Source organism: Hoplias malabaricus, chromosome 9 (assembly GCF_029633855.1).
Source record: "Hoplias malabaricus isolate fHopMal1 chromosome 9, fHopMal1.hap1, whole genome shotgun sequence".
Lineage (NCBI taxonomy): Eukaryota > Metazoa > Chordata > Actinopteri > Characiformes > Erythrinidae > Hoplias > Hoplias malabaricus.
This window is the reverse complement of record NC_089808.1, coordinates 36,194,928-36,432,578: the sequence shown is the minus strand read 5'-3', so window position 1 is coordinate 36,432,578 and position 237,651 is coordinate 36,194,928. Positions and strand designations below refer to the sequence as shown.

Genomic DNA, 237,651 nt, shown 5'->3' with positions numbered 1-237,651 from the left:
AGACAGTCACCCGGAGGAAACCCACGCAGACACAGGGAGAACACACCACACTCCTCACAGACAGTCACCCGGAGGAAACCCACGCAGACACAGGGAGAACACACCACACTCCTCACAGACAGTCACCCGGAGGAAACCCACGCAGACACAGAGAGAACACACCACACTCCACAAAGACAGTCACCCGGAGGAAACCCACGCAGACACAGGGAGAACACACCACACTCCTCACAGACAGTCACCCGGAGGAAACCCACGCAGACACAGGGAGAACACACCACACTCCTCACAGACAGTCACCCGGAGGAAACCCACGCAGACACAGGGAGAACACACCACACTCCTCACAGACAGTCACCCGGAGGAAACCCACGCAGACACAGGGAGAACACACAACACTCCTCACAGACAGTCACCCGGAGGAAACCCACACAGACACAGGAAGAACACACCACATTCCTCACAGACAGTCACCCGGAGGAAACCCACGCAGACACAGGGAGAACACACCACACTCCTCACAGACAGTCACCCGGAGGAAACCCACGCAGACACAGGGAGAACACACCACACTCCTCACAGACAGTCACCCGGAGGAAACCCACGCAGACACAGGGAGAACACACCACACTCCTCACAGACAGTCACCCGGAGGAAACCCACGCAGACACAGGGAGAACACACAACACTCCTCACAGACAGTCACCCGGAGGAAACCCACACAGACACAGGAAGAACACACCACATTCCTCACAGACAGTCACCCGGAGGAAACCCACGCAGACACAGGGAGAACACACCACACTCCTCACAGACAGTCACCCGGAGGAAACCCACGCAGACACAGGGAGAACACACCACACTCCTCACAGACAGTCACCCGGAGGAAACCCACGCAGACACAGGGAGAACACACCACACTCCTCACAGACAGTCACCCGGAGAAAACCTACACGGACACAGAGAGAACACACCACACTCCTCACAGACAGTCACCCGGAGAAAACCCACGCAGACACAAGGAGAACACACCACACTCCTGACAGACAGTCACCCGGAGGAAACCCACGCAGACACAGGGAGAACACACCACACTCCTCACAGACAGTCACCCGGAGGAAACCCACGCAGACACAGGGAGAACACACCACACTCCTCACAGACAGTCACCCGGAGAAAACCTACACGGACACAGAGAGAACACACCACATTCCTCACAGACAGTCACCCGGAGGAAACCCACGCAGACACAGGGAGAACACACCACACTCCTCACAGACAGTCACCCGGAGGAAACCCACGCAGACACAGGGAGAACACACCACACTCCTCACAGACAGTCACCCGGAGAAAACCTACACGGACACAGAGAGAACACACCACACTCCTCACAGACAGTCACCCGGAGAAAACCCACGCAGACACAAGGAGAACACACCACACTCCTGACAGACAGTCACCTGGAGGAAACCCACGCAGACACAGGGAGAACACACCACACTCCTCACAGACAGTCACCCGGAGGAAACCCACGCAGACACAGGGAGAACACACCACACTCCTCACAGACAGTCACCCGGAGAAAACCTACACGGACACAGAGAGAACACACCACACTCCTCACAGACAGTCACCCGGAGGAAACCCACGCAGACACAGGGAGAACACACCACACTCCTCACAGACAGTCACCCGGAGGAAACCCACGCAGACACAGGGAGAACACACCACACTCCTCACAGACAGTCACCCGGAGAAAACCTACACGGACACAGAGAGAACACACCACACTCCTCACAGAGAGTCACCCGGAGAAAACCTACACGGACACAGAGAGAACACACCACACTCCTCACAGACAGTCACCCGGAGGAAACCCACGCAGACACAGGGAGAACACACCACACTCCTCACAGACAGTCACCCGGAGAAAACCCACGCAGACACAAGGAGAACACACCACACTCCTCACAGACAGTCACCCGGAGAAAACCCACGCAGACACAGGGAGAACACACCACACTCTTCACAGACAGTCACCTGGAGCGGGACTTGAACCCACAACCTCCAAGTCCCTGGAGCTGTATGACTGCACTACCTGCTGCGCCACCGTGCCGCCCCTAAGATGTAGTTAAACAGAGCAAAACAAACACAGCGAAATATGAGAACTGAGCAAAAACGGCTAAAGACCAGAGCTTCTGTTCTTTGCAGGTGCTGAAACCGGACGATCTGATTAGGACCGTGTAGACAAGTGGAGAAGGCTGCTGTGGTGTTTGATCCTTGTTGTATTTTGATAGTTGTTTCATTAAAACTTCAGATCTGTGTGGAACTTGTGGAACAGGTGTAGAATATGTCCCATTTACGAGCACGGCACACCGCCGTTACATCTCCAAGTCAAAGCCTCAGGCTCCATTGTTTTTAGAGCACGTTGTTTTTCCATTGTGACCAAAAACCCAGAGGAGCCATTCAGAAATGCTTCCAGTCAAACAGGGTGTAAAAAACCACCCACGGGGCAAAGCACAGGAGGAAAGAAAAAACACAAGCCAAGCACGGAGTTCGTGAGGCGATCGGTGTGCGGCTCACTGGGGAGGAGACTATTGATTAGCGAATCTGAGAATCTAAAACCTGAAAGTCCATGTATAAAAGCTTGACTCATCAGGTCCCGCGGCTCAGGACATGCTCTAGGAATACTCGCTGGTAATAATGGAATGCTAAATGCATCAGGAAACTTTTGAGACGTTTGCAAGCATTTATCCCAGGCTTCTCACCATTCTGACATGCGTCTAACATAGCCACATTATGCCAACGGGGCTTTTCAAGGCTCATAATTATGGAACACATGGATTATGATATGATGCACACACACACACACTCGTGTCCACTCACATTCACATGAATTTGTAATGTTTTTTCCAAGGCTATACGCAGCTAACTCCACATGAGGCAGCTCTCAAGAGGAGACCTGGAGCCAATCGTACTCACACACTCTCACACAGGTCAGAAGGTCGCATGAGCAATAGGTGAGGAATCAAGTGGTTATCCAACTCCCCCTTTATTCTCACAGGGAGTGTGGGGTTATATCAGGGACACGATGAAAGCTAAGAGGAGTTTATAACAGGGTTTATGTGGATACCTGGCTGCAGAAGCTGTAACCTACATACAGTAATGTAGGGGTAAATGTAGCTGAGCAGAGAATAGTTAAAAATCTAATGCTTTATGTGCTGTGAGGAGTGTGGTGTGTTCTCCCTGTGTCTGCGTGGGTTTCCTCCGGGTGACTGTCTGTGAGGAGTGTGGTGTGTTCTCCCTGTGTCTGTGTGGGTTTCCTCCGAGTGACTGTCTGTGAGGAGTGTGGTGTGTTCTCCCTGTGTCTGCGTGGGTTTCCTCTGGGTGACTGTCTGTGAGGAGTGTGGTGTGTTCTCCCTGTGTCTGTGTGGGTTTCCTCCGAGTGACTGTCTGTGAGGAGTGTGGTGTGTTCTCCCTGTGTCTGCGTGGGTTTCCTCTGGGTGACTGTCTGTGAGGAGTGTGGTGTGTTCTCCCTGTGTCTGCGTGGGTTTCCTCCGGGTGACTGTCTGTGAGGAGTGTGGTGTGTTCTCTCTGTGTCTGCGTGGGTTTCCTCCGGGTGACTGTCTGTGAGGAGTGTGGTGTGTTCTCCCTGTGTCTGCGTGAGCTTCCTCCGGGTGACTGTCTGTGAGGAGTGCGGTGTGTTCTCCCTGTGTCTGCGTGGGTTTCCTCCGGGTGACTGTCTGTGAGGAGTGTGGTGTGTTTCCATTGTGACTGTCTGTGAGAAGTGTGCTTTGTTCTCCCTGTGTCTGCGTGGGTTTCCTTCGGCTGACTGTCTGTGAGAAGTGTGGTTTGTTCTCCCTGTGTCTACGTGGGTTTCCTCCTACAGTCCAAAAACACATGTTGGTAGGTGGATATTGTGTGTTTGAATGTGTGTGTTGCCCTGTGAAGGACTGGTGCCCCCTCCATGGTGTGTTCCCACCTTGCGCCCAGTGATTCCGGGTAGGCTCCGGACCCACTGCGACCCTGAACTAAATAAGCGCTTGCAGACAATAAATGAATGAATGAATAATGCTGTGTGTGTCAATATGGCCTAGAGTCCAAGAGCACTCTGACCTCTGACCTCTCTGTGTGTTATTCAACATAAAAGAATATAACAGCTTTCTCCTCCAAACGTGGTAAGCTCCCATGGGGTTTTTACAGATGAAGTATCTTGGAGGAAGCTGGGAGGCCTAGCCTTTGCCGTCACAGCTCGGTAGCAGAAAGGGTATTGAGTGCTATGTTGTGTATTTCAGATGGTATTGAGTGATTTGAGTATTTAAGGTGGTTCGGAGCGAGATGTCTTTTGTCTGTAGTGATTTTTTAGATTAAGCACAGTTAGTTTTTCTGGAATGTGGTAGTTGTAGTGAGTTATTTGGACACGTTGAAGCCAATTACAGCAGTCAGTCACATCTCAAATAACCCATGTTGTTTCATGTCAACAGTTTGCTTAGTTTGAGAAATGGTATTGAGAGAAATGTGTGGTATTTAAGGTGGTACTGAAAGGGATGTGGTGTATTTAAGACGGTCTCAGGTCATATGCGCTGTTTTAAGGTGGTTTGGAGTGGGACGTGATGATTTTGTACCAAGCACAGTTTGGTGTTTGTGGAATACGGCAGTTGTTGTGGTTTATTTGGGCACGTTGTGTCTGTGTGAGCCATGGCCTCGCTGAAACCAGCCAATCACAGCAGCGCTCATCAAAATATTTATGAGCTCTCCCTAAAAGGGAAAACAACTTGTTACACCCACCAGTCGGGCCATAGTAAATGTCATATTAAGTTCAGGGAACAATTTAAAACTGTTCTGAAGGCACAAGCCAAAAGGGACAAAGTTAGCTCCTGGTTTAGCTCGCTAACATGCTAGTTTTTGTTGTTTTGTTACACTCAGTCTCCAGTGATAGTTGTTGCCCACAGAAAGCTCAGCAGTATTTGAGTATTTGTACCTCTTCAAAACATGGATTTACATTCAGTTCAATCAGGTTCCTAGGATAAAAATTGTAAGTCAAGAGTTGTGCTCCTCGCTAACATCACAGACATGTTACTCACTGAGGATCTTCATAAAGGACTTTGAATATTTTGAAAGATTAATCAGGTTACTCTTCAGTTATTTCCCCCTTTCTGTAAAAAAAATATATATATATATAAAAAGTCTCTGATGTTTGAAGGAAAGGTTTACGCTTGAAAAAGTTTTAAAACTGGTGCCGAGAAATGTGGAGGTAAACGTAAGCAAAAATGCTAATGCGAGTGTTTGAAGTGTGTGTGTGTGTGTGTGTGGGTGGGTGGATGACTTTGCACGTAAGAGACAGCATTAAGTCTCCCGGCCAGAATCCTCATGCTTCAGCAGCCCCTCATTAGACAGCCACACATTAGTGTACACTCCAAAACCACGGCCCAAATGAAAGAGTAAAAGCATAAAACTCAATTACAAAGTGTAGGAGGGTTCTCTCTCTCTCTCTCTCTCTCTCTCTCTCTCTCTCTCTCTCTCTCTCTCTCTCCCTCTCTCTCTCTCTCTCTCTCTCTCTCTCTCTCTCTCTCTCTCCTCTCTCTCTCTCTCTCTCTCTCTCTCTCTCTCTGCTGATCAATGGCAGGTCCCTAGTTTCTTCACAAATGCACTGGAAATTTGAAAGTTTAAAAAGCGGTGTCCATGGTGGGTTTCTGTAAATGATTCTCCAGATTTCGCTGAGAGGAATGGAATCAGAAAAAGATGATCATTTACAAAGCACATTATTTGGCAAATTAAAGGTCATATTCGATGTGGGTTCCCTTTCCTAAAGGGGAATAAGCAGAAATATGACCAGAGCGGGAGTGGGTCAGTTTCTTGAACAGTTTTATACAGCTGTCTTAACCAGACGTAGGCGTAAAAGCAACACTGGCGCTGCACTTGAAGGCAGAGGGCATTCGCATTTACAAATTTGATTTCCTCAAGCAGTTGGAATGGGAATCAAGCTAGAAGTGAAGTATGAGTAAGTACTGGTACTTATTGAACCAAACATTTGCCGAGTGAAGCGCAGCTAGTGACCTGGCGCCGTGTGAAAAATGACTGTAAACCACTTCTTACAGAGGCCTCTACGTTTTTGGGAAAGTTGAATAGGTTGTTATTCATTACTCTGGTTTAGGAAAATCAAGTGTCTGGAACCAGGTCTTCAGGACCTCAGGCATTCGCTCAGAATCCAACAAAAAAAGAAGATTAATACATTTTTCACACTGACGGAACATGGGAACACACAGATCGCTCTGGTTCTACAGTATGAGATTGATCGAGTACATGGTGTAGCTTTCCTTCCTTTGTTGTGTACCAGGTTGGTTGAGTTCGTGTGGTGTATATCAGTGTACATCGAGAAGGTGAAGCACTTGGCATATTTAAATAACACTAATATTTTTACCTCAGTATTACAACTTAAAATCACTTTGGTGCTCAATTGACCTGTGAAGGGGAGAACAGAGCCTCTGTCATTGCTACTGTGGTAGATAGGAAACCACCCCCCACCCACACCCCACTTCTTCCCTCTCCCCACTGATTTCAGTACAGTGCTGTAAAAGAATTACACTAGGGGGAGCCCCAGAACAAAACAAAAAAACTCAAAACTTTCCTAGTGTTCCTTTAATTCTGAACTAATGATATTAATTGTAACATTACTAACATTATCTTGGGTTTCATAATGTGTTAGTTATTTAACTCTAGGCATATTTATGTTAGTTAAGACTGTATCAGTCATTAATATTTAAACGTATACCAGATCTAATATGAACACTAGATATAATATCAAATTGTTTGAAGTTGTAATTTTCATTATTTATCAATATTTATCAATAGATTGGAAATTGCTGGTGGGCGTAGTTTAAAAAAATGCAGGTCCCAGAGTGCTTTGTGTTAACTACATCCCTGCATGTGCAGTTCGGCATCAGGGGTTGGAAATTAAGGGCAATTGTGAAGGAGTTATCAGAAACAGGTCTAGTCAGTGGTTGTGGATAAAGAGAACACAGATTACTTGGGGAAGTGCACTGTCGAGGTGCGAATGTGGTTGTTGGTGATGTGTTCACATGGAAGTGGTGGCACTGAGCATGCATTAACGGTGCCAGTGGGGCTAGGTGCAGCCTTAGTCACCAGGGAGGCCAGTGCTAGTGTGGATTTACGGTTGTTGATGGTAAAGGGTAAGGTAGGACTGTAAAGCTGGCTTGGAGGGGGGGGGGGTTTGGGACGCTAGACTTGGTGTAGTATACTATTAAATGTTGATAGATGTATTAAATTATCTGAGGAAACACACGCGGACACGGGGAGAACACACCACACTCCTCACAGACGGTCACCCGGAGGAAACCCATGCAGACACAAGGAGAACACACCAAACTCCTCACAGACAGTCACCCGGAGGAAACCTACGCAGACAGAGGGAGAACACACCACACTCCTCACAGACAGTCACCTGGAGGAAACCAACGCGGACACAGGGAGAACACACCAAACTCCTCACAGACAGTCACCTGGAGTAAACCCACGCAAACACAGAGAGAACACACCACACTCCTCACAGACAGTCACCCGGAGGAAACCTACGCAGACACAGGGAGAACACACCACACTCCTCACAGACAGTCACCCGGAGGAAACCCACACAGACACAGGGAGAACACACCACACTCCTCACAGACAGTCACCTGGAGTAAACCAACGTGGACACAGGGAGAACACACCACACTCCTCACAGACAGTCACCCGGAGGAAACTCACGCAGACACAGAGAGAACACACCACACTCCTCACAGACAGTCACCCGGAGGAAACCTACGCAGACACAGGGAGAACACACCACACTCCTCACAGACAGGTCCCTGGAGCTGTGTGACTGCAACACTACCTGCTGCACCACCGTGCCTAACTAGAACAAGTTAAGTGTAAAATATGATAAACATTACTTCTTTAAAATGTAATTTAAAAATTTAGCAATGACATTACCATAAGTGCACTCTGTGACTGGGAAAACCTGTTTGAAAAACTGTACTGTGATAAGTGAGAGTGCCTGCCTCTTGCCAATTTATTTGAACATACTAATGCATTTTAAAGTTATGAAACGTTCAAAGCTTGACCTCATTGTTTGAAAGTGACGTCATGGTCCTCGCAATCTCTGAACACTGCTGACCAATGTCGATACTAGGGCCGTGCTTTCAGTTGATGGATGGGATTGGGAGGTGGCTCCAAATCATTCCGTTGTTGTTGTAGTTCACCTGCTTGGTCACTAGAGGTTGCCTCTCACCTCGTGCCATTATTATGTAGAAATACCCTTGTTGTAAAGTGTGACCCAAGAGAGTAATTCACTGATCTAACGTCATAGCCACGTAACTTATTGCACACCTTTGTACAACATGTTGATTGGATGCGCTTCATTTTCCCCCAGGGCAATCTGAGAGGCCTTGTGTTTCTAATGAAAATTCTGCTAAATGGATGCTTCCCCTGGAAAAGACAGAAAGAATCCATAAGTATTGGTCCACAGTGCACCAAACTTCTGCCCTTTGGATCCCAGCTAGTGATGAGAAACACATTCTACGAAGCTCTTTCTGAAAGAGACCGCTATATTTCGGAAGCAAAATGTCCTTCATGAGGGATTTTCAGAGCCGAGGAAAAGGGAACCACACCAGGGCGCCGGATTTCATTTGTGAGAACACCCCGAGGCAGAGTTTTGCGAGGAACGGGAAAACAATAAGGAGGTAAACAGCTTTTAGCTTTCCTCCCCTGCCTCCCCAAAGCCCTCTCTTTACCTGATAAACCTGCTGCAAAGAGCACATTTACTCAAAGCATTTCCCCCTGAGATTAGATAATACAAGCTCATCTTCTGTAACTATTTTTGAAATGCCCCCTTCACTCCTCCGCCATCGCACCATCCGCTGTGGTCCGAAAGGCTCCTGACATTTGTTTTTCTCGGAAAACACCAAAGCAGGGGGGCCTTGCGGCAAGATGCAGCACAAGCCCCAAATGGAGATGTCAATTAAGCTCAGGAGCAGCACCTCTTCTAATGTCAGCCTCTTGCTTTCCTCAGAAATTAATTACGTCTGTAGTCCTCCTAATTCCTCCTGACATCTTTAACTATGCAGAGACAGGAGAGAGAGAGAGAGAGAGAGAGAGAGAGGAAGACGTCTGAAGTTGAAGGCACTGGAAATGAATTGTCCTTTTACACTCAGACTAGAGCCATCGGTGATGACCTTAAGCTAAGCCAAGAGGGGCCTCATGTCTGCCTTTGTATTCTGCCGCCGTGCAAGCCATCCATCAGATTTTAAGGTCACTGTCGATTCCTAGTCATTCTATTAAAAGAGCCAGACACATGGGCAAACACACACACACACACACACACACACAGGGGTCTGATGGTACCCACCAATCTGTTCTAGTATTTTTTTTTTCTCAAACACACAATGGCTGACACTTGAAAGAGCAAACTAGACGCAGGGCATGTTGTAAAAACACTATTGAAAAACTGATACCTCCCTGATACCTCCCTTAGGATTCACAGAGCCCCCCCGGGCATCCTTCTGCTTTTTGTCATCTGTATTTGTAGTGAATCCTCCGTTCATTCTTAGACATTTGCACTTATGTTTCTTTGCTAATGCTGTTGATTATAGAGTGCCATATTATGTAATCATTTTACTAGGCGTGGAGGAGTTAAGAGTCTTACCCAGTTTGCTGCCCCTGTGGTATCACACATTAAAGTTTACGAATATTCACCCTTCCTCCAGGAGAAGAGAACTTGATACAACTTTAGGGAACACTACTGGACACTGATGTCCCATTAACATGTACATTTCCACTGTGAACAACAATAATGCACCTGTACAATCAGTCATCACGCGCTCTTAAATATATTTTTGTCATGTAAAGAACGTCAACGCTTGACTGGAGGTTTGGATTCAATTTGTGTTACTACCAGTGCGAGAGAAGCACAGGGTTCTACACACAGTAACAGTAAGTGATGATCGCTCTGAATGAGTTCAAAGGCTCATTTGAAAAAAATAACACTAAATATAACAGCCGCTAACAAGGGAAGGGTGGTATGGCACTGAAGGTAGTGTCACTGTCACACAGCTCCAGGGTCCCGGGTTCAGTCCTCACATTGTGAGTATTGTGTGTTCTCTCTGTGTCTGTGCTGGTGTCCTCCTGGTGTTCCAGCTTCCTCCAAAGACACACATAATCCCTGTGTCCAAAATGGCTCCCTGTTCACTTTTTCCTATATTATTGACATTATACTCTACTATTATAGGGAACTGAATTCAGGAGGGTAGTGAACACTACCTCATGCAGGTTTTTACCAACAATGGTAAGGATTATGGGTAATCTGCTACCTGCTAGTGTACATGAGTTGTACACTACTTTTTGCAGTGCATTGTGGGATTGTTTGAATGTCAATGGACGTCCAAAATCCATCGTAATATGTTAGTTAAGTGGTGACCAATCGATAACGTCGTGGACATCCAAAATGCGTTTTATACAAGTAATTTATTTCGGGACTAATTAATAACGTCAATGGACGTCCAAAATACGTTTAATAGTCGTCTTTTCAATGTCTGTGTTTGGACGTCTTTTCAACTTTCATTTTCAACCTTAAGAGAACGTTGATTAGACAGCAGTCATTACGTTATTTCAACGTTGAATCAACGGCTTAATGTTTACTGGGTATAGTCCACTGTGTTTTCAGACACTACTTCAAAATGGTGTAGTACGACTTGTTTGAGAAGTAAAGACAGAGGTGGCACTGACTTTTGGACAGACTCAACGTTTGGATTATGATCTGTTCTTCACCATTACACCAGTTTACTTTAAATCTTGGATCAAGTGTTCTTGAATCTGAAAGCATTCCATGTCCTCAAATTGTTCCCAGTCATCGTTGATTGCATGTCTCAGTCCTCTAACACAAGCAATAACAAAGCTTAACGTGACAGCTTTCTCTGCCTGACAGACTTCCTCAAAGGCTCTAACACGTCACAAAGTTCCTGAATGATTTTTAGTTCACGTGCTGATAGCTGCATTGGGCAGTGGAGCTCAGCAAGGACATCATTTGGAACTTTAAGGACTGACTTCAGCATCTTCAATGGTTCAATGAGCTTATTTCACTCGAGTGCACTCCAGATAAAATGTCCTAAATGTTTGGACAACCTTTCGAATTATTTTCCACAATTTGAAAGTTATTACGATTTTAATGATCTGCTTTAGAGAGTATGTTTTTAATGTTAAAAAAAAGGCCTATTTACTATAATAAAGTATTGTGTACATAAAGTCCATACAATAATATCTGTATGAAATTTAAGATGTAATCATTTAATATACACTGTAAAGCTTCATTGTTAAATACATCTTAATTATGTATCTTGAATTTCTTTGAATTTCATGGAATTCCAATTCTACTTCCTGCAATTTGAATTTGATTTGTAAATCCACTTCCGGTTTGCAGTCTCAATTCAAATTCAAATTTAAATTAAAGAATTTAATTGGAATTTAGCGGTCATTTTCAATTAAATTCTGAATCTTGTTCAGCCCTGACAAAGGCAAAGGATGCAAGGGAACAAGGAGCAATTTGGGTTTGGTTTAATGTGGAACTGGCAGAGCCCTTGTCCACCATCTTTGAAATCCTCCTGATGGTGAATAATACTCCACCGTTGTAAACCACCATGGGCGGCACGGAGGTGCAGCAGGTAGTGTCGCAGTCACACAGCTCCAGGGACCTGGAGGTTGTGGGTTCGATTCCCACTCCGGGTGACTGTCTGCGAGGAGTGTGGTGTGTTCTCCCTGTGTCTGCATGGGTTTCCTTCGGATGACTGTCTGTGAGGAGTGTGGTGTGTTCTCCCTGTGTCTGCATGGGTTTCCTCCGGATGACTGTCTGTGAGGAGTGTGGTGTGTTCTCCCTGTGTCTGCATGGGTTTCCTCCGGATGACTGTCTGTGAGGAGTGTGGTGTGTTCTCTGTGTCCGCATGGGTTTCCTCCGGGTCACTGTCTGTGAGGAGTGTGGTGTGTTCTCCCTGTGTCTGCGTGGGTTTCCTCCAGGTGATTGTGAGGAGTGTGGTTTGTTCTCCCTGTGTCTACGTGGGTTTCCTCCGGGTGACTTTCTGTGAGGAGTGTGGTGTGTTCTCCCTGTGTCTACGTGGGTTTCCTCCGGGTGACTGTCTGTGAGGAGTGTGGTGTTTTCTCCCTGTGTCTGCGTGGGTTTCCTCCGGGTGACTGTCTGTGAGGAGTGTGGTGTGTTCTCCCTGTGTCTACGTGGGTTTCCTCCGGGTGACTGTCTGTGAGGAGTGTGGTGTGTTCTCCCTGTGTCTGCGTGGGTTTCCTCCGGGTGACTGTCTGTGAGGAGTGTGGTGTGTTCTCCCTGTGTCCTGTGTGGTGGGTGGATTGGTGACTCAAAAGTGTCCGTAGGTGTGAGTGAATGTGTGTGTGTTGCCCTGTGAAGGGCTGGCGCCCCCTCCAGGGTGTATTCCTGCCTTGCACCCAATGATTCCAGGTAGGCCCCATCGCGACCCTGAACTGGATAAGGGTTACAGATAATGAATGAATGAATGAATGAATGAATGTAAACCACCATACACTAAGTGCAACGCACACAGTACAAAATTCTCCCAAAAACAAAACACACATTCACAACATATGGTTGCTCCCTACACACGCTCCCTAGCCATACTTGGCACTGCCACATAATATAAAAATGCCAGCTCGTACATTCAAATCAGATGATCTAGGATGGAAGGCAAACTGAGGACACCTATTATTTTAAATATCTTCTGCTTAAAATCCAGCATATTTTGCCAGGGGTAAAACCCCAGCATGCCCAATGTTTTGGGGTAGATGATTTTATTGCTGCCAGTGTATCTACTCTAGTAAAGTTACCAGGCTGAACCCATGTACTTTTCTGTTGTGAAAATCTGTTCAGCGACTCATTAATGGGTCTTAAAAGAACAAGTTGGTGTTTTCTCGGTGCATGTGATTAGCGCCCAGCTCTGCTATCTAGTCTGAGTTTTGTGCTCGGCAGGCTCTGTGGTGTCAGCTGGAGCTGGCGGTGCTGTACGTGAGCTCTGGGAGATCTTCACCTGCAGGGAGCATGCTAGCACTCTGTTTAGCATGCACAGTAGATGACAGGAGAGGAGAGAAGTGGAGGAGGAGGGTCTCTCCAAACAAACTGCAAATGAAAGCAGGATGAGGGATCCCAATGGGGGGAAGCCCGATAAACCAAAGGCTCTGAGATTCCTCAGTCGCCTGTGGCGCTGGTGATCGTGACCGCTCAAGAAAAGCTCTTTTTAGAGGCGCTGAGTAAAAACAAGGAAAGTGTTCTGACGCAGAAGGGATCAGTTGATATCTCCATGTCTGATACTTACTGACATATCAGTCCAGCACCTACTGCAAATTCTTATCCCCATTTCACCCTGCCCTTCAATGGTCAGGACTCCCCCAGAGCAGGTATAGATTGGGTTGTGGATCATTCTCAGTGCTGCAGTTACACTGATTGTGATTGGTGTGTTAGCGTGTTGCGCTGGTACAAGTGGATCAGACACTGCAGTGCTGCTGGAGTTTTTAAAACCCTCAGTGTCACTGTTGGATTGGGAATTCTCCACCAAGCCAAAAATATCCAGCCAACAGCATCCTGTGTCTACTGATGACACTATAAACTCCCAGTGTGGGACCTAGATTCAAGGTCCGGATTGAAGACCTCTAATCTAAACCCTAGCTACACTGTAAAACAAAATGAAAACACTGTGCTGTATCTTCAGTATTGTATCAACTTATACTGCGACCAGAAATAATACGTGGAGACGGAATTATAATACGTGAATGTTATCCTCCATGTGTGTTGAGCTGCAATGACACTGTGTTAGCATCAGTCCTGAAATGCCTTCGCATTCATTCATCCTGTTCAGGGTCTTGGTGGGTCCAAAGCCTACCTGGAATCATTGGGTGCAAGTCATAAACACAAAATGGACAGAACTGTGGGAGGAAACCACCTCTCCACCCGCAGAGCCGCCATGTCGCCCAGTCTTGGTGTATCTCGTATGTGTTAGCCCGACCTGTAGAGAGCGAGCTAGCGCATGAGTCCGATAATTAGTCAAAATTAAGTAGCACTTGTACAGAAAACCCCCACAGTACTGCTCGATACTAATCTATCAACTGTGCCTCGATAGTCACTGGAGGGGCAAGTGAGGCCATGCTAAAAGGAGCGATTGACGTAGTGGAGAACATGGGATAACCCATGCTGCTGGTGTGCGAGGATGATTAAAAATACATCACATTGTTTCTCAAGGTCTTGGCGCGCTGACAAAACACTGAGTCGGGGAAAGAGAGAAAGAAAATCAATGGAATCAGAAGGAGAAACCTCAAGACATGTTCCACTTCCCAGCAGCTATCATCAAGCTCAGCTAAATCCCATTAGCCACAGCCGTTTGGACGTGTGTGCGAGAGTGAGTCACGCTCTGAGGGAAGGACTCAGAGCTGAGATTAAGCCGTGGATCCTAATGAATCTAATGAAGTGAGTGTGTGTGTGTTATTATAAACTGTGCCGTGGTGTTTGAAGTAGCCATTAGATGGGGATAGTCCTGCCAATGCCTGCTAATTGAGCAGGGAGATAGGAGGCCTTTCTGTGTGTGTGTGTGTGTGTGTGTGTGTGTGTGGGTATGAGATAAAAGACGGCTCAAAGGCCGAGCCCCCCTGTTGTCTGTGTGGGTGATGGATGGCCATTACATCTACAGCCTGTTAGCTTCTCAGCCTCACACACACATGTGCAGGCCAGTTTGGAGGGAAAGTTTCCTCATTATCCTCACAGTCATTCTCTCCGTCTCGGGGGAAGTTTTCGTACACACACACACACACACACGTTCTCTTTCCCCTTCTGCTGTGCACTGTCACTGTATCCAGCGCCAGGGAGCCGCCGCGCACAGAGACACAATTTAAATGCAAATGCTTCTTCCATTTAAAATGACAAAGCTTAAATGTGTCATGGCATGGAAATGATTTGTGTGATTTGGGCCAAGAGTAAATCTCCAAAATGATCACGGCTCACACCTCCAGCTTTTAATTCAATTCCATCTCCAAGCTGTATCCGAGCGGACATTTCCTTCCTTGCCTTCTGCATAATGCACTTTATGTTTTCCCTTGTACATACCTCAAGGCCTGATACATAATGACAAAGCTACAAACTCAATTACAGAATTTGCTAAATGTGATTAAAAAATAAAACAGTGTTTAGTCAATTCTAGGTTAAATAGAAATCACAGAAGGTGTCTCCCAACTGGTGCAGCGGTCCAAGGGTTGGACAGCCCCCTCTCCTCCCATTACTGCTCACAGTGCTAGCTAGCATAGTGCTACATTCATTCATTATCTGTAACACCTTATCCAGGTCAGGGTCGTGGTGGGTCCAGAGTCTACCTGAAATCATTGGGCGCAAGTGGGAATACACCCTGGAGGGGGTGCATAGTATGTACCATTAAAGGCACGGCAGTGCTGTTAAAGTCCTGTTGTTTTCCCTATAGGAACATTTCATTCTCTTCTCCAGAAGGAGAGGTGAATGTTTGTGAGATTTCATTAGAGACCTGTGTGATATAAAACAATACAAGACCTGGAGATGAAATGGGGCATATGAATATAAATTAATTAAGCAGGTGATACAATTATGTTCCCTAGTGAAAGGTACTGAAAGGGTACCACCACAGTGACCATTTTTCTGACATTGTAGGCATGTTATCTGATGTAACAGATCTGGGCAGTTTGCATTCTCCAAAGTGCTAAACTGTTGAGTGGTGTTGCATCAAGTGGCAGTTAACAAAAAAAAAGGCAACTCACCTGTCATGGAGGCAGCACAGGTTTCCTTCCACCCTCCTGAAGATGGTGGCACTGTGAGTGATCGAGGAAATTGGAGATGGTAATAATTGGGTAGAAAATTCACCCAAAAACAGCTAATACAGTAAAAAAAAAAAAAAGAAATCACAGAAAGATCCACAATAGTTAATGGTTTGCTTTTTTTAACTTGTCTTTTTGTTTGTTTATACAGTACAAGTCAAAAGTCTGCACAACCCCAATGATGGTCTCAAACACATTAAGAAGGTGAGCAGTTCTACAAATTAACTCTTAACGAGGCCACAGCTGTTCACTGAAAAACGTTCCAGGTGATGACCTCATGAAGCTGAGTGTGTGCAAAGCTGTCATCAAAGCAATAGCGGGTACTTTGAAAAATCTACTACTCTAATTAATGTCGTCCATATTCATTTACGATGTAGAAAATAATATAAAACAAAGAAAAACAATTGAATTGAATGATGTCCAAACATTTGACTGGTATTGTACATTCACAATATTTAGAAAATGGCCCAAAACTATATGGTACTATATATATATATATGACACAAACAGCTTAAAAAAAAAAACAAGGAAACACGAGCAGAGATTGGCACAAGCTGCTTTCACACGCTAATTTAATTTTAGGTATGAATAAAGTTTTATCTTATACCACAATGTAAACAAGTTCCCACCACAATTGACAACCACCAAACAATGACCCAACTCTATGAGGGTTGGAGTGAATGCAAATATTGCAAAATGCCATGGATCCTGCTACAATATTTATGTAAAAATTTATTTAATAAGATAAAATGAGGGTGGCACTGTGGCGCGGCAGGTAGTGGGGGTTGTGGGTTCGAGTCCCGCTCCGGGTGACTGTCTGTGAGGAGTGTGGTGTGTTCTCCCCGTGTCTGCGTGGGTTTCCTCCGGGTGCTCCGGTGGGTGAGTGTGTGTGTGTGTTACGCCCCCTCCAGGGTGTGTTCCCGCCTTGCACCCAATGATTCCAGGTAGGCTCTGTACCCACCGTGACCCTGAGCTGGATAAGGGTTACAGATAATGAATGAATGAAGATAAAATGAGAAATACCTCTACATATTGTATTGTAAACAAAGGATTGTATGTTTTATGAATCAGTTCTTTCTGTTTTCTTTAGCTTTTCACACACAGTCGGTTTGTAGATGCAATAAGCTGTACCATTTCTGCCAAATCAAAAGCACAACCCTCACACTGGAAAAAGTACGTCACAGCTCACTGCTTTCTCAACACAGTGGTCTTCGGTGGGGCTTTGATCTGCAGCAGCAGGCTCAGAAATGTTTGCTCATTCAGTGAGTTGTAGAGTTTAAGACAGAACAACAAAGTTCTAAGAATAGTGCTGCACAAACGCACACACATTAGCTGGACGTCACACTTGCGTTTTTCAAGGCAGTGATGGAAAATAGCTTGGAAATACTCTAGGACTTGTTCTTAAAAACAATGAATTGGGGTCGCACAAGGTTTAGCACCACAGCTTTCTTCACCACATGGCACATTTTGTCATTTCCTTAGTACCTTAAGCAATAGCATTAACTACACAGCCTGGCTATTTCCACGAGCTAATACTAATGCCTCATGCTCTTTGCTCTTACAAACCAGTGAACTTGAGCAGATCCGTTTCTATCTATAGAATATCTAAGCCCCATGTGGGGATTGAGGGGCATGCAAGAGGTTTGCAATTTCCCAAGGCAATGACCAAAAAAAGTAAAAAGCTGAAGAGGAAAAATTACAAGTATTAATCAATCAGATTGGTATTTTTTTAATAAATTTATCTGCAACTTGAAGAGATCTGTCCCTGAAATTACATGTATTACACAGTGATAAGTTTGAGTCGTGCACAACATGTCTAACACACATTTATAGTAATTTATATTTAATTAGAATATAATTTATACTTATGTTCCATTTATATTCAGCTCTCACCTGCACGGCTCCTTTTCTAACATTCAGTGCATTATTTTGGTGCAGAAGCCATAGTTTCATCACCTGTATGGCGCACTAGAGCTATAAGCAAGCTATTAAAGACAGCCTGCAGTCGCTTCAAGTGAACAGGTGCGTGTGAACAGGCAAAGAATCACATGCACTTTGATCTGACCATTCACATTCGAGTGGCTAATATGAATCTTTCTTACGACATATGAAAGCAACTCAAATCTGTTTTAAAAATATCAAATTTGACATGTTCAAACAGCCCAGAAAAAAAAATCAGATCTGTGTCACATAAAGCAATACATATATATATATATATATATATATATATATATATATATATATATGAATCGAGTCACATAGCAATAATGACCAAAACAATCTGCAATAATTGGTGTCCAATTATTAATTATTTTCCGCAGCCATTAGGTTTACATTCAGGTTTGATCTTCATAAAATGGTTGAATATACAGGGTTAAATCCAAGCACACCATTGTTTTTCTTGTGAAATTCCCAATATGTTTGATGTGTCACATGACCCTCTTCCCATTGAAAAACAAAAGTTGGATCCAAAATGGCCGACTTCAAAATGGCCGCCATGGTCACCACCCATCTTGAAAAGTTTCCCCCCTCCCATATACTAATGTACCACAAACAGGAAGTTAATATCACCAACCATTCCCATTTTATTAAGGTGTATCCATATAAATGGCTCACTCTGTACATAAAAGCCTACATTTTTCTGGGTCTGTGGGTTCAACTCCCATCTCGGGTCACTTTTGTTGAGGAGTTGGTCTGTTCTCCCTGTGTAAAAGTGTCCATAGATATAAGTGTGAGATGCTCTGCCTGTCCAGACTATGTTTCTGCCTTGTGTTCAAAAATTCTGGGCCCACAGAGACCCTGAACAAGATGAAGAGGTTACAGAATATTAACGAATTAATGAGGTCAAAAGGATTCAGTTAGTTCCTTAAAAAATTTAATTTATCTTAAATCATGTGTAAGGTTAACAGCTACACAAACACAATCTTTCACACTTTTAATCACTGCATACAATTAATTCTCTGACACTGAGTGAGTTTTCATCATTTGCATTTTTCCATGTGATTTCTTTGCAGTGTCTGCTGCTACAATTGTTTCACAACCTCATTTTGAATTTACAGTGGAACCTCTACTAACAAACGCCTATACTAACGAACTTTCCAAGATACGAACCAGGCATTTGAATATTTTTTGCCTCCACCAACGAACCACGACTCTAGAAACGAACCCGAGCCTCCACCGAGCCGGCGGCTGGAAATGGCCGCTGACCCAAATAGGCGAGTCTCCCAGCGCCCAGACTTGAGTGAGCTTTTAAGATTAGCAAATTGTAGCTTTAGCAATTTACCATTAGTGTAAATAGCACACATCGAAATTTGTGCTAAGTTACGCCGTATCTACGCTTCGTCTCCCCACATTCACCACCTACTCTCCGTTATTACCCCCCCCACCTCCCGTCATACAGCCAGTGCCTGTGTTACTCCTCCAGCCAGTCGTCACGTCTTCAAGGTAGCGATGTGTAACCACTTACAACTTTTCCACTGTATTTCTCTTTTATTTTCAGTAACGCTACATGTATTTTTTTACTAATTTGAGAGTGTTGTAAACATATATCAGTGCAAAAAGGGTGACTTTCGGGGTGGGGGCTGGAACGCATTAATCGTTTTTCCATTATTTTAAACGGGGAAAATTGACTCGAGAAACAAACTTTTCCACTTACGAACCGGGTCACGGAACGGATCAAGTTCGTAGGTAGAGGTTCCACTGTACTCTGAACTGAGTACTGGTTAACAATTAATTGTCAACAATTCACTGTCTTTGTATCTTGTCCCTGTACTCACATTAGGTCCATTTGTATTTATTGTGCTCCTTGTGGTCCTTTATATATATTTTAGGACTTATGTATTTGTCTGCACTGTGTATACTGTAATGTTTGCACATGTTCTGTGTTGCACCATGGTCCTGGAGGAATGCTGTTTAGTTTCACTGAAATCACTTGAATATAAACTCTTGAACATGTAAATAACATTATCCCCGTATACTTCAATAAAATATTGCAATAAGTAACGTAAGTGTTTTCAGTTGTAGTTTACTATTATTATTAATCCTCCTTACAGTCGTTTTAAGGGATCTACACACTGGCCTTTGTTTTGAGGAGAGTACATTTGGCTAATCTGAAATCCATACATCCACTGAGAACCTACAGGTAGCACATTCTCAAGCGTTTCACTTCTAAAACCTTGATGCCAGATTCTCAAAAGCTTTCCTAAGAAAAACAAGACAAAGGATCTCAAGCCACACGTCCAGAGGTTCAGTCCTTAAATGCAATTCTCCAGAAATCTTAAGAGGTTCCCAGATATTGTCTTAAGAATGTCATAATTATTTTCTCAATAAAGTCTTCACAGTTTTTCCTTCTGCAGGCAGTTTGTAATGAGCTTTTCTTGCAGCATTTTACAGTTTTAAATGCCAGGAGCTACATTTTTAAACCTGGACTGTACTAAAACAAGTGTGAGTCTTTCGTAAGAAAGAATACAGGATTTTGGAACATAACTATTCCACTTATCTTAGGTATTAAATAAAGATAAAAAATAAAAATACATTTAAGAACAATTTCTTTCTTAAGACACATGTGAATCTGTCCACTGAGCAGATATTATCATTTATTAGTTATTTATAAGATTATTACTACAATTTTATTTGGGTGTGGGTTCCCCAAGTAGGATGTGGCTTAGAGCCCCCAATGTTCGGAAATAAGTTTGAACTGGAGTTCCACATGGTTCCATTTTAGGACCCATGCCTTTATGAAAACGTGTCAAGTTTTGGCAGTCGTTGAGGAACAGTGTTCTTAAACTTCGGACATATTCTTTGGGAAAGGTCCAGGCCCAGACCCATCCGTCTTCTGAATGTGTCTGATACCGAGTCACAGATATAATGCTCTGTACGTAGTGGTTTTAAGGGTCTCCCTCCCATTAGCGGAGGTGGGTTTTTTGTGTGTGTGTGTGTGTATCAAGTGTATCTGACGATGATTGTGCTCCACGCTCTGCCTCGTGGTGTCAGAGCCTGTCAACCTGATGATGGCTCTAATTAGACTCGGCGCATTGTTATTGTTATGTATGCTATTGTTTCCTAACCCCCTCCACTTCCTTTAATGGAAAATCAGACAGGCATGAAAGTGTGAAGAGCTCTGGCTCCCAGCTCGTGCATTTTGATAAATCTAATGACTCCTGCTCCTCCTACGTAGAAACGGCTAAGCACATTTCCATGGAGAAGATAATCAAGTAAAAAAAAAAAAAAACCACAGTAGATGGGTATTGATTGCAGCTTTGTAGTATATGAGTTTCCAGTGGGCCGAAGGGTTTCGATTCAAATGTGTAGAACAACATTCATTTTAAACAGCTGATGTGTAATCGTTCCTGGAGGAAGGATGAAAACCTTTTGTGAGGACAAGCATCAATGCTGGGATGTGCTCCTAGGGCTGACACTATGGCTTCTACCAGCAATCAAGTCATCTACTCACTACCCTGACAATTAATGAAGATATAAAATAGATGAATGAACTTGATAAAGATAAGACGATCTAGTGTTTACTATTACTATTTACTACTTCAAGGATTATACCGCACCTATGAGAGCATCAGTGAGGTCAGGTACTGATGTTGGATGATTAGTTCTGATCAAAACATCACACCAACTCATTCCAAAGCTATTGAACAAAGCTCCATCACACCCCTGAACACAGGTTCGGTGCTGCACCACCTTCAATTTTCCTGCTGGTCCAGGGGAGGGATTCAGCAATGTTCTGGCCATAAGGCTGCTTCTCTTACATTTAGGCCACATTTACTTGGGTACATTTAGGGTGTTTGCTCTAAGACTGTGTCCGCAGGTTAAATCACATGAGGAAAGCAGGTGCACACAAAGTGTCATTGATGTGAAGCCTAATACAGCACCCCCTTGTGGAGCAATGTAAAGTGATTATGTGAAAGAGCAGCCCTTGGGTTGCAATTCCTCTCTGTGAGTAAATGAGTGTTAGTGAGTGAATGAGTGAGTGACAAGTGCTTCAAGTCTAAAACCAAGTGAAAGATACAGGTCCAGTTCTGAGATCGATGACCGATCGCTGCTGTATTTTGTACTAAATGTGAAGAATGTGGGCAGCACAGTGGCGCAGCAGGTTAGTGTCGCAGTCACACAGCTCCAGGGGCTTGGAGGTTGTGGGTTCAATTCCCGCTCCGGGTGACTGTCTGTGAGGAGTTGATGTGTTCTCCCTGTGTCTGCGTGGGTTTCCTCCGGGTGACTGTCTGTGAGGAGTGTGGTGTGTTCTCCCTGTGTCTGCGTGGGTTTCCTCCGGGTGACTGTCTGTGAGGAGTGTGGTGTGTTCTCCCTGTGTCTGCGTGGGTTTCCTCCGGGTGACTGTCTGTGAGGAGTGTGGTGTGTTCTCCTCGTGTCTGCGTGGGTTTCCTCCGGGTGCCCCTGTTTCCTCCCACAGTCCAAAAACACACGTTGGTAGGTGAATTGGCGACTAAAAAGTGTCCATAGGTGTGAGTGTGTGAGTGAATGTGTTGCCCTGTAAAGGACTTACCGCCTTGTGCCCAATGATTCCAGGTAGGCTCTGGACCCACCGTGACCCTGAACTGGATAAGGGTTACAGATAATGAATGTATGAATGAATGTGAAGAATGTATTTTATTGGAGAGTTCACTAAGAAGAGCCTAACAAAAATCACTATCAGTATTGGTCACATTCACTGAGGACTATCTGACCAATCTGTGATGTCAGTGGAGGTATAAAAATTCATATTGTGAGAAAAGCAATGACCCTGAAATGGAGCCTTGAGGAACTCCCAAAGAAACTTAAAAATGTATATGTCAAATCGTTCATCCAAAACTAGTTTCTAGGTTCCATTTTAAAACCCCTATATTTCTCACAACATGAGGTCAAGGTCTCATGACTTAATCCATCTAAAGTAATTAGGCCTGAAGGAGATCAACATTATTGAACGCTTCACTGAGACTGAGTTGGACACCAATGAATCAACATTCAAAGCTTCAGGTCATTCACTGCACAGTGCAGCACTGTCTGTGGAATATTGTTAGAGCTATAGCTGCTTTAAGGTGGGAAACAGACATTCAGACGTGTGCACACACAGCTTGTACACTGAAGTTGCCACAAAAAGAGCCTCAGGTCCCAATGCCAAGTGTTGGGGTAGAAAGGCCTTAGCATTGGGCTGTGGAGCAATGGAACAGCATCCACTGGAGTAGGAGTAGAGGCTGGTAGTGCCTCTTGATACCCTTGACTCCAGAACAAATGTTGGATGGGCAGATCGAGACCATCTGTCTTCATGTCCAGCTCACTGACCAGAGAAGTTTTAAATTCTATTCCCAGGAAGATCTCATTTAATAAAGAAAAGGGATTTCAGCATTAATTCTGTTTGTCTGCCACCTGTCGGACTGGGTTTGACCCCTGTGCCGTGACCTGTTCTTACTCATCCCACTAATCACACTAATGACCACTCAGCTGGACAGAGTCCCGGTCCCCCACAGCAGCGTAACACTGAGATCATCCTCACTGCCACAGACAGTGATCCTCGCTCGCCCATCCTCTCATGATCTATGATGCTTTTGAGAGGAAAAACAAAGCCAGACTCTCTTTTTTTATCCCTCTGCTCTCTTTAACTCTCTTCTTTTCCACCTCTTTCAGTACCACCCTCTTCTTCTTAACATCTGTACCTTTCTTTTCTATCACTCTCACCTTTTCTCTATCCCTTCTTAGTTTCTCAGATTCTATTTCTCTCCCTTCTCTCACACCTTCAGGGTCTCGTCACTCGCTCCCTTAATCTCCATCTCTCTTTTACTCCACCCCTCTCTTTCCCACACCCCCCCCCTCCCCCTCCCCTGACGAATGTATGACAGCTGCCTGAAATAGTAACATGATCAGGTGACAGTAATGATCTGAGATTCGTCATCAGCGATTAACACAGAAAACACTGCAGTGGAACATAATGAGGTTAAATGGATTCTTCTTTTCAAGAAAGCACTTTATTTAATGTCCTATTGTGATGATACGGGCCTTGATCTCCTGACTGCAGCCCTGATGTTTGGGAGGAGGACGACTAATCCATTTTCCAGCAGTAACCATTAGCCCCATTGTTTCCCTTCATTCATTACGGCACGTTTCCAACAAAAGAAAAGCTCACGCCGACTTTTATTTGAGCCTCGGGAAACTCTGCACCCATTTCTCATACACAAGACTGTCATATTTCACCTGGCTGAGTGAGGAAAATGCAATCCCTCTTACTGTCTTTCCACTGAACCTCAGGAGAGATTCTCACCAGTCTCACTTACTGCTGATGGGTTTGTTAAACTCTCGGTGAAGACAATAGAAAGCGCCAACCCTGTGCTAAGAGAATAAAAGTACAAGGGAAACTTTAGAGACACACAGAGAAGTGTGTTAAAAATATATCCATAAAAAAACTACTGCATTTTAGAATCTGCAGCTGTAAAAGGTTCTGCATTGTTCACACAATAGAAACAAGACCACGCAGTCAGTTTTATGTGGTCTGTCTAAGACAGAATACATGAGGTAAAAACGGTCATTCTGATTAGGTGCTCATCTTACATACCTTTTTAACTGCCCACCTCCTCGTCGGAGACTCTCCAATCACAAAGCTGGACCTGCGTTTATTTGAGGGGGACAAAGACGAGGTGAAACCAAGTAAAACAAACATTACTAGAGATGCTAGCGGCTATCTGCGGGTTCAAGCACTAACTGGCTTAATATGGCAGTCAAGTCAAATCTGACAACTCCTGTACTATGAATTGATCGGGAGAGGATGTATTGACATTTGTGGCTATGGCAAAATTGTTAGACACTGAACCAAGTAGGTATGTGCAGTGTCGAAGAGGTTCATTTGCATATGGTGGCCACATTGAATCGAAATTTAACGTTTTTTAAACCTTCAGACTCCAACAAACATGTTGGCACCAAGCTCAAGAGAATTGGACAAAAATCCCCAGACTAGTTCGCAAAAGTAGGTTTTGCTAATTATGCAAATTAGTGCGAAATTAAAGTGGGTGGAACTCAATTTTGACTAATCCGTTTTTGGTTTGTCAGGACCCAAGGAATCAGGAAAAAAATTTGTATTAATTTTTTCTCTATGCCTCACGGTTAAGGAGATATGAACCTAAACGCCTTTCGCTTCACTATAGCGCCACCATTAGGCCAATCAGTGTCATTTTTGTTGTCCTCCGAGATGCACACAAACTACATCTACCCTCCAAGTGGGGAGTCTGTACGACCTATGGTCTCTTCCGCACAATGACTTTTACAGAAGAAAAAGAATAATAAGAAAAAACGTAACAAAAACAATAGGGTTCTACGCTAATATGCTATATACGAGTGCTCGACCCTAACAAGCACAGAGAAATAAGAAAAACCAGAACTTCTGCTCCTTGTGCCTCACTCCTGGGCTCTCGCACTGAACTGAGCTGAGGCTCATCATCATTTAAAGGAACATGCGCTGAAACTGGTCAGTAAAGCTTCATCCAGTCACGTGCAGTTCTTATATGGCCCACAATTACAGTGTTGAGTCAGACTCAGCCACACTTTATATAGCCCAGAAATCAGGCTTGCTGTAGAACAAATCCCGGTCCAATTGGTCCATATCTGTCCCACACAACACTTTGCAGTGTCCTAACTGAGCTGCAACTGATGATAATAGCACAGATGAGGCCCAAACCAGCTATCTGGGGGAGAACATTTGGAAAGGGGCTATAAAATGTTCCTTTTAATATTACGCCATTAAAGTACCTTAGTAAAACAAGTGTTAAAATGATCTGAGGACTAGGGCAGCCTACTCATCGGTAACAAATGCTGTCTAGGCAGAGAGCTCACTAGGTTTTGAGACAGACCTGTAGCGTAGCTCACTTCAGAAGCTTTCACCCGCAGTGACAACAGAGTTTCAGTCTGAGCTTTTTTCTGCTTTTCCAGAGTCTCATGTTGTGTTAAAAATATCTTTATGCTGTTTTTTTTCCCCAGGAATATAGCTTATTATCACACATGTGACATCTCAAAGTGACATGTTCCTCGAGTCGGAGACGGACTGTAAAAAGACCCTTTTTGAACGTTACCTGCACACGCCCACAAGAGCCATATTGTCCAGGGCGCCGTGTCAGCTCCAGAACACTCAGCCGAACAAACGACAGATGGAAGCGTTCTGTTTTTTCTGGGAAAAAGGCAGAGAATTCAGTCTGACGAGCTGAAAATAGGGCCTGAATCAGAGATGGCTGTTGTTTTGAATCTGCTTTGAGGTAGGGGCCTCTTGAGAGCACTAATCTCCGCTGATGGCTTCTGAAACGTTAGCCTTTGAAGCTGCATTCGAGGAGGAATCGTGACGTCTTGAGCTCTGAAGCAGCAGCAGAACTTCAAAAAACTCGGTGAATCCACCGGCCGTACGCCTCCCAAGCTCGGACGGGATGGAGACCTGGAGTAGATGAAGGGGCTGATAGTGTAATGATACAATTGTAATTGATAGAAGAACTCCCCCTGGCTGGCTAGCCTGCTAGCGTTTGATGTGGCGTATTAGCCTCAGGGCGTCCTCTCAGCAGCAGCTCTATGTAAATTTCCTGCTGCTGCACCACACTGCCACCACAGACCCAGCTCTCTCTCAGAGGGGAATACAACGTCTAATGAAAGCCATTGCTCTTTGTGATGACTGCTGAAATGTCACTAGCCTCCGTTTAGGAACATTCCTCATGATGACGGAAGGAAATAATGCAGCAAGTCATTTTTTTTACTACCAAACAGTAAACAATATTTATGACAGTCTGTTTTCTATTGCATGTACCAACAAGTTTTAAAACATATTTTGTGTAATGTATGATGGTAATTCACAATCCGAACACTCTCCGGCTGGTGTCATTTTATGGTAAATGTTGTGTGGTATTAAAAAAACATTTTATTCAACAAAAAGGAACATAAACTGTATGTATTTTTAAAATGGCAAGCAAGAAGACTTTATTTGTTCTGTTCTTGGGGATAGTATTAGTTTAGATGATTTAAAGAGGGTGATTTCCATGTTAGGGAACTATTGTGAACATAGTGTATTAACATTTCATTTCGTTTTTTTATTTATAAAACGATATTTGTCAGTAAGAGTACAAACGAACAGGACAAAGTTTGAATTATGAATTACAATTACATTCCAAAAAATGTTTTAGAAATGTGTACACCAGGGCGGCACAGTAGTTAGTGTCGCAGTCACACAGCCCAGGGGCCTGGAGGTTGTGGGTTCGATTCCTGCACCAGGTGACTGTCTGTGAGGAGTGTGGTGTGTTCTCTCTGTGTCTGCTTGGGTTTCCTCCAGGTGACTGTCTGTGAGGAGTGTGGTGTGTTCTCCCTGTGTCTGCGTGGGTTTCCCCCGTGTGACTGTCTGTGAGGAGTGTGGTGTGTTCTCTCTGTGTCTGTGTGGGTTTCCTCCGGGTGACTGTCTGTGAGGAGTGTGGTGTGTTCCCCCTGTGTCTGTGTGGGTTTCCTCCGGGTGACTGTCTGTGAAGAGTGTGGTGTGTTCTCCCTGTGTCTGCGTGGGTTTCCTCCGGGTGACTGTCTGTGAAGAGTGTGGTGTGTTCTCCCTGTGTCTGCGTGGGTTTCCTCCGGGTGACTGTCTGTGAAGAGTGTGGTGTGTTCTCCGTGTCTGCGTGGGTTTCCTCCGGGTGCTCCGGTTTCCTCCCACAGTCCAAAAACACACGCTGGTAGGTGGATTGGCGACTCAAATGTGTCCATAGGTGTGAGTGACTGTGTGTGTTGCCCTGTGAAGGACCGTCGCCCCCTCCAGGGTGTATCCCCCGCCTTGCGCCCAATGATTCCAGGTAGGCTCTGGACCCACCGCGACCCTGAATTGGATAAGGGTTACAGATAATGAATGAATGAATGAACGAAATGTGTACACCTAATAAAAAAAGAATGCAGCTAACATGAGGTAAATAATCAAATTTGTTTATTGCCACAACTCTCCGAAACAACCTTTTGTTTTCTAGGCTTTAATCTACAGCCAAAGAAACACACTTTATCATAATAATAATAAAAACAACATAACTGTAATAATGCAAAACAGAATCCATCATTGCTTTAGCAGAAAAGCTATTGAGGAAAAAATTAAAACGGTCACCATTTTATGTTTGTTTACATTTTTCTAATGCTTGCATATGGCTGTAAATCAAATGCATTATGTTTTATATAAAAAATACTGTTGCTATAAGACCTGTTTAAATGGAGGGAGTAGGGGGTCATTAGAGACTGAGTCAAACTTTTAGGAAAAATAATAGCAGCTACACGTTGAAAACAACTAAATAACAACGGACCGCGGCAGTTCTTTTTGCAGAAACAAAAAGGACCCTTCACTTACTTTGAAGCAAAGTACTGCCTACGTTTCCTTCATTTGGAAAATACAGACAGAGGTTCAGGCGCTTTTGACAGGCTTTTCTAACAATGGCTAGCGGCGCAGCAAGACAGATAGCAAACAACGCTCACTGAATGTCTAGACATATGTCACTCTATTATGTTTTTATTGGCTGTGCTCAGCAGGGAAGCGGCAGGATTGTGTCCCACAGCTCAATACTGAAAGTGTGTTGAACATGTGTAGATTTTTCAATGTCTCACTTAGTTAAATGAAGACAGAGGAGCTGGCGCCTACATGCCAACAAAAGGAAGACCTTTACGCAACAGGTGGAGGAACACCTTTTGGACAGTGCTACAAACGTCATACGTAATAACAGCCCACCGACGTGCATTACAAAGAGCCCAAAGGCCAGGCTTATAACACCCACCCCAAACCCCCATCTCTTATGGAAATTCTACTTCTTTTATAAGCTCTTGACCATGGGAACAGAGAGAGAGACCGAGAGGAGCTGGAGATGAGATACAGAGGAATTGTGGGCGAGCGCGAAGGGACGCCTACCAAACCATATGCCCAGGGCAGTATGGATTTTTCTGCTCATGTGAGGGTCAGGTAATAGATCCTCCCGTGTCAGCCAGAGGTGGGATTGAATGTGAATGCGGCCACACAAAATCTTTTATCTCCACAGACCCTGTGAGCCTTGGTCTCTGGGGGGCATCTTGAGTGGTCTTATTGCCTACCACAGGGAGACTGGAAAATGCTTCATCACCCACTCCATGCCACAAAGTTACAGTAATTAAAAACTCTTCTGACTGTAAAGAATGGAGGCTCTGTGGCTTCTGGAGCACAAACAAAGTGGGCAAGGTCTCACTGAAGAACGCAGTTCAGAACCGCTAACAGGAAAAAAATCCACAGGCTTAGTAAACACTTCTCAGCAAAGCGCCGGGCTGATTGGAAACAACATGGTTTTCTCCCCAGCAACGTAATGGATCTCTGGCAGATCTGGCAAATGAGTTCCAACAGATTGAATGGTGACTAAGGATTTGGAAAGACGTGTGTGAGGAGCCATCTTGTTTTTGTTTTCCTGGCACGGCGGCTACAAAAGTCAGCCATGAGCCGATCATATCAACAATGTCTCAAACTATAATAAGATTCTGTGACACCTTATTTGGATTACACGTTTCAGAAGCTCTATGAATACAATACAATATTTACCCCAATATTCTGTTCACCTTGATTTTCCTCACCCTGAACCTGATACCCCTGATATTAACCTTAAGCTAAATCTTAACCCTGTGTGGTTTACCCTGGGCGTATCACAAACTGACTGGGTGGTACTGTTTTACAGTGTGTGTGTTGGTAACCTCCAGATCCCCAAATTAATGTGAACATTTACTGAAGAATCACTCACACAGCAGAGATTTACTGAAGACGTTATCTCAAGGTAACTCTCACTTCCCGTAAGTTACCTGTTTGCTGGTTGTGTGGCCCCACACGGCTCTAAACCCCATCTGCTGTGTTGAAGTTTTCTTGTTGTCCAGGATTCGTCTCCTCATCAGGAAGTCATCAGGGGGCTCAGGTCTCACAAATTTTAACTCCTAACTAATCAAACAGGTTTCACTGTATACACCCCGAGGCCAAGCAATTGGAATTAAACACCTGCTCATCCAAAATGCCTTCTACAATGAAGGGTGTCAATAGGGATTTGGCCTCCATTTACTGTAGTTATTGGACCACGCTGCGAGGATCTGATTGCATTCAGCCTTCAAATCCTTAGTGAGGTCAGGTACTGGTGTTGGATGATTAGTTTTGGATCACAAAGACCACTCCAGCTCATTGCGAAGGTATTGAACTTGGCTCCGTCATTCCAAAGAACACAGCATGAAAAAGCCTATACCCATGGTAGGCTTCAGGCATGGTGATTTTACACTCATGCATCTGCTCTGGAATATCCCATTTCATGTCATGCTTTTCAGCCGAGATAAACAAAATGTGTGCACAGTGGAATTAAAGCAAATTCACCCATGTATTCTGGGATGTGGGATTTCATATTCCACGAGGTTGCGTGCCATAAAGGACTTGTTTTTAAAGACGCAGGAAAGAAAGAAGAAAACTTAAGAGGCAAACCTATTTTCTCAGGGCATACGGCACTGAATAAAGATGAACATAACCAAAGACAGGAAGTGTTTCTGTTAGTCCTGGTCCAGCAGGCTGTGAAGGAGGGAGTGTGAGATCAACGGAATTTGTGTAACGCATGTTCCGACTGCAGGGTTGGATTCTGTGCTTGGAGTTTCTGTGAAAGCGCTGCTGAAAGATACGCAGGAAGCACTGCCAGTGGAATATACATCTTTCATTTGTTTGTGAGCTCCCGTTTATGAGATTCTGCTCTTTCACCGACTGCCTTGTACCATTGGTCTGAAAGGTGTGGGGCTGCGTAGAACAAGTGCTGACATGACACTATTCCAGAAGAGATGGTACGCTTCTGATTCCTTTGTTTATTGCGGTAAAAAAAATAAACATATAAACAGAGATGCACTCAGCCTATTGATCTAATTTCCTTGATTTATGATTATGTCAAGACTGACATTTCCTCATCCTGCAGGATGACAACATGCGCCTAGATCACCTTCAAGAAATTTGATTTCTAAGTGCTGGTGTATTTCCTGTGCGCCGATATTAAATCTAAAATCAATATCATATCCATGAGGGAAAGTATGAAATCGAATACAGTGTGCGTTTGTTTAAAATCGGGCGCAATAACGGCACTCCTCCTGCTTGACAAACGTTGTCTAAAAAAAAGACAGATGCCTGCAATTTGCTGGAGAGCTTGCTATTTGCATCATGGAAGTTTAACACAAATGTATGTCTCTGTCATAAGGATGATTTCCCAGTGTATAAAGGGAATGTGTGGAATGAAGCACTGCTGCAGAAGACTAGGGTCCAATTCCCAGCCCAGGTAACCACATCAAGGGTAATCACACCAATGGAAGTCCTTGGGCAAGACTCCTATCGATACCAAAGCTATACAGTCTTAGGCATAACCTCAGGTTCATGAAGTTTTCCCAACACTGGAAATATAGATACGGTTGGTGTACTTCATTCAAAAGTGATTCACGCTGTACCAGTAAAACCAGACTCTAAAACTACTGACCAACATGTGTTCATTCATTCATCTTCAATTAATGCTTCATCCTGTTTGGGGTCATGGTGGGTCACACCTGTGGATAGTTTCTTACACTCACTCTGTCACTCACACCTGTGGATAGTTTCACACACTCACTCTGTCACTCACACCTGTGGATAGTTTCACACACTCACTCTGTCACTCACACCTGTGGATAGTTTCACACACTCACTCTGTCACTCACACCTGTGGATAGTTTCACACCCTCACTCTGTCACTCACACCTGTGGATAGTTTCATACACTCACTCTGACACTCACACCTGTGGATAGTGTCACACCCTCACTCTGTCACTCACACCTGTGGATAGTTTCACACACTCACTCTGTCACTCACACCTGTGGATAGTTTCACACACTCACTCTGTCACTCACACCTGTGGATAGTTTCACACACTCACTCTGTCACTCACACCTGTGGATAGTTTCACACACTCACTCTGTCACTCACACCTGTGGATAGTTTCACACACTCATTCTGTCAGTCACACCTGTGGATAGTTTCACACACTCACTCTGTCACTCACCTGTGGATAGTTTCACACACTCACTCTGTCACTCACCTGTGGATAGTTTCACACACTCACTCTGTCACTCACACCTGTGGATAGTTTCACACACTCACTCTGTCACTCACACCTGTGGATAGTTTCACACAATCACTCTGTCACTCACACCTGTGGATAGTTTCACACACTCACTCTGTCACTCACACCTGTGGATAGTTTCACACACTCACTCTGTCACACACACCTGTGGATAGTTTCACACACTCACTCTGTCACTCACACCTGTGGATAGTTTCACACACTCACACTGTCACTCACACCTGTGGATAGTTTCACACACTCATTCTGTCAGTCACACCTGTGGATAGTTTCACACACTCACTCTGTCACTCACCTGTTGATAGTTTCACACACTCACTCTGTCACTCACACCTGTGGATAGTTTCACACACTCACTCTGTCACTCACACCTGTCGATAGTTTCACACACTCACTCTGTCACTCACACCTGTGGATAGTTTCACACACTCACTCTGTCACTCACACCTGTGGATAGTTTCACACACTCACTCTGTCACACACACCTGTGGATAGTTTCACACACTCACTCTGTCACTCACACCTGTGGATAGTTTCACACACTCATTCTGTCAGTCACACCTGTGGATAGTTTCACACACTCACTCTGTCACTCACCTGTTGATAGTTTCACACACTCACTCTGTCACTCACACCTGTGGATAGTTTCACACACTCACTCTGTCACTCACACCTGTCGATAGTTTCACACACTCACTCTGTCACTCACACCTGTGGATAGTTTCACACACTCACTCTGTCACTCACACCTGTGGATAGTTTCACACACTCACTCTGTCACACACACCTGTGGATAGTTTCACACACTCACTCTGTCACTCACACCTGTGGATAGTTTCACACACTCACTCTGTCACTCACACCTGTGGATAGTTTCACACACTCACTCTGTCACTCACACCTGTGGATAGTTTCACACACTCACTCTGTCACTCACACCTGTGGACAGTTTCACACACTCACTCTGACACTCACACCTGTGGATAGTTTCACACACTCACTCTGACACTCACACCTGTGGATAGTTTTACACACTCACTCTGACACTCACACCTGTGGATAGTTTCACACACTCACTCTGACACTCACACCTGTGGATAGTTTCACACACTCACTCTGACACTCACGCCTGTGCATAGTTTTACACACTCACTCTGTCACTTACACCTGTGGATAGTTTCACACACTCACTCTGACACTCACACCTGTGGATAGTTTCACACACTCACTCTGTCACTCACACCTGTGGATAGTTTCACACACTCACTCTGTCACTCACACCTGTGGATAGTTTCACACACTCACTCTGTCACACACACCTGTGGATAGTTTCACACACTCACTCTGTCACTCACACCTGTGGATAGTTTCACACACTCACTCTGTCACTCACACCTGTGGATAGTTTCACACACTCACTCTGTCACTCACACCTGTGGATAGTTTCACACACTCACTCTGTCACTCACACCTGTGGATAGTTTCACACACTCACTCTGTCACTTACACCTGTGGACAGTTTCACACACTCACTCTGACACTCACACCTGTGGATAGTTTCACACACTCACTCTGACACTCACACCTGTGGATAGTTTTACACACTCACTCTGACACTCACACCTGTGGATAGTTTCACACACTCACTCTGACACTCACACCTGTGGATAGTTTCACACACTCACTCTGACACTCACGCCTGTGCATAGTTTTACACACTCACTCTGTCACTTACACCTGTGGATAGTTTCACACACTCACTCTGACACTCACACCTGTGGATAGTTTCACACACTCACTCTGTCACTCACACCTGTGGATAGTTTCACACACTCAATCTGTCACTCACACCTGTGGATAGTTTCACACACTCACTCTGTCACTCACACCTGTGGATAGTTTCACACACTCAATCTGTCACTCACACCTGTGGATAGTTTCACACACTCACTCTGTCACTCACACCTGTGGATAGTTTCACACACTCACTCTGTCACACACACCTGTGGATAGTTTCACACACTCACTCTGTCACTCACACCTGTGGATAGTTTCACACACTCACTCTGTCACTCACACCTGTGGATAGTTTCACACACTCACTCTGTCACACACACCTGTGGATAGTTTCATACACTCACTCTGTAACTAACACCTGTGGATAGTTTCACACACTCACTCTGTCACTTACACCTGTGGATAGTTTCACACACTCACACCTGTGGATAGTTTCGCACACTCACTCTGTCACTTACACCTGTGGATAGTTTCATACACTCACTTTGTCACTCACACCTGTGGATAGTTTCACACACTCACTCTGTCACTCACACCTGTGGATAGTTTCACACACTCACTCTGTCACTCACACCTGTGGACAGTTTCACACCCTCACTCTGACACTCACACCTGTGGATAGTTTCACACACTCACTCCCTTCTTTACAGAAAAGTCAGATGTTTAATGCTTTTAATTAGGTATTATACTTGTACCATATTCATTGAGCCATCCGTATTTCTATTATAAGTTAAGGAATCTGCAGGCACCAGGGAGAAATACATCTTGGAGAGAGCACAAGCCATCGCACACTCACCCAAACACTCCCACCTTTGTAAAATTTCACATATTGACCCAGTCACTCACACAGTCATCACCTAGCATCTGCACTTAAGAAACTTTTAACATGGCTGCCTTCATGTGGAGGACCCACTTTGTTCTTAAGGACACTTCTATATATTGAGAGGTACATTTACACTGTTTGTGCGACTGACAAATAGAAAAGGACCTGTTTAACACCATTTTCCTGTCAGTGTGTCTCCTGTGGACTTTGGCTGGAGGTTTCCGAACAAAGCCTCAGGCAGAGGGATTGATTTCCTGTAAAGCTGGGAACATCCTCGGGCATCTGCCGTGTTTGTCTGCTTTTTCCCAACATTCATCTCTTGGGTGGAATATTCCGCTTGGTCAGCAGTGTCTGGAGGACAGGGGACAGTTCAGTCAACAGTCAGAATTTCCTCACTTTCAACTCTGTCAAAAGCGCTTTAGACGCTTTATGACAACAGTGATAGTGTAGTGGGTAACACTGCTGCCCTCCACATGGCACACTGGGGTGACCACACTTTATTGACAATAATATAAGGACTCATAATGCTGCAAGCAGTCTGGTAGGGTCATGCCTAAGCCCTGGCTACGGTGCTGTAGCCCCAGGACTTTTTACAATAGCCCCATAACACTAAATTTGTATTATGAATCCGGATCTGGCCCAATTATCGCTCTAATCTGGCCCAAACATTTGGTAAATATTTCATAGAGCAACATTTCTTCTTGGGGCTAAGCCCCGGTTCTCCTCGCCGTCTAGATATGCCTCTGCACTCTGGTACTAAGAACAGACCGTGGGAATGGACTCCCTCCTCAGACATATGCTTATTTTTATTTATTATATTTTTTAATCATAATATTGAAAAATAAAAGTATTACCATTCATTCTTAAAACTTAAATTTAAAATGATAAAAAATGAAGTACATAACCAAGAGGACCAGCTATCAATATAAATGTCACTCAACCCCTTTCCCCTTACATGAAATCACATACATTTACTGGGAATTCTCTACAAAAGCTTCCATGAGTTTAACAAAGCTTAGCAAGAGCTTAGCAAAGCTTCAATGAGTTCAAAGCTTCTACAAGTGAAGCTTTTTAACAAAGCTTCCACAAGTTCAAAAAAACCTTCCACAAGTCTAGCACTGCTTCCACAATTTTAAGGCTTCCATAAGCTTAGCGAAGTCTCCAAGTTTAACAAAGCTTCTACAACTTTAGCAAAGCTTAAAGTTAGCAAAGATTCACAAGTTTGTCATAGCTTCCAGTTGTTCAAAGCTTTAACAAATTTAACAAAGCTTCCAAAAGTTTAGCAAACCTCCCAAAAGATCATCTTCTACTTTTAGGGTCATGGTGAGCTTCCACGAGTTTAGCAATGCTAGCTAATTGAAGTGAGGACTGCTGGTTTGCTCTGGAGAGGTCGGCTGGGAGGGGGACAGGATTTTTACTTGTCCGAAACTGGTGCATTCCCTCATATACCGTAGAGCGACCCCCTGTGTATGTTGTGCTGGTACATATGGAGTTTTTATACCTCTTAGTGTCTCCGCTGGACTGGGAATAGTCCACCAACCAAAAACATCCAGCCGACAGCGTCCTGTGTCACTGATGAAGGACTAGAGGACGACTGACACACACTGTGCAGCGACAGATGAGCTACTGTCTCTGACGTTACACATGGTGGACCAAAGAGGTAGGAGTGTCTAAAAGATTGGACACAGTAGTTAAAAACTCCAGCTGCACTGCTGTGTCTGATCCACTCGTACCAGAACAACACACACTAACACACCACCACCACGTCAGTGTCAGTGCAGCACTAAGAATGATCCACCATCTAAATCACACCTGGTCCGAGGTGTTTTGATCAAGGTCAGTTCAGCCTCACCCCCATTTGTCCTGCCCGTCTCAAGGATCAAAACAGTCACCTTCTGTTCCTAACATACTTCTCAAACTATTAAGCCATGGCTGCCCCAATATCCACCCCTGTAACTAATCAATCGTTTGAAGAGGAGTAGAAAAAGGAGTGCTCCATTTTGATTATAATGAAAACCCACAACCACTGACCCTTTACAAATGAAACTGTTGACCCCTGCTCTACGTCAGTTTTCCAGTACATGAGGCCTTACCCTAACCCCCAATGGTACAAATGTTCTTTGGTGTTACCTTCAATTCTGAGTTCAAAATTCGGTTCAACATTTGTCATTATTATATATAGTTCATAAACTTTAATACATAAACTGATACTCTGACAACAAATAAATGCCTTTATAGACATTCCTTTACATTCAATATTTGGTCCTGAACAGAATGAATATATAAACTAAAATTATGTAAATTATTGACAGTGTGTTATTATGTGAAGTCTTTTATTTTCTGTTCAAACCGAACTACAAAACTAAAGCAGTGTATTAAAATAACATTTAAACCTACTTAAACATTTACACCAGAAAACCCATGACCATGACAGAAACTGATCAATTTACATTTTAACGGTGATGTTTTTAAACGTCACAAAACGCAAGCACCACATTTTGTCAACGAGAAATAATATATACTTGATAAATTATCAGAGATTCGCTGGGCGTCAGACATTTCTATAAAAATATTTACATTTCATATAAAGGTCTGGCTGATAAAACGTGCTGTGTGTAATATATTTCACAACCTCGCCCCTGTCCTGGTTTTAATAATTCATAGATGCCATCCATTTTCCTGTAAAGGAAAACAACAACTGCGCAGGTGTAAGTTATTCGTCAGAAAATCAGTAACGGTCAGGTGTGTGTGTGTGTGTGTGTGTATTCATGTCGTTATGGGGACAGACGATTTTTTTGTAAATTATAGAGCAAAAAAGGGGAAGTCTCGTGGGTCAGAAACACTTCTAAACATGAAAAAGAGACTATAATACATTACACTGCCAACTTTCAAAACATTTCTGTTCAAGGCTTCAGTAAAACACTGTAATGTTTAGTGAGTCTCGCCTGAAACCAGTGAATTGTGAAGTGTGTTCAATTCTACCCTCAGCCCCTGAACACTTGAGCACTCGCGCCCCTTTTCGCCCACCTACAAAACGTCATCAAAGTGCACACTTTGAGGAAGTGTTTAGGGCTTGTGGCACGAATTGGGACGGTGTGAAGACTGCAGACAACACGCTACCTGTCATTTTTGAAATGTTAATATCATATAAAGAGGACATGTCTGAAACAAAGCGGGCACTTTCTTGCTGGACGCATAAGTAACATTTTGTTGCACATTCTTGATAGTTTTAGTGTCATTTGGTGATTAGTTTTGTTGTTAAAAACGTTATAATCAGGTTTTTGAGAGTTACTGAGCAGTGAGCTATCAGTTTTTCCCTAACTCCGGCCGTCCCCTAATTCCGGCCACTGCCATATATGGAGCAATTCCGCTCTCTCTCTTCGCCAATCGCATTGGGTAAAATAATAAAACGTAAATTGAAGCCTTAGTAGGGCATTTAAACATCAGTCTTGAAAGAAATCACACATCTAAACAATATTTAAGTATCTCTAACAGTGTTGTAACTCTTTGTGTGCAAAACTGCATGTAGAACAAAACACATTTCCATTTCGCCACAGATATTTCTCTCAGTGTAAAAGTTAGCTTAGCGGTTAGCTTCCTTTTCTCTGAGGGGAAAATCTACCGCCATTTTAATTCTTACATGTAGAGTACGGATACCAACACAGGACAAACGTAATCTCATTGTGAACCTCTCAAAACCACTGAATGTGATAGCAACGGTCTCGTTTGACTGTCACGAGCAGGGGAGGTGGCCGAAGTTAATTAATAATCTTAGCAGTATTAGCACCTACTTAAACAAAAGCGTTTTTATCTAAAAACATATTTTCTTTCGAAGTCAAGCAAGTCTTGGGCATTAATCTACACATATTTGACTCCTGAAAAATGTTGATTTGAGTGATTAAAGTACTTCTATTTATTTAGCTAAGAATTCCAATTCTACGAATTCTACGCTAGTGTTTGCAGCTGCTAAATTTTCATTTTAAAAATACAGTGATAATACTGATAGCCTTGATCATTTTGACTACTGTAAAGGTGGTATTAAATTACCATACCATTTCATGTCTAATACCGTCTTCAATAGAGTGCCTTAGAGATGAGTTGGAGAGGTGGTTGTGGAACTAATCATGCAATATCAACACCTTACCTCACTGACTTTCTCAAATCTAACTCAGTCCTGAGGTTACCCAATGGGGGTAAACGCCTCAGCAGTGTGTGCATGCCGGGGGCCTAAAGGTTAGAGAGGCAGTATTGGGACCGTAAGGTCACGGTTTTCAATCCCTGTGGAGGCAGGGGACAGCACATTCTTGTCTCTCAACATCCACGTCTGAAAAGCACTTAATCCCCAACTGTTCCCTGGGTGTTGAGGTGGCTGCAGCTACACTGGGTTTGTGTGTGTGTGTACTCAGTGCCAACTGTACCCTAATGTGTGTGGTTTTGTGTGTGTTAAATGCAGAAGCATAATTTCATTGTGCGTTTTGCAGTGGAGAACTTGCTGTGCTTCAGTATATGCTGCAGGACAGGTGGAGGTCCAGCTCCTTGACCCATGCTCCAGTGAAGCAGCCTCCTCCTCTGGCTCTTCTCTGATTGGTTCGACCTGGAGGGATCGTCCCACTGGACCTTACCTTGCCGCTGGCCCTGGCTCAGCTGAGCACAATTAACACGTGGGTCAGAGTTTTAATTCAGTCCGAGACACTGCTACAATCTGGGCCTTGATGTAGAGATCGGGGCCTGGGATAATGAGATTTTCCTTAGCAGGTGATTATATGGAGCAGTCAGCCAGAATAGCCTCAGATCCCAGTAATGCTCAACCTTCGGGTTGGAGAGCATTCGCCCGGGTCCTATTTTTAGCTCTGCCTTCCTTTAGGGCGGCAGCAGAGAGCGTAATCACCTCCTTCCTGGGAAATGCATCAGCGTCACTACGCCAACTTCTGGCAACAGGTACTCTATCAGCGAGCTGTCTGTGGACTACACACACATAATTGATGTCTGTTTCTGATAGGGCTTTCCAAAAAAAAAACCACCCGGCCTCTCAAAGCGATGGATTGCTCCCTCTATCCTTTGCAGTCATTGTGAAAGCACGTCTGGCTGGAGATGATGTCACCCTTCTTTGCAGTCTTTGTGCGCCTGCCCATATTTGGACAGGAAGGAGAGAACGGCTGGATGAAGATGACGAGTATGACAGCGCCTCTCAGAGCTGTGTCAGCCCATTCGTCATCCTGTCTGTGAGGATGATGAACAGCTCTGTCCCCTCTTCCTACCCCCGAGACGCCTCACACAGCTCTCTGCACCTCACAGCTTTCTCGCTGTTCTCAGAACAGAGTTAAGCATCTGAAATCAGACTAAAGACCCTCCACTGGGCTGTTACCACATCAGTGCAGTACACAAAAGATCAGACGTCTATAGCATTGCTTCTATATAGAACTAACAAGTTCAGTGTTCAGCAGAGATCAGATGCACAAAGTCTCACATAAACACACACACACACACACCTATGGACAATATCACACTCAACTGTGGGCAATTTCACTCGTGGACGTGGACACACTCACCATTATAGAAATAGTGTGATAGAAATTAAACAGGGGAGTACACTGGGGGACTGGCTCTGGCTCAAACACTAGGTCAAAGGCTAACTTAGCTAGCTCAATACAATACACAACAAATTAGATTATGCCTTTCTGTTATTCAAGGGTGTAGATTTGGCCTCAGCATTGGTTGGGACATGTTAAACACTTATGTACACCCACCCCACCACCCAAAAATAAATAATTCACTGTGGACAATTTCACACACTCACCCAATCACTCACAACTGTAGACATTTTCACATGTGTTTGGACTGTAGGAGGAAACCCACACAAGCACAGGGAGAACACACAACACCCTTCACAGACATTGACCAAAGGCGGATTGAACCCAGGACCCTTTAACTGTGTGGCAGCGATACTACCTGTAGCGCCACCGTGAGGTCAAAATGACCCATCTGATTTTAGGGAAAAAAAATAAATAAATAAATTGTTCCAAGGAAAATTTTTACTTAACAAAGACAAATAAAAAACTGCGTAGTTTCACTGGTGGTTTTGAACAATGAATTAAACAACAGTCTAAGTTCCCATCGTACCACTCGGAATGACTTTGTTTACATCTCAACTGCTGAATTATTCTGAAATTTTGAAAAATCGATGGAAATTTCTCACACACTGACCCATGCCACACTGGAGTAAATATGGTGCATGACTAAGGCACAGGATACACATTAAGATGAATGGTCCTGAATTGCTTAGATGAGACGCGAGGATGAGGTGGGTTCGAGTGATGAATTGGTAAGTGCTCGAATGCAAATGTTGCGTGGGCAAAAACAAACCTGCTCTCATTACAATAGAGGCCTCTGGATAAGTGTGAAGGACTGCAAAGTAGCACCACCTACGGAGCACAACTGCTCATTATTTTCTTTAATTTCCAGAATATATATTTACCACATACGGTCAGTAATACACACACACACACAGAAAAATACAGTGTCTCTAAGGAAAAGGTGGCTTTACCCACATGGGTCTCTGGATTGTGGGGAACGAGGCAAGCCAGAAGAGGATTGGAAATAATTACAGCTCCTTCATTTCAATTCTGCCCCTTTGGGCAATAAATGAGTTACCAGCTGCCTCTCCTATGACAAGGGTCATGCCTTCTGCCACAGACAGCAAGGTCACCCCACTGTCACTTCACACATACAGATCTCTGCACAAGACAAAGCTTCTGAACACTTGCTCATTCATGACTTGAATCACCTGAAGAGTTAAAATGGCATGAAAGCATTCACTAATTTTCTGTTACTCTGGGTCAGGACACTACCTGGAATCATCAGGAACAAGGACTGTACAAAACAAGGCATTGCACAGTCGCAGTCACTCACACACACACACACCAGTGGGCAATTTCACACACTCACCCAGTCACTCAAAACAGTGGACTGTTTCACCCAGTCACTCACACACTTGGGTTAGTTTAACACACACACCCAGTCAACACACCATACTCCTCACAGACCTTGTCAAATGTAAGCGATTTAACCCAGGACCCAAGTCCCTGGAGCTGTGTAAAATAATGTAAAAGCCAATACACTACATACTGTACATTAAATACATCACCAGAGAGGCTGCTTCCATCCTCTTCATCATCCTCACTGTAAGGCCACGTGATTCTTTCTTCTACAACTGTATAAACGCTCTCCCACCGCATCTCAGCATCTGAACCCGGGCCCTGAATGGGATCATCGCTGTAAAGTGCGTAGACTAAAGTCTGTTTCCTTGGTAACGCCACCTCAACAGAAGGTGCAAAGTTGTGAGCAGGTGTGACTGGGGAAAGTGTAGGGGGAAAAAAAGCAGTGTATTGTTCACCGAGCAAAAGCCAAACATTGGCGTAAATAATTGTCATTGTGTTGAACAGACACTGAAGCTCAGGGCACTGAAGCCCAACGTTTTTCTTTTCGAGAACGACTTAAAAAAAAGTGGAATATAAAAAGCAGAAGAAGAGGGTAATAAAGCAAGGCTCTTTGATTCCTCTCTGCATTACCCAAAGTAAACAGAGCAGCATCCACACTCCTGAAGAGAGGGAGAGCTATGTGGGAGGACAAGGGACTTTTTCAAGATCTTTCTCAGGGGTTCCGTTTTGTTTACGCAACCAGAAAGTAAATTACAATTGTAGGGCGTCATAGTGACGACAGGTAGTGTCTCTATCACACAGCTCCAGGGTCCTGAGGGTTCCAATCCCTGCCTCAATGTGTTCTCCCTGTGTCTGTGTGGGTTTCCTGCAGGTTCTCTGGCTTCTTCCCCCAGTCCAAACAGACGTGTTGATAGGTGGAGTGAGTGATTGTGTGAAACTCTCCACATTGCCTACACGTTTCATTACATTAGCACACAGTTAAATAAAGAAGTCTTATTTTAAAGGTGAAACGTGCTTTTACAGCACTGCCCAGAGAGTAGTTTGGGCATTTAACCAGTGACCTTTCAGTCCCAAGGCCACTTCTCTAACCTTTAAGATATTTACCAAAGTTATATAAGGTTTTTCTTTGAGAGTTAGGACTCTTGCCCAGGGACTCAACGTTGTAGCATGGTGTCCCTGCCAGAGCGAGGAACTGAACCCTACTCTGCCATATGGAGGGCAGCTGTTATCCCCTTCCTCTCTACCAAGAAGGTTGTGGAAATGAACAAAATACATTCATCGCATCAGTATTTCCTGTGTTGGTGAAGTTACACAAGATGACATCATAAATCAGAGGTTACAACCAACACTGCATAGCTTCACCATGATGCAAACAACCTTTCTACTCTCTGCTCAGATATCAGGGGAATAAATCAGGCTTGAACCTCGTCCAAGAGCTCTTTTGCATCTGCGTTCCACATTGTAAAGTGTGCACTACTGCCAGGACTTTTATATTGATGTGTATAGAAGTGTCTGATTGAGCAGCTCTTGGCAGTCAGCCTCTCTTTAAACGCTCAAACTGTCTTCAAGGTGTGGAATTATGGATTTTTGGATGGGGTGCTGGTTTAAGTGCTGCCAAGGGCTTTTCTACATTGTGGGAAATTGCTTGAGTGCCCCGTGTAGAATGGCAGAAAGTTGACCACCTTCCAACAGCTCTTGGAAAGTGGTGTCCCAGGTTTGCGTGTCCACAATGCACAGATTAAAATCGTTTATCGCAGAGCTGAGACGGCAATATAAATTAGTACTGCACTCCGCAACATCTGGGCTCATTTGTGATATCATGACTTTCAGTGTAGGTCTGTAGCCTTACGACTGAGAGCTGTTACTTCTGCTATGTGGCTGTGTCAAAACCTAATGTCTCCAAAATGAATGGAAATTAAAGGGAGAAATTATTTTGGGACGCAGTCACAAAGCTCCAGGGACCTGGAGGTTGTGGGTTCAATTCCTGCACTGGGTGACTGTCTGTGAGGAGTGTGGTGTGTTCTCCCTGTGTCTGCGTGGGTTTCCTCCAGGTGACTGTCTGTGAGGAGTGTGGTGTGTTCTCCCTGTGTCTGCGTGGGTTTCCTCCGGCTGACTGTCTGTGAAGAGTGTGGTGTGTTCTCCCTGTGTCTGCGTGGGTTTCCTCCGGGTGACTGTCTGTGAGGAGTGTGGGGTGTTCTCCCTGTGTCTGCGTGGGTTTCCTCCGGGTGACTGTCTGTGAGGAGTGTGGTGTGTTCTCCCTGTGTCTGCGTGGGTTTCCTCCGAGTGACTGTCTGTGAGGAGTTGGTGTGTTCTCCCTGTGTCTGCGTGGGTTTCCTCCGGGTGACTGTCTGTGAGGAGTGTGGTGTGTTCTCCCTGTGTCTGCGTGGGTTTCCTCCGAGTGACTGTCTGTGAGGAGTTGGTGTGTTCTCCCTGTGTCTGTGTGGGTTTCCTCCGGGTGACTGTCTGTCAGGAGTTGGTGTGTTCTCCCTGTGTCTGCGTGGGTTTCCTCCGGGTGCTTCGGTTTCCTCCCACAGTCCAAAAACACATGTTGGTAGGTGGACTGGCGACTCAAATGTGTCCGTAGGTGTGAATGTGTGAGTGTGTGTTGCCCTGTGAAGGACTGGCGCCCCCTCCAGGGTGTATTCCCACTTTGGGCCCAATGATTCCAGGTAGGCTCTGGACCCACCACGACCCTGAACTGGATAAGGGTTACAGATAATGAATGAATGAACCAAATGAAAAGTGTAAACCTAATCTAAACCTTAGCTAAAATGTAAAAAATGTATTTCACATGATGTAAATTCAGACTTAAAACTAATTACAAAACAAGAAAAACTCAAATTAAATTTTAATTAAGTTTTAATTATTTATAATGTTTTATATAAATAATTTAACAATAATTAAAAGGTCAAATTTCAATTCAACAAATAAGGGGAAAAAATTGTAAACTCAAGTCTTCAGCTGGTCCTCAGCAGAGCCTAAGCCTCATAGTACTCCCCCTACCCCATCAGCCCCTACACAACACGCTCCGGGTCCTTCACACCCCATGTGCTGGATCACTGCACTCTCTGTGTTCCTTTGCCTCATGATTTACAAATTAAGCACAGGCTCCAACCCTCCAGAAATCATACATTTACTGCTCCACAGGCCGAATCAGGGTTGTTTCATCCCCCTGTAGCCGAAAACTGGCTTTAATCATGGTGAGCTTAGACTCATTTGCAGTCTCATTTCATTCCATGCCTTTCTCTGGAGATTATAGTTGTGTGTTAACAACTGAGCACCTGTGTCAGCAACAGGGGAACCTTACAGTAGCTGGATTGACTCATTAGAAGAGGTGTCTGAACAGTACTCAGTCAGCTCTGAATAACAAAATATCTGCTGCCTTTCTGTGCTGTGCCTCATGCTGTGAAGCTCTGTCACTGTTACGGAGTGCGGACTGTGGCGTTAACTTTGGGAAGTCACAGTTGTTGTCTGCAATAACATAATCATGGTGCCATTTTGTATTGTTTCTCACTTGTAGCTCATTGAAACTCTCCAGAGTGGCAGAGTTCAGATCGTGAGCTTACAACATACATTTTTTGCAAACGTTTAGTTTAGTTTTTCACAGACGAGGAGATAAAAAATGAGATTAAGTTATTGTTGAACATGGCCATAAACTTACTATAAAATATAATCAGTCCCAAAATAATTCATTCATTCATTCATTATCTGTAACCCTTATCCAGTTCAGGGTCACGGTGGGTCCAGAGATAGATAGATAGATAGATAGATAGATAGATAGATAGATAGATAGATAGATAGATAGATAGATAGATAGTGGTGGTGGTGGTGGTGGTGGTGTTGGATGAGCAGACAGACTATGCAGAGAAGTCCATCTCTCCTCTCCCCTTTAGTGAAGCATTGAACAGCTCAATAGCCCTGGGGACAAATGACTTCCTCAGTCTGTCAGGCTTCCTGAGCCTGGCAGTGAGTGAAGTCTCCAGCTGATCAAGCTCTTCTGCTTAGTTATGATACTGTGGAATGGATGGCACTCATTGTCCAAGATGCTAATCAGTTTGTTCAGGGTCCTCTTGTTTGATATGGAAGTGATGCACTCCAGTTCAGCCCCCACTACAGAGCCAGCTTTCTTAACCAGCCTGTCTAGTCGCCCAGCATCCCTCTTCTTTATGCTTCCTCCCCAGCATACCACAGCATAAAAGAGGACACTGGCAACAACAGTCTGGTAAAACATCCTGAGGAGCTTGCTGCAGACATTGAAGGACCCCAACCTCCTCAGGAAGTACAGCCTGCTTTGCCCTTTTTTTGTAGAGTGCTTCAGTGTTGGCTGACCAGTCCAGTTTAGGAATCATTGGGCGCAAGGCAGGAATACACCCTGGAGGGTGCGCCAGTCCTTCACAGGGCAACACACACACACACACACATTCATTCACACCTACAGACACTTTTGAGTCGCCAATCCACAGTGTGTTTTTGGACTGTGAGAGGAAACCAGAGAACCCGGAGAAAACCCATGCAGACACAGGGAGAACACACCACACTCTTCACAGACAGTCACCTGGAGGAAACCCACGCAGACACAGAGAGAACACACCACACTCCTCACAGACAGTCACCCGGAGGAAACACACGCAGACACAGAGAGAACACACCACACTCCTCACAGACAGTCACCCGGAGGAAACACACGCAGACACAGAGAGAACACACCACACTCCTCACAGACAGTCACCCGGAGGAAACCCACGCAGACACAGGGAGAACACACCACACTCCTCACAGACAGTCACCCGGAGGAAACACACGCAGACACAGAGAGAACACACCACACTCCTCACAGACAGTCACCCGGAGGAAACCCACGCAGACACAGGGAGAACACACCACACTCCTCACAGACAGTCACCCGGAGGAAACCCACGCAGACACAGAGAGAACACACCACACTCCTCACAGACAGTCACCCGGAGGAAACACACGCAGACACAGAGAGAACACACCACACTCCTCACAGACAGTCACCCGGAGGAAACCCACGCAGACACAGGGAGAACACACCACACTCCTCACAGACAGTCACCCGGAGGAAACCCACGCAGACACAGAGAGAACACACCACACTCCTCACAGACAGTCACCCGGAGGAAACCCACGCAGACACAGGGAGAACACACCACACTCCTCACAGACAGTCACCCGAAGGAAACCCACGCGGACACAGGGAGAACACACCACACTCTGTGATCTGATTCTATATAAATGTGATAATGTTCTATATAAAATCTCTCCAAATATGAAACGTCCCGTATCTTCTTCCAGCAGCAACCAACTCAAGTTAAGAACTGGTTGGAGCTCCGTTCAATACCTTTGGCTTGGTTTGAGTGGTGTTAGAGATCCAGAACTAATCATCCAATATCAGTACACGACTTCACGAATACTCTTATGGATGAATGCCATCAGGCGGCACGGTGGCGCAGCAGGTAGTGTCGCAGTCACACAGCTCCAGGGGCCTGGAGGTTGTGGGTTTGATTCCCGCTCCGGGTGACTGGTGTCGGTGTGTTCTCCCCGTGTCCGTGTGGGTTTCCTCCCACAGTCCAAAAACACACGTTGACAGGTGGATTGGCGACTCAAAAGTGTCCGTAGGTGTGAGTGTGTGAGTGAATTTGTGAGTGTGTGTGTTTCCCTGTGAAGGACTGGGGCCCCCTCCAGGGTGTATTCCCGCCTTGCGCCCAATGATTCTAGGTAGACTCGTGACCCACCGCGACCCTGAACTGGATAAGCGGTTACAGATAATGAATGAATGAATGCCATCAGATCCTCACAGAAATGTTCCAGTATCTACTCTAAAGCCTCCCCTAAAGCAGTCGAGGCCTTTAATCTCAGTGGAAGTATTGGATAAGCAGGTGCCCATTGACTTTAGCAACACTGCCTCAGCAGAGCGGGTCATCCCTCTTCCACTTCTTAATTGTCTCCGCACAATTACCGCCGCTGCCAAGCTGACTGTCAGCATCAAAGACCTTAACAAACTGTCACTGGACGACACTTCCAATAAACTAGTCAAAACAGATCTCCGCTTTCATTACAGCAAGACATGCCTCTGATGTTGGACGTGGCAATCTTGTTAGCCATCCTGTGAGCCACACAGATAACACTTCAGACCTTCCCCAGCCTTGTCTAATGAGTCTCCTCTTCCTCATTCCTGACGATAATGTACGGCCGAAGGTGGAAAGGCGTCTGTGCGGCTAATCAACTTGCGAAAGAACCTGAGGCCACTCTGATCTCACAAGGCCAGGTGTTGAGAAACTTCCCCTTAACTTCTTCTGACAAGGCATTTATCATGTTTGAGGAGCACTTCTTTCATTTCTTTTCCCAGCACACTGGAGCTGACCGCCGAAAGGCAGATAAAAGAGGCTTTACAGCAGTGCAACTGTCAAAGCATTGGCCCTGTTGTCAGAAGAATGCGAAGCCCCAGTCATTCGAGGCTGGGACTCTATATGAACATAAATGACCTCACTGTCTCTGGGTGGGAAGGATGGCTTGCCCTCTTCACTTTTACTCAACATGATGACCCTATCATCACAAAATGTGGGTGTCTGTTAACTAGCATAACAGGATTGGGCTTTTAGTGTTCTCCTCCAAACGTGCTGAGCTCCAATGATGTTATGTTTATTACTCCTTGTTTTGTACTGTGCTCTGTTATTTGTTCCTTTGATTTAGTCTGATTGTCTGATGTGTTTTTTTTTTACATGTTCATCCCATTGTAAACAGAATCAAGCTTCATTGGAAAGTGTTTATAAATGCCATTTACTATTATGATTACTATTATGATTATTGTTATTATTATTATTATTATTGTAGCATTCACTCACACACTCACACCTACAGACACTTTTGAGTTGCCAATCCACCTACCAACGTGTGTTTTTAGACTGTGGGACGAAACCGGAGCACCCGGAGGAAACCCACGTGGACACAGGGAGAACACACCACACTCCTCACAGAGAGTCACCCGGAGGAAACCCACGCAGACACAGGGAGAACACCCCACACTCCTCACAGACAGTCACCCGGAGGAAACCCACGCAGACACAGGGAGAACACCCCACACTCCTCACAGACAGTCACCCGGAGGAAACCCACAGAAAGTCATCCGGAGGAAACCCACGCAGACACAGGGAGAACACACCACACTCCTCACAGACAGTCACCCGGAGGAAACCCACGCAGACACAGGGAGAACACACCACACTCATCACAGACAGTCACCCGGAGGAAACCCACGCAGACACAGGGAGAACACACCACACTCATCACAGACAGTCACCCGGAGCGGGAATCGAACCCACAACCTCCAGGCCCCTGGAGCTGTGTGACTGCAACACTACCTGCTGCACCACCGTGCCGCCCAGGAAAAATAATAATAATAATAATAGTAATAATAAGTTTGAAACTGAAGTGTAATAATCAGTGGTGTTGTTAGAACTGTTTTACGGGGCTATAGCAACTTCTGAAGTGGCCCAAACTGTAAATACAATGTGGGAGGCCAATCAGAGACAGGAAAACAGAAAAATAGGATGAACCAATCAGATTTTATAGTATTATAGTGTCCCTTATCTGATACAGTGAATGGTATTTTAAACCCAGAACCACAAACATTCTGTAATTATTTCTGTCTCTTTCTGACCAAAACTAATCACCATTTTCGTTAATATCTTTATATTAAATATAGGGACTATAGGGTTTTGAGTTGTTACAGCAGGGTTTGGTGGCATTCAGCCAGGAGAACATTGATAAGATTAGCCACTGAATTTGGATAATTACTTCTGCATCATTGATACTAATCCAGCTCATCCCAAAAGTATTCAAAGGAGTTCAATATCTCCAGAGACCTGTTCCATTGCCCCCTAGCCCAGGACTGGTAGGATATATATATACCCCTCTACAATGAAGATATTTGTGAACTGTGAGTTCAACCAAGCAAGAGCTTTCAAATATGCTTTCCAGAAATCTGCAACTAAAAGTGCAATTATCACTCTGAATATTTCTGTAATTCCTGAAAATCGCTGTAATTTGGTTTCCTTTTGAAGCGCTGTAATGGCACGAGGAACAGGCAATAAGTGGCTGCTATTTTATTTGTTTAATAAAGTTTCCCAAAAGCCTGGCCCTGTATTCACGCACTCCAGGGAAATATTCTCTCGTTACAGGCTACTCGGGCAGACGAGGGAAAGAAGCAATAAAAGCGATTTTATCCGTGGCATACGAGAAAATGAAAACCTCCAAGTGACACTCCCATCTGTAATTGAACTCATCGAGCCGACTGGTGTTGTCTCATCCTTGGAGAAACATCAGAGAAAATGACTGCTGGGATGAAGATCATTTGGCTAAAAAGATCACGCCATGATTGATTGCTCTCTGGAAGTGATTAGTGGGTTCAGTTTTTTTAGCTTCTCTCATTTCATCTCCATCCTTCACCTTGTCTTAATCTCGTCTTCTCACAATTGTTTTATTGGATTCCAAGCGCCAGGTGAGAAGACAATGAAACATGCAACAGGCAGCAACCTGTTACTCTCCTCTTTAAACAGGGATGAGTTACTGACTCTTCAAAAGGTGCCAGTTTCCAGGAACCTCATATTGTCAGGTGCCTCAGTGGCTTTCAGACCACAGGGCCCAAGGTGGCTCACTCTCTGCTTATAGTTCAGTGCAGACGTATGATGAGAAGAAAGAATAACTCCTGAATTTGCTTTGAATTATAGAAGCAGTAAGACGTTTACCCACTAAAAGTAGCAATAAAGTGCAACTCACAAATCAGGATCTCTTAAGTTAAGTCAGACTAAAGTCCTGAATTGTCCCACAGAAATATCCCTCAGTTCTCCTGTTGGACTGTGCTGACTTGGGTTGAATTTCACCCTTTAGCACCCTGGGGGTGTATCTCAAGTAACCAGAGAAGATTAGCCTAAAAGCCTAATCTAAGCACAAGTAAGAAAGGTACAATAACTCCCATTGGACGACTCACACTTTGGGCTTAAGTTAGACTACGTTTGGGTGGTAGAGCTGTTTCCACTCAAAGTAGATTCCACTACTCCACTTTTCCACCGTGTTAGCGTCTGCAGATCCAGCTGAAACATTTCCAACTTCAGTGTCTACCCGGTGGAATAGTGGAATCTACTGCCATCGGATTTAATGCCATCTTGAGTGCCAATTTGCACCTAATGAACTTAGATTTGCCCACTGTGGGACTAAAGGATTATCATATCTAATCTCAAGAAAAGCATACAATACCTCTGTTCTTGTCAAAGGACCCACAGACCCACACATTTAAGACGGAAGGAACAATTGGAGAAGGGATCAGGTACAGAATATCTGCTGAGAGTATGCTGGTTGCCATGTTTATGGCACTTTCCCACTGCATGGTCCCTACTCAACTCGACTTGGCTCTTTTTTTTCCATTAGGCAAAGCTGGTACTTGGTCCCTGGAACTGGGTACTTCAGGTCCGGTTTGAAGCAGGATGTCCTGATTGGCCAGAAACTTGTTTACATGAAGTGCAGACCTCTAACATAAACTCGCCATTTATAAAATCTCCAAGCTACAGTAGGGATCACGCTTGCTTTATAGGACTTGTAAAATTACGCCATGGTGTTTTGAAAAGGTTCAAACGCTCCTTGAATCGGTGGCTAAGGAAAGAGTCCAGCGAGAGCTGGATGCTTTAACAAGGAAGGAAACAACTCTACTGATCTGTCTGAAATGATGTGTGGAGCTGTGTCCCATGCAATGGGAAAGCATCATCAAAAAACAGCACTTTGTGAGCTTTGGAAGCTAACGTTTGCCAGCAAGCCTGATTTGGACCCTATTTTCTTAAATAGTAAGCTTCTGCGTGGAGTGTCCAATTGTCCTAGAACAATTGCTAGTGGTTTCTGATCCACTCTGAACTGTCTGAACACTCTGAAATCCTGCTTTGTGGAAGACCCTGGTTGTCCAAAAAGAGTTTTAGTAGAGATCTCAGTATGTCTCACAGTGGCTCACGTCTCCTGTCTGCCCGATGTGATTTCTCCTGAGGGATTTCAGGAGAATCACCATTAAGTGAGTCTTTAAGGAGCAACATGTGAGCAATAACCTTTTCCTCAGGGCTCACACTGAGATGAAGTGGCGAATGTGAGATACAATCGGCGAGCAGCAAAAGACAAAACACATTCAGCAAGAATTAATTCCCAGAGGGTCGGCATCCATCAATGACTTTGTTCAATTTGTGTTTGGTTTCTCACCGGTGATGCATTGGCCGAGCAGAAGTGTGTAGGCTGAAGAGTGATGTGACCCTGCATTGCTGAAGTCGTACCAGCCTGAGATTCCTGTCATAAATATAGGGCTTATTTTCGCTCCTGATAATAAGATCCATCCTTCAAAAGAGCGAAAACATTAGTTTTTTTCTGCTCACGGCCCAGAAACAGAGCCGCTCCGAGGTCCATTCGACGGGAGCATCCGCCCGGCAGATCATTCAGCAGATTTTTGCATATCAATGCGCATCTGAGATTGAAATCTATTCCGTTTTATAGATAGAGCTTTGATGGCTTCCCATTACGTGGATGTCACCTAGAGGTCAGATGAAAATGCCATCCCCGTCTCTGCCTGACGCTGAGACGGAGGCTTAGCCGTGGCTCGTATAGGGTGAAATATAGTCTCAGACTTTGCCCTCAGCCTTTTCTGTGATGGCCCTGAAACACGGAGCACATGACGGCTGAGGCTCTTAGGTCCTTCAGCCTGTCATTTAGAGATCTGGGGACTAGACGTCTTTTGTTGGTGAAAAAAAATCACTTCTCGGAGCTAGTTTATCTTCTCCTTCTTCTTTGTAGACTTAAACACAAGAAACAAAACAGAGGCATTATTCATTCACTAAGTGTTTCTTCTCAGATCAAGGTTCTGATGCTACACTCACTTCACAAACCCCATTCATCAATTCCGATTTTTTTGCTCAGATCAGATATGGCTGTCTTGGCTGTTCACATTTATAAACACAAGTGACCTTTATCTGTCAGTAATGTGAACAAATATGACCCTAAAACAAGATGTATGCACACACTGATATGTTCTTGTGGCTCTGTCCCAAATGGATCTCTATGCACTGTGTAGAGCCTGACATAGGTCCTTAATAAATGGCGTGTACACCCGTGTACTGGTGCAATGTCTAATACAAATCCATTTATATTGAGCTTCCACCTTCATGGCTCCTTTTCTAACATTGAGTGCATTGTTTTGGTGGAGGAGCCGTACCTTATCACCGGCACTGTGCACTCTGTAGGGCGCATGGATCCATTTGAGACACAGCCTGCATGTGTACAGGGAAAAACAATCATGAAATCCAACTGACCACCATTTACATTCATAAAGCATGATATGTATCCAGTTCAGTCTGAATCTGATCTGAAAATATCAGACTCCACATGTCCTCACAGCCCTGAAAAATTCTGCAAAAATAGACTCAGATTAGAGTCACTTCAGTCTGGTGATGTGAACATAGCCTTATTATTAGTTTGTACCTTCTTTGCTGCAGTAAGTGTCTAATCTATGAATGCTTTATACATTCCTGTGAGGATTTGATGGCAGCCACAGCAGTGTGTTAGTGAGGCAAGGTACAAATGGTCAGAATAAGTCTAAAAGTAAAATAAAATCTCAAAAGCATATGATGTAATTGGATGCACTGAAGCAGCTGAACATTAGCCTAAGGTCATTTTGCTCAATTACACATCAGAAGCGCTGTGCCACACAATTATCATCAGAACCATTTCAAACACATTTCCTGTTTGCCCTGCATTTCTTAATTATTTTGTATATATTATGTATATCATATTTTAAAAACTGTTTTGTGAATTAAATTCATTATTTGTATATATTGCTTAAACAAACTTTATGTTAATTAAATGTAGTGTCGCACTCACACAGCTCCAGGGACCTGGAGGTTGTGGATTCGATTCCCGCTCCGGGTGACTGTCTGTGAGGAGTGTGGTGTGTTCTCCCTGTGTCTGCGTGGGTTTCCTCCAGGTGACTGTCTGTGAGGAATGTGGTGTGTTCTCCCTATGTCTGCATGGGTTTCCTCCAGGTGACTGTCTGTGAGGAATGTGGTGTGTTCTCCCTGCGTCTGCGTGGGTTTCCTCCGGGTGACTGTCTGTGAGGAGTGTGGTGTGTTCTCCCTGTGTCTGCATGGGTTTCCTCCCACAGCCCAAAAACACATGTTCGTTGGTTGATTGGCGACTCAAAAGTGTCCGTATGTGTGAGTGTGTGTGTTGGCCTGTGAAGGACTGGCGCCCTATGATTCCAGGTAGGCTCTGGACCTGGACCACCGGGACCCTGAATTGGATAAGCGGTAACAGATAATGGATGGATGGATGGTTTCCACATCAGGCTATTGGTCTGGTATAAGTTTTTGTATTTTTGAAATGCTGCCACAGTAAAATAGAGCTGTTCCTTAACATGTTTATTGGCCTAGATTGTACATTCCGCAAGAGTACCGAGTTCTGTACTGTTTCTGCTTAGAAACCGCTAGAATGCCGTACACAGTGTGCGTTCAAAATATACCCCAAGTGTATTTTTGCATTTCAGTCAGGATCGAGAGGCTACTCGGACTAGCAGCACACTTACCACATCTGGTTTGAAATGATGTTCACAGACGTTGCCCAACATCTAGTGCGCTTTCACGGCAAAGTACAAGCTATTATTGCAGCTGTGTCCTAAAACATTTGGCTATGGCGTACATTTTGTGAGTAATGCTTAATTGAAACCGCCAGCAAAGCTGTGTTTGAGCTTGAGGGCTACAACAGGGTGTGAGTAGCTGAGTAGTTAAGAGCTGCAGGTGGTTGGACGAGTCAAACTGAGGAGCTGTATATATTTGTATAATTTATTTGAAATGTATAATGTATTAAATGTTTAAAGTTGATGATCATTCATTGCGTCAGTGCATTATTAATGTATTACCTTGGAGCCCACTAATACTTTTATTTAGGCTCAAACCTACAGAGCCATTCACTGAAAATCCTGTCAAAGACATTCTGAGACCTTCAATCTATGACCTGAATTAGCCACAATCTGTCACGTCATCTCCTCACCTTTATCTGTGAGAGCAATTCAGATCTACACCTATACACCTTCGCACTTGACTCATGGTGTTCTTTGGGCAAAACATGCAGAGAAAACAAGGGTTGTGCCTCAGTGTGCTTCACGCTGGTGACGTCTGACTCCACAAGGAGAGAAGCACAAGGTCGAGAGTGGAAGCATTTCAATAGTTTCATCCTCGTTTCCCTGGGAACACTTTTTTTTCTCTCTTTCTTAATCAACAAGTACAAAGCCTCGCTCCCTCAGACTAAGCTCAGAGTCTCTGATTGCTTTTGTTGCACAGCAGCAAAACCCTCCGCCCCTTCATCCTCCTAGTCCATCTCCCTGAAGCCCCGCCACAGCATACTCACTCTCGCAGGAAGAGTCAGAGAGGATTTTACAGTGTTTGGCCCAACTCTGGATCAGAAAAAAAGATGCAGGTTGTGGAGAAAGTTGTGGTGAACAGTGGGAAGATTGAGCTTTGGATCAGACATGCATCACCAAGCTGTTTACTTGGCATGTCTGCTTTCAGCAGGACAAACTTCCTGTATTCTTAATTGGTGTCATGTCTGATCTAAATCTGATCTCTGAACACGAGTCTTGGGTGTGGAGAAAGTTGTGGTGAACAGTGGGAAGATTGAGCTTTGGATCAGACATGCATCACCAAGCTGTTTACTCGGCATGTCTGATTTCAGCAGGACAAACTTCCTGTATTCTTAATTGGTGTCATGTCTGATCTAAATCTGATCTCTGAACACGAGTCTTGGGTGTGGAGAAACTTGTGGTGAACAGTGGGAAGATTGAGCTTTGGATCAGACATGCATCACCAAGCTGTTTACTCGGCATGTCTGATTTCAGCAGGACAAACTTCCTGTATTCTTAAATGGTGTCATGTCTGATCTAAATCTGATCTCTGAACACGAGTCTTGGGTATGGAGAAAGTTGTGGTGAACAGTGGGAAGATTGAGCTTTGGATCAGACATGCATCACCAAGCTGTTTACTCGGCATGTCTAATTTCAGCAGGACAAACTTCCTGTATTCTTAATTGTTGTCATGTCTGATCTAAATCTGATCTCTGAACACGAGTCTTGGGTGTGGAGAAAGTTGTGGTGAACAGTGGGAAGATTGAGCTTTGGATCAGACATGCATCACAAAGCTGTTTACTTGGCATGTCTGATTTCAGCAGGACAAACTTCCTGTATTCTTAAATGGTGTCATGTCTGATCTAAATCTGATCTCTGAACACGAGTCTTGGGTGTGGAGGAAGTTGTGGGGAACAGTGGGAAGATTGAGCTTTGGATCAGACGTGCATCACCAAGCTGTTTACTCGGCATGTCTCATTTCAGCAGGACAAACTTCCTGTATTCTTAATTGGTGTCATGTCTGATCTAAATCTGATCTCTGAACACGAGTCTTGGCTTGACCGGTCATATAGGATTTCATTAAGGCATGGAGCTTCTTGCCTGCATTGGTGTTATGACAAGTGTGGTTACGCCAGTAAACATGACCAGTCTGACCACGCAGATCGGATTGGATCGATTGAAAATTGGGAACACTTGATCTATAAAGGTTTAAGAAATAAATCTGATTCGCAGTTCAGTGTGAGCAATACCTCAGACACCTCCACACTATGTGAACTTTATCGTATGGAACATACGTTACTTTAAAACTGCACTGTGTAAAAACTGGTCAGATGAAATGAAGTGGCGTTAATGAGTCAAGAGGAAAAACATCTGCTCAAATACAGCACGCTTGTGCTTTGGCGCGCCTCCCTGTAAAAGCCAGAGGGCACAGAACTTTAGCTCTCAGGGCAGAGAGGGTTGACACACAGGGCAAAGTGTGCAGCTCTTGGAGCATGAAGCACTGGCTTTCAGGACACAGAGCATTGACCTTCTGGCACTAAGCCACTTGTACCACTTCTTCATTTGAAACATTAATTTAAAATCAAATTCATTCATTCATTCATTATCTGTAAGCGCTTATCCAATTTAGGGTCGCAGTGGGTCCAGAGCCTACCTGGAATTATTGGGCGCAAGATGGGAATACACCCTGGAGGGGGTGCCAGTCCTGCACAGGGCAACACAGACACACACACATTCACTTACACACTCCTCACAGACAGTCACCCGGAGGAAACCCACACAGACACAGGGAGAACACACCACACTTCTCACAGACAGTCGCTCGGAGGAAACCCACGCAGACACAGGGAGAACACACCACACTCCTCACAGACAGTCGCTCGGAGGAAACCCACACAGACACAGGGAGAACACACCAACGCCTCACAGACAGTCACCCGGAGGAAACCCACACAGACACAGGGAGAACACACCAACTCTTCACAGTTAAAATCAAATTAAAATGTATTTATGAAACGCCTTTTACAGCTAATTTACAGAATAAGTATCAGAACAATTAACAATGTGAATCAGTGATCAAGCCAAAGTCAACAGTGGAAAAGACAATCTCGCTTGACACTGGAGGAAGAAACCATGGGAAGAACCAAGATTCACAGGGGACCCATCCTTCTCTGATCAAACTACTGATGGAAAGGAACTGTGTCCACAGTTATGTCTCATTGAGCTACAGAGTGGTTGTAGTGCAGCTTTAATATACAAAGAGAGAGTACAAATCTTAATTACAGGACGGGTTGAGTGCTGAATAAATGTAACAACCTATGTTTTAGAATAAGATGTCCTTCCCTCTCAGTGAGATCCGTATTTATTCCAAATGTTTGAGTTAATTGGCTTTGTCCCAGTGTAAAATGTGAGATGTGAGTTTGAATGCAATTAAGTAAAACCAGTCTTTGGATTAGCAGTGTATCAGGTGTTATAATATTATACTAATTTATCACAGCATTGCACTAAAGCTCTTGGTACCAAACATGGCTATAATTGGCTCTGGATCCCCCACAGGAATACAAACGTCTTGCTGAAGTCCCCTACTGCTCAGATACTTCTCCGGGGAAATATTTCTGCCAGGAATCTCCCGTGTGTCTTTTGAGTCTTAGCAGAGAACTCGGTAAAGTGACAACAATAGGTTCACTTTAAAGTGGCCTTAAACATTCACTCATTAAGAAGTGTCTACAGGCTTTTGGGGATATTGTGTTTATAAATAAATCCATTCTTCTTTTGTAGCCACAGAGGAATGAAACGCTCAGAGATGAAACATCATTTGATCTTTCAATTCACACCTGATCAAAAGAGCTGTAGATTGAACAAGATGTAGATGAGATGTGAGAGAGTGAGGAACAATAAAGTTTAAATTTAGAATGTTAACAACACTTTTACAGCACTAAAAACCTCCCGAATGATGCTCTGTGCTTGGTGTCCAATTCAGGGATGAAGATCCTATAACATATTTTACCTCTTTTCCGCACGTGAACACAGTTCTGGGGTCTTAAACATGTCTGTGGGTTCCCTCTGGGTGATTGTCTGTGAGGAGTGTGGTGTGTTCTCCCTGTGTCTGCGTGGGTTTCTTCCGGGTGACTGTGAGGAGTGTGGTGTGTTCTCCCTGTGTCAGCGTGGGTTTCCTCCGGGTGCTCCGGTTTCCTCCCACAGTCCAAAACACGTTGGTAGGTGGATTGGTGACTCGTAGGTGTGTGTGTGTGAGTGAATGTGTAAGTGTGAGTGTGTGTTGCCCTGTGAAGGACTGGCGCCCCCTCCAGGGTGTATTCCTGCCTTGCGCCCAATGATTCCAGGTAGGCTCTGGACCCACCGTGATCCTGAACTGGATAAGGGTTACAGATAATGGATGAATGAATGAATTATTTTTGGACTAATTATATTTTATAGTAAGTATATGGCCATGTTCAAGTTCAAGTATATGGCCATGTGTGGTGTGTTCTCCCTGTCTCTGCGTGGGTTTCCTCCGGGTGACTGTCTGTGAGGAGTGTGGTGTGTTCTCCCTGTCTCTGCGTGGGTTTCCTCCGGGTGACTGTCTGTGAGGAGTGTGGTGTGTTCTCCCTGTCTCTGCGTGGGTTTCCTCCGGGTGACAGTCTATGTATTTTATAGAGTTTGTTGTTGTAAAGACTGTTTCACTTTTTTATTATTTAATTGTATATGACTCAGTTATAGCGACATTAGCTGTTGCTAGCTAGCTATGCAAGGAAAAATGAAAAAGGGCACAGTGAAGTTTATGAGGAGGGAAGTTAGCTCAATGGAGTTTTGTTCTTTATTTCTTTACTCGCCATCAGCTAAATTCTCCACCAAATTCACTAAATTCTCAGGGCAAAGTTGAGAAATTCACCAAGTGCTCCAAGGTGTGTAGCAGGCATTTTCTCCCTGAAGATCTAATTGAATCACCAGAGGGCTTTACCCATGCTGTTTCAATGGATGGGATATCAAGGTTTGCCTAAATCTGAGCGTTTGGGAGAGAAGGGAAAGACCACTGCCCACCTGCACAAGTCAGACCAATGAAGACGTGGAAGGAAAGGCTGAAATAGATGTATTCTGTGACTGCGACTTCTATACGGTCCCAGATTCCATTGTAGTCGAACTGGCTTTGATTGCAGGTGTTTAGGCCAAACGCTAGTGCTACAATGTTAAATATTCGAACAAGTAAAACAGCATATACAACAACAAACGCTATAAAATACACTACAATAATAAAAACACTAGTTATAAAAAGACTATAAACTAATGAAACAGTGGAGGAGATCCAAAGGGTGAGGGCTGATAGGCGCTAAGTAAACAATAGTTCGGAAAGCAGACATACATCACTGTACATTGTGCATTAGGCAGCCCAGAAAACACGGATTGAGTGGTCTTGTTTCACAGTTTGTGGGTTGGTAGGTTCCAGGAGTGAGTTAGAGGAGGGTATAAAACTCACTGAGCGTGAAACCAGTTTAAAGTTGAGACTCTTCATTTGGACAGTCTCCACTTGTTGCAATGAGCTACAAGTGAGAGGTAATTAAAGTGAGAGATGTTTAGTGACGTGTACAGCACTGGGAACTGAGGAGGGTTAACCCTGAGAACTGCGGCAGAGCAGAGCGCAGTACTGCACTGTCACTTCCTCTACTATGCACCACTCAGTGGTCATTATGAGCTAATGGCCGATGGAGCGCTGTGCTGCCATGCTCTGTCCTGGAAATGAGACGGGGCTGGAGGGAGTGGGGGGACTGAGAAGAGAGGAAACAGACAGTTGGTCCAGTCACCAATAATGAGATAATTAGACCATTGTCTTTTTCTGGCATTTGAGATGGCCTCGCAGAAGCACTGTTCCATGGCGGTGGGTGGGTATTGGAGTGTGTGGTGGTGGGGGGGGGGGGTGCAGCTTAAAGGGAAATGCATTAACCCTGAGCTCTCCGGCCCAGAAAGGGAAAGCTGCCCCCCACGGGATGGTGCCGTCGCTGCCCTCCGCCGGTGTTATTTCCCGGACAGATTGCACACTTATTGCATTTTGACCCGTTTCGCGGCCCACTATCGATTTTTGAAGCATTACGGCAATATGAGGATGAGGGCTGTGGAGGGGGATGGGAGGGGGGCTTCTCTGAGTGAAGACTGTAATAAGCTTGTTTTGTCCCCTCTTCCCACTTCTGCTGGCTTTGTTGACTCGGTGCTCCTCTGGTCGATAAAATAAATTCTTCGGCGAGCGTCTTGGAAATATTGCCTTGTCACGCATCTTCCTCTTCAGACTTAGGGGAATAGGACGTTAATCAAATAAAAAGGATTGCATTTCAATCAGGCCCCTCGAATCCCCCTTTCTCTCCGCTGTCAGACAGAGTGGCACTGGAGGTCTTAACCCGCCAACTGTCAGAACCCCTACTGTCCACTCCAAGCCAAAAACACTGAATGAATTTACACCGTACATTGCCCTTTTAAAGCAGCTTTCCAACTGCAGTGATGTTTGGTTAAATGTGCTTTTATACGTCCGTTTACAACGTGCAACAAAAGGTGTCCGCTGCATTTAACTCACCTGTGGCACACACAGAATGGTGGGCAGCCATCACTGGCGTGTGGGGATTGAGTTACTCAGCCATGATGTTGAGGGAGGAGAAATCGCAGTTCCATCTCTTACACTGCGGATCGAACTAATAGCCCTCCACTACCCAAGCACACTTCCATAACCACGCTGTAGGGCTGGACGATACGACCAACATTTATATCATGATATAGTTCTTAGTGTTGGTCGATACGATACAATTCCAATATCGATGTAAACAACATAAAAAGTATAAATATCTAAAAACAAACAAGAAACATGGCATCACCATCAAACATTAACCTCTTGGCTTTGTCAGTATGTCTTTTGAAATATTGAAAAAAATATTGTTTAAAAATCATTATTGTTATTGAAAGGTTTCACACTGCGATAGATATTTTAATGAGAAACCAGTGTGCAACTCCAGAGTGACATCTGTGCTGTCTCTGTCATCCGCTACTCCTCCATCTCACGCTACATCTCCAAAGAAATGCCAGAAAAGCAAGGACCACCTTACAAACACTACACAAACTTCCCCAAAAATCCCCTTCTATCTCAGGACAGCTCGTATGCTAGCGCATTCTTCTTCTACCAGCGAATACCAGCTTGGACCCCGGGAATTGCCACTTGCGGCTATATTTATATTGAATTATTGTCCAGCTCTACCATGGTGTCATGGCCGCTCTGTGTAGCTGTGGTATGACAATGACACACGTGCCCCAACAACACCTGGTCATTTTATGTGTTTTGAGTGTCATGGAAAATCATTGGCCTACTAAGAACGAATGTTACGGTTCCTCATTAGCCTGAATGGACCGATGCCAATGTTCTGTAAAGTTTTTCCAATGCAGCAGCAGCAGTATTTACGAATGAGCATCTCTGTGGGCGGATCACAGAGAGGTCAGAGATAACCACTGTCTGCGTATGCGCCGATGTAAGTCAAAGAACCCACAGGGCCCCTTTTCACACTGTTCATTACTTTCACTCCCGTACTCATTTCTATTTCTGCCTGGTTGGTATTGTTCGGTCACTCAGCACACTCTTTCCTCCTAATGCTTCTACATTTCTCCCTGTCTTTCCCCTCCGCATTGTCTCATTGAGGGTGAGTGGAGGCAAAAAGCTGTCTGTCTCCATGGTGCATTAGCTGGTCCTTAGCATGTATTATTGATTGGACTCTGCTAATCACCATCTCACCGCTCTAAAGACCAGACAAAGTGCTCAGAGGTCCTTCTCAGTCAACAGCCGGGCCACAGCAGCCGCTTTTCTTTGTAGTAAAACTTTGCCATTATCACTTTCTGGCCATTAAACTGCCGTTAAGGTTTCGCTAATCCTCCGAGTGTGAAGCGATGTGGCGAGGGGCAGCTTTATGGGTTTTATAGGCTCATGTATTTTTATGAAGCTTAGGGTAACATTTCAAATTAGCCTGGCATCCGAAGTGTTTGCGAGGACAGAGAGGGTCTAAATGCAGGTGATGTTATGGTTCTCTCGCTCGGTCCTCACTTTGCTCCCAATGGGCTTAGCGTTGACAGGCGAGAAATCTGCTGGAAATGAAACATAATGGACGTCAGCGCGTTGTTTTGTCTGAGCAGATCATGAGGGTCTGAGCGAGGTCATTACCGTATTAGGCACATCCTGAGAGCGGATGAAGGAGGTGAGGCCATACGCTTCGCTGTGATGTAAGGAGGTATGACGTCACTTCCCCAGCTGGTCCACCCAGGAGACTTTGAGCCCACTGAGTCACGGCACAACGAGATCAATAGTTATGTGATATTAGATCTGAGTTGGAATAAATATTTGTGCCTCTCAGATTATGGCAACCAGACAGAAATAGAGGGCTAAAATGAGCGAGCCGAGTGAGCGCTGATGGAGCCATACATCTCAGGGTGATGCCAATCATAGCTTTCTGGCCCGCGATCCGTTGTCTCATAAATAAATGCCAATGAAATGCCAGTTTTTACGTATTTATAACTATTAGAGTCACAGTCCATAAACAAAAACATACTAAGAACTCAATTTATTTTCTAACTCGTTATCAGCGCTCAGTTTCTGATCACAGAGTGCTCTTTCATTCATTCATTCATCTTTTGTAACCACTTCATTGCATTCAGGGTCACGTTGGGTCCAGAACCTACCTGGAATCACTGGATGCAAAGATCACACCCTGCGTGGGGCAGTCCACCTCCTAACATGTCTTTTTGGACTGTGGGAAGAAACCAGAGGAAACCCACGCAGACACAGGGAGAACACACCACACTCCTCACAGACAGTCACCCAGAGGAAACCCACGCAGACACAGGGAGAACACACCACACTCCTCACAGACAGTCACCCGGAGGAAACCCACACAGACACAGGGAGAACACACCACACTCCTCACAGACAGTCACCCGGAGGAAACCCACGCAGACACAGGGAGAACACACCACACTCCTCACAGACAGTCACCCGGAGGAAACCCACGCAGACACAGGGAGAACACACCACACTCCTCACAGACAGTCACCCGGAGGAAACCCACGCAGACACAGGGAGAACACACCACACTCCTCACAGACCAGAGACGGGGTTTGAAGCCACAACTCCAGGACCTTGGAGCTGTGTGACAGCGACACTAACTGTTGTGACACCTCACATTTTCTTTAGTTAAAGTACTTGTGTCTTGCCCATTGACCTTTAATGGAGCAGTTGGGTGTGTTCAATTTCCTCTGACGGTGGCTGGTCAACTCTGTACAGAGCGCTATTCGTCTAATTCTGACCACAGCTGTGTGACCTCCACCTTAAATCAGCCCCTGTTTGGAGAGAGAAGCCGAGGAACATCATCAAAGATGATATATAAGGCTTCTCAAATCCTCCTTTGCGTCATCGAGGGTGTCTACCTCCACCTGCGTGTACACACACACACACACAGAGGGTGAATCACCGGGCAGGGAACAGAAGTCTGAGTCGAGTTCCAAGTCATGAGATTTGGTTCCTATATAAAGTTACACTGAGGAATGGCTATAAAGACCAGCAGATTTATCTATGCTTGAAACATCAAGTTTGGAGTCGAGTCACCAACCAGAAGATCTGAAGTCTGAAGTGCGTCTGAGTCGTGACTCGTGAGTCATAGGATTCTACATCGAGACACCACTTGAGTGCAGCTGGAGTCAGGAGACTAAACTTGAATTTCCCACATTTGGTTCAACCTGTACCTCATGTGTTATCCAGTACTTTGCCATGGGTCACCAAACTCAAATGGAGCCATTTTAAATAAAACTTTTCACAGTAGTCTAGCGGCTCTTGGCCTACCTTTAAAGGGGACATATTATGACAAACTGCCCTTTCAGTTCACATACATCTGTGTCCCAGGAGTCTGCCAACCCACAAACTGTGAAATAACACAACCCCGTAAAGAGACATATGAGAACTGAGCAAAAAACGAGAGTGGAGAAATGAGAGAGCTCAGAACAGGGTGAAATTGAGAGAATTGCCCCCTGTATTCTGTAATTCACTAATACGAATACACACAGACCGTATAGATTATATCATATAAATATGGCTTCATGATCTGAAACACAGTGCACTACTTTAATTCGTTTATGACCTACACAAAGGGTGGAGGGAGATGTTTAAGTTTCAAATTTGGAAAACAATGGCGGTTAGCATAGCAGCTCCAGCTTGGTGTGACGTGTGTTGTAATAGCAACAGTTTATCACGTCATTACTCAATAAAGAATCTGTGGCGTATAGTAATATTAGACATTCTCTCTGTTTCTCTCTGCTCACGGCTTAAGGTGGAAATGTCTCCAAACTCGGGAGACGGCTAACAAATGCTACAAAACTCAACAACTTGAATTACAAACGAGTTTGTGTGGTAATTAAAAACTGTGAACAAAAACGTACGTTAACCTTCAGCCACGTACAAACAACAGCCCCTTTTTCCCCTTAATTCACACCGTTCCACCTTAAAACACGAGGAGCTTAGAACGGCCTTTCCTCACAATTGTAGACCTTCCCTTTAAGCCTTGCTAAAATATGAAGGATCATAGCCACTTTCAAAAGCAGAGGCACGTCATGACAGCGCTCAAGGTTTTTCTTTTATTCCACGTTTGAAAGCTCAGTGAAGGGGGCGGCTTGTTAGACAACAAGGTAAAATGAGTTTTAAAGAGCACTTTGGTGAATAAGAGCCAGTGAGTCGAGCGAGAAGCCAAGCAGCTGAGAGAGAGGAAGAGAGAGAAAGAAAGAGAGATGAAGCAAAGGACGCGTTGAAGGCAGCCAGAACGGTTCTGGAGTAAACACAATGCTAAGACAATACTTGAGAATGAATTAAGGTTTATGCTAATGTCACTTGAATGAAAGAAATACAACTGAAAGTGATGTGCCCCGAGTCATCAGCACTGAACTAACCACTTTACAAAAAAACGCTTTAGAAACTTCCTCATCTTTGTTTACTTTTTGGTGTTAGATTCATGGCCGTGCCACCCTCACACCTGTTTACATTGACTAATGTATTACAACATCAGCAACATGTTTTTTGTTTTCATTAACTGATTATAACTGATTATACAGACCAAGTGGATCACTGCGAGAGGAATGGACTGTATGTTCATTTGCCTGTGGGTGGAGCAAAAGCAAGAAAAAAATTAAAGAAAATAAAGCAAATAATTCTTTATCTTTCGTATGGCTGCTGATCTACTTGGTATGATTCATTATCTGCACTAGACAGAGTCACGGCACCTCCTGACGAACAGCCTTGCCCTTTGCTGCTCTCGTTATAGTCGGAGGGTCTTATACAGTCGGAGACTCAGCACGCCCGTAGCTACTATTTGTTCGGTTTTGTGACAGGGTCCTTCCCGCCTGCGCCACAATCTCACCTCATTAACATTTTAGATGACGAGCCTGTCAGGGCCCTAATCAAAAATTCATGAGCCAGGCTTATGGCCATATTAACATTTTCAAATCAATATATTGCAGTGTCTCAAATGGGGCTGTTTGTGTGTGTGTGTGTCTCTCTCTCAATCTGGCAACTGGTGTCGTTTGTCAGAACAAAGGCGCATTCACAGTGATACACTGTGTACCCTGCCGCCTGCTCTGTGTGTAGGTGAATGTGTTATTTATCTAAATGTAAAGCCAAGCTGAGCGCTGATATGCGAAGAGCTGGTGCACCGTTCGCTCTGTATAAATAATCCTCTCTACCAACACAGCCACCTTAACGTGCAGTTAAAGGACGTCCAGAACAATCCATGCTAGAAAAATGATCCCCGAAAAGGTCATTTAAAGTGTGGCGCTAATTAGGCCCGACTTCCATGCAGACATTTGCTTAAAAGTGTTGCATTTTAGCCCAATTAAAACAGTGGGATGAATCACAGATGCTGCTCAAAGAGCAACAGACCAGCACAGGCTTAAAAACACACCAGCATCTCGGCCTTTGGGCAGAGAGAGAGGAGAGGCATACCTCAGCTAAAAGACAATGTGCAATTGTCTGACAGAAACTGACAGCACTTTTTTATACGTTATATGGCCGAACTTTGGTAGACACCTGTAATAGTTACAGATTTCAGCTCCTACTTTAAGATGCATAACCCTCAGTAAGTGAAGGCAGTTATCCTGGGATTCCTTCCCACTAATGGCTGGGGCATCACAGGGGATTGAAAGGGAGAGGTCACCACTACAGAGTGTGCTGTGTGAGCTACAAAGTGGACAACAACATAAACTGATTAAATGAATGTGAGGAATGTTAGCCGCTAGTGAGCTAACTGTAAGGATATGAGTGGCAACTTTTAATACCCTTAGTTTATCTTCTCAAGTTTGAACCCACTACTGTGACTGTATGTTGGTTGATCTAAAGAAAACGTAACAGCACGGTGGCTTGGTGTGTTCTGCCTGTGTCCGCGTGGGTTTCCTCCGGGTGATTGTCTGTGCGGAGTGTGCTGTGTTCTCTCTGTGTCCGCGTGGGTTTCCTCCGGGTGACTGTCTGTGAGGAGTGTGCTGTGTTCTCTCTGTGTCTGCGTGGGTTTCCTCCGGGTGACTGTCTGTGAGGAGTGTGCTGTGTTCTTCCTGTGTCTGCGTGGGTTTCCTCCGGGTGACTGTCTGTGAGGAGTTGGTGTGTTCTTCCTGTTTCTGCGTGGGTTTCCTCCGGGTGACTGTCTGTGAGGAGTGTGCTGTGTTCTTCCTGTGTCTGCGTGGGTTTCCTCCGGGTGACTGTCTGTGAGGAGTTGGTGTGTTCTTCCTGTGTCTGCGTGGGTTTCCTCCGGGTGACTGTCTGTGAGGAGTTGGTGTGTTCTTCCTGTGTCTGCGTGGGTTTCCTCCGAGTGACAGTCTGTGAGGAGTTGGTGTGTTCTTCCTGTGTCTGCGTGGGTTTCCTCCGGGTGACTGTCTGTGAGGAGTTGGTGTGTTCTTCCTGTGTCTGCGTGGGTTTCCTCCGGGTGACTGTCTGTGAGGAGTTGGTGTGTTCTTCCTGTGTCTGCGTGGGTTTCCTTCGGGTGACTGTCTGTGAGGAGTTGGTGTGTTCTTCCTGTGTCTGCGTGGGTTTCCTCCGGGTGACTGTCTGTGAGGAGTTGGTGTGTTCTTCCTGTGTCTGCGTGAGTTTCCTCCGGGTGACTGTCTGTGAGGAGTTGGTGTGTTCTTCCTGTGTCTGCGTGGGTTTCCTCCGGGTGACTGTCTGTGAGGAGTTGGTGTGTTCTTCCTGTGTCTGCGTGGGTTTCCTCCGGGTGACTGTCTGTGAGGAGTTGGTGTGTTCTTCCTGTGTCTGCGTGGGTTTCCTCCGGGTGACGGTCTGTGAGGAGTTGGTGTGTTCTTCCTGTGTCTGTGTGGGTTTCCTCCGGGTGACGGTCTGTGAGGAGTTGGTGTGTTCTTCCAGTGTCTGCGTGGGTTTCCTCCGGGTGACTGTCTGTGAGGAGTTGGTGTGTTCTTCCTGTGTCTGCGTGGGTTTCCTCCGAGTGACAGTCTGTGAGGAGTTGGTGTGTTCTTCCTGTGTCTGCGTGGGTTTCCTCCGGGTGACTGTCTGTGAGGAGTGTGCTGTGTTCTCTCTGTGTCTGCGTGGGTTTCCTCCGGGTGATTGTCTGTGAGGAGTTGGTGTGTTCTTCCTGTGTCTGCGTGGGTTTCCTCCGGGTGACTGTCTGTGAGGAGTTGGTGTGTTCTTCCTGTGTCTGCGTGGGTTTCCTTCGGGTGACTGTCTGTGAGGAGTTGGTGTGTTCTTCCTGTGTCTGCGTGGGTTTCCTCCGGGTGACTGTCTGTGAGGAGTTGGTGTGTTCTTCCTGTGTCTGCGTGAGTTTCCTCCGGGTGACTGTCTGTGAGGAGTTGGTGTGTTCTTCCTGTGTCTGCGTGGGTTTCCTCCGGGTGACTGTCTGTGAGGAGTTGGTGTGTTCTTCCTGTGTCTGCGTGGGTTTCCTCCGGGTGACTGTCTGTGAGGAGTTGGTGTGTTCTTCCTGTGTCTGCGTGGGTTTCCTCCGGGTGACGGTCTGTGAGGAGTTGGTGTGTTCTTCCTGTGTCTGTGTGGGTTTCCTCCGGGTGACGGTCTGTGAGGAGTTGGTGTGTTCTTCCAGTGTCTGCGTGGGTTTCCTCCGGGTGACTGTCTGTGAGGAGTTGGTGTGTTCTTCCTATGTCTGTGTGGGTTTCCTCCGGGTGACTGTGAGGAGTTGGTGTGTTCTCCCTGTGTCTGCGTGAAATAAGCAGTCAGTGAAATGGCTGAGAACTTCTGCTTTGAATTTTCCGTTTTCCAGTCACAGTCTCAAATAGACAGATTCAGACAGCAAGGATTAACTAAGGAACAAACGTCCCATCAACATGCAGGATGGGGTCTTCAAGCTGCAAGCGAGCAGTCGAGGGGTGAGAGAAGATAGAGGCTGGGATTAATTGTACATTCACATATCTGCACTAACTGAATGTAGGTGAAGGTGTATATCACGTTTAAGGAATCAATAAATTTATTAAAAGGGTATTTTCACCAAAACAACTGACAAGGTTTAGCTAACGACTAACTGCACAGTCCAAACGTCTAAAGCAAGTGAACTCCATTTGCACAGTTCTGTGGCTGTAATCCTCTTATCTACTAGTTTAACTAAACTGGATTTGTTCAAGTTTATTTAACTGAGCCACATAATGGATAAATTATCTTTCTTTGCTATGCTTAGAAAGGCTGTTTAGTAATGGAAAAATATGAACTGCTTTCAATGGGGATTAGTGACTTAAAATATAAATAAACAAATATACAAACACATTTTTAACTGTTCAAGACTTTAGGGTTAATCTGGAAGGTTACAGGGTCCTAGCTTTTTTAAGGGTGCAACAGGTCAAACATTTCAGTCAACAAATCTTTCACTAAATCCAGACACCTCCTTGGTTACTGTTGCTATGTCTTTTGTGCTGAGAACTCCACTGTTTAGCGCTTTTACTATTCAGTAGCTTGGTCAAAGGGTTCAGATTTTTAAAGCTGTACAGAGAGGTGTTCCGTGTGCACTGGATGTCTACTTCCTGACCTCACAACTCTCTAATGGTGTGCAAATGTTAAAGAAGGTTAAAGCTTGCACATAGCTTCTGTAACTTCTCCTTCTTTTACTGCTACCATGTGTACCGTTAAACCCATTCAAGTGGCAATGCAGTCTTCACCTTTCTTTTGGTGGCTTGGATTTAGGAGAGTTCCAAAAATTAATAACACAGCTAAAAAACATGTTGTAGATATAATAGCAGCTAGGCTAACATGCTAAACCAGTTCCCCGCTATATCAACAATTAACACACTGCATTTGAGTTTTCAATTTATCGACAAAATGTTTTTTGTTTATTTTGATCAAACTGGCTTTTTCTAGACGCTCCCACTGATGCGAAAACTGCTATACTGCTAAGCTAACTTCTCATCATGCTAATACTACACTGGTGTTAACCACTATTTCTGCCCAGTCAGTGAGCATCTACTCCAGGGTTTTAAAGGAACCCTAGGTAGAATAGTGCCTCTGGCTCTGCTACTCAGAGCTCAGCACTGCTGAAACCGCACTATGTATTTTGGAGGAGGATAGGAAACACACCCTCTCCCCTTCTCTTCATTCTTTCTTGATTTAAGGACAGTGCTGTACAAGTGTATTCTCATGACCCTGAAGTCAATAGTCATTTCAAATTCAGGAATTCGGGAAAATACGGGAAATCGTGGCCTAATGGTTAGAGAAGAGGGTTTAGGACTGAAAGGTTGTTGGTTTGATTCCCACGACCAGCAGGAAAATTGGGGGCGGGGAAGTGAAGGAACAGCACTGTCCTCCTCCCGCAATCCACAGCTGAGGGGCCCTTGAGCAAGGCACTGAACCCACAACTGTTCCCTAGGCGCTGGGGACGGCTGCCAGCTGCTCTGGGTGTGTGTTCACAGCCCCTAGTGCACTAGTGTGTGTGTTCACTAATAATGCACATAATAATCACACTTTACATTACATTAATTCAGCACAAAATTAATGAATCACTTCAACCGATTCACAGTCAAGCTGCTATTTGACTCACACAGAAAGGTGTTCCTAGTCAGTTGCAAAGCTATGACAGGATATTTAGGGTTGGGATTTTAGAATCGTTGAAAGCTGTATTCTGAAAGGTGTGTAACTTCAGTGTTGAAGGGCATTCTTCAGAAAGTGTTATAAAAAATAATGCTGGATATGTTTCTTTAAAGTATCGTGGATTTTTAAAAAGTCTCAAACTAGGAAGGTAAATTGTTGCTGTTGTTTCACTTTCAGCTGCTTCCACTAGGGGTCACCACAACGTCACCCGCCACCCCCCTGACGACATTTCAACGAAGTTTGAGACCAACAGCAGTGAATGTGGGAAAACAACATACTGACCCGAGGCAGCCATGGCCCTGGCCCCCAAGGCCCCAGGCAGTGATAACACCCACTGTGCCGCCATGTTGGAAAAGTATTTATAGTTCTTTGTGGTGACTCCATTGAAATGAACTGTAACTGAACTGTAATTCACCTAATGTTACTAATTCAAAAGAATCAGTTCAGTGAACTCAATCAAATTTCCCTTACTAGGGATTAATAAATTAACTCAATTACTTTTATCAAACATAACCAATGGCTAAAAATGGATCTTAAATGAAACTAGAGGGAAGCTATGTGTTTGTTTAACTGAATCGTTTGTCTGAACTGAACCGGTTTGTGAAAGCTCTCCTCACACAGACTGCTGTGTTGTCTGAGAGGGGGCGCGGAGGAGAGGCGAGACGAGCATTTTTTCACACAAACAAGAGATCAGAGAGAGAGAACACTGCTTTCGCACTGCACTGTGGAACAAAAAGACACGTCGGCACCACAGAAGCGCTGTCAGTCTGTGGCCAATCTGTGACTCTGAGGCCTGGCATGAGGCAAGGAGCTGGAGGCAGAGAAGGGAGCAGCAGCATCACTACAGTGACTCACCGCCCTCCTCCCCAACCCCGCTCCCCCTTACCCCTCCAAACCCCCCACCATCCTGTGTCAGGGTAGCACACTGCCAATTACACACAAATTCAGCCAGAGAAACCAAGCTACTGACAACACTGACAGCAGGCCACAGGGGCAGAGGTTCTTCACACACCGCCACCCTCCATCCAGACTGATTACACACAAACTGGACAGTCAGGGGTACAGAAAAACAACAGGCGCGTTAGTCCACAAAGGCTTCGTACAAGTTCACGCTTTATTAACGCCCTAAACTGCATGCCCCTTCACCACAGAACACATTGGGCATCTGAGCTAGGACTCATGGGCAGCTGCTCCAGGCCTTCTGCTCTGTCCTGAGCCCAGCGCAGTCACGTTCAGTCGAGCAGGTGCTGTGAGGATGATTGGTCAAAGGGAATCATCCACAGCAACTGTTCTTTAATTATATATCTGTGATCTCTATTTCCAAGAGAACACAAGGCACATTCGGTTCCCAGTTCATTCTCAAAAAGTGCCCCAAAGGTGTAAGACCGAGCTCCAGAGAAGACAGTTGGTCTGCTTCACACTGGGCTGCCTGTACTGCTGGGCATGTGTAATGATGGTGTCCATAGTGTCCACGATAGGTGCACCTTAAAATACTGGGTAGTTCTCGCTCCCTCTGTCTCGCCTTATTAAAATATATGACTGAAATGACTTTTAATCATTGTTTGTGTACCCCCCCCCCAAAAAAAAAAACAATCATTACGGCTTAATCATTTGGTTCCAGCATTTGTCACATTTGTGAGAATAACTCAACACAATATCATAAAAATCAATGGGTTTATAATTGGGCCAATTTCCCTCATGCGAGACGAATAACAGTCACTTTCGGAAGAAATGAGAGAAAGCACACATGCTGTCGACAGCGTCTATAAATATTACAAGAACCTGAGTTCATCAGCAACATCCTCATTTAATTAATGAAGCAGAGGAGGAGTGTCACTTCTGGGAAGTAGAGCATGATTCTCACAATATGAACATGAATGAACCCCTGATAGCCTGTAGCTTTTCATCCTTTCTTCCCAGGAATGTTAAATACTCACAACAGCACCCAGAAGAAAATAATTTCATTCATTCATTCATTCATTCATTCATTCATTTATCCTCTATAAGAACGTCACAATTTTCAGGATGGCAGAGAGTCAGGAGCCTGCACAGAATCACTAGGTGCAAGAGAGGAACACAGGACAGAGAGTGTCAAACACTCACCCAGTCACTCACACGTTCACATCTGGGGACAGTTTCACACACTCACCCAGCCATTCACATATTCACATCTGGGGACAGTTTCACACACTCACCCAGTCACTCACATGTTCACACCTGGGGACATTGTCACACACTCACCCAGTCACTCACATGTTCACACCTGGGGACAGTGTCACACACTCACCCAGTCACTCACACACTCACACAGTCACTCACATGTTCACACCTGGGGACAGTTTCACACACTCACCCAGTCACTCACACACTCACACAGTCACTCACACACTCACTCACATGTTCACACCTGGGGACAGTTTCACACACTCACCCAGTCACTCACACACTCACATAGTCACTCACTCACATGTTCACACCTGGGGACAGTTTCACACATTCACCCAGTCACTCACACGTTCAAATCTGGGGACAGTTTCACACACTCACCCAGTCACTCACATGTTCACACCTGGGGACAGTTTCACACACTCACCCAGTCACTCACGCATTCACATCTGGGGACAGTTTCACACACTCACCCAGTCACTCACACACTCACACCTGTGGACAGTGTCACACAGTCACTCACACACTCACCCAGTCACTCACACACTCACCCAGTCACTCACGCATTCACATCTAGGGACAGTTTCACACACTCAGCCAGTCACTCACACACTCACCCAGTCACTCACACATTCACACCTGGGGACAGTTTCACACACTCACCCAGTCACTCACACACTCACACCTGTAGACAGTGTCACATAGTCACTCACACACTCACAGCTGTGGACAGTGTCACACACTCACACAGTCACTCACACACTCACACCTGGGGACAGTTTCACACACTTTACACTGTCACTCACACACTCACACCTGTGGACAGTTTCACACACTCACCCAGTCACTCACACACTCACACAGTCACTCACACACTCACCCAGTCACTCACACACTCACATCTAGGGACAGTTTCACACACTCACCCAGTCACTCACACACTCACATCTAGGGACAGTTTCACACACTCACCCAGTCACTCACACACTCACAACTGTGGACAGTGTCACATAGTCACTCACACACTCACAGCTGTGGACAGTGTCACACACTCACACAGTCACTCACACACTCACCCAGTCACTCACACACTCACCCAGTCACTCACGCATTCACATCTAGGGACAGTTTCACACACTCAGCCAGTCACTCACACATTCACACCTGGGGACAGTTTCACACACTCACCCAGTCACTCACACACTCACACCTGTAGACAGTGTCACATAGTCACTCACACACTCACAGCTGTGGACAGTGTCACACACTCACACAGTCACTCACACACTCACACCTGGGGACAGTTTCACACACTTTACACTGTCACTCACACACTCACACCTGTGGACAGTTTCACGCACTCACCCAGTCACTCACACACTCACACCTGTGGACAGTGTCACACACTCACACAGTCACTCACACACTCACCCAGTCACTCACACACTCACATCTAGGGACAGCTTCACACACTCACCCAGTCACTCACACACTCACATCTAGGGACAGTTTCACACACTCACCCAGTCACTCACACACTCACAACTGTGGACAGTGTCACATAGTCACTCACACACTCACAGCTGTGGACAGTGTCACACACTCACACAGTCACTCACACACTCACACCTGGGGACAGTTTCACACACTTTACACTGTCACTCACACACTCACACCTGTGGACAGTTTCACACACTCACACCTGTGGACAGTGTCACACACTCACACCTGTGGACAGTGTCACACACTCACACCTGGGGACAGTTTCACACACTTTACACTGTCACTCACACACTCACACCTGTGGACAGTTTCACACACTCACACCTGTGGACAGTGTCACACACTCACACCTGGGGACAGTGTCACACACTCACCCAGTCACACACACACTCACACAGTCACTCGCACACTCACACAGTCACTCGCACACTCACCCAGTCACTCACATGTTCACACCTGGGGACAGTTTCACACACTCACCCAGTCACTCACATGTTCACACCTGGGGACAGTTTCACACACTCACCCAGTCACTCACGCATTCACATCTGGGGACAGTTTCACACACTCACCCAGTCACTCACACACTCACACCTGTGGACAGTGTCACACAGTCACTCACACACTCACCCAGTCACTCACACACTCACCCAGTCACTCACGCATTCACATCTAGGGACAGTTTCACACACTCAGCCAGTCACTCACACACTCAGCCAGTCACTCACACATTCACACCTGGGGACAGTTTCACACACTCACCCAGTCACTCACACACTCACACCTGTAGACAGTGTCACATAGTCACTCACACACTCACAGCTGTGGACAGTGTCACACACTCACACAGTCACTCACACACTCACACCTGGGGACAGTTTCACACACTTTACACTGTCACTCACACACTCACACCTGTGGACAGTTTCACACACTCACCCAGTCACTCACACACTCACACCTGTGGACAGTGTCACACACTCACACAGTCACTCACACACTCACCCAGTCACTCACACACTCACCCAGTCACTCACACACTCACATCTAGGGACAGCTTCACACACTCACCCAGTCACTCACACACTCACATCTAGGGACAGCTTCACACACTCACCCAGTCACTCACACACTCACATCTAGGGACAGTTTCACACACTCACCCAGTCACTCACACACTCACAACTGTGGACAGTGTCACATAGTCACTCACACACTCACAGCTGTGGACAGTGTCACACACTCACACAGTCACTCACACACTCACACCTGGGGACAGTTTCACACACTTTACACTGTCACTCACACACTCACACCTGTGGACAGTTTCACACACTCACACCTGTGGACAGTGTCACACACTCACACCTGTGGACAGTTTCACACACTCACACCTGTGGACAGTTTCACACACTCACCCAGTCACTCACACACTCACACCTGTGGACAGTTTCACACACTCACCCAGTCACTCACACCTGTGGACAGTTTCACACACTCACCCAGTCACTCACACACTTACACCTGTGGACAGTTTCACACACTCACCCAGTCACTCACACACTTACACCTGTGGACAGTTTCACACACTCACCCAGTCACTCACACCTGGGGACAGTTTCACACACTCACCCAGTCACTCACACACTCACACCTGTGGACAGTTTCACACACTCACCCAGTCACTCACACCTGGGGACAGTTTCACACACTCACCCAGTCACTCACACCTGGGGACAGTTTCACACACTCACCCAGTCACTCACACACTCACACCTGTGGACAGTTTCACACACTCACCCAGTCACTCACACATGTTGCCCATTGATGGCTCCAGATGGCAAATGAGTCTAGCTAACTTCAGACTAGAAGGCGATATGAGAAATGTAGTAATCTCTCAGTCCTGGAGCAGAAGTGGTTGAGTTTGCATATATAAGAGCACTGTGATATAAGGGATCTGTGTAAAAACCCTAGAAAACAAAAGTGTCGAAGAAAAAGTACTGAGCAAAAACAGCTAAAATCCAGAGTTTCTGCTCCGTGCTCCTGACTCCTGGCCTCTCGCTCTGAACTGGGCAGTGGCTAATGATCTTTTAAAGGAACGGGTGCTGAAACTCGTCGTTCTGAACATGGCTGTTAAGACAAGGGGAGAATGCTGCTGTGGGGTTTGATCTTTGTGGTATTTTGACTACATTGTATTATAGGTATAGGCTCAGAACTCAATCAGAACTGCATTGACTTGTGGAAAAATGGGAGAATATGTTCTCTTTATATCTTTTTAATGGCGCATGCCTGTGCAAAGTAGCTCCATAGTCTCTCTGGTAAGGGACTTTGTTTCTGTGTATTATTTTAATGTGTAGTTGTGTTTAGTTTAATGTGTTTTGGGTGTTGTGTTCTTGTCGTGCTAATCCACTGTCTCTTTATATCTTTTCTATTTTTGACACCCCACCCCCACTGTGTATTAGGCGTTTGTTAAGTGCTGAGCTATGAGCTTGCCATACCTTTTATGAAGGCTGTTGTGTATTCCCTATGAGTAAAAAAGCATTTAGCCTGAAGTGCTATGTTGTCCTCACTGTATGTGAAGTGATTGTAGATAAGATTACGCAACCTATCTCTAGTCATTTGAAATCCTGTCTCAAGTGACAATGTCTTATTCTTTGGCAGATATGTTGATATATATTAGACATGTGATTAGCTGGTTTTACCTTCCTTACCATTTTTGATATCATTTTTCTCCAGTGAAGACGTGAGACACCTGGTTTCTCGTTTTCTCTTTTCCTCAGGAGAAATATCTGAGCAGATAGAGATGTCAGCTGAAGAGACGTCTTTTATCCGTCCATCTGATCTCAGACGTCTCCAGGAAAAACTACAGAAATATTAAAGCAAACCTCGTCTTTGATTATTCTGCACTACAGGCAGAACCAACCCTGCTGAAGCCCGGCTCAATAGGCTCTTACTTTCTCCTTTTTCTCACTTTAAGCTCACAGCAGGCTCGAGAAGAAGGAGCAGAGGCAGAAAGCCAATTCCCGCTCTTCGTCTCTGAGCAGAAGAAGGCTGAAGTTTGCCATGTTTTGCATCTAAATCACCACAAATCCACCAAAGAATCTCGGATGTAACAGTGTCAGGTTCAGCAGTCGGCTGCAGCGTGAGTTTCATGTGGCTGCACTGCCCTCTCTTGGTCTCACAGCCACAAGGAGCGCCTACACATAACTGCCCAACACCAGGGGCCGCATTCACACAAGTGGTAATGCTCTGTATGAGCCAGCATTTCTGCACACACTTTATGATGATTGTTACCAGCTACTTTAATGTGCGCAAGTTACTGTTAGACCTTGTATAATCTCAGATATACACGGGCTAAATATCACCATGCTTTACACCAAGCATCAGCTTGTGCCAAAGCATTGGGGGCAGAACTGTAGAACTGTGTTCTATGGAGATATGGAGCCCAACAGAAGTGTTTCAGAATGTAGCGTTAAGACTTTTTAGAAGAGCAGTGGATGTTCATTCATTCATTCATTGTCTTATCTAATTCAGGGTCACGGTGGGTCCAGAGCCTACCTGGAATCACTGGGCGCAATGCAGGAATACACCCTGGAGGGGGCGCCAGTCCTTCACAGGGCAACGCAGACACACACACACACCCTTACGGACACTTTGGAGTCACCAATCCACCTAACGTGTGTTTTTGGACTGTGGGAGGAAACCGGAGCCCCCGGAGGAAACCCACGCGGACACAGGGAGAACACACCAACTCCTCACAGACAGTCACCTGGAGCGGGAATCAAACCCACAACCTCCAGGTCCCTGGAGCTGTGTGACTGCGACACTACCTGCTGCGCCACCGTGCCGCCCTGCAGTGGATGTTACTGTTGCAAAATTAAGCAACAGGACCTCAGCTGTAAGTCTCACCCAAAAGACAGTACACTTTATTTAGTACAGTGTCCCGGTCACTGCACTCAGGCATTGGCGTCTGCACATAGCACAGGGACAGCGCCCCCTGTTGGGCCCAACATCACCACCTCCAGCACACACAAGCATTCTCTGTTGAAAAACAGAGTGAAGGGGGTTAAAAAAAAGTGTAAAATGCGACTGCTAAAGTTGTACAATTACTGACTGTAGTCAACGTGGACCTGTATGAACAATGGGACAATGGGAGTAGAAACAGAGGGGTGGTTTTAATGTTTTGGCTGTTTGTTTGAAATAAAAACACCATCATAAAGTTGAACTTATTTTCAATTAGAAAATCGATACAACACCTCATCTGATCTGGAGCGCCCAAACTTTCTGCGTAAAACAATACAAATAGCTATGTGCTTTTTAGGGCCTCGCATTTAATCACAGCAATTATTTTTGTCTTTGATCTCCTCAGTTAGTTAATCATGAAAGGCTGCAATTAATGCGTTCTGTTTAATATCACGCATGGAATATCAAAAACCAAGCACCCCGCTTATGCACGCTGGCAGCGGCTCGCTAATGAGCAATGAGTTTGGCTGCTAATTACCCTGAGCATGCAAATCTAATATCTTTTAACAAATATCTCTGTTTTTTTTGTTTTTGTTTTTGCTAACAGACATCAGGACCCACCCTTTTCTGATGCCGGAAAATTGGCAGGGCAGGAATAACGTGAGGAACTTAACAACCCTGATCACAGACCAAGCTGTTGCATGGATACAGTGGCTCAACAAAAAAAAAACAACTCCAGCAGACAACTTATAGAGCGTCTCTTCCACTGACTGAGTCTCAGTTTATTTCTCAGTTACTGCAGGCCCCCGAAATGTGCTTTTGACAGGTGTGACTCCAGAGCAGCTGCACATAACCCTAATGACACAGCTCAGAAGGCATACGGTGGATGAATCTTTACTTACATTGAGCTAATGCTCAGTCAAACTGTGTTCTTTGGAGTAGCTAATGGAGCTCCATTCAAACTGAGTGGTGTTTGTGATCTAGAGCTAATTTGCTAACACCAGAACCCGACTCCTCTAATGTTCTCGTGTCTAAACACAATTACATCTTTTCAGAAATGTTCCAACATTGATCTAAAGCTTCCCCAGATATGTAGAAGATGTAAGTGCAGCAATGTTTCTGACCAGTACTGCAAGGCGTTCTTATTTTATCTACATTATTTAAGCACTGTGTTTGTGTGCCTCAGATTGGTCTATTTTTTAAATTTAGATTCACTTTTATTTAACCAGGAAAGTCATTAAGAACAGCTTCTTATTTACAATGACAGTAGGCAGAGCCTAAACAAGTGCTCACCTACATAATAGGCTACATAATACAGTTTCTGTAGTGCTGAGCATGGAGTAGCAAGAACAGAGGCATTATTCTCCATATTACAGGTCTGTGAAGCATCACTATGATTTTCATTCATTATCTGTAACCCTTATCCAGTTCAAGGTCGCGGTGGGTCCAGAGGCTACCTGGAATCACTGGGCACAAGGCGGGAATACACCCTGGAGGGGGCGCCAGTCCTTCACAGGGCAACACACACACACACACATTCACTCACACCTACTACCTATTTTGAGTCGCCAATCCACCTACCAACGTGTGTTTTTGGAATGTGGGAGGAAACCCACCCAGACACAGGGAGAACACACCACACTCCTCACAGACAGTCACCCAGAGGAAACCCACGCAGACACAGGGAGAACACACCACACTCCTCACAGACAGTCACCCAGAGGAAACCCACGCAGACACAGGGAGAACACACCACACTCCTCACAGACAGTCACCTGGAGGAAACCCACGCAGACACAGAGAGAACACACCACACTCCTCACAGACAGTCACCCGGAGCAAGAATCAAAATGCGACACTACCTACTGCACCACTATGATTTTGAAGTTGTAATTTTTAAGGTAATTATTTTACCCAGCGTTGCTTTCAGTGGCTGTTTTTGTTGCTGTGTCTTTCAAGTGAACATGTTTAAATGTTATTTGTAAATGAGCTCTGGCTCGACCTTTCACAACTTCTTACATTTAGTTGAAAACTGCATTGAAAGATCTCTCTCCAGAATCTCTCCCTTGGATCTATAATATAGATGCTGTCAGTTAGAGGAAAGAAAAAAAGGGCACAGGCTGAGCAGTGTGGGCCTCTTAGACTGATCTCTGTAAACACTGCTCTAAACTACTGTTTAATGCTGCCATCAGGTTGTTTAGTCTAATGGCACCACTGTGGGGTGATGATGATGCGTTAATCTTAGGCCTTTCAAACACTTAAAGGCCCAGCTACCTCTTCCACAGATAACGGCTGTAATCTCATAGAGTTCCATTGTGAGACAGCAATACACACACACACACACACACCTCAGTGATTCAATTCAGCTGAGTTTGACTGGTGTAGCACTGTTTACAACAGGCATTGTTACTGAGCTGCTTAACAGGCCCCATAATGAGCACGCTGAATGAGATAGAGACGGGCAAATCTCCCTTAAAACACATAAGCGAAAAAGATTAAGACTCGGAATGGGAAAACATCCACAGAACAGCACCACAGTGTTGGAAATATTGCCTTGGGATGAATATAGTGTTGTTTTTTGGGGGGGAAATAATGATTACGGGTAATTTGAGTATATTTTCAGGAAGATTAAAACAATGGCTAATTAATAAATTATTATTTTTATAGGGGATATGCTTTAAAATGTACATATTCTAGCCCCTTTCCCACAAATGAACACATTTCACTTGTTCTGGGTCTTACTGAAATATCTGTGAAATTATTAACTCACTAAAACACCACAAGGATCAAACAGCACAGCAGTGTTCTCCCACAATCTAAACATCCCCGTTCAAAATGATGGGTTCCTTTAAATGAGAAATAGCCACAGCTTTGTGAAGCGCGAGTGCATTGCAGTGATGAGCAAGGAGCGGAAGCTCTAGTTTTTTTAGCTGTTGTTGCTTGCTTCTCATTTTCTATGTATTTAATCAAAACTCTTATTTCTCCTGTTTAGTTTTTGCAGTCTTATAGGGGCTGGTCCAGGGCTGTGGGTAGAGAGACTCTGATAAAGAAGCATGGCATACACTCTGCAAATGAATGTTCTAATGCATTGAAGTTATATTTTTCAGGATATGTCCCATTAACTTCTGGAGGATTGTGACAGTATTTTTAATCTGCAATAAGCTACTGATATTGCTTTTCAATCTGTAGCCAGTTATTAGCTGAGTTTATTTAGTCAACAGAACATTTCCAGTGTAAACATCCTGAAGTTTCTGCAGCATGCTGTTTCATTTTTAGAATTTATATGCAAGACAAAATCAATTTTTCTTTGTGGAGTGTAAATAAACTTTCTTAATCAGTTTTAGTGTCATCACTGCGCTGAAATAAAAAAAAAGCAATAATGAAACTGTGGCAAGCTGTATAATTGTATCTGAGATCCTGCCTCAGGTGTGCTGATCTACGCCTACACCACAACTAGCATCGGTTTCTCACCATATAGGATTATGTATCTGAACAGTTATTACAGTATTATTGCGTTACCGAGGAATGACAGTAAAGACCACTTGACTGGAGGTAGCCAGTCTCTAAAGCAGGTTCAGATCAGGCCTGGGGGTGATTTTTCTGTGCAACTACCTGTTCAAACTCTTATTTGTCTGGGCTAATTATCAGGATTAGTGGGTTTAGTTGAGTGAAAATCACTAAACTGTGCTGCAGACCACCCCTCTCCCGGACCAGAGCTGAACAACCCTGATAGGAAGTGAACCATGCACAGCTTTTAGGCAAAACATAGGCTAAGTTCTCCCCATCCCTCAGTAAGAGTGGGTAGTTGAATACACATTTCACTGGTTTGGGGTGATTCTGAAGACACATTTTAGAAAACGTCCCAACATTAAGCCTTTTTGAAAGTGTGTAAATCTGTTAAAAGTAGCGTAGCTGCACAAATATCGGCAACGCCAATGCCTTGTCATTGATACTAATAGCAGAAGACATCACGTTACTCTCTGAATAGAAGTAGAAATCCCATTTAAATATGCTCACTGTGAAAGATGTGTGACATACTTTTCATAAAATCAACAAAAGCCATCTGACCTGAGGTGCTAAAAGTCTGCAAATGACTGTAGTTGGGATGTGGCAGATAAAGCTCATCATGAATTATGAATGAAGGAAGAAGGCAATGGTAGATAGGAGGTGGCCACTACTCACATTGACTCAAACATTTGTGCTTAAGTACCGTTTTGATAGGAATACTTTTTTGATATTTTTAAAATTGTAAAACGGTGGTTTATTAATGAGTACAAGAACCCTGTATTTGCTCAGTCTAAGTTCTACTATTAATATTTATGTTATTTAGGAGATTAATATGTTTTTTAATTGGTTTTAAACAACGACCTACAGTTTCAATACAGTATCAGACAAGCAAATTAAGATGGCCAGGGTTTCTGATGTAATAAATCAAAGGAACCAATCTTGTGGGGTGGGGCTTTCAAGCTGCGGGTCAGGGGTGGAGGAGTAGTTCAACAAAGAGCCATGGACTAATTGCATGTCAATAGAGCAGTGTCTTTTAAATGAAGGTAGAACTTTAGAGTTGCTTCTACCACTTACAAGACGTTAGGTTTCATTTGAAAATATATAAATTAATATGAACATTTCATAAACAATGATGTATTTATTTAATGGCCAGAGAGCAGCTTTAAGAGGGCAGCTTTTCTAGAATTAAACAGAAGTGTAGATTTGAATTGCAGCTTGTGTTGTTTACAGTAAGTGTAGCCGAGTCTTACTACTTTAATTCAGGATGTTCTACCCAACTTCCTTGTAGTTTTTTTTTTTTTTTGGAAGGGTCTTTAGTTCAAGATAAGACTTCTCACATCATTCACTGCTTTTCATTTAAAAGCACTGAAGGCCATTTAAGGGATTAACAGTTGTGGTTTCTTTTAGCTCCTCGTCCCGCCCCCACTTCTCTTCTCTTCTCTTCTCTTCTCTTCTGAGAAGAATTGAGAGACCCCTGGAGAGCAGCTCCAAAGTTTCCTCCTCACTCGCCAAACTTCCCTCAGGTTTCTCGGATGGTCTCCCCTCTCTCTCCGGACTGTGGGAAGGGTCAGCTTCACTGGACACCGGCCACTCGTTCGGTTCTGCAGGTTTTGTGGGTTATGTGGTTTTAGTGGTCGGGTTTCCAAAATGTCTTCGAGCGGGTTTCTGTTATTTTTTGGTTTGTTGTGGAGTTTTTCTGCGGCAGCTTCTCAGCACAGACACGGCAACAAGTGAGTACAGCTGTGGGAAGATTTCAGCTTCATGTTAGGCTTCTTTTAAGTCTTTAAGTTCATTTATTGCTGCCAGTTTTACGAGGAATATAGCTTCTTGCTAATTATTTCCAAATGTACAGCTGCGCGCGATGTTGTCGCGCTCTGAGAGTTGACCGTTTTTATCGTTATTTTGTGTGTGAGGGGAAACCCCGTTTTTTCAGTTTCTCATGGTCTACACATCTTTATAAACCCAATATTGATAGCCGTGGTCTAGTATTTTTGCTGCCAAATGTATTTTATGTAAATTTCCTCGAGAGAGGAAAAGCTTAAGTCAAATGTAGTCACACAGTTCATTTTTTGTGAACATAAATATTTCAGATACCCAGACTAGAGTTCAGGGGGCTGCTGTAGACTGTACTAGGCCTGCTGATAGCAGTAATGGAGAAGGATGGTGGTGGGAGTATCGTGCTCTAGGCTATTATAACCTGTTATCAGTTAACATGAGGTGAATGGTGGTGTTGTCATGAGAAAGATGTGGGCTGCCTACGATATCTAATATAAAAGGGTTTCCCAAACCAGACCTTTAGGGAAAAAAAATCATTTAAGCGGAGGATAGTGTACTGTGTATTGTCAACTTTTACAAAATGTATATATATCTGTTCTGCTTACTACTGGTCAGTGAAGCATCACAATTTTAAAATTTTAAATCTGTAATTTTAAGGTAAAAATACTACCTAGTGTTTCTTTAAAGAGAAAGAAGGTTTTGTAGAGAGTAAAATAAATAAACCCATTAACTTTCTTTAGTACATAGCTCAGCATCTTCTCTGTTTGACTACATTAAACAAAGTCAAATATCATTTTAAAATTTTGGACATATCTATTATTTATTATAACTTTATATATATATATATATATATTTGGTCTAATGTTAAATTCACATCAATATGGCTGTTTTTTATTTGTTAGTTAATGTCCCTGGCCTGACTCATTCAACATGGAAGAACTATGCAGAGATTGGGTAAATCAGTGGATTTCCCCTTGGAGTCATGTAGAGAGTGTATTGAGAAATCAGTTTTGTGAAACACCCACTGTTTTATATGTTTCATTGCTTCTTTTTTCTTTCACCTTTGTCCTTTTCCCAGGAACTGGTGTGCATTTATCGTCCAGAAGAACGTGAGCTGCGCAGTGCAGGCAGGTCTGGAGGGTCCGGATGGTCCCGCAGAGGCTGCTCCGTGTCCCCCGAACCAGCCGGGCTGTCTGCAGATGAGGTAAGAAGCTCAGGAGAGAGGGAGGGCCACAGTTCAGAAACACTTCATGAATTCATGAGAAGCAGTGCATCCCTTCATGAGTTTACTCTACAGTGATTCACTGTGCCATTAACTCAGCGTTTATGTGTGGCCATGTATTTAAAACTCACGGAGACCTTGTTCCAGGTACGTTCATAAATGTATTCAACTTTAAATAAAGCCATACATCATATCTCCAAAACGGTAGGGAGAATAACCTTATATTACAGTGTAAATTAACGTATAGAGCTTTTATTCAGAGCAGTTTTGGACCATTTGTGTTGGTCCATTCAGCAGGAAATTTTCACACAACATTGGTGTGTGGTCTTAAATCATGTCAAAACAAAGTAGCAACAGTATTCTCATTTACAATGGCAACATGGGAAACGGCAGGGTGAAGAAAACACAAAAGTATGATACAATAACAATGAAAAAAGGACACAACCCCATGAAACAATAGCCAATCACACAACAACAATAAAGAATGCTGACAACAGAAAATGACACACAGCTGGAACAGACAAACAACAGGCCAAAAAATGGAAAAGAGGTGACATTGTGGGGACATTTGGCTGACCCCTGCAACGTGGAGGGAACGTGTTTGCTTTCCAACAATTACCTTATTTGAAGTAAAAGAAATGATGTCCTTTTGGTTGTTAAGGTTATCACTGGGTTAGATGCAGATATTATGAGCAATAGGAGACTGTAAATATCTACAGTAGAAAACACAAGTCAATGGAAATACCCCACAGGGTAGGAATATTTGTGTGGTTGGGTGGAGTGAAGCTTAATTAGACATTCTCCACAGTTTAAGTAGCCCGCTGTCCTCAGCCAGGACAGAGCCTGAGGGCTGTAAAAGTCACACAGCACCATGAGCAACATATTACTGGTTTAGATTTATACTCTCCATCCCAAGCTTGTAACCTTATTGTTTCTGGCACATAATGTTTTTAATAATGCCTGAAGCTGAATGGTCACCAGCCATTTTAATTAGCGCTCCTAAACACAGATGTTGCTCCACCACAGATAGGGGCAGACGTGCCATATTTGTGCAATAAACTTCTTAAGCGTGAACATTTTAACTGGACATTTAATCAGATGTGGTGTCCAAACTGACATTTTAACAGGCCTTGTGTAATTCCTTCTCTAAATCTAGACTCGCTGTCAAAAACCTGAGTTCTGGCAGATCAGAGAATTGTAATATAAAGTCTTGCTGTCAAAAGGGACAGAGTAACACAACATTAATGCGCAAATTTGATTGGCGTGTCAGATTTCATAAAGATGTGAGTGTTCCCACAGCAGTTTCTCTAAATCCCTGCGTTCCCAAAGTGAGTCATGCGTCTTGGTGTTATCTAAGAGGATCTCTGCGAGAAGACAGGATTGCGATTGTTTTCATACATAATTTAACTCACAGACGTGAAACCTGACCCAGGCCCCCTCTGCACCACAGGAAATGATGTCATCTATTCTTCCCTTTAGAGTTTTCGAGTTCCATTGTGTCACTGAGCATCATGCTATTGCATTATAGTGGAGATATGCAGAGTGCCAAGTGTATGTTTGAATATTCAGCACCATCAGGAGGTTTACTACAGCTGGCCGTAGATTCCAGGAACATACTTTTTGTAACTGGATTTGCTGCAGACGTAGGGGCACACATTATGTCCACAGATATTCTATTGTTTATAGCTTGCGTAAAGCATTGCCAATTGAATGGGATGCTCATGAACCTAAGATCCCTAATGCCCAAGGCCATGTCAGCTACAGGTTTATAAAGCCCCCAGCATTGGGCTGTGGGGCAGTGGAGCTGTACTCTGTGGAGTAATGGCGCTCCAGCCAGTTCCACTGGGATGAACTGGAGTGGTGTTTGTGACTCCCTTTTGCCAATAATCCCTCACAGTTATGTTCCACTGTCTTGTCTAAAGTCACCGTAGTTCAAGGAAGAAAAACTACCTGTTATTACCCTTTAATTCCAATGAAATATTGGACGAGCAGGTGTCAAGCCACATTATCTTCTAACTATGTTTATATGCACACCGTAATGAAATGAGTCTGAACTGAGATTAGGTGTTTTCCATGAGTGTTATGAAAGACTAATCCGGTTATATTCCTGTTTAAATGCATGGCAGCAGGAAAAAACAACGTTCAGTAAACACATCTCTCTAAATAATGAGCAAATAGCAAATTCTCCTCTTTTTTTTGTTCCCTTCCTTCTAACAAAAAGCTTAACATCAGGGAACAGTTCTTCCCCCTAAAGTGCTGCCCTTTCATCTTTTGTTACTCATGTTTGTTTTGGTGTCACGAAGCTGTCATCCCATGTGTGGTCCTGCAGAAAGCCACAGAATGTCACAGAAACACAGCAGACCGTCAGTGGAGAACATTAATTGTTTACATTTTGTAAGCCATCTAGAAGATTCTAGCCAATATCTGGATCAAACTAATTAAACCTCACTAATGAATTCTTGGCCACCAAAGATATTACCCCTGACTGTGACAATCAATCATACATTTCATGCCTTATGTATACTAATATAAGTACACGTGATGTGCATCCACATCCTTCGTGAGGTACCGGTGATTAGTTCAAGATCACAAACATAAACTCATCCCAAACATAATGGATGGAGCATCAGCTCTCCAAATCATGCAGTTTCACTGCTTCACAGCCCAGTGCTCCAGGGTTTATAAACCTGGCATTCCACATTTTGACATAAGGCTCATGATGCTCAGAAGCATCAAATTTCAAACTATTTTTCTTGAAACTGTACAAGCAGTGTGTGCACAACTGAACATCTGGATCTACACTGGATGCACCTTAAATTAGATAAAATGTATGTAGCTGTAGCCACAGGAAGGAGTCTCTTTTTTCAGATAAAAGTGCCAAGTAATAACCCAAATGAAGTATGATGCAGATGAGGATGAGGCTTATTACTGTCCATAACTCACCCTTGAGTTTGGCTTCATATATTTTTCATATGCTTTTCATTCTGCTGCATATGGTTTGAGTGGGGTCCTAGTGCTAGCTCATAATAATATACACATAATAGTCCTAAATTAATAGATGTTCCAGACAATAATAAGTAATTTGGTATCTTGTTCAGTTCATTTTGACCATCTCTGACCACACATATTTAAACAACTGACATTATGGCACTATAGCAAACAGTAAAAGATTTATTTTGTGGTCATAAACCACACTCTCCCATAACCGTTAATATGTTCTCTGTACACACAAGTAGGTTGTGAGCTTAATAATAATAACTTCAGCCCTGCCTCAGAGATAATCATGAGAAATGTATGAAGTACAATCCGAGTGGAGGCTTAAGCCAATTAAAGTAGTCTAAGTCCCAGCAAATGTGACATGGACTTACATTAGTGCCGATCGTTAGCTAACAAGAGCTATTTTTAATTTTGAAATTATAGAAAAAAGAGAGAAAAGAGTGGAGAGCCGAATGTAAGTGGCTGTGTTCCACCAGCATTGAATCAGTATTTGGGTTTGTACTGGTATTTAAAAAAAAAAGTGATTCATTTATTTTCCAGCAAGCCCCTGACTAAGGCACATCGTTGATTAATTAACCCACACTGCAACAATTGTATCTTGTCAAGTTAAAGCATTGTAAATCGAGATATTCAACCCATTTCTGGATGTTCTGCTTAATGTATAAAAGCGTTTTATTCCATTAGCAGATCATTTGACTCATTTCAGTAAATAATGTGGATAATTTGGCTTTTTCAGCCAATTATCTGTCAGTGGAATAAGACACTTAGTCTACATAACACCACTTAAACAAAATAGGCCGAACAATCTTAGAATGGCCCTAACATCACGAGAATTATAAGATAAATTGATTAGTTTTAAGATGTTTTCATTTAAAAAGGTAACATTTTTACAGCGTAATCATTAAGGAAGAAATTATATTTTCATTTTCATGCTCTACATTTTTATTTCCAGGTATGGGACCCATGTTCGGCCCACTTACAGGATTGCCTACAAGACTGTAACAGAGCTTGAATGGAGGTGCTGCCCAGGGTACAGAGGTCCAGACTGCAGAGAACTGAAAGGTTCTCCACACAGACAGACTGTGTTTGAACATCAACCGCAGCCACTTCCTCAGCCAAGATATTCTGGACACTTACGAAACACACAGAGTAGGACAAACTCTTCTATTAATAATAATAATACTACTACTACTAATAATAATACTTTAGGGAACACTATAGTTACCAGAAGCAGCTTAAAACAATTTACAAATAGGAAATGCAGTTTAACCTAATTAAGGTTAAAAATGATATAAGTTCTCCCTGTGTCTGTGTGGGTTTCCTCCGGGTGACTGTCTGTGAGGAGTGTGGTGTGTTCTCCCTGTGTCTGTGTGGGTTTCCTCCGGGTGACTGTCTGTGAGGAGCGTGGTGTGTTCTCCCTGTGTCTGTGTGGGTTTCCTCCGGGTGACTGTCTGTGAGGAGTGTGGTGTGTTCTCCCTGTGTCTGTGTGGGTTTCCTCCGGGTGACTGTCTGTGAGGAGTGTGGTGTATTCTCCCTGTGTCCGTGGGGGTTTCCTCCGGGTGACTGTCTGTGAGGAGTGTGGTGTGTTCTCCCTGTGTCCGTGTGGGTTTCCTCCGGGTGACTGTCTGTGAGGAGTGTGGTGTGTTCTCCCTGTGTCCGTGTGGGTTTCCTCCGGGTGCTCCAGTTTCCTCTCATGGTCCAAAAATAAAAACACGTTGGTAGGTGGATTGGCGACTCAAAAGTGTCCATAGGTGTGAGTGTGTGTGTTGCCCTGTAAAGGACTGGTGCCCCCTCCAGGGGGTATTCCTGCCATGCGCACAATGATTCCAATAGGCTCTGGACCCACCGCGTCCATGAACTGGATAAGGGTTACAGATAATGAATGAATGAAAAATTATATAAATATATATGATATAAATGATCAAAAATATATAAATTTATTTACATTTAATTAAAAGCTACATTAAAAAGATGTTTTCAAATGTCTTTAAAAGTATGTAGTGTGTTGGACTGTCTAATTATAGGTGTAAATGAGTTCCACAGTCCAGAATCTTAAAGGCAGAAACCATCATCTGAAATTTCTGCTGGTATTTGCTTAAAGACAGAATCATTCTTGAGAATGTCTTTACTGTCAGTTACATGTAAATGTGCCCTTGGTTATTAGCTAATAACTTATATTTAGAAACAGTTAGAAGTTATTTTTATTACTGTAACATCAAATTGTTAAGTTATGACAGGGAAGAATGGAAGTCTGAATCCACCAGTGGGTCCTTAGCATTTACATTTTTACATAGCCTGTAGGATGAACTTTATAAAATGTAACTTGCCATTTTGTCCTGTCACAGGAACAGAACGAAGAGAGACAGGACAATACTACAGCCACCATGGGGCTGAGAAAACTCGCCAGCTCGAAGAAGACGTGCAGCGCCTCTCTCAGACTGTGCAGGACCTGCAGGCGGCTATGACCAGCATGGCTGCGAATCTGCGGACCGACCTGCAAGAAGATACCAGCAAGATGCTGGCCAGTATCCTCAACAACATGGGTCTGCCAGACAGCCCCAGAACAGGAGCCATCGATGAAAGCGAGGCACACTTGGATGGGCACCAGGCCACAACTGGTCTCACTCAAGGGGAAAGGGGAATGGAGGAGGTTCTTGCCAGGCTTAATGTAGTTACAGATGCTCTGAAGAGCAAAGAAGAGGCGATTGAGGAGCTGCGAGACACAGTGACTGGACATGGCGGTCAGATCCGGATGCTGATGGATGCTTCTCAGGGACCAGCGGTCACTCCAGGTGCCTCCTCAGATATCGATATCCTCCAGAGTTTCATCGACAGTAAATTTGAGAAGCTAAAGAAGGAGCTGACTGTAGACATGGAGGACCAGATAACCAAGTTGAAGAGTACATGTGAAGATAAGATTCTGGCTCTGCAGAAGTCATGTGAAGATGGCCTGGACAGAAGCCACCTCAACCTTACGGAACTAGTGGAGAGCAAGGAGTCCGAGCTCAGGAAAGAGATCCGTGAACTGCGTCTAGATATGGCCATGTCTGACGGGCTCGTGCGCACACAGAGGCAAACAACTGCAATGCAAAGAGACGATGACCATGGTGATCTATGGCAGGCTCTTCAGCGAGTGGCAGATGCTCACAAAGTTTTAAATGCCCGTGTGGACAATGAGCTGGAACACTTGTCTATGCTGCAGCTCGAGGACATGTTCGGCCCTCGCATAGAGGAACTAGAGGGTCGGATGAACACGACTGAAAGGAACGCAGAGGCCTACTGTTTTTACGTCGATGAGAAGATATCCAAAGAACTAGCAGATGAGCTAAAGAAGATACGCCAGCTCATAGATGACAAAACGATTTTTATGGAGGACCAGTTCACAACCATGCTGTTGGAGATGAGCAACAGCTCATTCCCTGGGATGTTCAGTGATTCAGTAGATGCATTGCAAAATCAGGTAAACTCCAATAAGTATCTCATTCTGGGGCTGGAGGACAAGCTGCAGGCTATTGAGCAGATATGCTCAACAGACTGCAAGTCAGGTCCAACCATCGATCCTCAAACCCCAGGAGGTCTGGAGAGTATGGCTAAGGATGTAAAGTACTGTAGGAACACCTTGGATGTCTTGAATACTGACGTTGAACAAAATTCTGTGAAGCTTATTAAACTAGAGAATGTGATCGATCGCCTGACTCAAGAAAGTAAGCTGTACAGTGTCAGCAAGCAGGACCTCCACAACAGCCTGAAACCTGTGATGGACAATGTGCATGGCCTGACTGGAGCAGTCACAGGGCTGGGAGATTCCATGAGCAAATATATGCAGGACCTCCAGGCCCTGAACTCTAGTTGTTGCATGGCTGGGCATGTAGGATCAGTTCAGAGAACATCAGGGGTACCTCCTCTGTCTCGCGGAGAAGAAAGTCTCAGTCCCAAACAGCTGGAGGATCTCAGAGACAGGCTAGACAAGCTCAGTGCCTATGTGACTAAAGAGATGAACTCGTGGAGGGAGAAGGCAGCAGACCTCACCGACGGTGTCTCCACAGTAGATAGAAGGGTTGCTAGCCTGGAAAATATGTGTCGGGAGCTGAAAGGCGAGGCAAATAAAATTCAGCGCATGAAAGATGGGCTAGAGAGGGCCTTGACTCAGGTGGACTCCACTTTGCAGACACAATCTTCAGAGATCGGCACCCTCAAGAGCAGCATGAACAACTTTCAGACTCAGCTCGGTACCCTCAGGGACCATGCCAGAAAACAACAAGGTAAGTCATGGGGAAGCGTTAAAAATGATAATTAATTAAGTGTAAAATTTGAAGTACTACAGTTTTATTTAACATCAAACACTGGTTGTAGCATATGCACTGATTTAACATGACTGTAGAGTATGATGCTGTTGCTCATACAGTACAGGCGAGTGGATGACTATTAATTTAACCCTAACATGCCATATTTAAAAACACTGAAGTTGTGGTGCTTTGTCTCATACAGCTCATATATCAGTGGATATATTTGAATATTCTTTCAAGTTTCTTATGAATGAGAGAGTTTTGAAAATGCTTTTAGAGTTGATGTTTATTGGTGTTCACAAAAATCAAATGTATGTGGCCTGAATGAAGCCTCTGTGGTGGTCTCTTCAACGGTGCTCATTATTCATCTTTTAATTTCATGTTGCAGTCCCCCTGATAAATGAGGCGCTATGTTTGCAAAAGCTGGGGCTTTAAGTTTTTTAGCTGGTGTTGACCACAGCCACGCCATAAACACTCGTCTTCCTACTCTCACCACAAACACACACGCAAAGGGCGGATCCTAGGTTTCCCTGTCTCAGTGAGCGTCTATGAAATATTTAACCAGTTCAGTGACACGCCCTGGACACACAACCTGAATCTAATAAGTCCAAAACAATCTCTGAACATGCTACAGTGTAATAATATAATACTGTAGGATCAGAGTCAGCATCATGAGATATTGTGAAAATCACATCTGTATAATTATACATGTTATAATTGATGTTTTTTTTTAATGTAATCACAATAATAGACTGATTAATCGTAATGGTTAAAATGCTAGTATTTAGGGCTGCATAATGTTGGAAAAAAAACTGTCATGGCAAATTTTTTCTTTGATATATACTGTGATGTTAAAAATGTCTCTCCACAAAGTAATTTTATCCAAACTTAGAGTACAATAAACGACATGGTGAGTGGTCTACTGACATTAAACAGAAACTGTCATGGCATTTAGTTTTCGTAGAAATTGATGCTTCAAGTGACAGCACGTCCTGCAGTGTGCATTTTGCGATGATGATGATGAAATTGATATATTGAAATTTGATTGTAATTGATATTGAATGTGCAGCCCTACTGTTATTTACTTGTTAGTATATTTTGGGAGAGATAAAACACACACGTGTCGTGCTGGAATAAAGACATTTTTATTACTTTTTTATAAAATCTCAGTTTAGTTTTTATGATTTCTGAATAAGAATATCTGAGTAAATTTATCAGGAAGTGCTTGGCATTGTCCAAAATTCATCCCTGCAGTATGTGCACACAATTTAATTTAATTATATCTAACCTTAAACCTTAAATCCGGAAGGCTTTTAAAAGGAAGCTTTCCTTTCAGCACATCAGTCTCCTCAGTCATCGTGTTATCTGTGTTTGTGCCTTTCACTAGTTCAGACATGTACCAGTCCATGCAGGTGTGACAGAAGGAAGCTGGGTTCAAACTTGGTCATATGATTAATTTGCACAAAAAAAAAAGAAAGAAAATGCATTAAGGTCTCTAGAGTAATCACGAAAATTAACGTAAATCGCCGTAGTTGACACTAATGCAGCTGTTCAGATCTAAATTAGCACCAACGTTATCACAACGCTACCAGCCCCTGCACTGCTGTCCTGTGTTTGAGATCTTAGGTGGATGAGCATTAACTTTATAAAATTAAATCCGGACAAAACTGAAGTTTTACTCAAAAAAATCTCCAAAAGCCAACTCAACTCTTTGACTTTAGACCCAGTCTTGATTGTGCCATGGTCAAACCCTCGTCTGTAGTAAGGAACCATGGTGTTCTTTCTGAGTTTTTACTTTATTTTGAACCTCACATCAAGTCACTGGTTAAAAATGCCCTCCTCCACCTCTGAAATATTACTGGACTGCGGCCCATGTTCGCCAGACACGATGCTGAAACACTTGTTCATGCTTTCATCACATCTCGTCTTGATTATTGCTACACTCTCTTCTGTGGCTTACCTAATAAAACCATCCGCTCACTTCAGTGTGTCCAAAACTGCTGCCAGAATTCTCTTACGTTCTAAAAAATCAACCCACATCACTCCCATTCTTTATCAGTTACACTGGCTACCTATCTCCCAATGCATTCAGTTTAAACTCCTCCTGCTCACATCCTAATCCCTGCATGGTCTGGCACCTCCTTATTTAGCAGAACTCCTGCATCCTTACTGCCCTCCTCGTACACTTAGGTCCTCTGTGCTGGTCTTCTTTCCATCCCCAGATTTAAACTTATTTCTGCATGGGGCAGATTTCAGTCTCATGGCCCCAAAATTATGGAACACATTGCCTCAATCTCTCCATCTGTTTTTCCCTCTCTTCTTTTAAATCTTAACTGAAAACACACAGTTTTTCTCCATCTCCTTGTTGTTATTATTATTATTATTATTATTATTATTATTAAACAGAAAGACATTACAATATGTGCATTGCCAAGGACCCGCTCTTAGTGGCACAGCTTTTCCACTAAGTACATACATAGCTAATACAATACTAGCCGTGATAATTGATTTAAGCTAATTCCAAAAAACTAATGAAAATCCATTTTTGAAATGAAATTGCCATTTTTCTCCATTGAGGAGAAAATACCTCATAGAGAAGTCCTCAAACACTTTCAAAATATCTATTGCATTATTGGATAATTGCTATTACATATCTCCGTGGGCCGGAGACCAGCAAGTGGGCGGGACATACAGGCAGGAGAGCAGCATGTGGGAGGGGCATACACAGGAAGTAGGCAGATACCAGCAAGTGGGAGGTTATGGTTAGGTTTAGGGCAGGGGCGGGCATTCTTAGCCGCAAAAAGGGCTGGTGTGGCTATTGGCTATTGGTGTAACCAGGAGGTCACATGATCAGTCGTTTTACTGAGACCAACTAGTTAAAGTAGCGAGATCAGGTGTGCTCTGGCCTGAACTGACTAAAATCCAGCAGCCACACAGGCCCTTTGTAGATAAGATTGCCCACTCCAGGGTTAGGGATAGGTTTAGGGTTTGGTTGTCCCTCCCAATTGGAGTTGTACCTCTCCCTCGGAGGCCTGCAGAGATACCCTTCTCGCTAATTGGCTTATATCAGCAGGCAGCCAACGCTACACATGAAAAATACATGGCTGTTTTTGAATAACAAAATATCAATGAATTGTTTAACAAACTAAAAAATGCACAAGTCTTACAACAATTTTGCAATTTTATCCTGTTTTGTTGGTTTTTCTCTCTTCCCTGTGGTTAACCAGAGATCAGTTCATTAACGCTTATGAATGAATATCAAATTAAATCCAAGTGTTTCTAGAAAAGACATGCTTCACAAGACTGGAACCACTAAGTTTCACTTCTATTTTGGGAAAGGGTAGTGCATCTAAAGCACAGTTAGATGCAATATTTTTGGGGGGGAAACAGTGCATGAATTGTCTAATGAATTATGTCTTCTAATCAGAACTGGGATCTGGTCCAGTGGGCTGAGTCTTACTATATCAGGCATGAAGCCTGGAACTAGGCTGATACCAATGAGGTTTCTCACAATTAATTCAGTGCACTTCCTGGAAGTCTTCATTTGCACCAATACAAAGGGTGAAACAGTGTCTGAATTAAAGATCTTTGGCAGTGCCGAAGAAAATGTAAAAGTCTCCTTTTGTCTCCTGTTTATGAGAAATATCCAGGAGAGATGAATGTAAGGACAAAGCCAGATGTATACATTAGTTGGAATTTATGGCCAGGCAGGGGATGTTCACCAAGTTTATTCTCCTGTTAAACAGCTAAACTCCATATTGTTTCTGTAACGAGATATGCGCACCATCATGGGGTCCCCGTGCCCCAGGGCTGCTAAAAGGCAGGAGGCCCCCATATGTCTGCCATTTAGACACCAAAACAAGAGTTAGGGGGTCTGGAATGGAGCCATATGTAGTTACAGAGTTGTACGTTCTCATAAACAAATACTTAATAGCGGATCCACACAGTGAGGTATGGTTGACCTGTTTTGGTTTCTGAGTCAGAATGGTTTTAATTTATTCAATGTTTAGGTAGAAATACATACATCGCAACATGTACTTCGTAGGGACATAGTCTTCATCCGGCTGTACATTCATCTCTCTGCTTTAAACACTAAGTTCTCGGCTGTCGTACCCACATGCCCAGGCTAATCTCAGTCGGCTGTAAAACCTGTCCCCCTTTTTCCAGTCTGAACTTAGTGAGCTGTGTGGTCCCCTCATTGTCTTTTGCCAGTCGTGCCCTAGTTTTCACCGAACGCTGAAAAAGGAGCGATTCCAGTGTGCGTTTTGCTCAGAGGTCTGGTCTTCATTAAGACACAGGGCCAGTCAAGTGTGCCTCTGGAGGTGCGGTCCTGCGAAGCGGCCTCCCTCCCGCACCCCTCTGCAGATGTTGGGCCATAAGCCGCCCGTGATGTCACACTCGCTGATTCCTGGGAGGCTCCCTGTACAGACTGATGTCATCATTCCTGCCCGGGGTGGATACAGAATGCTGTCAATTCCCCAGCGCCAAAAGAACTCACATCTACGCTCTATATATGAATCCATTCCCAGGCAGACAGTCATGCTACAAGATATATCCCTTTTTAAAATTCTTTGAAACAAAGTGCCACGCTGCTGCAGTTTATTCTTAAACGTTAAAACAGCTTTGGTAGTGATTTGCCCTTTGATTTACAACTTACATCTACAGAATTCACACCAGTAACATACGTTTACTAGACTTTGGCCGTTGTTTGATTGTTTAAAGGATCAAGTTCTTACTGTATTTCAAGAAATGAAAAAAATAGACGAATAGAGGTCTAACCTCTGAGTTCTTTAATATTTCTTCATCTGAACTTGCCAGGGAACGACCAGATAAAGAGGCGTTTTTACCATAAAGTAGTGATTATTAAATGTTTATTTAAATGCTGCAGTAAAAACGGTCTGTCGATGAGTAACTGCACCAATAATTAATTTTTCTTCCTACGCTTGTGTTTGTTGATTGGCGAGTTGCTAGAAATAGAATAAAATAGAATGTCTTTATTGTCATTGTACTAGTAAAATTAAATTGAACACAGACACTAGACTAGATTGAAGTAAGAGTAAGGGTGTACGCATGGTATTAAAACAGAAATCCAGACAGTTTTTTTCTGTCTTTCCGAAGTTATCAGATTATTGTGCGCACGCGTGCTCCCAGTAGAAGAGTATTCAGAGAGTATTTATTGTCTTTTGCAAGTTATATTTGCAAAAGCATCCAATAACAGGGTGGGGTGCTAAACTGTCGATACATTTTGTAATTCTACCCCAAAAGGTGTCTAGTAACCGGAGCCAAGAAGACAATTGAGCTTTCTGCTGAGAAGCTAAGCATTACTCATTTGTTCTGGCCGTGGACCGGGACAGGGGGTGCACAGTTGCACAACTCTGGAAGCAATTCATACAGCTGCTCTCGCAGTGGCTGGACAATCTGCTGTATGTGGTTTTGCTTTCTCATAATCTATGTCCTTAGCTCTTGATTGCTTATTGTTTTTTTAAAGAACATTGTGAAATTAATCTTGAGGCGATTTTTTACAAGTCGGTGTGCGTAACCACAGCTATTGACTCTTTGCCATTAGACTCCAGACTAATGGCTAAACTTCAGCCCTCAGAGTCTCACCTGACACGAGAACTCGAGTCCATACCCTTTACTGTGTTCTGGGAGGAGTAAACTGATGCTTTTTGACCTTTCTAATCAAATCCATGCATTTGTGGTCCCTTAAAATGTCTTCTAAAACGGATCCTGGCACGGCATATTTTAGCTTCTTCCCCTTCATCACAAGCCTTATCTTCTCCCTTCCTTTCCTCTCTTCTGTCTTTCTCTTCCTGCTGATTGATATCTTTTTCGTAGAGGATGCCAGAGAACCTCTTCTTCCCCTTTCCCACTGTGTGTGCAAGGGTGTGCAGAGGCATACCAACCAGCTTTTTCTTTTTTCTGTAATTCGTGTTGCTTCCACAGGAGAAATCAATTGATTTTTAAGTAGGGAACGAGAGGTCAGAGCTGAGAGTCAGGGTCCAGAGAGCCATCTGGAACTTTCCAGATTGGATCAGGCTGAGAGCAAGGTTACTCATGAAGGACTGCCCCGTTTGGGCAGGGTGCGGATCAGTAGACATTAATAATATTTTATGTGCAGAAATACCACCCCACCCCTCCCTCCAATTCCATTAGATATCTGTAACCAAAAGCTATGAATGTAACCCTGGCATTTTCTGCTAACACCCATTTTAATCCTCTTTTCCTTCCTTCATAATTGTATAAACATATCAATACCCCCCCTCCTCCCCCCCCTTGTATCAGACCACGGCAAATCTTGAATTCCAGCTGAGGGTTTGTGACCTTGATCCTCCGTAAACAAGGACGGCGTCTAAAGCTGTGGATTGAGTCGGCCCCACTTTTGGAGCCAGTTTTTTGGGAGTCAGTGCCTGAGTGACTCAGCACTGGTTAAGATGCCGCATCTGTGAGTGTAGAGCTCTGGGACTGCCACGCCACAGGCTTGTGATTTCCTCTAGCTCACGGGAAACGCACAGTTAGATGCCAATTATCTCATGGGAAACAAGCCGTACGTGGGAGGCTGCGAATATTGTGGAGAGAGGTGGTGTTGGGGCAACAGCAAAACGCAGGAGAGCAACACTGACGCAGTCTCCGTGAACCAGCTGAATGGCCCTGAGGAGGACACCTGGGACGCATGCGGGGATTTTTTTCCCCCCGTTTGTTTGTTTGTTTTTTTAAACCCATATAAGTGGTAAGCGAAGGAAAAATGAAATAAGTTATAGAGTTGACTAGACCTCAGTGTCAGGAATGACGCATGGTGCTCGTATTTTACACAAATCCAATGGTCCGGGGAAGCATCCGCAGCTCTGCATGATGACTAAAAGAAACTCTGGCATTTAAAGAAACACTTCCACAAACCACAGTATCCCCTTACCTCAGATGCACTCCATCAAATGGCGTTTGTTTGTTTGTAGTTTTTAACAAAGTTTGCTTTTTTTTTATAGCACTGGCCACAAGGCTAATGTAGATAACCCACTAATTAGCATCATGCAAAGTGCACGCCTAAAGAATCCCACACTTTCCTCATGTTGCGTCAAGTGGTTACACAATCTCAGACAGTGTTTGGCATATTATTTTCTATAAAAAGAAATTAACAGAGGTATGTGGCACAGCTAAAACTTTAAGCCTGACTTTTTTGGTCGTTTTTATATATAAAGTGTTCCACGACGCTAGAAACCGTGTAAATTTAAGGACAATTTGAGATTACTTAATAACCTCGTGTGGTTAGAGGCAGTGGTGCAGTGTTTGTTCCATTCTGTTTCCCGTTTTAAATGTTCCTTTAAGGCACTAACCGATATTTTTTCATGAGATCCCTTGCATATTAAAACAGTATGTTATGAGGGGGGCGCTGCGATTGACTTTTATGTGTTGAATCATTAGAGAACGTTTTTTTTTATGCTCAATGCAGACATTAAAGAACACACATGGCATCCCACATGAACCTATCCTGCAAAAGGCAAAATATGGAAAGTTATAGTTTTAGCCAAGAGAACTACACTTTATGATAAGGCTTCAGCCTATGAGCAGTTCACAGCGATTGGGAGAGAGACGGAGAGTGAGTTATTGTGTGGGTTGAATAATGTAACAAGGTTTATGGGTTTATGCTTGCACTTGAACGATTAGTCACTTTTTCCATTACTTTCATGTTTTTAGTTTGCGCTGACATGTGATTTATCCACTTTCATTTTTTTCTGTTGCACTCACTGCATAGCTGTTTGATCTGCCAGCATTTTTTCCATAAACTGAACCAACTCTCCCTCTTTCTCTCCGTTTCTCAGAACTTCCAGTTCAAGAGGAGAGACCAGCGTCTGTCCCGTATCCTCAGGCTCCCTCCAGGAGGATCCCCCAGATCCACATCCCGCTGATAATTCCACACAGGACAAGGCCAGAAACCGCCCATGCCCTCAGGCCCCAGCAGCCACTCCCCCCACAGCAGCCGCTACCCCCCCAGCAGCCGCTACATCCCACACAACATCGGCCCGTCCTGGAGACGGGAGAAGCCGGACCCCCAGGCTTTGTACGCAGACTGGCCGTCAGACGCGAGCGTGGCTCTGAGGATGCTGGGAAACCGGTGAAAGGATTTGCAGGTGCTCCAGGTGAAGATCAAAAACCTACATCTTCCACTTGTGATATGATCAGAAATACTAGGTATAAGACATTACTTAATGGTACACAAGGCGTGACCCTCAGCAGGGGTTGAGGAGTGTGTGAGATGATTTAGGGATGCTGACTAAACATGGCTTATATTTATCCCCCTCTTCCTCCACTACCTTGGCAGGTTATCCTCCCATCAGTCCTGTGGCATATAAACCTGACCCTATTCCAGGTAAAACCATACAACTGCTTCGGCTCTTGTAAAGGTTTTGTTTTCTCTTTGGTAAATGAGATTTTTATACATTACTAAGAGGGTTTAGCATTACTGTTCTGACCAGGCTTTATATATTTCCTCTAGTTTCCCAAGCTGCATGGAATCCTGCACAACGGCTACGAGCAGCTGGTAAATTTAAAGTCTTTTAAGCTTTCCTCATATGAATATTTAAATATTAGGTTTATATTTATGTTCCCTGAACACCACTTCTGCGGGTCCTCTACAGTGACATCAGAGAGAAACTCATTTGTGGAGCCTTTCTCCTTCTCTGCTGGACTCACCCAGCAGTCATTCACAGGGGATTTTGGCATCATCCGCTTCGACAAAGTGCTGGTTAACGACGGAGGACACTACAACGCCCACACAGGTAAAACTCAAACCTTTTTAACTCCTTTACAACTGAACATGCAAATAAAGGCCTAGAACATCTCTCAGCTTCAACCAAAGACCTTCGTACCGTACACTTTCTTTCTGTGGTAAAAAGGAAGGCGATTGTAAACATTAAGCTGGAGTTTCTGCTTCACACTACAGGTCTAACCCCTGTTTCAGACCAAAGACCAATTTATGCTTCTGTGTCATTTCTACGCTGTAAGCAACTTGTAGATCTCACAAGCTGTAGCCTGACGCGTACCACCCCAGAAATTTATCTTAGCATCGATGCAGACCACAGCGTATGTGACTGGTCCACAGTTGGACAAACATGGTTCAAGTTGAACAGAGAAAGTCCAGAAACATGAACGTCTCCAGACTACAGGGACTGCAGACAGCAGTAAATTCATGGCGAGATATTTCTTCAGACACTGGTTTGGACATCACAGTAAGAATAAACAGGTGGAACAAGGGGGAAAATATGGATGTCTCCAGGGGGAAAAAAATGTTTATATATATATTATATATATATATTCTTAGTTCTGGATGTAAATTACACTCTGTTCCAATTAGCACCCTACACCCTGAGTAGGACACTTCACAGATGATCAAACCGACACCACATAAATGTATAGTACATTGTGTAGAGGAAGATGTTGGTGATTCAGCGCTATAAGCTTAAAGGCTCAACACAGAAGCATAAATCCGCCTCAGTTATGTACTCAGTGGCCCTCTCTACAATGTCATGACGAATGGCCTTGGTGTAAAGCTCCACAGTGAATTAAACGTCACTGAAAACATGCAGTTTTTTCCTTCTACTGAAAGGAAATAAATAATTTTTGGAGAGAAAAGTATGCCAAAATATGCTGGTTGGTGAACATCCACAACTAAAACCTCCATAAATTCATACAGAATTTACCAAAATCGCCAGCTGTGTCTTTGTAGCAGACGTGTACTTTTTAGGCTTAATATAGATGTTGGTTCTGACTGTACGATCTGACCAGCTGAGGAACGCTCTGGTCATGCTGATTTTTGTGATAGCAACACATTCTCTCACAGTAACTGTGTTATTTCATCAAGCACTAGTTGCTAAGGAACGATGGGTTTATGCTGCACCAATCACTAATGCTATTTCTAAGTTACTTTTAGCAGAAACAAAACATGGTCATTATATAACTTCTGAAGAGTGTGACAGTGAGTGTTAAGTCTGTTCCAGGATTGACGTTACATTAGTTTTTCAGCTGGAGCTGTGAAGGAGGACATTAGACGATGAAATACCTTTTTAATACTATTTAGAAAGTTCCAATTCCACCTTAAGTGATACATAAGTTGCATTCAAGTGCCCCCACTCCACCTTAAACGATAGTGAAGTCAGAATGTAAAGTTATCCCTGGAAGAAGAAGGTATCTGAAGTAGGGGAAGGTTCATTGATGCCGTTAGGAAAATTGCTTCTCTGCATTCAACCCATCCATGGCAGTGAACACACAAAAACACACTAGTGAGCAACTAGGGGCAGGGACCACACCCAACCAAAGCAGGGAGCCACCAACCACCGCTGGCCCAGGGAGCAGAGGGGCCCTCCTGCCTCAAGCTCTCTTCTCTAATCTCAAAGCCATGGCTGCCCCCAAGAGAAGAGTGAAAAGGTCTTCAGCCTCAGCTTTTCTCAGAAACAAATTTACTCTTGGAACTACCCCATAACCTACATCCTCGTTGGCTGAGTTCTCCCATATTCTCCACTCCACAGGGGTCTTCACTGTGCCTGTAGATGGACGCTATCTGGTCCACGCCGTCCTGATGGCTGCCCGGCGCGAGCGAGTCGAGGCGGTGCTGTCTGTGTCCAACCAGAGCATTCAGAAGCTGGACACGGCAGGATATTCTGGACCAAGTGGACACCTCGCCACACAGCCGTGCGCATGCGGGGGCTCTGCTTCCTTCAGCCTCATTCTCTCTCTGCGGGCGGGCGACCGAGTGGCTCTGGTGCGAACGGCCGGAGCTCTGGCCACCTCTGAGGCCAGAGAAATCCTGTCCACCTTCAGCGCTCTCTTCCTCTATTCACCTCCATCCCACAGATAGCCTCCAGGGACAAAGAGGAGGAGAGTGCACTGGAGGACTACTAACACTAACACTGCAGCCTATCACGAGCCAGAGGACAATGCAAGGAAACAGGCACTCAGGCATTTCTCCAAGCTGGAGTTTGGTAAAAAAAAAAAAAAATCTAATCTGCATCTAATATTTTTCATCATTCAGCCAAGATAGAGCACATGGCCAAAGGTATGTGGGTACCCACCCCAGTCAGTGGGTCTGGCTGCTAGAGGCACATCTATTACACTTTGCAGGTGCTTAAAAACCATTTAGCCTTCCAGTATCCATAAACAAACAGGGGCAGTAGAGAGAGCGGTCCTGAATAGCTCAGTGACACGATGACTTTTATTGACTCAAGTTGGGTGGGCTGTTTTCAATGGTGAAAGAAAGATGGTGCCTGAATTCTTTGAAGAAAAAAAACTTAATGCTACAGCATACGGTGCAATACTAAAGAGTCGTTTCCAGCAACAGCTTGGAGGAGGCCCTTTCCTACTTCAGGATCTCAACCCACCCAGCTCCTTTGGGACGAAGTAAAATGCGAACTGTGAGCCAGGCCTTATCACCCAACTTCAGTGGCCAACCTCTCCGCAGCGCCTGTAGCCGAGTAGAATCCAGTCCCTGTAGATCTGTGTTTAAAAGCTAGTGGAAAGCTTCCTAGAAATGTGGAGGCGGTTATGGCAGCAAAGGGGTACTCAGAGCATATTTAATGCCCATGGTTTTGAATGAGCTGTTCAGCCAAGCGCACAGGGATGGGATGTTCGGGTGTCCACATACCGTTGGTCATGTGTACTAGTGTATTTTTGAAACCTGAAGTTCTTTTGAAGTTTGGAGCTGCACGGTTATGTAGCTAACACATATGTGCAGACAGAACACAGACTACAAAGTGGATGCTGCTGGTTTTTAGCTGTGCAGTTTACTTCCACACAAAATTAGATCTTTCGCCAAACTGCAGTTTTAAGAACCCAGTCCTGCAGCAAAGCAGCCGGGCGTCCAGACACGATAGCTACGTCCACGCTGCAGGTAAAAGGGCCTCCGATGTGATTTACTGCTCTTAACTTGATTTGCGATTTTTGCTGTTCACACATCACTCATCCAGCTGTCCGTTCTCTTTCAGCTTCAGCTTCCCTTAATGTCAGATCAAAATGGGTTGTGCCACCAGACTGGAAGGACAAGTAGAGGACACAAACATGATTAAAAAAAGTTTGTGTGTTTTAAACAACAAAAAAAGAACAGAGGGGAAAACTATAGCAGATGGCCTGGAAGAGAGAGAGATGTGCAAGTGGACAGAGTTCATAGAAACTTTCAGATTCTCTCTTGTTAGAAAACACTGTTTGCAGTGGCACTGCTCACTCATCTTCTCAAAACAATCTTCCAACAATCGTAGTAAGAGGCGTTTTAATAAAGCTGCTGTAAATTGTGTTGGATTCGATTAAAGTTGCATGAATTCCCAGCTGCTTGTTCACTTTGAAGCACCTGTCTGGGTGAGTCTCAGACGAACTCTTTGCTGTTCACTCTGACAAACCTAACGTGTCACGTGACCAGAAAAGTCAGATTTGGTCGTCTTTTACCTGCAGCGTGAACGTAGGCTGTGTGCGCCCAGTGTATCTTAGTTAAGTGTTCTTGTGGTATTAAGTGGTTATGGGTGTTGTGCTGAATCAGACGATGTGATTCATAGGATTCTCTAAACTAATCTTTAAGCTAATTTTGATCACAATATCTTGGGTCAGTCCTCGGTCACAGCCACCATTCACCCGTGTGTTCCACTAGAGATCGCATTTAAAAAGAACAACTTCCATTTTCCTAAATGTCACAGTCACGGCTCACGGCTTGAAGTTCTCCGACTGTGAAGAGGGGATGAAGGTGAAGCGTATTTCATCATTTTAAAATATGCTTTAAAAGCAGTATAAAAAAGATGTAAATGTGGAATTTGAAGAGGAGCTGTTGTCAAAAGTAGATACAACCCTCGCAGTAATCTGTGCTCGTTTGGCCCTGGAGCTGATTTTCTTCATTATCCGATGAATGCTGTTTAACTGCCAGCACCTGTGATCATTTTGCAAGATGGCAAGCTGACCCTAAGTGACTGAAACCATGCGACAGCGTGTCTTTGTGTTTCAGCCATTGCAGTCATTTCTGGCATTTAGAAGCTGTTCTTCTTCTATGTTCTCCACACAAAACAACAGGGCAAGAAGTTATGAAAACTCTGGATTTGGAATCAGAAGGTGGAATTATTCACCAGTTTCAGAGCTGAATGTGGAAGGCTCTCAGCACTTGGCGTCTCACCGTCTGAAAATAATTAACCCTGAAAGTCCACTCTGTCGTAATCGAGCCTCTCATCAGCTGAAGTGTGGACAGAGAACTGATCCTGAGCTCAGTTTAGTGACGAGGATCACTTAAGTTGGGTCGAGATCAGAAACATTTTTTGGTCTTGAACTGGAAAAACACTGAGCCCAAAGTGTGTGTGAAGAAGTCTGTGTTTGAAGAAGTTGTCATTGTTTGGGGAAAGTTCTTTGAACAGGAGTTGGGCAATATACAGAAACGGCTCATTTTTATTATAACCTCCTTTCCCTGCAAACGTCTCCCAATCACACAGCAGTTTTTAATGGAAGACGATCACTCACCACAACGCAAAACTGGCAGAGCATTTTCTTCAAGCTGTTAACACAGAAATAATGAACTCTGGAATGTAGAGAGCTGTGACTTTGAAATTCAGAGAAGTGTGTTGTTCTCTAATTATGATCTCTACTGTACATGGCTATATTATATCACAGATACGGTACATAGTTTTATAATTGGAATATAGTGTTATATCCATATTATGTAGCTCTACCACACAATACAAGCTTGTTCCTGAAAAATCAGAGCACGGAGAGATAATCTGATCATCTCCAATTAAGTTTTTGTAAATTCTTTACCTGTTCATATCTTTACATCAGTCCAATATGTGACTTAAAATGAACTATTATATGTAACTGTCATTCTCCGAGAGCGAAGTGCAAAGAATATTTTTGGAGCAAATTAACACACCGTGCTATAATTAAGAGGTTTATGTGAATAGTTAAATGCTTTTGTAGTCTGTCGTATTTTGTAATTGAGCCGCACACCCACAGAAAGCAACAGAAGTGACAGCCAGAGCACAAAGAACTCTTCGTTACAAAAGGAGTTTGAGGGCAACTCCTAGAGAGAGCTCTAAAAGAGAAGCAGCCCATGTTTGTACTGGCATTGTTTACAGATGGTGTTACTGATTTGGCATAAAAGTGGGAAGAAGAGTTATACTGGAAACAAACCTAAAAGGCCTGCTTTCAACATTACGACTAATATTAGCTTTATTTTGATGTATATCATTTGAAAATATGGCTTTAAAGATGTGAATGAGAATCAGTGAGGGGTTAGAAGAGAAGTGGTATGAAGCTTTCTGAGTGAGCAGCAGACGGAGCTCTGGCCTTTCTCACAGCAGGTGTGAGGGAAATTTCTCGTTCACTCTCAAGAGGAACGCTGTGGCCTTTACCCCGGATGGATGTTATTTATTGCAACGTTTCTTGCGCTGCTTTGTGAGGCACAAATATCATGAATGCCTGATTGTATTCATTTCACTGTACCTTCCAGATACTTGTACCAGATGCTTGGCACAATACGTCTAATAAAAAATAAATATATATAAAAAACACCCAAGCCTCCACAGCACCGGCTGCTTTAACGAGGTCCAGCGGTCACTTCATCACATGATTGTTTGGAAAGGAAGCTTATTTCCCCCTCAGCTGGATTTTGCTCTAGTCTCAATCTAAAAGCAAAGTGAAATCTTCACCTGTAGCTGTCTCTTGTAAAGTTGAGTCCAATGGGTTTCAGCAAAAGTCAGTTGAGAAGTGAAAGAACAACATTCAAAGTGATTTCATATAAAATGGTTCATTGCACAGACACATACCTTCTATTATTTTTCAGTGGTGGTGATAGGAACCAGGCGGCACGGTGGCGCAGCAGGTAGGTGTCGCAGTCACACAGCTGTGGTGTGTTCTCTCTATGTCTGTGTGGGTTTCCTCCGGGTGACTGTCTGTGAGGAGTGTGGTGTGTTCTCCCTGTGTCTGTGTGGGTTTCCTCCGGGTGACTGTCTGTGAGGAGTGTTCTCCCTGTGTCTGTGTGGGTTTCCTCCGGGTGACTGTCTGTGAGGAGTGTGGTGTGTTCTCCCTGTGTCTGCGTGGGTTTCCTCCGGGTGACTGTGAGGAGTTTCCTCCCACAGTCCAAAAACACACTTTGGTAGGTGGATTGGTGACTCAAAAAGTGTCCGTATATATATGTGTGTGTGTGTGTGTGTGTGTGTTGCCCTGTGAAGGACTGGCGCCCCCTCCAGGGTGTATTCCCACCTTGCGCCCAATGATTCCAGGTAGGCTCTGGACCCACCGTGACCCTGAACTGGATAAACAGTTACAGACAACGAATGAATGATAGGAACCAAGGGTCTCTTTGTAAAATGTGTTTAATTTACTTTTAAAACTGTAAAATAGCTTCAAATCCAACATAGTTTATTTGGGAACTACTTACCGCCAATATATGTATTTATTATAAATATGTACGTTAGGCCATAACCTTATCAAGTCAATAGTAAGACAATGCAGCTCCAGGAAATAACTGAGGAGGGTGTTTTTTTTTTTTTTTTTATTAAACATTACTTTGGATGTCTGGTCCCCATCACCACCACTGAACAACTGATTCACCAGCTCTTTCTAGAAAAACACATTTCACACCAAACTGTGTATTATTATTATTATTATTATAGAGTTATAAAATACCACAGAAACATTTTGTAGTAAATGCTATTTTAATAGATTTTTGTTTCATAAACATTTTCCAAACCAAGAGTTTTAATAAATCCATACAACACGTGAATACTTAAAAGACGTTTAGGGTGGTCAGACGCAACAAAGTTCAAACATCGAAAACCAACAGAGTCCTATTCACGCACACATTCCCACAAAGAGCATACGTCATCCAAAATAAAAGCTTATAAAACAAAGGGCATCAAAGCGAAAGAAGAATGAAGTGTTCAGCATTTACCACAATTTCAAAAGAATGGCATTTATTTTGCTGTTTTTTTTCCTTTTTTTTTTTTTTTTTAATCTCAGGATCATACAAGATGAGTGTGCTCACCCCACACAAAGAAGTTTTACTTTCATAGAAAGAATGGGATCGCTTTGTTAATCATTAACAGACAGATTTCACTTCTACACATCATCATAAACACAGACGAAACACGCAAAAACAACTCAAACCACCACGCAATGCCCACTGTTTCCTCAAATTATTAAACAGTTCACTCATTAATATGAATATTACACTAAATAAATTACTTGCTATTGTGCTTCAAGTCAGTGTGCATGCCTATTTTAGTTCAACACCGTGCTCTAAAGACCTACCTTTTAGGAACCTAGAGAGACTTGGATCTAAGCAGAAACAGGTATCTGGACAGCTCCTGTAAGGCCAAGGCAAAGATCAGCTTACACTAATTAACAGTTGCGAGTAGGTACACACTCCCTCAGTCGACACTGGTTCAGAACGTCAGCTCTGAGCCTTCGCGTGCAAAATAGCTGCAATCCGCTTCTGTTCTTCAAAGCTCTGGAATACTCCTGGCCTTACATTTAAAAGCATGTCTTCATTTGAACAAAGCAACATGATAAGCTAAAGCTTTTTAATAGTTTTCCTATTACTCTTCCTAGCACCTGATGGTCTGGACTGTGGATACGAAGCTGCTTAAGGGCTCAGAAATATCCACCGGTCTCAGACAAGCAAGAAATAAGTGTTTGTGAGTAAAAGAACCCTACCCATATCTTTCTAATGAATGTGTATACATAGTAAACTTTAAGGATATACTGTTGAGTCTAAAGATACAAATCAGGACACTTTAGGATTACACTCCACTATGAATCAAGTGTTAGTGATTATACAACTTGTGATGACAAGGTGCTGTGCAAAAGTCAGAGAACACCCTCCCATCTTCTTTATATTGAGATCTTCAGTGGTGGAAACTCTTTTATAGCTGCTTCATGCTGAAAATCAGTGATCAGGGCACCTTGGAGGTTTGCACAGTACCATACACACAGCTCTAAAATGTACGGACTGTAGCTGTAAGTCTTGTGAAAAGTAAGCACTTAAATAAAGCCTTCACTCAACACACCGCTGAACAGCATCCAACTGAAGTGCAAGACGATCTGCCGTGTTCTCCTGGCCGCTGCTGAAAGTGCGATCAGTAAGGCACCGTGAAGCAGCCAGACAATGAAAATACTAACGAGTGGAAAACACCTGGAAAACAAGCGCACACCTTCCTCAGTGGACCGTGCATTTCCACTGGCCTTTGGCTGGAGCTAAAAGCCTAAGTGCACCCTCAGGCTGAAGGGAGGGGAAGAAAAAAAATAAATCTAATGACCTCACCGGCACGTCTCAGGGTTCACTTCACCAGCGGCAGCGTCCAGCAGCGTCTCTCTGCTCATATTTCATCGACTGGCAATGCGTATCGCCACTGTCCAAAACAAATCTGCACTATTTTACACATGAAACAATATGAATGCAAGCGAAAAGTCGTCTTGAATCATTTCTACTGGTCAAACTCTTCCCCAAAATAAAGAGCAGCAGATCTGTTCAAATTAGATACTCGGTTCTCTTTGGAGAGTGACGACATTCGGAGTGGCATTCGCTCATTAGAGGCAGTGCATGTTAATAATTATCATTAAATGATTTGTTATTAAAGAAGAAAATAAATTAACATTTGTAAATAAATATCTGATACTACCTTTTTTTCCATCCCTGCACTCACTCTGAAATCAGTAACCATTCAGGCCACAAGACTGTAAACACTGGCCTACTCTAGACCACCGCAGGAGGGATCAACACCCACACCGGCCCTGGAGTGGACCCGAGCTTAGCAGCTAAAGAATCACAGATTACAACGAGCAAGAGCATCGATGACATACCACAGAGCCAGATTAGTGCCCGGTTACTCCAGTTTCAGCGAAGCCATGCAGTCCAGGCTTTAGCCCTGGCTTCACTGTAGAAAAACGGCACCCTAAACGCCTTCCACAAAGCTCAACACGACCATCCGAGGAGCTCCTGAGCGCTGCATTTTGTCGTGGCTTGAAGGAGACTCTGGAGAAGAACCCTGTACAATCGTTAGAAATTAGTACGAACACGTGGCAACTGTGAGTAGTTAGGGTCTCCACGCCAGAGCTGCAGGGATCTGACCTAAAGGAAATAAGACTGTCATGTAACTGTTAAGAGATGTGAGGTTGTGAATCACGGGTGGGCGCAGTCCGAGTGTGTGATCAGCCTCAGAGCAGCTCGTCAGGGTTTATCTCGACAATGGGCTGCCTCCAGAAACAGAAGGAGCTGAACTCTGGGAAGCTGAACGCTGAGCTCTGTTCTTTATTGAGGAGAGGAAACACATGCTCCACCAGCTCACTCAGCCGGCTGTACCTGCACAGAGACACACAGGACACCACACACACCTCAGTGAGATGCATCCTCTCCCTGTTGAGACGTACGATTTGTATGACGCACTGTTAGAGTATTTATGTTTACGATGGAGTGATGGGAGAAGAGGTAAAATTCACATCACAGTGGCTCCTGAGGCATACTTGGAATTACTGGGCACAGGTAAAACTCACACTGGTCAGGGAGCCAGTCCCTCTCAGGGCACCACACCCCTGAAAAACCTCGTATCCTTAAATCAAGGCCCCCCTCCCGAAACTGGCTTTACCATGCATTAAAACGGTGTGAAGAGGATGTGCTTACGAGGTCTTGTTGCCCTTTGTCTGCTCCTGAATCAGTTCTCCTTTAGGGTTTACGGTGAAGATCCGGCAGACAGGCACTCCCACCTCCTTATAGGCGAACACATCCTAGGCAATGGAAAAGCACAGGTTACGGAAAACTGCAGCACTCTCTTTCCACAGTAAGCACACCAACAAAACAGGAAATGTCCATGTCATGTTTGAGCAGTCTTTCAGACAGCAGCAGTAAGGTTTGAAGCTTATGAAACAGATGCGATCATGTCTGTACATACAGCCAGCAGCTCAACGCGGGAGAGCCGCCCAGGTGGAGCTGTTTATTTAGATACTGCTGGCTGTGTTGTAATGTAACATGGGAAAGTACTGAAACCGCATCCAGCAAGGAGCCGTTGTAATGAGTTTTCTGCCCCCTGCAGGCTATTACAAGCACTTGACCCAAAGCACTCTGGACGAATCCAGCTTCTCAGTCTGGTTGGTGATGTGTTATTAGAGCCCGTCTAGAGCATCCACCAAGTGTGTTACCCAACAGACGGAGCCAAGCAGTGCAACACACACCAACCTTGAATCCACACAACTGTACTGTTTGCCAACAGCTGAGATCAGCTCTGTGTGTAATGAGAAAAAAAAGACTTCACCGCACGCTCACTCACATTGGCTCTGTTTCCGAACGCGGCGTAGAAAGGATGTTTGTTGGGATAGAACAGGTTCTTGATGTCAGTAAGGCATTCGATCTTGAAAATCTCCGGCTTCTTTTCAATCACTTCCCTGAGAGAGCGAGAGAAGGTAACGTCAGGATTCACGGTTCTGAGCATGTGTTTGATTTAGAAGATTAAGACGTCATGAAGCAGACACAGGAACAAACTGCTAAGGAATTTTAAGGACAACAAAAACACATACAATTAATATCTTAGTAACTAATAAAGTTCTCTGTATTTGTCATATTCTTCTCATAAATAATTAAATCAGCACAGTTTAATCACTGCTTTTTAAGCGTGTTTATCTATTTCATCTATTCTCAGTGTTACACAGTCTCTTCAATTAATACAGAACCATCTGTTTATAACCAAAAGACGTCAACATCTACTGCTTCACAAGAACGATACGAAACTTATTTACCATTAGCATCGTATTAGAATATTTTCATCACGAGTTTTTGCAAAGAATTTCCTCAACTCTACAAAGAGGCGCTCTGCATTTGGCATTTCTCGTCAATAACGAATAAACAGATGGACTACCAATGTCTAAAGGACATGTTTTGTTAGGTACAGGGGCAAAATATTTATTAATATTGACATCTAAGTAGTTACAACAACATTCTGAAAGAGGAACGCCTCGCTCCGATTCTAAAACAAGAACGTTAACTTGCCTGCAGCAGAGCTGCTATTAGCACTACACTTCAACCTTTTTCTTTTGTCAGAGGAGAGGAGGTACCTGTGAAATGCAGAGAAAAGGCTGCTGGGAGACAGCATGAGTGGCCCGCGGGGCAAAATGGTGCCGCCATCATTCACCCACTGCAGATAGCCCCGGGTCATATCAGCCATGCCGATGGCCCTCGCCGAACAGTACAGGAACTTATAGCCGTTCCTGAGAAGAGTGGGATTAGAACTGTCAAAACCCTGCTCCGTTAGGCGACTTCACAGCCTTGTAGCAGAAGCTCCCATTATGAAAGGAAACGACTCTGCCGAGCCTTGTCATGACTATCAGCTACAGGTCAAATGTCTGAGTTTAATTAGATGAAGTAGCAGTGATGGACTCACTCAGCCACAGAGTGGTAGAGTTTGGCAATGCCCTGATGTGTCCAGTCCTTCCCCAGCTGAGGCAGGATCTGCCCAAACACGTCCGATCTGGAGACACACACACACACACACAGAGACACAAAGAGGAGTCAGCAGGGTGTCAGCAGGCACAGGAGCCCCTTTTTCAGCTCTCATTCTAAATATATCCACAGAAGTGAGACTCCCCCCCTTCCTCCCTCCTCCTTAAATTAACTTGAGTTGATGAAATAGGAAATAGAACAGAAATGTTCCAGTGTTTGGGCGAAGCGCAAACGTGTCGTCTGCTAATGAGGACCCTCTCCCTGTTTTTTTGTGTTTTATCTGGTGCGCAGTCTGGGTGGCAGTGAGGGAGAGGTGGATTTAAATTGGCTCATTATGATGACATCCTCCTCCTGGTCCAAGCTGGGGGCCCAGGCTCACGCCCTGCAGCAAAACGCCCGGCTCCGCGGCCAGCAGAGAGGCTCACAGACGCGCCGATCGCAGAAATAACAAGCAGCAGTCAAGTCGGTCAGGGTTGGTGTGTTTTTTTGATGTTGCCCACCCACTGGTCCCTGAGAGCAGGAGCCTGGAGGCGGAGGACGTCCGTGTGCATAGGCGCGCTGATATTACAGTTGCCTTTGCAGTAATTAAAAGTCAAAGACGACAGACTGCAGGCCGGTTAATATTAGTGTCGTGTACGTGTCAAACTCTGAGCACTATTCCAAGAGACAGTTTTCATTAAACCGTGCGAACGCTTCCTTTCTCACTCGAGCGGAAGCTGCACTAGAGTGGGCTGTGATAAGGAATCGCCACGTGACATTAGGATCATTAGTGGATTGTTATTGGCTGCACATTCAGACACTTTCGCACTGCTCCGAGTCACCGAGCTTTGCTTGGCCTTGAGAGATAACCCTAGTGCGCGATCATTATTGCTGCAGTAACTGAGCCGTTACCGATTGGTGACTGGTTATTGCACACTTCCACAAGCTGAATGTTTTTATTTCATTTCATTAAAGAAACATTCAGAACAAGCCCAATGTGAAAAGTGATAGTCGCCCTGAGGTAAACTCAATACACTGATGCTTTAAAGCCCTAATCAGGAGATACTGCCACTGTCTGAGTCCGGACTGGGGCTTTATTGAGATCGTGCACTGAATCTTTCACATGGTTTGAATAACGTCACCACACCGAGGCATGAAAATACAGTTCACGGCACCTGTTCGTCTTCTGTGTAGAAACAAGTTACTAACAGGGTTTTAATTCATTCCTGAGAACGTTAAAAGTGAGGTACCGATGATTTGTGACGTTTACTGATGAACTCATCCCAAAAGGTACTGACTAGAGCTCCATCACTCGAGAAAACACAGCTTAACTGATCTCTAGCCCAGTGCTGAGGGGACTTTTACCTCTCTGGCACTTGCTGAACGTACGCTCCCGTACACAGCTTTGCAATTTCAGGCTTCTTTTATAAAGATCACACAAGCAGAGAAAGCACAACTCAACATCTGTGGCCATAACAGGTGCACCTCAATTTATCTGAGCATCCTGCTCTAGTGTTAAACTCTGGTGTGGTTCTGTTAAAACCTGGACCTTTGTTACTGAGGTACACACTTTGTGATGGTGCCATCGATGTCGGAGATGATGACTTTGTCGTCCCAGTTCCAGAGGTAAATGGTTCCCTCACAGCGGCATGTGCCCTGGTACTGCGTGGTGATGCTGAAGGTGACATCATTAGGCCCCTCCTTCAGCTTTAAGCTCGCCTGTGAGATGCAGAGACAATCATAAGTCATAATGAAAAGGTCTGTGCTGCATATTTTCTGCCCCATTTTATTATTATTATGGCTTCTAAAATATGCTGAAACTATCTGTACCCAATCCTGACTATACCTTTACTGAAATGTTGTACACACAGCCCACATTAAACACACCGTTCTCAATTATAATAGTATTTTCGGAAACGTGGCATTGTCTGTTCTAAATACTGTGATACAAAGCATGTAATAAATACTGCTACAATGTAGTGTCTTATGAAATCACTGATAAATAAAAAACAAAAAAGAATAAAAACAAGTAAAACCACTTAAAAATAAGTAATAAATGCATTAAAACACAGAAACTGAGCTCTTTGGAGCGAATGGTGGTGGTTTAGCTTATTTCTCTAAGAGCTCAGAGTAGAAATGATTAGATTTTAACTGGCTTTACATGAGAACAGCAAATATAACCTGTAGTTTTATACATTTCACAGTATATTTATAACTTCTAGTGTCATATCTGACTTTACTGAATATTCAAAACCAAAGCAGTCCTGATACCGTTTGGTAAAACGCTGGAGCCAGTAGGGGGCACTCTAATAAAGAAAAATAAATTCATTCCACAGTTGCTTTACATGAAGACTCTGCTGCATATTAAATGATGGCAGTAAAAGCATGTGTAAAGTATCTGATAAACACAGAGCAGCCTGTAATAGAGGGATTAAAGGAGGACCTAATTCCGCTCCGAACTCCTTGAATGTCAGTGAACATATCGATTAACAAAGACTAAAAGCGTCTTAACACCACTTTACACAGAAGCACGGGCACTAGAGCAAATGGGCTTCCTAAACAACTTATAAATAGGACATTAGTAGCAAAGTGCAAGGGAAACAGACTTACGATCTGGTCCGAAGAGAGGCGCAAGGACTTGCGGTAGGAGTGTGTGCCAGTCTGGGACTGAGGCTGGGGTTCCGTCTGCGCCGAACGCTCTAGAGCAGCAGCAGCAGCGCTCACCTCCTTACTCTCTTCGTCACTGGACGAGTCTCTGGACTCCACTCTGAGGACATTGGTAACAGTCATTGGTCTAAATCCCGAGATCCTCTTTTAAATGACCAGAGCATGTCCAGAGACTGAGGGATCAGGCCTAAAGCCATCTTTGTTGGTATTTTTTCTACTACACATTTGATTTGTGAATTCTATCTGCCCAAAGCCTTAAGTTGAAAAGTATTCACTGAACAAAATGAGTCGTTCTGGTGAATCCTCACCTGAGAGTTCTCCTGTGTCGATGCAGTGGTTGTTTTCATGTTTGTGCAATGTGTGTTCAACTCTTGAGAAGTTTGTTTTCTGAGACTATTGTGCAAAACTAGGCACCAAATGTTGTCAGAAATCCACCCGAATGTCAGTCACCAGTCAACATTCTCTAAAGGGTTGATTTAACTTTCACAGACAACAGTATCTACAGCTGTATAACTGGTTACATGCTTGTGTAAAGACTTTTGGTTCCGTTTTATTTCAGTTTCATTTCAGTCTGGGTTAAAAGTCACTTCTCCGATTCTGAACCTTAACTCGCGCAGTCAGTGAAAAGTCATGATGACTCACTTGCGGGTGTGGCTTTCCAGAGAGGGGCAGGAGCCTCTCTCCTCCAGCTGGGCTTCCTTCATCTCCAGCTTTCCTGAGCTCTCAGACTGCAGAAAAAAAAAAAAAAAAAAGATAGATTTAGGTTCTAGTGCCACGCTAACAAACGTTCATTCATTGTCTGTAACAGCTTATCCAGTTCAGGGTCACAGTGGGTCCAGAGCCTAACCAGAATCACTGGGTGAAAGGCGGGAACACACCCTGGAGGGGACGCCAGTCCTTCACAGGGCGACACACACCTATGGACACTTTTGAGTCATCAATCCACCTACCAACGTGTGTTTTTGGACTGTGGGAGGAAACTGAAGCACACGGAGGAAATCCACGCAGACACAGAGAGAACACACCACACTCCTCACAGTCACCCGGAGGAAACCCACGCAGACACAGGGAGAACAAACCACATTCCTCACAGACAGTCACCCGGAGGAAACCCACGCAGACACAGGGAGAACACACCACACTCCTCACAGACAGTCACCCGGAGGAAACCCACGCAGACACAGGGAGAACACACCACACTCCTCACAGACAGTCACCCGGAGGAAACCCACACAGACACAGGGAGAACACACCACACTCCTCACAGACAGTCACCCGGAGGAAACCCACGCAGACACAGGGAGAACACACCACACTCCTCACAGACAGTCACCCGGAGGAAACCCACGCAGACACAGGGAGAACACACCACACTCCTCACAGACAGTCACCCGGAGGTCCCTGGAGCTGTGTTACTGCGACACTAACTACGTCACCACTGTGCCGCCCCCACTAACAAACATGTAAGAAATATTTAAAAATAGCAACGTTTTACAATACTCACACTATTACACATTTGTCATAAATCATACTGACAAAATCCAGACCTAAAAGATCACTGCTAAGTCACATCAAGTCTGAAATCTTAAAGAAACAGCAAAAATGTCAGTCAGCTTGAATTTACTCTGTGTCAAAGGTTTATGTCTGAAGTTTAATAGTCATTCTATAAGAATAAGAGTGGTGTTTCTTTACTCAGAGATCTGCCATAAGCCTTTTAGCTCAGGTGCAAAAATAAAAAGCAAACTTCAGACAGTCAGCAATCAAACTGTTTATTCATCAATGAGAATAAAGTAAAATGTTGTGAACTATTCTTTTGAGCCGATAAGTTTTTAAGAAAGGCTAGGATGATTTCTCAGAATAATAATGCTTGTGGTGTGAGCTGCTATCTCTATGTTAATCCCAAAGCTCCAGTATAACTCCCCCCCCCCAAAAAAAAACAAAAGAGACACGTCTTGGTTGATGAACTACATCTGGGGCAAGGAGGAGAACTGTAAGTCTGAGTTTTGCTGAGCTATTTCGATAAGTTGAAGACTCAACAAAACATTTTTTGTCTGGTGAAATGGAGACAGTGTCTCCAACGAGTGATTGAGGATGTTGTACTGGCTCGTCATTGTCCATGTGAGGGGGCCATTCAGTGTGTTACTGATAAAAGTCTCTAGAGTAATGAGCAGTGTGCTGTGTCTCTGTCAGCACTGCTCGACCGAGCCTGTACAACTTCACATTGCCCTGGTCTCCTAATTACAGGACTGCAGGACGGCAGGGGAGAAGGAGCCAGAAAGGGTGATGTATGAGGGACTGAAGACGCTTCAGAGAGAGTAATAAAAAAAACTTCAGAGACTGTGGATCCTTGCTAAAAAAGACGTCCCTCATCCTTTGGTACCAGTAATTACAGAAGCATTGCCATTGCTAATGTCATCATGATTAGTTCAGCACTGCTTTAAAACACAAGATCAACTACAAGTGGATTAAAGACCACTGCATGCGTTTGTGGAAACCAAAGCTTTTTGTTTTTGGAAAGAAAGCAGTTCTACACTGAACTTTGATATTAATCACTCATACAGAATCACCTGTTTGATGGTGCTGTCTGCTCTCTTCCTCCAGAACCACCAGCGGCCGGACTTCTTGGGCATCCTCTCTTTAACCCAGGCCTCCTCTGTAGCTTTAGGTAAATTCTTCTGGAAAGCCTGCAAGCTCAGAATGATCGGTGCAGCCAAAGTCCAGTTGTAGTATCTGTAGTGCAGGAAAGATAATTATACATGAATGACTGAATAACAAACAGACATTTGTTTTTAAAAGCGGAAGCAAAGTATTGTAGAAGTCTTACCTGTTGCCTATTTTCACCACCAAATTGGGATTGTCTATAATGGCTGGATTTTCAGCAAATTCAAGGTAGGTGATGATATGTTCCATAAATTTTTCTAAGATTAAGGAAGAACATGTTACACACACAGTCCCATATAAACGACAACTGAATTGTCCACACTCCTGTGAAACAACAGACTGATGTGGCGTACAACAGGTTCACAACGTAATGTTCAGTCTGTATATGGAACTAGGTCTAACACTGTATCCCCAGCCATTCACCTCAATTTATAATGTACTGCTTTTTGAATGAAGCCCAACACAGAAAAGCCAATCAGAAATGAGGTTATTTACATACTGTCGCAGTCCCAAGAAAAACATGCTTCTCGATTCTTTGTTGATTTATAGTTTTCTACATGTTTCATGATGAACGGACCAATAGAAATGCCCCAAAATTCCCTTAATACTGACGTTTCTCTTTGCACAGCGGCAGTATATCAACTCGACAGTTTTTTGATTTTCATTTAAAGGGAGAGAGAGAGAGAGAGAGGAGGGGGGGGGGGTGTTGGGGTCAAAACAGATTAGACCTTGGTGGGAAAGTCAATAGTCCCATATACAAGTATCATGTTTTCATGTTGTTACTGTAATACTTGTGTACTATCAGTAACCACAGGCCCAGGAGCTGTGTCTGAGTACCTTTGGATATCTCGCCATTCTCACCGAGACCTCCACACAGGGAGAGGGTGACGTCAGGGAGGTCGGCGGAGGCGGAGTCAGAGAGGCATTCAGTACCACTGTCTGCTGCAGCACTGCCCACAGACTGAGGGGACTGAGAACCCGACCGCAAGCCTGAGTCCATCCAGTGCTTGGAGCCAGCCTCAGAGTCACTGTATAAACACACACACACACACACAGAGAGAGTCCAAGTCTTTCCAATATCCGTCATAAACTAATCACACATCACTGAACACAAACTATTCATTACTTTTAGTCATAGGCCACTTCCCCTAGAGTAGAGTTGAGTTCTACCTCAAACAGCACTAGTTCTTCTATTATCTACTGCTGTAAATCCAATACATATGCAGTGGGCACCTGTATGAGGTTTTTCTATCATATCTTGCCATGTAAATGTCCTTTCCTGTGTTATTATAGTACAATCTACACTTGTGTATCTGCACTTCATGTAGCTCCTGTGTCATGTGCCTCCGTTTGGCATTGCACCTCAAGTCTGAAGAACACTTCGTTCCAATGTACACAAGTTATATTGAGGAACAACAAAGACCACATGACTTGATTTAAACAATCTCTAGGAACTATCTACAGACTGATTAGAAGGTTAGCTCTGTTCAAAGGGCAGCTAGCAATGGCTCACTGGAAAAGCTGCAGAAAGTTGCATAATAAATCTCTTAGGAATCAACTCCTATCAGTTCAGTGAAAAGCATGACGTCGCGTTTAGAAAAGCCACACACTGTAAGCGATTAGCTTTTCTGTGTACCTCTTGGGAAAGTAGCGTGCAGCCACGTCAGGCTCCAGTGCTTTCAGGTCGTCCAGGTATATATCCTCTGGGCCCTGGTGCTGGCTTCTCTTTGGGACTCCTGTACAAAATAAAAACAAAACAGCAGAAGCAGATCAGTTACTAAGTTTTAAATAGTAATGATAAAGCACAGCAGTCTCCACAGGAGCAACAGGAGGCTACTGCAGCACCTTGTTCAAGGAGCAACAGCCTCTTTGAGAGATACCATCTTTAACATACCATCAAACACAATAAAGCTCAGACTCTACTTTTACTTTTAATGTATTACAAAAGTGTGTGGAATAAGCGAGGCACGAGAGGGGGGAGAGGCAACGCTCCACTCACCTTTTTTCTTGGAAGGGGAATCCGTCTTGAGGCCAGTTTCTCCCATGTCTCCACCCATGGCAGCAGCAGCATCAGCGGCGTTGGGCTCTGAGGGGGTGGAGGTCACCACAGCACCAGCGGCCAGCACATCTTCACAGGTGGACGGGGTCAGAGGGGTTACGGGGGAGATTGGAGTGCGAGGCTCGGGCTTGATGATGGTGCACACGGGCGCAGGCTCCGCTAGAGACCGCTCTCTTTCAACTTCAGCCTCAGGGTCCATGGCCTCGGAGCTCAGGATCACCCTGAAGTGAGTGTTCTCTGTAGGCGTTATGGTCACCTTTTTCGGCAGCTCCGTCTTCTCTTTCTTCATCACCTGAAGCAAAGGCATTTAAGAGGAAGACCTGAAGCTTATGGGTAGAATGGCATTTAAACTGTAGTGGACAGAATTATACAAACATTTTTGTGGCACGCTTGCCAATTCTAAATATAGTCTATAGAAAATAAACATCTCTGTTAGAGCTGTGAGTCTGTAGACTCACACATACCCTGGTGGGCTCTGGAAACTCTCCCCATGTCCACTGCATGTGAGACTCCATTTTGAGCAAGCTCTCCGAGGGACGGATCACCAGCTCGGAGTCACTCTTGGGAGAGAAGGTCTCTGGCATGGTGTGTCTTCAGGTGACAAGATCACGAACACAAAGAACAAGAACAGATGAGTACAATCCTGACACAACACACGCTACAAGAGAAAGCTTACGTCTTTGATCAAGTTAAGGCTACAGGACATAATCAAAATATATTGCAACCATTTCATATCACGAGTGCAATATGTCTTGTAATATATTATTCAAAGGAAAATATTCCTTGATACAATAAAGCCAAGAGCTTTCTGCACTCAATTATACTTCCTCCCAGAAAAAGATTATAATTCAGAGCTCTTCACAATTCAAAATGAGAGCTTTGTGATTTATATAAAGACATCTGTTCCTGTAGGATACCAAAATCCTGTGAACTGGGCTTACACACACACACACACACTCACTTGTCTGCAGGGGACCAGTCCCCATCTGAATAAGGGTAGTTCTCAGGAGAATGGCGAACTGCTGGTACTCTGGGTTCAACCTCTTTCAGCGTGCTGATTGAAGATGATCTAAAATGACAGCATTGGAAAACACGATTCATTTGGATATAAAATACACAATAAAAGAAAACGTTCACTGCATGCTTCTAAGGAATATTAATATCAGAGAAACTGCTGTGGAGGTTGAAGTGAGTCATCACCGTGAGCTGGGAGTGGTCTCTTCGTCTGAGCTCAGATCCATCTCAAAAATTTCTTCACTGGGTGCAGAACTGCTGACGGACGCTGGCGGGGTCGATTCCTCGCGCCGAGGGTCTCCTTTATGCTTCTTTCTTCGTCTCTTCTTCTTTTTGCCTGTGCTGGCCACAGGGGGCTCAGGAGGCTCTTCAGGGTCCTGGGGTTCATCCTCTTGGTCCTGAGCTGGTCCACACTCCCCTCCAATCCAGAACATGTGACTCTCAGTGGGGATCGGGGAAGTGGCCAGGTGAGCGGGGACCACCTCCTGAGGGGCGTGAGCAAAATGTCAGTTTTAAAATCGAGATCGATATCAACATTATCATGTCAACCGTGTGCAAACACACCACTGAAGAAAACAACATCAGTTCAGGGCCTCAGCGTATAAGCCATTATGAAACAGTGCTCTGAATGTCAGCTGTAAGGGAAGGCAAAAACAATACTGCATCCAATATTTTGTTCTTGAAAACAAAAGGCTCTTAATGCAGTGATCTCTATGGTAGGATCTAGCGCAGGTTACACATAATGAGTCCTTTTCAATGCTACGTTTCACATCAGATCATTTTCTTCCATATGTCACTGACTGATGGTCATTACAGGGCGCTGCACTCAGTTAGTTTAAAAGTTAGTTAAGTTAGTTTAAAAACATTAATATTGACCAAGGCAAGAGGTTGTCGTTCGATGGAGATGTCACGTTGCTTTCAGTTCTTTGCAGTTTTATCTGTGGCTTTTTTATCGTTTGGAATTGCATCGTATTGATAGAAGTTAAGAAATATATTGAAATATAAAATTAGGTTGAATCGTCCAGCTCTACACTAATATTCTGACAAATGGATTGTAACAATGTAAACATCAAATACTTCTCCATGTTTCTTGTGGATATACGTGGGCACCCTTCTGAATTTGGCTGATTAATTTCAGTAGAAGGTATCACCTGTTTAGGGATTTATTGCATCTTCCACAGACGTTTTATCAGAATGCAAATCTAAGTGACGTTCATGGGACTCAAATAATCAAGTAGTTAGGAGTTCTGGTTAAACATCCTGAAATGTAACTTTCTTACTCTTCACTGATAGGGATTAGAATGACTGCAAAAAGGGGAAATGTATAACTACAGGAGGTCCTCGGGTTACGTCAGTGCTGAGTTACGATGTTTCGTGGTTACGACAGTGGTTTTGCGTCGTAAACGACGTAACGCGAACTTCGTGTTTGGTGTGCGTGGCGCGGCGGAAGAATACACGGTTACGCTGCTCGGGACCGAGGAGGATAGGTGTGAGGATAGGATAAGTGCTTACAGTATGTTATTTATGTACAGTATGTACGTATGTTCCGACTTACACCGAAAATCGGTTTACGACGCGACGTAGGAACGGATCAACGTCGTAAGTCGAGGACCCCCTGTACTAAGATTAATAAAGTAGACAAAAGGGAATGAAAGAGCAATGCCTTCAATAGTAAAAACCACATTTATTAACATCGATTATCCGCCATTCAGAAACCCATCGATGCACATTGCGAGAAGATACTCACATTCTGCTCCTCCATTTCCTGCACGAAGAAAGCTTCCCCATTGTCTCCCAGCTTCATGTGTAGATCCACTGGCTCCCCATTTATTTCTATATCAATCTGAGGGAAATCAAGAGCATACCAAAAATCACATCCCTCATTTTACCAACAGACATATCTTCATTTCCACGTTTACTGTAATTGCACAAAGTCAACAACAGGTCTATCTGATCCTCATATTCCCAGTCAAGAGTGTGACCTTTTGATAATTTCTTTGGTCTGGCCGCATGTCAAACATATCAAAAGTGTGCTCCATCTGAGCGCTGACCTTAAGAAACCAATATGAGCTGACATTTAGCCTGCTGCTCCCCTCTGAACTCACCTTGTTTGTTCACCTTGGGGTTCATCCAGAGTCTAGTTATTGCTGGCCCCATTCTACCATGCTGAAACTCAGAGCTCAACCTGGAGCACAGTTTTAAACTGCATTAGAAACGAGTAAGGTCAGTGAACATGGAGGAAGATCCATTGTTGGGGATTTGCTGTTGTTTCCAATTTCTTTTGTCCTTATCACCTGAACTGCCTATGTAGTATGGCTTGGAAACACGGATAGGCTTGAGGGAAAAGTGAATAATTATTGGCTGTTGTATCATGCGGGAACAGAACTGAAAAACGTACACAGTAGTCTTGTCATCTACTATCTCACGTCAACAGTATAAACACCCAGATTTCAAATGTAAATGTTAAGGACAACATATCCACCAATTTTGATGATCCAGCTTGCAAAGAAATACCTTTTATTACTTTGTAATTTTGCATTAATTGTTTCTAAACAAGACTCTTCAGGATTTACACAGCGTCCAAATCTGAATCCTTGATTTTAATGAATGTGTCTCACTGACAAATCTATTCAACTTTACAGCGACACCCAACATCTCACTGTCCCTGAGCATGACCAACAACTATTCTCTGAAATAACACAGAGATACAAATATCTCCTGAAATGAATGTCTTTAAAACTACCAACAGCCTACAGGGTTACACTGTTCCTTCATGGTTGAATTTTAGTGATCATGATGCACAATACTCCGTGCCTTATTTCTGTTTTCCATGATTCCCCCTTGTCCCCCCCACAAGGTTTTTTCCAAACAACTGGACAGGGAATGTAGACTGGAATGCTAAGAAACCCATATGATGACTTTCTGCTGTTCAACGTCTTAAGTCACTGGGTCGACAGGCTTTCCCTCATTGTAAAGTATATCACCCGTTTCCCCTGTGATTCTCATTGAGGACATGGTTGGACTCTGTTTAATTCCAGCAAAGGGTAAATCTTCCAGTCACAAGGGTTTAAGAGCTTTACTTTCCAGATGTTGCAGTTGTGTTTTAGAAGTAATGTCAGTACTAACACTCTGGCGGTATGGTCACAAATTGACAAATATTTGGAGACTTCACTCAAATTCCACACAAACTCCCCAATACAGCTTAACAACATGCTGTTGACTTGAGGCAAGCCATTTATTTTCCCCCATGGGTTAAAGCCAACATCTTAATTTTGGAAGATTTATTGAAAAAGTAGAGAATTAAACATTTCAATTACATAATATATACTTATTCCATTCTAGGTTCATCTTACGTTTTATATCTCTGCCCCCATGAGCATTTATGAGCATACATGGTTCACTGCATGCTCCACTAGGAATAGATCCTCTATTGGGCTTTTTAAATCAACTTCTAGCTCCAGTTCTATAAAATCTATATATAGAAAAATCTACAATAAACTTAGAATTCAAATATACCAAATATTTGGTAGAATCAATGCCTGGAGTTATGATTTGTCTGCACAAGTTGGGCAATTGGACTGGGACCTAGTTTGAAATATATATTTGCTGCTTCTACAAATTTAGATCATCAGTTGATTCACTAAAATGTGCCCAGAGATTCTATATTACCTACAGTGTGAATTCCAGATCAAGTTTTACAAACAAACTATGTTACAATGGCTCTGTGTGTCAATGGTACGTTCATGTTTTCTGCCAGTGGGCCCCAGGTAAACAACTCTGGAAAACATTGATATCGCTGTTATCAACCCTGCTGGGAGTGGACCTTCTATTAATTCCAGCTACGTTCTCGTGCAAAGATTATTCCATTTTTAAAACAAAATTAATAATGACCTAGTACTACAGTCAAGAAAACTCTTTACATTTCAGGTCAAGTTTTCCATCCATCCATTATCCATCGCTTATCCGGGTCCGGGTCGCGGGGGAAGCAAAGAAACCCAGACCTCCTTCTCCCCAGCCACCGCCTCCAGCTCCTCTGGGGGTATACCGAGGTGTTCCCAGGCCAGTTGAGACATGTAGTCTCTCCAGTGTGTTCTTGGTCTGCCCCGGGGCCTCCTCCCTGTTGGACATGCCCGGAACACCCCACCAGGAAGGTGTCCAGGAGGCATCCGGACCAGACGCCCGAACCACCTCAACTGGCTTCTCTCGACGTGGAGGAGCAGCGGCTCCACTCCGAGTCTCTCCTGGATGTCCGAGCACCTAACCCTGTCTCTAAGGGAGAGTCCAGACATCCTGCGGAGAAAACTCATTTCAGCCGCTTGTACCCGCGGTCTCGTTCTTTCGGTCACTACCCAAAGCTCGTGACCATAGGTGAGGGTTGGGACGTAGATTGAACGGTAAATCGAGAGCTTTGCTTTTCTGCTCAGCTCTCTCTTCACCACAACGGACCAGTACTGAGCCCGCATTACTGCTGAGGCTGCACCGATCCGCCTGTCAATCTCCCGCTCCAACTTTCCTTCACTCGTGAACAAGACCCCGAGGTATTTAAACTCCTCCACTTGAGGCAAGATCTCACTTCCAACCTGGAGAGAGCACTCCACCCTTTTCCGACTGAGTACCATGGACTCGGACTTGGAGGTGCTGATCCTCATCCCTACCGCTTCACACTCGGCTGCAAACTGGTCCAGCAATAACTGGAGGTCCCAGCTCGATGAAGCCAACAAGACCATATCAGACGCAAAAAGCAGACATGGAATCCTGAGACCACCAAACCAGACACCTTCCGCCACTTGGCTATGCCGAGAAATTCTGTCCATAAAAATTATGAACAGAACCGGTGACAAAGGGCAGCCCTGACGGAGTCCAACTCCGACTGGAAACCAGTCGGACTTACTGCCAGCCATACGAACCAGACTCCTGCTCTGTTTATACAGGGACTGGATGGCTCGTAGCAAAGGGCCCAGTACCCCATACTCCCCCCAAGGTCAAGTCTTGTGTACTTCTAAAATCAGTGTTTTTGCACTTCTTCCTGGTCGGTCTTGTGCTGGAACAAGCCATTGCAAGGTTACATTGCGCAAAGGCAGCCACGATTGTACCGAAGCCTGAAGATATCAATTCTGTTAAAGACATGTTAAACCAGAAATGAAGGTGTATGTATTTGTCGTGCACTCTAAAGTCTTGCAATAGTGTGTTTGTGTCAGGGGAAAAAAAAAAATAAATAAATAATAGCAACAAAATCTTCTTACCTTCATGAATATTAAAAAAAAGAATGTAAATATTCTAACTCAGTCCAAGTTCATTTGAGTAAATAAATACATGTTTATTTAGAATAACTGGAATAATCATGAAAAGCCATGAGTCGTTACAGATGTGGGCCCAGCTGTTAAAGTCTTCTGCTGAAGCATATGCAAACTCAATGCCTGACTGAGGCATGGAGAATGCCGTGCTTTCTTGCCCATTTCACCAAAGCAAAACAGTTCTGCATGAGTGAAGCCTCCAGTAAACCAAGCCCTTGGTCTCCTGCTTAACCATGCATTTGTAATGATTCACTCAGAGAGGGACAATGCCCAAGTCTGAAGCTTCATTCAGTGCTCCGCATAATTGCCAAACTAAATTAGTCAGAGGGTCCAGTACACTGCCAATGGCCAGCTGCCAACACACCTCTGGGATAATATTTCACACACACCTACACCTGATACAGCACACAAACAGGTACATGAGCCAGAACGACTGGCTTTCTACTGACAGCAGGTCACTGGAATTGTTAGCACTGATCCAAGCCCTTTGCTGACTCCAGATTAATTTTGGCCTCTTCCGGCCGAATCCACCCAGCCTCTGCTTTTCTCAATCTTAGCTGTTCTCATAGACGTCCAGCAGCCTCTTGTCTTCGGTTACAAGGTTGCTAGGCAATTTGGGCTGTGTGCAGAGAGATGGGGCAGAATGTTAATGATGGCATTAATGATGGCCTGGGGGTGAGTCTTCAACATGCCAGTCCAGTATGAAATATTTAAGGCCAGAGAAAAAGGGGGCTCAAACTTGTGTGGAAAATAGAATTAGAGACCATTTCCTCTCAACACAAGATTGCTTAGCCATCTCTGAATATTACATCACGAAGAAAATGAGGCGAGGACAGTGGCCGGTGTTGGAGATGTTGCATAATTCAAACAGACAAAATAAAAATAAGACAAATAGCCTACATTAACAGATAACTGAGAAATAGTTAGAGGACATTGCAGCATCCTTTGTGAGGCGGCTGGTGACAGAACGGCGGCGAACACTGGGTAAGGAGTGAAAGTGGGACATTTTGGCTCTCACTGTGGCTCTGAAAAGCCTTTCAGAGAATAGATCAGGGGAAAGAAAGTAAGAAAGTCACCCCACGGATCGTCTCCCCATTATATAAGTAACCTTGACGGTACGATCTCACTCCGCCTCTGCCAAGCACTTCTTATCCTGAGAAACCTGTTGCCATAGCGACCGCTCCTTCTCTTTTTCTAACCATCTCTGCACTTCCAACAGGTCGAGAGAAACTGCTCTATCCCCCCCACCTTTCCAAGGATTTATTTCAAGGATTCCAACGGATGTCGACTAAATACAAAATAAAAACCGCCCACACGTCCTGTTGTTCGCCTTTATGGGAAAGGCTGCTATTTTTAATAATTTATCGCGAGGCTCCTGCACCAAACCACATAAATAGATGATTTCCCTCTGTCCAGCACACGGGGGACACTGTCTCCATTTGTTTTTCAATAAAAAGGAACACAGTCATCCTCGCTGATCCGTTGCAGGAAGTTTAATAAATGATGCAGCCCCTGAACTGCTGTTATTCACCCAGAGCAGTGCTAGGTAAAGTTAATAAAATGTGACACTGAACACAGTCTTTTAACTGCATTTTGTCTGACATTAATTTCAACAGAAAAACAAAGTAACTTCAGCTGAAAAAGGAGACAAACCTTCTGCAGAATTAAGTCAGGGTCAAAAGTCACAGGACACCCTTTTATTTCTTCAATATGCTTCATGACCACTTTCCCATTGGAAAAACTTGCCCTTGATCCAATATGGCTGCTTTTAAGATGGCGGACATGTTTCGGACATAGCCGAAATAATAGGCCCCCCAACGCCCACTACTTAGATACAAGTGTGTCCTGTTACTTTTGACTCACCCTGTATAATGCAAACGACAACACACAATGTCACTTGTAATAATTTCACTGTAAATGTGATGTGTCACTTAATTTAGTATTGTTCAGTTAGAAGTTGCCGTTTTTATTAATGATGGTGTTAAAAATGTGTGTTGGGGTGTGTGTGTGTGTGTTGGGAGGTATGTTCGGAAACTGTTCTACACAAACTTACCAAGTGACCTGTGAAATTCTGAAGTGCACCTCTGAAATGTACCTCACGAAAAGTAAGTAAATGAAATAAATTCTTGTAAACACTTACTGCAAATAAATTAGACATTGCTTTTCAATTTTTTGCAATAGGTGTTTTAAAATATATTTTATAATCATTTATGTTGGAAAAGCTGCCTACATACAGGGAAAACTATTTGTTTCATATTTAAACAGGTCGTGTCGCAGTCACACCGCTCCAGGGACCTGGAGGTTGTGGGTTTGATTCCCGCTCCAGGTGACTGTCTGTGAGGAGTGTGGTGTGTTCCCCCCGTGTCTGCGTGGGTTTCCTCCGGGTGACTGTCTGTGAGGAGTGTGGTGTGTTCTCCTTGTGTCTGTGTGGGTTTCCTCTGGGTGACTGTCTGTGAGGAGTGTGGTGTGTTCCCCCCGTGTCTGCGTGGGTTTCCTCCGGGTGACTGTCTGTGAGGAGTGTGGTGTGTTCCCCCCGTGTCTGCGTGGGTTTCCTCCGGGTGACTGTCTGTGAGGAGTGTGGTGTGTTCTCTCTGTGTCTGCGTGGGTTTCCTCCGGGTGACTGTCTGTGAGGAGTGTGGTGTGTTCTCCCCGTGTCTGTGTGGGTTTCCTCCGGGTGACTGTCTGTGAGGAGTGTGGTGTGTTCCCCTCGTGTCTGCGTGGGTTTCCCCCGGGTGACTGTCTGTGAGGAGTGTGGTGTGTTCTCCCTGTGTCTGCGTGGGTTTCCTCCGGGTGACTGTCTGTTAGGAGTGTGGTGTGTTCTCCCTGTGTCTGCGTGGGTTTCGTCCGGGTGACTGTCTGTGAGGAGTGTGGTGTGTTCTCCCTGTGTCTGCGTGGGTTTCCTCCGTGTGACTGTCTGTGAGGAGTGTGGTGTGTTCTCCCTGTGTCTGCGTGGGTTTCCTCCGGGTGACTGTCTGTGAGGAGTGTGGTGTGTTCTCCCTGTGTCTGCGTGGGTTTCCTCTGGGTGACTGTCTGTGAGGAGTGTGGTGTGTTCTCCCTGTGTCTGTGCTCCAGTTTCCTCCCACAGTCCAAAAACACACGTTGGTAGGTGGATTGGCGACTCAATAGTGTCCATAGGTGTGAGTGTGTGAATGAACGTGTGTGTGTGTGTCTGTTACCCTGTGAAGGACTGGCACCCCCTCCAGGGTGTATCATTGCACCCATTCCAGGTAGGCTCTGGACCCACCGCGACCCTGAACTGGATAAGGGTTACAGATAATGAATGAATGAATATTACCATAGAGAGGTAACAGCACAGTGATGGTATTACACAGAGTAAAAAACTCCATCCATGCTTTTAGAGGTTTATTTTGTATTTGTGAAGTTAAGATTGTTAAGATGATTGATTGGTTTGAGAGATGAAATTAGCGTGGATGACAGTGTAGAGGTTTTACCCTGTGTTATATCATGACTGCGCTGTAGCACATCTCTGAAGTCCCCCGTCCTGCTTTAATACAGTCCCGGCACAATCACACTGATCTTAGTTACTGTACGGCTCAGTGTTACTGGTTTGCCAAAGCTGACTTATCCTGTTGTAGAGGGAGAGTAGGATCGCCCCCGCTATTTGCTTAGTGACTCAGAAATACAGAAATAAATTTTTAAATACATAGAGAAATACACATTTAAACACTCTTCATTAATGTTATCCACTTAAACACAAAACAGTCTTTTTAAATTCTGCATCTGAAAGTATGAAAGTAAAAGAACACACGCAGACACAGCTGTCAAATCTTGCAGAGTGTGGTTAAAGTCACTTCTCCATTCCTCTGTTCTAGAGACATCTGCTGCTGGGGGTCAACTCCTCATAACTGAAAATGACCCACTTCCAGCAGCCACAGGACAGGCAAATGTTTGCAGACGTGACAACCAGCAGGGCCAGTGTGATAAGAGATAGCCTACTTTCACTGAACCTGTTTCGTTTCCTTTGTTCAGAGGTTTTAAATAACACAGTTAACTCAGGTAGGGTAAAAGCCCTTTGGCAAAACAGCAGCAGAACAGAAGTGATCTGAAAACGAGTTCATCAAAACTAACAACAGCTAATAGCTGACATTTTTCAACTCGATCCTCAATGACTGCTCTCTCCTGCACCGGCAGCACACGGCGAGTTACCAGAGCCAACAGCGTCGATGTGATTCACTGTGCTCAGAACAGAGCAGAACGTTAGCACACTTCTCATAAAAGCCAGTGGCCAGTTGCTTTAGCTTCAGGAAATGAGGCGGAGTGAGATTAAGTTGATTAGATTAGTTATTTTTAAAACTTCAACATATATTTTTTTTTATTAGACTCATATGCACATGGGTCTAAGGTCACCATGGTCAACGTCGAGCAAACAGACGATCAAACAGAGGGGTATATAAAGACCCATTGCATAGAGCTTGGAAGATCCAGTACCTTATCCAGATCTAATCATCCAGCATTAGCACCTGAACTCACTAATGCACTTGATGAATGCGCAACTTCTTTGTTTAACACAGGACTCACCACTTTCTCCTTGGAGCGAAGCACGCCCAGTTTGCCGAAGCGTACGTGGAAAGGGGAGCACTGGTAGGTTCCATCTTTCTGCCGGACCACCACCACGTCGATGCAGCCCGAGAGCGTCGCCTGGTTAATGCCCTTATACAGCTCCTTCACCGTCACCAGCACCTGGCCTGCCAGCTGCCCCACGTAGTTCATAGTGTCAGCCTGCTCACACACACACATACACACACACACACAAAGAGATCAGTGACATGGTGTTTCTACGTAAAAAGACTTTAAGAAAATATTAATCAGAGTTATAACTTCTTTAAAGTAGCTTGCAACTAACAGAAGCTATTGCAAATCAAATAACATCCTGGTAACTTCCTGCGTGAACCATGAAACTTGCCTCAAACTGTGTCTGAAGGCCGGTAGTTCTCTTAAATTAAGAGAAATACAGTAAAAGTCTGAATTCTGTTCATTTTTACAGTGGTATTGAGAGCCAGAAACCACATAAACAAGTTGGTCTGAGATTACTAAACAACTCAAGGCAGTTTGAGGCAAGTTTGGCATCCAAACAGAGGATTACACACTTCCAGTGTTTGTTGGTTTTAGCCTTGGACCTACAGTGAATAAATAAATAAGGGAAAAGGTTTTGAGAATTTTGGGGGGCGCAGTTCTGTTTGGTGAATCAAGAGCTGGGAGGCATCAGTGTGGCGCAAGACGAACTAAAGTGGGTAGCGGATGATTGGTGTTGGCTGAGTGCAAACTTTAATGTTCAGATGATATATTTACCATGGATTCCATTTAGATCGTAATGTTTCAATATACTGTTACATCCCGACAAACTATGGCTTTAAGACCAATGCTGGCCTTATCCACAGTCACTCCACTCATCTGTATCCATAACTGGGGCAATTGGAAAAGGCTATTCCAGTAATATCAGGACAACAACGTTTTAAAATTACAAATCACTGCATTGATCACATATTACCTTTAAAAATACCTCCTTTAAATTACAATTCTATGAGTCAGACCCGTCTGTATCACTGTATTTGAGTCTGTACAGGACCAGCACAGACTTGCAGTATGTACCCCACAGCTTACTCTTCCCACAACCCAAGGCTGTTTTCTTTCAGTAACGAAAATATAGTTCATGGCTGCCTCTGGCTGCCTGCCTCTTGATGGGTCTTATCTGCATGCCTGCAGACAGTTTATTCGATGTCAGCTCAGCAGTGGCCTCAACGTCCCCCGAGGACCAAGTGAGTGCTATACGCTTGTATCTCAAGGCTAAGCAGAACCGGAACCACAAATCCCGTTTGCCCACAATGTCTAGCAGAGGCAGGAAACAAAAAATAACAACTCTGAGAACATTTAGGTCAGAGGTTGCGTTGTGAGAGATTTCAGCAGCTATTCTTTCTCTCAACATCGTCAAGATTTAAACTCACTGTCATCAGGATGAAGAGCGTGAGGCCGAAACCTCAAGTTCCAACATATTCTATACGGTTCTTCTAAAAACAGTATGATCACGTTAAATTACTAAACTAAATTATTAGCTTAATGCACCACAGCAGCTTTAGAAAATTCAGTCCAAAGTGTTAAAATAACTGGCCACAAAGGTGACACGTTTTTGCTTAAATTTGAGTCCTCAAAATTCATATTTCACATCACACTAACTGGTCTAATATTCCAGGCAACATTTGAAAGAATAAGAACTATTGTACTTTGGGTCAGTCGTTTTCAAACGGGTACTGAGGGACCCCCAGGCCGTCGAGATGGTTGTTCCAACTTAACAGAGGGTTAGAGCATAAATTTGGACCACTGCCTGAGGACACATTTCAGAACCACTGACCCAAGACACCATCAGTCACTGTTTCAAATGCAGAGTGATGCACTGGAGAGTCAAGTGTTGACGTGTTTCTTTTCTTTTATTAAAATAAGAAACCACTCAGACTGGAAAATCTAAATATATGTCAAATAAACCAAAAAAGGCTTATAGAGCCAGGCTTCATCTGTAACGAAAGCTATCTAAAAATAAGTGGCTAAATTATTAAAACTAGGGCATTCCCTTTATTTAGACCACTGCTCAACTGGGATTTTAAAAGACTTTGTACCTTGGACTAGCCTATATTTAATCTGCACAGAAGCCATGTTTCAGATCAACAATGAAACACAGAGCACAGGACTTTTCAAATATAATAAAAGACTGTCGTTTTAATGATCAGGTGAGGCATTTCCCTCATTCCGCAGGATGGATTTTATTGACAGTATTTTATTTACAGCAAGTAGTTCTATAACTCTTTATTGGGACATCTACGGTTGTGAGGAAACGGTGTTTTCTCTAGTTTGTTTACGTTCAGAAGCTGCATTTTAAACCAATCTAAGTTTTATTCACTGTTAAAACTACCACAGACACACATTTGTAGCGCGAGTTGTTTAGTTTTGATCTGTTTACTTTCATGCAGTTCACACTCACATGAATTTGGAGATATTTCCACCTTAAGTAACTCGAAACAGCAAAACCAAGCTAATATTACCCACCTATGGAGCAGGAAATGAGCAATATCCTTATCTTGGGTCATGCTTTTCAACATTTAGGGCTCTCTCTGTTGTTTAAAACCTCCAGGTGTGTTTTGTTGGCATGAGCAGAAAGAGAAAGAGAGAATGCCTAGCATACCAGACCGAGACAGTTTGTTTTTTTGAGCCATTTACTCCATCCATCCATCCATTATCTGTAACCGCTTATCCAATTTAGGGTCGCGGGGGGTCCAGAGCCTACCTGGAATCATTGGGCGCAAGGCGGGAATACACCCTGGAGGGGGCGCCAGTCCTTCACAGGGCAACACAGACACACACATTCACACCTACGGACACTTTCGAGTCGCCAATCCACCTGCAACGTGTGTTTTTGGACTGTGGGAGGAAACCGGAGCACCCGGAGGAAACCCACGCGGACACGGGGAGAACACACCAACTCCTCACAGACAGTCACCCGGAGCGGGAACCGACCCCACAACCCCCTAGAGCTGTGTGACTGTGACACTACCTGCTGCGCCACCGTGCCGCCCTGAGCCATTTACTGACACTGTAAAAACATTAGACCGGTTTTGAGCACAAACGGACAGGAGCGCTAACAAATGGTGAGAAAAAAATCTTCTGAATTTTATTTACAATTATTTTTTTATTACAATTCGTGAACGTCATCTTTAACACTTCATTAAATTCTAAAAGGCCTCACAGGGCTATATCCCTTCTTTAAAGTCACCACATTTGGAAACATTATAACTCATTTGTTAGTGTGTAAAAGGTGTATTCTGACTTTGTGCTGAATTTTAGCTACAACACGTCACTCTACGCCACCTACGCAGGCATTAGAAACAAACACAAATCATTGTGTAAATCAATTTAACGATAAACACCTATGAAATACATATATATAGTGTGGAAACTCACCAATGGCAATCGACAAGTCAAATTCTGAATAGCTGTGTGGTAGGCGTTACAGTAGGCCGTGTAATACTCTAATCTCTTAATCATTCTATCTGATTAAGCTGAGCAAACTATTTAATTGACCTGTAGCTTTCCTGATTCAAGGCAACAATCCAAACTGCCTTGAGAGAATCCTCCAAAGAGGCCAATTTACCACCGCGATAATAAGCCCTCATCTGCAGGTTAGCTAACAGTGACTGAGCCTTTTACCAGATTCACATTTTGACACAGGGACAGAGCACTGGATGAGCAATGAGAAAGTGTGTGTGTGTGTGAACAGAAAGCCCTTGATGGTTTGCGAATCAGAGGATGATCTAGAATCTTCTGAGGCCGCTATCAGTTTATGAGAAGACCAAAGGGTACGAGCTCAGCCCTGAATATGCAAAAAAAAATGTCCAAAATATAAACTGATATTATCACAAAGAGATGAAGTCCATAACTGGAAAAAGGAAACAGAGCGGAGGGGCTGCAAACAATATGATAAAATGCCAATACAGTTTATGCTGATCATTTTTAAATAAAGAAATGAAGTTGTATTTGCCAGTTTAAAAGTGTGCAGAAACAGTGTAAAGTATCTGGTGTGTGGGTGTGTGCATGTGTATATGTATATGTGTGTATGTATGTGTATGTGTGTGTGTATGTATGTGTGTGTGTGTATGTATGTATGTATATGTGTGTGTATGTATGTATGTGTATGTGTGTGTGTGTATGTGTATATGTATGTTGTATGTATGTGTGTGTATGTGTGTATATGTATGTATGTATGTATGTATGTGTGTGTGTGTGTGTGTGTGGTATGTATGTGTGTATATGTATGTGTGTGTGTATGTATATATGTGTGTGTGTGTGTGTGTATATGTATGTGTGTGTGTATGTATGTGTTTGTGTGTATATGTATGTGTGTATATGTATGTGTGTGTGTGTCTCCACTTTGGCTGAGTCAGCATCAAGATAAATCAATGAAAGCTAATCACTTAAAGCTGACTCAGTGCTGTTTTACCAAGTGTCCATTAGGCACTTCACCTTTATTATTCTAATCATAAGTAGATTTAAGGTTTGACAACCTAACAGCTTGAGTGTAACAGCACCACCTGTGATACAGAAGGAAAACCCCTTTCATTCATGTTCACTCTTTGAAAACACATCATTCCTGAACTCCCCAGGCTGGGTGCTAAACAGCTGTGTGTCAGAAACTCTGCCTCATGGCCTCATGTTAGAGAAGAGGGTTTAGGACTGGAAAGTCATTGATTCAATCTCCACAATCAGCAGGAAAAATTGTGGGCGTTGGAAGTGGAACAACCCTGTTCTCCTCCTCCTCCCTCGATCCATGGCTGAGTGGATCCTAACCCCAACTTTTCTGCAGGCACCGGGGAGCGTGCTTCTTAAACTGTACTATACTTCAGGCAAAATTATCAGTATTACACTGAGGAATTAAACATTCATTAAACAGTAACATGGCTATTTAATGGTGCACAAGGTCCTATATCATAGCTACATGAGCCCTAGAGACCACACACAGCTGTCAAAGAAGAACCAAATAAGATCCAACTTAGACTAAAGATTCTCTGCTAGAAATAAGTCCCCTTCACCTGAACTTGATGTGCACGGCTTGTTTAAAGGGTGGTAAACGTGTCTGTTGTGAAGCTGAGGCTGTCCACCACCCTCCAGGCCCTGAGAGCCCAATGTCATTTTGTTTACTCACCAAGGACCAAGACGGTTTGATGACTGCAGACTCATCCTGCTCACTGTTGTCTTCCTCAGTGCCACTAAAAGGCTCTTCCGCCCAAGAGCGCAATCTCTTCATTACAAGTGTCTCAGTCTTAGAGTACAGTGCCTCACAAAGTGTGGTAGCTCATGTTAACTCTTCCTCCTCGCTCTCCAAGAGCTACTGTTTTTGAGTCATCCTTGGCACTACCTCAAATACGGCCTGCACACGACCTTGGACTGACCCTCCCAGGTACAAACAAGGAATGGCACTCTGTGTCATATTACTTGGATAAACTTTATGCAAGCTGCTATTTTCTTTCGCTTTCCTCTGATGCACTCTAATGCCCTGTAATGAACAGACTAAGCAGCCAATCAGCAAATCAGACACCAACTCTGAAACCAATGAGGCTGGAGGTATGGGGTCAGCATTTCTGAGACAGATAAGAGACGTGTTACTTATACAGTGGCGCTGACTACTGATAAGGGTTCTATAAAAGTGAGGGGGGATGGAGGCGGAGCTTCGTACTCTTCATGTGCGCAACACCAGAGTCCCCTGACTGAGCAAAACCCTGTTAATGATTTTACAAATAAGACCTGGTGCTTCAACAATAACAGTCAAGGGACTGGAGTTTTCCCTTCATTTCATCTGATTTACGACAGGCCAATTCTGGTCTTCACTGAAAACAAAACAAACGGTGTAAGGGGTGGTCTCCTCACCTGTCAGGAGCCCTACAAACACCCAACATTGAGCACGCGTGACTCTCTGACACTTGTTGTTCACCAAAATCTGAACTAATGTGCACAGTCAGTAAGGGCAATAACGCACACTGTACATACACAGGTTAATAAATGTTTGCTAATGTACACAAGGGGTTCAGAAAGTCTACGGTTAACCTTTTGGGCAAACAATAAAATGATTTAGACGAGTTTAGAAAATGTTTAACTACATGAAAATTATTTCAGAGAAAAGCCTCTAGCACTTTCGGAATGTTTGTGTGAAAATCCAGTCTGCAATTCCCATAGAAAATCTTGGAAAACTTAAAAGTCTGGGGCTGTTTTTCTGAAAGTAGTGTGGCTTAGGAAGTGTCCACTGATGGGATCATTAACTCAGGAGCGTACAAATAATTATTGATGAAAACCTGCAGGAGTCTACTGAGACTTCTCAAAGTGTGAAAACAGAACACTTTATCAAAACCAGGTGAAACATGACATGTTCTGGTTTCTAGAAAAGGCAACATTTAATACAAAACCAATTAAACGTCAATTAGAATACTCTCAGCCTCCTTAAATTGTGCTTCTAAAAGGACATGGAGCTTCTTTATAGTTCATTAATTCATTCATTCATTATCTGTAACCCCACAGCCTACCTGGAATCATTGGGCGCAAGGCGGGAATACACCCTGGAGGGGGCGCCAGTCCTTCACAAGGCAACACACACATTCACTCACACACATACACCTACGGACACTTTGGAGTCGCCAATCCACCTACCAACGTGTGTTTTTGGACTGTGGGAGGAAACCGGAGCACCCGGAGGAAACCCACGCAGACACAGGGAGAACACACCACGCTCCTCACAGACAGTCACCCGGAGGAAACCCACACAGACACAGGGAGAACACACCACGCTCCTCACAGACAGTCACCCGGAGGAAACCCACGCAGACACAGAGAACACACCACACTCCTCACAGACAGTCACCCGGAGGAAACCCACGCAGACACGGGGAGAACACACCACACTCCTCACAGACAGTCACCCGGAGGAAACCCACGCAGACACAGGGAGAACACACCACACTCCTCACAGACAGTCACCCGGAGGAAACCCACGCAGACACAGGGAGAACACACCACACTCCTCACAGACAGTCACCCGGAGGAAACCCACGCAGACACATAGAGAACACACCACACTTCTCACAGACAGTCACCCGGAGGAAACCCACGCAGACACGGGGAGAACACACCACACTCCTCACAGACAGTCACCCGGAGGAAACCCACGCAGACACAGAGAGAACACACCACACTCCTCACAGACAGTCACCCGGAGGAAACCCACGCAGACACAGAGAGAACACACCACACTCCTCACAGACAGTCACCCGGAGGAAACCCACGCAGACACATAGAGAAGACACCACACTTCTCACAGACAGTCACCCGGAGGAAACCCACGCAGACACGGGGAGAACACACCACACTCCTCACAGACAGTCACCCAGAGGAAACCCACGCAGACACAGGGAGAACACACCACACTCCTCACAGACAGTCATGGCACCTATGTCTTAAAACTAAATAACATGAAATGTATGGCTCTAAACATTATTTAAAACTTACGGAACTCCTGCAATTACCACACCAAACATTTCACGTGAACACAGTTCAGGGTCTTAATTCAATTTTTGTGACCTGCTTTAGTCAAAAATGCTCCAAGGATCAAACAACACAGCAGCATCTTCCCTCGTCTAAACAGTCCGATTCAGAACGGCAGGTTTCAGCGTCTGTTCCTTTAAATGAGAATGAGTCACAGTTCAATTAACTTCGAGAGCAAGTCATTTCAAAAAATCCTGTTCATTTCAAGGTCTGACTGAGTTGTTTCATTTCACAGTGTGTGGGTCTGTGTGCTCCAAACACCCTGAAAGAAACACACATTCACTGACACGTCCTTTAAAAGCAAACATTCTCCTAATATACTCAGTAAAGTGTATTGTTTGATGAATAAAAACTTGCAGAAAGGCTAAAGGTCTCAGCAATTGTTTACAGTACAACAGATGAATGTAATGCCTCTATCACACAATTTAACCCTGAATTAGTTATTTTTTTCTGAGAAAACACACACACTTACATACATACATAATATATATATATATATGTTTATTATATACGCTTTTAAAGCTATTACACTGGTTTTAAATTGCAACCAATGCCAAAACAGAAAGTTGACTAAGGCTTCTGTGAAACAGAAAGGCTAAATCCAAACACTTCCACTTTGCTACTGTGTTTAGCTAGCGATAACTACTAAAATAATTACATTTTCTGTTATTTATCTACGGATAAAAATGCTGTGGCACTACTAGGCCTTGACCTACAAATTCCTATGGTTAATAAAATATATTACTTCTAAAGTTATGCTAATTTTACGGACTTTTTAGGAATTAAAACGGTTTCTCTGAGCGATAATAAACAACCACATTCCCCCAGTCATTACATTGAGAGGATGGTGAGTTGGCAGTGGATGCTTCCTCCAAACTTCAACTAACACACGACACAACCATTTCAATATATTTTTGTAATTAAAATTTAACCTAAGAGTTTGGGGTCCATCGTAGAAATAAGAAGTGCTGTAATAAATTACGGTTAAACCTTATTTTTAATTAAAATAAAAATGAAGTGGACTACGCGAATTAACGTTATCCAACGGTAACGGAATCCTTTCACCGGCGGTTGTAGAGAAGTAACACTCGCCAAATATTTTGTTTGAGGGGGAGGGGATAATAAATATACGATTAAAAATTATGGGTCCAACTACCCTGCTTCTAATCCCTTAGTATTATCTTGGCAGCACAATTTAGCCGTTTTAAGGGTACTAAATAAACTATAACCAGGTTCTTATTACAATTCTCATTTCCACCTTAAATAGGCAGTTGAAACAGTCTACTGCCTGAGGCGTCAGAATGTATCGGTGGTCTATTTAAGGTGGAACGTTCGAAATCGAAGCCCTACTCCACTAGCGGTGTTAGCTTGCCGTTATAAAGCCAGACCACCGTTGATTGTGAATGAACGATATCAGCCCCACATCAACATAACAGTTTAAAGAAATGCAGACATTTTCATTCAAACTTACATTATGCTTGAAGCTTGTTTATTTACCTTGTTTATAGACGGGGGTTAGAGCTGTTCTCGCCGGTCGAGGTTTCGCTTTCAGGTTCAGATCAATCCTAGTTCTTTTAACGTTACCCTCTCACTCCCGAAGGGTCCAGGGAGAGTAAAAACCTCCAGAGGGCCAAGGGAGCCGTGTCTCCGAACCGCGACCATAACACAGCGGTGTGTTTGGACTGGTGTTTAGTCGCTGGTCATGACTGAAGGTCGGTCGGTGGTGGCGCTGAGCTGATGTGATGTGGCCTCTAGGGGGAAGGAGGGGAAAAAAAACTAGGGCCCTTCTTCTTCCCCCACTTCTTCACGTGATTCGTGCCACAAGCAGCAACCTACACTTTACATTGTCCTTATTCTAAAGATCTCAGACCTTCCATACCTCTGACCTAGCATCTTATAATATTGAGAGCCAGTGACTAGGTATTTCATCATTTGGACTGTCATCATGTTGAGAACCTATGACTTTATACATCAAGTTTGTCTTGCTGCCTCCAAATACTGAGATCCTCTCTCACAGCATTGAATTAGCAACTCATGACTTGGCATCTCAACAATGATCTCACTTCAGATATGACAATAATGAAAGTCTATCCTACAGCATTTTTACGAGATAATGTATTATCGCTAATCGTCTTAACTGATAGTAATGTGTCAGCTCATAATCTCGAGAGCCGGTAATTACAACTTAGCATTCCTTAATTAGGAAATCACAACACCCTCTTGTAGTCAGAAATCTTGGATCATAAAGCACAGATAAACACGATGCATCAGAGATCTGTGTCTCTGTTTAGATAATAGCAGAGATAATGCACTTAAACTGGACATGCACTGATTAACCTGATCACTCCAGTAAAATCCAAGGCTTTTTATCAGATTTTACTAGTCAAATAAGTTAGCTGCTAAGATCTGATAACAGTCGTAGTAAGAGTGCAACACATTGGTCTATGGTTTTATGTCAACACCACTAGTAATGTTTTTTATTTTTTTTAAACTATTGGGGATCTCTCTGTTTTAAAATGAGTAAGAGCATTGTGGATATAACAACTCCCTCCATAAAGCAGACTTCAGTGTTCACTTCCTAGCATATACCATGATATACCAATAAGAGTCCCTGGGCAAGATTCCCAACACCACATCTGACGATCTGTACAAGGGCATCAGCCAAATAAAATAAACGTGAACAGCTGTTAACACAGTGGTCGAACTCTACGGAATACGGATGTCAGAACAGGACACAGTCTTTGAGCTCGCTGTGTGGTTGGAGGCATTACAGAAGCTGAATGGATGAACAAACATTATGCGATGTGAAATTTTAACACAATCAAAATGGCAGCCAAAATTTTACAACAATGTCAAAAGTGAAACACGGATGCAAGGTTTTGTTCAGACAGTGATACTAGGTTTATCCAAAATGCACATTTTCATATTCAAATAATGTAACACCTTAAGAATGGACACCTCACTGAACAGGTTCCTTGAAAAATTAATAACACATTTTTGGCATTGCTTGCCTTTATTGTGTGTTGTCACATGACACACTCTGTTGGTTTAGTGAGAGACCCATGTTGGGTGACTTAGACCATCAGCATTGCTAACATATGTAAACAAGACGTCTATGGACATGAAACATACACAATAAAAGCGTTCTGTCTCATTGAAATAATGAATATTTTTGTAACGTATCCTTCTAAAACTACAGGGTGAGTCAAAAGTCACAGGACATCATTTTATCTGGACATCGTGAAAGCCACCATGTTGGATCAAGGGCAAGTTTATCAAAGAGATGAAAAGGTGTCCTGCCACTTTTGACTCACCCTGTATATTTATTCTAAACTCCAAATGTAGAGTCAAAGCTGTGAGCTGCATGACGACAACACTACTAAAAGTGTAGTCACATTTTGACTTCTATCACGTCTGTATAATTATGGGGTGTTTGTGTGTGTGGGTATTTTAGACCTTCTAAGGAAGGTTGGATGACCTTTTTTTTTGGCTCCAAACTTGCAAACTTGTCTTTTTACCATTGTTATTTTGGTTGATGTGCTTCTGCGAATAATGTCAGTAATTTAAATGCACTCTGCTCCTCCTACACTAAAATGTCATAGTGAAGTAATGGAGCTAAAGACCCAGTCGCTATGTTACTCGTACAATTATTGATGGATTTTAAATAGACAACTGTTGTTTGATGATTTAAAAATGATTATTTAAAAAATTAAACTGCCATTTTGACCAAATTCAAAGCAAATAGTGTTAATATTGCAACTCTAGCCAGTAGAAAGTGATACCTGTGTTTTCATGTTGTCATTTCGGCCACTGTGACATTTTTGGATGCTTAAAAAAACGGGTCAGTCGGCCGATTTTGAAGTAAAGAATTTGCTACCAGGCCACAAAACGGTCACACCTCTAATCTATTAAAACGAGAAACAACTGAACACAAATATGAACAGAGAAACAACAAAAACAGCAGAGACATGGGCTAATGTTGTACTACAGAATCCCAGTTTATATGGACAACATTCAGAGCATTTTAATTCAAATCATGTTCACCTCTTGAAAGTCAAAACCTTTTTATCCAGAAACAGAGTTCAAGCCGCTGCATTAGGATTAGTTTGAAAGCTGACATTTTATACAGGTTTCAGTGTAGAACTTGTTGCATTATATTTGAGCCCAATGAATATCAGGCTTCATTTGACCGGAGTTAATTCTCACTACCTGACCAGCGTCCTAGTCTTTACTGTCTCTGTGCAGCTGAACATGCTTTGGAATAAAATGCTTTGGGATGTGGTCTGGTCAGATTCTTTATCCTGTTAATCTTCACCTCTTCCTCCTCCTCTACTCTTTATGCTCAGCCTCGTCCTCTGGGATGTAAACGCTGACCGTGAACTCTCCAGCTGATGTGCCGTACTTGTTCTTGACCACCAGGGCGTATTTTCCGGAGTCGGCTGAGGTGACCGCTGCAATGGTTATGCTGGCGAACTTGTTGTGCTCGAACTTGAGCGTGTAGTGATCGTCAGACAACAGCTCCTTCTCGTTCTTCGTCCAGCTCACTTGAGGAAGAGGGTCACCCCATACGTTTCCAGTGAGATGCAGAGACTGAAATATAGTAGAGTGCACACACTTTAAGCATCTGAGAAACACTATATTTCTACCCAAGAGGGGCCCACATAATCATGTCTGGTCCCATAATATATATATATATATATATATATATATACACACACAGTACAACACCTCAGTGGTGTACAACAGGGTTTCAATGATTTTAACACGAGAGACAAATGCAGCAGTCCATTTTTCTAAGTCTGTTAATGTGTCGACTTATTTCCATAACTTCTCCTCAAAGACTCTCAATACTTACACTTACAATCCAATACCTATTTAATAGTTTATTTTATCATAGTCTCATAGGTCTCATCCTCATTACATTATCATATTTAACTTGTATGTCCAGTAAAAATGTCATATAATAAATTGCTTATTTAGGGCTCTTATATTCTTAATGTTAAAGGCTAAGCACCAGCGATATGAAAGTGTCAAACAAATAAATACAGTGGAATTTGAGTTCCCAACTTGTGTTTATTGATCGTCAGAAAACATGTTATTTCTTACTAATTGAAGGAATAAGGTTTAAAAGACCATTGGTCCCCCCCCCCCCCCAACAGTGTTCGGAAACTCTAATAGGCGTCTTGCCTGTGACGTAGATGGTGGACAACAACTCTAGAAGCTGCACTTAATTTAATGCAAAATGAGGAAAAGGTGTGTTGTTTGTGGCTGCAATCATTCAATGTACAGTGGGACATCTGTGCACAAATGGCCCAAAGATCCCAAAATATCCAGAAAATGGACTAAAATTGTCAACTTTAAACGGGCACTTTGGAAAGGACCATCCGCTCACTCCGTTATCTGTAGCTCATTTCACTGGCGCTTTTCCAACAATATGGGCATGTAAGGACACCAACGAAAGGTGTTCAAGAGCCTCTGTAACATGGAGGTAAACAGGGTGAGTACACTAACTTCGCCTGTTTTAGTTGGTGTTAGTTAACGTTAGCTTGACTCGCTAAACTCAGTGGCTCAGATTATACTCGGCTACGTAGCTGCATTACGGAGGTTTATAGTGTCGGATGAATTCGAGTTCGACTTCGATCACATTTACAAGAATAACGGTACCTCTACATTTGAGTTTAGCTTATTGCTAGGCTATTGTCATGAATAATGTTGGTTATTTAGCTAGCTAGACACTGTCATAACAGTGTTTTACCGCAGCGTTGCTCAGCTGTCCACCAGTGACGTCACGGTTGCGTTTCCGTAGAGAGCTCGGGTTTTTCCGTCAAAAATTGTCAGTTTTAAAGCAAATTAAGCTGCTATTTTCATTTTAATTCATACTTATATATGTCAGTGTAATAATGTGAAATATTCATGGAGGTCCATTAAGTGGTGCTTAGCCTTTAATATGTTTATATTTTATTATCTAATGTGATTTTTTGGTATGAAGAATTACCATTATTCTAAATGTCAGTCTGCTATATTGTCATCACAGATGTGTTGAGGGAGAAACTAAATGTAGTTTCTCAGAGACACGGTGCTAAGTTCTATGTAAAAGCAGAGCTGTAAGTTCCCAGTGTTTCAGCACTGAACCCTAGCACCATCACAAAACCCTGTAGGCGGGACTGAGACCCCGTTGGTTGTAGCACTAAATGATAGATAGCTAACTCTGGCTGCTGATTGGCTTCTGTTATTGATTTTCTGTTTAGAAGCCGTGGAAAACTTGCCCCTCCTAGGAAGCACAGTGGGGCTTCCGTCTGTCTCAAGCAAATCATCCATGTAAATGCAACCTGTATCGATTTTAATACGGAACACGTCTTTTATTGTCCAAATACGAGACAATTCTGTATTTTATGGGAGAGTTGGCAACCCTAGTCTCAGGTGAATCAACTGTAAGTGTGCAAACTAACATGACTCAGAGAGAGTTAGCACAATCCTCCAAGTGTGTTGAGCTGAGAGGAGCAGTTTTAATCATTTTTTGGCAGCTTGAGGCTTTTTTGCATTGCATTAAATGTAGTTCCAAGAAGAATGTGCTTAGCCATCAGTAACACATCCGGTTCTCAAGCTGAAACACAAAAATATACTTATGGTTCAGGTGGAGTGTGATAATGATGTATCCTGTCGTCCTATGGTAGCTGGAGATGCATTACCTTGCCCTCCTGGATAGTGACCACATCTGGCAGGCCACCCACCACACGAGCCCTGTCTGTGAGGGGAAAAAAAGGAAGCTGTTAGTAAACACGTAAGCGAAAGCACAAATCCTTAAACATCCTCTGAAGGAACTTCATTCTCTTCTTGCAACCTGTCAGAATTTGCTCAGAAAGAATAACTCAGTCTACTTTATACATCAACTAATGGATATAAGGATTTCCAAGACATCTAGACAGGAAGATCTAACCCCTGCTGCCTCAGCAACACCGACTCATTCTGCGTAAGTGCAATGGAAAGAGCTGGAAATAGCTTGCGCATGCTTTTGGAACAAGCTGTTTTCAGGAAAGAGCACAACGACAGCAGAGACAATCACTTACTTCTCTCTGCGATGGCTGCAGCCCTGGGGCAGGAAGAGAGATAAGCACAGTGTTAGTGGAGGCTTTATATAACAACAGACTCTGTCAAGGTGATACAGTCTACTTCCACACCAGTGTCAGAAAAAGTCTGAGCCCAGGCCTTTCATAACACATGAAATGCGTATGAACAGATATGAATGCATATTTCAGGTGTAGAGTTTTTTTTTTTCGATGTGAAGCACCTCCCTGAATTGGCTTGTAACTAAAAAAGTGTGCATGACTGTTTCTTACTGGATCCATACATATTTATCTACTCTTATCTGACTGACTAATTTGTTGAATGACTAATTAATCAACTGATTAATTGTATGATATCTCTCTAAATAAATGATTAACTACCAAAGTCAGACAGACTGACAGACTCACTAACGAGCAAATAACTGACAGACAAATTCAGTAACTAACAACCTGATGGACTAACCAACTAACAACTAACTGACAGATCATCTAGTTGATTGGCTACATAACTAACAAATTGCTAACTAAACAACAAACTACTAAACGGCTATATACAGGGGGTCCTTGACTTCCGACGTTGATTCGTTCCTATGTTGTGTCGATGTTCGGTGTAAGTCGGAACATACGTACATACTGTACGTAAATCACATACTGTAAGCACTTATCCTATCCTCACACCTATCCTCCTCGGTCCCGAGCCGCGTAACCGTGTATTCTTCCGCCGCGCACACCAAACACGAAGTTCACGTTACGACGTTTACGACGCAAAACCACTTAAGTCAAAACAAGGCTATATACAGTAAATGGGAGATGTGTCGTAACTACGAAACATCGTAACTCGGGACTGACGAAACCCGAGGACCTCCTGTAATTATCTGACAAACTATTGCACGGACTAATCAGCTAATTGGCTGGCTACATAATTTAAAGAATTTTCTAACTTCATAACTACCCTAAACTAATTAACGTGTGAATTGGCTACATATCTAAATGACAAAATAAATAATAATCAGCTAGTTGACTGGCTATTTAACTAGCAAACTTGCTAACTAACAAACTTACAAACTTGCGGATTGGCTAAATAACTTACTGCCAAAGTACCTAACTATTGAGCTTGCTAACTATCTGACGATCTAATGACGTGGATGACTGGCAACATAACCCAATATTAAACAGAATAACTAATGAATTTAGTTTTTAGTAAGTATCTAATTAACGTGCTGAATGGCTAACTATCAAACTATCTTATGAACTTGCTGAATAGACACATAAATTACAAACAAATGATCTAACTGACAAAATAACAAACTCCAAACTATGTAATGAGCTAACTAACCAACTAATTCATGTTATAACTGGCTGCATATCTAACTAACAACTTTCTCTCAACTACACGAACTTAACTACTAACTAAATGACTGACTGACTACATAATTAAATAACATAGGCACTAAATAACGTAACGTACTACTCTACTAACATGTAGCTGACATGCTACGTAAACAAATTTCTAATTAATCAACAAAATAACCAGCTATGTAACCAAATAACTAATCAATCAAATAAAAAAAGCTAACTAACCAACTGACTAAATTTCTCACTGACTAACTGCACATTGTCACTGTTCTAACAAAATACATGTAGTGATTTGAAGACAGGGCCTAAATCCTTCAGTACATAATGCATCACCTACACTATGTTATTTTGTTTACATGTTTTATATTTCAAATATGCACAATGACAATAAAGTTGAATCTAATCTATCTAATCTAATCTAATAAAGAGGTGTGTAATCTCTGTATGATAAATAAACACTTACTTCAGCTTCTGGAACTCTGCATAAGCTTCATCCCACACTTTTACAAAAGAACAGAACAGGACAGGTCAGATGAGATGACAGTACATAATGAAATACATTCTAAAAAACGTCATCGATTTCAAAAAGAAAAAAATGCACTGGCAAGAAAATGACATGTAGTAAACATCAGTGAATGAAAGACCAGAGATCAAGGCCAGAGAGATGAAAAGTGAGACAGTTGAAGTGGGATGGTACCACCAGAGGCCTCACCTTTTCCAGTGAGGTCGAGAACCCTCTTGACACCTGCGGAACCATCGAAGATGTCAATGGCATATTTGCCCTTGTCCTTGTCTGTGGGCTCCTTGATTTTCAGCCACAGCTGCTCTCCGGTCACTCCACACTGAACTCTGTCTGAGTGGGAGATCTTTGAATCCCTGGAGTGGACACAAACAAGCTCTCTGGCTCAAAGGGCTAAGGCAGAGGCTAGCGTTCAGGTTTACTCAATGTAAAACTGATAGACAGGCTTCATTAGTGTTCAGTGAAAAGAAAGCACCTCCAGGGCAAATCTGTTTTTTTGTTTTAAATCTAATTTATTGTTATACTAACAGCACAGGTATGAGTGCACTAAAGCCAGGCAGACACCGTGTGATCTCTTGCTCCCTGATCACATGCTAATCATACTGCACAAAAGTAATCAGAATGAAATGATGGGACCTGTGTGTTCACAAAATAAGTGCTTTATTAACCAATTAAGACGACAGAAAATCTGCAGATAAATTGTGACTCCAATCACAGTTTCAATATTGGTGAGAGAAATTACAATTCAGTGTTTAACTCCAATCGTTCAGCTCCAGATTCAGGGTTTTATGAGTCTTTCATTTGCAAATTCACTCTCAGAGAGCTATACTTCACTCTGTCCTTTAGTCCAATCATTTTACGGTGCTCTCAGTAAATCCTCCTGGCTGCAGGACTCTGGTTTCAGAGCGCTCAGCCTTTTCTAATGGTGGGTATGAAAGCCGGCCAGGAGTCGGCTCTCACAATCCCCTAAAAACTTTGGTAAACATTTTGCAAGTCGTCATCATCCATAAGGCTATACGACACCTGAAATAAAGTTACATACACAGCTATGGAGGCTTGTTACAATAAGGGTGGGTGGTCATTAAAGCTATGTTAGTCAGTTTCATCCTCTGATGCTTTAGGAATAAAAGACGTAATGTATTGTTTCCCAAATCTAACCTACAATAGAATGTGTGTAAATAGCCCTCCAGTCTTGAAGCAGTCTGTGCTGCTGTTCATTCTTAATAATGTAGATTTCCTTAAAGTAAGACACATCCATCTGCAGCCAAACTGAAGCTCTGTCTGTGAGCAGATGTTATGGGGACTGAGTTTAAAAATAAATGCGGCCCGTCAGTTCTGACACCGACAGCAGCTTTCCCATGATCAAAACAGCCAAAAGAGGTAGGAACAGAAGTGTGGGAATAGAGTGAATGAAAGGAACTCACTTGTGCAGCCAGCTGACACGCAGCTCCTCAGTGTAGTACACCACGTTTGTGTAGAGGATAATGCCATGCTCTGTGCTCTCAACCTTCAGCTCAGTGGAAGAGTTGGCTGCGGTGGTAAAGAAGAGAATACGATTACAACAGATATTACTTTTAAGAACATAATATATCCAAACCTTTGTTGATGTCTTTATCGTGAGTGAATTCTGCTTCTACTTTAAGACGTACTGACTTTCTGTTAATTGTGCAGACACTAGAAAACCATAAAAGGCAGGAGTAGCTACACATGAGCCCCAGTCATTGGCCTGTGGAGCAATGGTACTGGGTTCTGAAGTGATGGTATGATGGCATTTGTGGCCCAGACCTAATCATCCAAGATTAATTCCTGGTCTCACCCAAGAAACTACTTAAAACTACTTAAAAATACCCTTCATTTCAGAAGAAATGTGGGATGAACAGGTGTTTACACACTTCTGTCCATACCGTGGATTAGCGGATCTAGTATGTAGATAGAGTATACAGTATTGTTACAAGTGTGAAAGTGAGTATACTAAAAATTCACAGTGCATACTTAGAACCAGCAGAGTGCTGAGTATGGTAATGTAACACTATTGTCCCACAATTCAACAGGTAACTGGAAAATGAGGAGTTTTGTCTCGTCTTAAATAGTGCCCTACTTCCTACATAGTGCACTTCACAGATTATCAAACTAATAGTACTACATCTAGACAATGCAATAATTGTCAGACGGGGGCATGAAGCATTTATCGAATATAAATGGCTTTATTATACAACATACAGTGTATTATTCGGTTATTTTATGACCTACACTGTGCACTACACAGTGTGGAGAGAGGTAATTCAGTTACAGCCTTGGAAAAAAATGGGGGACAGCATTGCAACTGCAGGTTGGTATGACATGAGTTGCCATAGCTATATAGGAACTGTATAGTATTAGTGCGTAGAACACTACTGGGACAAGAGAAGAAGAGGCAGGAGCTCACCTATAACTCTAAACATTTGATTCAGCACGGCCTGATAACCTGTTAAGAGAAATCAAATGACAGTGTTGAAACAGAAAACACTGGGTACATATTATTTCAGAAAATGTTCACATACTGGATGTTAAAAAAACAGAAAACTCTCCTACCTGCTTCAGTCAGGTTCAGCTGAGTCCTGTCCTTTCCTCTCCCGTCCCTCACATTCACCTCATACACACCTGCATCCTTCCTTGAAAGCTGTAGGGAGATTTGAGGTGGGAGTTAGGGGGAAGATACAAGTGATGGCTTCAAAATGGACCAGATATTAAAGGAGCAATCTGTCATTTTCTCCAATGATTGTTTCTCACATTAAGAAAAAGATATTTACTGACATCTAATGGCTGGGCAATTCTGGACTAAACCTGTTTAAAGCATGGGCACCCCATGCTGGAGACTCTCTCTATGGAGCACATATTAAGACTACAATGAATATGTGTCATGGGGGACTGAGCATGTCCATTTTTCACAAGGTGCAAGCATTACCTTGCTTAAGGGCAAGGCCTCCCTGGTTCTCCGGTTTCCATCACCGGAGTCCCTTTCCCTTCTGGGTTTCAGAGGTCCTCAGGGCAGAGGGGGCTGGATCTGTGGTAGCACTAGCTGACTAGTAGTTCCCCCATGACAATAAGGGATTACAAAACCCTTGAACTTTTTTATCTCATGAGAAAATGTCAAAACAATAACCATCTACTTTCATGAACCAGATTTTTTTTCATTGGTGGTAAAAATGACTTGTTGCTCCTTTAACAGGGTTCAGAATCAGTCAAACAGTCACAAAGAAAGATCCGAAAAGGCAAGCTTTTCTCCTGCGGTGGATGCTGCAGGTAAACAGGGACACCAGAGAAACGGGAGACAACAGTTAAGACACCAGCTGAACAGATTAAAAGAAACACGAAACAAAAATGACTTGGCGACAACGTATAAAAAGGGAAAGCTCCAGACTTTTGGTTTCCTTGGGGCTCCTTCGGCAGCAGGTTTAGCAGGTTTCTTTCTGACTTCTCTTTCACCTTTAATAACAAGCTGTAAATTAGACAGATATCGAAGTTAATGCCAGACCCACCGCACTGCATGCAGTCACTCTACTTTTCCCCACTATCCTTTAAAAAGGACATAGATCCTGCATTTTACCTGGATTTTAGTGTTTCTCAGAGGTCCACTTCTGACAGTGGTGTGGGTTCACAAACCAACAACAGTCATAGTTCATTTTGCATAAACATTTTCTGACCTCTTATATTCAACCTGCTGGTCACAGTAATGTGTCTTTGGATTAACGCCCTCTGATCTAATTGGCCATGTGCAATGCCTCATTCAACAATCTGCTATATGTTTAATGAGGTGTTTTTCCAGACCTCACAAAAACATGATATTTGCTGTGATTTATCACACGTTTAATAATGGATATTTATATATAAAATAAAAGAATCAATGCAAGATCAATACAATGGAATTATACTTACAGTAGGGTTAGACAATGAAACTGAAACACCTGTCATTGTAGTGTGGGAGGTGTCATGGCTAAATTGGAGCAGCCTGGTGGACAATCTTCATTAACTGCACATGGCACCAGTAAGACCATCTGCATCCAATGGTTCAAACATTGTGTCCTGAAGGCGGTGCCTTGTATCAGGACGACAATGCACCAATACACACAGCGAGACTGGTGAAAGACTGGTTTGATGAACATGAAAGTGAAGTTGAACATCTCCCATGGCCTGCACAGTCACCAGATCTAAATATTATTGAGCCACTTTGGGGTGTTTTGGAGGAGCGAGTCAGGAAACGTTTTCCTCCACCAGCATCACGTAGAGACCTGGCCACTATCCTGCAAGAAGAATGGCTTCAAATCCCTCTGACCACTGAGCAGGACTTGTGTATGTCATTCCCAAGACGAACTGACGCTGTATCGGCCGCAAAAGGATGCCCTACACCATATTAATAAATGACTGTGGTCTAAAACCAGGTGTTTCAGTTTGTACATTAGTAGCGTCAATTGATTAAAACGTAATCACAATTATGTTAAAATGCTAGTACTTCGTTGTAAACGTGGGAAGGAGATCAACGTGTAGTGTAATATGCATGACAAACTGGTGAGAGGAAATCATTCTTTTTTTAATCATTATTATAATACCTCAGTGTAGTTTTTGAATAAGAATCTATTAATTTGTGGAGTAAAAGTTTCTGGGAGAGCTGTAGCAGCCGACATATAAGTTTTAAATGAGAAAATTAGCGTGCGTTTGTATGTACACGTCATTACTGTTATATCAAAAGTAGTTATATCAATTTTCAGGAGTTTATGTCTTTATAAACCATGAAGCACCACATGCTTCACCATAACATTATAACCATCTGCCTAATGTGGTGTTGGTCAAATGTGAGCTCTAAAAGTTCTTGTAGTTTCTGGCACCAAAATGTGAGAACAGGTCTTTTCCAGCTCACACCACAGATGCACACAATTTGTTGCCAGGGGAACACCTTAAAGTCTTTGTCGTGTTTTTCAGACCATTCATTGTCAGTAACACTGTGGGATCACTGGGCGCCAGTCGTTCACAGGGTGACACACACTTAGACACTTTTGAGTAGCCAATCCACCTACCTCAGTGTGTTTTTGGACTGTTCTTCAAGAGAAGGAAACGCACACAGACACAGGGAGAATACACCACACTCCTCACAGACAGTCACCCAGAGGAAACCCACGCAGACACAGGCAGAACACACCACACTCCTCACAGACAATCACCTGGAGGAAATCCACGCAGACACAGAGAGAACACACCACACTCCTCACAGACAGTCACCCAGAGGAAACCCACACAGACACAGGGAGAACACACCACACTCCTCACAGACAGTCACCCGGAGGAAACCCACACAGACACAGGGAGAACACACCACACTCCTCACAGACAGTCACCCAGAGGAAACCCACGCAGACACAGAGAGAACACACCACACTCCTCACAGACAGTCACCCGGAGAAAACCCACGCAGACACAGGGAGAACACACCACACTCCTCACAGACAGTCCACAATCCTAGGACCCTGAGGCTGTTGTGCCACCACGCTGCCCAGTTTTTCAGACCATCCCCCAGCAATTATTAATCTTCCCCAGTAGATTCCATCTTTCAATAAAGAAGAGTTGAACCAGTCTTGTGAATGTGGAAGCCAACTCACAGCTTCTTTTTGAACTGCTGCTATTGCGATGGCACTGATCAACTTAACACGATGGAAGAGAATTCAAACTGCCCAGATCTGTCACGTCAGTTGACAGGAGTCCATGCTGGCTAGCACTCTGAAAAGTAATGACAGGGAAAGGGGGCCATCCTAACCACTCAGAGGTTAAGCCCAACTGTGTTCTTGAAGACTCCCAGCCCTGGATAACTGAAGCATCACCAGGAACAAAACTTGTGATCTCCTGATTATAAGGCCAATGCTTAGACGTGGCATTACTCTGGAGGGCCCTGAAATGTTGGATATATCGACCAATTGGATGATGACTTCACTTTCTAAGAGCTCATGATTTGCAATATATTAAAATGATATTAGTAAAGCTGTTTTATACATTCATTTAATAATATATAAAGCTGCCCTAATTCAGCCTTTTGACATGAATGAGTTTGTGCAGCCGAGAGGGGAGAGAGTAGTCCCCAGTGTGTCGAAGAAACTTATCCTGTACTTATGTACTCACCTTCCCAATATTGAAGGACAGAACTCCATCCGCGATGCCAATCTTCTTAGCATCCTCATCGCCATCTTCAATCTCGATGTCATCCTTACACCAGATTATCTCTGTGTCAGCCTTCATATTTCCTACCTGCAGAGAGATAGAGAGAGAGAGAGAGAGAGAGGAGGGGATAGAGATAGAGAGAGAGGTGTTCAAGGGAGGAGACAAAGTGAGAGGGAAAGAGACAGGGAAATATATAGAGTGATGCGAGGAAGACACAGAAGTGGGAAAACAGAGGGAGAGAAAGGGATGAAGAGAGAGGGAAAGGGTGAGATAGTCAGAGTGAGTGTGAAAGAGAGATAAATTATCAATCATTTTGACCTGAGAAAGTGAGAAACCGTGTTAAACCACACACAGAAACATCGTGCTGACCTTGCATTTCAGATACACGTCACACTCGGCAGTGACCTCAAAGCTCAGATACTCCACAAAGTGTGGACCTGTGTGAGAGAATACCACAAGGTCACTTACAGCAGTGGACACTATTTTAAAACAGAACTGATTCAGCAGTAGGACTGTGGCTACCTTGCTTCCTGACCCACTCAGCTCTCTCAAACTCAGACTTCTTCTGCAGCTCCGCAAACTCTGCAAAACAGAGCGTTGGATGGAAATCAGAAAGTTCTGCTTCTTAAAGAGAATCTGAGGAACATTTGATACTAATTCACCCTTAGACTGAACGATGCTGATGACCTAAGAACGTTTAAATCAATAAGTACATTTCATTAGTGAATTATACGCATTATAACAAACAGCAGTGCTATAAACAGAACAATATCACTGTACCATATTATATCTACTCATATCATATACAGTAATACCTTGACTTATGAGTTTAATTCGTTCAATGACCGAGCTCGTGAAATGCTAATGCTATTAATCCGTTCCACTGATGCTTGGACAAGACAGGGCCGTCACTATAGGTTAATGTTAAGGGGGGCTAAGCTTTAACCGGGGGTCTGAGGTAATTGACTCATAGCTGAGGATGTACAGATTAAGCAAAGCCACAAGGAGCTAAAATAACATTAGTTCTATCTAAAACAGAGCTGTAGTTCTCAGTGTTTCAGCTCTGATCTGCTGCTCTCAGCGGCGCCATAAAACAAACCGTTGTAGGAGGGACTGTGGCTCCATTGACTGCAGTACTGAATAACGGACAGAAAACCCTGGCTGCTGATTGGCTAAATAACGACCAATGAAAATCGTGTTCTCTGTTTAGGAGCCGTGCAGAATTAGCCCCTCACTTCGGCTCAAAGAGAGCTGCGTATTTCTGTCTCAAACTTAAAATGTAACCTCAAAAATACGGAACAAGACGCGTCCAGTATCGGTTCAAAACAGAACGTATCTTTTAGGGTCCAAATACAGGACAATTCCGTAGTTTATAGGACGGTTGGCAACACTAAGTTTGCGAATTCTATCAGAAAAGCAAATACAGACCGTTAGCCAGCGGCTAACTGGAGAACGAACCGTTGTTGAAAATGAAAGAATAGAGACTCAAAGTCAAGGCTTCACTGTATTTTAAATCATATTTTGGTGATTTAAACTTGGCTTTTTATATGGATTTCCATTAAAAAATGTTTTTACTTGTTTGTTTACACAACAAACACCATTAATCGAGCTGCTCCTCAAAATAATATACTTATTAATTACTTATTAATAACTAAGTATTTTTTTTACCCATGTAGATTCCTTTAATTTGAAAATATCTGTTTGTTATGTAACAGGACATCACATCAGTCACTCAACCCTGAAAAGAGTTTTGTCCAGTTGGAGCCGCGTTGTGGAACAGCTTGGAAGTCTGTTACATACAAACGTCGCTCCTAAACCAGATGCCATGGACATTTTCAGATCAGGAGGAGACTCTGTTTCTACTGATCTTTTCCTGCCCTCTAGAGGACAAGAAAGATTACAGCAGTGAGAGCACAGGGCAGGGGGACCGGCAGACTCAGACTGTATACGTGTGCACCAATAATTCATAATAATACTTGTATTATTTCCAGATTTCTGCAGTTATCTGATTATTCCTGTGATCACACAGATATTCCTTTGACTGGATCAGAGCCAATATCTATCAAAGAGACCTGGATTTTATTAACACACTGAGGACACATTAACACGACTATTTACCTTCTCCAATGAGTACCAAGCTGGTGCGCCCAGTTGCTTTGCCATCAACAAGGTTAAATGTAAAGGTTCCTTCATCGCTGACCTCCAGGGAGTCCATGAACATCTCAATGATACCAGTTTTCTGGTCAAAGTTCATTGTATATTTCTGAGGAGTGAAAAACAGAAGCACAGATGTGTCAGAGTGTTTCTGAGGGAGGGAACTGAGCTGAACTCATGGGGTGGTGTATGTGGCGTCTTGCTCTACCTTTCCTTGGGAAATGATGTTATCGTTAAAGACATACTCCACTTGGCACTTGGAAGTGAACTTGGCGAGCTGGGCCCAGAAACGAACACGGCCTTTCTCCTGAAGCTCAATGGCCATCTCGGATGTGAAGGGAATAACTGTGAGGGAGAGATTACATTAGGTTTTGCTGCATTAGAACCATTTAAGCACAACAGAAGAGCGCTGAGCTTAAGGGAACACTTTGTTACCCAGTTTTCCTGCCACTTTAGTCAATACCACCCACTAGCTAGGACTCTCCCACATGATGCTATCAGGGTGGAACAGTAAAGACTAACATACGCTTTCTCCAGGACGTGTGAAACCAAATATGGCTTATTTTTTGTCAGTCGAATGTAACTGAACCTCAACATGCTTGGGGAAGAGCACTAACCGGCCACTCTTGTTATGTTATATAACAGCATTCACTAGGATTTTGCTGTTTGTTTTCCTATCTGAGTGATCTCAGACTCATGACTCTAGCTAATGTTTGGACATTTATGTTGTTTGTGAGCCCCTAAAGGCAACTTTTAATGTCACTGTTGTTATTATTCTGTTCTTGGTGGGAGACTTACTGGGGAACTGATGTTCGTGGCTGATTTCCAACAAGCGTTTCAGACCTATGGACATAAATAACCAGGCATTCCATTAGAAACAAGCTCAAGATGCTTTCTGAATTGGTTGCAACAGTTCTTCAAAGGAACCAATGTCATGGAATTATTTTCCTCAATGTCTTGAAATAAGAGCAACATAGTATATACACATTGTCAAAGTTGAAAATGTTCCAAACAGTTCATATATCGCAACTAAACTACAAACCCAGCATGTACATGAATACTCAGCCTATAGCAGCTTAGCCCCGCCCATTCAGGATGAAGTTATAAAGAGTGTTTCAGCTTGAACTGAAAAGAGGTCAATTTAAAGTCACAGGAACAAAAACAGCCTCTGCATCTCCAATGGCGCTTTTCCTCTGCATGGTACCTACTCGACTCTGCACTCCTGGTTCTAAGCAAGGTAAGTAGGGACTAAATCTTGCAGAGTGCTGATTAGCCAGAAAAAGTCATCAATCACAACGAACAGCAGACATCCAGCGCAAATTAGATATTTGTAAAATCTTCAAGCTACAGTAGAGATTACATTTGTTTTGATCCGACTCAAAACAGCAGCTCGTGATTACACCTTGGTATTTTGAATAGGTTCAAACAATCATTGGATCGGTGGCTGGCGAAAGAAACCAGCAAGAGCTGGACAGTGCAACAAGGAATGGAAAAGCTCTACTGATCTGTCTGAAATAACGCTCAGAGCTGTGTTCAATAGTCCAAAAAACTAAAACTACACAAAATACACGATGCGTAAACAATGCAACATTAACCATAGCTGTTGTGGTCCCTGTTAGACAGTGTATTGTGACGTCACTGGCTACATTTTGAGGAGAGGGGCTGTGTGTGTGGAAAGCCATCAGGGACTAGGTCCCAAAAAGCAAGTAGTGCAGAGTAGAGTTGAGTGAAGTCGGTACCATGCAGTGGAAAAGTACCACTACAGAACATTTGGTCTGAAAATGAAGAGAGCAGAGAATGACTTGCCCTCCTCCGTGAGAGTGTAGCTGGCAGAAAATCCGTCTGTGTTGGTGACCATACAGGAATAAGTGCCCAGGTCCTCCAAGGAGGGGTCATTGAAGATGGCTCTGGATCTGAGGACAAAGCAGTAAAGAGTATGAATATGACAACAACAAAAAAGAAAGCTGCAGTGAAACCAAGTGGCCTGGATGTAACTGATTCTGTACTAAACCTGTTTTAAACATAGCTGCCCCCACATGGGGAAACCGCTCTTTGAAGCATAAACTGATCCATTCAGGGACGTCTAAACAAACTTATTCTCATGTGAGTAAACATGACTGATTGCTCCTTTGAAAACATTTGGTTTATTTTGACTAATTCCACTTTTTTTTCCCTTAGTTTTACATTTCTCTAACTTTCCATCCACTTTCCTGCCCACTTTCCAACTGTCTGCTTTTACATTACATCTGGCAGGATGACGCTTGGCACTCGTCTCCTGTCGCTAGCAGACAGCTCGCCACCACTCGTCTTCACACTTTGCGCCCACATGGCATTGTCAAGAGTCTCAGAGAGCTCATACTAATGCTAATCACCTAACTGTGCCATGTGACCAACAAAGGAGCTGTAGACCCTGCTTACAATAAAAAAAGAGGTCAGACTGATTACATAAAGCATGAGAAGGCCAGGGGAGGAATAAACAAAGTGTAAGTAACTTATGAGAGTCTGTACTTGGAAGATACCTATAGGGATCTATAAGTATGTATTTTATTCATGAGACTGAGCACTTTTTAGTTCTACTCACGAAATTAAATCCAAGATATATGTACAGATCTATGCAAAAGTTTCTCTCCTCTTGGCAGACCAGTATTATTTGAGGTTATCCTCTAATACCAATTTTTACCTGTTAATAATACTTTATGTTAAATCAAATGTGCTGTTATCATCTGATTTTGCAACTTGAAGTAGAAGTTCACTTGTTATTTCCATTTTAATTATATTCAGTGTCATGGCTGTATCCATTCATTCATTCATTCATTCATTCATTATCTGTAACCCTTATCCAATTCAGGGTCGCAGTGGGTCCAGAGCCTACCTGGAATCATTGGGCGCAAGGTGGGAATACACCCTGGAGGGGGCACCATTCCTTCACAGGGCAACACACACACACACACACATTCACTCACACCTACGGACATTTTGGAGTCACCAATCCACCTACCAACGTGTGTTTTTTGGACCGTGGGAGGAAACCGGAGCATCCAGAGGAAACCCACGCGGACACGGGGAGAACACACCAACTCCTCACAGACAGTCACCCGGAGCGGGAATCGAACCCACAGCCTCCAGGTCCCTGTAGCTGTGTGACTGCGACACTACCTGCTGCGCCACGGTGCCGCCCTGGCTGTATCCATCTAATTGAAATTCAGTAAAGAAAACCCTTTTTTTACACTAAGCTCTTTCTTTCTTTGACTTTTGGAAAACCTAAACCATACTTCAGTTTTTCTCAGAGGGCTTGTATTTTTACTTTAATAAGAACATGTGTAGTTCAGTGAGCTCTGGAAGTGACGGCAAGCTTACTTTCCCCCGACTGTCTCAATAGTGAGGCGAGAGGTGTCGGTGAGGGCCTTGTAGTTCTTGGACCAGATAAACTGAGAACCTGCCGCCATCTGTGAGCACTCAAAGATCATGGAGATCACTCCATTGTCGTCCACGTCCACCACAATCTCATTAGTGCCTGAGGAAAGACCATGAAAATTTGGATCAGAGGCATTAGAAAATCTGGCCGTTTCAAAACATTTTATTTATATGCCCTCGACAACTTTGACCTACATTTCACAAGTGGACACTCAGCAGGAGGCAACAGTGAGCAGGAGATTTCTGAATTAGAATGTCCTCAGCTAGGTTTGCCTCAGTGCTGATCAGCTAGACATGCAAAATTAGCAACATGTGTAAACATAACCTACAATGCCTCAACATAACGTATCCTACAAAAACACAAAGCGTGACCTTAACGGAGGCATTTTTCAGCACACCTGAATTGAGGGGGGTGAGAGGCAAATGTCTATATGACATCTGACCTCTTCCCAGTGGGATTAAAGTCACAGCGGAGGGTCCTCACTGTAGCTACACGGCCTGTGGTCCTGGGAAGAAGCGTTACCTTCGACCTGAGAAGTTTTGAGCCAACCCCCAAGCCACAGGGACTGAGGCAGGGCTATGACCATGTGACTATTCTCTCTCCACTTGGCTCTGGTCACCTGCCTACATGACCTCAACAAGGTAAACGTGGAGGGGACGCACTCACAGACTGTTGAGTTTGTGTTGATTGTGTTGTGTTCTGTTGTGTAGATTATGTTGAATTTTGTGTTGTGTTCTGTTGTGTAGATTATGTTGAGTTATGTGTTGATTGTGTTGTGTTGATTGTGTTGTGTTCTGTTGTGTAGATCATGTTGAGTTTTGTGTTGATTGTGTTTTGTGCTGTGTATTATTTTGGGGTGTTCTTTTATGTTTAGATTTGTTGTGCTCTGTTGTGTTTATTTTGCTATGTTGTATTGTGTTGTTTTGTATGTTGTTGTGTAGTTTTGATTGAGTTGTTTTGTGTCTCGTTGATTATGGGCTGTAGTGTTAGGCTGCGTTGTGTTGACTGTGTTTTGTTTTGTGCTGAAAGATGAAGGGACGTGGGCATGTTGAAACTGCTATAGAGACAGTATCTCTATCTGTGTCAGTGTCTGCTCACCCACCTGGTCTGGTCTGAGCGACAATGGGACCCAGGACTTTTGAAGGTCCACCAACACCGACCACATTCTTGGCATAAACACACAGCTGGTAGGAGGCACCTTCCTTCAGCCCAGATATCTGCGTCACAGGGAGATTAATATTAACAACACACTTGGAAATGTAAGATATTTCACCTCCTTGCAACAGGCTTCCACTTCTTTAATCTCCTGTTACTGAAACGACAGTGGCATGATTTTCAAACTCAAGAAACTGAGCATAAAGTTCCTAGACAAGTTTTCTCTAAAGCTCTGTCTGTAATAGCACTGACAGATACACTGTAGGTCTATAACATTCTATATAAACTCTTCCAAATGTTTTGAAGCACCTCAACCCCTGTCTGTTCCCACTTCTCCAGATGTCTGTCCCATAAACTGACCTTCATGAATGTATTCTTGGTGGATCTTTCCTGGACGCCTCTCCACTTGCCATTGCCCTCCTTGATGTCCACATAGTATCCAGTGACAGGACTGCGGCCGGTAAATACGGGTGTCTCCCAGAGCAGCACCATGGAGTTCTTCCTCAGCTCCAGCACATGAAGGCCGTGGGCAGGCCCTGTGTCATCCAGCCACAACAGAGACATTACGCAGGCATCCATTACTTCGTGTAAACTTACAGGTTAATGGATAGGTGGAGAAGTAAGGTGGGTAATGACAGTGGCTAAAACGGTGTCCAGTTTTCATGGTCTAATTTCTACGATGCTCAACACTTCTAGCTGCAGGGTATAAGAGCCCAACCTACAAAAGTTTGTTCCCTCATTTTATGTCCCTAAATAACTGCTACTGGTGATATACTTACTCTGATGGAGTACAGTGTGCATGCATTTGTAATGTTTAACTGCATAGTTACAGAAATAGTAAATATAAATTATACGAATAACTTCCAAAATATTAGAGAAGGTCACTATGTTACAGCTGACCCCACTGGTCCTCAGTGTGGATGCTCAAAAGGTAACTGTCTGAGGGCTGGCCAAACTCATCAATAAAGGCCTCAGCATACTTCTTGCGGAGACGACATTCATCTGGCTTCGGCGAAAAATATGAAGCAATTTAGTAGATAAGGAACAACCGCATACGTCGTGCAGAGGCTTCGCTCCCCATGTCATTATTATTATTATTATTATTATTGTTACACTTATATAGCACCTTTCTAGACACCCAAGGACGCTTTACAATCTACACTGCTCAGAACGCTCAATTCACACACTGGTGAGAAGCGGCAGCCAAACGCGCACAGCGTACTCTCAACCAGGAACGACCGTCCACCTGGAGGACTGCATCGGGCACTAGGGTTTCACCCAGGACAGAGCGCCAATCCATATCTGGGCACACACACATTCATTAACTCACAAACCAGGACAGTTATTACAGAAGCCAATTCACCTACCCTCCATGTTTTTGGACTGTGGGAGGAAACCGGAGACCCCGGAGGAAACCCACGCAGACACAGGGAGAACATGGAAACTCCACCCAGATGGGACTTGAACACTGCACATGCACACTGAAGCTGGACAAACTCTGTGGTATGAACGCTACGTGACGAAGCTTTTCATTGGTCAGTAAAAAACAGGCTTTCGTTTCAAGAGAAGTATGCTGAGGCCTTAAAGGCTAAGCACCAGCGATATGAAAGTGTCAAACAAATAAATCCAGTGGAATTTGAGTTCCTAACTTGTGTTTATTGATAGTCAGAAAACATGTTATTTCTTACTAATTCAAGGAATAAGGTTTAAAAGACCGTTGCTCCACCCTCCCAACGGCGTCTTGCCTGTGACGTAGATGGTGGACAACACCATCTAGAAGTTGCACTTAATTTAATGCAAAATGACGAAAAGGTGTGTTGTTTTTGGCTGCAATCATTCAATGTACAGTGGAACATCTGTGCACAAATGGCCCAAAGATCCCAAAATATCCAGAAAATGGACTAAATTTGTCAACTTTAAACGGGCACTTTGGAAAGGACCATCCGCTCACTCCGTTATCTGTAGCTCATTTCACTGGCGCTTTTCCAACAATATGGGCATGTAAGGACACCAACGAAAGGTGTTCAAGAGCCTCTGTAACATGGAGGTAAACAGGGTAAGGACACTCACTTCGCCTGTTTTAGTTGGTGTTAGTTAACGTTAGCTTGACTCGCTAAACTCGGTGGCTCAGATTATACTCGGCTACGTAGCTGCATTACGGAGGTTTATAGTGTCGGAGGAATTCGAGTTCGACTTCGATCACATTTACAAGAATAACGGTACCTCTAAAGTTGAGTTTAGCTTATTGCTAGGCTATTGTCATGAATAATGTTGGTTATTTAGCTAGATACTGTCATAACAGTCAGTCATAACGGTGTTTTACCGTGGCGTTGTTCAGCTGTTGTCCACCAGTGACGTCACGGTCGCGTTCAAGAATTTCCGTAGCGAGCTCGGGTTTTTCCGTCAATTTAATAAAATTGTCAGTTTTAAAGCAAATTAAGCTGCTATTTTCTTTTTAATTCATACTTATATATGTCAGTAACTAAAATAATGTGAAATATTCATGGAGGCCCATTAAGTGGTGCTTAGCCTTTAAGACTTACCTGGCACTGCAACAGTCCACTCGAGACATTCAAAGGCAGTGCTGGGCACAGAGCCCTCGCTGATACCAGCCTGGTTCACTGCACGCACCTGGAACTCGTAAAACAAGTTCTCCTTCAGGTTCTCCACCTGTTCATAAACAGAGAGATAGTCAGTGATTACTATAAGAAAAAATAAGACAAAATAATCACTTGGTAGTTTTTTTCTATACGCCTACACTAACACACACAGGCCACTGATTCTCACAAACACTGTCTAGTGTCTAGTGTAGCACCTTTCACACATGCACTTAAACTCTGAGTTTTTGAATTATTTTTTTCTTCCCAATTTATTCATCACAAGTTCCACCAGATAACTACAACTCCTTCCATCACACTCTGGCCTTGGATGACCGAGGCCTCCCCGAGGGTCCCACAGTAATAGGGTCAACACTTAGAATGCTTTATTAAGATCCCTTCTGCCTCCTATAACTTCTGCTTGTGCCATAAATGTGTAAAAAAAACTGATGAGATGGAGAAGGTTACCTTATAGGTAGTGGTAGTCACGGCCTTGACGTTAATCTCATGCCACTTGCTCTTGACTTTTCCTTTAACGGTTCTGTAGTCCAGGTAGTAGCCCCTGACATCAGCCCCGCCGGTCTTGACAGGGGGCTTCCAGCCCACCACCATGTAGTCCCTCACACGTTCCAGCAGAGTCACGGCTGGGGGAGGGGAGGGGACCTCTGCACAGGGAACAGCTCAGATTAATGCTCCGACAATACAAATCAGAGCACGTCTTCTAGGAAAACGTTCCATTGCATCATTTCAGTTGTGTTTTGACAAAGTTGAGAATTCAAACCCAGTCAAACGCATCAGACCATCTGTTTTTGAGACATTAAACCAAAACAAAGCTGTTGTTAATAACTCTCTGCCCATGCCGGCCAAGACTGTTTCACAGTTTCCAAAGGTAAAATCAGTACATTGAAGACACGTTCTCTGGACTCATGAACCTACCTCTATTAGAATGAGCTGTTTACTGGTTACTTACACCATTATCGACAGTAAAACATGCAAAGTAGCCTTTGTCAAATCATGTTTGAACATGCATCCCTTCTTTTCTCTCCCCCTTTCCAATATACATTGTCTATGTAATGAGTAGTGTGAGTGGGTGGGTTGTTAATACGTTGTGTTTACTGTATTCTCTTGAAAAATCTATAAATAAAGCATTAAAAACAATAATGAGCTGTTTATTCAGCTGAGCTCCAGAAATCCAGAAAGCTGAATAAACAGCTCATTATTACTACTTTCTTACTACTACTACTACTTTCATTACACATACGAACAAGTTATGTAGTGTTTCAGGAGATATTTCTGAAGAGATCTGATGTATGAGCTATAAATATAGCTAAATATAGAGTAGTCAAAAAGTGAATTGGAAAAAAAAAGACCCAGTTGACCACCAGAACTGCTCTCATTAGATAAGTACAGTGATCCCTCAGTACGGGGAGCGTTTTAAAAGTCCAAATACTCATTAAAAACATTTTAAAAAATACTTCGCGGAAATTCATTTTTCGTGGAAAAACGAAATTTCGCGAAGTATTTTTTTTTATGTATTTAACGAGCATTTGGACTTTTAAAGCGCTCTCTGTGCTGTTAACAACCCACCCTTTGCATTAAACAGTCGTTCTATAATGTTTTTCAGCTGGAACTGCATGTGATATCCTACCAGTTTCTTTAATAGAGTCATTCGTAAGCTGTGATTTAGCGTAAGTACATTTCACTCGTATGTGGACATGAACAATACATGTACTGTACGTAAGAAACACTTGTACATGATATATATTGTCACTAACAGGCCCAGTCTAATACATGTAAATAATAAAAAAGCCCCCTTAAAAATACCAGCAAAGTAGCGAATGCCCTGTGAAGGGTAACACAGACACACACCAGGGTGTATTCCTGCCTTGCGCCCAATGATTCCAGGTAGGGTCTGGACCCACCGTGACCCTGAACTGGATAAGAGGTTACAGATAATGAATGAATGAATAAATTTTATCGTAGGCTTCGCTCTCACGTCTGATCTGATCTTTGTGTGCAACTTTTCTCTGTATGAGAGGACAACTCTACACTGTCTGAAAGGGGTGGTATCTGACTGGAGCTGTAGTAAGCAACAGGAGGTAGGTCTTTCAAGGATTCTATTCACAATACGTACCGACTGAACCACATGTAGTGTTATTTTGTCACTGGACTGTCAGTAAATCAACCCTATTACAGGTCAGTGGAGTATCACAATGATTCTGAAGCTGTAATTTTAAAGTACTACGTAGTGTCACTCTTTAAGAGAATTTTAAACACCTGCCATGAGTTTTCAGCACGATTTCGCCCACGTTTTGACAGGAATGTTGTGGGAGTTTTCACCCAGAGATGCATTTAGGCCCCATGTACTTATTTTCTACTCACTGTGCCGTTCCGCCAAAACACTATGGGGCAGGTCTGGACTCTCTCCCTCTCGTATTTTACCCATCGGCCAGGAGAAGCAAGGACACACACACCCCATGCCCTAGAGTCAATCATGAAATACAGCAAGAGACACAGCATGGACTCAAGCAAACTGCATCACACTCAGACACAAAGCTAGTCTCCAAGTGATCCCTCTGATATGCCATTACCTCCTTAGTTCTAGACTGGTTAGTGCAGTTGTTCTCAATCAGGTAATTTTGTGGTTGGATTGAAGTTTCACAGCGGTTAAGTTTTAGACGTCAATGAGCTGTGGTCAGAAGAAATCAGACATGCAAATCTCACACACTCATACGCACATTGTTGGGTTCCCCTGGACAAATTGCACATTGTGTTGATATGTGGGCAAAATGCTGTCAGGATCTGATGGCATTACACTGTGACGTCAGCTGCTGGATCACAAACTCCTCTCCATTTCATCCTGAAGGTTTTGGATGAAGGTATTGCTGAAGGTAAGGTATGTCCTACCCGCTTTCTCAAAGTTACATAGTACAGTTATTGCACTGCTGAGCAGGTTTTAGCAGGGTTAGTTAAATTGCTACAAAAATGTAAATAATAATATACAAAATATTTAAATATAAGGTGTTTTGGGCCTATAAATGTACAGGGTGGGCTATTTATATGGATACACCTTAATAAAATGGGAATGGTTGGTGATATTAACTTCCTGTTTGTGGCACATTAGTATATGGGAGGGGGGAAACTTTTCAAGATGGGTGGTGACCATGGCGGCCATTTTGAAGTCAGCCATTTTGGATCCAACTTTTGTTTTTTGAATGGGAAGAGGGTCATGTGACACATCAAACTTATTGGGAATTTCACAAGAAAAACAATGGTGTGCTTGGTTTTAACGTAACTATTCTTTCATGAGTTATTTACACGTTTCTGACCACTTATAAAATGTGTTCAAAGTGCTGCCCATTGTGTTGGATTGTCAATGCAACCCTCTTCTCCCACTTGTGGTTCAATGATTTTATGCTCAAAATAATAGGCCAAAAATGGGCTATGAATTCAATCTCTAAATGTCACGACTATATGTTGCTATATGATAAACCGAGCAAATAAACAGAAACTGCATTGTTTACAAGCATATTCTCTGTTGAAGATTAAAATATCAGACTGTTTTACCTGGCAAATCAACACAACTGGTCACTGGACCAGAGGGTGCCCAAACGTTTGCGTTGATCAGTGCAATGCTCATGCATCCAATCCATTAGGGGTGTGTAACAACAGGCACAGGAACATTCCCGGAATAAACAGCATCAAACGGCTCTGTGTCCAAATACGTGAAGGTGTTGTGGTTGCTGTGTACTGGGAGGGATTCTATAAGGTTGTATGATAATGGGAAGGTGACTAGTGAAAGATGGAGAAGAATCAGGGAGAATATGAGGATTTAAAACCTATTGTGGTATACATTATTACTCATGTGGAAACAGCTGTACCCAATGTGTCAAAAATAACAATGCGAACGTTAAAGATTATAACAGCGTTCACACAATCAGTCTTCAGCTCTCATCCAGGTGTGAGGTGGTGGTGGATCATTCTCAGCGCTCCAGTGCCACTGACGTGGTGGTGGTGTGTTAGTGTGTGTTGTGGTGGTGCGAGTGGATCAGGCACAGCAGTAGCTGCTGGAGTTTTTAAACCCTGCGTCCACTCACTGTCCACTCTGTTAGACACTCCTCGCTTGTTGGTCCACCTTGTAGATGCAAAGTCTTGTGTAGTGCAACTCTATTGTCAGTATAGCTGATGAAATGGACAGTGAGTGTATTATGTATACACACTGCATTTAGGGAAAACGTGGATTCCACAGTATACGTTTGAGGGTCCCTGGGAATGGACTTAATTTAAAGTATTCTGTAGTGTTTTCCTCTGGTTTGGATGGCAGTAATGGCACTCACCAATGCTTGCTTTAACAAGACAGGCCTCTGAGTCGCTGGAGTAGTTGCTGTAGCCCGCAGCATTCACCGCCTTCACTTTGAACACATATTTATCATCGGTGTTCAGGCCGTGGCACACAAACCTGCAAACAACAGGGTTCAGGCACAGATCAGCTCACAGCCTTCTTGTATGTCTGCTCGGGGCAACTATATGAGAAACTTGGGAGAGGGGAGTTACCTGTTGCCTTTGACTGGCTTGTTGTTGCAAGGCGCCCATACATTACTGCCCACCACACTGGCTTCGATGTAGTAACGCAGATCCTTGGCCTCTTTGGAAGCCCCCCAGATCACTACAACAGAGGTGGCAGTGTTCCTGATGGCCACCACAGACCCAGGGGCTGAGGGCAAGTCTAGAAGGGACAGAGAGTTTGTGCACAAAAAGTGAAGACACATAGCACACACACAGTTCCACTGCTGAGTATGATTTGAGCTGAAGGGACTCTGGATAAGAGCATGTGCCAAAAGCCTTCAATGTAAATGGAAATGTAATCCCCTGCTGGTCCTTAGCTCTATACTGTGGGTAATAGGTTATTTGTAGGTGTAGAAAAAGTCAGTGAATCAATACCTTTCAGTTTCTAATCCTTATATTATGCCAAATGAGGTGTATTTAGTTCCTTCCCCTGGGTTTAACACTACTTCTAACAGCAGAAGCCTAAACACAGGTCTTACAATATGCAGCAGCTCCAGAGACCTGGAAGTTCTGGGTTCGAGTCCCGCTCCGGGTGACTGTCTGTGAGGAGTTTGGTGTGTTCTCCCTGTGTCTGTGTAGGTTTCCTCCGGGTAACTGTCTGTGAGGAGTTTGGTGTGTTCTCCCTGTGTCTGCATAGGTTTCCTCCGGGTGACTGTCTGTGAGGAGTGTGGTGTGTTCTCCCTGTGTCTGCGTGGGTTTCCTCCGGGTGACTGTCTGTGAGGAGTGTGGTGTGTTCTCCCTGTGTCTGCGTGGGTTTCCTCCGGGTGACTGTCTGTGAGGAGTGTGGTGTGTTCTCCCTGTGTCTGCGTGGGTTTCCCCTGGGTGACTGTCTGTGAGGAGTGTGGTGTGTTCTCTCTGTGTCTGTGTGGGTTTCCTCCGGGTGACTGTCTGTGAGGAGTGTGGTGTGTTCTCTCTGTGTCTGCGTGGATTTCCTCCGGGTGACTGTCTGTGAGGAGTGTGGTGTGTTCTCCCTGTGTCTGCGTGGGTTTCCTCTGGGTGACTGTCTGTGAGGAGTGTGGTGTGTTCTCTCTGTGTCTGTGTGGGTTTCCTCCAGGTGACTGTCTGTGAGGAGTGTGGTGTGTTCTCTCTGTGTCTGTGTGGGTTTCCTCCGGGTGACTGTCTGTGAGGAGTGTGGTGTGTTCTCCCTGTGTCTGCGTGGGTTTCCTCTGGGTGACTGTCTGTGAGGAGTGTGGTGTGTTCTCTCTGTGTCTGTGTGGGTTTCCTCCAGGTGACTGTCTGTGAGGAGTGTGGTGTGTTCTCTCTGTGTCTGTGTGGGTTTCCTCCAGGTGACTGTCTGTGAGGAGTGTGGTGTGTTCTCCCTGTGTCTGCGTGGGTTTCCTCCGGGTGCTCCGGTTTCCTCCCACGGTCCAAAAACACACGTTGGTAGGTAGATTGGTGACTCAAAAGTGTCCGTAGGTGTGAGTGTGTGAGTGAATGTGTGTGTGTGTCTGTGTTGCCCTGTGAAGGACTGGCGCCCCCTCCAGGGTGTATTCCTGCCTTGTGCCCAATGATTCCAGGTAGGCTCTGGATAAGCGGTTACAGATAATGAATATCCTCTTTAAATTTCAACAAGGGTGGACTGTATACTTGTATTGGACCTAGTGCAGCAGAACGGCAGGCTACGGCTCTGGATCTTACCCAGTCTGTCTCCCACTGTCGTGGCCTCGGTTTCCTCGGATGGTTCTCCAACTCCAGCAGAGTTGCAGGAGCGCACACGGAAGCTGTAAGATTTTCCCTCAGACAGGTCGAACAAGGCAAAGCGAGGGGATTTCACGGGGATGCCAGTGTTCACCCTCTGCCAGGTGTCTGTGCCAACCATACACTGCAAACAGGTACACGAGACACAAATAACCAGCTTCAGAGTGAACTCTGCCATGTTATGCATTTCTTTTTCTTTATTTATTTTAAACCGTAATTTCTCTTTCAAATAACTATTGATATTTTCAGCCATTACTGTTAACACAGCTCAAACCCACTGTTTCTGGTTTCAACAGATCTTCCAGTTAGACCCAAAGCCACACTTATAGCTGGGCTTAAATCACTGTGTTTATATTATTAAAACAGATGCAACTAAAGTCTGACCATAAAACTGTGTCTGATCAGTTGAAACCTGCAAAGTGGATCAAGAGAGAAGCAAATCTGAATTTCCCTGCAGTGTGAACACAGCCTAAGTCCTACATCTATTGAATAATGTGTATTTATGGCATATCATATCGTAGCATATCTGATGTGCAATGTGTTTTCTCTCTCTCTCTCTCCCTCTCTGTCTCTGTAAAACTCTAGGCTCTGCAGTCTGTTCCAGTCCGTGTGTTTGTTCAAATATCACATCCACAATATTTATTCTATTCATTATCCATTCTGTGTTTCCGTTTGTGTCCTTTTTGTCCACATTCTCATCTCTGTTACAGTTATTCATTTCCCATACATTAACCCTAACACACACCTCATTCAGTTACGGCTCAACCCCAGACTGGGTCGTAACAAATGTAAACGGATCAATACGTTTATGGAATTTATGGATTTTCCAGCTGCCCACCTTTTCCACGTAGTACATGACCCCCTCATGTCCTCTCTGGACAGGGGGCTTCCAGCTGAGCACCACGTAGCTCTTAGTGGCCTCTGTCACTGCCAATTCAGTAGGGGCCCCAGGAACTACACCAACTGAGAGAGAGAGACAGACAGGCAGAGCGAGAGAGCGAGAGAGAGAGAGACAGACAGACAGACAGAGAGAGAGAGATGGAGAAAGGCAAAGAGAGAGAGAGAGAGAGAGACAGACAGGCAGAGAGAGTGAGAGAGAGAGACAGACAGACAGAGAGAGAGCGAGACAGGCAGAGAGAGAGAGGGAGAGAAGGAGAGACAGGCAGAGAGAGAGAGAGAGAGAGAGAGAGACAAAAAGAGAGAGAGAGACAGACAGACAGAGAGAGAGCGAGACAGGCAGAGAGAGAGAGCGAGACAGGCAGAGAGAGAGATAGAGACAGACAGAGAGAGAGCGAGACAGGCAGAGAGAGAGATAGAGACAGACAGAGAGAGAGCGAGACAGGCAGAGAGATAGAGACAGGCAGAGAGATAGAGACAGGCAGAGAGAGTGAGAGAGAGACAGAGAGAGAGAGAGAGAGATGGAGAGAGAGACAGTCAGAGAGAGAGAGAGAGAGCGAGAGAGAGAGAGAGAGAGATGGAGAGAGAGAGAGAGAGAGAGATGGAGAGAGAGAGAGAGAGAGAGATGGAGAGAGAGAGAGAGAGAGACGGAGAGAGAGAGGGAGATTCTGACTGTGATGATTCTTCACATAGTTAAGTTTTACCAGAGAAGAGGGGTTTCCTTTAGAGCACTTATAAAGTGTTTAGTGTCGTTGATATCTCACCTGTGGGGTCTTCCTCAGTGAATTTGATCATCCCAGTCCATGGAGCAGAAGGGCCAGCTTCAATAAGAGAAAATACATGCATCAATACATGGATATATATATATATTTGTATCAGCCCCAAAATTGTGGAATAACTTCCCGCAGTCTCTCCGTCTTTGTGCCTCACTTTCCTCTCTCAAATCCTTTCTCTCAACATCTCTCAAGGGTTTGTTACCTTGATTAATCTGCCATCTTGCATTTGTCATTAATGATATCTTGTGTTTCTAATGTAGGAGTCTTTTTCCTTGTTTTTCTCCCTCCTCTATATGTATATATACATAAATGAAACGTCACCTCTCAGACGGGCCCGGTCAGAGGGGTCCATGGCCACCACAGTGTCGGAGACTCGAGAGGGGCGGCTCACTCCAAACTTGTTGAGGGCACTCACACGGAAGATGTACGAGCGACCCTCATTGAGTCCAGTGACGGGGAAGCGGGCGTACTTCACCGGGGTGTCGTTACACTGAGCCCAGTGGTGGGTGCCTACTTCACACCTACAAACACAGCACAGTTAAAACAAGAGTGCGGTGAAAAACTCTGATGTAGCTGACTTCAGTCCCATCTGTGGTCACCTTACTTTTTGGTTTTTAATTAGCCTTAACACCAATAGCCTCTGGGGATGACTGTGTGAAAGAGACCACAGGTGTGAGTGAGTGTGTCTGGGAGAGGGTGTGAAATTACCCACAGGTATGAGTTTATGTGTATGTGTGAGAGAGAGAGAGAGAGAGAGGCAGGGAGAGAGGGAGAGAGAGAGAGAGAGGCAGGGAGAGAGACAGATGGAGTGAGAGAAAGAGAGAGAGACTGAGTGAGAGAGAAAGACAGACAGAGAGAGGCAGAGAGAGAGAGAGAGACAGACAGACAGACAGAGAGAGAGAGAGACAGACAGCGGCAGAGAGAGAGAGACAGACAGAGGCAGAGAGAGAGAGAAAGAAAGAGAGACAGGCAGACAGAGAGAGAGAGAGACAGGCAGAGAGAGAGAGAGAGAGAGAGAGAGAGATTCCACAGGGTGAGGGTGTGAGTGACTGGGTGAGTGTGGAGTGTGTGGTGCCCTGTGATGGTCCAGGGTGTGCCCCTGCTTTGCACCTAGTGATTCTGGGTAGGGTCCAGACCCACCATAACCCCAATCAGGAATAAGAATTTTAGGAAGATGAATGGATGAATAAATAAATAAATGAATGAACAAATGAATGAATGGTGCTATATTTAAGTTCAGACAGGACTGGGCTGTTGGCTTGTGTTTGGCCTAAAGCAGCAGAAAGGCGTATTCTGTCCTTGGCTCTTACTCAGTGCATCTCCTGCAGCAGCAGCGCCATCTGCTGTTACACATCAAGTTTTTTTTCTTTTTTTATATCATTTGTTGTATGTTGTAAACTGGCCCCACTGGGTTTTCTTTATGGTGGCAATAAGTCTTTCTCACTGTAGTGGTGGAGTTTGATGTTGATTTGCAATGGTAAAGTGTTTTTCAATCCTATTATTAGGACCATACTTTAGCTGCTTCACTGAGCGTGTAGGTACTGACCTGTCTATGAAGTAGCCCAGGATGGTGCTGCTGCCCTCAATCGCAGGCTGCTTCCATGTGACCACCACATAATCCTTATTAGCATCATGACAACGGACATCAAGAGGAGCCACAGGAACGCCCTCCACCTCCACATCAGTATCTGATACACACACACACACACATATACTGGTCACTGGTGTCAGAGCTAATTATGGCAAAGTTAGTGACATGTATGGCCTGTGCTCTGTGACCACACTTCTGCTCTTCTTAGTTTTATTAGGACTCCCATCATACTACAAATATACCTGCACAAGTCAGAGACACGTTATTTTATTTACATGATTCCTAAAGCAGAAGTCAACATTGGAAATGTGTTAAGGATTAAAATTAGCATGCACCTTCTGCCACTGGAATGCTTTTGGTGACTCAAGCCTGATATAGAAGCAAATTCCCCAAGAGAAACATAATACAGGGTTCAGTCGGCTACTTAAAGACACAGCGCATAGAAAGAGAGGAAAGACCCCACTGCACTGAAGCTGTGTGTCTTATTGAATATCGTCAGTAGACCACAGGACAAATGTGTGGACACAAACAGGACTTTATTTAAAACAAAAAGGCTCTTAAGCATCTGGAGAAAGTCTGATCCTCAGAGTCCAAATTAGCTTAAAAGACCTTGCTCTTTTTAGGTGGGTACCAGGCTCCTCCCCCTCCCATATTACTACATACTGCAATGCTAGCTAATGTCGTTTAGCCAGTGTAGCTAATGTTGTTCTCCTGCAAGCATGCTGAATTCCAATAGCACTGTGTTAGCAGTTGTTTGCTTCACATGTCTCAGTTAAAGCATGTTCTGACCATCACGCACCACCCTTGGCAGCAGTGTGTCATTAGGGAGAGCTAACTAGCGCATATGCTAACTAAACCTTGGGGCAAAATATGGCTAATTATCCAAAATATGCCAAACCCAGACAAGTGTACTGACATGTAGCTTAGCTAAAAGACCTCTTTCCACATTGCGCCAGCTGTGGTTTGCCTGGGAAAAATGTAAACTTCAAATTAAAAAAATAAAAAGTCAGTCATAATATACTGCTGTTGTCATTTAGACAAGTTTTGAGTGTATCTAGTGCGTACAGCGTGAATGTGTTAAGGCCCGTGGTCCTTAAAAATATATGGCTGACGTAAAACAGTGGTAAGTTTCACCTCTGACAAAGACGTAAGCAGAGTGGGTGTCGAAGCCGGACTTGGTGTTAATGCGCAGGGTGTAGAGCCCCTCATCTTCCTTGTTAAGGTGGACCAGGGTCAGAGTGGCCCTATCCCCACTCCAGTGCATGTGCACCCATTTAGAGGGGGTCAGGAGGACACCTGTTAGGAAACCAAATACAACAATGTAATTGACCACGGACGATGACTGACTGGAAGCGAATGGAGTCATGAAAATTGCCATTACAAATTAGCTTCTAAATGAATGGGCACATTGTTTATACATAACTCCCATTGTTAGATACCAACATTGAAAGTGTACACTCTTAAAAAGGGGCTCTTTATTACAGGAAACGGTTTTCTAAAGAACTCTGAACACTTGAAGAACCTTAAAGGCTAAGCAGCAGCGATATGAAAGTGTCAAACAAATAAATACAGTGGAGTTTGAGTTCCTAACTTGTGTTTATTGATCGTCAGAAAACATGTTATTTCTTACTAATTCAAGGAATAAGGTTTAAAAGACCGTTGGTCCCCCCCCCCCCCCCCCCCCCCCAACGGTGTTGGGAAACTCTAATAGGCGTCTTGCCTGTGACGTAGATGGTGGACAACAACTCTAGAAGCTGCACTTTATTTAATGCAGAATGACGAAAAGGTGTGTTGTTTTTGGCTGCAATCATTCAATGTACAGTGGAACATCTGTGCACAAATGGCCCAAAGATCCCAAAATATCCAGAAAATGGACTAAATTTGTCAACTTTAAACGGGCACTTTGGAAAGGACCATCCGCTCACTCCGTTATCTGTAGCTCATTTCACTGGCGCTTTTCCAACAATATGGGCATGTAAGGACACCAACGAAAGGTGTTCAAGAGCCTCTGTAACATGGAGGTAAACAGGGTAAGGACACTAACTTCGCCTGTTTTAGTTGGTGTTAGTTAACGTTAGCTTGACTCGCTAAACTCGGTGGCTCAGATTATACTCGGCTACGTAGCTGCATTACGGAGGTTTATAGTGTCGGATGAATTCGAGTTCGACTTTGATCACATTTCACATTGTCATGAATAATGTTGGTTATTTAGCTAGATACTGTCATAACAGTCAGTCATAACGGTGTTTTACCGCGGCTGTTGTCCACCAGTGACGTCACGGTTGCGTTCAAGAATTTCCGTAGGGAGCTCGGGTTTTTCCGTCAATTTAATAAAATTGTCTGTTTTAAAGCAAATTAAGCTGCTATTTTCATTTTAATTCATACTTATATATCATGAATGGGTTCTTCAGATTAATGGAGAATGTGCTTTAAATGGTTCTATATAGGATTGTTTAGAAAAGGGTTGGCATCTATAAGGGTTCTTTCAGACCCAGAGCACTGGAGAGTCTTCTCACGGTGGAAGGATAGACTCAAACAATTGTATATTTTGTGTGTACGGCTGATAGTTTTGTAAAACAAGCTCCTACCCACCATTTCTGTACCAGAGCACCTCGGGCTGGTAGCGTTTGACCGTGGGGTAGATGACCACTGTGCAGCCCAAGCTCATAGTCTCTCCCTCTCGACCGAAGGAAACTCCAAACTTGTCAATAATGGAGGTCTTGAAGGTGACCCCATATTCAGCGCTGTAACCGTCTGAGCAACAAGAGACAAGAATTATAATTAATTATATGCAGCATTTGGTTTAAGAGTGATCAGCTGCACAAAGCATTTATTCACAATTGTTGTTACAAGACAATAATTTCAGGCCAGACTTACGTGGTCTTTCAGTTACTCCTTCATCTTTATATCCTACAAAATAAAAACCCAAATTCGCATCATTAGAGCAGCTAAAGAATTTAAACTTGTTGTGACAGATTTAAACAAAGCTCCTCTGTTTCAGCTGAGCTCTGCTGCTCTTCACAGCATTCAGGGCAATCAACAGCACTCATTAATAGAGAGCAATGCCTTTTATCTTCAATTGGCTGTGGAACAGTGGAACTGCATTCTCAGAAGAGTTGGAGCTCTATCCAATACCTTTGGGATGAGTTGGAGTGGTGTCTGTGATTTAGAACTAATCCTACACCAATACCTGACCTCAGTAATTCTCTAATCCCTGAATGCCGGAAAACCTAGAGCACTGCCGCTCAGTTCCCCGAGAGATCTACCACCCTGAAGATCTCAGATCCAACACACCCAGCTGTAAAAAATGAATGCCCTTATATCAGGTGTGTCTGATCAGAGTTGGAGACAAACTGAAGGGTGGTGGACCAGGATTGGGCGGCCCTGATCTAGAACATCTAACCTGTAATATGTTAAATCCCTCCTGGCTAAAATAGAAGCTACTGCTGACCATGGGCCATCACCTTACATCTAGAGAAGATCATGCACATACAAGTAACTTACTCTTAACAATGACTGGGGAAAAGGCAGATCTCTCGCCCTTCACATTCAGAGCTGAGATGCGGTACTCTGCGGTGTCGCTGAAATCACAACTGTAGAACACAACAATAATGATATTCAGAAAAATACAAACACATTATTCATCACACTGTCAATGTTGTGAAACAACTTACTTCTTGATCTCCAGAGAGTGTATGTTGTAATGGCTCTCGGTGGCGTACTTCTCAGGGTGAGCCTTGGGGTCGATGAGCACGTTGTTTTTGTACCTGGAAAGTAAGGAGATGACAAAGAAAGGACATGGTACAGATCAAATATAAGTTCTATATGACTTAGCTAAATTTATTTTCAGATGAGCTGTTGTGGCAATTTGTTCACCAAAGCCTGATGAGTCGTCTTGTGATTTCTGTATGATTATTGGATCGTTGTGATTTATTCTATGTTAGTTAGCCCTTACCAGGCCACGCGGGGTTTGGGCCAACCGGCCACTGTGCAGTGGAGTGTGACGTCCATGCCCTCCCACACGGTCTGTCCACGCGGCTTCACTGTGAACTCGGGGGGGTGGGTCAGACTGTCGGGGTTCATCTTCTTCTGAAACACCTGCTTCTCGTGCATCTGCAATGAGAGCCAATGAAACACCACAAGGGGAATCACTGGGGGTAACACAGCCAGGACCCTGTCCAGTGACTCCCACACAAACAGACACCACACAGACAGACCGTGAACCAGGGCAAGGATTGAACCTACACCCCAGGGCCATAGGGTTGTGTGTTAGCGACACTAACCTTTTCTCTCAGAGCCAGTCGGTCAGCAGACTCCCTCATGCTCTTGCTGTGGGTCTTCTTCTCCACCTTGAACTTGTAGTCAGCTTCTCTGGTGAAGAGGTTCCTCATGACCACGTACCCCACGCCCTCCTCCTTCACCTCCTCCTGTGACTCCATCAGTTCCTCAGTGGCTAAATGACTGAGAACATAACATATCGCTGCAGTAATCCCAGGAGGGAGTTGTTGAATGTGCTGACACATATGTGATTTGATTGTTACACACACAGATTGCCCTAAATTCCCTGGGAGCTCGTATTCATCTGTGCTTTTCAGTGGCTGCTGGTCAACTTTCGCCACTTCCGTTGGGTGGAACTCCCTGTTGCTCCCTGTCCCTCCAGTGGCTAGCAGCCTGTTATTACTGCTGCTACCTGTGGCTGAGATTGTTCGAGTGAACATGTCATAATTGCAGCTGCTCAGTGACTAGCAGTCTGCTAACACTGCTGCTAGCTATTGCTTGTGTCGACTAAGGGAGCTCATCTCCAGCTCGTGACCTGCTAAAACTGCTGGTACTTAGAGTGACTGTCAATTTAGTGCACCCATTGTAACCCTGTGGTTCATTGCTCTTCACTGGCTGGCTACTTACTAATTTTGTTAGCATTTGGGTCCTTGAAAATCATAATGCTATGTATTATTATTATTATTAGCATTATGTACTGCAGAGGGTGAAATACTAAGGTTCATGCCACTACTTATTGCACTTAAACTGTTGAGCTATTTACTGCTGCATGTGCAACAGGTGATGTGACATATCTGGACAGTTTGCATTCTCCTCCAACATGCTGAATAGTTCAGTGGCTTTGCATCTGCAGCAGTTGGGGAAAGTAATAAAAAAACTGGGGACAAAAATAAGTTAATTCATAAATAAAACCTAAACATGTCTTTGTTTAACATGTCTTTCGTTTAAAGACTGGTCAAATTTGATTTACAAATCATTGCTTCCTCTTCTACTTGCATTTCACCTACTCTCCAAACTTTTTTAAAGAATTGTATTATTATCTTCATTAAGTTACCTGCTTCTAAAGACTGGCACTACGTATCCAATGACCTCTTCCTCTTTGTCCACTGCCAGACGAGGGCGCTTTTCTTTTTTGGGCAGTGAAGTTATCTTCTTCTGCTGCTTCTTCCTCACAGTCTTCACGCTGAGGGAAAGTCAACATTAGCCAAAGGGCAAACCCAATAGTTTGAACAAGCAGACAATCAAACAGAATGGCAGCCAATGAGGTGACAGTGTGAATATTTCACCACTCCAACAAAATACTTTTGTAGATATTTCACTGGAGTGGTGAAAATATTGCTGATTCTTGCAGTTTTGATGGAATCTGATGGAATTTAGTGGGTTAAATGGCTATCGTGTTTAGTGTTAGCTTCTGGTTATGATGAAATTATTTGCTCAGAAGGAGAAGTTTGGAAGCCGTAAAGTAGCAACACTAAAGAGTGTTTAACACAGATATACCTTCATTACACAGAGGAACAAAACCAAACCCCTCACAGCCAGTGACACTAGGCAGGGATTGTTCCCACAGCCTCAGTACCCTAGCCGCACTATGACCCTACACCAGCCACTTCAGGCATGTTCTAGATCAGCAGTTGGTATAATATAATAGTAGAGCACTTTCCTCAATATGGCAGGCAAGGGTTCATGTCCCAGCTCAGGTAGGAACACTATATTATACCAATATGGTAATTTGGCAAAACTCCAAACACCGTGTTAGCCTCCCTCTGTAAAATAAATACAATGGTAAGTGACTCTGAATAAGAACGTTTGCCAAATGCTGTAAACAGATCTATGCCCCAAACACACCTGATCCAACAATCAGACGGTTATACAGCTTTGCTTTGTCAATGTGTGTAGGTCAGAACCAGGGTTCAGGATTTGCATTGACACCAAAGACAGTAATACACCATTTAGAAACACTCTTTTGATTTTATATCATTTACCACAGTAATATACCATTAATATATGAACACCAACAATGGCTTCTGAATTAGACACTGGTAGGAGATCAACTTGGAGACCTGTAACTGGCTCTGACGCATATTTCCAACAGCGAGGAGTATTAAGAGCTTCCTATTGTTGACCTGAATAATAAATGGTGCCCTGTGGTCCACAAAGCTCTGCTCTCTAGGGAGATTAATCTTTATCCCCTGTATTGTCACCGCTTATCTGTGTTCTAGAGAGGCTTCAGGCTTTTACATTCTTATTAAGAGGGATCAGAACTGTTCATTATTGCTCACTTTACCGATCATTAAACCATGGATTTTCAGGATTTCTTTTCAGAACTCTATAATGTTTGTTACAGTTCATTTTCATAATGAATAATCCATGTCTGTTTCACTGTGGATACAGATATTCAGTTGTATGTTTTGTACAACCTCCAGAGAAAGGCAGTGCCAATGAAACGAGACCCTCTTGAGCAGCTGTGCATGAGCATGACGTCACTATGTTCAATGACACGGGTTGATTACAGCGATATAAAATTAGTGGAACTGCATTCTCTGGGGTGGGATTTAAAATCCAGAATAAATCATCCGACAGCAGTTCTTAATCTCACTAATGTGCCCCAAACCCAAGGCCTCTCCTGTTGCAAAATGTAAATAAATGTGCTCTTTCTGATTGAATGTCATTGTAAGCACATGAAAGAAAGCTACAGAAATCTGTCTCAGTTCACAAATCATACGTCATCACATATCAGGGCTGTGCAAAAATAGTAGCCTTGCCTGTCTCACTCTTCTATTGGTGATAGGGTTAAATATATGGGAGAGTGCATATTGTGACATAGTCACATATCTTAGTCACGTTATGTGGTAGTATTTCAGTTTTCAATCAAATTCAATTCAAATCCAATGTGCTCACAGAACACAGAAACTGTCATGCATGGTATGATTTACATATCATATGCTGTCATTCCAACACAACAGCAATGCAGGCTACATCTATAATGTTTAAGGAATATCCATTATAATGCTATACTTTTGTTAATTCTAACAAGAAAAGATGTTTCATTGTCACTGACCAGTATTCTGATCTCCCAAAAGAACCCTTGGGAGAAAACAGAAAAGGTAATTCCGATAGCTTTATACCGATAGTTGAGTTAAATTATTTTAAACATTTAAGTAGACTGTGATATTGAGTACTGGCATAAAATGTGCTCTTTGGTAATTAAATAAACATTTATATTTCATTCATTCATTCTCTGTAAGCACTTATCCAGTTCAGGGTCGCGGTGGGTCCAGAGCCTACCTGGAATAATTGGGCGCAGGGCAGGAATACACCCTGGAGGGGGCGCCAGTCCTTCACAGGGCAACACACACACACACACACACATATATACGGACACTTTTTGAGTCACCAATCCACCTACCAACGTGTGTTTTTGGACTGTGGGAGGAAACCGGAGCACCCGGAGGAAACCCACACAGACACAGGGAGAACACACCACACTCCTCACAGACAGTCACCCGGAGGAAACCCACACAGACACAGGGAGAACACACCACACTCCTCACAGACAGTCACCCGGAGGAAACCCACGCAGACACAGGGAGAACACACCACACTCCTCACAGGTGTGTTCTCCCTGTGTCTGCGTGGGTTTCCTCCGGGTGCTCCAGTTTCCTCCCACAGTCCAAAAACAGTCATCCAGAGCGAGACTTGAACCCATAACCTCCAGGTCCAAGGAGCTGTGTGACTGCAACACCTACCTGCTGCACCACCGTGCCGCCCAACATTGATATTTGCTATATAAAATTTGGAAATGTTTTAATTGATACTGTCACATAATTTGAAGAAAGCATTGGCACATGGATTTTTATGTTCGTTTCCCCAAACGGGAAAAACTATGATACAGTGGAATAATACGAAGATATGCAACTCTCTCATTCATGTGACTTTATCACTAATAGAAGTGAGAACGCCTTGTCACATTCAAATAAATAACACGAGAAATACATTCTAATTGGAGAGATGTGTGATTTAATGAAGTGAAATAATAGCAATAGCTGCACACTTCTTAATTGTCTCCTCACTATTCCACCTTACTGAAGCTTAACACCTGGAAAGTGTCTTTACAGTTTTCCAGTACAGTAACACTCTTCCTGAGCCTCTGTGATCCTGTGTCCCACGCGCTACAAATAGCTCTTAGCTCCCATGAATAAACTTGGCTCATTCCAGCAGAGGGGCTCAAATTCTCCCAACGGGTCAAGGAGAACAGCTCGCAGCACTGAGACAACATGCTGCCACTGAAACAAAAGGAATCTGACCTCATTTTACCATGCTAGCTACTATCATGTAATGCTAACAACACAAGCTACATTCAGCCATTAAAGATCACAACAATTAGTTTCTCAAAGGCAGTTTACTAAATTTGAGACGTGCGTTAAGCCTCTCCCTTTCACGCTCAAAGTTCTCTCTGAGTATAACAGTGTTCAAAAATACGCTTGAACTGGTTCTTTAGCACTCACTGTGCTAGCAACAACAAAAAAACACCATAGTTTTACCACAGCTCGATGCTACATACTTATAGAAACATACAGTGGGAATGTATCAACAACTAGAAAGTATGTCTCCAAAGCTGGAAAATCAGGTATAAAACTGATTTCTGAGATTAACCATCGACAAACTGAAAGCTTATAGCGGTCGGTGTGGTTTTGTTGGTAGCACCACAGTCTTCCACATAGGAGACTGAGTTAGATTCCCAGCTCAGGCACGTACACCATGCTATGATGATTAGAGTCCTTGGACAAGACTCCTAATGCTATGTTTGAGGGTTGGAAAATACCATTTATCCCACATTTAAATTGCAATCCCACCATGTTTTTAGAGCTAAATCCTGTTGGTATGTTATGGGATGCAGTAAGGTCTTTTTTAGACATCTTTCCAACTTCCATTTTCAACCAAATCTGAGCCCTTAGACATCTAATCAAGTCATATTTTCAATGAGTTCTACATTAGTCAACGTCTGTAATTTAAAAACTGTACTAATTCACAACTTTAAATTGGGCAACTGCCAAACATTTTCAGATATGAATATAGAAATAGAAGAGAGAATCATAACACAGATCCCAAATATTTACTCTGCCAAATGAGGACATCAATTTTCTTTAGCCATTGTTAAAGTAATGCCCGTTTTTTCCAGTCCAGTTCTCAGTCCAAATTCACTCTTAAATTAAATCTCCCAGCAAAACTGTAGAAGGGCATGAGGACTCCAGTGCTGGGACAGTTGGAAGCAAAAACAAAACAAAACTGAGAAACAATATGTGAGAAAGTGTTGATCTCATTCTGAGCACACCGTTACAAGTTAGAAGTTTCCGTATGTAGGACAGGGGTGTCCAATTCTGGCCCTGGAGGATGCAGTTTGGTGACTTCCCTCTCCAACAAGCTTACTAAATCTGGTAACTGATCTATGATTAGATCTGATTCATTGTTTTATATGGACTTCACATTAAGGATTGCTTATTTTACTGTGAGGGTATTTGAACTGAACTTAACATCGTGCTAGCATCTTTGGTCTGAAAAATCACATGCAGATACATTACATGGCCAAAATTGGTAAACACCTGCTAATCCAATATTTCCAGCATTTCAAAAGGTGTTTTTGTCCCAATTTGCTGCAGGAACTGCTTCTAAACTGAATGTAGGTAGATTTCTTTGAAGATTTTATGGCAATCTGAATGCATTAATGAGGTCAGGTAGTGATGATAGATATTAGAAGAGCATCACTCCAAAATTACCCCAAAAAGTTATTGGATGTTTCACTGCTCCACAGCCCAGTGCTGGAGGGTTTACGTCCACAAACTGACCGTAATCAGCCCTACTGCTGATATTTTTGATCATGAACATCACCAAACTGTGCCGGACTCATGACTTAGAACCAAAGCTGGACACCACAGTCCCGGGAGATCCGATTATTAGTAAAGCTAGGGGAGTCTCTGCAGTAATAGCAGGATGCTGAGGCTGGTTAGGAGGCATAAGCAGAGTAAGGAGGTTCTCCAGGGGCTAGTCTTCAGACTTCTACACTTGGGCTGCATGCTCCAGTGGGGAAGAGCGTAGCTCAGCCTTCTCCCTGTCCCCTCTTACCCGACACCAGTCGTGTGGGCAGCATATGACTGACGGCTGACCGAGGACAGTGTGCTGCGGTGGTAGGAGCTCTCATAGTGCGTCTCGAGGCTCCGCTGCTCCTGCTGCTGCACTTGCAAGGATCCCGACATCCTGAGTGGACCGTGGCCGAGCACTTTCTTTCACACTGTTCCTGTGGACCCCTTTCCCCTCAGTTTGCGGCTTCAAGTACAATCAGCATTTAATTCACAGTCAATGGCACTTCAGATGACGGCACGAACATTAAATTAAAACATTTAAGTGTTTATTAGAGGTTTATAAAATATTTATCATATCATATTTTTGCTGATATTTACTAACTTTGACTTATAAAATGCTAAAGTGAGAAAGAGAGGTGTAAGCAACAAAGAAATCCAGGAAATTAAAAAGTAATGAATGACAAAATCCCTAAAATGGAGGTTTCGTGTCATTTTTATCGTATCTTCAAAATGACTACTTTAAAAGTTAACGAGAAAAATCTATTAACTTTCAGAATAAATACATTGAAGTCATTACGCTGCTCTTCTATTAATCTATTTATCATTACAATTTCACAAAATCTTTCCAATTATTAAAAACGAGGGCGAGGAGAGGGGTGGTGTAAAGGTCTTTTCTTCACAGAGACAGTATATATTTAAAGTAGGGCTGGAAGATACGGCCAAAATTTATATCACTGTATATTTCTAAATTTCAGTCGTTACGATCATTTTGACATTGATGTAAACAACATAAACGCCACAGAAAAACTGTCCAGAACGAGGGCAGTGAACTGGGCCGCATCCTGTAATGAACGTCATTCAACTACCTATGTTGTAGATAACGTATATTAAAAATCATAATTTTTATTGAAACATTTTATATTGTGATATATATTGATACTGAATTATTGTCCAGCCCTAATTTAAAGTAAAAGTGTAATGTCAAAAAGAAACAATTGCAAGCAAATTAATCAAATTCATTTTTCATTTAGTCATCCACATTTTTATTGATTTATCTCTCTGTGTAAGTTCTGGGAGTGTTTTGCAATTTCCCACATCTCACTTTTTGACTTTAGCATTATACGTTTTTAACCAAAAGTGTCCTATAGGTGAAGAAAAGTACCAAACAAACTTCAGTTCTTCAGCTGACAGATGCACTGTGATGTTGCACTGAAGGTAAAACAGGGAAACCATGGCTTTGTACCCAACACATTAACTTCTCTTAAGTTTGGTAGATACAATTTAGCAATAACTAACAATAAATAAACATTTTTATACATTTATATGAGGTTTAAAGCTCCCAATTCATAGAAAAGATGATATGTGGTACAGCCTGGATAAGGGCAAACACTTAACACAGCATAATAACAGAAAATCACCCATGTAGCCACTACAGTCTAAACGAAAGGCTAGTTGTATACCATCAATGCATGAGATAAAACTAGTAAAACTGAAATAGTAATGGGTAAAACACTACTGTACCCTTAGTCATACACTGGGCTTTAGCTAACCTACACCAATAAAGCATTGTGTCACAGACCTAAATTATACTACATCAGATTTAATACAAGTCCCTATTGAATAAAGGGAAAAAACGAGTCTATTTAAACTACTTTCAGCTTTTACAATGGTTAGAGTCTAAATATGACTGCACATACACAACGTATCACGCCAAATCAACGCTTTCCTGTGTGTATCCAAGTTATATCCTGCCAAGCTTCGCAAGAGAACGAAATTTACATTCTTACCAAACTCCAAATTCTTTGGGAAAATATAGAGAGAAGCAGCTCAGCTCCAAAAGAAGCCAAAATCCAGGCAAGGCGTAAGGGGCAGCCGACAGCAGGACGGGACGGGACTACCCTGAACAAAAATAATGCTGCCACTCGGCAGAATGCAGCGTAGAGTCACGACCTTGTATGGCTAGCAGGTCTGTTAAATATAGCCCAGAGAAGGGGGGGAGGCCAGGCTAGCAGGGGACCTATAAAAGAAGACAGGACTCTGGGACCCGCCAACTTCAACCAGTCTTCGGTAGGTTTATATGACATTGCATTTTCTTAAAGGGCAGAAGAACTTATAAAAGACAACTCACTGGAAACAAACCATTCAAAGAGCTCCTCAAGTTTTTATACACTCTTATAGAGCTGGGGTAGCTGCGACAGACTGGGAACATGATGTAAAACCCAAATAGATGACGTAAGATCTCCAGAAGACATTCCCATTGGAAAAACATAAGAATACGAGACTCAAAATAAAACGGGCTGTTGAAAAGTGGCTGTGCTTAAAAGGGGCAGTCTTTTTTTTTGGACAAAAGTGGAAGAGCAATTTGAAATTTACTATTACGTGTAGTAATTTCCAAGTCCTGGCAACCATATGAATAACGTTTCTCCAGAACATCCCGTTTGGATTTTCAGGTTCTAAATTGCTCATTCATTATTTTTTTAATTGTATACATCCATCATGTAGCTGTTTATCCACTTCCTCTTTTACCTTTAACTTTTCCAAGTATGACTCCCTCTCAGAACTGAATTGATTCTTTTCATAACGTGTCAAAAAAAGTCCTGTTTATCTGGGCTCCTAGTGAAAGGTAAGGCTTGATTTAGTCCAGCATTTCTTGGTTTGTCTTCTTTGCAATCCTAGAAACTAGGTGACAGATAAACAACGTCACAGATAAAAACGACATCTGCCGTGTGTCGGCTATGAACAGGATGTTTTGGAACAGATGCTTTGAATCACAGGACAGATGCACGCTCAAATAAATGCCATTTTGTGCATTCAACGAGTGATTAGAAACAGCTCCAAAACAGCTGAGAATCATCAGCAAAGTGTAGATGCAACCTGGTGTAGCCCTGAACACATTCACAAGCAACAACAGCCAGGAAGCATCTCGCATTCCTTACAAGAGGTGCCAGTGAAATGTAAATTTAATCCATTGGTTAGAAATCTCTCAATCACACAATACTAAACTGGGTGAAGTGAGCACACGTCCTCTGTTCTCTCCTGGCACTTCCATGCACAAATGGCTGAAGTATATATGGGGATTAAACTAGTGATCTCCTGATGATAGAGCTAAGTAAAGACTGCTGTAAACCTTCCCTTTATATCCTTGATGTTATTATTTCTAACACCTATCTTTGCTTGTTTTCTTGTAAAGGAAACCTGCTGTAAAATCATCATAAAATCACAATTTTTATTTGCCATGGCAAGATAATGCACACAAACACGTGATGCCAGGATGTTACACAGCTCAGACATACGTCAATGGACAGAAAATGCTGGAATTGACCAAATGTATGTCTACTCCAGGTTAGGATTTCATCAGCAAATCAGCCTACAGACACTTGATACAGATATTGCTTCAAATGTACTTAGATATTTATATTTATGGTTAAATAGGGACAATGTTCATACACAGCAGACAACGAGGGGACATGATTGTCCAACCATACTTACTTGATATGATTACCCAATAAATATTGCCAATGTTTGTACACTATATGTTCAAAATGATTGTAGACACCACTTAAAAATAGAGCTCTGAAGCACAGGAAATCCCCAGCTGGATTATATATAAAATTTATATATATATAAACTGGACTGTGAAGCAGTGGGACTATGTCCACTTGGGCGTTTTGATCCGTAACTAATCATCTGTCATCATTCCCAGAACCCACTTATGCATTCATGGCTGAAGTCCATCAAGTCCTCATAGAAAATGTTCCAACATCTAACGTAAAACTTTGAAGAAGAGTAGAGGATCAGCAAATGACCACAAACCCTTGACCATATAGTGTACAATATCTTTTCTGCACTCTAACAAATGTATGACTGAGAGCTGGGACAACACCATAGCATGTGATCCAAGAGGATTGGAGCACCAGATACTGTACATCCACTTTGGACAGAGCCAATTTAGTAAGCAGAGAAGAGATTTAAAATGGTTGTCATGTCAAAATAATAAATTACTCCAAAGTGTGCATGCAGACAGACACCTGGCGCAGAAATTTGTAAAAAGTTAGACTCAGGTTTGATGTCGTCAAATTCCGACCCACACCATGTATTAAACTTGGAGTTGAAATTTAACTACAGCATTGCAGTGCACCTGAGACTGCCGTATCCGACATTACAAACCTCAGCTGACTGCAACAGTTCTTGGGTTGCCCATTATAGGACACGAGGCATATACAAACTGCTAAACCTGCTCCAGTACTGAAGCTCGCCGTGATGGTTCTTCTGTCGCTCACAGAGCGACTCTGGGGTAAGCACCGATGTAAGCTGTGATCTCATCACTACTCTGCCAGGGCTAAATTCTTGGTCTGAATCTTCGCCAGATGATCCAATATACCAGCTTCAATCTTGTCACACTGAGCTAGGAATCCCTGTGAATGATGGAGAACAATCTGAATTAGACAAGGCACTTTCAAGCATCACCTGCACATATTGAAGTAAAATAAGCCCTAAATGAGATATGTATTTATTTTATTTTGTATTATTTCAGTATTTGAACGAGCTTTCACGAGTGTTGAAATGTCTGATGGGGACACCTTTTCAGTGCAGAAAAACCCACAAACTGAAAACAACACAGTCAGTTTTTTGAGCTTCAAAATCACTCATGACATAAACTAACAAAAAAATGGGTTCTATAATACGTTCAGGTTTAGTTCAAATCTATTTTTCTGTTTAAACCACCACAGGTTTCAAACACCAAAGCTGAATCCAACCTGAACAGTCTTCACAAGTCCTTTTTTCTTCATCTTACAGTCGCTAAAATTCTCAGGCACAGCCTTTAAATCAAAAGAGAAAACAAATGTAAGTCAGACACTCAGGATTACCATTACAGTAATAAATGATAAGTTAGTTAAATATGATCTTCAGCCATTTAAGCACATTAATTAAAATGATTAAAATAAATGAATCACCATAGCATCGATCTGCTCTAGGATCTTCATGAATTGCTCAGCAGCAACTTTCACTCTATGGTCCAGTTTGTTAAGAGCTTCAGCCTGTAGATCCTTCGCTAAAAAACCCTAGAAATGATCAAACATATTCATTCATTTATTATCTGTAACCCTTATCCAGTTCAGGGTCGCGGTGGGTCCAGAGCCTACCTGGAATCATTGGGTGCAAGGCGGGAATACACCCTGAAGGGGGCGCCAGTTCTTCACAGGGCAACACACACTCACACACAGGGAGAACACACCACACTCCTCACAGACAGTCACCCGGAGGAAACCCACACAGACACAGGGAGAACACACCACACTCCTCACAGACAGTCACCCGGAGGAAACCCACACAGACACAGGGAGAACACACCACACTCCTCACAGACAGTCACCCGGAGGAAACCCACGCAGACACAGGGAGAACACACCACACTCCTCACAGACAGTCACCCAGAGGAAACCCACGCAGATACAGGGAGAACACACCACACTCCTCACAGACAGTCACCCGGAGGAAACCCACGCAGACACAGGGAGAACACACCACACTCAACAAAACACAGAATAACACCCAATTATGGAACATTCTGTTAAAGACGTGTGAGTGAGTGAGTCTGAGTAAAGGAGTTTACAAACATTTTAATTCAAATCCAATACATACACACACTGAAGTAAAATAAGCCCACATACATTTTTCAGTCCTGTCAGTTCTCCGTCCACTTTCTCGAGCTTCTTGGCAGTCTGCTCCACAGACTTTTCAATGTCTTTGAGCTTTTTCAGCTCAGCCTCCTCCTCTGGACTGTTCTATTAAAGAAATTTCAGGTTTGTATCACAAAGGTTTGTACATGTGAAACAGTTATTTTATCATCTGAGTACACAGTTCTCTCTTACCCTTTTCCCAATCATCATAAGTTTACATCCTTGCTTTATTCCAAAACTGGAAAGACTTTCTTCCATTTCCTTCAGGGATTTTCCTACAGCATAAAAAATAACACTTTTATTATGAATAACACTGCAGTACTCTTACTGTTATTCCAAGTAATGCATTCACTCCCCTGTTCTAGAGCGTAAAAATTAAACATTTTCCCCTTAAAATACTTCTCAAATTAAACACAACCTTGAGCATTCTGTTGCTTTTTATACAACAGTCTTGTATTTTAACACTGCTAATTTTTGTAATTCTACCACAAATAGAGAACAGCGTGAAATCTGGATGACGACAGTAACACACAAAGCACCAGAGAAGCAAGCAGCCCTGCTGAGTCCTACAGGGCGATTTGGCTGCCTCTACTATTAAGCAGTTCCAATACATGGATTGGAGTACACCCTACCTGTATATTTTGGTGTTTGGCCTGCTCCCAACATGCATGATCTAACTAATCAACAGGTTTTTCTCTGGTGATGTGAAGGTGTTCACGCAGGAGGACACAAACATAAGCAGGTGTGTGTGGACCCCTGGGCCAGGATTTAAAGTCAGGAGTTTAAGTCTAGTTTATACTTCTGCAGAGATCCAGGTGAACAGTAAGCTGGTACAACAGTAGGATGCAGAAGAACTGATTGGCTGTCCATACCCACAAGACCTGGGCTGTTTCTCAGTATGTGATTTTACGTTCAATCAATCAATCAAATTTTATTTGTATAGCCCTTTCACAGCATAAGTTGTCACAAATCAGCTTTACAAAGACACAGGTGCAAGCCTCCTATGTGTAAGCCAGGGGCGACAGTGGCAAGGAAAAACTCTCTCAGCATATGAGGAAGAACCCTTGAGGAGACTCATAAGTGGGAACTCATGCTCCTCTGGTCAACGCCGAAGAGCATAACAAATAACAGAACAGACAACGAGAACTGAGAGATAATGAGTTATAGGTAATGTGAAGGCAAAAATTCATGATGAAGATGAGAGTGAGCTTGTCCTTGCTTGACGTCATCTTCCACTGCTGAAGTTGCGCTCCAACACTCAAAAACAAAAAGGTATATTACGGTACCCATATGATGTTCTGGACCTGCCCGAAATAACAAAGACGCATCTGTTTGTGATTCGCCAACAAGAACGACCAGAAAGTCCCATCATTAACTGTGACATCGTGAATTTTGAATGTTCTCAAGTCCATTTTTCTTTTTCTTTCATTGCTTGTTTTCTTTGTATTAAGAAACAGCTCTGAACTTGGGGAAAAAACCCCAAAATGGAACAGTTTGAGGACCAGTTGTTTTATTTTTATTAAATATGTTCCTTTATTTTTGTGTGTGTATTCTACCGATTCATTCTTTAAAACAGACCAGTTGTTTGTTCAAAATCTAGATTGGAAGCTGCTTCAAGTTATACTCAAATATGCTGGCTGACAATTACGTGAACATGTTCCTTTGGTGCCCGAGTCAAGATGCAGATAGCGCTGTTTACATGGATCTTAACAGAAATGTAACGCATGCTTTTGACAGTATGTACTTCAAATTAGCTCTTCCACCTGACTGGTGCTGCAGTTACATTCTGGCACCTGCTATGTACCTGTGTCAACATTTAAACTGGATTGGAGGCACCCGAATATACCACTGGCACTTGATGTACTCCGGAGCTTAAGACTTACCTTTAAAGATAATTTTCTGGGAACACGATGGTACACCTGTGGCTTCTGTCAGAGCTTCAGACAGATCCTTAAGTGAAGGCTCTTTTCCATCCTGTCCCATCACTGTGAGGCTGTGTTTGGAAGTGCCTTGGAGAAAACAAGGACCAAAACACAATATTTTCGTTATTATACGCCTTTATTATCTAGTGACAAGCGTCAGCTACTGAATCTGAAGTTGGCTTCCCTCCTGAAAAAGAGTCTATTAGCACCAACTGGGTTAAAACCTAATGCTTTTGACTCTTATTGGCACAGAATGTGTCTATAGTCTGCCACAGTTCAGCTGTTAAGGCATTAGGCTTCATTACAATGTGATACCAACTGATTAAAATACCATTATGAGCAAACGGACACCATCACGAACGAGTGGAAACTTTTAAGTTAATGGTTGCTACGGTTATTTTCAGCAGAGCTCTGAACGTTATTAGAATTTTACGTTCCACCTTAAATAACGCAGCCTTTACGTGTAACGGCAGTTCTATTTAAGGTGGAACGAAAGATTCTAAAAAAACCCTTAGTAAAAATAAAAAAATAAACACCTCGAGGCTAAATTTTGTTCCGTCGTGCAGCAGTTAGCATCGCTTTCTCGGCACATAACTTTAAACTGTTACAGGCCCGTATAATTGTATGTAAGTGCTAGACGGTATAATGGGTATTTCTTAGTATAAAACACGACATTTATGCGGTTACCATAAGCCACCGTGACTGTTATCGCATTTTCTTCCATGGTTACAGACATTAGCCGCCGCTAACGGAGCCGCAGAGACAAACACAGGACGTGAGGTAAAACCTCCTCAGACATTTTATCCCACACCGCCGCTTAGTGTAGAGAGATGAAAACACAACTAATACCTCGTTGGAGTTGCTTTTTACATCATATTAAAAGTTTGTTTTTATAGTGTAAACGGTCAGCATACATTTTGTTAAATAATAACACACTGCAGACGTTGTTTCTGTTAAACACTGACCATTCATTAGATACACTAGATCTATAAGTTTCTTAAAAGCTAAGCACCACTTAATGGACCTCCACGAATATTTCACATTATTGTAGTTACTGTCATCTATAAGTATGAATTAAAATGAAAATAGCATGATTAATTTGCTTTAAAACTGACAATTTTATTAAATTGACGGAAAAACCCGAGCTCGCTACGGAAATTCTCGAACGCAACCGTGACGTCACTGGTGGACAACAGCTGAACAACGCCGCGGTAAAACACCGTTATGACTGACTGTTATGACAGTATCTAGCTAAATAACCAACATTATTCATGACAATAGCCTAGCAATAAGCTAAACTCAAATGTAGAAGTACCGTTATTCTTGTAAATGTGATCGAAGTGGGAACATACAGCCAATTATTCAAACACTAGCCGGTGTTCACAAACTTTAAAAGCTGACTGGGTGAAATGTGCCCAGGATTTGTACGTTTTGACTGAATTCAGATATGAAGTCACATATTTATGCTTATGTAATGTACTTTTAAGCATTTTGATGATTATATCTCAATTTGAAGTATTAATATTCAGTGTCCAAACATTTGCATACCACACAGCTAACAGTAACAATAAAGACACATTCACACTCATTGAGTTGTTTGATTTTCCAAAAATGTTAATTTATTATGTACAATTTAAATAGACAGCATATTAAATAATGTAGTGCAAACACTGGTTCCAGAGGACAGAACTTTCATAACAAGTTATAAACATTAGATGAACTAGTCAAACTTATTTAAAATAAGCAATCAAGTTTGTAGTAATTTACAGTTAATATAATAATATTTTTATTTCTTTAATTGTTGTTATTATCTAAAAATCACTGGCCAATGTATTAGGAAAACCTATGCAATTATCCATTCAGTCTGTCAAGTAGCAGTAGATCATGCAGACACAAGTCAGTGGCTTCAGATAATGTCTGTGAAAAGTGACCCTGACCATGGCTTTGGTGACAGACAAGAGACAGTCCATGGTTTTGAATATTTCAGAAATAAATATATAAATAAATAAAACAAAATAAAAGAGGAGAAATGCTACCTCAAATAATAAAATTAAATTTAATTCTACGTAGATTTCATAGAGCACATTTTACAAATGATGTGATAATGAATAAATTAATGTTTTCACAAAGCATCGTTACAGAACACGGGCCTAGGCCAAAGTGAGCTCTTCCAAGGTGACAGTAGCAGCACAGTCTCATTCAGACCATGAGAAAGAAACCTTGGGAGGGACCAGGACTCAAAATGGGAACCCATGCTCCTCTGGTCAACACCAGAGCAAAGCAAACAAAGAGCAGTGTATAAACAGAGAGCAGCATGAATGAAGAAGTCTGAGAATTATCAGTCAAATGAGAGTACAGTCTGTTACACCTTCTGAGTGTGTTAAGGGCTGTGTTAATAAAGTACAGTGAAGGGCAGGTGAAAAATGAGCTGTTCTATTTAAAGCCCAGTCTCATTTTTCATTTGGTGGTGTGAATGAGAGAAACTCCAGCACACACAGATGGTTAAACGAGAGATGAGTGATGTAAACGATTATGTACTAGGGGTTGCATAGTCTAATCAACTTGTTGACTAGGCCAACCACGAGTCATCATAGTGGGGAGCTGTCGTCAAGTTGGGAAGATGACAAAAAAATGTAGAAAGCAGCTCTTCCACAAACCACTGTCTGGTCTAGTCTGGTTTAACACCAATTTAGCACTGCTGAAATGCCCCAGTGTGTCTAGCATTCATCTTACGGCCACAGTTTACTTCTATTGGCTACTTCCACAAGCTGGTCACTAAGCACAGATCACCTCAAACTGGCTCCATTAACTAATTCAGTGTGCTTATATGGCCTCCTCAGTCACTATTATAATTGTGTTCCTAACAAAGTGGTCAGTGACTTCATTCAGTTGGCTGTTAATATGGATAAAACAATGTTGTTATTCATAAGACAGCGGGAAAATACTCCTACAGGTCCACATGCTAGAATGGCACAAAATCCAACACAGAAGTTTCAGTACCACCTATTGGGTAAGTATTCTTGGGCAAAGTGGATTGGACGGCCAAATTTACAAAATATGAAGAAGATATTCATCCATACAGGCAGCAGATCCTAGAGTAACTCAGTCTACGTGGCTGGGATTTGCGGTAGTCCAAACTCATCCACCAGAACGCCATCCTGTAGAATATACAAAAACATACTGAACAATTAAAATTGTCCAAGATAACTACATAAACGTATATGGTCTGATGTGAAATGCGTGTAACCTTGTTGGTTTTGCTGTCACTGGGCATGCCCTCTGGTATGGAGGGCGCCGCTGAGGCTTCATCCAGATAGGAGCTGTCATCATCCAGCAGTAACTCATCTCCAAGGGCATCCAACTCTAAAGCAAAGCCCACAACACACAGTCAGACACACCGACATTCTCTGGACCTGCCTTTCAGATATGCTCAGAGAAATAGTGATGTTCTCAGAACAAGATCTTGTTTCCCCATTATTCTTCTTTTATTTTGGAGATAAGAGGTGTTTTTTCAGACTGTGACAATAACCAATCTACCAACCTGCTTCTAGATCATCCTCATCGATCTCTGGAGTCCCATAGCTGCGGCTCAGAGCCTCCTGAACTTCACTGGCTTCTTCCATCATGTCCTCAAGCTGGTCCTGTAGGTCCTGAGTGTCAGACACAAGGATGGTACAGCTTTAAAACTGCTTCATTCATATACCTCTCTGCTTCTTCTGAGCATATCACATTGGCTGTCCTTTGTGGAAACCACTATCAGTGATCATCTTAATACGCATGTATGTTTTTCATTCATTATCTGTAACCCTTATCTAATTCAGGGTCGAGGTGGGTCCAGAGCCTACCTGGAATCATTGGGCGCAAGGTGGGAATACACCCTGGAGGGGGCGCCAGTCCTTCACAGGGCAACACATTCACTCACACACTCACACCTACGGACACTTTTGAGTCGCCAATCCACCTACCAACGTGTGTTTTTGGACTGTGGGAGGAAACCGGAGCACCCGGAGGAAACCCACGCAGACACAGGGAGAACACCAACTCCCTCACCCGGAGCGGGAATCGAACCCACAACCTCCAAGTATCTCCTTATTAAAGAGAAATAACTACCCAGGGCCAGTGATAAGATTTCTAAGATATTGATAGTTTTTTTAGACATTAATTATAGGGTTGTGATGTGCGATTTTAATTTGTTACAGTTTTAATTAAAGATTAAACAAAATCCTAAATGGCTTGACCTCAGACTAAATTACTGCACTGCTTGTGTTTATATTGTAATAGTGCCACTTGGGGACTATAACAAACAATGTATTCACAATGACATACTTCGATCTGGTCCATCTTCACTTGCTTATAGGCTTTCTTCATCTCTTTTGCACCAATTTTCATGGCCTCAACCTACAAAAGAATAAGTCACAAAAATGTTTAATGACACTTAATTATATCCCTGCATCTTTGGCATGTATAGATTACTTACACATTTCATAATGGAAATACATATATTAACATGCAGATTAAAATAATGTGTAAATAAATCTGAATACGGCGTTACAAGGCAAGTATGAGATGAGAAAACGGTACGTAAAACACAAAATAATTTATGTCCTTACTGTTGTTTTGGTGTCCTTCAAAGACTGAATTGTGTAGTTGGCCTGCTCCATGTTAAAGGACTGCTGGGCGAGTTGCTCTCTCTGTCCCTCGTACCTTAATCACAATAAAATATAGAAATATAAGCACATCAGGTGGATGGCCTACGAAATCTTATTTAAAAATATAAAAATATGTATTAACACTAAAGACATAACACCAAAGACACCCAAATAAAAGTGTGTCACCGGTGCTTTTGAAGTTCAATACATTGTATGAATTTGTGATTTGTAGGTTATTTCTTTGTTGTTGCAATGCTTCTTGGCATTTACCATTGGAAGCCTGTTAATGTCCCTTTTAAATGGTGACACGTTTGTAAGGGACATGCATTTGTGGGATGAGCAGTAGAGCTGAAATTAAAACATAGCACAAAAATGTGTATGGTTCTTCCACACGCTACTGAGGCTCCTGTTTGTTAAATGAATAAATTGCCAATACATCTTGTCTCTTCAAACTTCAATCATCCAGTCACCAAACAAGTCAATGGCAGAATAATGTGTTTGGCACTGGCAGAGAGGATTTGGCAAATTTTTCATGGGCACAACCCATATACTCAGCTCTACTGCTCATCCCACAAATGCATGTTCCTTACAAACGTGGCACCATTTAAAAGGGAAATTAACAGGCTTCCAATGGTATAAGATTTATTTCAATAAAATTTATTAATTCATTCATTCATTCATTATCTGTAACCCTTATCCAATTCAGGGTTGCGGTGGGTCCAGAGCCTACCTGGAATCATTGGGCGCAAGGTGGGAATACACCCTGGAGGGGGCGCCAGTCCTTCACAGGGCAACACAGACACACACACATTCACTCACACACTCACACCTACGGACACTTTTGAGTCACCAATCCACCTACCAACCTGTGGGAGGAAACCGGAGCACCCGGAGGAAACCCACACGGACACGGGGAGAACACACCAACTCCTCACAGACAGTCACCCGGAGGAAACCCACGCAGACACAGGGAGAACACACCAACTCCTCACAGACAGTCACCCGGAGGAAACCCACGCGGACACAGGGAGAACACACCACACTACTCACAGTCAGTCACCCGGAGGAAACCCACGCGGACACAGGGAGAACACACCACACTCCTCACAGACAGTCACCCGGAGCGGGAATCGAACCCACAACCTCCAGGCCCCTGGAGCTGTGTGACTGCGACACCTACCTGCTGCGCCACTGTGCCGCCCTTTACTGCAATAATATTTATTGAAAATCTACTAAACATAAATGTCCTTGCTTTTTGTGCTATGTTATATATACACACAGGGGTTGGACAATGAAGATTTAACTTTATTATCATTGAACACAAATTACAAGCTGTTATTAATATATGTATATACAATGTGATATGAGCTGTCGCTTAGTCACGAGCCGAGATCTTCCGCCACATGTCACTAGGTAGCCCAGCGAGCGTTCGGTTCACTTGCTTATCTTGCTGTGCAAGCATCTCTGCTGTATCGCTGTTTTTGAGCATTGTAGCATTAAGTGTGTAGGGAGTAAGTTAAGCGGTAGAGCACAAAATTAAACCCCTCCACCTCCACCTCAACAAGTATCTTCGTCTGATCTTCAAGGTAAATACACTTAATAGTGCAAGTTTATTTCTTTACATCCTCTTTTTCAATCATTATAAAGTTCAGGGTTGCGGTGGATCCAGAGCCTACCCGGAATAACTGAGCACAAGTCGGGAACACACCCTGGATAGGGCACCAGTACTTCACAGGGCAACACACACTCACGCCAATTTACCTACAAACGTGTGTTTTTTTTGGGACCGTGGGAGGAAACCAAGCATCTGGAGGAAACTCAGTACACAGTTTATACATTATTTATTATTTATAAAGTACGTTTTTCTTGTTCAGAAAACACGTAAGGAGAAAATTGGTGTGTATTTTGTGGACGCTGGAACGAATTAACAGCATTTCAGTTCATTTTAATTGGGAAATTTAATTAGATATACGAGTAAATTGAGTTACAAGCTCAGTCAAAAAATGAATTAAATCCGTAAGTCAAGGTATTAGTGTGTGTATATATTCATTCATTCATTATCTGTAACCCTTTTCCAGTTCAGGGTCACGGTGGGTCCAGAGCCTACCTGGAATCATTGGGCGCAAGGCGGGAATACACCCTGGAGGGGGCGCCAGTCCTTCACAGGGCAACACACACTCACACATTCACTCACACACTCACACCTACGGACACTTTTGAGTCGCCAATCCTCCTACCAACATGTGTTTTTGGACTGTGGGAGGAAACCGGAGCACCCGGAGGAAACCCACACGACACAGGGAGAACACCCCACACTCCTCACAGTCACCCGGAGGAAACCCACGCGACACAGGGAGAACACCCCTCACTCCTCACAGACAGTCACCCGGAGGAAACCCACGCAGACACAGGGAGAACACACCACACTCCTCACAGACAGTCACCCGGAGGAAACCCACGCAGACACAGGGAGAACACACCACACTCCTCACAGACAGTCACCTGGAGCAGGAAGCGAACCCACAACCTCCAGGCCCCTGGAGCTGTGTGACTGCGACACTACCTGCTGCGCCACCGTGCCTGTATGTATATATTTATTTATATATACACTAATAATGTAGCAAAATGTAATGCATCATGTTGACGATGCAGTAAAACTCACATCCTCTTCTGTTTAAGAACCCTCATGGCCTTCTGCTTCACTGCATTCTGTAAAGACAGGGTTCAGAAGTTAAGAGATGGCATGAGCGAACACTGTTGTCTCCTCAATCAGATCAAGTGTTTTACCCCAATGTAGATACTGGGTTCAACACAAATCAGTACATTACACAGGATCTACATCAAGTGCAAATGTGTAAATAGAAGTGCAGCAAAAAAAGCACCAGCACTTGACGGCAGAGAGGGTTACACCACTGTCGTCTGGATAAAAACGTCTACCAAATTCCATAAACAAATATTCTGAAAAAAAAAACCCCACACAATACAGAAAATAGCAGAAGGACACATGACCAAACAGGACAACAAGACAATCTACAGATGAGCATCAAGTCATCAGCCTTACTGCACTCACAGATCACGACGGTTTACCTTTGCTGGGCCTTCTCTCATCTTCTTCATCTGATCTTTGTACTTGACCAGCTCTGCATCGATTCTGGCCATTTTCTTATCGATGGACTCAGTCCTCGCATCAATCTGAAAAGATGAAGGAAAAGGATGAAGAGCATCACTGTGGTCAGTGACAGTGTTTATCAGTGTGTTCAGGGCTTATTTATTGCTGTATTTATGTCTGTGTTCAGTGATGAGAGGGAGAGAGAGACACAGAGATGCAAACTGGGAAATAGAGAGAGAGAGAGAGACATACAGAAAGAAAACAGAGAGAACTACAAACACAGATATAGAGAGAAGAATGCAGAGATGTCTCACATTTCCGATGCATTCTGAGAGGTTTGGTTGAGGCTGGTTTTTGCTGCGCCCAAAGATGCGGTTCATTTTGTTTTAGAGAGTGTGTACAAAGTGTGTACAGAGGTGGTCTCCTTTGAATAACGCACCGAGAAGTGGACAGAGACCGTCAGTGAGGAGCCATTTTCGGTGGATCACACCGACCACGCTAGAATAAAAGTCACCTCGCGTTAAACCGGCTATTACATTATATAATTAGAATAAAATTACTATAGGATTTCTATACGATTTACTACAGAATTATCTACTATTCTATCGCAAAATTACTGTAAAATTATTAAACTCTTCTACAGTAAGATTACTACAAAATATACGTCACATTAGTTACTAACTACATGAAAATTAACTTTAATACAGTGACATTATTTCAGGACTGCTCTAAATTTATAATATTAATATATCATGTTATATATTTTTACAAATATTAATTTTAATGCGCAATAATTTACATATTTTTAGCATTATTTAAATCAAATTCATGTTATACTACAGGAAGATCAGTCACTATAATAAATGTACAGATGATTCTGAGAAATCTGGAATATTCTGTGAATATTCAAATCCCAAGCAACTTACTTTAGACCTTTCAAGATTTACTTTTTACTAAAACCTATTTAAAATAATAAAGTACATAGACTCACTCTACAAGAGAATCATGACAAAATTGCTGAACATTGTCTTAAAGAGAGATACAAGACTTACATTTTCGAACTAAAAGAAACAAACGTCATAGGTATGAGCTGAGCTTCTAGCCGTTGAGGATAAACCTCTGTCGTCATCAGGCTGCCTCTCATCCCGCGCGCAGCTCCTGGGGAGCAACTGCCTCGCACTCGCGATATTATCCGCTTGTTAAGTCGTGATTTATCGACCTCTGAATAGACTATGGGCATACATTTCCTATATTAATAGGGTGACCAGATCTGAGATGGTGAAAAAGAGTCTTGACACGTCTTACACCTTTATTTGCTACACAAAAGATGGGAAATTCTTTTTTAAATTATCCGAGAACTTACATTTACGTTTCGGTATAGCTGCTCGAGATGAGGGAAGGTACACGAGCTTTGCCTGACGTAAACAAGGACTACTGACGTGCAGAATGACCACTTAAATCTTTACAGAGAAGGTTATCGACCAATAACGGTAGCTCTACAGTCAGACCGTCCAATCAGATGATTTTAGGCCACTTCACCACGCCCCCTTCTCACTCAAGCGAACCAGTCGGAGTAGGGGAGGGCGGGACTAGTTTTCAGAACAAAACTTCTCGAAGTTCTATGTAAGCTCTAGAAAAACAAAATCCCGGACGTTTGTGAAATTCCACCGGGCCACTTTTTTTTCAAGTCTAAAATAGAGGACATGTCCAGGTAAAAGAGGACGTCTGGTCACCATATACATTAAGAAAATGCCCCATAATATTGTAAAGGTTCTGCCTCAGTGTGTTATAAGGCCCAAGTGACTAAAATCATTTTGATTAGTATGTTATCCACACCAGTCAAATACACATTGTCCACCCTAAATATAACAGGCACATCTGTTTCTTCTCACTCTTTTTCTCTTTGTGATTCTCAAATAGTACTTAAAATTAGTGCTGGGCAGTAAAACAATATACATTTGTTTTGTAATTAATTTTTGTTTGATAACGATAATAAGTTTAGGGTAATAGAGCTTAATAAACCTTCATGTATATTCCCAATTAGCACAGGCACCTGAACACTATCAGGAGCGTATTCTCTTAGGAGACCGTATGAACGAAGACTATCATATGTTTAATTCAAGTGTATGTATGTAATATATATATATATATATATGTGGTGGGGCAGCAAGTAGTGTCGCAGTCACACAGCTCCAGGGGCCTGTGACTGTCTGTGAGGAGTGTGGTGTGTCCTCCCTGTGTCTGCGTGGGTTTCCTCCTGGTGACTGTCTGTGAGGAGTGTGGTGTGTCCTCCTTGTGTTTGTGTGGGTTTCCTCCGGGTGACTGACTGTGAGGAGTGTGGTGTGTCCTCCCTGTGTTTGTGTGGGTTTCCTCCGGGTGACTGTCTGTGAGGAGTGTGGTGTGTCCTCCTTGTGTTTGTGTGGGTTTCCTCCTGGTGACTGACTGTGAGGAGTGTGGTGTGTCCTCCTTGTGTTTGTGTGGGTTTCCTCCTGGTGACTGACTGTGAGGAGTGTGGTGTGTCCTCCTTGTGTTTGTGTGGGTTTCCTCCTGGTGACTGTCTGTGAGGAGTGTGGTGTGTCCTCCCTGTGTCTGCTCCGGGTTTCCTCCTGGTGACTGTCTGTGAGGAGTGTGGTGTGTTCTCCCTGTGTCTGCTCCGGGTTTCCTCCTGGTGACTGTCTGTGAGGAGTGTGGTGTGTCCTCCTTGTGTTTGTGTGGGTTTCCTCCTGGTGACTGTCTGTGAGGAGTGTGGTGTGTCCTCCTTGTGTTTGTGTGGGTTTCCTCCGGGTGACTGTCTGTGAGGAGTGTGGTGTGTCCTCCCTGTGTCTGCTCCGGGTTTCCTCCTGGTGACTGTCTGTGAGGAGTGTGGTGTGTCCTCCTTGTGTTTGTGTGGGTTTCCTCCGGGTGACTGTCTGTGAGGAGTGTGGTGTGTCCTCCCTGTGTTTGTGTGGGTTTCCTCCTGGTGACTGTCTGTGAGGAGTGTGGTGTGTCCTCCTTGTGTCTGTGTGGGTTTCCTCCGGGTGACTGTCTGTGAGGAGTGTGGTGTGTCCTCCTTGTGTTTGTGTGGGTTTCCTCCTGGTGACTGTCTGTGAGGAGTGTGGTGTGTCCTCCTTGTGTTTGTGTGGGTTTCCTCCTGGTGACTGTCTGTGAGGAGTGTGGTGTGTCCTCCTTGTGTTTGTGTGGGTTTCCTCCTGGTGACTGTCTGTGAGGAGTGTGGTGTGTCCTCCCTGTGTCTGCTCCGGGTTTCCTCCTGGTGACTGTGAGGAGTGTGGTGTGTCCTCCTTGTGTTTGTGTGAGTTTCCTCCGGGTGACTGTCTGTGAGGAATGTGGTGTGTCCTCCCTGTGTCTGCGTGGGTTTCCTCAGGGTGCTTCGATTTCCTCCCACAGTCCAAAAACACGTTGGTAGGTGGATTGGCGACCCAAAAGTGTCCGTAGGTGTGAGTGAATGTGTGTGTGTGTCTGTGTTGCCCTGTGAAGGACTGGCGCCCCCTCCAGGGTGTATTCCCGCCTTGCGCCCAATGATTCCAGGTAGGCTCTGGACACACCGTGACCCTGAACTGGATAAGGGTTACAGATAATGAATGTTTGAAAGGTTGTTCACAGCAGAGGCAGGCAGTCTACAGGGCAAAGGCCACAACCGAAGGAGTCTGTGCATAACACCAAGGCACACAAGGTGAATGTAGTCTAATGGAAAGCCTGTTACCTGATGTTCTTCATCTGTTTGAGCCCTGAATGACTCATTTCTTGTCAGTGAAGCATTGCTTTCAGGAAAACAACTCAACTCTCAAAGTACTTCTCCTCCTTGGTACATTTTCCACGGCCACAGTGACCTTTTATGTTTTTTACAAAGTCACATGCCGGAGCATCACAGAATACTGTAAACTGACTGCAGCCTGTGATTAAATAATTTTTCCAGATTAGAAATGTCTGACACAAAATTGTCTAGAAAGGCATCCAGGGATCCTGGTTTTTAGTTGCCAGGAAACAAACTGATTATAACTGTGTCATGTTTTGGAAGATTTTCAATAATTCCTAGAATTGGCCAAAACTGTGTTCAGAAGGTGTTCATTTATGACATGCTTGTGGTCTTCTAAGAGATGTGTAATAGCTTCAAGCATTACCTTAATACTGTCCCCCATTAATATCTTTGCAGGACATTTCCTAGCAATATGCTTGCATCATGAGGTAGTTTTGGGTCATAAAAATTTCTCGTTGTCATCGTTGGACAAACAATCTTCAATTTCTGTAATATTTTGTTCCTGCATTTGATATGGACTCCCATGGCTTGGTTCATTTACATATACAGAAATTAACTGTTCATCAACTCTTGGCTTTGGATTTTCTTCTTATTGTCCAATATGAGGATGTTGTGAAATCCATACTGAGAATTTAAACAGACAGAACAAGAAACATAAAATAAACAAGTTCCATTTTGACATTTGAATGGTTACTTACTGGATGCAAGTGAAAAACTTGGATAATCACAGGACAGAAATTTGTTCTAAGGGAAAAACGAATATATGAATTATAACAAATATTATAGTGTTACTACTGTCATTTAAGCTCAGTGATTTTGAGAATATAATTATAGTATTTTACTATTTATGTTATAAATCAAGTATTTCAAGAACAGAGTCATAATATCCATCCATTCATTATCTGTAACCCTTATCCAGTTCAGGGTCGCGGTGGGTCCAGAGCCTACCTGGAATCATTGGGCGCAAGTCAGGAATACACCCTGGAGGGGGCGCCAGTCCTTCACAGGGCAACACAGACACACACATTCACTCACACACTCACACCTACGGACACTTTTGAGTCGCCAATCCACCTACCAACATGTGTTTTTGGACCATGGGAGGAAACCGGAGCACCCAGAGGAAACCCACACAGACACAGGGAGAACACACCACACTCCTCACAGACAGTCACTCAAAGCGGGATTTGAACCCACAACCTTTAGCTCCCTGTAGATGTGTGACTGCGACACTACCTGCTGCACCAACGTGTCACCCCTTCACAGTGTAGGTAATCCAAAATATATAAGAATACTGATTAAGATAAACATTATTTATTTGATGTACCTGCATTAAAAAGTCAGAAAAAAAAACAAAAAAAAAAAAACCTGCCAGACCTCAGATATGAATTCAGATAATGATTCCCCACAAAAACACAAGTAATTTTATAACTTGTCACACAACATTATTCAGTACTTCATGAGGATTTTCTTTTCCCATTTACACCTAAAAAGCCATTTGAATTTATTGAAGTTCCTCAAACAAAGGAGCGCCCCATCATTAGCCCACAAAAAGAGAATCTCATCACTTATATTACATTATTATTTATGTTGTGCACATCAAGGACAAGAACATCCCCATTGACCGTGCAGCAGAGAGCTCAAACTCATTGACTTAGGCTGTGGAGCATTGCTCAAGGACAAAGTGAATACAGACTTTGAGGGAACAAGATGTTTCTTTGGCTTGTATTTACTTTATTTACCCGACCTTAGGCTCCAAAGGCTGCATTTAACAACTGCTTCACTTGGAAATTCACGAGTCATGTGACAGTTTTGACCAATAATAACACATTAATACACATCTATAAAAAAAAATCAGAATACTAACATACCAGGTTAAGCTTTTATATTTTAAACATCCTTAAATGCTTTATAAACACTGGACCTTTTAAACACTACCCTCTGAGAAAGTGGCTCATGACACCACTTCTGAACCCAGAAAGTGATGCAGATACCCGCTTTGATGTAGAATGTGCTATATATGGTTCTATATAGAAACGTTAATGTATGTATGACACCAATAACTATTTTAATAAGCTTGACATCGTAAAAGTAGAAGAACCTCTTTTGGTGTCACACAGGGCCCTTTTTGGTGTCACATAGGACCCTTTTTGGTGCCACATAGGAGCCTTTTTGGTGCCACATAGGGCCCTTTTTGGTGCCACATAGGACCCTTTTTGGTGCCACATAGGGCCCTTTTTGGTGTCACATAGGACCCTTTTTGGTGCTACATAGGACCCTTTTTGGTGTCACATGGGACCCTTTTTGGTGCTACATAGGGCCCTTTTTGGTGTCACATAGGAACCTTTTTGGTGCTACATAGGACCCTTTTTGGTGCTACATAGGGCCCTTTTTGGTGTCACATAGGACCCTTTTTGGTGCTACATAGGGCCCTTTTTGGTGTCACATGGGACCCTTTTTGGTGCTACATAGGGCCCTTTTTGGTGTCACATAGGACCCTTTTTGGTGCCACATAGGAGCCTTTTTGGTGCCACATAGGGCCCTTTTTGGTGTCACATAGGACCCTTTTTGGTGCCACATAGGACCCTTTTTGGTGCCACATAGGACCCTTTTTGGTGTCACACCAGACCCTTTTTGGTGCTACATAGGACCCTTTTTGGTGTCACACCAGACCCTTTTTGGTGTCACACAGGGCCCTTTTTGGTGTCACATAGGACCCTTTTTGGTGTCACATAGGACCCTTTTTGGTGTCACACAGGGCCCTTTTTGGTGTCACACAGGACCCTTTTTGGTGTCACATAGGAGCCTTTTTGGTGTCACATAGGAGCCTTTTTGGTGCCACATAGGGCCCCTTTTAGTGTCACATAGGACCCTTTTTGGTGCCACATAGGACCCTTTTTGGTGCTACATAGGACCCTTTTTGGTGTCACATAGGACCCTTTTTGGTGTCACATAGGGCCCTTTTTGGTGCCACATAGGACCCTTTTTGGTGTCACATGGGACCCTTTTTGGTATCACATAGGACCCTTTTTGGTGCCACATGGGACCCTTTTTGGTGCCACATGGGACCCTTTTTGGTGCCAAATAGGGCCCTTTTTGGTGTCACATAGGACCCTTTTTGGTGCCAAATAGGGCCCTTTTTGGTGTCACATGGGACCCTTTTTGGTGCCACATAGGACCCTTTTTGGTGCCACATGGGACCCTTTTTGGTGCCAAATAGGGCCCTTTTTGGTGTCACATAGGACCCTTTTTGGTGCCAAATAGGGCCCTTTTTGGTGTCACATAGGGCCCTTTTTGGTGTCACATGGGACCCTTTTTGGTGTCACATAGGGCCCTTTTTGGTGTCACATAGGACCCTTTTTGGTGCCAAATAGGGCCCTTTTTGGTGTCACATGGGACCCTTTTTGGTGCCACATAGGACCCTTTTTGGTGTCACATAGGACCCTTTTTGGTGCCACATAGGACCCTTTTTGGTGTCACATGGGACCCTTTTTGGTGTCACATGGGACCCTTTTTGGTGCCACATTGGACCCTTTTTGGTGCCACATGGGTACAGCAAAAGGTGCTGTACAGAACAATCTGAATCTAAAGAAATCTTTTGTGATGCAAAGAACCCTTTAATGCATGTGTGTGTGTGTGTAGCCCAGATAACATATGAGCATAGTGAGCAGGTGGAGATACTGAATCAATCATTTCTTGCATCAGCCAATGATTTAAATCACGATCCAGAAGGAGCTCACCACGGAGCAGCGGCTCATCCGCTGACTTTCTAATGGTCCTTTTTGAGCGGAGCGAGATTAGCCTTAATATACTTGACAAATGCATACATTTTTATCGACAAATTAAACACAAGTCACAAATAAACACTTCCCAATCTGTGTCTCACAGTCTGCAATTTGTACAAATACAGTTACACACACACACACACAAACACACACACATATATATATATATATATGCTTGAAATTGATAACTGTTTTTAATGAACCTATATAATTGACGGCTTCAAGAATTGGGGAACCCCTGTGGGGTGGTGAGTGAGAAGGAGTGAGACACGGACTTGACTGATGAACCCTGCACAGAAGAACCAGGTAATTTAACATATATTTTATATATATTTGAATAAAGATGCAAAACTAAGATTGTTTCCTATAATTGTTTATTAAACTATTTAACTGACACTTTTTAGAGAGGACTGTGGATGTTGAGAGTGGTCATGCAGGTGAAGACTGCCAACCCGGACCCAGCAGTGTCTCTGGTGCCCCAATTACCTCCAGCGGCAGTCGTGTTCTCACAGATACTGTGCTGCAAACATGTGCCAGCACAATTGCAGCTATTGAACAGCTAACAACTGAGCTGAGAGAAATAAACGGGGTACTACCTGAAATGTCAAACACATTAAAAGAACTTGATAAAAAATACCTTTGCGTTGATCTTCAGTTATTTACAATCAAAGCATCATGTCCTTGTGCAGTCTGGCTGCTTGAAGATTAAGAGCATCTGGTGTATATTATGTGGCACAGCACCTGCTCTCACAATCTGGCAGACTTATTCTGGGTGGTAAAGCAATCTCTCACCTGATGCTCCATTTTCATGCCGGCTTCCTACACTACTGTTCCTCAGAACACAGGAGGCATGTGTTGAACCAGGCCATCGAGCAACCACATCGGTTAAAATCATGGTCGCATCACAAATAACCTGTACGTTTATAGAACGAAACTGCTCTGCGCTCTTATAGCAACATGAGTGCAGTCAATTGGTCCGATTACATTTGGGAAACCGGCCTCTGCTGCAAATTGCACGTTGACGCCAGACTGCTCATTCGCAATGTAAGGAAATCTGATGTACCGACTTGTCAATCTGACTACGCCAGCTAATACGACTGGCATTTTGGAGCTTAAGGATGGTCGAGATATTCCTGAACTGTCCGCTACTTCTCTCTGAAAGCTACCAGTCGCCAGGAATCCAAGGGTTGTTTACACCTGTAAGCGGACATTTATTGCCCGATTCCATAACGTTGGTCTCTCTAAATCTGTGCCCAACTCAGCACACAGTTAAATGAGAATGGCTCTTGGAAACCTAAATCGGCTCATTAACCATTAATCATCATTTGCAAATCTTCATGATCTCTGAAAACATGTCACTGTATTTGTCGGTTGGTGTCAGGACCAGGCGGACTGACAGAGGCGGACGCAAAAGCAATAACACAAGACTTATTTAAACAAAAGATAACAAAACAGAGATAGACAGACTTAGATAACCAGAAAGGAAACTTAGATAAAGAAAGACCTAGACAGAGAGACTTGGACAGAGAGAGAAACAGACTAAACATAGACAGAGAGAGCTAAACAGACTAACCGGGACAAAGAGCCAAACAGAGACCTAGACTGAGAGACAGATACATAAGAAACCTAGATTGGGAGACAGATACAGACAGACCAGGATAGGGAATTACGTACTGACTAGAGACAGAGGGAAGTGCTGACAGACCAGACACAAGGAAATGCTAACAGGCTAGAGACAGACTAACCAAACAAGTACACAAAGCACAAGGAAGGAATAATAAGAAGAAACAGAAAGACCAAACAAGCACACTCAGGAAAGGAGAAACAAACTAGAGGAATCGCATGTAACGTGAAAGAGGAACAGACTAGTGAACATGGATACAGACAAGAGAGGTACAAAGACTGATAAAAGTTAAACAGACTAGACTGAAGGGTACTGGCTTAAAGGGGAAACAGACAAAAGAGAGACACAAACTGACTTGAAGGGGAAAGGGAATGAGGAATGTCCAACAACCAGGAAATCTCACAAAGGAACTGTACAACACAGACAAGGGACACCTGGAACAGATAACGAGGAGGCGGGACCACAGAGGAGGCACAATGAGAAGGAGGAGCTAAGGCGGGACTAGGGCGGAGACAGGAACAATAATAAACAGAACAGACCCATGACAGGACCAGGGCGTGACAGTTGGCTAGGTCTTTGAGTAATGCCAAAAACGCCATTATGACAGACAGTGCATCACTCTCTTTATTATGGAGTATAGTTTGTTGCCCAATCATAAAAATAATAATAATAATCTTTATATATAGTACCTTTAGATTTTAAAATTGTGAGATAAAACAAAACATTCATTCATTCATTATCTGTAACCGCTTATCCAGTTCAGGGTCGCGGTGGTTCCAGAGCCTACCTGGAATCATTGGGCGCAAGGCAGGAATACACCCTGGAGGGGGCGCCAGTCCTTCACAGGGCAACACAGACACACACACACACACACATTCACTCACACCTACAGACACTTTTGAGTCGCCAATCCATCTACCAACGTGTGTTTTTGGGCTGTGGGAGGAAACCGGAGCACCTGGAGGAAACCCACGCAGACACAGGGAGAACACACCACACTCCTCACAGACAGTCACCCGGAGCGGGAATCGAACCCACAACCTCCAGGCCCCTGGAGCTGTGTGACTGCGACACTATCTGCTGCACCACCATGCTGCTAAAACAAAACAGATAATACAAATAAAATTGAAATACACTACAGAGTGAAATACACAAGTTAGTGTAAATATATAACTTCATATTGTACACTTAAAGCATAATAAGATACGGCATGCATTGAAACTTTTACATGCAGACAATAACTATATTTAAACAAGCAGGTGTTACTCTTCCTTAATCTTTGGTTCTGGAGCTGTGTGTCAGAGACACTACCTGCTGCGCCACCGTGCCGCCCTTTATTAACAATTACACTACATTATTTATCATTTCATAATGACTTTGTCCTATTTTAAAAAAGTTAATACGGCATAAAACCTGTTGATATCCCCCTGGTTTACCCACTCTATTTCAAAATACACTTAAGAGCCCAGAAATGACTGGTGTTTCATGTGATAGAGTAAATGTATGAGTAGCACACAGAGATGACCATGTATTGTTAAGAAAACCCAATAGGTTTCTACACACCTCTGATTTCAGCAGACTATTCTAGTAGTTGTATACATACTATATTTTATACTTTATATATTTAAGTTCACATTCAAGGTCAGACTGAACTTCCTAAAGTGTTTGTTTCCGATGATGTACGGTGTATAAATATGTGCCCGAACAGGAGCATCTTCAGTTTTATTTTATATAATCATACACACCTCAGTTGATTTATGATATTTCACAATTAACTTCAATGATTAATGCTTATAAGCTCTGGCTCCACAGCGCAAGCTTTTAAATAATGAATAAAGCCAGAAGAATTTCCCAGAGATCCCTGAACTGCAATGAAACAAGGGGGAACATGAATTACAGCCTTAATGTCTGCTTTCAATGTGTACATTATTTATTTCCATGAATATATCAGAGCTTTTTTTTTCAAAACAACACAGACATCTTTGATCACCAGGGAAACAAATTTAAAGCTCTTCATGTGTGCTACACATTTCTCAGAAAAACTAACCCTAACCCTAGAAAAAATAGAAATAAACTTTATTAGATTTGAGAATACGTGATGGCTCTGACTACTGCATTTATTTTATAACCCCTCTTTCCAGCAGATAACATTAAATACATATTTTGCAGTTGCCATTTGATCTTCAACTTCATTGTTAGCTATGAGCTCTTGTATTAATATGAAGGTACATACAGGTAAAATCTGTTCAGTGACCACTTACAAGAGTAAAATAATACTGCAGTAAACACAAAGTACAATCAAGAAAATAATACATTCTGAACAGCAGCGAAACACGGAAAACTTGACAGAATGTGGCAAGTGTGAATGGTAATGTGACACTACTCTAGCTGACACTTGGCAGTGGGCATGGTGCAATATGTAGGCTACACTGGAACAGCCATTTGTCTTTCAAAGCTGTAGATAGGAGTAAGCCTATTACTATTACACCAAACTCATTAAACCACCCTTTTGGAACTTGCTTTGTGCACAGGGGCACAGTCAAGCATATTCATTAATTCATTCATAGTCTGTAAGCGTTTATCCAGTTCAAGGTCATGGTGGGTCCGGAGCCTACCCAGAATCACTGGGTGCAAGGCAGGGAACACATCCTGCAGGGGGAGCCAGTCCTCACCGGGCAACACATACACTCATACATTAACTCACACACACTTATGGACACTATTGAGTTGCCAATCCACCTACCAATGTGTTTTTTGGAGGAACCCACCAAACTCCTCACAGACAGTCACCCGGAGTGGGACTTGCACCCACAACCTCCAGGTCCCTGGAACTGTGTGAATGGACAGTCAAGCTCTATCTTTCTAAAAGGTCTTTGTATGAAATGCTTCTGTATGAAAGGTACTCTATAAATAAACTTGCCTTGCTTAAGTTCCTTAATGCCCAGTAGCCACAAGCCCAGACTGCATTCGACAGCCACCAGACCGTCAGGAACATGGTACAGTAGGCACAGCAGGTTCTCAGCAAACACTCTTAATATAACGTACAGTACCTTTACAAAGTCAAGCATCCTGCCTATACATTGTGTAGAAATCAAATCAGAAAATCCTAACCAATCTTCCCCAAGGTCATCCTGAAAAATGGCTGTTTTGTAACAATCTCAGGTGGCCATGAACCACTGCTTCCAGCCTTCAACGTCTGCCATGGCAACAACAGCGCTTCGGCACAGCCACATAACTGAAAGCTGCCTCTGAAACATTATTAATGTACATACAGGAGGACAAAAGACACAAGGATGATTTGAGCTGTAAAACCGAGCTTGCTCTCTGCCCCAGTGCCAGCATTTTACAAGAAGAGCATCTGAAAACTCTCATCAGGGGACGTGTGTGCAAGACATGAAAGGCAGTTTTAACTGGTAATTCATAAAAATACTATTCATAAAAATATTAATAATTAGTACCATAATTATCTTCATGTTGTGCTTCTGTTCTGTTCAGAATTTATAACATCTATAATGAGTCAATTTTACTACTTTTAAGTGCACATTTTGCTGACCGAGATGTTCATTTTTGCAGTGAATACACAGGGGTTGGACAATGAAACTGGCTAAATTGTATCTTCATTAATTGCACATTGCACCAGTAAGAGCAGAGTGTGAAGGGTTAATTAGCAGAGGGTAAGAGCACAGTTTTGCTCAGAATATTGCAATGCACAAAAGAGGCCAAATTGTTGGTGCACGTCTTGCTGGCGCATCTGTGACCAAGACAGCAAGTCTTTGTGATGTAACAAGAGCCACGGTAACCAGGGTAATGTCAGCGTACCACCAAGAAGAACGAAACACATCCAACAGAATTAACTGTGGACGTAAGAGGAAGCTGTGTGAAAGGGATGTTCTGGTGCTGACCCGGATTGTATCCAAAAAACATAAAACCACGGCTGCCCAAATCACGGCAGAATTAAATGTGCACCTCAACTCTCCTGTTTCCACCAGAACTGTCCGTCGGGAGCTCCACAGGGTCAATACACACGGCCGGGCTGCTATAGCCACACCTTTGGTCACTCATGGCAATGCCAAACGTCGATTTCAATGGTGCACCTGTCCACCCTCGTTGACTCCACAGCCCTCAGTCGCTTCTATATCCACACCTTGTTTTTCTGATTTCAACCCTGTTACTCCTTCTCTCATCAGTGATATCATCACCCATTCCAAACATACCACCAGTTCTCTCAGTCCACTCCCCACACCACTAACTAAAGCTTGCATGTCTGCTTTGGTCCCTCATGAGACCTCTATCATTAACAAGTCAATGTTCTCTGGCCATGTCCCCTCAGCTTACAAATGAGCTGCAGTCACACCTACCCTTAAAAAACCTGGCCTAGATCCATCAAATCTAAATTATTACCATCCAATTTCAAAGCTTCCGTTCTTTTCGAAAATCCTTGAGCTTGTTGTAGCCACCCAACTAACAACAGGCTTAGAATCAATAACTTACATGACTCATTTAAGTCTGGATTTCGCCCACACCACATTAACGAAACTGCTTTTGTTGAGGATATCAATGTCTGGCTGGTGGCTACAGATACTGGAGCCCTAAGCATTCTTGTCCTCCTTCGTCACAGTAAATCATACCGTCCTCCTTTCAAGACTGCGTGAGCTAGGTGTCACTAGTTCTGCCCTCAACTGGTTTATGTCTTACCTGACGAATCAAAAACAATCTGTCACACTTTCTGGACATAGTTCTACATTTACTACCATCACACAAGGGGTCCCTCAAGGCTCAGTGCTCGGGCCATTACTATTGATTGTCTATATACTTTCCCTCGGTCAGATTATTCGTCATTTTAATCTTGACTTTCACTGTGATTTACCTCCGGACCAATTCTATCAATAACCCAACACTCTCCAATTTGTTGAACTTTAGAATTTGGTTACTTTCAAAAGTCTCATGAATGAAGGATGATTTTTGGAATTTCTGCTGTGAACAACAGTGAATGTGCCAGACAGAATTAATCCATTGGCATTAACTTGCTACGATGTTTTCATCATCAAAAATAAAATTAATAAAAGGAGACAATAATACACATGTAGGAGCTTGTTGGAAATGCCATTCCAAAACCATGGGCATTAAAATAGATTTGGCCTCTATAACAGCCCCACTCTTCTGGGAAGGCTTTCTGCGATATTTTGGATCGTGTCTCTGGGTATTTATGCTCAGTCACTTAGAAGATGTTTCATGTGTTTTGGACCAATGCAAACACTGGAAGTAGATTTTTCCAAATCATCCTAAAGATAATAATGAGGTCAGGACTCTCAGCTGAAATTCCTTTACACCAAACTCATAAAACCATCTTTTTGGAACTTGCTTTGTGCACAGGGGCACAGTCAAGCATAGTCATTAATTCATTCATAGTCTGTAAGCGTTTATCCAGTTCAAGGTCATGGTGGGTCCGGAGCCTACCCAGAATCACTGGGTGCAAGGCAGGGAACACATCCTGGAGGGGGAGCCAGTCCTCACCGGGCAACACATACACTCATACATTAACTCACATATCACTTATGGACACTGTTGAGTCGCCAATCCACCTACCAACGTGATTTTTGGAGGAACCCACCAAACTCCTAACAGACAGTCACCATGAGTGGGACTTGAACCCACAACCTCCAGGTCCCTGGAACTGTGAGACTGGACAGTCAAGCTCTATCTTTCTAAAAGGTCTTTGTATGCAGCCTTGCTCAAACACAGTGGTGTTTTCAGGCATCCATCAAACCTAGATTCATTCTTTAGACAGTCAGATAATGAATTTCAGGCAGAAACACCTGAAAAAGTATTAATGAAGGGCATAAACATAGTTTGATATATAGCGTATAATACCATGTACCAGGTTACAGTCCTTCTGTATCAATCTGTCAGGGCTTCCAGTCCTCAGTGTTTCTCCCATTAGACTGGAAGCAGCTGTGGAAAACACAATGATTCATTCTTTTATCGTGTTGTTTTGAAGAATGTCATTTTACATACAGTTGTCAGTCATAGTTACAAATTAAAAGCTACACTGAGGCCATCTGAATAAATGCTCTACATGTTTCCATGGCACTGCTTTGTTCCAGTGAATAGTGATCCACTATTCAAATTTATTTGACTATGAGCAATCCATGTTAAAATGTGGATTTTATCTGGTTACATGGACGTTCCTGAGCAATTCTAATGAAGTGAAAGGATAGTCAAAGTGTATATTGTCTCTGTCCACAGAAAAATGAGTTTCAGTGGAAGTGAATGTAAAAGGTGTTAATTCCAAGCAAGGGTGTAGAATTAGCATGGATGGAGGTGACGTGTCCCCACCAATATCCAGCGATTATTTTATTGTCCGCACCAGTAATTTGATCCCCTCCAAAAAAAAATAAAAAAATATCGGTCAACATCTCATTAACCTAGAGGTGCAGAAAGGGTTAAATCTTGTTTTCCTCTCCGTAACACATATGACATAAGGCACATATGACTGGCTGTGCCTTTCCCTATTTGAAATGTAGATTTTCGTTCATTGAGAATAAACACAGACAGAAACATCCATTCATTCATTCATTATCTGTAACCCTTATCCAGTTCAGGGTCGCGGTGGGTCCAGAGCCTACCTGGAATCATTGGGCGCAAGGCGGGAATACACCCTGGAGGGGGCGCCAGTCCTTCACAGGGCAACTCAGACACACTCACACATTCACTCACACACTCACACCTATGGACACTTTTGAGTCGCCAATCCACCTACCAACGTGTGTTTTTGGACTATGGTAGGAAACCAGAGCACCCGGAGGAAACCCACGCAGACACAGGGAGAACACACCACACTCTATGGGACATAACCTGATTAATTCAGGGACTACAATGCAAATTGATTCTACCTTTCATCAGTTACACTGCCTAGACAAAAATGTAAAAATAATAAATTGTAAATGTGATCGACCACTCCTTTAAAATGTATTTCTTTTTGCTTATATCTGAGCCCCCTGATCAATAAACCAACAGTCATTTAGTGAACTTTAGTACTGCAGATACACAGCTGAAACAGAAAGCCTGCTTTGTGAGGTGAGTTCAGTACAGACAAATGTAGCTTCAGGGGAGAGATAATGATGTGAGTGTTATAATCAGCAAGAAGTGGAGGACGTGCTGCTTTCTCTGCAGTGCTGATTGTAGCTTGGATTACCTGTAATGAAGTGGAGTGCACTAAATGACACAGTCATAATTCAGTACAGACACACAGAGGTTGACTTGAGGATTGACTTTTTGCTTTTAAATTTACATTTACAACCACCGGCAATTAGCAGACGCTTTTATCCAGGGTGAGTCAGAAAAGTGTTTCGTTATCAGCTTGGAATAAAATTGGCTTGGATGACTGTAACTAAAATAAAAGATTTAAACAGTGCTACATCTTTTGTAAACATGGCTAATCATTTACATGGCATTTGCAGACACTCCAGAGCAGCTAACACGTTAAATCCTGTTACAGATGTAGATGAATGTAATGTTAGAAGTCTAATCTGTGCAGTGTGGTGTCATTCAGGGGTTCTCATTAATCATTATATCTCATTAGTCATTAAGTCACGACCCACTTTTATAGAATACAAACCAACAAATTGATTTTTGAAAAACACATTTAAACATAACATATGCAGCACGGTGGTGCAGCAGGTAGTGTCGCAGTCACACAGCTCCAGAGACCTGGAGGTTGTGGGTTCGATTCCCGCTCCGGGTGACTGTCTATGAGGAGTGTGCTGTGTTCTCTCTGTGTCTGCGTGGGTTTCCTCCGGGTGACTGTCTATGAGGAGTGTGCTGTGTTCTCTCTGTGTCTGCGTGGGTTTCCTCCGGGTGACCCTCTGTGAGGAGTGTGGTGTGTTCTCCCTGTGTCTGCGTGGGTTTCCTCCGGGTGACTGTCTGTGAGGAGTGTGGTGTGTTCTCTCGGTGTCTGCATGGGTTTCCTCCGGGTGTTCCGGTTTCCTCCCACAGTCCAAAAACACACGTTGGTAGGTGGATTGGCGACTCAAAAGTGTCCGTAGGTGTGAGTGAATGTGTGTGTGTGTGTTGCCCTGTGAAGGACTGGCGCCCCCTCCAGGGTGTATCCCCCGCCTTGTGCCCAATGATTCCAGGTAGGCTCTGGACCCACCACAACCCTGAACTGGATAAGGGTTACAGATAACGAATGAATGAATTTCCCATAGAGCATCTTCAAAACAGAGTTGACTCTGACATATTCTGGCCACTAGGAGAAAAGCAAATTTTGTACTTGTGGTTTTGTTTGTTTGTTTTTTTTTAACCTCTATTTTTGTTGTGTTAGCTGCAGTTACTGTAAAAAGTTCCTGTTTATTTGTATTTTTCTGTAAACTGTTTCAAGAGACACGAATAACAATGACACCATAGAATCTTGTTCCATTCATGTTTTTATTCTCCTGTAACCATGTTGTTCTGGAGATTTGAAGTTTATCTGTGTACTACACTTCATTAGCTGCCCTCTGATTCTTCATCAGTTGTGCATTTCTGACCTCACACCTCTATGGTCTGGATATTATTGGGTGGTGGACTCACTCTGAACCCAGAACTAAGCCCAGTAACCGTAATTAAGCACATCAGAGTTTTGTCAGTGAAATGTGCAGGCATCCATTTTATAACCAGCGCTGACTGTACACAGCTTTGATGAAGAAGTGCCAGCTGTGATTTTGAGAAAGCAGAAGGTGAGGGTCTACACTATTTTGAGGACATCTAAATACACAATTCATGTGTTTTATGGTTTTGTTTTCTAAAGGAAAACATGTACCTAGATCTCTTCTGTTCAGATGCTCATTTGAGCACATCGTCTGCTCCTTGTGTTTCCCAACAGATGGACCACTAGAAAAGACTTGGAATAAAACATCTTGATATTAACTTTCTGCTGTAAGCTTACCATTTTGGAGATGCATGTTCATTTATGGAGAGCATTGATATCTGAGACAAAAAGGTGCCTGGTGAGATTGCCCTTGTTTTGTTGAGTTGTATAACAATATAACCTTTTTGTCACCATCCAGCCATAAGATTATGACCGCCTTGTTTCCACACATTCTGTTCATTCTCTCCACTCCACTGACCCCACAGGAGCACTTTGTTGTTTTACAACAAACAGACTGCAGTCCATATGTTGTTCTTCATAATTTATTTGCCCCCTTTCACCCTCTTCTTCCACGGTAAGGACCACCACAGAGCGGGTATGATTTGGGCGGTGGGTCAGTGACACTGACGTGGTATTGTTTGTTGCGCTGGTGTGAATGGATCAGACACAGCAGTGCTGTTCGAGTTTTTACCCACACATTGTCCACTATTAGACAAACCTACCTCATTAGTCCACCTTGTAGATGTAGAGACAGAAACTCATCTGTTGTTCGTCCTCTAGTCCTTCACCAGTGGACACAGGTTTGTTGGTGGACTATTTTCTGTTCAGCAGTGACAATGATAGGGTACAAAAACTCCAGCATCACTGCTGTGTCTGATCCACTCTACACCAGCGCAACACACACTAACACACCCCCACCACGTCAGTGTCACTGCAGCGCTGAGAATGCTCCACCGACCCAAATCACACCTGCTCTGCGGTGGTGACCCTAAGTACTGAACAGCAGGGGGAAATGGGGCAACAAAGCATGAAAACCAAAAGTGTAAATACAAAGTGCTCCCGTGTGGTCAGTGGAGCTGAGGGAATGTAGAAACAAAACAAAAACTCACACATTTAAACCCAAACATGATGATAGAATCAAGAGTGTTTTATTGTAATACTGCATTAATGTGATGATGGTACATTTTCATTTACAAGTCATATACATTACAGTTAAACTGTAGCTGTTGGCACAGACACGACTCTGGGATTAGTGTAGTCCTTTAAAAACAGAGCAGAGAAGTTCGGTAATGAAAGCAATAAGCAAACAGCATTTTACGACATCTGGCTATATAGACTATATGGCCAAAAGCTTGTGGATCATTCTTCTGAAGAGTAACAATCCCTACACCGGGGGTAATTCATTACATGTCATTAAGGTCCAGTTAGAGTTTCGTGCCAAATTCCGTAAAATAATGCGTAACCCGCATATGGATCAGTGCCATATCCTGAATATTGAAGTAGCCTTGTGGTTATAGCAACATTTTACGTAGTTAACAACAGAATTTCAAATCAAATTAGCCTTTCAATTACATTTAAATATACAACAATATTTATAAATATTATAAACAACAAATACTCTAAATACAAATTCATTTTATAAAATGTACAAATAAAACAATGAGTTTGAAAAACAAAATGCAAATGTAAATAAAGTCCCTAATGACTTGTAGTTGACGGCTTTAAATAACCAGCAATCTGATTGGTTCTTATTGCTGGAGGGCGGGACTTTATTCATTGACAGCCAGCTGATTGGCTCTGAAGGATGGGAATCCATGTTCTGCGCAACATGAATTTAAACCCGTAATCATTCCCTTCTTTTTAAAGTTTCTGGTTTTAACTCACACAACACTGTCGTCCCGACACGTCCTTTGGGCTATTTTTTACTGGCGCCAGAACAGCGGCGTCTGGAGCCCTGCCCTGTGTGTCGCTCATTTGAGTCACAGTGCTCATCGTAATGCACAGATCTGATTGGCTGAGTAGCCTTGCATGTGATATGCAAAAACACATGTGATTAGTCTGTGAGTTTCCTGGAGCGCTAAACCTGAACCGTGATGACTAGAAGAGTCACAGCGTTCAAAACAAACACTCTGTCTTAAGAGTTTATCAGTTACAGGTCCTGGTCCGGATAGGACAGCATCTGGGTCGTGACCCTTGTCCTAGAATGCTTTAGAACAGATATTGGAACATAAGTGAGGTCAGGGACTTGACTAATTTAGGACCACAGGTGCCACTCCAACTGATCCCATAGATAGGATGGTGCTCCAGGTCTCTCCAGAGACCACAGTTGCACTGCTTCAAAGCTTAATAGTTATCCTCATGTGCAGCTCACATCCGGTGCATCTCAATTCACTTCATGGGTGCAACGTAAAGTAGCTTTTGGTCATATAGAGCATGTCTTGTGTCTATTGTTCTACATTCACACATCATATTAACGATTAGAATTATTTATAGCTGTACTTTTAATGCTTTAAGCGTGACAGTGAAAATCTGAGACAGAAGGAGTCTAAAAACCATTCATACTTGTCAACTGTGAACAAAAGGCACAGCAGTTATTATCTCATAAACGCCGGAAATACTGAAGCGTAAATACAGATTTAAAATCAAAAAATCAAATGAATGTTGACGCTTTTACAGACACATGTGCCATAGTCACACGTCTAGTCCTCCTCTCTCCAAAAAACTAAATGGACTGAGGATACAGGAGTAGCTGTAGAGATAGTTTACTTGGTAAAGCGTGATCAACTGGTCATTATCTACAGGTAACACTATGTACACTTTTAAAAAAATCTGGAGAAAACAAAAAGCAAACCAGCATTTACATTTCCAACCCTAACACACACTTTCTCAGTTACAGAGGTGTAACGTAATTCCAAACCAGCGTCAACCTTAATTATCATCACTGTAAAATTAGTATTTTGGGTGTGATTATGGTTGAGTAATCAGAAACATGACCAGACATTTGTGGACCCTCCTGCTCATATAATAATACAAATCAAACCGTTCAGAAGGCAGTAAGTCCTCATTTGCTGCATCTATGAAATGTTCATAACTGCAGAGGCTCATGTGCCACAGCCGCAAAGCCTCCCACTCTATTGTTCAATGAATATCTGTGAAGATGATTATAAGACATGAAAAAGTACATGTAATTAACAGTTCAAATGAATGGTGAAGGGGTTAATCAAAGCCAAGCTAATGTTGCTAATAATTAATGAAAGCAATAGGAGATTTTGCAATGCGCCATTAAACCTTCACTTGCAGTTAGCCTAGCATATCTCTGTTAAGTTTACACACATATATAATGTTCCTTCTCCATTCCAAGAGGCAAAGCTAAATGGTACATAAACTTCATTACAGTTTCAAGGCAGATTCAGTCGATTGCTGTAGAGTCCTCTGCCAGACACATCTGATTTGCCAAAATTCTGAAGCAACAGATGCGCATATCGAAGATGATTAGCTGTATTAGCACACATCCGAGTTGGTTTTGATTATGTAGGAATAGGTAGAATGTAGTAACGCTCACTGGTGAGGTAAAGCACATATAAAATTTCACAGCATTGCAGTTCACAACAAACAAAGAAAAATTTAGCAACAACTGGCAGTTTCTAATGTCTAATGTTTCCACTGTAAAAATGAGTTGTTCTCCTGTAGGCCACAGTAACTGTAGCTCACAACAGCTCTATAAATGTCAAATTCTGTCCTGAGAAATGATCGTGTTTTATGAATGGAATGTATGAAACGTATGCCATATTTGTGCCGAACAGTTATTTCACAGTCGAGAAGTCGAGAAAACACATTCATAGAAATGCCCTGCTTTTTTATATATTTCATGTTCACATATGAATTTAAACAAAGACCACACTGCATTAGACTCTTTGCATTAAACTGGCATTTTCTGTGATAATGTATATAACATGGACGATGTAATTCCATAAGACTTTTGTTAACCTGCGCTATACGTCTGTTCAAAGTGTCTTTGGTCACTGGCTCTTGGGCGTTTAAATACGTTGTCTCCAAATCCTCTTCAGAGACATAGTGGGTTCCCGAGTGGGAGAACCGTCTGTGTTGGCACTATCATCAAGAGATTGCAAGTTCGGTTCCCCGGTGATGTTCACCTGTCCGGGACCAGGAGTCCAAAAGAGCGCAGCTGGCCTTGTTTTTTCTGGTGGGGTCGTTAATGTCTGTTAGCAATAAAATTAACGGTGATCTCCTCCAAGTATTTTCAGCTGTCTGATGTTGCTTTAGAGGCACCTGCTAGGTCTTTCTCTCTCTCTCTGGTAGCACTGTGAGATTCGGGGGTCCTAACTAATGAGTGCAAATTGATAATGACTTAATACTGTGTTAAGATAAACAGAAGCATCACTGCCATTCACTCAAAACACATCAATCATTTATTCTCTCATTGGTTTTGTGTGTCCTGGGAGTGATCTGCTCGTGCCACCACAGAACCAGCCCCCAGACTCCAGGGAACTCTAAACCTGGGAACCTCTGGCAAGTGGAAACTCCAACCTGTAGCCCTTAAGTGAGGAAACACTTCACACCCCTGGAACTGAAATCCCAAGAGACAGGATACAAACTGCAGTAACTCAACATGGGGAACCAAGGCTCTACCAACTGATCAAACATGACTCGTACACCGAATCAGGCTGGAACCATCCAGAACCAAACGTCACCTCACCCGATTCGGTAAACGACTTCACCGTTCCCAATGTCAAGCTAATGGATTTTGATTTGTATTTCCCCAGAGAAGCCCACCTATCAGGTTTCAGAAGTTCCTTTAAGTCTGGGGTTTGATTTTGTGGTGCCCCCAACACACTTTATGGGTATTTCCTCTTCAATAGCTGCATCTTTCCAGAAACTCTCTGAGATGCCACACCTCCCTTGACGTTCTTGATTCTGAACTATGTTATAATTATATATTACAACTTATTATTAAAATACTGGTTTATTTAAGGTTTATAAATGGCAGCGATATGGCTAATGCTAGTAGCTAAGGATAAATATTGATTTTAGGGAATGTGCTATAGAAAGGATCAGGAATTCTTTTTGCAAGTCTCCCATCTTAAAGTCTTTAAAGAGACACAACTTCTCTGCTGTGGCTGTTGTCATCAAGGCTGACTTCTGCATCTATGAATCTGATATGAACAGTTATTGTACGGCCCACCACATATGCTTAAGAGTTTAACGTAATCACTAGGAGGCAGTGTCACATTTACCAAAGAGGAATGGACAGAACGCTGAGATCGAAACAGCGAAGGCATATTTTTGTGACAAAGATCGTATTCTTAACGGCACAATATTTAATTTAGTTCTGTTTTAGGTCTCACCCCAACCCCAACATTACTTGAATGTACTTCTCTGATCCAACAATCGGCCATACCTTAAGGCCTACCACATTGCATACTTTGATAAGAAACGCCCTCTCTAGCACCATCTTGAAGCATATTCCAGTTCTCCAAAGGGGAGAGGAACATTTCTGCCCCCAACACCACAAATCCTTCATTTGCATTAAGGGAGGGAGTCTTATCCCAACTACACCACAACAACAAATAAGCTTTAGTATTAGCTAGTTTAAAGAACACATATTCCATTATTTTGTTTATGTCTGTGAATGCTGACTGCAAGTGGGTAACATGATTTCAGGGCTAGAGCTTGCTTCCCCACTTATACCAGTAAGAGTCCTTGGGCTAAACTCCTAACAGTTTATTCACCTACATGTGTAACTTGATTATAATTGTGAATCACTGTGGATAAGTGCATTTTCCAAGCGTTGTATCTATAAATAATCTCAGCAAACTGAAATCGCTTGACACTAACTTTAACCAGTGTTGACTTACCTTACATTGATAGCAATGTGGGTGGGTTGCAGGTCATTTTAGACTTGTTCACCATTTAGCAAACATCTGGCTCCATATCTGCAAGAGGAATAACTGCATTCCATTTTTAACCTACCCTTTCTTATCCTCAACTTCATCATCCTAAGTCCTTCAGCAAGTGAGCACTTGTGTTACATGTGTATGACGCAGACACAAAATGAAGGTGGATGAGTAGCCAGTGGGGAAATGAAATGAATGTTGTGGGGGGCACCATGAGCATCTGCGAGCTACTGTTACCCTTATCTTCATCTCAGGGTAATACAAGCATCTCTCAGCCTTCAGATGGCGGTGGTGATCTGTGTTAGTCCCAGGTCATTCGAGTCCTCCTGGCCTTGGAAGGAGGACAGCTCCACGGCTAGTCATACAGGCCTGCCGTGGCCACCATCCCCTCTGCTCGCCACTGGACACGTGTGCTCACGGAGGGTGCTCCTGACCCGCAGCATCCCCTGTCCGTCCGCCGGCCCACGGCCAGGGCAGCAGAAGTCCCGGAAACACCGCTTGAAGTTTTCATCAAGGAAGGCGTAGAGGATGGGGTTGAGGCTGCTGTTGGTGTACCCCAGGGCCACACAGAAGAAGTAGGCCCCCATTACCGCCGTGGTCTCTGGGATCCCTGGGGTCAGAGCCTTTACCAGGATGAAGATGTGGATGGGGGTCCAGCAGACTACGAACACAGCCACCACCACCAGCACCAGGCGAGTTATTCTGCGAAGGTTACGGTCTTTCTCCCTCGAGCCAGACAGCAGCCTCACGCTCTTCAGACGCATCACCATCAGAGTATAGCACACCGTGATGATGAGGAGAGGCGCCACGAAAGCAAAAATGAACACACAGATCTTCATTAACGTGTCCCAGTACATGTAGGGGTCAGGGAATTGAAGTGCACACTCGGTCGTGCCTGGGGAACAAAACGGACAAGGTCACTACTCATCATAAGCTCTATACGAGAAGCTCTATTCATACTGCCATCTAAACTCTGTTGTCTTTAAAAGCCTCTTTCAGTTTGTTGCCTGCAACACGTCCCAATACACACTGGGAGAGCAGCACATTTTCCACTGTGTTACCTCATCCTTCCTTTTAAAAACACACAATAATCATTTGCGCACAAAAGACACCAACCGATCCAGTTTTCCAAGCTGAATTTTTGAAAGAGAAAACCTTCAGTGGGGCAACAATATGGGGCCTTCGTTACATAATGCAGCGCACATTGTCAATGGGATTCAGATGTGCACGGCAGGCTGACCATTATAGCAACCACGCTGTCTAATTATGCAAACATGTGCTTTTAACATGTGCCCATTGTCGAAGACATTGGTCCTTGTTCATCTGCATGCAGTCGACTTCGAACATAAAATGAGCGCATGCAAAATTTACCAAACATCTTCATATTCGTCCATCTTCTGTGGCAGAAATGATCAAACAAACCTCTATAATGAGTGCGGGTAAATTTGAGTGTTGTAGATTTGCAAAGTGAAAAAATGCTTAATTTGCTGTAAATAATAAAAAATGTCCACATTATCTTTGATAACAATAATCACAAAAATAGTTGTTTTTACAAGTTCACTGATATAAACACACGCTGCACCTATTATATGCGCCATATACAAATATATTACACTGTACTTTTATTTTATACAACTTACACTGACCGAATAACCGATCATACACACATCCAGCGCAGTAACAGCTTCCAAAACACTGCAAAAAATACAGTTTAAATCTATTATTTAAAAAATTTAAATTAATTTTAATTTCGCACTCAACCTGATACATCTGCTGCTAACAAATCAACATAATTTCCACGTTGTAGAAATGTTTTAGTAATCAGATGATAAATAGCTCATTATGCAGTGCTGCCAAACCCACCCTCAATTTTACACAACTCTAATGAATAACTGCCATTGTTTAGAAAGCCATATATGTGGCTATGTAACGTGTATAAATCATTTAATGTTAATTATGCCTTCAGTCATGTGTAATTTACCCCTGCTATTGGCAATAATGCCTTCACTACAGTGACAGACCCTGGCTTTTGAAATTTAGAGCACACAATATCCACTATTTACATAGTACATACAGGGGTTGGACAATGAAACTGAAACACCTGTCATTGTAGTGTGGGAGGTTTCATGGCTATATTGGAGCAGCCTGGTGGCCAATCTTCATTAATTGCACATTGCATAAGTAAAAGAGCAGTGTGTGAAGGTTCAATTAGCAGAGGGTAAGAGCACAGCAAGTCTTTGTGATGTATGTAGAGCCACGGTATCCAGGGTAATGTCAGTGTACCACCAAGAAGGAACAAACACATCCAACAGGATTCACTGTGGACGCAAGAGGAAGCTGTCTGAGAGGGATGTTCGGGTGCTGACCCGGATTGCATCCAAAAAACATAAAACCACGGCTGCCCAAACCACGGCAAATTTAAATGTGCACCTCAGCTCTCCTGTTTCCACCAGAACTGTCCGTAGGGAGCTCCACAGGGTCAATACACACGGCCGGGCTGCTGTAGCCAATCCTTTGGTCACTCGTGCCAATGCCAAACGTCGGTTTCAATGGTGCAAGGAGCGCAAATCTTGGGCTGTGGACAATGTGAAACATGTATTGTTCTCTGATGAGTCCACCTTTACTGTTTTCCCCACATCCGGGAGAGTTACGGTGTGGAGAAGCCCCAAAGAAGTGTACCACCAGACTGTTGCATGCCCAGAGTGAAGCATGGGGGTGGATCAGTGATGGTTTGGGCTGCTGTATCATGGCATTCCCTTGGCCCAATACTTGTGCTAGATGGGCGTGTCACTGCCAAGGACTACCGAACCATTCTGGAGGACCATGTGCATCCAATGGTTCAAACATTGTGTCCTGAAGGTGGTGCCGTGTATCAGGACGACAATGCACCAATACACACAGCAAGACTGGTGAAAGATTGGTTTGATGAACATGAAAGTGAAGTTGAACATCTCCCATGGCCTGCACAGTCACCAGATCTAAATATTATTGAGCCACTTTGGGGTGTTTTGGAGGAGCGAGTCAGGAAACGTTTTCCTCCACCAGCATCACGTAGAGACCTGGCCACTATCCTGCAAGAAGAATGGCTTCAAATCCCTCTGACCACTGTGCAGGACTTGTATATGTCATTCCCAAGACAAATTGACGCTGTATTGACCACAAAAGGATGCCCTACACCATATTAATAAATTACTGTGGTCTAAAACCAGGTGTTTCACTTTCATTGTCCAACCCCTGTATGTACACTGTGCATCGGTAACATTCAGATGACCCCAGATAACTCCTCTCTGTTCGTCAAAACGACATTTATAAAAGTTATTTTCAAGAACAGTTCCCTAAACACCTTTGCCTTTGTTCAGCACACACAGATCTATGAATATAAAACCATGCAGGCATTAGTCTTCAATACAGCAGTAGATAATTAAAATGAAATGTCTTTGTATTATTGTCAGTTAAAAAAGTGTATTAACAAATCAGTGTTTTCAGTGCAGTTTCCCAAGTTTCCATGGTAACAGCCTCCGGTGATGGTAAGAAGATGGTATAACTCACCCCACATTTCTGTTTTTTATTAATAGATAAATGGCCATTCCATGTCTAGGGTTTATTTGACAAAACTGTAAGGGAATAACTAGAGGTTATAAACTAATAAACGTCAGTAGTTTGTCCCCCTTTGCTGCAGTAACAGCTTCTACTGTTTTGGGAACATCTTTTTAGATTTACAATTGGTGGATCAGTGGATAAGGAACACATAACTTGTATCTACTATATCTACTGTCCATTTTATCAGCTCCACTGACCACACAGGAGCACTTTGTAACTCTACAATTATGGCCTGTTGTCCGTCTGTTGATCTGTATTCTTTCTTATCCCATGACCTTTTATGACCAGGACCCCCACAGAGCAGGTGTGGTTTGGGTGTTGGATTATTCTCAGCGCCGCAGTGACGCTGACCTGTTGGTTGGTGTGTTAGTGTGTGTTGTGCTGGTGCGAGTGGATCAGACACAGCAGTGCAGCTGGAGTTTTTAAAGCCCTCAGTGTCTGGACTGAGAATTGTCAACAAGTCCACTGACAAAGGGCTAGAGGACGACCAACACACACTGCAAAAACAGATGGGCTACCGTCTCTGACTTTACATCTACAAACTGGAACAATGAGGGAGGAGTGTCTAACAGAGTGGACAGTGAGTGGACATTGTTTTTTAAAACGTCCAGCAGCACTGCTGTGTCTGATCCACGCCACCACCACGTCAGTGCTGAGAGTGATCCACCACCTGCTCTGTGGTGGTCCTGTGTGAGTCCTGACCATCGAAGAACAGGGGATAGGGAAATATACGGACTAGAGTGTGTAACTGTAGAACTACAAGTGCTGCTGTGTGGTCAGTGGAGCTGATAAAATGGACAATGAGTGCAGATACAAGGCAGTTGTCCCTTATCCAGTGACAGTTCAGTGTATAGTATAAAGTCTTCAGAGATGGGTAATAGCAGGAGAACACCCTCCTGTTAATGCCCTTCACTTCAAGCCATGTTGGAAGAGCAGATGTCTGGACACTCTAGGCCACAGTGTGTTTTTTTAAAAACTAGTGTTGCATGGTGAACCGATGCTAGAAAAGTATCTCAATACTTTGTCATTAAAAATACAATACCCCATATAATGGGTATGGGTTTTTAAAAATAAGCATGCTATTCCAACAAGTGACACAGGGGGCAGTGTGCCTTCCTGAAAAATGATTTTGCCACTAGTTTTAGCAACTTTTCCGATCTTATAGTAAGTTATTCTTAAAGACAACAGCGACTTTCTGTACAAACCTTAGCTACGTTTTTATAGACGAGAATCACTGGTAGCGCGTTAGAACACCAGGACTGACCGTGAGATGGAGCTCTGGGAGACACAGGCCACTCGATGCGGTTTGTCTGCTCCAGAGACGGAGCAGCACATTCAGTCCGCAACGGCAGCTCACACAGGTCAAAACGAGCTGCGAATTTGCAAAACAGTCCCGACACATTTGCTTCCTTTTACAATGAATTTACTCCTTTTTCTGAACTGAGTTCACATAATTGATTGAGGCATTCAGCTTTGTTCAAAGAGTAAACACATCTTATGAACGTATGACACGGGTCCGAAGGCGCGATTGGACCGAGAAATTGCGAAATGTAACGTGTGGCATTACACCCAACAAACAGATGCCACAGATTTTGGCGACCGCCCTCAGCTTGTAGAGAAAGTACATTCATTTTCCTGATGTTTTAGGTTTTTGCGATGGTATCGTTTCAGTATCGGTATCGAGGTATTCAGGCAGGTATCATATCGAAAGTCATAGTTTTGTTATTGTGACAACACTATTTAAAACTATCTTATGAAGTGTGTGTGAGGTACCGTTGTTGGTCTGAGTGCTGCCGAGAACCATGGCTGGGATCCCAGCTGCTGAAGACAGAACCCAGATGAGGATGTTGATGATCTTGGCTTTGACGGGCGTGCGGAAATCCAGGGCCTTGACCGGGTGACACACGGCCACGTAGCGGTCCACGCTCATCATAGTGAGGGTGAAGATGCTGGTGAACATGTTGTAGTAGTCGATGGAGATGAAGACCTTACAGACCACCTCTCCGAATGGCCAGGAGCTCAGCAGGTAGTCTGCGCTCTGGAAAGGCATCGTGGTGGTCACCAGGGCGTCCGCCACAGCCAGGTTAAAGATGTATATGTTGGTGGCTGTCTTCATCTTAGTGTATCTAACGGAAACAAATGATAAAAATATGAAACCATGTATGAACCATACATCATAGAGCTGTACAAATCCTGTGGATTTGTCAAACCTTTGTGTTTACTACACTGAAGATAGGGGTGAGCACAATGATGATTATCATTATAATTATTACAAAAAAACCTGCTTCTCTGACCATATAATGGCTATCTGTAAATACAGAACTTTTTTCCTCTTATAATATGGAGCATTAGCTCATTAAAGGGGACTTGTAGGGAAACACCGTTCTCTCTGGTTTGTTTATATTCAGAAGCTCTGCGTATTTTAAGGTGGAACGGTATGTTTGAGGGGGAAAATAACATTTTTTGTTTGTTTGTGGCTGCATTTTTACTTTTCTCTAAGTTGTATTTATAGTGTCACATCAACATCATTATTCTCGTAAGCACAGAGAAAGGAATTACGTGTGCATGGATCATAATCCGTGCTTGCATTTTGAAATGGGAGGGTTTTTGACGTTTTGTGGGTGGGGTCTAGGGCGTTTCTCTCAGTGAACGCTATTGGCTGACGTCTCCTGGTTCTGTGACACTCCATATGGCCCGCCTACTGGGAGAAACCTAGCACAGAAAAACAAACATGGAGGACACGCACCACTGTCATTTGAGTTTTGTTTTGAAATGGGGAATGTGTAAAATAGAACATGGTTGCAAGACCATCCCGCAGTATCTCTGTGCAGTTAGAGCTGTTGGAAAACACAGTAAACATAGATAGAGAACAGGGAGTCGACTCCCAAACTAATTAAGACTTTGAGCAAGTAGGAATCAACACTTGCCAAATGATTCAGAGTCAAATCTCAGAGTCTCAGTTTTCTGACGCTTTCTTGCACTGAACATGCAACATATAACTGATCTGAACCCGCTGTAAACATCTGGATCATGGCTCTATCCCATTTATCCATGGCTCTGGTGTTGTCCTGGAGAATAGAGCAGCTCTGTAAACAGTGAAGGCTTCTCCCAGTAGGCGGGGCGTGTACAGTGTATGAGACGAGCAGTCACAGAACCAGGAGAAATCCAGATAAGAGAGAAAGTTGAGCATGTTGTCTTTAAATATGGCAAATCTCCCTCACACACTCACCTAGTCACTCACACACACACCTGTGGACAATAACACACAGAGGAACCCTGATCACCCAGAAGAAACCCACACAGACACCGCGAGAACACACTCACAGACCGTGACCCGAGGCAGGGATCGAACCCAAGACCCCGAGACCCTTGAGTTGTGTGGCTGCTATGCTTCAGTTGTTGTGATGATGTTACATTTACAAACAGAGGGATTCTTTCATTCCCCAACCACCTCAGAAACTGACGTTTCTTTTAGAGACACTGCAGTTAGAAAAGACCCTGCATCTTTTAAACAACAACAAACCATATTTTACATTTTAAAACAATGAGAGTTTATTGTGCTCTTTAACCACTCCATTATTTCTGAATCAGATCCACGAGGGGGCGCCAAACCACCTGCTGCACACTGTGCTCTTGAACCTTAGACCAAATAAAACATGCAGCCAGGGAAGTGCACCTGCTGTACAGTTTAAGACTGATCTGAGAGCCTTACACTGCAGTGACAGCACAAACTGTAGGAGCAGAACTGACCGGTCAGACGGTCCTACACTCATCTGCGCAGGTTTGATCTTATTCACTGTTATCAGAACTGAAGATCTGAAAACACACACACACACAGAGAGAGAGAACACTCTTACCTGATAATTACATACATCACCAGACAGTTGCCCACCAGACCCACTACGAAGACGAGGGAGTAGATGGCAGTGATGACAGGCATGATGGGGGACAGTGGCTCAGGTTCTTCGCTCCAGCTCTCATTCACAGACAGATTAAACATTTCAGACAAACCCTGCGGCCACGACGAGCTCGGACCGCAGTCCTCAGCCTGGGACAGACACTTATCCTCCTTAAATATCTGCACCACACCAGTGTCCATCTCCTGAGAGGAGAGACAACGTGCACCACACTTAAAAACAGTGTATTCACGCATCACATATTAAAGTACTGCATATGTGCATTCCACTGAAGAAAAGCAGTGTATTCATTGACGTGTCACTTTTCATATCACACTGAAAAGCACTGTATTCATATTTTTACAGCATTCTGGTTTCAATGAGAAAACTAAACACCACAGAAAGGTTTAGTGGTGGGTGTGCAATAGTGAGCTAGAGTATATTTTGGGGGAAATGGTTTCATGCAATGGATCCTAATGGGTTACAACAACTGACCTGTGACTGGTTCTCATTCTGGACCCACTGCATTTGTGATTATTCTGGGATTTAAAGGTGTCCTAGACAGAAAACTGACCTCTAATAGTGACCATTAATAATCCAGCCAGTTTCCTATTAAGGAACAAAAGCACCATATTCGTTTCTGTTGGTATTACACTTTTTAGTTCACTGACATACTTTTCAAACACACAAACCTCCCAAACTAAACATGGCAGCAATGTAACTATGTAACGGCACTGTTTTGAAGGTAAAGCTGCTGCATTAAGAAGTAGTCTGAGGTAAAAAACCCTCAAAAAAAAAACCAAAGAAAGGAGAGAACCACATATACTCACCGTGTTGCCCGGCTTCGGTGTAAAGGTGTAAAAACAGCTAAAAGAACTCTCACAAATCCCCGACACACAGCACTAAAACGCCTCTGTTTGTTTCTGGGCACTACGCGGACTCTGCTCACTCTCAACTCACAGACACAGTCTCCACTCAGAGGCGCGATACGAGCTTTAACCCACCCGCATTCCGGAAAACACACCCGCATTCCGGAAACTCCCACCCCCACTGCTCTGTGATTGGCTAGTACACACCCACAAATAGTGCAGGGCCTGAGCGCTCAATAGCTACACTCCTGCGCGCTGATTGGCTCCCAGAGTTTCATTTTCTGAGCGCTGATTGGCTGCTTCTTCCCCAGTTTTCATGCAAGGGCGCTCAGTAAAAGTTGAAAATTTATGAAAACCAATCATAAAGCAGCACCGCGCTGGCCACAGCCAATCTCAGCTCTGTGTGGGCGGGACGAAGTGCTCTGTCATGGCTGCTTTCAGAGAAGTTTCAGTGAACTTTGAAACGATTTGTCGCAAATATGCAGCAGTGAAAATAACCCTGTAAAGTGTGTTTTTAATTCTCAGTGTAAGTAGAAAAGGTGAGGCCAAATCAGGAGCTTCGTTCCTAGTGTGCTGGCACCATAACAGTTTGCCAGGCTGTAGTTATAATCAAGGCCATATTTGTTGAGGTCAAAAAGTCAACACTTGGGCCCTGTATCAGTCTTTCCCCTAACTCCGGCCACTGCCGTATATGGTGCAATTCCGCTCTCTCTCTTCGCCAATCGCATTGGGTAAAACAATAAAACGTAAGTTCAAATCTTAGTAGGGCATTTAAACATCAGTCTCACAAGAAATCACACATCTAAACAATATTTAAGTATCTCTAACAGTGTTGTAACTCTTTGTGTGCAAAACTGCATGTAGAACACAACACATTTCCATTTCGCGACAGATATTTCCCCTCAGTGTAAAAGTTAGCTTAGCGGTTAGCTTCCTTTTCTCTGAGGGGAAAATCTACCGCCATTTTAATCCTTACATGTAGAGTACGGATACCAACACAGGACAAACATAATCTCATTGTGAACCTCTCAAAACCACTGAATGTGGTAGCAACGTTTGTAGTCTCGTTTGACTGTCACAAGCAGGGGAGGTGGCCGAAGTTAGGGGGCGCTAGTAATCTTAGCAGTATTAGCACCTACTTAAACAAAAGCGTTTTTATCTAAAAACATACTTTCTTTCAAAGTCAAGCAAGTCTTGGACATTAATCTACACACATTTGACTCCTGAAAAATGTTGATTTGAGTGAGTAAAGTACTTCTATTTATTTACAGTTAGCTAAGATTTCCAATATTGTAACTAAAGTGGCCGGAACTTGGGGTAATTACGCTGCCAGTTCTGGCTCTAAGCACTAAGGAACTCTGAAATGCACACTTTAGTGACAGTGTTGATGGGTGTTCAAGGTATCAGAAGCTTAAAAAAAATGAAACGGGACACATTTCTTTACCGTATATAAGTAAACATCAAGGAAAAGAAGATGAAATGTTTATCACAACTCGTGGCCCTCAAAACCACTTCACAAAGAGACGATTAAATGATAATATTTGCAACTGAAGATTATAAGTGAGGGTTTCTAACTTTCACTAAAGTGTGCTCTGATGCACACAGCAAGTGAAAAACATGAAAACTAGGCGTGAAAGCTGAAGATGCATTAGCCTCAGACGATCTGCCCACATATAGATGGAGAGACTGATATCTGTGGTGTGTTAAACTCGCCACATGGATAGGATTCTGCTTGCTGCGTTGTGATTCTTATCTGCATTCCTGCGTATACAGACTCCCCTGCATCTTTTTTCCTGGTTTCATATTGGAGCATCTGTAACTGAGAACAGGTCTTGTTCTGTGTAAAATAATTTCCTTATCTTACTGCAGTGGGGTGTTTCCAGGTGTTAATCGTTGAAAGATATCAGACTCTCCCAAGAGAGGCAATAAAACTATACAAGAAATGAGATGAGCCTTATGTGTCTCTTATTCATTTTTATTATTATTTATTCATGAGTGCGTATCGTATAAACTCTGTCCCAGTGCTCCCAATTACAGCCTCACACCACTTGTTTACTCACAACCTGGTGAGCAAGGCCATGCTTCCATGGCCCCTACAATGGCCGGTTCATGTGTATCTGACCACAGTTTGGTGGAGGTATTACCCATGATCCACTCAAAATCTGTATGTATTTTCACACATAAACCAATGAGAAAAACAGCACAAATCTTATTTGTAGGAATGGTTTAGAGATACATGTATTTGTACATCCCAGGTTTAACACGAACAGACCAGGCTCACATTTTATTGAGGAACAATTTACTTTTATTTGTAATGTATGGTATGAGGGTAACAATATAGTTTCTCTCACACCTGACTCTACTTAGTAAAGAAACAATGAGAGAAATCTGTGCTGTTTACTCCAATCTTTTCTTTTCTTTCCACAAACAAGACTTTTTTTTATCATTTGTTCGGAGCCTGCAGGGAATGGACACTCCAGAGCTCTTCCAGCTCTTCCTCTTTAAGTCTGTAAACAGCGGCTCAAAAAAGATTTAATTGTGGTTTTGAGGATGTTCTGCCATCTTCAGCACTTTGACATTGATCCAGTGCTCCACGTGATGTTGACGGAGGATAGCGGCGGAGTTGGTGGAGGTTGGGAAGCTGTTGGGAAGCGTACTGAACATAATTGGAGATCCATGAGAAGAAAAGCGAGTGGTGAGGGAACACTTGGTGGCTTTTTCTTACTCTTAACCTTTGTGGTGAATGTCAGCGTGAAGCATACGCTTGGCAACGTGGGAAGCAATAAATATCTCCACCGGCTTGTTATTTAAAGCCTTGCGTTGGCGCATGTTTCCAGGTGTGTTGGGGATGTGCATCAGAGAAAAGACGGCTCTAGGGTGGACCTACTTAAGGCCTTCTTAGCATGTGTTCATACTTTTGTGTGCATTGATTTAAGCCACAGCTAATGGCTCCTAAAAATACACTGTACATCAATATTAAATGGTCAGAACTTTCCCATTCCCATCCCAAATAATGTCAGGACGACTGGTTGCTAAGAGACTGTGTGTTTGTGGGACATTTTATCAGCTCCAAATATAGGTGCACTTTGTAAGTTCTACAATTACAGACTGTAGTCTGTCTGTTGCTCTGCATACTTTGCTAGCCCCTTTAGTCTGCACCCACAGGTACAGACTGAAGAACCAGGTGAAAGGGGAGCAGTGGATGAACTACAGTCTGTAACAACTGTAGAGCTACAAAGTGAACTGTACGATCAGTGGAGCTCGTAATATGTTTAATGTAATGGTGTCTTGTGCTGAATTTCATTTCAGGGCAAATGCTTAGTCAAAAGCAAGTGTCTTAAAGGTACAAGCAAGGAGAGCACAAGGGCAGTGTATTCAAAGACCCCTATCATCTATCAAAGCAAGACTGAGGAAGATGATAACAGTCACAGATCCTCTGGAGATGATGCTCTTCTGAATAATGCAGCGCTGGGAAATTTATGCAGGGGGCAAATGAGGGGCAATGTCTTCTCCACTGTACTCTCCTGTCCCCTCGGTTTTGGACTTTAAAGTATTTTTTGTGCAGATGTGTAATGTATAGGTAAAAGAGGAGGGTGCTGACATAGTTTCCATGAAGTAGGTGCATTTTGCCAGGGTAAGAATTTAAATGTTTGACAGTGGATCTTACTTTCTTAGTAACCTACGGTGATGCTTTGTTGTTGTTGTTGTACAGCAAACATAGTTGTCTGGGTGACTGTCTGTGAGGAGTGTGGTGTGTTCTCTCTGTGTCTTTGTGGGTTTCCTCCGGGTGACTATCTGTGAGGAGTGTGGTGTGTTCTCCCTGTGTCTGCGTGGGTTTCCTCCGGGTGACTATCTGTGAGGAGTGTGGTGTGTTCTCCCTGTGTCTGCGTGGGTTTCCTCCGGGTGACTGTCTGTGACGAGTGTGGTGTGTTCTCCCTGTGTCTGCATGGGTTTCCTCCGGGTGACTGTCTGTGAGGAGTGTGGTGTGTTCTCCCTGTGTCCGCGTGGGTTTCCTCCGGGTGACTGTCTGTGAGGAGTGTGGTGTGTTCTCTCTGTGTCTGCATGGGTTTCCTCCGGGTGACTGTCTGTGAGGAGTGTAGTGTGTACTCTCTGTGTCTGCATGGGTTTCCTCCGGGTGAGTGTCTGTGAGGAGTGTGGTGTGTTCTCCCTGTGTCTGCGTGGGTTTCCTCCGGGTGACTGTCTGTGAGGAGTGTGGTGTGTTCTCCCTGTGTCTGCGTGGGTTTCCTCCAGGTCTAAACTTTGTGTGATTCATATTCTGAAAACACTTTTATCCTATTCAGGGTCATGGTGGGTTTGGCGCCTCCCCGGAATCACTGGGACTTGGACTGAAGACATCTATGTCATCACCAAACACATATCTTTTGGAAGAACTGTGTTCCCTTCCTCCTGGGACATGTAGAATTTATTCAAGGCGCATTAGACATGTTCTGGCAGTTTATTGAGGTCTGATTCTTTACTAAAACACTTTACATTGATTTTTCCTTTAACTTTCATTGGTTGTCCTTTCAAAGGTTTTGTGCAGTTCTACTGTAAACAGTGACTGAGAAATATTAGAGCTAATGGTGTTCATCCACTATTTCTTCTGAAATGAAGGGTATATTTTGTCTCCCTTCGCTGCAGTAACCTACTATTCTGGAAAGGCTTTACACTAGATATTGCAATATTTCTGTGAGGATCTGTTAGCATTCAGCCACAAGAGCTTTATTACAATGATGTTGGATGTTTAGGTCTGGGTCTGTGACCCCATTCCAACCCATTCCAAACGTATAAAATTGACCCCATCACTTCAGAGAAGGCTGTTGCACAACCCCTTAGCTCAGAGCTGGGGGTATTACATGTTGCTGCAGATGTTTATGCCGTTTGTTTTGTGATCTTAGGCTCATGTGCAGCTGGTTTTTCTTTAGAGATTTAAAGAAACACTACATAATATTTTTTTCCGTTGTGAATTCTTCTACTGTAACGTTGTCTGGGACTACACCGGATTTTGAATTGTGATTTTCTATTAAAAGGAGGATATAGTCCAGGACTAAGATGAATCCCTCTCTGAGAAACCAGTGTTTGAATCTAATATCAATGTCTGATGTTTCCAACTAAATAACTAAATAAACAGAGAGTTCTGTATTGTTGTACGTAGAAGCCAGTGTGGAACTCTGGCTTGGTTTCTTCCATTTTTCATGGCAGTTATTCCTGTCTCCAGCTGAGAGCACAACACTTCAGCAGGTGACTTTAGTCCATTTCTATTTGTGTTAACAGCGTGTGTTAGAAAAGATCAAGCAAGCCAGTGTCATCAGCAGTGTCTTGGTGAAGCTGTGATTCTGCAGCAGTGTCCACACCGACACAGATATAAAGCATTATAGAGAAAAAATAGCCTTTGAAGGTTTTGATCATTGTTTGCTGAATCAAACTTAAAATGAACATGGACATGAATGAACAAGGTCAGTTGTAACTTCAGATTGAACTTAAAACAGTTTATTTTGTAAGCTCTTTTTTATATTGTGAAAAATTGGGATATTTTTAAATCAAATGCAATAAAATTTGGGGGTGGTGGAGCAGCAGGTAGTGTCACAGTCACACAGCTCCACAGACCTGAAGGTTGTGGGTTTGAGTTCCTCCGGGTGACTGTCTGTGAGGAATGTGGGGTGTTCTCCCTGTGTCTGCGTGGGTTTTCTCCGGGTGACTGTCTGTGAGGAGTGTGATGTGTTCTCTCTGTGTCAGTGTGGGTTTCCTCCGGGTGAATGTCTGTGAGGAGTGTGGTGTGTTCTCCCTGTTTCTGCGTGGGTTTCCTCTGGGTGACTGTCTGTGAGGAGTGTGGTGTGTTCTCCCTGTGTCTGCGTGGGTTTCCTCCGGGTGAATGTCTGTGAGGAGTGTGGTGTGTTCTCCCTGTTTCTGCGTGGGTTTCCTCTGGGTGACTGTCTGTGAGGAGTGTGATGTGTTCTCTCTGTGTCTGCGTGGGTTTCCTCCGGGTGAATGTCTGTGAGGAGTGTGGTGTGTTCTCCCTGTTTCTGTGTTCTGCGTGGGTTTCCTCTGGGTGACTGTCTGTGAGGAGTGTGGTGTGTTCTCCCTGTGTCTGCGTGGGTTTCCTCCGGGTGACTGTCTGTGAGGAATGTGGTGTGTTCTCTCTGTGTCTGCGTGGGTTTCCTCCGGGTGATTGTCTGTGAGGAGTGTGGTGTGTTCTCCCTGTGTCTGCGTGGGTTTCCTCCGGGTGACTGTCTGTGAGGAGTGTGGTTTGTTCTCCCTGTGTCTGCGTGGGTTTCCTCCGGGTGACTGTCTGTGAGGAGTGTGATGTGTTTTCTCTGTGTCTGCGTGGGTTTCTTCCGGGTGACTGTCTGTGAGGAGTGTGGTGTGTTCTCTCTGTGTCTGCGTGGGTTTCCTCCGGGTGACTGTCTGTGAGGAATGTGGTGTGTTCTCTCTGTGTCTGTGTGGGTTTCCTCCGGGTGACTGTCTGTGAGGAGTGTAGTGTGTTCTCCCTGTGTCTGCGTGGGTTTCCTCCGGGTGACTGTCTGTGAGGAGTGTGGTGTGTTATCTCTGTGTCTGTGTGGGTTTCCTCCGGGTGACTGTCTGTGAGGAGTGTGGTGTGTTATCTCTGTGTCTGTGTGGGTTTTCTCCGGGTGCTGCAGTTTCCTCCCACAGTTCAAAAACACACGTTGGTAGGTGGATTGGCAACTCAAATGTGTCCATAGGTGTGAATGTGTGTCACCCTGTGAAGGACTGGTGCCACCTCCAGGTTGTATTCCCACCTTGCGCTCAGTGATTCCAGGTAGGCTCTGGACCCACCCTGAACTGGATAAACAGTTACAGACAATGAATAAATGGTTTGTGTGTCCCCACATTGTGTCAAACCTTTGAGATGATTTCTCAACACAGGACTGCAAATAATTTAGGTCGTCATCATCAAGTCTCAGGAAATGTAAAAATGCTCTGTCTGTAAAACAAGACCAGACCCCACTATTGAATGTGTATGACCTTTGAGCCTTTAGACAGCATTGCATGAGAAGCCTTTGCATACCAATGTGAGAACTATAACCACATGGGCTCAGGGGCACTATGGAAAACTGTTGTAACTTAACACAGTCTGCTGCTGCAACAAGAAATGCAACCAGACACAACGAGAAAGTCAAGTATCTATTCTATGCATTCACATCACAGAGTTCCCAGGGCCTGAGCTCAATGCAAATGTGAACTGTGATCAAATAAGAACATGTTGGAGAATGATTGTATAAAATCTGACATCAAGTTCTCCGTGGGCGGCACGGTGGTGCAGCAGGTAGGTGTCGCAGTCACACAGCTCCAGGGGGCTGGAGGTTGTGGGTTCGATTCCCGCTCCGGGTGACTGTCTGTGAGGAGTGTGGTGTGTTCTCCCTGTGTCTGCGTGGGTTTCCTCCGGGTGCTCCGGTTTTCTCCCACAGTCCAAAAACACACGTTGGTAGGTGGATTTGCGACTCAAAAGTGTCCGTAGGTGTGAGTGTGTGAGTGAATGTGTGTCACTGTGTCTGTGTTGCCCTGTGAAGGACTGGCGCCCCCTCCAGGGTGTATTCCCGCCTTGCGCCCAATGATTCCAGGTAGGCTCTGGTCCCACCGCGACCCTAACTGCATAAGCGGTTACAGATAATGAATGAATGAATGAATGAAAGTTCTCCGTGCCAAAGATGAAAAAGACAATCCAGATTATTAGAGAAAGGTGCAAAAGCCAACATATGTGATGGTTCGGAGGTGCAACCATGCCCATGGTTTCAAATCTGAAATCCCCAAGATGGCTGGCAGACGCCGGGCAGAGACGGCAGAGTCGTCTGCTGCCACCAAGATCAGATCTTTTCCTGGGAAGTCCATGGTTATTTCAGCAAAGCAGTGCTAGGCCTCATTATGCGCAGGCTAAAACAACAAGGCTTTGTAGCCACAGAGAGTGTGACCGACTGACCTGCCTGCAGTCCAGAGCTGTCTCCTATGGCGCCACATGACGAGGAGAATCTGACAACGGTGGCTAAGAACAGCTGAGCCGCTCAAATATTGTATCAAGCTACATTGGACAAAAATTCAACATGCAAATCTTGTAAACGTCCTTTATAATAAATAAATTCTTCTACTGTAGGGTGTCTATTGTGATTACAGATATTCAACTCTCCATATACCACTTATATTCTACATTGAAAAGCATGAAATATATTAAGAA

The 237,651-nt window shown here is 43.4% G+C and overlaps 6 protein-coding genes across 11 annotated transcripts; 1 reads left to right on the top strand and 5 right to left on the bottom strand.

The window, feature by feature from the left end:
* Positions 1–82,400: 82,400 nt before the first annotated feature.
* On the top strand, positions 82,401–105,984 carry emilin2a (elastin microfibril interfacer 2a). 2 transcript variants are annotated; one of them, XR_010804210.1, is made up of 10 exons: positions 82,401–82,945; positions 84,070–84,195; positions 88,163–88,359; positions 89,556–91,472; positions 99,314–99,631; positions 99,814–99,861; positions 99,988–100,032; positions 100,130–100,270; positions 102,017–103,374; positions 103,469–105,984. XR_010804210.1 is itself a non-coding variant. In XM_066681372.1 (9 exons), exons 1-9 carry the CDS (start codon positions 82,863–82,865, stop codon positions 102,343–102,345), a joined length of 3,204 nt encoding a protein of 1,067 aa, XP_066537469.1. In that variant the 5' UTR covers positions 82,401–82,862; the 3' UTR covers positions 102,346–105,984. The 2 variants fall into 2 exon arrangements, 1 of the variants encoding a protein (XP_066537469.1); XM_066681372.1 differs by having other exon boundaries at positions 102,017–105,984.
* Positions 105,985–107,155: 1,171 nt separating this feature from the next.
* lpin2 (lipin 2) lies at positions 107,156–139,448 on the bottom strand. 2 transcript variants are annotated; one of them, XM_066680489.1, is made up of 19 exons: positions 139,201–139,448; positions 130,150–130,350; positions 122,064–122,159; positions 120,503–120,801; positions 120,264–120,371; positions 119,767–119,893; positions 119,243–119,594; positions 118,880–118,979; positions 118,081–118,271; positions 117,407–117,500; positions 117,150–117,312; positions 115,225–115,310; positions 114,526–114,682; positions 113,486–113,634; positions 111,878–111,964; positions 111,552–111,704; positions 110,771–110,885; positions 110,128–110,231; positions 107,156–109,809 (listed from the first exon to the last, which is right to left on the bottom strand). In XM_066680489.1, the coding sequence occupies exons 2-19, from the start codon at positions 130,339–130,341 to the stop codon at positions 109,665–109,667; spliced, it is 2,718 nt and encodes a 905-aa protein (XP_066536586.1). In that variant the 5' UTR covers positions 130,342–130,350; positions 139,201–139,448; the 3' UTR covers positions 107,156–109,664. The 2 variants fall into 2 exon arrangements, with proteins under 2 accessions (XP_066536586.1, XP_066536584.1); XM_066680487.1 differs by lacking the exon at positions 139,201–139,448 and adding an exon at positions 135,317–135,633.
* A 762-nt stretch (positions 139,449–140,210) lies between these two features.
* myom1a (myomesin 1a (skelemin)) lies at positions 140,211–182,204 on the bottom strand. Its single transcript, XM_066681643.1, has 36 exons — positions 182,074–182,204; positions 177,008–177,136; positions 175,959–176,136; positions 175,631–175,788; positions 175,350–175,442; positions 175,180–175,268; positions 174,553–174,585; positions 174,268–174,429; positions 172,810–172,971; positions 171,631–171,772; positions 170,406–170,605; positions 170,073–170,129; positions 169,250–169,374; positions 168,352–168,535; positions 166,702–166,873; positions 166,485–166,606; positions 162,616–162,812; positions 162,094–162,220; positions 159,911–160,086; positions 159,498–159,612; positions 158,338–158,494; positions 156,787–156,893; positions 155,779–155,823; positions 155,189–155,325; positions 154,945–155,089; positions 153,349–153,408; positions 153,196–153,263; positions 152,788–152,913; positions 149,215–149,302; positions 149,069–149,107; positions 148,068–148,173; positions 146,836–146,999; positions 146,587–146,623; positions 144,771–144,793; positions 144,393–144,448; positions 140,211–142,293 (listed from the first exon to the last, which is right to left on the bottom strand). The coding sequence occupies exons 1-36, from the start codon at positions 182,202–182,204 to the stop codon at positions 142,033–142,035; spliced, it is 4,371 nt and encodes a 1,456-aa protein (XP_066537740.1). The 3' UTR covers positions 140,211–142,032.
* A 297-nt stretch (positions 182,205–182,501) lies between these two features.
* bag1 (BCL2 associated athanogene 1) lies at positions 182,502–190,451 on the bottom strand. Of its 2 annotated transcripts, none has more exons than XM_066681143.1 (7): positions 190,321–190,451; positions 189,595–189,720; positions 187,904–187,986; positions 187,703–187,816; positions 186,986–187,093; positions 186,788–186,850; positions 182,502–186,445 (listed from the first exon to the last, which is right to left on the bottom strand). In XM_066681143.1, exons 1-7 carry the CDS (start codon positions 190,367–190,369, stop codon positions 186,356–186,358), a joined length of 633 nt encoding a protein of 210 aa, XP_066537240.1. In that variant the 5' UTR covers positions 190,370–190,451; the 3' UTR covers positions 182,502–186,355. The 2 variants fall into 2 exon arrangements, with proteins under 2 accessions (XP_066537240.1, XP_066537241.1); XM_066681144.1 differs by lacking the exon at positions 190,321–190,451 and adding an exon at positions 190,170–190,283.
* Positions 190,452–191,280: 829 nt separating this feature from the next.
* On the bottom strand, positions 191,281–198,801 carry chmp5a (charged multivesicular body protein 5a). Of its 3 annotated transcripts, none has more exons than XM_066680845.1 (9): positions 198,444–198,576; positions 197,706–197,889; positions 197,370–197,474; positions 196,945–196,991; positions 194,244–194,337; positions 193,960–194,031; positions 193,175–193,283; positions 192,881–192,996; positions 191,281–192,791 (listed from the first exon to the last, which is right to left on the bottom strand). In XM_066680845.1, the coding sequence occupies exons 2-9, from the start codon at positions 197,769–197,771 to the stop codon at positions 192,741–192,743; spliced, it is 660 nt and encodes a 219-aa protein (XP_066536942.1). In that variant the 5' UTR covers positions 197,772–197,889; positions 198,444–198,576; the 3' UTR covers positions 191,281–192,740. The 3 variants fall into 3 exon arrangements, with proteins under 3 accessions (XP_066536942.1, XP_066536943.1, XP_066536944.1); XM_066680846.1 differs by lacking the exon at positions 198,444–198,576 and adding an exon at positions 198,383–198,443; XM_066680847.1 differs by lacking the exons at positions 197,706–197,889; positions 198,444–198,576 and adding an exon at positions 198,755–198,801.
* Positions 198,802–216,355: 17,554 nt separating this feature from the next.
* Positions 216,356–229,550, bottom strand: oprk1 (opioid receptor, kappa 1). Its single transcript, XM_066680929.1, has 4 exons — positions 229,425–229,550; positions 228,556–228,800; positions 226,472–226,824; positions 216,356–221,993 (listed from the first exon to the last, which is right to left on the bottom strand). The coding sequence occupies exons 2-4, from the start codon at positions 228,795–228,797 to the stop codon at positions 221,458–221,460; spliced, it is 1,131 nt and encodes a 376-aa protein (XP_066537026.1). The 5' UTR covers positions 228,798–228,800; positions 229,425–229,550; the 3' UTR covers positions 216,356–221,457.
* Positions 229,551–237,651: the final 8,101 nt, after the last annotated feature.

What these genes read in the sequence shown, in the direction of transcription:
- emilin2a (XM_066681372.1), top strand. Translation starts at nt 82,863, where the DNA reads ATGTCTTCGAGCGGGTTTCTGTTATTTTTTGGTTTGTTGTGGAGTTTT. An exon ending in CCGGGCTGTCTGCAGATGAG is followed by an intron (nt 84,196 to 88,162) that starts GTAAGAAGCTCA and finishes TTTTATTTCCAG; the next exon opens with GTATGGGACCCATGTTCGGC. An exon ending in ACACTTACGAAACACACAGA is followed by an intron (nt 88,360 to 89,555) that starts GTAGGACAAACT and finishes GTCCTGTCACAG; the next exon opens with GAACAGAACGAAGAGAGACA.
- lpin2 (XM_066680487.1), bottom strand. Translation starts at nt 135,418, where the DNA reads ATGAAGAGATTGCGCTCTTGGGCGGAAGAGCCTTTTAGTGGCACTGAG. An exon ending in TTCGCTCCAAGGAGAAAGTG is followed by an intron (nt 122,160 to 130,149) that starts GTGAGTCCTGTG and finishes GATTTCCCTCAG; the next exon opens with ATTGATATAGAAATAAATGG. An exon ending in CTTTTCTCTGCATTTCACAG is followed by an intron (nt 110,886 to 111,551) that starts GTACCTCCTCTC and finishes TCGCTCTCTCAG; the next exon opens with GGAAGTGATTGAAAAGAAGC.
- myom1a (XM_066681643.1), bottom strand. Translation starts at nt 182,204, where the DNA reads ATGTCGGGATCCTTGCAAGTGCAGCAGCAGGAGCAGCGGAGCCTCGAG. An exon ending in AAGCCAGTCAAAGGCAACAG is followed by an intron (nt 166,607 to 166,701) that starts GTAACTCCCCTC and finishes TGTTGTTTGCAG; the next exon opens with GTTTGTGTGCCACGGCCTGA. An exon ending in CCAAGAATACATTCATGAAG is followed by an intron (nt 159,613 to 159,910) that starts GTCAGTTTATGG and finishes CCTGTGACGCAG; the next exon opens with ATATCTGGGCTGAAGGAAGG.
- bag1 (XM_066681143.1), bottom strand. Translation starts at nt 190,369, where the DNA reads ATGTCTGTAACCATGGAAGAAAATGCGATAACAGTCACGGTGGCTTAT. An exon ending in TTATGATGATTGGGAAAAGG is followed by an intron (nt 187,817 to 187,903) that starts GTAAGAGAGAAC and finishes TTTCTTTAATAG; the next exon opens with AACAGTCCAGAGGAGGAGGC. An exon ending in GACTTGTGAAGACTGTTCAG is followed by an intron (nt 186,446 to 186,787) that starts GTTGGATTCAGC and finishes CATCATTCACAG; the next exon opens with GGATTCCTAGCTCAGTGTGA.
- chmp5a (XM_066680845.1), bottom strand. Translation starts at nt 197,771, where the DNA reads ATGAACCGCATCTTTGGGCGCAGCAAAAACCAGCCTCAACCAAACCTC. An exon ending in GTTCTTAAACAGAAGAGGAT is followed by an intron (nt 194,338 to 196,944) that starts GTGAGTTTTACT and finishes ATTGTGATTAAG; the next exon opens with GTACGAGGGACAGAGAGAGC. An exon ending in TGAGGATGATCTAGAAGCAG is followed by an intron (nt 192,997 to 193,174) that starts GTTGGTAGATTG and finishes GCTTTGCTTTAG; the next exon opens with AGTTGGATGCCCTTGGAGAT.
- oprk1 (XM_066680929.1), bottom strand. Translation starts at nt 228,797, where the DNA reads ATGGACACTGGTGTGGTGCAGATATTTAAGGAGGATAAGTGTCTGTCC. An exon ending in GTGATGTATGTAATTATCAG is followed by an intron (nt 226,825 to 228,555) that starts GTAAGAGTGTTC and finishes TGTTTCCGTTAG; the next exon opens with ATACACTAAGATGAAGACAG. An exon ending in CAGCACTCAGACCAACAACG is followed by an intron (nt 221,994 to 226,471) that starts GTACCTCACACA and finishes TTTGTTCCCCAG; the next exon opens with GCACGACCGAGTGTGCACTT.